Below are 266,079 nucleotides of genomic sequence, written 5' to 3'. Positions count from 1 at the left end.
TTTTGTCAGTATGCATGTGTGTTTGTTTGTGTGACAGGCATAAAGCGGATTAGAATGCAGGTTCTTTTGTTTGGATTTGAAGAGCATGTCATTGGCAGAGACAAGAAAAGACCCGGACCTCATCAGTACCCAAATAGCCTGACACCTCTGCCACCACATTTCCCCTAACAATTTATAGCTCTTTTGATTACATCCTCTTATCTTTCTGTTCTTTCTTTCTTAAAGGTACTGTGAACTCACTTTGCTATAGACTGTAGTCCACACCAATCAGGGCATATTCAATGTTTAAGAGCTCTTTTTATAATGTAAGCTGTTAATCAATGAAAACAAAATCTACCCTCTTAAAAAAAGCTAAATTTAGCACATGCCTTTGGTGAAACCTAATAAGGCAGTGGTGAGATACCAGTGTATTATTCTCTGCCAATCTTCTTTTCGTATCTCAGAGAACTGGTTTTTGATCCTCATTCTTTGCTACACCTCAGGGCACACCTGCTCTTCCTGTTTACATGATGCAGAATATTAGATCCTCTTTAGCTTTGCTGCTCTTGGTCTTGTTTTGGCTCATGTTAAATTCAGTGCCTCAGCAAGCCAATTACAATCCACGAAATCTAGGCTTTTCTTGAATTGCTCAGTGTTAAGATGTCTTATGCACCTCCAAATGCTTTTATTTACCTGTCTGGAAGCAGGTAGTTTGTTCCAGCTGCAGAGTTACACTCAGACCTACCGAAGAGGGGAAGAGTCAGCTTAATTGTGATTCTGATTTGAATAAAAAAAGCAAATAAAAGGGCCATTGGAGGCAGGGCAGTAAAAGGTTTTTCTTTTAACAAGAGCTACGCTAAAACAACTATAAAGCTGAAGAGGTTTGCTCTGAAAAGCATGTATGAAGCTCTTTGTACAGATTTGCTTATGAGTGTGTTTGTTATGTCTCTTTCTGTATGTGCGCTCACCACACATAAACACACACTGGGGTGATTTATTCCAAGCACAGGGCAGGTAAATTGAAGTCGGCCTTTCAGGTTGGTTTTCAGCTCCGGGTCTAATGAGAGCAACGTTTCCCGTCTCTCCAAACAATGCGCTCCTGTCTCTTAAGAGCCCTTCCACCCGCCTGCAGCCGAGCCACTCTACATTAGATCTGTGGCCTGCAGCAGCCACTACAGTGAAAGGCCTCAGGCTCTGAAATGGCTGTTTGATTCTCTCCCTGCTTTGCCTCTAAATGAATGATTTATTGGCTGTCAATGAGGAGGCCAAGCGTAATGGACAAAAGCTGCACTGCAGAGCCCCAGTCAAGAGGATGTTGTTGTGGATGTTCTCTTTGAGGATCCCCCTGCCTCTGTCTGGAACGATAATGAAGAGTAAACAACCTTGCTTGTGCCAGACCACATATAGTTGGAGGTGCATTAGGAATCCTGGGTCTTCACGCTGTGTGTGGAGACCTTGTACTCAAAGAGTGCTTAATGATTAGGAATTCTAATTGCTATTAGCAGTGCAACTCTCAGATGCTTTACAAAATACAGGAATATGACCACATACAACCAGTCGCTGTTCTTTGGCCCTTTTGTGAACGTTCTTACACAGTCTGGCTAATAAACAGCATTTCTGGGAAATAAAAAGGCTCCCATAAAAAAGCACCACAAAACTGTAGATACAATAAGAACATTTAAAGAATCAGTTCTAGAGTAAAGCATTCATGATTCATGTATGTACAACATCCTTATTGTCATGTTTAAAATACTCATGCAAAAGGTTGGTGTAAGACAGTTAGCCTGGTGCTAACAGAAATAATAATGTCCTTTATTGGTACCATTAGAATTGGTGCTGTAATAATACATGGGGAAGCATAAAATAACATAAGTAATGTATTCAAATACTCATAAGTACATAGTACTTTCTGGGCTTCTAGTGAAGGAAGAACAGTGTTTCATTTTACTCTCAATTTTAACACTTATGCCAGACTGTATGGCAACACCATTTGGTTAAAATGGTTTCACAACTGTAAGTTGTTTGGGGATGGAGTTTGAACTGAACTGAAAACTTCTTTCAATCTTTTATGCCTTTCAATGATCAATGATATTTTGCCTCAAATCTTCTTTTGTAGTCTGATTTTTTTTTCTTTCCACATTGCTTTAACTTTTAAATGTACTATTTTCATTTTAACTTCAGAGGTTGTTTTTTTTCCTGCAAAAACTATTCAATGATTTTTAAGTGAAAGCAAATTATCTCTCTTTTGCACAAGTTTAGACTTTGGTAATATGCTGTTGTTGTTCTTTATTTACTCACTCGCCGTACTTCTAAAATCCACTCTCCCTTGAACTTTCATTTGGATTTCAGAGCCCCTGATCCAGGACATTGTAGGCTATCAGACACATCAGTTCCCTCTGCTGTAGCAGGACTCCAATCAATTAACACAGACGAGTAACCTACCATACACACCGTGACTGAAGTGGCCACAGGCGGCAATGGAGACGTGTTATTTAAAACCCTCATTGCTTTTGTTCACCTAAAAGGGGACATTACCACCCGCTCGTCCCTTTGGCCTCTACTTGTCATCCAAACAGCTAATTTCTGCAGATCTCTGTAATCCCCCAGAGGACACAGCAGGGCTTAGGGGCCAGCAGGAACGGGGGCCTCAGAGGCTGGCTGCTAGAAAGGAGAGTCGATGGGAGCTTTTAGAATTGACGTTCTAAAACGCGCCTTTGTTTGCATCAAGCTCCCCGGCGTCCCCGCCTTTCAGGAGTCCTAATGATAAGTGACAGTCCATTAATTGAAGCTATTTAGGAAGCCATCATCAGACACACGTATAATCCCTCTCCGCTGAGACCAGTAGAACATTTTTACTGCGCCGCAGATGAGGAAATTGTTGGGTTAGGAAGCCTAATGCGTTTGACTTTATTGGTGCTTGTAAATCAGCGGGTTTAAAGAAAAGAATAAAGAAATTACTGGCTGGAAAATATTCTTATTTTTTCTTTCTTATAACCAAGTGGTTTTGTGAGAACACACGTGGATCTGATTACAATTTAATTACAGTAATTAAAACATGGAGTGCTTTATGCAAGCTTCACAAAAGATTAATCTGTTTGTTACAAGTAAAGGAGGAGTCAGTAATAGTGTGTAGCCCCTTGGAGCTACTTCTGGCATCACATTACTAAATCAGTTACTGTTTTCTTATTTTACAAACCTCACTATCAAACACAATGGAGGTAACTGAGCACTTAAGCTGTTTGGCATTAGCCAGGGGGTTTTATTTGCTTGATATGAGACCCATGCATTTTATTCAGAGTGTGCATTATGACACTATAAATAGTGTTTTTTAGACTTGAGCACAAGTCTCAAATATTCCAACTATTAAAAGCAAAATATCTTTAAGGGATGATTAAAAACTTCATCTTGCTGTCTTAAAGGGTCAGTGTTGTTTTCCAGCCACAAAGATATTTTATAGCACAATAAAGTAACTATGTTTTCACCGGTTATAAATATTACACAATAATATATAGCATATTAAATATAAATGAAAATAAATTTTACTTTGTCATTTAACACCTTGAAATTGGGCCTCTGTCTCTTAAGAAATTCTTGCTTTCTAACACTTCACTTTCAGAAATTCGTCACGTTGCTCTTTGGTTATCCCTTTATCAACGTGTTTTTACCAATGCTACACTGAGAATTAGCTCGCATGTTGAGCTAAGCAGGAGCACAGGTACATCAGGTGTTTGCTAATTGCTGCTGGCTAGTTTGAAGGAGCTGAGTGAGAGAGTCACAAGGGAGGGGTGCTCTGTGGGGCAGTAGCTTGGACACTGCAGCTCCTTTGTCTTATGTTTCCAAAGTGTGTGTGGAAGTCAATTATTGGTGTTTATTTCTAGTTTGAACTCCTAAATTCTGACTTCTGTGTCAAAAAAAATCAACTGAAGCGATTCACTGAAGTCAGACTTTGATATCCAAAATGCCACCTCCTCACATCAACAAAAGTAAGCCAAGGTGAAAACATACTTATTTTTCCAGAAACACTTGTAGGAGCCTGTGTAAAATCCATGTTGTATGTAGCGCCTGCAGTTCTGAATTGAATAAATTTAGTGGTGTTGCAAGTGCAAACTAGTGCTTAAAACATTTGGCACTATGAAGAATGACAACTTAAGGTTGTAATGTTGGAAATCTTGACTTCTCGGACTTCGTCAACTGCTATGCTGTTCACTCAAGTGTGACGTCATTCCCAGCTTTGAGTTTTTACTTCAAGGTAAATGCAGTGCAGCATGTTACAGCATACCCTTCATACACATTTGATATCATAGCAACGTCTCTAGCTTCATCCAGCCACCAGATGTTTAGACATGCTGAAAAGTTTAAAACATGAGTCTCACAACTCTGCTCCAAAACAAAAGCAAAAGTTGTAGGGAAGACCCAGCCCTACTCGATTTCTTGCTATGCTGTGCAGGCGCTCAGTCTGTGTCCATAAAGATTTACTCACCTCAGTGTGCTGAAAGCTCGAGGTTATGGACATGGCAGGAGATTTAGAAGTGTTTTCTAAACAATTCAGCTACTAAACCTCTTGGGGATGGTCATAGGTCACGTATACAACAATTCAAGTTCAAGGAGGAATGTATTTTCATGCTGAGATGGTCAAGTGATCAGTAAATATGGGAAACACACAACATATTAAAACTTCAGCAAAATTTACAGAACAATAATATACAAAACAATCATGCATGATAATTGACATCCAAGTCATCCTAAATTTTGATTAATTTTTTAGTGTTTACCCCAGCTTAAATATGTTTTCAGGTATGCCGACATATGTTGGAAGATGAGAAACAATCCATCTGGAAAATGTCATATCATAGTTCCAATCTTTACATGATACTTTTAAATAAAAGAAATCATCACACTTTTTAGATCTATAATGCATACAATCTTTTAGAATAAAAACAATAATGGAAAAAAAAATACTTTAATTTAAAAATATTAGGACATTTTATTCCAAACAGCATTTTTACAGGCAGAAATTCTTTGCCAATTTTGACTAATCGCTTTTTGTTGGATCATTTTAAATGGCCGTTTTGCAGTAGAACAGACCTGGTGTATTCTAGTCCATCTAGCACTTTAGATGTTAAGATCTAAATGTTTTTGAATCCTTAAAATACCTCCAACATCCCAGCATTTACATGTATAGACACTCTCACCTAGATGTTCGTTGACGGAACATTTGAAAGAAGAGCACAAAGGGTGCTATTATTTCCTTGTTGATCATGCCATAATCTGCAAGGTGAAAAACTGCCACCGGGAACAATAAGCCCTGAAATCTGCACTGAATTTTCTCTGTATCCTCAAGTCCAGTCATCCAGCTACAGTTCATTCCCCTCAAACCAATTTACCATCTGTGCATCTCTCTATCTTCCCCATAAAACAGGGAAGGAAGCAGTTGTCGCTGTTTGGGTTTTAGGGGCTAAATGATGTTGCTAATCACCAGCTTCTACGGAGCTTGATTTATGAAGGGAACACAAATTGTTATAGGCTGACTTATACATATGTGTGTGTTAGGGAGAGCATGCGTGCGCGCGTGTGTGTGTATGTTTGGGTAGGTGTCAGAGACGGAGCTGGTGGGATAGCCTAAATAGTCCTATTATTTATTGTCTCAGAGCGGCCTCTCTGAACGGAAGAGCGGCTCTCTAAATTGAAATATAGCTGAGTTTACCCTTCTGATTACTGCAGTAGTTTACTCCCAGAGCCCAAGGAGATCATTAAACAATGGCCGCCAGTTGCAACTCAGCGCCCCGTAATGGCCCAGGATAAATGCTCCAACTGAGACATAACTAACCCTGCTGACGGACAATAAGCGTGCCTTACAGGCATCATTTTACCCTTAGAACAACACCGGTTGTGGCCATTAGAACACAGAGGAGAAGTGGAGCCTCAGTCCAATATCCTGTTCATTTTATAATTACTCATTTATCTAACCTGAATCTATTAAACTGTTACTAGGTTAATTTTGAGCAGAATGTTTAGGCTGAACTAAATTACATGCACAAAGGCTTGCAAAACTCTAACATTTTTCTTTTTATATAGTGTCACACTGCAACCACAGCTTTAATCGGTTTCATAAGTATTTATGGAGCATAAAGTAAGCATTAATTGTGAAATTGAAGGAAAAACATGTCCATGTCTTTCAACATTTATTCGTAAATAAAACTCTAAAACGTCTGAAATAAAGATGTAGTCGTCTTCTAAATCAAAAGTTAGGACTACAGCCCTTTGCCAGTATTTTGTATGTCATTATATGCTTGAAACATTTTTGCTGGACTTTGACTGGGACATTTTAAGACATGAATGTTTTGATGCAAACCAACTCGCTGTAGCACTGACCAGGCATTTGGGGTCCCTTGTCTTACCATCTCCACTCCCCTGCTTAATAAATGAATCTCCACAGCATGATGCTGCCACCACCATGTTTCTCAGTTGGGATTGTGTGTTTATTTTAACTTATACATTGTTTAATATGTAGGCTGACAACTTAGATTTTGGTTGTTCTTTTTTTTTTTTACCTCCCTTAATACTTATCATTAACTTGGACCATGCAAATTTGCTAATTTCAACTGAATAAAAAAATTATGCAGACTGAATTGAATTTGTAGAAAAATATTCTATCTTCTTCTTGGAAAAGAAAAGCCTCTGAAGAGCTGAGAAAAATTTGAATCCTCTATGGGTGAAGCGGCCATGTAATGTTGTGACAGGTTCTGTAATTGTTTGAAAACTCATAAAAACAATACAATAATTCAGAAACATGACCACGTAACTGTCCTCTTTACTGCCCAAGTGAAACTGCCTAATTGCTCAGTCTACCTTCAAAAGCCTTTAAAATGTTTCATTTCGTTTCGTCATTCATCTCTGGAGACACGAGCACCTAAAGAGTTAAAGAAGCCACTGACAGCGTCGGTATCGATGTGAGAAATGTGGCTTAGTGGAACCGTGTCTCATTCCATCCGAGCCATCGCCATCATCCGGCGTTTCTGCAATGACCTTTCAGCTGCGCGATGATGGCTGAGGTTGCGGGCTGAGTCCTTCACACGCTGCTGCTCTGATTACTGCAACATCTGTAACATAAACAGTGGAGCAGGACATCAGCACAGCAGACCTAACAGCCATGACAATGAAGTGACAGTGTCAGCTCAAGACAAGATGACAATGATGTTTCTGTCTCAGTGTGTTGATTATGCAGCCGCTCGTTGTGTCTCAAAGAGCTACGCTCTGTTCTGGGTAAATAAGGAATGAAGCTCTGGTGAGCGTCATGCCGGTTTCTTTGTGTCACAGTGTTAAACTTTGACCTATGATTATTTCTATGATTAAAAGGAGCATCTTAGAAACATTTCTGATAGCACGCTGGAACACAGGCTGATGTGAGTGGCAACGCGTTACCCGAGAGATGCCTGCAGCTTTATTAGAAAATAATATGTGTGAGGAAACACGAGTCAGCCTGGACTGGCTGAAGAATCATCAACAGTAATAATCAACATTATTTGATAACCGGATAAGAGGAAAAATAGGCTTGCATGCTGTTGAAACTGGAGTTAATAAGTTAGCGCTGGAGATTTTATTTTATTTTTTTAAGGAGATAAGCATTTTAAAATTACAATAGCTGCATATAAAATGTAACAAAAAAAATGAAATGCTTAGAGGAAAAAAATCACCAAAATAACTGAAGGATTAATGACAATCATTGTGTTGTTTACCATCCGCAGAGGTCTCTGGAGGGAAAAGGCTGCATTTTTCTGCTGTTTAGAGGGTCCACATCGCTCTGATGTAGCGGGCTGTTTTTGTGGCTGTTGTTGCTGTCTGTCCTAACACATTTACCTTAAGCCATCAGAGCTCATTAAATGCCTGCTGGTGCAGGGAAACAAAAGGCTGCCCGGCGAGCCAATATGCGCCTCTGACACGTCAGCCAATCCCCAGACAGTCTGCAGAGCCTGGCTGCACGGTGGAATTCTCAAACATATTTTTCTAATTTATGGATGGATAATAAATCAACATTAAAGCTTGGACAACAAGTTATACATCAGAGGGAGATGGCTGCAAACTGGGCCACAATGCAGCAGAGGAGAACAGGCGCACATCTGCACTGAAGTCACAGAGTGTGCGTGTGTATGCGTGTGTGTGTGTGTGTGATTACATTGAAGCGTATGTTTCTTCCCAGCCAGCCTCGGTTTAATCTCAACTTTTAACATCTGTGGAGATGCAAACATTTTTAATGTCACCCCTCAGAGGTGGTGAGTGTGAATATTACGAATCGGAGAGAAGACCATTAGGATTTACTACTGGACGGCTGGAGCTTTAAATGCTTCATAAAATTTAACTCTATGAAATATGCATGCGTTTGCATTTTAATGTCCATGAATTGGCCTTTCCCTGATGTGTTAGGTCACCGCTTCTCCACTCAGGGCTTGAGTGATTTCAAGCTGGTGTTTTGCAGCTAAGAATTCAGATAATATCTAACATTATGGCGCTGAACTTCCTTTACTTAATAGGTATAAAAGCTTTACAAGAAATGGAGGTACTGACATTTTTCCACTACCTATGTTATTGTGTTGTTACATGGTTTTATCATACTTGACATGCTGTGTACTGAACACATGCAAGGGCACACTTAAGACAGTAGGCGCATTGTAAACAAAGAGCAGTAAGCTTTAATGATGGCTTATAAGTAGTGGCTACTTTTGATATAATATTGGCAAAGTTTTCTGTCCCTGGTGCCATTCTTCTGCTTGGGTCCCACTAACAAAAAAGACAAACCAGCCTCAAAAACTGAACCAAAAGAGTTTTCTATTGCGTATTTATAATACAAAACTGGAAGAGGTGCTGCATGTGGTCTGCACAGAGAACCATATAATTCAGCAGTAAATTAAAGGGATATTTTTGTCTTTCTTTTTTGGCTTCCATTTTACAATCTCTCATTTAAATTCTAAAAAACTTTGACTTTTGGCACATTGAACAGACATCTGTCATGTACAATTTAAGATGTGTGAGACATCAGATCCATTTTTTAAAGTTTTTAATGTATCCTATAAGCTACAGAATAATTATTTTTACCAAATGGCCTTCCATCATGGATAGAGGTGATGGAAAGCAGAGGGATGAACTCACCTGGTGGGTCAGAACTGTGACTTAAGACATTGTAGTACACAAATTCCTTATTTCTAAGAAAATATATTAAAGTGTATAAAATCGTATGCCAGACTACAAATACAAGCTAAGGTTGGAGCAACATTTTTTTTAGAAAACATGAAGTTAGAACAACAATCAGACGTTTTTGTGTGATAGTCTGTGGAATGTGTTGGTGGAACAGCACGGAGAATGATTTGAAAATATGTAAAAAATGTAAATCAATTTAAAAGTTCTCAAAAAATGATACACTTTAAGTACACATGTGAAATATCTTCTTGCATCTGTGTGTAGCTTTACTCCCATTACCTTACTGATACTGAAAATAGTTAACAATTTAATAAGTCAGAAACATAGTTCTATGTAAAGCCTAGCAGCACTTCAACGTTATGCATTCACTGATTGGAAAATGGTATGAATTTGAGATTTCCAACAAGCTGGTAGAAAGACTTCAAGGCCAATAGCATCTCTGGGGATTCATCAAGATTTTATAATAAAAAATAGGATAAGGTGCATATTTGACTGGTTTACATTTCTGCAGCCTTCAGTGTAGTGACTTAGAGCTGCTCGTTTTGTTGCTGCTCCGCTTAGCATTTGATGGAGAAGCTAAAGAAGCTGGAGCTCCACTCTAAAATTATTAAACCTAATCATTCATTAACCTCAACTACTCTGATAGGAGGGTAAACCTAACGCTTGATTACATTCTGCACGTGTGCGTTTGTGTGTTTGCATGTGGTAGTGTCATTTTTTACGTATATTGACTCAACGTAACCACTGAAGATGCTTAAGTCACTGCTCATCTTTATTTTGTTTATTTATTATTTACTCTGCATAGTCTCCATGACTGTGTGTGAGCAGGCATGTGCTGCGGAGAAGGTTTGTCATTCATTACAGTGGAATACAATCAGAGCTAAACTAGCCATGGCGGCCTGACTCATTATAAGATGAAGGTTTATTCAAAATCTCACACTGCCTCATTCCCAATCCACTCACTGCCATATGCATACAGTAATTACACGAGTGAGGAGGAGGAGAAGGTTAGTGAGCTGCTCCGGTGTGCGGGTGTGTGTGTGTGCGCGAGAGAGAGAGTACGAGAGAGTGCATGTGCAAGCTTGTGTGTAAAATTATTTTTCATTCCATGTTTCGCCTGAGTTCTGCCTCTATAACTGAGGATCTAATCAATCTGCCGGCTATTAAGTTTGTTAATTGATAATGCATACTAATTAGGCCTGGCACCGTTGCCACAGCGACCACGAGAAGGTGATTGTAGGCAGAAGTCCAAATGGACTTTTAAAAGCAGAGAGCATGAGGTGGGAGCCATCTTGCCAGCATATACAGAGCACAAGTGTGCTTATTGCTCTCAGACATGCAGGTACAGTAACTGGCACGATGACGATTGGACTTCAGAACCAAAACGTGTTGGATTCTAAATCTCCATGTCAAAAATACATACAATATGCAAAAGACGTGCTTTGTTTACAGCTTCTAGCATTTGGTATAAAATCTGGATTTTACGTTATAGGGACAAAGATACGGTGGCCAACAGGTGCAAATGCGCAGCAACAGAGAAGACATGCAAACAAATGAAATGCAGCAAACAAAAAAAGACACAAACAAAAAGCAAATAAAATGCAGCAAACAAAAAAAGAAATGCAAACAAAAAGGCAAATGCAGCAAACAAATAAGAGATGCAAACAAAAACAGAGATGTAAACAAAAAGAGACAAAAAAGCGAATGAAATGCAGCAAACAAAAAAAAGAGACACAAACAAAAAGCAAATAAAATGCAGCAAACAAAAGAAGAAACGCAAACAAAAAGGCAAATGCAGCAAACAAATAAGAGATGCAAACAAAAAGCAAATAAAATGCAGCAAACAAAAAGAGATGCAAACAAAAAAAGAGACGCAAAAAAAGAGAGGCAAACAAAAAAGAATACAACCACAAATGAAATGCAGCAAACAAAAGAAAAGATGCAAACAAAAAGTGCTCCAGACCACTAGAGGGAGTCGAACAAAAACAGCTGTGTCCAAATTTAGGGTCTGCATCCTTTAAAACGGGTGTTCAGAAAAGCAGCAATGGCGGCAAAATTATTTGTGCTGTATAACACTTAAAATTACACAAAATTATTTTTTACAAAGATTTTAGGCGAGAATATAGATGTGTAGATCTGAAATATCTGCTCAGTTCAACAGTAAATCACTTAATTACAATACTGCTCCGACGTTTTCGGAGATGTCTGCTGCCGCTGCATTAACAGCCAGCTCCCCTCGACTGCTGTCAGCTGGCCGGGCGCTCCAGGTTCGGTACACCGAGAGAGAACTCATGTCTCCCGGCAAATCGTTTTAAAAACTCCTGCTAGACCGGGCCGCTCTCGTCTTATCAATACATATTTATATAAATATAAACATAAATAAATAATGATTAATACTGAATAATATTAGGCTATACATGTTTAGCACACGCACACACACAGGTTTTTTCATGTTTTCCAGACGACGAGTTCTAGTTTAAGAGTGATTGGGTCCAAAATCAGATGCGAGATTCATCCGTGCTGTGCAGTGAATCTGTCTCTCCTTAAAGACATTTCTCCCTTCTTCCTCACATCGTCTTAGGGAAACCTTCAAAATAAAAACGGGAGATTTGGGAGGTATCTTATTTGTCAGAGTGAAATCAATAAATAATAGCCATCTGGTGAATGTTATAACATGTAATATTATGATTTTTATCATATATATTATATTGTTTCATTTCTATAGTAGGCTCTTGTATCAGATAAATGTTAGAGAATAAACTTTTTAAGATAATCTCTGTTAGCTTTCAGAGCGGGGGCTGAACACCAAGCACTATAGCGCTATACCAGCTAGCATTAGCTGGTATTTCGCCGGTGGACATAAATACAGTAAAGTAATATTCTAATCACAAAATATACACAATATTATGTCCATCTTACTTGCGAAATGTTGTCTGTCCAGCCCTCACGTCAATAGTCCGTCGATCTTATCAACAATATCCCGCAGTGCTGAGGCATCTTCTGCTGTTTTGGTCGAGTAAAGCAGGAGGGACTTTTATTGTCTCTTTTTTTGTTTGCTTCATTTGCTTTTTGTTTGCGTCTCTTTTTTGTTTGCTTCATTTATTTTTTGTTTGCGTCTCTTTTTTTGTTTGCGTTTCTTTTTTGTTTGCTGCATTTTATTTGCTTTTTGTTTGTGTCTCTTTTTTTGTTTGCTGCATTTTATTTCTTTGCGTCTCTTTTTTGTTTGCATGTTTTCTCTGTTGCTGCGGATTTGCACCTGTCGGCCACCGTACAAGGACTTTTTTTTTGTTGAGCAGCACATGCAAACGCTTTCTTTAAAATGTGATTTAATGCAAGTAATCTTTTATAGTGCAATTACGTTCTTGAAATGTGACAAGAGCCAGAGTTAAAACTAAAATGTTTTTAGACTTAAAGTAGTGGTTTTGACAGTTCTACAGTATTTGCAGATTAGGTGTTATAAATACTGCGATGGTTTTATTTACAAAAAATACATTGAAAACGATTTCTACATTCATTTTAGCTAACAAACTAATTTACATTTGTGTACAGTTTTTATGTTTTGTCCCCCCGACCCCTTAAAACAACAGCTCACGTTTTTATCACTTTTTACTGTGGTATCAAAATATTCACTGTTCAGGCTGTATTAATTAAATAAATGGAGGAATTCAATTTGGGGTCGGGAATTGAACCAATTACAGCTGCATAGAGGACTTCAGTCTCCATATACTGCACAGCTGTTCTACTACTATTAAGTTTTCATTTAATTTCCTGTTATTCATGCGGGGAAATTGTAACAGAAATGCACATTTCTCTCTTAAAAATGGGAAAGACAGGAGAATTTTCAAGTAAGGTGTTGACCAACACAAGTTAATACACAGCAACAAAAAGTTAGCTCAACACGAGCAATATTTAAAAATATAACAATAAAATAAGACTATTTGAGGACCCCGATTACGTCTTTATTAAAGGCAATAAAAAATAAACTGAAACTGAGATTGAAACTTTTATTGACTTTAGACATCAACATAAATCACCAATTACTTAATTACTAATTTATTAACTTAGTGAAAGTGTTTTTGTAACAAATACATACTCACAGTTGAAATCAAGAAAACAAGTAATCAAGAAAACAAGATAAATATCTGAATAAGAAAATTTAATTGTTTTGTAAAAGATAAACATTTGTTATAACCTCAACATGTTGATGTAAAAAAAATTACACATCACAAAATCCAGAAGCATGAGGGTTTAGTTGGAGGTTCTTCAACAGTTTTTCCAGCTCATGACCTTTAATTTGTTAGGTCATCATTTCAGTCAATAAAGCTTGGGCACAAAAAAATACACACACATGCTTGTGCACCCAAACCATTTGTCACCCACCCAGGACCCACGACATTATCTCTGTGCCTTCAAGGTCAACAAGATGCAGCAGAAAATATGAAGTCAGAAGATCTGCGAGGTTTGATCTCTTTCTTCCGTTTTGTGTGTCCTGTGAAATTCAATGAAAAAAAAAGAAAAAAAAATGTTGACCTTTTTATATCAGTGATTATGAAAACATTTCCTCAGGTCGTGTTTGACAGGATTTTTCTTTATTCTATATGTATCTTCAGCAGGATGTTAACCAAGCATGCTCTTTAAAAAAAATACGCCTGACACTGCAGCTCAGAAGCTCCCCTCAGCATGCGTGTGTGTTTTCAGTCTGCGCGCAGTCCGGAGTGAGTGTAATGGTAGTTTCCACGTGCCTGTTTGTAATCTGCCTGGAAGTTATTTTGCACATGAGGATACCACCCTCATTAGCTCATGATGAAGAGCTCAGTAAATGGTCATATCACTGATTTCTCCTGCCCGATTTATCTGTGTGACTGATGGTGTTGCTCGTGCAAGCCAATTTCTCATCAAACTGTTTTGTCTTTGACAGCTTGGAATTCATAAATAGAGCAAGCATTTTCAGGAAGAGGGGGAAAAAAAACCCTCTGAGTCATGCATATGGTACGAGTTCTTCCTTTTAGGACCGTCTAACATCTTTGTTAAATCAAAGCATTTTGTACTCGCTTCACACTTTCTCAAAACTCACAGCTTTTCCTCTTTTCCACCTTCCTTTGCAACGTGTCTCCCCACATGCGCATGCTTTGTGCATTTTTGTGTGGTCACTGAGCACACGGCTGCTTGCACGTGTTTATTTGTTTCTCTGGAAGCATTGCATGCATGTGTGTGTGTGTGTGTGTGTGTCTGCATGTTGTGCGCGCATGCACGCCCGTGTTCGTGCGTGTGGCAGAGCAGCCAGCTGGGTTGGAGGGGTAATAAAGAAGGAGAATCAATAGGCCATGCAGTAGAGCCAAGGTGCTGCCATTTATCACACCGCCTCTCTGACTTCCATCATTCATCATGCCCAATGAGGCAGCAAATAGGAAAATGACTATTTGTATCAAACACATCTGCACTCATCCACTGAGGTATTTTATTCCCATTAACTCAAAGAGTAGAATACGCCAGTTTCAGCTGCTGCTGCTGTTGTTGCTGCTGCTGCTGTGTTTGTGTGTGTGTGTGTGTGATTCTATTTGTTCAGGCTTGTAGTTGTAGATTTGTTGGGAATACATTCATGGCTGCTGTTGTTTTTTCCCTTGGAAAAAAAAAAAGAAAAAAAAAAAGAAGTGTGCCATGAGCCCTTCAATCCCCGAGCCGATGTGTTTAGTCTGCATCTTCCTCTCTTTCTCTCCCCTGACCATCTCCCTCCTTTTACTCTTATTCATTCTTGTAGCAAAATCTTCCTCTTTGTGAACCTTCGGAGTGATGGGGCGAATAATATCACGGCTCGAAGAAGCCATTACATTAAGCTTGCCTTTCATTTTCACCTATAAATTAGCCCCGGCGCTGGTCTGCCCAGGAGTTGAGGTGTATATCTGTATGTGTGCATAGCCTGGAGGGCTGTGGGGTGTAGAGGGGTGGACGGTGGTCATTATGGTCTAATATCCCATGAAATGGTGAAATTATTATGCAGCCGATTTTATGAGCTCCCAGTGAATATTAAAGGATATTTTCTGTGACGTCCAGGCTATAAATCACTGTGATTGTTTGTTTTTCTTCTCCTTTTTAACAAAGTTATTTAGAGTTTTTGTTGTCACTCTCAATCTAGATTTTGTATTTTTTTAAGCTATGAATAAGTCGCCTTCTGATGTCCTAAATAAACAAACGTTTACTCAAGACTGAGAAACGATTAGAGGAGCAATCTTTATTAGATCTTCAGGAATTTGGGCGTAAACTGAAATCAAGCCTGTTTTGAACAATGTTTGTTGACTGAGGTATAAAAATATAAATAATTCAGTTGGCATTTTCCACCAGAAAGTGTATTTTTTTCTTTGATGTTTGCTGTTATTGTTTTGTGGCTAAAATAAGAACCAAGATTTACTTTAAATATCTATACAATAAAATAAAAATGAATTAATTACACATATTGTGGTTAATTTTTCATTACTGTATTTTTTTTAAAAAACTTGTACATGCCATCCTTGATTTTAGTCAATTCCGGTTTATTATTAAAATCTACCTGTATGAGTTTTTTTTATTTTACTTAATAAGAATGTTTTCAGTGAATGTGATTTTTTTCTGAAGTTGCAGCTCCGTCTCTCTATGCAATGTGCATCACTAAAAATCTATAAAATAAATTCTTCCAGAATACGGGAAATAGGTTTCTGTCTAAATAAACTGTAGATAAAAAAGGAAATGCTGCATACCTAACTTTCACTTTTAAAAGTATGTAATATCTCACAGACACTTGGCTTCTTTTGCACATATGAAAACGTAGTTTTTTCAATATGTCAATTTATTTAATTTGTTCCGACATCAATGTTGAAACAAGTAATTCATTCATTGTAGCCATACAGGGGTCGCAAAGTGTTTTATGAGGGATTAGCTGTATCACACCGTAAGCATGAGGGAGACGTTGGCGTTACAAAGCTCTAAACTTAAACTTCACAACTTGCTGTTGTTTCAACTCAACATGACTTTGGAATTCACATTTTTTCATTTGCATCTTATTTTATGCCTATAATAGTAGAAGATCCTTTCCTCTGTGTGAGATTTCTGAAAATTCAGCATGTTCCACCGCAGAATGGGATTCATCAGAAATGTAAAACAGTGCAACTTTATTGCAATGTGTTCAGCTTTTTTATATTTACTGATGTCTAACTCTAAACCATTTTAGTCTCATTGACTTTCTTCAGTCTTTTTGTTTCCTCTGACTTTATTTTTGAATAACTCACTGTTACTGAAAACAACTAACTAATCACTTTCTTGCTTTAACAGTCAGTGCATCCTGGCAGCACTTATGTGAGGTGCATTCAATGAATGAAATAAAAATTGGATTTTTGTTCTGGTTTGTTAGTGATCACAGCAGGTCAGATGTAAATTGCCCAGTTTGAGTCACCATCCAATTCCGTTTGGCACATCTAAACCATTAGGCACATATCTGGCTTTTTGCTAAATTAATTTAGATTGTGAAGGTTGCTGACCCTACATTTAGATACTTAAATTTATCTAAAAATACATTTAAGTTTTGTTACTAGCATTTATCCTTCCAGTTTAAGATAACTTAGTGTTTTCACCAACTTTAATGTAAAACAACAAAAAAAGCTAAACTGCTTACAGCTTTTCTCCAAAAGCATCAAAACAAATTCAAATACAGACAAATAAACATGTTCTTATTCAAGTGTAATAACTGAATCTGAAGCGTTTTTGAGTCTGTGAAGGTTACAACAGAGACACTAGCGTTTCCACTTGAGCACACTTGGCATGGCAGGATAAGATACGATCTTCTTTTCTGTGGATTTGAAGGAGAATGTAATGCACCAAGGTCATTTAACACATCTATCTCCCAGACATTCATCAGGGCTCTTAGCATCCCTCTTTACTGCTCTGATATACGGCTCTCAGTGGGATGAAGCCCTTACATGAGGACACACTCCACCATCAGGGAATCCTGCTATCTGTATCCGGAAAATCCTAATATAGTTTTTACACTTTTAGCAACGTAACGGCTAAAAAACATGTTCACTGTCACAAGAAAAATGGAATTTCCTTCTTTTTCTACTTGAGCTGCTGGAGCTGGACTGCTGTGTAAGAGGCAAATAGGGTTAACATCATTACCTGCTCACAGCCTCATAATCATTACTGATTGGACAAATTCCTAAAATTACCTACTTTATTACCAATTACATAGAACACTTAGCTTTCTCAATATCAATCAGTGCACTGTGATAATGCATAATTAGGTATTAAAGACCAATCCGGATGAATTATCTAATATAAACCTAATGACAAAATCAAAAGCTTCTTAATAAAACTCATACAGCCATACTGTTTGCTATCTGACACAAAATGGAAAAGATAAGCGTGACTCTTCTGCCAGTGCTTGTTAAGCGTGGAGGCAGACAGTAGATCCCCTTTACCTACATTTCATCCCAAATGGATCTAGTTGCATCAATATTGTGCTCTTGAGAGACTGAGTATATGTTTAGCATGTTTTTATGCAATTCTATTAACAGTGCATGAACTGCTGCACTATCTGTAACACTCTGCCTTTGACGTGTGACCGGGCCTCGCACACACACACACACACACACACACACACACGCACACCAGCTCTGCTTCCTCCGCTGGGATCTGCAGCAAAGTCACCCACCACAAGGGGATGGCTTTCAGATTCATAAAATTCATAGAATTCTTCACAAATGGATGAACACAATTTCCTCCCCCCAATTCCCTCATTATGCAAATATGCAAAATATCAAATCTAGACCAATTAGGGACAGCCACGGCTTTAAATTTAGCGGTTTAAGCCGTAATTGCAGAAACCCTCAAATAATTATGCAGCTAATTGGGAATATTTGTGACAGATACAACAAATTCTCCTCGCAAATTACATTTCATCCATGGAAACCCTGCGCTCCGGTGAAATCCCATTCAGGTCCAATTTCTCTTACATAATGAAAGGAACAGAAAACTTGTTATCACATTTGAGCACTATGCTGCTCTGTAATGTGGAATGATCAAATAAATTAAACTGAAATTCATACATATTTCTCTAATATCTTCCAAAGGCACTTTATTTGTATAGGAAATAACGGCGGGTCTATCAAGTATGAACCGTAACACGCAGTAATAGCACAGGGGAGCTCAGGAGAGGCAACGTGCAAACTGCATAAGGGGCAATCTTTTTACCTTTTCACCTCCAAAACTTCAACACCTTTACATGTTGGAAGCTTAGCTGAAGTTTCTGCACTGACAAACAGCTGAATTTTACCCAGAAAAAACTGAAAAACTATTTGTTTATTTAGGTTTTGAAAAGAAAGTATAAAAGTTTAACCAGCTAAATAACACTTTAATAAATCATTTGAGTTCAAAAACACTTTTAAAATGTTAAAATATTAATTTTGACTAACTTAGAAAATCCTCACTTAATATCATGTTTATTTTTGCTCTTTTGGTGCAATAAATAATTTATAGCAATATTTCTTATCATGAATTCATTTATTCTTGTTTTCTTAGAAATGTACAGTTGAGGCCTGTTCATTCATAAGTACAGCCTGGAAGATTTTATCAATGTGTTTCTTCTGACTTAAGCATTATAATTTAGAAGCAGCCCAGTCCAAGTCCTGACCTGAAACTAACAGAGTATATAGCCAGGGAGCTAAAGATTAGGGTTATGGCACGAGGCCTTCCTACATCATTCTACACCAGTGGAAACATGAAAAATTATTTTAAAATATTTTTTTATTTGATGTAATGACAATAAATATTGTTCAATTGACATTTGGAATAAAAAGTAAATAAGATATCAAAGATATCCATCCCATTTCTTACCAAAAAAAACTTCTTGGCTGGATGAAAATACTTTTGAATCTAAATCTGGCAGGACTTTGAATAATTTGGGGCTTAACTGTAGACTCACTCATTCATCGTTCTGTTCTGACACTTCTTCTTTTCTTTTTCTTTTTTCTTTTGTTTTTTTTACACCACCCCAAAACCATTAGTTGTCCTCAACTGGCCTCGGTTTTGAAAACTTACACTGCCCCACTACATTTGCAAACCACTATTGTTGACTGAAATTAAAATAATTCTTGAATCTCTTTGGGACGAATCGTCCCAATGGGCCTCTCTTCCAAGGTCATTAGGCCATGCATGGACTCATGGATAACCTGTTGCTCCTGGAAATGCTCAGGCAATAAACGCCTGGAGGTGAAACTGGAGCCACTCTATGTAAACAGGGAATCCACCTGTGAAGCGTAGCAGCCTCTATTCTTCACATATCTCCATAAATGTGATTGACCCTTATATCTCCATCTCTCTGTCCCTGCACTTTGTAAAAGGACCAGACAGATACAAAGACAGTCAGTGTTGTGTCCAGATGAGGGACGGGGGTGGACACTAATGATATTTGGGTGGCAAATCAAAACCTAAAGACTGTAGCAGACTTTCTGAAATGTTGTTCAGGGATGTTGCTTTGGTAAAACTTGAAATTAATATTTGATTTAGAAAAAATAAATCTTGATCCTAATTAAACATTTTAGTTTATTATGTTTTCAAGTTCCTGTTTTCCAAATATCAGCTAACTGAACATGTTGGTTAGAACGTGATGCAACCTGTGAAAAATTACTTCAGATTTTTTTGCCTTCAGTATAAGAGCCTGGTACCATTTTAGGGCGGTGTCAGGAGTGACATTCAAAAAGTCAAACTCTGAAGTGTGTGGCCATTGTCCCCCTTGGTCCTCTCCTCATGGCTCCATTGGCATCTGTGGATAAATTTAAAGAAGAAAGTCACTTTTTGGATTTGGTTTATTTGTGCACATTCTAATTTTATGACATTTTAGCAAAGTTATTTTAGCTTCAGTTCTCTGCTAATTGCAGTTGCAGAAAATAACTAGGAGAAAAATCAAACTTTTTTCTATTTTCAAAGGTATTGCTGAGAATATTTCTGGGTGCAGAAAGCACAGATGGAAACTTAAACAGGGCCTCTGCAGATGGTGAGCTATGAGCAGTTGACCGCAGATTGGCTACCCTAGCAGATAGCCCGACTAATGAACCAATCTTTTTCAGCATGCATCAGCTTGCAATAGAGCAAAATGACAATAAAGTGTAGTATTTGATGCAAAATTAACACAAGCTGCTACCTAGAAGTTGTGTAATCTACATAAAATTTGTTGAAGGTTACGTGTTTTTTTTTCTTAGAAGCAATTTTTATCATATGCAGTTTTTTTTTCATTTTTGTGTAAATAACATGCAACTGTGGAAATACTAAACATTTTATAGGATCATAGAAATGCATATTACATATATACTTGTGTGTTTCATGAGAGAACAAAGTGTTGGAATCAGGTGAACCCCGCAGAGGGAAATCGAGGTGTCCATCAAATTGAAACGGCACGTCACCCTTCCTTCGCTCCTTCCCACAACAACGCGGTCTATTTTTGTGTGTGCAGATGAGTAATCAGCTGACCCAGAGCTCTGTGTCTCCTGCCCAGTCGCTCTCACTAAATCCAGAGCCATTTATGCTGTGATTTTTCTGGACACGACCGTCACTGACCGGATAGATGAGGCTAATATCAGCGCGGGCGCACTGCCTGGCAGCTTGGCAGAGCCGCTGGTGCAAAACAGCGCACGATTGAACCGCGCTGCTTTTGTTCCGCCACAGACACATCAGAGAGAAGAAATGCACATGATCTTATCAAACAATAGACACAACACATCTCCACAATAATCACTAAAGCTGTTCAGTTATTATTGACTACAGATTTCTCCGTTTATATTTTGGCTTTTTCTGGTACGCAACTTAGTCATCTGGCAATGGGCGTCTGTATTTTCTTGAATTATGATAATGAATTATCTGTAATTAATTCAGTAGTGACTTAGTATTTCATCCTATTCCATTTATTTGGGCTATAAGACCCGTTCGGACACTTGAAAAATAATGCAGACTATGGTCACAGATCTTCTAAACTGGTTCATATCATCTATTGGAATCAGATTTAAGACAATTACTTAAATCGTTTGCTGCCAAAAATGGCAAAGCAAATGTTTCAAAGGTGGGTGTGAAACCTTCCTTGGCAGGTGACTCCACGTACCAAAAGGTCTGGTACGAAACGACCAAAACTACAAATGAGCCCTGTGGTGCCACGTGTTGCTTTGTTGGCTTGTTTTCACTCCACTTTTTCCAAACATCTAATTAATCAACATGGCAGCTTTGAAACAATCGACAAAAATATGAATGTAAGTGGCGTCTGCAGCTCCGTGCACATTTGAAGGGATATGTGCAGGCGCAGATCTGTGCGCACAAAACCATTCGGTTTTGAGACGGCGTGTGCATGTGTGTATGTCCTCTCTAATGCCATGTTAATTGCCTGACAGTGTTCCTACACACACCTCTACTAATGTTCCACTTGCTATTCAGCCTACGGCCTGCCTTTCTCCTGCCTCTCCTCTTCGCTCTCTCTTCAGCACGGCATGTCCCGTTGCAGTGGCACCATCGTTCACAGATGGGCTCACCTCAACAGGCAGAACCGTGGTGAGCCTATTGTGTGAAATATCTAGATTTAAGCGAGCGTCAACCGTGCTGGTCATGTTGCGTCAGCACCTCGGACAGCGCCTAATGCCTCCATTCGGTTGCTGAAATCCCTCCTCGTCCCCGAGTCTTGTGGAATCGGAGCATCTTTTCTGACAGACGTCCCCTATAAGTCTCTTTTCTCTCCGAGCGTGCCGCCACTTTCATTACACACCCTGATTAAATCGTAGATTAGCCAGCAGTGGCCCTGCGCACTCCACACCAGCCGCTCGCTCAATATCAATTAGAGGCTGCGCAAAAAGCGGCGTGTCTACCAGTGACCCACCGTCTGTAAGCTTCCATCATTGGCAGTTCTCTCATTTTTAAAATACTAAAGAGGAATGCAGTCATAAAATGTAGACAAAATGGGGGGGAAGAAAAAAAGGGAAAAATTAGATGAGATGCAACGGAATGCAGCGAAATAATTCCATGCAGTTGGACAGGTTTATTTTACCCGATCATTTTATGGATGACTATTTCTTGGCTTAGCTCAAAAGTTTAAATCAAAAGGCAAAATAAAGGGGAAAAAATGGCGTTTTAGTCCAGACAGTTCAGTCTTTTCTTTGTGGGACTCAGGGTGGAAATAATGAACAGTACGTGGACACAGAATGAAAAGCCTTTCAACCCAGCAACAATAGGTCGTTCCAGCTTAGACAGAATTAATTTACATTTCTCCTCTTCTCTGACCTCCTTGTCTAGGTAGAAATGAGGCTAATAGTCACTGATTTCATTTATTGACCACATTAGTGAAGATATTTCTGTCCCACCTCAGTTTAATCACGACTCTGCTTGCAGAATTTTCCAGAATTTTCTTGTACTGTCCTTTAAAAAGCATCTTCAGTATAATTATTGGTATGCAAACACTGGTGCAGCAGTAATTATTGTTCTCGATAAATTCCTTTAGATTTTGTTATTTCCGGCGTTAAGATGTAAAAAAAAAAAAAAAGGCGCAACTTAAAGGCTATATAATCTATCAGGTGGATAAACTGTATGGACTGGCAAATTTGCATAATTTAACATACTTCTTGCCCCAAATATGTTTGTTATAATTTTTTAAAAAACATTTTGATAATTAAACAAAAAAGACATTTTTGCGGCTTTGCCCCAGAATAGCCTGTAGATGGCATCTGATTACAAGGATTATTCTGTAATTCATACCATAGAAAATGTTGAACTGTGATTCTTTATGATCCTTATTTATTGCAAGTATTAACTTTAAAAGACAAAAACATGTAAAAGATTCTAAGACTTCAGCTTATTGAAGAACGTGTTCCTGTGAAGCTCCGCTTTTCCATCTTGCAGTCAATGTAAAAGTTTCACATTTTACACAGTCATGAAGAAGATTAGAAAACTCTAGGAAGATAAAAAAAATAGGATTTGATTTTTATTGGGAGCATCATAGACATTCTCTTGACTGAAATAATAGCTAAGACATAATTATTTTCCTTGTGTGTCTCTGTGCCGCCCCATGACAGACTAGTAACATGACTTTTGCCAACAATAATAAAAAAAAAACTATTGTTTTTAAATATAAATAAAATTATCGATGCTGATTTTAGCAGTTTCTCAGTTTTTTCATAGAAAAATTCCAGCTACAGAGTGATGTAGTGGAATTTCTTAAATTGACAGCAGTTATTAGGTTGAAAACTACATGTTTAACACGGTAGATATTTATTAAAATTTTGTTATCTTTTTTCAAAAGGTAACATAACATTTATGGCTCTAATTGAGTTTTATTTAGCAGGAATATGATCAAAAATGTCTCTTTAGACTGTAAAAGTAACAGACCCCTGATGTAAACAATAAGCTCAATCATGTCCTTGTTCTATACAAATATATTTCTATCTAAAAGTGGCAACATCAGGAATAGAAAGGCATTTCTTAAATTGAAACTAGTCCTTGGAGAATTTACTGCCATTTTTAGAATCCAGTTTTGTTTGAACTCCAATCTTTCTTCACATGGTCTCAGTTTTTTCTCAGGTCTTCAGTCTAAAAATGTCTTCTGTTCTTGTGAACAAATAATTAAACTATAAACACATCTATCTGAAGAAGATTTTTACAGAAATCCTGATTTTCATGTAGGGTTTTTTTTGTAAACTTGAGGCTTGTCTTCATGTTTTTCATGTGCATTCTTTCTGAACAGTAACAGAATCTGCTGTAGCTCCAACAGTCACACTTTATGGTTTTTGGAGACTTCTTACATCTTGTTGTTTGTTTTTGGGATGATTTTAATGGGTCATCTAGACCCGGGCCCTATGGCAGCTCAGACAGTTTCACTGTCATTTCAAAAATCAGGAACAAACCTAACTAATGTCTTAGATTTAAACAGGAAAAAAACACTGTAATAATGCTGACTTACCAAACCAAAGTTTCTAATCATGTGCACCTGATATGTATATTTTTAGTTATTTTAAGCAGAAATAAATGTGGAAGCTTCCAAATGTATTTTTCACCAGGTCTTTTTTGTTCCTTTACAGTATATTACTTGAATTTTAAGCATAGCTAATAAGTATTGTGTCTAAACACACAGGTCGTGAATGGCTGACCTAATGTTTTCACCTGTCTGTTAGTAATTTATATTCTACCTTCACTGTACCAAAGACAAGCAAGTAAAGGTTGAAGTCAGTTTCTTGTTGCATTAACCTCAGTTGGGGTGTAAAATATCACCTTCCAGATTTTTTTTACAGTGTCAATAAAAAGGTTTTACACTTTTAACAACTGATTCACTACAATACACTACAATAAAACATACAATTTTAGGTCAATTTCTGAACAAATCATTGAATTTTATTTTGCAAAAAAGTTTAAAAGTAATTGACTACAGATTTTTTGTCACAGAAACCTCACATATTCTCATTTTGTGTGTCTACAATAAGCATGAAGTAAATACAGCGTGCTTCCCCAGAACAACCCCCACTGTCCACTAACAGACAGCTTGTCCAATTAAAAGTGGCCATCGATTATGGATAGCTACCTGCTGGCATATGAGGGAGACAATGTTGGATGCTATGCCACTGCCAATACAGGCTACAGTTCGCCATGTTACTAACCAGAGCTGACACCAGCATATTAGATGTGGACCGGGTTAATTCACCTGCAGTTGGCCTCTGTGTTGGCTCCACAGCACAGCGGTTTACCTGCCCGGTCTAAACGCTGATCATTAAGTTGCTTCCAGCAGCCATGATTGGTGCAGAGCGGCTCGCATCATTGATTGAAGAAGAAGGCTGATATTGCAGTTATTCCAGCTCTCATCCTGTCTCCCAGCGGTCCAGCCGGAAAGGGCAAAAATCTGACACACATTTAAGACCAAATCAGTTCGGTTCACGTTCCAGTTCGTCCCGCTATTTGCAGATGTGGTTCTGGTTAGAAGTTCATAGCGGCTCATTATTGGCATGGATGTCATATCAACTGGAGGCTTTTTTTTTTTTTTTAAGATTTTTTTAAGTGTTTGTTGGGATTTTTGTGGATGGAATGACAATACAAGAAACAATTGTGCCCATGTTTCATTTTGTCGGCAATTTTCTCTAATTTACACACAATTACTGCATATAGGCTCAAACATAAAAAAAAAACATATAAACACATTTCAGCTATCATGCAGCTTCTGGATGTTTTTGGAGCTGATAAAAACTGTAGAGCTAATGTAAATTTGTTATCTTTCTGCTTGGACTTGGTTTAAAAGCATAGTTTTCATATTTTCAAGAAGTCTTATGACCCAGAATCTTAATTCTAGCTTACTTTAGGGTCAAGGGTCAGAAAAAGGGTAGCTAAACTCTGTGCAGACTCCACACATCCTTTATTTCCTCTAAAGTTCTCCATATTTATATGTCTATAAGCTGAGAGTGCATAAAAAAGGTCAAATTCCTTGGCCGGTAAAGCTTAATTTGATTTTGTTCCCATTCTAATAGTAGTTTTGATGTGAATTTTTGATCTTTAATATGTCAAAGTTTCAACTGTATACTTATTAATTTCAGGAGAAGTTAAAGACTTTGGAGTCCTTCCTAATTATTCCGTCCATGTTGTGCAATGCACCTGTACCACGGGCAGTGGAAAAGCCCCACATCATGATGCTGTCACTACCATGCTTCACAGTTTGTATGATGATCTTTGGTGTGAAAGCCTCCTGTTGACCCATCCAAACATTTCTTTAGTGTATGTAAGCTTCTTACTGAAGCTGTGGTCAGTCTTCAGCTGATCTCGCATTGGAAATCATTTAAATGTGTCTGTGAGCTTCAGGATGGATTTAAAAATATCTAAAACTAAAACAGCAGGTTTTTAGTTAATAGCGTGAGGCTGTGAGGAAATGACAGCACCAATTTGTATGTCTGTGTGGGAATAAGGCCCGTAGCTCATACTTATCCCTTGTTATTGTGTGAGAAAGCCTCTGAACCTAATTCCATTTTTCCCCCTCTTCTATTTTCCAGCAAGCTGCTTTTCCATTAACTTTGGGAAAACATGGTGGCAGGTTCATTTAAAAAGCCTGTGCCCCACCCTTCCTATAAGTGTCTGGGCTCCAGAAAATAAGAAATTAAGAGCATGCAGGGTCCCATTTCATCATGAGCCCAAACAGAGACAGTATACCCCCCCTTCTCCCCAAATAGAGCTCCTGGAGGGCGGGACAGGGGAGCTTTACCTTAGCATATGTTAACTATTACAAGATGTCTTGATGGAACACAACCAAGTGACTGGTAATTGACACAAAATATGACAAAGTGTTTGAGTCTTTGTGTGGAAAGCGTCACGTATAATGTGACTGATTAATGGAAGATCGGCCTCGCAGTCACTGAGCTGATTCTGTGAAAAATTACTTTTGTGTTGTCACTCCGACAAGCCCGACAGCCACGACCGGAAAAGACTATTAGCCGGAATCATTATCAATAGCCATATTTTCAAACTCTATTATGGCAATCAGGCTTGAATTTATTCAATAGATTTAGTTCATTTGGTTGTAATTGATAAATAATCAAAATTTATCAATGTACTTGCGCACATTTCACTAACAATCAGGGAAAACTGCCCCATTTACCAGCTGACTTGGTCCAAATTAGAGCTAAATTGATGATCAATTAATCTTGGGAGGGGTAGTGCGCCGTGTTTAGCAGGGTGGCGGCAGAAATGTGGCAGAGAGAGGAGGGAGGGAGGGGGAAGAGGAAAGGGAGATAAAGAGAATGGATGGATGGGAGAGTGTGGAGCTTTTGAAGTGAGAGACGAGCTGAACAGGCAGAGTGAGCAAAGCACTGAAAAAACCAGAAAGCTGGGTTGTGGTCAGCAGCAGCAGCAGCAGTATGGTGTGTGCTACTGGGGTTTATTGTACTGGTTTCGTTGCTCTGCTTTCAAATTGCAGAGGTGACTTTTACCTGGACTCTCCTGGCTGTGAGTGAGTGAAGTATCAAGTCCGACTGAGCAAGGTCAAAGAGACTGATCCCATTTATTCTTTAATTTGCTGAGGCATTAAATTGCACAATGTGGCTTTGCTGCAGTTTCATAATTACCAGCACATGTTTCTAATTTCAAGCTACTCAGAGGCACTACTGACCCAAGTCCTCCCACTTTATCCTGAATTTCAGGGGCACAAAATGTGTGTGAGCAAGTTATTCTCAGCATATAATACCCCATAATTAATACAATTATTTCTAATCAGATCTTGTCCAGTAACATATTCCTGGTTTTGCTGTGTGGATAGAAATAGTTCACACATTAATATTAGATTGCTTTTTGATGCTGTTGTCTCTGTCATGTTATCAATGCGCTCTTGCAGGTTGCATTGTGAATTATGGTTTCTGTCACTTTGCACAGATTCCCACTGCCTCGTGATGCATTAAAGCTTTCTAATGATGGGCCTGCAGTAATAGACCCACTAATGACTGGACTTAAGCAAGAACATATTCTAACAGATGGAGCAGAGCTAGAGGGAAAGTCAAAGTGTCAGGGAGAAGAGGGTCTTCAATCTGTAAAAGCAATATAATATAATATAATATAATATAATATAATATAATATAATATAATACAATATAACATAATAACTAAGCCAAATAAATTAATCAATGGACATTTTAGATTTATATAGTTTTAATGAGGTTTGCACCTTAATTATTCGGTTTTACTGATATTGAAATGTTCACTTTAAGACTGTATTAATTAAATGAATAAATCAAGTTTACTTATGCATATATTTGTCCAAATCTCGTCTCTATCTTTCTTCCAGTTGTCCTGTTTTTACATTATCTTCAACTATTTATTGTGTCCCTCCCTGTTTTGCTATTTCCATCATTCTCATACAAAATGAAAATGCAAAACAACCAACAACAAAATACAATAAATCTGTTATTAGGACACAGGAGAAACTTTTAACTAACTATTTGCATAAATCTTACATAGAAGCTCCACACCTGAGGGTTTCTGTTCAAAGGTTAACATTGTGTCATGAAAACGTATAGGCCTTATGATGAGTAGGAATCAAGCTTTTACTCAAGGTTTACGGTAAAACCTCGGTAGCCAATAGGCTGTCACAACGGATTTGAAAGAAGGTTTGTTTTTGCAGCCTGGTTCAAGTCAGGCATTTTTCTAAAATATATGAGGAAAAGCTCCAATTTATTTTTCTTTTCTTTCTTTCTTTTTTGTTATCATGGATTTTGATTTGACTCAAGAACTTGTTTGAAGTCATGTACATAAATTAAACTGTCTGTAGCATGGATGTGTGGGATATTGTGCTTTGTTATATCTTCAGATTTCTTTTGTGCCTATATTAACCATGCTCAGCCTTTTATGCATTCTCGTTCCAGTACGCATATAGTTACTATAGCTTAGACTGGAAGAAGCAGTGATCATTATACTGCGTCAACTCAACTACATGAGGGTTGCTTGAATCAAACTCGCATCAATTAATTATAAACAGATTGATAACAGGATAAAACCATCCCTTAAATAAGAATATTATTTTCTAATGGGAGTAAAAATTCCAACTCAAAAGTTAGAGGGGCCTTTTCATGTTTTTTAAATAAAAATAACACATTTTAACAGTAGTAAAAGTAACTGACAGTAAGAATTTTAAAGAAAAACAATTCATGATTTTCAAAATTGCACACTTGTGTGTTTTGCATCTAGAAACTGACCATTTATTCCATTCTTCTTTGAAAAGCTATGTTCATGTATTGTCAAAGAGTCTCAGCCATTCCTCTGTAGCTCCTGCTTTATGTTTAGGGTTTATGTCCAGTTGAGAGGCGAACCTTCTCCCTAAACCTCAAGGTTTTTTCAGCCTTCACAGGTTTTCCTCTTGTATTGCCCTGCATTTAGCTTCAACCACATTCTCAGCAACACTGACCAAGTACCATGCGGAAGAAAGCATACCTACAACATATTACCGTTGCAAAATGTTTCGTTTTGGTCTCATCTGACCAGATGACCACAGCACTCTCTTTCACATCTTTAGTCCGTCCTTCATATTGCTTATAAGCTGCTAACAAGGCTTCTTGTGGATTTAGTTAAAAATTCAATTGCCTCTCTTACACAGACCAGTTATGTGGAGTTGCTGACCAGAAGGTGTCTCGTTTTAAATATCTCCACAAGTTTATAGCTGACTTATCTGCTGTGGTCCTTCAGCTTCCTGATGCTGATGCTGTTCTCTAGCCAACATCTATATTGAACTTAAATTACACACATGCAGATTCAGTTAATAAAAACAAATCTTCTGAAAGATGATTTGAGTAAAAAAAAAAGTGCTTAGATGTGTGGCACATTTTTCAGATGTTTATTTGTTACGGACTTTGACAGTCATGTATCATTTTCCTTTCCCTTCACAACTATCTATTCCTTTTTTGTTCTGAAAACCAATAGAATACACTGAAGTTTGACAATACTCTCATGAAATGGTTAAAAAAAAATAAAATAAGTTTGAGGTTGGCCTAATGGAAATTATCTGAGAGAGCAGAAAGAACACCCTTTAATCTCCTTCTCATTGGATTTTAAAATAATTATTTTCACGACACTAAACGTATTTTAAAGTGTTTTTCTTTACTTTTGAACTCAAGGCGATTGAATAGAAAGGTAAAACATAAAAACCAATTAAACTACGGAACATTTTTCTTGGGGGGGGGGGGGGAATAACTCTTTGCAATCCGACTAAACTGATTTACATGTAACATTTTAAAGATCAAGGATCACAAGCTTTATTACACACAATTAAAACCAGAGCGTGACGTTTAAAAGCCTGACTTGTGTGACTGGGGCCCCTGCGGGCCCCCTGTTGGCTTGGTGGCCCTGAGCTGCTGTTTCGCTCTGATTATATACAGATCATAATGTAATCTCTGTTTTTGAACTAAAAGAAATCGGTGATTTCTTTAAATTGGTGATTAGAAATCAAAAACTCATTTTGTTGATAGTTGATAGTTTCCGCCTTGCTTTCAGCTGCCCTGCGGGTTTATTGGCGCACCCTAAAGATAGACCATTTGCAGCGTGGGGTCACACATTGGCACCAGGTAATGAGACATTTTAAAGCTATACCGAGGACGCCGATATGTAAATGAGATCCATTGTGGCTTTCAGAGCTATTTTAATAACCCCCACAATCACCCCCCACTCCAAAATAAACTCCTGACGCCACCGCGCCACCTTTCTCCGTGACACCAGCCCCTTTTGTTTCATTAAGGAAATGGCTCTTCTTTGCTGATTATTTTATTTGATGCCGTGATTACCACTCTGTGCTCCGCATCAAGAAGGGAGCGGACACCAGGCGGAGGGCGGCCGGCCTAATTGGTGCATGAGATGCACCGGGTGGTGCGGCCCAGGCTGGGTGACCGAAGAGGAAAGCCTCTTTATGGACTTCAACTGTCTGTGTTTAGATCCAGCCGCAGTCGTTGCTCTGCTTTCTTATTCCTCTGACTGTCAAATCACCTGCACACAAAAAGAAAAAAAGAAAAGAAAAGAAAAGAAAAAATCTCGGTATGATTTGCTCCGCGTCCCGTCCCTGTAGATGGAAAATCGATTTTCCCTTTAGATTTGTATAACTGAGTGAATGCAGGTCCCTGCGAGGCGACGCGATGGGGCCCGAGCATAAGAAACAAGCAGCTTGCCTCCTGGCCCGCATGTTGCAATTTGGTTGTGGTGGAAAGAAACTGATCCTTGCAAACTACGTTTGTTTTTAGCCTGCAAAGGCCCATATGAGCAATGGATTTAACGCAGAGTGATTGCTAAAAAAAAATAAAAAAAAGGGTAGACACGGAATTCCTGATCTCTGAAATTGCTCTACAAAATTGCATTTGTTTTGGGCTTCTTCTTTTTTTTCTTTCCTTTTGGTGCGCTTCCATTAAAAGCGTCTCCTCGCGTGTAAACAGCCGTTCTGCACTCAGATGCGCCGCATTAACCCGAGAGGATCGTTCGTGAGCGTGTTTTTACTGGGGAAGATTGATGTGGTCCAGTTAGGGAGGCTGAGTGAGACATAGACCCATTTTAGGGGGGTGGGGGGGTTCCTCTTATAACAGCTTATATATTACAGTCTGAGGATCAGACACGCTAATGTTCACTCTACCGGCTGTTTTTGTTTTGTTTTGTTTATCTAGACGTAACGGATTAATATCAATCTAAAAATTTTGGATTTGTTTATTATTTTATTTCTCTTTATATTATATTATATTATATTATATTATATTATATTATATTATATGACTACAACATAGTGACAATTATTATTTAAAATAACATACTATTTTATAATTGTGTGATAATACAAATGTGACGTTTCAAAAATAAACAAAGTGAACTCTGATTATGTAAAATTTCCTTATAAAATCGAAAAGAAAATTATTAATTGATCTGGATTTAAAACTGCATCAATTAATATCCATTTCCTTACTACAGCTGAGTCGTTATGGTAGATTTTTACACATCCGCTCCCACATCAGTTCTCCTTATCCTGCACATCAAGCGTCGTCCAAAGCATACTGACCATGTCCCCCTGCCTCAGGCCCTCCACAACCTGAGGAGTTCCGCTCTCCTCTCTCTTTCCACCTGGTCTGCTACGTGTGGATCAAATGAAATCGAGCCTGTTCTGCTGCTGCTGCTTCTGCTGCTGCTGATTGCTTCTCCTGAACCTCCGGGAGCTCATCAGCCGCTCCTCCATCTCAGTGGACCCATGCGCCAACCCATTTCCTTAAGTTTTCACGCTGTTCCACGCATATGGGTTTATACTTCCCTGCGCCCCGAGGAGCAAAAAAAAAAAAAAAAAAGATGAGCTGCCTGCATGTGGATCCTCGCTCGGACGCCTCCTTTGTTCGGCTGCAAAAAAAAAAAAAAGCCCTATTTAGTCCCAGGCGGTGGTCTATTCACCAGTCTCCCCCCTGACATCTGCCAGAAGCCGCATCTGAAACAACCACCACCGCAGTCTGAAGCAGTGAGACCGGCGCGCAGATCGATGACTGTCCTGTTAATTGTATAATAGACCTACTCATGGACTTCTGCTAAAGGGGCACGGCCGTTTAGGCTCCTGCACGTCTGATTTTGTTTGGAGCAAACAGGCCTAAATACCTTTAATTGAACCCGAGTTGATAAAAAGTCGATGGGAGTTAAAGCGGCCGATCACTAACGGAGCTTAAATCCATCTGTTCTCGTTTATTTATTTATTTCCTCGATTTGTCTCCACAAATCACCTGCCACGGGGGGAAATGGGAGCTATATTTGTTTTGTTTGTGGTCCAAGGACGAGGGAGGGAAGTTGGACTCCAATGGGTAATGGGGGGGGGGGGGTGTTTTAAAAAGCTTAATTTTTTCTTAACGATTTATTTAGCTAGTTAGTTAGTTATTTTGGTTAGTACAAAAAAGAAAAAAAGAAAGACTTCGCCAAGCAGTGGTCAAAAATATTTGCCACGGGTTAAGCTTAAATTAAATTTCTGGGGTTTTTTGTTTGTTTTTCTTTTTATATGTATGTATATACTTATAAAAGCAACCACAGTTTCTAAATAATCAATGAGCCAGCTCTTTTAATCCGACATTTTCCTATCTGTGATTATCGAATGAGATTATATTTTGTCTTCCAAACTGGTCAAGCGTCACTGTGCTCCAGCAGAATAAAAGCCAGCTCTTCCATCTGTGCATCTCCAGCATTTTGCACAGGTTTCCATATGAGATTAAACACATTAAGATGTTAAATATTGAATAATTTCTGCAGAAAAAGCTAATAAATCAGAGGATGTAACGGCAGAAGATTGAATTGTACTAATTCTGTGGTCTGTGTCTGCATCCTAGCGTGCGTGCAGGTGTGTTTAAAAAAAAAAAAACTAGTAGAAAAAAAGAGGAGGAGGAGGGGAATCACATCGGTGACATTTTCAAGCTCCCGCTCTGATTGGCTCCTATACGAGGAAGCTCACTGCTTCTTTCAACTAATAAGCGCCTCCCCGTCGCTCTAAAGGACATTATAATGCAAGGGACCTCCTTTTTTAACCACAAACTGAATTTTCGTTCATTTAGACGATATACTTTTTTAAATTGCCCCAAAGTTACGGGATTTTTTTCGGAGCGCCTTTCGCCCTGGAGCGATACGCGATGCTCTCTCACGCCGACCTCCTGGATGCTCGGCTCGGTGAGTTATCATCACTAAACTCCGGCCCGAAACTCCAGTGTAAGATTTCTACTTCTTATTTGATGTTGATGTGTTAGATAGTGAAGTTCATTTTGTGTCAATAATTAAATTTTTGTGATTTATTAGCTGATTCTAAAATGTTAAGAAATGTCAGATTTTGTTGTATTTATTCATTAGTTTTGAAATGTATCTTCAATTCACACAGTGCATGCATTTTTCTTGTCATTCTACTTGTCTTACTAAAAAGTAAGACATTTTTGTTGACTGAAAATCCTCCTCCTTATCATCCTCTCAGGGATGAAGGATGCTGCGGAGCTCCTCGGGCATAGAGAAGCTCTCAAGTGCCGACTGGGGGGTGGGGTTCCGGAGCAGGGGCATCCGGGAGACATGGCCCCTGGTTCGGACTCTGTAGAGGGAACCACTCTCCTGCCGGGGGAAGATATCACCACCGTGGGGTCCAACTCTGCTGGCATGCCGGTAAACGGGAAACAGGAGCAGGAGAAGCAGCAACAGCAGCAGCAGCAGCAGCCACAGCAGAGCTCCGGTCAGTCCGCCAGCCAGCAGAAACAGAAGCGGCACAGGACGCGCTTCACCCCGGCGCAACTCAACGAGCTGGAGCGCAGTTTCGCAAAGACCCATTACCCCGATATCTTTATGAGGGAGGAGCTGGCGCTAAGGATCGGCCTCACCGAGTCCAGAGTTCAGGTAAGCGATCAAGTTAGACCTGCTGCTCTTAGACACTGATGCCAGGTGGGCTTGAGCTTCTCTGAGACTGTTCAAAATTCAATTTTAATCACACCTGGGAGGCTTGTCGGATACGTTTTATTAGTTTTTCTTTATATATATATATATATATATATATATATATATATATAAATGTTAGAAGTACTAAACTAAATTCGCGCCTTGGTGCTTCTTACTTTTGCTAAAACATATGAATCCTGGAATTAAAGGTGTGTTCATATGAATAGAGTAATATTTTCTAGTTCAGGTTTGTGGGCCATGAGATATCCGGCATTTTTAACGAAAGTCAAAAGAAATAATGTCTAAAAAAATACTAACGTGTGGTTCCACTTTAACAATAAATAAATAAATAAATAGTGACAGGCGTCAATTGTAACTACAAAGCGCACCTAAATTCCCCAATGCTCTGTCCAAGGTGCTGAAGTACTCTTCATCTACAGATAATCGTGAAGTCCGCCCTTTACTGCAGTCAGACTCCTTCATTTTACTTTTACAGTCATGAAGCATGATGCTGACATTTGTGAAATACCCTTAAGTAATCAAGCAAGTTATTTTATCAATAAAATTTTAAAAAAATTTGTTTTTTGTTTTCCTGGTTTCATCCTTTAGAAATCACAATTTTATCTTTATTTCGTGATTATATTTTAGGTATTTTCGGTTTACATTTTTATTGGGTTTAATTAATGTAATTCTTTTAACCAAAATATCCCCATGAAAAATAAATAAATAAATAAATAATATTTAAGCTGGAGAGCGGTTTAAATTCAATAACGCATACAATACTTATTTTAAAGCTGGCATCCTAGAACATAAACCAGGCAACAAGAAAGCAAACCCATTACCAGCTAATTTCAGTTTTATTTATAACACTGAATGGATTATTAACCACTGATGTGAAATCCATGTAAATTATTCCTCTGAAAGCAATAAAAGCAGAATAATCATTAGTCACCTTTACAATCAATTCTTTATTCCACGCTGCGCAGATTGTCTTTGCGTCTCGGCTTTTGTTGGTAAACATTAGTGCTGACCGTGCAGGTGCAGACCCTAAGTGGGCGTGCTGGTCCCCACCTGCATGCCTTTGCACAGCCTCTCCTTTAAAATGCTCCATCAGCGACGTCTTAATAGGGACTCTCGAGAATATATTGTACTTTTTTTTTTTTTTTTTTTAATGAAATGAGAAATTGCATTTTCTTTCCCCCCTCGAGTGTAATGGGTTTGGGCGACGTTTCACGGCTGGCTGAGCGGAATGAGAGCGAGATTTCACTTTTTAATACGGCGGCATCGACTCGCGGCCCTGCGCGCGCATTAATCACACGCGAAGATGATGAAATCTTTAAAAAGCTCCGCGCCTGCTGCGCGTTCATTTCTTACTGAAAAGCTTTACCAAGCGGGTTTATGGAAGATGGGCATATTTTCTGTTTTGTTTGTTTCTTTAGTTGATTTTGTAAGGTGAAGCCATCCATGTGTGTTTAAAGTGTAACTTTTAAAAACGTTTTATTTATTTATTTTTTTTAAAATAAATAAATAAAATACAAAACAAACAAAAAAATCTCTTTCTGAAAAATCATTGCCATTAGAAATTAAATTAAATGTATGGAATTTTGCTTTGTATTAATTGGGATTCTGGATAATCTACACGGATTAGCCACAACAGTGCAAATTTAATTTAATTATTGATATTGTAATACAGTCTTTGCATGCAGATTAAGTGCCTTTCAAGTCACAATTTTCAGCTAATGAATTAGATAGATAGATAGATAGATAGATAGATAGATAGATAGATAGATAGATAGATAGATAGATAGATAGATAGATAGATAGATAGATAGATAGATAGATAGATAGATACGCCTTTTTTCATTGATAGCCACGGATTAGTAATCAGCGGGGTGATAATTATTATATTTCTTTGTTAATCAAAATCAAGAACTCCCCCGTTGAGAATTGATAAACATATCAAACATATAGCATGTATTCTAAATTAACTCTTTATAGATTTAATAACACTTAAAACAATTTGATGTGTCTCTTGAAATTATCTTATTTTCAGTTTGAACCCAAATTGCCACCTCGATCGAGGAACCGGAAGCAATATTTTCTTTTAGGTCATGTTTTTTCTCTCTCCCTTTCTCAGTGTCTTTAACTGTGTACATTTTATTTATCTATTGTCCAGGTTTGGTTCCAGAACAGACGCGCTAAGTGGAAGAAAAGAAAGAAGACCACCAACGTGTTCCGCGCCCCAGGGACGCTGCTCCCGACGCCTGGCCTGCCGCAGTTCTCCGCAGCGGCCGCCATGGAGAACAGCCTGTGCTCGTTTCACGCCAACGACTCGCGCTGGGCCACCGGGATGCCCGGGGTCTCCCAGTTGCAGCTCCCGCCGGCCCTGGGTCGTCAGCCGGGCATGGCGCAGTCCCTCTCGCAGTGCAGCCTGGGTCCCGGTCCGCCGCCAAACTCAATGGGCCTCTCTAACGGCCTGTCCTCCAACGGCTCCGGCCTGCAGTCCCACCTCTACCAGACGCCTTTTCCGGGAATGTCGGCGTCCCTCTCCGGCCCCACGAACGTATCGGGCTCCCCGCAGCTGTGTAGCTCCCCGGACAGTGATATGTGGAGAGGGACAAGCATCGCGTCACTTAGGCGCAAAGCGCTGGAGCACACAGTGTCAATGAGTTTCACTTAGTGACTTTTCAGCTCACCTCATCCTGCTCCTCTCCCGGCTTCTTGTCCCAGACCCGCCCTGCGCCTTTCTTCTGTTTTTACTCCTGCTACTTAGAAATGAGAGAACAGGATGGAGACGAACGAGACAAATGGACAAGATCGCGGGGAAATTGAGCTTGGAGTTCTTTATCTTGTTATTTCAAAGGGACTTTATCAACACTTAACGATAAATGCTATTGTATGATCACTAGAATATAGGTCTTAATTAATGAGAGCCAAACAATCCTTGTATTTACGTTTTCACTGAGTGTGTCTCTACGCACACTTTAATGTATCCAGGTGATGTTGTGTTTTGTCAAACAGGTATAAATCAGTCGGACCCCACTTCCACGGAGAGCCTTTTGAGCTGCGTCTCAGGCGTCCTCTGCGTGGGGGAATTTGGCCTTTTGATGAAGGGAGAAACGCCCCCCCGAAACACACCGACACCAGTGTCGGGATCAAATCAAATTAGCAAAACATAACGGTGTGAACAAAACGATGACCTCTCAGCTGGCCTATACTCTGTTTTAGGATGTTTTGTGTAGATAAAACATTCTTGCTGTACACGCTGGTCTTTTTGTGACATGTTTTAACTTATTGTATGTGCTATTATTACTTGACACATTTCTTAAATGTTTGATCTTACATCGGATTGCACCATATCGACGGGTTTGTACCAGTTTAAAAATGAACAAAACGAATAAAAGTACTTTTCAAGAATGTCGAAACAGGGAGGATGTGCGACTCTGTTCAATTTAACATCATTAACACGTGGCAGCATCATGCTGTGTTGGGTGCTTGTTTCCAGTATAGGCACCGGGAAGCTGAGAAGCTGCTCTCACAGTTGATTGTGCAGTCTGAGGTCATCGCTCAGAGACCTAGAGACGCTATTTTTTTTGACAGTGTTTATGAGCTGACAGGGTTAAAGCAGTTATGAAGGATGACTGGGCTCATAGTGGCTCATAGCGGCGGTAAAGATGTCGGGCTCTGATGTGACGGTCATTGCTTTTAACCGTGACGGTCACCCTACTGAGGATATTGAATGGACTGTGGGTAAACATCCCCACGATTCTAAGAATACACAATGATTCACAAGGATGTGTACATTTAAATCAAAATCTTGGGCGAGCAACATACAACTGGCACAACTGGCTCAGTCCATTGCATCAAAATTGTTTTCTTATATTTGCGAGAGCTGTGAAACGAAAAATAAAAGTCGTTCAAGCCGTCCGTGCAGCTTCATGTGGGAGCAAGTTCTAGATTTACATTTATAAATGGCTCATTTTAGTAAAAATAAAAATATTGGTTTGTGATTTCAATAATGCAATTAGATTCAGATAGAGTAGTTTAAACCGTCGATAAAGATTATAAAGATTATTTTGAATTAAAAAAAACAGCAGGAAATGACGACATTACGATTAAAGACAGACAGAATCATGCTAAAGTTCACCCATCCATCCATTTTCTTTACACCCTTGTCCCTCAGTGGGGTTGGGAGGGTTGCTGGTGCCAGGCTCCAGCTGACGTTCCGGGCCAGAGGCGGGGTACACCTTGGACAGGTCGCCAGTCTGTCGCAGGGATAAACATGCATCAAAAATATAATTCAAAATGCATTTGCAATTCACGGGTTAATGATGTTAATTTATTTTATCAATTGTTTAAAATCATCATAAAGCAACAGCAAAAGTTCCGGTTACTATTTGTGAAAAAGACAGGTTGACAGATTTAAGAAATAGGAAAATAGTCAATAAAATAATGAAAAAAAATTATATATATATATATATATATATATATATATATATATATATATATATATATATATATATATATATATATATATATATATATATATATATATATATATATATATATATATAAGTCACTGAAAGGTCTGTGGATTTAAAATCATCGTCGGTTTTGCAAACTACTTAAAATTAGTCTCATTTTTCTAATACGTAACTAGTCCTGTCGCGTTTATGAATAGTCTGAAAACAGTGAAAACAAACTAAAAATACGCTGATTAAAAATATTTTAAAGTCTACTTCTGTATCATCATGTGACGTTCATATTTACTTATTTATTTTTTAATCTTTAAGTACCTTTTAAATAAGAAAACATCTTACCCGCCCTTGCTTTAATTTCAAACGATCCTGATGAGACTCGGGAGCAGGCCTGAATGAGGTAAATAAAATTTTACTCCATTATGAGAAGCGGGCGGACCTCACTTTCTGTGTCAAAGAGTATAAGTGTCAACTTGAGCCTGAAAATCACAGCAGCTCAAATTAATCAGCGTGTTAACCTCATCTCGTCGCCGCAGCGCTGAGGCCAATTTATGGTCACGGGATGGTAATTGATGAGATATGGCATTACCATCAGCAGCCTCGCTGCCTGTAAACTTATAATTGGAGTTTCTGTAACAATGCAGGGAGGTTAAACAAAGGATTAATCATAATTAACGAAAGTAGTATTACTTTTTCCAAATTAAGCAGTTGGTGCCCACCTTTTCTATTAACATACAGTGGTTTGTAGTAATTTGCTCAAATATATACTAAGACAAGTCATAACCATAAATATTGTTTTTTTTTTCATGTGTTTATGTGACACATTGAGAAATATGTTGTTTCTGTGATATTGCACTTAGGTAAACTTTTAATCTTACATGAATAAATACGTATTTTTCCATTGTTTTCTATCTGCTTAGTTCAAAACCCGAGAATTGCGAGGCTACGAAAACATGTTTCACATCATCGTCAGTTCAAGTAACTTTTTATGCTCATTTAATTTCAGCGTTAATTGAAGTTACAGTTCAAACTGTATCAGAAACTCAAAACTAATTTATCTCATCTTAATTTATTTATCGTGTCCTCTTTGCTGAAGCTTTCTGTGCTACCTCCATCGCTTATTTCTCTAATTGCATTTTTTTTTCTAGAACGGAACCAGAACGGCCACCTTCCCTGAACAAGCATGCATTTACAAGATACAGTCCGACAGCTGACTGAACACTCAAACCCCGGCTCTGCTCTGACTGCCCCATCCAGACTAAAGCCTGTTGGCCAGGCTCTCTGTGTTTGGTTGTCTCTGCAGATCTGGGGAATCTAGTTCTAGGTTCCGACTCAGCCCAGCAGATCCGGCCCCATGCCGACTGCTGTGTCCTGGGCTGCAGTAACAGATGTGAAATCACATTACCCAAACGCTGCAATTAGTCTCACTCGCTCGCGGGTTAATGAGTTTGTGGAAATGTGCGACCCATTCCTCATTAGGCAATTTCTCATGCACTGATGAGAGAGGGAGAGAGATGTGGTTGCAGCAGTGGAAACGGCTGATGCCATAAGTTATCGTACCCCTTGGATATTTATACATATTGTCACATCATAACAGCAAACTTTGATGTATTTTAAATAATTGATATGGGACAAAGTAGATGCATGATTTTTCTTTTAATTCTAAATGGGGCAATTCAATAACTTTTATATTTAAACCCTTTTATGCTGGTGTAATGAAATAAAATCCAACTACATCAGTCATCCTCAGAAGTCATTTGTAAATAAATGTAGAGATAATTTGTGTATAATTTAATATGTAATTTATTAGTAGTATAAATACAACTATTTTGTGAAGCATTTATTAAACAAACAACATGGGGAAGACCAAGGAACACAACAAGTATAGATAAAGGTGTACAGCGATTTAAATCAGGGTTACGATATCAAACACTGGCTGTAAACGTTTCCTACAAGACTTTTTAATCCATCCTCAAAACTATAGTAAAAAAATAGTAAGAAACAGGTGCAAACCTACCAACATACGGCCATCCACCTAATCTGACAGACTGAGCAAGGAGAGGATTAATCAGAGAAGCAGCAAAGAGTCATCTGGTAACATTGGAGGAGCTACAGGGATCCACTGCTCGGCTGGGATAATTATTATTACTCCCAAAATCTCAACTATGTGGCACATGGGCAAGAATAAAGTCAATGCTGAGAAAACAAACGTAAGACATCCTGTTACCAGTTTGCAACAAACTATCTAGGGGATACAGCAGGCATGTGGAACAGGGTGTTAGATAAAGGGCAACAGTGGGAAAAGAAAGTGGAGGCTGCAAAACGATTTGTGTGAGGTTCTGCAAAAATGTTGACTCGGGTGGGTAAAAATACAAATGAATGGCACACTTTTAATATTTAAATGTCTCAAAAATGTAAAAAAAAAAAAAAAAAAAAAAAAAAGTATAATTTCCTGATATTTCACAATATGCTCTACTTGAGTTGACCCATTGCATTATAAAATCCAATGAAAAGACACTGAAGTTTGATATGACATCAAAAATATGGAAAAGGCTCAAGGGGTATAAATTCTTTTGCAAGGCAATCTGCTGTAACACAATAGATATATGTAGTCATATTTAGTAAAACAGAAAACGTGTTCCACTGAGGCTTGCTTGATAGATTACTGCAGAAGTATTCTGTCATGTTTCTGAAGGAGGAAGTCAGAAAGAGCGCAGGCAGGGACTTGAACCCAGGATGTTTTTGCTGCAAAAAAAGGCAGCAGTGCTATCAACTATTCCACAGTGCAGCCGTAAGCCCTCATGTCTACGCTAAAAAAATATTTTATTGATCTGATGTTATGTTAAAACCTTCTAAGAAATGAAACTGAGTTTTCATTTGCTGTAAGTGGAAAATCGTTATAATAAACAAAAAAAGGGTTGAAAACATTAGATTGTATTTAATTAATCTAATATATTAAAATTTAAATTAAGTTACTTATATATATATATTTCTTATATTTATATTCAAAAATCTAAATTTTTTGAATGAGTTTGTAGTTTGGATGAGGTTTAAGTTAGTTTCTGCTGACAGCTTTCGAATGTGATACTGCTTGCTACAAATAAAATAAAATAAAAATATTCACATAGAATGACACAAGCTTGTCTCATTACAGACTGATTCACTCACAACAGTCTGGTGTTCCCTGCTGTGAGGCCACAGAGCCTCTTAGTGAATAGATAACCCCGAGGCAAAGCTCTGTCAGGACACAATGGAGGACAACTAAAATACTAATTAGCAATCAATTACTAGCATGTTTCTGTCCAGCACCTTTTATCTGGTTAGTTATAATGTAGGGCAGGCTACCACCACTCAACATACTCAACATTCAGACACAGACCACCTGCTGCTTATATTTGCTTTTACGTGAACATGTGTGCTATTTGTATTTTTATATTTCTGTCTGTGAGGCAGAGATGATTGCAGGGATGCAAAGGGTAACCTAGCGATGCAGGGTTTTTCACAGTGGAATGTAACCTCTCTCCTGTGGGAGATAAAGGTAGAAAAATCCTCAGAGCAATCCAATTTGAGCCATTAGAGGAAGTTGCTTTTCATGAAGTCTGCACCTAAGAGCACAAAGGATAGTTATTCATTAGCCTCATCTGTTGCAATCAGTCTCTAAACTCCTCTTTGTTGTATTCCATTGCTGCCGTTTAGTAGCGCGTTAGTTTGCACTATAAATGAAAGTACTATTAGTAAGCAGCACCGAAAAATGGCGGCATGCAAAAATGTTTACACCCTGTTAGCTTCTTTGCATTTTGTTTGATTACAGCCACAATGTCTATTGTAGTTTATTATTATTTTATGAGACAGGCCAAAACAAATGCAGCATAAAACAGAAAATGGAATGAAAACATGTTTGTCAAATAAATAATAATAATAATAATAATCTAAAAAGCGGGGGTATATGTATTCAAACCCCTTTATTCTGAAACCCTAAAAAAAATCCAAAGCAAACATTCCACTTGAGCGTAAATCCATCGCAGCATAAATGCATTCTGTGAAGGCCTGAGATGTTTGTTGGAGAGCATCATAGCACTAACAGCGTCGTGAAGACCAAGGAGCTCAGGAGACAGGCCACGGGTAAAGCTGTGGAGAAGTTTAAAATAAAATTAGGGAAATCAAGATTTTTATTTTTAAGCATTTCTCAAAGTGCAGACAATATAGCCCATCTGTATTTATAATCCATCATCTAAAAATGGACAGAATATGGTCAAATGCAAACCTCCCAAGACTAGGATGTCATCTAAACAGACAGGCTGGGCAAGAAGATAATTAAGCAGCTGCTAGGATCATGATCACTCAGGTAACAGCTGCAGAGATACAACACCCAGGTAGGAGAATCTGTTGAAGGGGCATCGTTTATTCATATACTACCAAATGTGACCTTTATGGAACTATAGCAAGATGGTATTGTTGAATGTAATTCCTTAAAAGTTATTTATGCCACCGCCCATGAAGGAGGCGCAGTAAACACGTGGAAGTGGGTGCTATTGTCAAACAAGAAGAAAACAGATTTTAAGTGCAATATATTTGCCTGAACACACCATGGTGGAGGCAGCATTATGCTGTGGGATGTTTTTTTTTTTAGCAAGAACATGGAAGCTCATCAGAGTTGATATGATGGTGGGTTGATGTAAATGCAGGAGTATTTTGTATGAAAATCTGTGAGAGGCTGCCAAAGACTTGAGACTGAGACTGAATGTGCTTGAGTGAATGCTTTTGAAAACCCGAATTCACAATTTGCACCTATGGAAAAAAACAAAAAAAACAAATAAATAACAAAGACTAAGTGTAATTTGTGCAAGTGTGTTGCTCATTATGCCAGCTCTAACTCAGTGTTTCTGTGACAAATACACACACACACACACACCCCAATACACACACACACACACACACACACACACACCCAGAATGTGACATCTGGGGGAAAGTGCGCAGAGAGAAGACCACGAGTGCCTCTCATGATAACAACTCTGCATCTCAACAACCTACATCCATCATCATCAATGCTAACATCTGCTCTGAGCCTCAGCCTTAAATCTCTTTCTGCTCCCCCAGTCCTTTAACTCTTGCCTCACTTTTATTCCTCCCTCCCCCTCCGGCACTTCTTCCTCTTCCTCTCTTCTGTCCATCTTTTCCTCTCCAGAAGTCACTTTGTAGCCGCTCACCCCACCCAGCATGTCTGCTCCAAATACTTGAATATGCATGGATTTGTTTCTGCTTTGCACAGCCTTAAAAAAAAAAAATCAATATTTAATGATGATGTTATCAGGGCTCTTATGTGTAATTTAGCCAGAGTGTCAGTATGAATGAGACTCTGTCAACTCTCTGACGTCAACCATTTATTTTCTGTTAATGGATGCTCTTGGTGGTGCACAAACCAAAGCCCAGTGGATGTCTGATTTATTTGTCAGTTTCATTTCTGTTTATGCATGCGCTCACGTTCATGACTGCATTCATATATTGCATCTGTTACTTCAAATACGTACAATATTTAGCTTCCATGAGGCCGTTCCTACTATACGTAAATGCAATAGCTTAGATTTAAATCAGGTTTAATTATTTGTTGATTTCAGTCCAAATCATCCCAGCTGTAGACTACGGGTTGATGCATCATCTGATTCTGACATTTTCTGCTGCAAACGCAATTATTTCACCTCTTCAGCTCCGGGAGCCAACATTGTTGAGAGGCAATAATCATGATAGTTTTCTCAGTCATTTTTCTCCCAATAACAAGCCATTTTTAATCCAATTAGGGAGTGCTAACGTGAGAGGCATAATACCATGGCCCCTGGGACAGATGAGAGAATATGCAGGACATTTATCCCGACAGTCAATATTGGATTTCTCACTAAGCAGCTGTGCCTGCTTTCTCTGACATTCTCCACCTCTGCACAGCGATCCGTCCTGATTAAACCGGCTTTTCTACTTTATCAACATTCATTACATGAACCGGTCATGCATGGCCACAAAAACCAGAAGCAGAAAAGTTACATGCCTCAGTTGTTGGGGTTTTCTGTAATTTTACTTTACATTTAAAAGTTACGATTCTTGGGGTTTGATTTTAGATTTTCTTCCCTCGTCAAATGATGAGACCAGATGAATGTGTTCATGGTATTGCCCTTTTCATTCTAACTGAGCGGATGTGATTGCACATTGTAGCAAGTGTCAAGTTTTGTATTCCCTCTACTGAAAAATTGCATATTATTTTATAAAGTGCAATTAATTTTTAGAAAACAAAAAGTCAGAATTTTTATTGAACTTATATACATTTTCAGTTTGACTTGTAATACACAAAAGAGAGACAATACATATTTTTCATAGGAAAAATAATAACGATAAGACAGCAACCAAGACCTGCAAACGCTACTTCAATGGCTACTGCAGCTAAACACTGCCACCCTGTGGTAGATTTGGGGAGATGTCATGACTCTTGCAAAAAAAACAACAACTTTTTTTTCATATAATCTTGACAGATTGTCAATATATACTTCACCTCATCTCTGCCTCATTTAATAGAATATGTCTGCTAGCTATACACAAAGTTCCATAATTATTATTTTATTGGGATATAATAAAATGCAGAAAATGCATGAAAAAGTGGATTGGAGTTTAAAGCTGATTGCAGTCAATACATTTATGCAGCGCACTGAATCATTGTCATTGAGTGCATTGATTATGTGAACTAATCAATGTTTATTAGGCTGGATAAAAGTGTCCAAACCACAGTGTAAGCTTGATGATAAAGGAACACATTTACAGAGTGCCAAAAGTTCACCCACCTTAAGTAAGCTTAAAAAGTGTGAAGAAACTTCCACCTGGGAACCTAAAGCCGCATACTAATGGCATGTTTTATAGCTTTACACTTGATATGCAGGATAATGGGTATTGCTCTGAAGCAATTTAACCAAAACAAAATATAAGTTCCTCTGACTGAATGTGCCGCTCAGACTTTACACTTACGGACACACCAAATACATTTTTGGCTTTTAATAATGCATTTGGACTTTTGCTTTTGTGGTGAATGATTATGCAAAGAACAACTTCAATGTTTAAAAAAACTTTATTGTGGATTTTCTCTGATCAAGACATGGTCAGAATCATTCATACAGGCTAAAATATACACAACCCCCCCCCCAAAATATCGCAATATATGTTTCTTAGCAAGTTTTTGAAAAATCTAATATTTTTTGTGGCCAAAAAATATTTGGAGCAAGCTCCTCACAATTCTAGTCAGATATTTCTGATCATCAGAACTGTTTGATATCATGGAAAATTATTTATTTCCTATGCATATCCTAATTTTTTAGAAGTTTTGAGGCCTTTTCAGAAGCTCAATGCTATAATGCTATAATTCAGTGTCTCAGTAATATACTGAAGTTAAGACTCTTTGTGCCTGGTGTGAACAACAAGGAAATGTTTGTATGTTGAAAATCAGCAAGTCCACTTCCGAATGACTTGAAAAAGTAAAACTAATGCCTTGGAGTGTCCTAATCAAAGTCCAGGCCTAAATCTGCTGGAAATGCTGTAGCATATAAGCATAAACATAGAAACCTGAAATAAAACTATTCTTCTAAGAAAAGTAGATCAAAATTGATAGTGATGTGAAAGACTCATGCGATGGAAGTTGCTCCTCATCAGTTTAGGGGAGAATTTCTTTCCACATAGATCTAGGTTTGTTTTAAAAGCTTTTGTATTAATAAATGGCATCATTGTGTTTTTCTATTTACTCAGGTTAATATATTTTGACCATCTGACATATTTAAGTTAAAAAAAAAAGAAGCATGTAGATACACTAATATTTTTATTATTTTATCGTCTTTCAGCAAAGCCTGTGTTTGATAGCTGGTACAGTACGTTTGTGAAAGCCTTGACAAACGGTTCAAGCCTTGTCTTGCTGGAAAGTTATACTTTTGCAACTTTAACCCCTAGAACCCGACGGACCCACCGGTGGGTCCAGCTGCAACAGGACCTCGGCTCGCTCTGTAAACAAAGGCTCCACGTGCCTTTAAATTTTATTTTTTTTTTTATTATCTGCTAAAAGAGGCTTTGATCTTTCAAAAACTATTCCGCATAAAGGTTTTGCCCAAAATGTTAAGTTTAAATTTATTTATACCCCTTGAGGGTGTAAGAGGTTAAGGTTTTTGACAATTGCAAGTTCAAGTCATGCCTGAAAATGTCCTTTTTGGAGCAGAAACTAGTTTGAGTTCGTGTATTTTATTTTAATTTTCTGAATGTAGATGGTCTACCACTTTATGATATTTCTGTAGAATATGCTCTGTAGTTAGTGTGGTGTGTGATACTTTTTTTACCCATCAGTCCATCCGTATTGTTTATTGTATTTGCAAACTACATTAGGCAAAACAAAAGACTGTAGCTGGTAAAAGCAAGGCTAACAAAGTGACTAACATCTGCTGGGAGTTCCCAGACCTTCTCCGAAGAACTATGCTGGGAGGTAATTAAAAGATGAGTGCGTTATCCATCGCTCCTCATTAGCGCACTTTGACTTAACCACTTTCAGGGGAGAAGGAATGAGGAGGAGGAGCGAGTGAGAAAATCCATGCAGACTTTAAAGTAATCTCTCTCTGTCAGGCCGGTCCAAACGGGGAGGGTCAACTCATTACGGTCCCCACAGGAGATGAATGGGTCAGTCAGGCATTTAGGAGAGCAGGGTTGGACTGCTGCGTTGACAGACGGGTCCACACAAGAAGCACAAGTGCTTGTGTGCAGAGGAGAGTCAGCACACAATAAAGAGCAAAGGGAAAATACTTAGTGCTATGTGCTACCTTTGCCTGGGCGCAGGTGTACCAAAGGAGGCAGCATGCTGAGATGTAAGGCAGGGTTAAACGGTAATGTCTGCTGTCAGCAGTCTGCCTGATTTAAGTCTGACCACATGGAAGGATGACTGTCACATTCAAACAGCGGGGACAATTATCACACAAACCCCAAGCAAGACGTTCTGCTTCTATTATTAAGGTGCTTGAGGAAAGCAGACGCATAGTTTACAGGTCTTACAGTGAGTGAAAATAAAACATTACAGTGGATCAGTGTATTTTACTACAGTGTAACAAACCAGTTAAAAAGCTAAATTTGTGTTCTAACATTTGCCACTAGATGGTGCTACAACCTTTCATCTCCTTAAAAGAAAATCTGTGGGCTCTTCCCTTGTTTTCTTTTTTTAATCTGTTGTTTTTTTTAAATTATATTTATTTACATTTTAACAGATTTACTTTACATATTCTAATTAATTTGTCCGGGTGTAAATCTATGTGCTAGTAAACTGTTAAAACAGTTTATAACATAATTCAGAAGACAAACTTTATACTTTTGCGTAAGTTTGGTTTACAGAAAAAAGAAGAAGTGATAAAACTGATAGAGAGGTAGAGAGGGATGTTTTCATTGAAATGTGTTCTGAATGCTAGTTTATAAAACACAAATAATAGTGCTGCAAAAATCATTCATCAGCCATAGAAAATAAACTGCGTTTCTGCCTTCTGGCTGGATTTTTGCTAGGATTTGTCTCGGTTCTGACTTGTGATATTCCTTCCTGCACATATGTGCTGTTCTGAAGAGTGCATGTGGTTTCACTCATGCTTCTTTGAGGATGAAATAAAACATTGGTCTGAATGGCTCATTAGCTTTCTTTTAAATTACATAAGTATGTTAGTGCAGCTTCAGTTTAACCATGACATGCATGCCGAAAAGCAAACATTTGGTGTCTTTGTAGAACAATCTGTTAAAGACGTTTTGCTCACAATACTGATCCAAATTCGTAATCATTTTTGGAAACCCCACCCAGTCTTTTACTCCAGTCTCTCCTGTTCTTTTTTTTTTTTTGCCCTCAACGTATCTTATTCCAGCCAAAGTTTCAATGTGCTGCTTGAACGTTGGCTAACTTACGAAAGCTTATGTAATATCCTGGAAAAACAAAAAGAAAAAAAAAAAAACACATTTTCAGCTACAGTCTTAAATAAACCTACATTTCATCACAGCTGGCAATCTTGTGAATGAGCTTATTCAAATGAATACCTTCCTGTTTGGAACTGAAGAATGACTTTTACATGATGATCTTTAAAATATTTTGACAGTGCACCGTGAGCATAAGTTAATACATTTAAGCAGATGGGTAAGCAACATTTCTGGACATGTTAGTGTCAATGGGTGATAGTGTGCCAACAAAACTTAAAGAAAATATTGTTCCTCTGCCTCACAAATTAATAGCTTTGCTCTGAATATTATAAAATTTACTGAGCAGTATTTCTGTTACTGTCTCGATATCTAAAACTATCCAAACAGACACCAGGTCACAGAAAGACAGGATGATGCAGTTGCCAATGCAGGCTCCGTTTTACCTTAAATGACACTATGAAGATTAAATGTAGGTAGAATGTAAGAACATAAGAAAAACCTTCAGAGATCATAAAACTAATGTGCTTGGCGTACACACACACACACACATATATATATATATATATATATATATATATATATATATATATATATATATATATATATATATATATATATATATATATCTCTCTACGAGAGGACCATGGCAACCTCCCTGAACAAGCCATCACTGTGGCAGATGTCCAAGAAAGAGTCTCAGGTATGAAAAACTGGACAGCACCAGGACCTGACCTGACAGTTAAAAATCAGTAAATAGTGAACCCTGATTATTAAGCTGATTATCTCTTTATTTTTGGCACCTGAGCATTTAGTTCTGAAATCAAATATGTGCAAAAGAAAGAAAAATAGCCAAACATAAGGATTTGAGTTTGAGAGATGGCAAACTGCGATGGCTAGATGATGGGCACAGATTTTTCCAAAACTGCTGCTCTTGTGAGGTGATTCCTGTCTGTGATGGCGAGTATTTATAAAAAGGGGTTAATAAGTGGCAGGTTCATGAGCAATTAAACCTCAATGACCAGTCCAATAATGATGATGAGGCAGGTGGTTATAATGTTAAGCCAGATTGGTATACAAGGCGATATGGTTTTGTAGCAGTTTTTAACACAGTTGTCTTTGTAGATTATTTCAGATTTTTTTTTATAAATGCAGGTTGTAAATATTAGGTTACATTTTGGAAATGAACCGTTTTTTTTTTCTCCATCTTTTTACCTCCACGTTACATCACTATGTTGGATTTTCAAACACATCTCAGCCCTCTCACTCCGTTTCATCAAAGGCTTGTATTTGGGGTGTAAAAGTTATTTTGTCAAACATATTTCAGGTTTGTGGCTTTTGCTGTGGCATTGCCTTATTATTAGGAGGTCACAAACCCCTTCAGAGACATTTTTGTTGTGAATTGTTGCTACATAAATAAATTACACTGAACTGAATTAAAATACACTTTCGGAAAATAATAATTTCTGCAAACATACAGACTGATAGTCTGTGTTTGTTGATTATTCAGAGCCGTTTCTGCTTGTTGCATGTCAGATAAAATATGTCTGGATACGTTTGGTTGAAACAATTGTGTTTACCTGCTGCACAACATTAGCTTAAATTGCATGTGCTTAAACACTAAGCTCATAAAGTCCAGCGAAATACACACTGCCATACACATGATGTAGCATCACACTGCCATATTCCTGTTGTTCTCTCAACTTTCACATTAAAAAAGACTAACTTGCACGACTAATAAATTCAGACACCAAAGACTCTGTCCGACAACTAATTATAATCAACGACCGCTGGTATTTTAAGATGACAGTAATACACCTTGAATAGGTCATCAGCATTGTGAGACAACAGGCTGAGTCTCTGTTCCAGTAAACACTCATTACATTCATTCATTACTTTTTCCCCCTGGTTTACAATCCTGCGTGTGGCTTCAAAGACCTTCATCAGTGAGAGAAAATGTCAGCCATCATTAGCAGCGTGTAACTGCACACTCAGTGAGACGAGTGTGAGAATGTGAGTGCTGTTTTATGGGATGCACGCACACGGACGCTGACAGAACGATCATCTTCTGCTCTAAGCTCTGCCAGAGTCTGACCTTTCATAAATGCAGCACAGACACCCAAAATTAGTCCGCTACATATCATTTGAGAATGTGGTTGCAAACTAAATTACTTCACAAACCTTGCCTTTATGTGGACTGCCTAATTTTCTTCAAGCGTACATTCTGGTCCTTCTGGTTTATAATGCCTGTCCTGACTTACTTCACAGTTTGGAAAAATAAGATCTGGGTCATTTGTAGAGAAAGCATGTGGAAGAGTTTTAGTTGAGTAACAACAACAAAACTATAGAGAAAATCAGATTGTATCACACTACAGTAACTCATTAACAAAAACCAACAGGTTTTGCAAAATGATTAATATCTTTTCAGCTTTTTCACATTTTGCCATGCTCAGTGTGTGTTATTGGGATTTTAGTTGGAAAACCTACACAAATCCATCCTATTATATAGTGAAACTGGTGAATTGATTGAATTTATACATCATTTATGTAGCTGTAGTAACAACTAAAAGGTACTTACTCTAGCGCAACATTCACAAACACATTCTTACACTGATGTGCAGATTACAAGACAACTTGTGGAAACATAATCGACATGCTGAAGGAAGAAGCTGGAACCAAACTATTGTAAGGTCACCAGCTTTCCCAAAGATCCACAGTCCACAAGAAGGAAAATTATGCAGAATCTTAAACTTTTTTATTGGCAAGAATGTGATTTTGTACATGCATTTGATTTGATACCCACTCAGTCATCCCCAAAACAATCCACTGCAACCAAACTGTCTCATAAATAGAGTTTTCATACGTGTCATTTAATCTCAGTATAAATGCAACTCTTCTATGAAGGCTTTAGTGACTTGTTAGCAAATATTAGTGACCTAACAGCTTCACAGCAGGCAGATGAGGGAGAAGTTAGGTTGAACTAGATCTCTGCTTTCAAGATATCAAAGAGAACTGTCATTTCCTTCATTTAAAAACCAAAAGAGAGAGAAAGTGTAACCTGACCACGACATGACCGTACACTTGAATCAGCAGGACAGCAAGGACATTAATCAGAGAAGCAAGTCTCCCATCTGACCTGTGCAGAGAACCACAGGTCAGATGGGAGACTCTGTCCACAGAACAACGATGAGTCATGTTCTCCTCAAATCTGACCTTTATGAAAGTGGCAAAAAAAAAAGACAGCCATTGTTGAAGGGGAACTGTAAGATACCTGTCAGTTTGCCAGAATGGAAAACAGCAAACATGTAGAAAAGTGGTAAAGAAGGTCAGATTTGACACAATTGGAAATGCTGGCCTTTGTACATGACTCTATATGTGAAACACAGTGACCTCAGTAAACACATAAAAGTGGCAGCAATATGCTATGGGGATTTTTTTCGGTTGTCTTCATCCGGGACAAGAAAGCTGGTCAGTGTGGAACGGCAACGCAGTTAGAGCCTGCAAAAGACTTGAGGCTGCAGCTGGAAAACCACCCAGTATAGCTCTGGTTGTACTGGGTGGTTTTGGATCAAAATGTTTTTATTAGACTGGTCTAGTCAATATGCAGAAATCAATCCAATTTAGAGCCTGTGACAGGACTTGAAGATTGATTTTCACAGAGACTCTCCATCCAGCCTCCCTAAGCTTTTTGCCAATGAACAGTTTTGTGTTTGGATGTTCAAAGCTGGAAGAGAGAAACTCCAAATGTCTTGCAGTTGTAGTTGCAGTAAATGGTGTTTCTACCATTGTCTACGTATTACAGTATTAGTGAACTGATTGTGGCTAATGCAGCTAAAAGATTCCAATGTCTTTTTCCATCTAATCAACATAATGTGGTGCTAAACTGACAGATTTATGTCATCGTCTACATGGATTTACACATCTATTGACACATGAAAGTATTTTGGTCTTAATTTTTTCACCTGTGATGAGAAAATTTGAACAAGTCACCAGTTCTTGGATTTAAGTTTGGGAACGATAAAAGTAAGCATTCTCACAAAATTTGTGCTCTTCTTGACTATAAATAGGCTACTGATATAACAGTGACAGCTATAATATTTTTTGACTTTTCAGAGGGGATTTTACTCAAAAGTCAAAACACTAGAAGGGCTCCAGTTTGTACATTGAATGTATTGATATTAAATATTTCTGAAAAGTGTAAACTTGCCCCACTTTAGTTTGAGTGTCTTTAACAATAGCTACTAACACAGTATGCAAAAACTCAAGATAAACTTGTGCAGACAAACTGCGATCCCGGAGTTAATTTTGAGTTCACCCTTCTTATGTTATAAATGAGTAACTACATCCAAAAACATTACTTTCTGGTCAAGCCAAAGTTTCTGAAAACCACGGGAATGTCACCTTTTCCACATCGTTTTTTTTTATTATTATTATTATTTTATACAAAAGGAGATAAAAAGCTCCTCTAGCTTCGGGATTCTAACAGCGACCTATAAAATTAATGCATTGCTGCACTTCGGTTTGTTTATCATGACTTTTAATGAGGCCGTGTTTCTTTTAATCAAATCATCCGCCGTCATTAGTTTCCACACCGCCGAGCATGCATAAATGCTCAAGTATGGCTTTAAATAGCCTCTATTTCTGGTTTCTGATTAAAAATAATAACTCTGCGTTCTCAGTGACTCCGATGTTGCTCTGCCTTTCTGTTTTTTGCTGCTATAAAAGCTGCCACCTCACAGGATGCGCAGTTACTCCCCCTCTGCGCTTCGGAGAACACTTGCGGAGAAACGCTCCTCAGGATGTCCGCGGCTCTGCGCGCTCAGCTCTTCCTCTGTCTTATTTCCCTGCTATCAGGGACCGGACTCACTCGCTACATCGAGGTACGAACAAACTTTTTTTTTAATGGTAAAGTCAATCAAAGAGGGCATATTGATAAAAAGCGGGCAGATTAAACCTTACTTTGGACAGTCTGAATTTGTTTGCGTCATGTTTTCTGCAGGACAACGAGGCTTCAGATGGATTGTATTCTCTGATCAGTTTGGCCCAGAAAAGGGAATCAGAGGATTTTGTTTTCCGCCGACCTCTCAGTAAGAAATCTGTGGAATAGTGGTCTTTTCTTTCTTTGTTTCTTTTCTCTGTTTTTTATATGTGATGTATGGAGGTCCGAACGTGTCACGATTCTATTAAGAAAGTAGGTCTCTAAATAATTACTTTAGTTCTTAATATTCATTTAAACAATCATGAAATATAGAAAAAAGCAAACATGCTGTTGTCAGTAAATATGCTTACGTTATTTTATCAGACATGTAGACATTTTACAAATTACTCATTTCACTGGCATGCTGCAGCATACAGTGAGTTCATTTTGTCTATCAGTGTTATCCATCAAAGTCAGAGGGCTAACACAGAGGTTAACACAGCTAGTCAAGATAAACAGTCTGAAATTTACTTTCCTCAGGATTATCCCATTTAGAGGGGGCTTTGGTTGGTATTTGATGATTCTTGGTGACAGTTTTAACTGCTTATGGAGTACTGAAGCAAAGGAACCATGGAGTGATAAATGCAGCAAAGGAACCAATTGTACATAAATTGTAAACGGTAGTTCAAATTTTAATTAACAAATTTTTCATTAATTGATTAATTATTGGTCAATTCATATAACTATGGACACATTTATGCATTTATTTAATTTTTTTCTGTTTATGGCATGTTTGAAAAAAGAAACACTTATTTGTTCATTTGGCTCTTTTGTGACTTTACACAAAATTTTGCAATCTTGTAAGATGCTTAGTGATTCATTTCCACACATATCTTAGCTGACTGATCATTATTGTTCTGCTGTGCTGCTCTGATAATAAAGCCAATATTTATGCTGGTGTTTTTGCTTATTTAAAATATTTTAAAATGTAAGACATTTTTCTTACTTTTTGGTCTCAATTAAACTTGATGCAAAATAAGGTTCAAATTATTCTCAGCTGGACGACTCGAATGACGTATTCAGCCTTGTTTGCATTTAGAGCAACGTGGTTGTGATTTCAGCACAGAAATACAACAATGAGGAGAAAATAGGTGGGAAAAAAAAATTGCACTGCTTTGTGAATTCCCCACAAAGATTCTTCAAAATATTGTAGGTTTCACCAATGCAATGCCCTCTGAAATGTTTGAAACCGTGTTATCTGTGATTTGTAAAGGATGCTTGGACATGCTGGCGACTGAAGGCTATTTTACGTTTGTGGCGTCCCGGCCACAGCTGGCTTGTGCCGCCTTCATCATCGCTGAGCCCAGTGAGGTCATCAGCATGGAGCTGTCTGACGTCAGCATCGACTGCAGTGCTGGAGACTTCATAAAGGTTGTTCCAAAATAACCTCTGTTCTGTTACCAAAAGCCAGGAAGCTCATGCCTTTGCAATTTAGGACGTAAATTCTTTTTCATCTTCTTATATTGGATTAAAATGATTCCAAATGTGGTGAGGGCACTGTTTGAGGGCAAAACACCACCGCTGATCCTTTGTGCTTTGCCAAGAGCAAATGTAGGAGGAAAACAGCTTCAGTTCAGGAGCCAAGCCCGCCAGTAACACTGCAGATTCAGTTCAACCAGGCCAAATGGGAAAAAGGCTTTTGGCAGAGAAAAATACGATACTTTCTAGTTTCAAAAGTTGGACTGAGGGGTGATCTGGATATGAACCTCCATATTTAACCTCCATAAAGAACTTTTTGGGTAAAAAAAAAAATGTTTAAAACAAAAAGCTGAAAGATAAGCCTTGTCATATTGCTTTAGCAGTTTGACTTACAGCAGATTTGTGGATTTTTCAAATAATAAGGGATTCAACAACTTAAAGATGTATGTTGTGAAAAGAAAAAGAAAATATTTCATTTTACAGCATCCTTATAGTGCATTAAAAATGTCTTAATAGATAAGTAGATTGGATAACAGACTTCATTTTTAAGTCAGCAACCAATATTTTAGATAAAGTCCAACACACAGATCTTCATTCATTGATCATCTTCATGTTATACTAAATTTAAAGAGACATACGTACTCCTATGTAGGTGCATACATTTCTAAAATATTTAAATATTTGTAAACTCAAATTTATAAGCTTTTATTCAGCCTTAACACTCCTGCCATGCTTCAGACTGAGAGTGCTCCATGTCTCCTGTTGCTGCAGATTTTTGACGGCTGGGTTCTGAAGGGCGAGAAGTTCCCCAGCAGTAACGATCACCCTCTCCTCCCACACGAGCGTTACACGGACTACTGCTCCTCTGCTGCATCAACGCTCTCCGGCCGATCCTCCCAGAATGTTGCCATGATCTTTTTTCGCATTCACAGCCCTGACAGTGGTTTCACCCTCGCTGTCAAAAAAGTGCACAACCCTTTCCGTGAGTCCTGTAACACCATCCCTCTTTTTAGGAAAGCTGCAACAGCAACAGGGAGAATTACAAGTTGTTAGTTAAATAGAAATACTTTGGTGATTTAAGATTCGAGGTCTTTCAACATTTGTTAGCTTATTTTCCTGTACGTTTCCGCAAGACCGTTAGTAATGCAATGTTTGTTTGTGTGCATGCGTGTGTGTGTGTGTGTTCTTCCTGGACATTTGAGCTCGATCAAGCGCTAATCAAGGCTGAAGGCGACATGAAGAGATTCAATGAGAAGGATGCACCTGTTTTCTAGCTGCTTGAAGGGCACCATGTCAACACCGTGCCAAGCAATATAACAATCACTTAGACAAAGATGCAGTAAGAAAGAGTACTTTTAGTTGGGCAGATTATTTATATTGATTACCTTTAGTTAAACAACATTAGCATGTAAGTTTTTATCACTATGTAGATGATACTATATGAATTCTATATAAAACTCACTGTCACAGTGTTTTGACTTCTGCCTGTACCCATTTTAGGTGGCTTACTGTTACCAGTACAAGCCATGTTTCATGCACAGTCTTAACTGTGTCTCATCCCTGGTCTTAACCTGATTATGTCCAATTTGTCACATCAGGTGTCAGTAATTAGTTTCTCAGGTGATGGTGGAACTGTTTGAAATCTGAAACATCTTCTCCTGTGTGTGTGTGTGTGTGTGTGTGTGTGTGTGTGTGTGTGTGTGTGTGTGTGTGTGTGTGTGTGTGTGTGTGTGTGTGTGTGTGTGTGTGTGTGTGAAGCTTGCAACATCATGTCTCAGAGTCCAGAGGGCAGTTTCACCATGGTGATGCCACATCAGCGCCGGAACTGCAGCTTCTCCATCATCTACCCAGTGGAGATCCGACTGACAGATCTCAGTTTAGGGGATGCCAAAAGCAATGAAATCAGCCCGCTGGTAAGATGGACAGGTTAACAGGACTTCTTTACTAATGGAAAAAAACATTGTTCTGTACTGAAGAAGAAAGTGTTTTTGAAGGAGAGTAAGTACTGACCCAGAATAATTACACTTCTGAGTCACATCAGGTGTCAGTTAATAGACACAAAAGAGATGCTCTTTTGTGGCTCAAATATTGAAACTTTTTGGTTTAAAATATTATAAACAAAAAAATCATCCTATAGTTTGGTCATTTTTAAATTCAAACAGTGCTGTGGCAAGTCAGACAATTTTACAGAGTGTCTGTAAATAGTCTGCAATAGTTTGTGAGATATGATTTGCTTCTGTCCTACAGAGTGATTAACTTTTAAGATTAATAAAAAAGAAACACTCTTGAAAAAGAGGCGATTAATTTTACTGCTTCTGTTGAATCACTGCTTTTATGTATAAATGAAGTTAATTACAAAAAATAAGTAAAAACCATTATTATGATTTCCTACTATATGACAGTGATATTCTTCCATAGTTAACTTTGACAGCCCCTACAAGTTGGATAATTACAAAATATGTAGTAATATGGTCAGAAATTAAAAGTCATTTGAATCACACAAAGATTTTACTATTGAAAGCTGAAAACTTTTAACCAAATAAACATCTTGCTGAGTTAGAGAAGTATTGATGTGTTGGAAGTCCTTCTGATAGAAATGAAACAGACAAAATTACTGATGGGTTTTTTGGCACTAGTATAACGCAGTGGTTGGCAGACTCTTGGTATTATAATTAATTTGCACAGAAAGTAAATTTACCAGACTGATGCCAATTCATTCCAACTCAGTTTTTCTCAAAGTGAAGAAAACTCGTCAGACAGAAGATTTAAGTATTCCAGCTACACTGCAGATTAAATCAGGTCGGACTAAACAATGTGGTGTGATTTGGGTGATATGGTAAATAAATTACAACCTCTTTGTTGGAAGTATTTATCATTATAATTTCAAACAAAACATGGACAAATATATGAAAAATTAGATCTGGAAGGTTTCATGTAAATTTGTGATTTAGGGTTATGATTAGGCTGCATCCCAAGTTACTGGAGTTTTGGACAACTCACCAGTCAGTTTCTGGATTGTCTTTAGAGACGCTGAATGGACAAATAAACGTTCAGATATAATCTAATGCAATTTAAAGTAGTTTTGATTTCCTTGCATCCTTTACATTGCTGGATCACCACAGACTTTATCTCAATTATCAGAAAAGCACAAAGAAACGTAATGTGTTTATCTCCAGTTAGTTGCATTCTCCAGTTAGTGCTTCTTAGTTTGTGTTACTTACCTCTCTAGCATCATAAGTGTTTCCTGGCACAAAAAAAGGCATTTAAAACATTTAAATCATCCACATTTTATTTCACTGCATGTCAGAAAACTTGGTGTAGAACACGTTGACCATTTTCTAAGTGTAGTTAGACCACTGTGATTTTTATTTCTTTTAAATAATGAAATAGGAAGACCTGGTGATTATTTTTCAGCATCGCCTTGCTAAGCATTTGACTCTGTAGAGTGCATAATCTCATCACCAGTTTAGGCAGGCTGAAATACATATAAATTTGTACATTTATATGTATAAATTCTTCCACATGCACATGTGCCACTGCAATAAAATCAACACAACTGTGACTCCATATTTGCAGCAATTAGATTATTCAAACTCCACTATGCTGTCTAACCTCCAAAAGTGAAACTGGCGGCTTGACCTACTTTCAGATTAATTAATCAAATCATTATCTTACCGCTTGGGGACAGTCATACACCACTGAAATATTAGTACCAGACTGTTCTTATAGATGAAATCAATATTTTAATAACTAATTAAATATGATGTCACAGTCTAAGTATTTTTGCTGTCCTAATGATGAAGAACGCTGTGAATGCAACATTTCTGATCCTAACACATACACACTATTCAAGTTTTTTTTAAAACATGCATGACATCAGCAGTAAACCCTCCTCTCTCACGGTTAATTTACTCTGTGTGTCCATGTTTGCAGAGACAGATGTGGCCGGGCTGCTCTGGATCAGGTGACTACGTGGAGCTGCTGGGAGGAAACGGAGTGGACACCTCCAAGATGTTCCCTGTAGCCGACCTGTGTTTCTCCCTCAGTGGGCTCGGTTAGTCTGCTCTCTCACCCGTTTCCAGCTTTTTAAACAGAACTCTTTCAGGTCACATTATCAGCATGATGACTGCATGTTGTGGGATTTTTAACAGAAGCTTGCTGTTTTCGGTTTGTACATATTGTTTTGTCTGAAGTGGAATAATTACGTTTCGGCTTCCTTTTTGGTGCCGCTCTCTAAAACATCATTAGATCATCAGGGAACAATGCTTTTAAATTGCCATAGTGTGCTGCAAATCATTCAAAATTATAGCATCCCACATGACGCAAGTTCAAATATCTGTGATGCAAATTAGACATTTTCTCCCATTTTACATAACAAAAGCACAAATTTATTCTCCTCTTTGCTGGAAAACAAATCCAAAGTAGACCCTTTGCTGTAATAGCCTCTAAAATAATCTGCTTTTTTGTGAAACAATGTGATCAAAGAAGCATTGCTAGTGCAAGTTTTACTCTGCTTGCAGGACACACTTAAAGTTCACAGAATGGCTAAAAGAATGAAACATTAAACTATTATAGCATTTTTTAAAATATGCTTTATATATTTTTTTTACAATTAGTAGTAGAAAGTGATTAAACTGATAAAAGATAATCATATCTTTTCACCATTTTTTTTTTCATTTTGTAATGACATAATAACATAATGTAACAGATTGTTACTTCAAAGGAAGAAAACCAATTCTACTTAAATTTGATTTATTTTTATGTAAAATATCACTTATATTAGGATTAACTGGTGCTAGGATGAGACATTTATTTGTCAGACATGAGCAAACTTCAACCACTACAAGTAAATTGATGCTGCTTGGATCCAAAAACCTCAAGAGAATAGAAATGTCAATTTTCAGTCCGTATGTGAGCTGATTGTTCCAGTCATTCATTACAATCAGCACTGCATTTAGAGGACTATGAATATCAAATATATTTTGATAAACACTGATCAATACACACTAATTTGTCAACTTTATTGTGTGCACATTGTGCTGAATTGTGACTCATTTTACGTTGTAGAACTTCCTGTTTTTAAGGTCAAGATACGTCCAGGTCACAGAGACATTCTGTAGAGATTCTGTCCATATTGACATGATATCATCACACAGTTGCCGCAGATTTGTCAGCAGTACATTCCAGTTTGTTATGAAAGTTAAGAACTCTCTTGATTGAAATATGAACATTTGAGATTGTGATTCTGGTGGATACTTTGAGCAGGATGATGCATGATGTCACAAAGCTCAAATAAACTCTGATCATGGCTGCATTTGTTAACCTGCAGCCACATTTCCATTTATTAACGGACCCACGAATCCAGGACAGCCAACAGTAAGATTAGGCCCCCTCCACTCATCTGTATAGTCGCACCAGAAAATTGCTCGACCCCTATTGAGCGTGCGTATTTGTTAGTTGGAGGCGGTGTCTCCTCTGATTGATCTGATTGTCCAGATTTTCAGCTCAAATCTGGTGACAGCCAGCATAGGCTTTGGTCTAATAGAAAAAGAAGAGGAGGAGGACAAAAAGAAAGAAAAAACAAAGCAAAAATCAACAAACTTTCTGTCTTCTTACCTTTTTTATTCTTCTTTACCATTCTCCACTTCTTCTTCTTCTTCTTCTTCTTCTTTGAATCCACATGGCTTTTTAGTTGTTTAATTTATCTGAGGAGTTGAACAGGTGTGGCTAATAAAGTGACCAGTGAGTGTCCGCTAAAATTCACAAGTTACATCAACAAACTAATAGGAACCTCTGGAAAACCAGGGGAGTTCTTCTGTATGAATTCAGTTTTTTTTTCTTTCCTCTCTTTGGCTCTTCAGCCCAGATGAAGATCGGCTGTGATAACTCTGTGGTGAGGCTCGTCTCCAGTGGGAACTACATTAACCGTGTTACCTTCCAGTACCGACTACTGGATCAAAATGAGATCCCCAAAACCCGAGAGAACAGCCTGGAAAACTTCTGCGCTGTCGAATGAAATGCACAACAGGAGAAAATACAACTGTGAGCTTTCAGGAAGACAATCACCAGGTTATCCAGCTTCTCTGTGAAAAACACATCTTGTGCACACAACTGTACTGTTTAACTCATGCTGTCAGTAAATAGTTGGCATTGTATTTTCCAAATGTTTTAGTCAGTGATGTAATCATGCTTACTTTGATAATAAGCTATTTATGCTGATGTAATACATTTTTCTTATTTAGCTGAATGACGCTGGATTTTATTGTTTGATATTCAGTAATTTGACCAAATGTGACACATTTACAGGTAGAAATCTTTAGCTTTGTTGCTCTCAGTTTGCATTGGTTATAGTTTTATATATATATATATATATATATATATATATATATATATATATATATATATATATATATATATTCATTTCTTCTGTTTTTATTGGACTGACAATTTGAAAATAAATATTTGACTTGCATGGTAAAGCACATTTTTATTGTTTAGCTTTTGTGACTCCCTATTGTGAGAAAACTTGTGTGCAACTTAGACTCAGATAAAAGATTTATTTTAAAAACCCAACTCTGACCTAAATAAAATGGTTCTGTAAAATAAGAGTGTAAGAAAACTGATCAGAACACAAAATAAAGGCAAGTTTATTTTTATAGCATCTTTCAAGGATTGCCAGGAAATCAGAGAAATGCCAAAAAAAAAAGCTTTAATCTTTAATTTATGACATTTAAACATCACACTAAATAACATTACATAAAAATGTTAAAACGTTAAATGCAAGCTGGCTCTCCAATTTTTTGTGGAATATAAGTGAAATTTAAAAGGCTCAACAATTTCTGCACACATAAAACAATAATCTGAGCTTGGCAAGTCATAGATGGTAACTAAAATGGTCTGAAAATGAGCTAATTTTTGTTTTTCAGATTAATAATTACCAAATGACAAAAAAATTCACATCTGCTTATTGAGATCCAAATTGGCTCAGAACTAGAGACAAAAACTAATCACTAGTCACAAAATGTTCTTTAAAATTAAATGTTCCTTTTCTATGCAACCTCTTGTTGTGGAATTAGTTTTATAGTAGATTTAGGGAAGGAACAAACTTTGACAAAAACATTGTTTTTATTGTTGCTGTTAGCTTTGACCCACTGGATGATGAAAGACTAAACATTTTAGACTGATGTGGGAACTTAAATCTTTTTGAACATCAAGAAGTCAACCGTCACATTTTTCACAGGCTTCATTTCTCTTACAAAAATACCAAGAATCTTTTGTGACTAACTTTATTTCATCTGTGCTTAGTATTTTGTGCTTGGACTCATATAAACACAAATTATCAAGCAAATTTTCATGAATATGTTCTCTGATGATTCCGTGGTCGATCAGCAACCAGTTTTTGTTAGATCCTTCATACACTGAAACAATCTACTTCTGAAAATATTACAACTGATACATTGTATTGTGGGTAACTCACTTATTATTTGTTTGTTAAACTGTTACATTGCAGCATAGCAGACACAGTGAGCTCCGGCATCAATACAGATTGAATCCCAGTGGTGAAAATGGACTTCCATAGGTTTTTTTTACCCCTTTCTTTGTTTAGCGACTGACTCTCCTCGGGATATTTTAAGGTTTCTCCTATTTTTAAATGAACTTCAATTTCTAACTAATGAATTCTTCTTGTAATCAAATATAATTCAGCATTTATTCAGCTGTGTTAACACGCTTGTGAACAAATTCTCCATTACAGCTTACAATACAGAAGACTATCCCAATAACTCTTTGGTTCACAATCTTCAATGTATTTATTAATATGCATTTTAAAATAGGTACTTTGAGATCAGTATTAAGCAATGACACATTATTTTTTTCTTGTATTTTATAATCCAATCAGTTCCAGAGACTGCCTCTGAAATCATTTTCACTGCAGTTGGTCAGTGCTTATAGCCATAATTAAAGAGAGCTAAGAATAACACACTGTATTGTTTTAATTCAGTGAAATTATTTGTTTTTCTCTCCAGCTTAAACCCAAATGTCTTCCATAGCCACTGCACAGCAAAGCATTTTCAGTCTGAATGAACGTACAGCTCTTAATGGGATTATCCCACAAGCCTCAGTGCTCCTGTTTCCATCAACGTCCTTCTTACTGGGACGCTTTTGATCTTTTCCTTACGTGGAATTAATCTCAAACCTGCTCAGCCTGCAATGATTCAATTAACCAGCGGATGTCTTTTTTTTCACTTGATCTGTTACAATTTTCAGCCTCCATTAGAGTACAAGACGCAACCTGGATGCCACTGAGTGAAATACGGTTTCTGATTGTTTCTAGCAAGAAGCTAATTGGAGAAATTAATGTGTTATGATGATTCAGTCATGTGACCATCTGTCAGACTTGACCAGTACTTTCCTCCCAGTATAGTGGTAATGTTACTCTGTTTGATCAAAATGTTGTTGGATAGCTAAAATGCAGTAGCTGCTTTATTCCTAACAACCTCATGTGAAACCCTGTAATTAAAAAAATCTTGTTTTTGCTCCATCATGCAAAAGTATCATAGTGAAGCCAAAAGAAATTGGCACATTTTTCTTTTTTCAATGTTTTACACGCTGCTATAAAGTCAAGACATCCAGTTTAGCTTTTAATACCACTCCAGGCAAAAGCAACATCAATTTTCTTTCTTTCAGACCATAAACATCGCAGAATTAAAGCAGGACTTGAGAGCAACACACATATAATTATGACTCATGTCTGCTTAGACCTGGATGCTTAGCACATCACAAACATTTTCACCCGACTCTTCATTTCACAAAACTGTGAATTTGAGTTTTTTTTTATTATTATTATTCGTACAGTTGAATGTCAGCGAATTAGAATATTACTGAAAAGTCAGTTCATCTCAGTTCAGTTCAGGAAGTGAAACACATTATGTGAGCCAAATAAAAACATGTTTTGCCCAAACATGTTTTTGGGCACTGTTTATTCTGTCACATGCTGTTTGCATTTTAATTATGTAAAGCACTTTGAAATGCCTTGCTGCTGAAATGTGCTATACAAATAAAATTTGATTGATTGATTGATTGATTGATTGATTGATTGATTGATTGATTGATTGATTGATTGATTGATTGATTGATTGATTGATTGATTGAATACCCGCCTAAAAGTAATTTTCAAAAGTTACTTTTAGTTTAATCAAACTAGCCTCTTTAATGTTCAAGTGTACCAAGATCCTAATTTGCTAGGCCAGTTTCTTCAAGACTAGTTAAAGTAGCTGTGTTATTCAGTAACAGGCATTTAAGCTGTTTGTTTTTGTAGTTATAAAAAATCCGTACTTCTAGTAGGAAAGCTTGTGAAGTTGAAAAGGACAAGTCTAACTGTTTGTTTCCTACACGTTTAGGTGTCAATCGAAGTCAATTGGTTTTTTCTGTAACAATGCGATGGATGTGAATAAGATAAGACACAGTCATTAATTAGTTTCAAGGAAATGTGTCATTAGAACAGATTCTATAGAGGCTATCTGCCAATGTGAGATATGAGCACTTCAACTTGTTTTTACACTGTTTTATTGAATAATTTAAAAAAATAATGATTAAAAACAGTCTGTTAACTTTGGTACTTTCACAAGAAATTTCTAATTTCTCCTCTACTGCCCTCTGCTGCTTTACTTTTTAAAATGTATCTATTTTCCCAAAAATAATTAGCTTTTTCATCTTAGGTAAGTCAACATGAACCAAATTAACTAAATTATTTTTGGCGCTAGGTTCTATGTAATATCGAGCTAGTATTCTTTAAAATACACATAATCTCCTTTTTAAAACTTTAAATCTACAGAAACATCTGGTAAAGTTGTTATTCACCAGACAAACTTTGATTAGCTTTTTTTTTCATGTTTTTTCAGTTGAAAGACAATTCAAAAAAGTAATGTCAATCCCTCTTCAGAAAACTGATCCACCTATTGTGGCAGCACATGATTTTAACACATATCACCCAATAATAAGCTGCTTCATAATATGCATGTTAGGTGAAAAATAATCCCCGATCAGTCATTACTTAGCACTTATTATTGTTATCAATAGTTATTACCCACTCAGAAGGAAGGAGACTTTGGGCTTCTGTCATTATGCACAAGATCTGTTATTATGCTGTTATTAACCCCTGCAAAGCATTACTAATTTAGGAAGCATAAAAATATCTTAAAGGGTATTCATAACTTGAGTCACTTTTATCTTAAGCTCTTCAAATTGTCTTGCTGCTTGATTCATGAATTTATAGGAGCTGTTTCAAGTTTAAGCCTTAATCCTGAAGTTAGTAAACTGAACCACTGGGGCTCCATTTGAGTCACTAAACAAAATCTAGCTAAGAGCAAGTTTTGAATTAAAGGAAGCGCGACCAGGTGTGGTCTGTGGATCCTAGTCGGCTGCAAGGCTACTCAGCCTGACTAATTCGTAGCCTTAAGCGGGGCACGACTTCTGGGTGAAGGTCGTCAGCAGCCAGATGAGTCTAATTAGATTTTCTATAGATTCTGTTCACGTTAAGACTCTGCAGGTTTAGGAATCTCTGCATCCGCTGGATGGAAAGCCGGTTAACCTCTCAGAGTACGCAGCTGGTTGGGAGGCACTGAGCATGTCAGACAATGAAACTTGAAATTCCCAGTGATTCCAGGAACATCACTACTAATGATATTCCAGGTGAATCAGTAGATGTGTTTAAACGGTAACATTTTAAAGTATAGAATATGAAACAATTCAAAATGGCCAACCTCAGTTACTCCATGAACAATACATTTTTAAAGGAATGTCACAGTAGAAACATTTTTTATGATTTCAATTATTGTTTTTTTTTAAATTGGTGCAGTTATTTACTCAACAGGTGATGATGCTGTGAGTAAATGAAGTAACCATGCAGCACATCCAATGGGTAAAAGAGGAAAAAAAAATGCTGATCGTTTTTTAATCACTTCTTCATCACATTAAAAGCAGACTAAACGTTAAGCCTTTTTTTTTTATCAGTAAATTCTTTTTATGGACAGGAAATCAGATCGGATCTTCTATAAAATATATTATGCATCATCTAGGCTCTATCAATTGCAGCAATGATTCCTAATATACTCACTTTTGTTAGCAGTTTGCTTTGGCTCTCTAATAGCATTAATAGATCTACTGTGCGTCATTAATCTGCTGCCAGAAAAAGAAGGCAGATTCAGAAATGCTGGTTTAGCAGCACGAAATCAAAGGACTGTTTTCTTAAGTAATTAAAACATTAATTTCTCTTGGCATGGTGCCTTTATTCACCAAGCAATATCCTCCCTGGTCTTCTGTTGTAAGCCTGTAAACAACATAGAGCAGGAACTGTTTATTAGTCTACCTCTGTTGGACCTGTCTTCTGTTTCTCCGTCAGTTAATGAGCTTGGCCTTTTACTCCCGGATTAAACGTATTGTGGAGGTGAGGGCTGAATGCCAGGGCAGCCACATGCTCCCCAGGACCAATAATGGTCTGACTAATATTTTCTTTTTTTTTTTTTTCTCAAAGAGGGACTTATAGGCAAACTGTTAGAAGTTGACAAAGATGGACAGTCTGTGCTCTGTTCTTTAAATAAAATAGGTATGAAAATGAATCAGTCCAATTCGATACATTTTTCAAATAATCCAATATTATTTAGATACAGCTCTGAAAAAAAAAATTAAGATACCACTTAAAATGATCGGTTTCTCTGATTTTACTTTTTATAGGTATATGTTTGAGAAAATTGAACATTGTTCTTTTATTCTATGAACTACTGATAACATGTTTTAGAAATTCCAAGCAAAAATGTTGTATTGATTTGCAGAAAAAGAAAAATTATTAAAATAACAAAAAGGATGCAGAGCTTTTAGACTTAAAATAATGCCAAGAAAACAAGTTCATATTCATTTAGAAACAACAATATTAACGTTTTAACTCAGGAAGAGTTCAGAAATCAATATTTAGTGGAACAACCAACAAACAGAAACAGAAATTATTTGAGGGTTATCCAGCCCACATTTATAAAGCAAAAGCAGACATAACAATTCTGTTCATTTTTAAAATTTTATTTTATTTGTTTAATCAGAATCCACGTACATGTAGCAGCTGTACTGTGCATGAAAGTCAGCACAGAGTTTATACATGTCATGAATATCAGAAGATTAAATAATGAGCCACTGAAGCAAATGTTCTTCCTCAATGTTGGCAACGGAGGAAAAGTTTACCTCTTGAACTGAGCGATTGGGGAAGGGATCTTGATGTCCTGACCCCTCTCAAGCCTCTTCTCACACTCAATGAGATAGTTGACGCCGTCAATCACTAACTGTACCAGCTCAACCTGCGGAGGAATCATAGAGAGGATCTTCAGAAGGTGTTTTATCCTCAAAAGCTGCAAGTTGTAAGGATTATTTTTTTATTAATTGTAATACAGATGTTTGGTATGAGGTTCATGACTGTGTGGATTCAATTTACTTTTTGGATAACTATTCCTTGTCAGGATTAATAATAAAAAGAAGTGACATTTGACTTTTTGTCATGTAATTTCTAATAAATTGCTGTTTTGACCCTTACCAATGTTACTGCTTTCTGTTAAACTATCTTTAAGTGTAGAGTCTCGACATTGTCTGCAAAACGCTAAAATGCAAGAAATCATGTTTCATGTGCACTCTGTCATAAACCAGTCAGGCTTCTTCCACCATGAGTGGAAAATACTTGGTGTACTGTAAACCATTTTGCACACACATTATTCAATAAGGAGTTAGGGGAATATTACATTTGCAGTCTTTTGTTCTCTCAAATCAGACTTCCTCTGTGTTTTCTGAGATAGGCCAGTAGAGAAAGGCCTGACCTTACACATGTATCGGTTTTTCTAGCATTTAATCAGTAAAGTCTGCTGCCACACAGTCTATTTGGAGACCTTGTGCGAAAGACTGAGCAAAGGAAAAAGCAGTCTATAACCTCACGTAACACTTCCCTGCCAGGATTAGAGCTTAAGAGCCAGCAGGTAGGGTTATTCCCAGCCCACACCTGCTGTGGTCCGTATATCTGATCTCCTCAGTCGCACTCTGCCACTCTCTGTCTGCTGTTCAACTTTATTTTGACTATTTAGGCGTTTTTTTTCTTCCCACCCACCACCACCTCCCTCCACTCCCTTGTTTACCTCTGACTTGCCCAGACGGTCGAGGTTAGAGATGTCAAAGGTGTCTCCAGTGGCAGCCGTGTCCACTCCCCCTGTGCCTCGCTTCTGTAGTCTCAGGTTCTCCAGTATCTTTTTGAAGCGGGGATCCTGGTTTAAACCAGCACAAAATCAAAATATCAGACAGTTTAAAAAAAATGTATGAAAACGAGTTGTTAGAAACATAATGGATAAGCCTGTTCATCACAAATGGAGGTGGTGATGATAGGGAAGCCACGTATTTGTAGAGGTATAAATATATATGTGTTGGTTTGTTATGTAAGTATGTGTGTGAATATGTATCTATGTGTATGCAAGTGGAAAAAAATGTGTTCATATGGCTGTGTGTAATTATTCTTTGCTGAACAAAGGGGTGGGGGACAATAAGCTGTGCTTCTCCTCACTTCTTTCTGATTATTCCAGCTGTTTTTCCTTGGTTTTGATGTTTTATAGTTATTGTGCTTCCTTTAATTTTGATTTGCTATTGTGAGATGTGTGTTATTATGCAACAAGTGTGACGCTAGGTAGTTTTTGCATATTCAAAATAAATAAGCAATAACAGAAATAATCTTTAGGTACTAAAGCAACAGAAAATGGGGAAGAATAAGCCATTGCATTTGCTGATGTAATTCTTGTCTAACCTTGCTGAGAAACGGCAGGCGGATATGAACTCCTGCCCTGAGCCCAGTGCCCAGGTTAGACGGGCAGGTCAGGATGTATCCCAGACGTTCGTTCCACATGAACTCCCACCCTCTTTCTTGAATAAGATGCTCCACCTAAATGTTACAAAAATAAATGAACAAAGTTTAGTAATTAGTCTTCAGAAAATTGGGAATTTGACACTGACTAACAGATTTTAAAAAAGCAGGTGTTATGTTTGAAAAATAGTCTGTGAAAAGAACTGAATCTGTTGTCAGACCTGTTTGAGACCTCTGCAGAACCTCTCAAACACTCGCTTCATATTTCCTCCCTTCTCCATGGATATGACCCTCGTGTGGTCCTCCTCGTTAATCCAGATCAAGAAGTTCTTCTCATTGTTGTGCCTGAACCAAACAAGAAATATCAAGTTATAGATGTCAAAAAAATTCAGTCACGTTGAGTTAAACAGATTGCCTTTCATTCAAATTCAAATCATGCTTAAAAACAAGAAAGCTCTTGAGGTTGAGCTATGACGAAGAAGGAGAAACCCACAAGAAGACTTTAAATGAGAAAATGGTTGTATGTAGACCATAACCCGTTTTCAGTGGATCACTGGTCTTTGTCTGGGTAAAACAAAGCCCAATGGAGTCTCATCTAACCACACTCCTCTCTTATAATGCAAGTCCACATCAAATGTTGTGCGCCGCGTAAAAGGACACACATTGTTTGTTTGTACATATTCTAATTGAGAAACCAGAGGGGAGGATGACTGGATTCATGCTCATTCTGAATAAACTCATAACTGATCACATTGCTATGAAAAGAAGACAGTCTGTTGTTGGGGCTATGAAAGTAATCCTTTCTCAGTTCTGGTGTTGCACCCAAGATTGAACTTAATACAGCTTAAAGTTTTTTAAAGTGCAACATTTTTCAGTAATTAGCTACTTGTAGGTGGCCAGAAGAAAACTTACTGCTTAATGATTGATGTAAACTTTAATGCTTCAGCGTTGCACTTTATCTTTATTAATATTTTTCACGCTGTGAATAAAAAAAACACTGAAGAAACAGTTCTTTTTCTATACTGCAGAGGTTCTTAGTGAAAAGAGGATCAGCAAAAGCTACATAAAGTGAAGGATTGTTTTATTGTCTTTCCAGTTGTCCTTTTTTATTTAATCTATTTTGTATAAAAACAGCAACATACTCTGGTAAAAATGCTGGTTACTGATTACTCTGCATGTTATGGTTAATACTTGTATATAAGTGACTAAATTTAAAAAGACCAGTTCAGAACAAGTGCTTTAAATATTTCAGAAGCAAAGACTCAATGTACCAAATCTACCACTTGTTGTTCTTCCTATCATTCATTTTGGTTTACAATATGGGCTCCTTGTATGGGGCCCACTAGGGCTGACTGAAAGTAACCTATAGTGGCAAAACTACTTCCGTATCCTGTGTAGATCGTTTTGACACATTACTACTTTTTTCAAGGAAGACTCTACAGTCATACTTGTCTCTAGCCAAAATATTGTTTTATTATGCTAAAATTTCAAATAGGAATTAGATGTGTTTTCAAAAGGGAAATGATTTTGCTAAATACTATGATGATAATGATTAGTACTTGTATTACTGTATATTCTTATTCTAGAAACATTGTGACTGTCCATATATTACATTATATGTGCTGCATTATTCGCCTTTATAGGTTCAAAGCAGAAAATCGCTGTGTAAAAAGATGGACATGGTGTTCTAGATGTACTCCGTAAATTAAACAAATTATCTAAATATTAAACATACTAACTAGAGTGCCTAATTGTTGTTGGCTTATTTATGAATAAGCCAACAATTGTGAATTCATGGCCAACTTAGTATCAGTCCATATGGGGCCAACATACAGGTATTGACTGAGATAAGACTAAATATATCAGATTGTTTTCTGTATTAACAAGTGTAAAAAAGTAAATACAATCCCTTTACAGAGCTAGAAGGTCACTAACTGAGCTTCTCCAACACTGATGCAGTCTCCTCAGGCTTCACAGACACCCTGAGCTTAAAAGTGGAACTTCCTCTACACTCTGTTGCTTTTTGCTTACCAGATACCACGAGCATCAGGCCAGTCTCTGGCCATTCCAGCTGCCGTGAGCAAAGGTGATACAGGCTTATCAAACAGGAAGTGCTCCTGATTGGCCAGTGAAGAGACAGAATAATTGGCGGGGGCATTAGACAGCATCAACAGCAGAAGAAAGAGCAGCATTGCCCTGTTTGGGTACTGACGTCGATAAGCTGCTGTTGCTCTCTCTCAGTCATCTCTCCCAGGCTGTAGTATCGGCCGGCCAGTTCTCCTTTCAGGCCAGAAAGGGCTGTGACAACCACACGCTCCACCTCGCGGCGCTCGGACCGTGTGCACGCAGGTGGGAGGCTCAGTCCGCGAATGCTGCGCCCGGTGCGCACACGGGACGACAACACGAAGCGCTCGTCAAACATTCCCGAGGTGACCTGAGAAAGCACAATTTCACTTTACCGACCATGAAATTGTGCAAATTGAAATTACGAAAATAAGTTTGCTTAATGGCAACATGCCAATTTAAAAAATCAACAAAATAAAAAAATCTCATGATTTTCGCTGATATGTTTTTTGCACTAGAATGAAGTGGTTTTTCCAGCCATATCAAAATCAATGTACTTTACAAAAACGGTAATGGAAAAAAAAAGTTTCCGCATCACAGGAGTCATGTGATCAGCAGCCGGACGTTAAAGGCGGAAACCACGAAGAATACTACAGGAAGTAGCATGAGGAAGAGGTGTGTGTTGGGGGCTTTTTGGAGAAAGTGCGTCTGGCTCCACCAGAAATCAAACAGCATCACACAGTTTATAAAAAGTTGTGTCATTCAAACGTGTTGAATCCATTGGTCTTCTGTAAAATAGCCAAAATAGCGTTGACATATCCGCTCCCAAGTTTAAGGGGCTTGTCACTTCAATGCCTGGATAAGATGCTGAAATCTTTCCTGATGGCTGGTAGATGATGAGCTGGCTGAAATTTATCTCATGTAACTGTTCACATCCATCTCTGACATGATTTTAAACGACTTATCGCATGAACAAGCTTATTCGCAGGTTATTTTAATTTAATTTCTTAATAGCAGTTGTGTTTTTGCGATAGTAGAATGCAGACAAAGATTTTCACACATTTGTAGTATAAACACATCCTCTGTTTGTACATGTTTATGCTAAATAATGAAAAAAAATATAAGTGTCACCTTGGAAGACTCCAGATCAGTGGGGTGCTTCATGGTACGAGGGTCATATCCATTGTGTCTATCCTTAATAACAGGATCAAAGAGCTCCGCAAACACCTGATTAAAAAAAACAAACAAACAAAAAAAAAAAACACTTTATCTTCACAAAACTTTTAGAATGATACTGAAAGCAAAGAATGGTTTGGATACAATGTCCGACCTCGTAGCTTTCTTCGTCCCCAGCCACCATGCCCACAGTTTTAATGAAGGGGTGTCCGGGGTTGTCCACCCCGGTCTGGATGCACTGATCCAGGGTCCAGTTGTTGGGCGTCGCCTTGTCCCTCAGACGTGCATAAATGGTCGGGGTCATTGCTGATGCCATGCAGTTGTTGTGCTTCCTCAGATCAGGGTAATCAGCACTGTGGGAATTAATCAGCAATAGATTAGGTATAATTTTGAGAAAATACAGTTTCCTTGACTAAAGGAGCCAACATAGAAAAGACAAATGAAATCAGTAGTTTTTTGGAAAACATATAAATAAATGCTGTACAAAGATGTTTACCTTTACCGTTAATTAGTCAGAGTCTCCAATATGTGCTAAAATGTGAGGCTATAACTATCTAGTTGACCTCAGTCTGCTAAATCCAGATTCGTTTTTGACACTCTTCCAGAAATGCACCTTGGGGGATAGAACCTCCTGCTCTCAGCTGCAGCAGTGTTATCAGTGAGGAGAAATGCGGATGCCAAAGTGCCGGCTCCCATGGCCATCATCACTGCTGTATTACGACCGGTCATCATGCGGGTGAAAGAGTTCGCCATCGTTATTTGGTCAAGGTATTTCCTGGTGAAGAAATAAAAGGTCAATGTGACGTTTTGCAAACTTTACAGCATAAAAGTTAAATTAAACTATCAAGTAATAACATAAATTAAACATTAGATCCTTGAGCAATTTGGAATCTTGTAATTATCCATCCCAACTGCTTTAGGTGAAATATCTGACTTGTTCTCTGTAAATGTCAGGCGTAGTGTTTGCTTGTTTATTTGCTTGAAATGTGCACAAAGGTCACAGACAATGAGTAAACAGATAATTGGAAACAGACTGTACACAGGCTTAGCAATTGACAACTGCAGTGTTTCTACAAAATTGTGTGTAAGTAAAAAACAAACAAACAAAAAAAAACAACCCATAAAATATGCACAATAAGGCCAGTAAATGTGGAACTGATGATTTTGGATTTTTTTCCCCAAACAAATAAATGTGAAATTAATGTAGTGCATTAAAAAAGTATAAATGATATTTACACATCTAGTAAAAGCAGTAGGACATAAATTATATCACCAAAAGACTCTCACAATAACTGCTTAAAAGATAAAAAAAATATTTGAGTTAAAATTCAAAATCAGTTTTATTATAAATTATTTTTGTGTTTGAGTGGAAGATGTTAATGTCATTTTTTCGTTTCATTCACATATATCTTTTCAGGTTGACAAAACTCCTAATTGCATTAGGCTATCAGATGTTTAGGTGGCAGATACAGCCTGCATGATGAGATTATTCCTGAAGCAGACAGAAGCTCCCTGATTGGCCACCCTGAGAAAGTCTCCAGCTCAGCTGATCAGTTGATTTGTGATTGGATACTGAGAGAGGGGCTGCTGTTTTAGATAAAACAAAATGAATAACAGAATAACACAACTGCAAAACGTGAAAGTTTGCAGCACGGTCGGAATTATACTAACTTATTCACAGTTTTTGATATTCAGTCATGTCAAAGTGCTGTCTTAGATTTGGAATCAGGCCTGCGCACTGCCTGAACCGTTTTAGATGGCCAGCTACGCTTATGCAAGACAAGCCGGAAGAAAAGAAAGTGATACAGTGAGTGGGCAGGTGGAGGTGGAGTTAAACAGTTACCAGATTAGATCAGAGAGAAAGATGAAGAGAACAATAATATGAAGCTGTGAACAAACAGTATGGACAATTTTGGAAGCACAAAAAAGTAAATGAGCTACAATTTGTCACAGAGAAAACAGAAAAAAAAGGAAAGTAAGAAGACTGAAGGCATATAGTGGGTCAGAGGTCAGCATAAAGTGCGCTAAGAGTCACACGAAGGTCAAATGAAGTAAAATGCCCCCCTTAAAGAGATTATAAAAAGGGGGATTAGTTGGGATTTTCATCCCAGATTTGAAGGTTACATGAGGAGAGAAAAGTAAACCTGTGACCTCCGTTTAAATGTTAAAAGGCAACATTACAGTCATTTACTTTTAAATCGATTAGTTGTAGACATTTTTATGTTGAACCACATACAGTAAGTGTAAGTAAGAGAACAAGTGTAAGTAAGAGAACTGGAGGTTTGAGAAAGAATGCTTTTAAGACAATAGTAGCCAACAGATGGCTGACACTTGTGAACAGTAGGCAGCTTAAAAACTCTAATACAATTGTCTGCTGTGTGCGAGTGGACTGCAAATGTTCATCCAATGGGCTACTTTTAGCTGAATGACAGAGCAGAGTCATGTTGAGTGCTGTGTAATATAAGAATATTAAGCTTTTATCTGAAATGACCCTGCAAATGACCACAGTTCATGAATAAATAGAAGTAAAATGATGATCCAATTTTATACTGTGCATGTTTTAAAAGATAAAGTCACGTTTTTCAGTTGTACTGTGAGACTTATGGACCTCTCCAAGAGAAGATGGATCCACTTTAGGCTACAAGGCATGGATGAGGACAGATTTCAGAAGCAAACAATCAAAAGTTTAATTACAAATCTCATCACTTGCCTTTGCTCAGCTGAAAAGAAGAGGAGGGCAGAAGAGGGCCGGAGAGTTTCCTGGAGCTCAGTTCAGAGAGGCTTGATCTGCAAAGTGAGTGCAGCCTGAAGAATGTGAAGGGATCAGAAACGGACGAAGCTACCGGTCCAGGATTAGCCTCTGCCTGGCCGTCAGACAGAAAATCCTCTTTTCTCTGTCACTCATAATGTCTGTGTTCTTGCTCTTACTCTGGTTACCGGCAACCTGAAAACTTGTGCTGTTTGTATAAACTAATGTGCACCAAGTATAGACACAACACTTTATGCTTTCTCTTTTAGGATTCATTATATTAATAATAAACTTTCATTTTTGTTTTCCAAAACAACTGACCTGTGGCAATTTAGTGTGATAAGACGGTTGTTGGAAATGCTTATTTAGTGCAAATATTAATTCTTTAATTGGCAAACAAACAACCCTCGGGTGTTTGGGTTTTGTGTTAGTTTTCCAATCATTTCTTTGTTTATTTATTTGTTTATTTGTGCTAGCTTTTTACCCCTTGGTTTATAGTTTGCTTCCTGTCTGTTTCAACTAATTCTGTGTTTATTTTATGACCTTCCCTCAATCTTCCCGTTTTGCTCTCTTCCACAGCTGTTCCACTTTCTCCTGATTAAGCTTACCTGGACCCAGTGTCGTTCTCTGAGTTGATTTATAAACCCTTTGCTCAGCTGGAAATCACACTATGCAAACTTCAGATGCATGGGAAGGTGATGTCGGTCTTTTATTTACTTAAAGCTGTTCTTTGTATTCCATCACAACACAAGACAAGCACAGCATGATGTGAGTATTGTAGTTTGGACTTTGAACCAAGTTTCCCTGCACTCATTACTGAACAGATTATACAAAAGCAAGCTGAAGCTCCCAACTTTATCACTTGTAAAAAGTATTTTTTTTTTTTTTGAATCGTCTATTCTTGCTGATCCTGTCAGACGGTTTTCTACAGCACACACACACATCTGTGTCCCTTTCCACAAGGCAGTTACTGAAAGATTAAGACAGTAACTATTCAATATAAAGTCTTGCTTTAGGGAAATGACTCTGCTAAAAATGTTCAGAGGAAATCAGTCAAGGGGGATCAATTAAATGAATCATTGCTGTTTGCCATTTAGAGCTATTTTTTATATACCTCTGAGGAGTTCCCTAAGCTGTAAACTCCTCCAGTTTCTTTTTATGGTCTCTTTTCCAGTCAATTAAATCAACAGAAGCTTGAAAAAAAATGAATATAAGAGCTTTTCTAAATTCATTTTGGAGGCAAATATTTCACTTTTTAAACCAAGAAAATTATTGAAGAGAAAAAAAGGCAACAAAGTGGTAAAGCAAGATGTAAACTTGTTGAACAGCTGAACTGAGGGATGTAAAATTAGTTTTCTTATATAATCTTCAGGGATGCACATCAGTATTTGTGACATTTAGCGAAGGGTTTGCTGTGAGTCTGCAGGTTGGGATGCCTCTTTGTTAGGCTGTAAATGTCCAACTTAACTCAATTTCTTGCCTAAGATCACAATGGATCAACTCTTTACCAAGATAAAAAAAAACAAGTATTTGTTAGTATTTGTTTGTAGTTTTAAAAAAATGTATTTAGTCGATTGAAAACATTATTGTAGCAACATGACAGTTTGAGTTAGACTCTGTTGTTAATTAATTAGAACACAAGTGGATTTAATCAGAACCATGAACAGTTTGGATACATATTGTAATTTAGTGAATTAGCTATTAATGCAGAAATACCTTAAACATGTATCTGCCTTAATTTAATTAAATATGCTTACATTTTGTGTAGCCTGTGTGCTAGAGAAATCAAACGGCTTCTCCAATGAGCACGGATTGTTTTCTTCACACTTAAAGATGCAATGAGTTTTTAAATGTCTTTACAGGGAACTACAGTAAGTGGATTGCATTATTTGTACAAAAAATGTATAACCACTTTTTATGCGAGATGTAAAAAAAATGATGTAGTATAAAAATAAATTTAAACAAAGCAAGAATGATATGCATATCTAGTAAAATTCAGACATTTGATTTTTTTTTTTCACACATTTTGTAACCATGCCTTTCTTGGCATTATAATCCAGCTTGGCTAAAATATTTTGTGTTGTTCTCTGTTATGTGTGCGCACACATTATAGCAGAAGAAAAAATAGTTTTGATTTAAAGTTTGTCACATTTTAAAGCCAGAAAACATAAAATCTTGTTGGCGTTAGTATTCCACACAAATAGTTTGGACTCTGTTCTTCGATCATTCTATCGATATACTATCACATATTGATTATTAAGTGCTATCTCAAACCTCATAAACCACATAACTATTGGTTAAAATTAAAAATCATTTGCTCTCTTTAACAAAGAAAACGTGGCTGTTCATTTGCAAGAAAAACATTTTGCATTCTTTCTTTCCCCAATGATCGTGGTGTTTTCTGTAAAAACTTTGGGTGAAAACTAAAAGATTATCCTGGTTAAATATGTTCCTTCTTATTTAAATGTAGAGAATCTTGCCACTGGTGCCTTATTTTAGGATATTTTCTGAGCTTCCTGCCAACAATGTGCAATACGCAAGAAATAATCTTTTAATCTCATATTCTGTTGTGCATAATTTGCTCCATGTGGGCTGAACATAGGACCAGTTCGAGGTAAACGCTGCAGTAGCATTATCTGAATATGATCAAAGCTGCAGTGCATTAAATTGAAAGAGAGAAAATGCATAAGGCATGTTGTATTTATTTTCCCTGCACCCACAAGTGAAAAATGTAAACAGATAAAGTAACACAAAAACAAATAACACATAAATAATTACAACACAAATACAACAATCTGCTTTTCTAACCCCTTGAGTGAAACAGACATCCAGAGCTACAGAGATGCATTGTTAAATGAGAAAAAGCTTCAACACATCACTGTTTAACAACAGGTTGTTTTGTGGCTGACAGCCCTGAGACTGGGCTTGACAAGAGACAAACATGCCAGTTTTAATTGGACAAAATATTGTTTTTATATATTTTCTTCAGCAGCTACACGGAACATTTTCATACAGAGAAGCAGCGGATGAAGGTACAGGAGAAATCCAGTCAGACATGCACAGCATGCAGCTGTTGTGTGCATGCAACACTATTTATCATATCATCAATATGAAAAACAAAGTCTGATCATTCAAATGCTACATTTTTTTTTTCAATCTACAGAATACATCATTGTAGGTTCATGAGATGCAAAACAGCAATTCAATATAAATACCAAAACAAACTTAATTAGTTGATTAAAATTAAATAAATGAAAAACAATAAAAATGTTATTCACAGCATAACAATTTCTCTTATCAGTCGCATATCTGAGGAGTCACTATATACAAAAAAAATTAAATATAGTTTAATGTACTAAATAAATTAAAGTGTAAACAACGATCCCACCGTCAGTCAAGCAAAGCTACATCTCAGAGAGAGCTGCCCCTGCCTAACATGCGGTCACTCAGAAAACACACATTCACACAGCTGACAGTTTGCAAAAGCCAAAACATTATAACTGCACACAGATGCTGCAAATGGTTTAGGCTGGCAGGGCTCGTTACAACAATTAAACAGTAGAGGGCGATGTTTGCTTATGTTTTCAATGCTGCATTCCCCATCTTTACACCAACATGCTACAGTACCATGGAGCATATGTTATCTAAGTTTTAAACTAAAATTAAAGTCCATTTTAGATTATTTTTTAGAGAACATTGAGGAGTTATATAAAGCTGTGACTGGACAAATTGTCAAGTATGCAGAAATTGACCTACACAAGTGGAAGGCACTGGAAAATATCTTAAATTTGTATCATTCATCTGGGCAATAAGTACAAAAATAGCTTTTCATTTCTTACATAAATCTGAGGCTAAACACAGATAAAAGATAATTATAGGCTTCAATTTTTTTTTACGGCATGTGAAAATCTTCGGCAAGAAATCTGAAATTTCATTTCAGTGTGTCGTCTAACAATGAATTTGAGGAGAGCAGTTGATTTTAATCTGCTAGGCTCACTCAGGATGCGTAATGCCAAATAAAGTCCGTCTGGCTGGAGTGCTGTATGCTGAGTTCAGAGGTCAGGTCAAAGGCCGTTCAAACAGACACATCCTAAGATGAGATCATGCAAGTTTAATGTGGTGACCGTCATGACAGAAAGCGTTTTGTAGAGGGATCTTTGTACGGGGCTTTGCATGGAAATGCATAAGCAACAGAACACAAGTCATGGCACAGAGACATAAGCTCAGACCTCTCTTTGTATCTCCACCTGTTTATGCTACATCTCTGTTATGTTCATCCACTTCTTTTTCTGACTCTCAGGCTCTCGGAGGAAGAGTGATGTAGTGTGCACCACACTCTGCACTAAGGAAACCTTCGACCCGCATTCATCTTGGTCTTGTTGAAAACAATCGCTCAGGCACCTTACCCATCTCTGTCCTCTTCTCATGCTACCTCATTATTCTGCAAAACAGCTCATTTTCCACAAGTCCTGTCCCGTTCCTTTCCACATTGCTCTGATGACTTCCTTCCAGTTTTCTCTTGATGGATTAGGATCAGGTGGGTGTTTCATCCTCAGAGGTTCGGTGGGTTCTCAATAGCTTCAAACAGATAATTCAGGCAGGCAGTCTGGGCTCGATTTTGAGCGAGAGATCATACAGCGTGTCCTCATCCATGGTCAGAGTCTTATCCATAAGGTACTGAGTCACCTAAGGCAGAAAGACAAATGAGACAAGAGTTTGTATCTTTTTTTTCTTTTTTTTAGGATTGTTGCTGCAGATGGTTAAAATACTGGAAAGATTTTACAACAGAAAAATGACGTCAGTGATTTGAATAGATTTTTGCAGGGATGTGTTTTGTTTTAAAGACATCAGACTTGAGGTTGATGCTTCTTCGAGCATTTAGTGTCAGATTCTCAACAGAGTGAGTCAAAAACAAAAACGGATGAATAATGAGCAAAGGTTAGCTGTGCAGAAGAGCCGCAGGACAAAAAGTGTATCTGAAAAACATATTTATGGCAAAAACAGAAAATATTACGAATATCTGAAGCAGGAGGGGTCAAGTGTTCAGGCCTTCTGCAACTGCTCTTTGAGAACCATCAAATTGTTGTTAAACTAACATTTATTGGTGAAAATGTGTTTGAACGTATTTTAACTTTTTTATAAATTAAACTAAATATTTTTATAATGTGACAAAACTTCAAGTGCAAGCACCGCAAAGTAACTAAAGTCTAGGATTAATATTAAGTATAGATGCAGTAAAAAAAAAGAGGCTGGTGATCAGATTCATCCCATTTCAGCAGATTCTGGTCAGAATCCAAAAATCTTGCCTCTATGCATTCAGTCAATCCTCCATACATTAGCAGAAGTGTTTGTGTAGAGTGTGAAAGTTGCTATCTCTAAAGTGTGCATCTTTGCTTAAACCCAATTTAGAATAAAGATGACTAAAACATGACTGGGTTTCTTGTTTACAAAATATAAAGCAATGAGGGATGACTCACTGTAATTTTCGAATGCTATAATCTGAATAAACACTCCTCTTAAATGTTGATAGCCAGGATCAGCTACGAGCGACCAATATGCAAATAAATTATAGTCACAGCTGCTTACAGAGTATATGCAAGGTCTGCAGCTAAACTCTGCCAAACAGGCTTATGCTTCTTTCTGAAACGCTGCTTTGCTCTCAGGAACATTGTCTGCTCTTGTCATCCTTATGCACGACATGTGGCTCCTGGAGAGTTAAAGCAGGGACTAAAATGTTATTCTCTTTAGACAATACTACCTATTATGGCACCCAAATATGCACAACATATGTTGCACTTTTGTAAATGCACCAAGGTTTCTCACTTTACTAAAACCCAATAAAGTTGTACTCTAATCAGAAATGGTTGGCTGCAGTGTTTTTGTTGCTCCATCTCTGGACAGTGCAGTCTACTTCCCTTAAGAAATATAAAATGTTGGTCTTTCTATGTACTCAACATCTGCAACAAACAGCAGAAATAAAGACAATGAAGCAGAAAAGTAACAAAAGAAATTACCTTAGGTTGATGCTCTATTCTGTAAGGTGTCTGCTGGAACTGACGGATCTCTCTGATGATGTGCGAGATCTAATGAAAATGTAAAAACAATTACTAAGAAAAACAAAACAGAGTCTGTATGTATTTATTATTTGGTTAAACTTGTGGATTTATAAAGCTCACCATCCTCATTTTGGAGAAATTAACAAGACCCTCTTCAGTAAAATTGGGAGTTCCTTCCTCGATAAAGGCCAAGTCAGTCAGATACATTCCCAGGTATGGCACACACGGAGGGTTGCAGCTGCATGATGGACGTTGGAAAATAACACAGGTTACGTCAGAAATTTACATACATGTAAAGCATGTCGTAATAATTTTAGACATTGATGCATTTGAACTGTTTTCTTTCAGGTTGGAATATTTTACAGTAATCAATTTCAATAACTTAAAAAAAATGGGACAGGTTAAAATTACCTCTTGTTTTTTTTTTCTACTTTTGATCAGTACGATGTCTTACTTTTTCAGCGTCTCCCTCAGGTTTTTAAATCTTCCCTCAGAGGACACGGTCTTCTGCAGTTTGTCCATCAGAGCTTTAGTCTGGAAAATACAACAAGCACACCATGACATTTATTTTAAAAGCATTACTGCAAACGGCACCAAAACAAATACGGGCTCTACATTAACTTCTGGCCCACGTATTGGTCATAATAAAATTAACATTTATACTCCTTTAGTAAATTACAGTCTATCTGGGGATTAGAACAACATAAATGTACTCTGTTTTGTATTTTTGTGATTGCCATAATGTTTGTAATTTTTTAGGATTCACATTTAGGCGCACATTAGAAGTAATAGCTTTTGGACATGTTGTACTGTGTGGTTAGTTTGAAATGTTTATTACATGTTGTTTGTACCTGTTTGCTGACTTTGGCCCAGGTCTTCTTCAGACGGTAGATGGCGCTGCGATTGAGCGCAGATGTGATCTCCAGCACGCCGTTGTAGTTGTTCAGACAGCGACAGATGTCTGCCACGGCGACCCACTTCTCGATGGAGCTGGCTCTCGAGCCAACATCGGTGTGGCTCATAATCTGGGATGCCACCAGGTTACTCATCTGCAAAGGAAATGGGAAGGTCTTAAAGCACCTAGTGGGCCCTAAAGATAAATAAGACACATTTTCCACAGAGGCACAACTTACATCATTGAAATGTTGACTTGTTTTCATGATGTAGGGAGTCCTTTCAGTCTTATCAACCTTCATCCAGCCCTGGCCCAGGAACTCTCTGGCACAGAGGAGACAAAGACAAACTGCTGAGCTCAGATCAGCTTGTTAATCCCGCCTGTCCTGGAAGCCTTACAGATGTTTTCCTCCGGGGTCTGGCTGCTTTGTCATAATTTACAGAGGAATGTTAAACCACTTAACTCTGACAAACTAATTTATGAACAGTCTGGTCTCTGAACTCCGTAATTTATGGACTATAGAATGTTAATGTTTTCTCACAGTTCGTCTGAAATAGTGTTATGTAAGGACTGACTCGTAGGGAATGCTCCTGAAGACGATGTGGTCCAGCAGAGTGATCTGCTCAGCCAGCTCCATCGCCGAGAGAGACTCAAAACACTCAGCCTTTGGGCAGTCCGCCTTAGCACACACACAGAGAACAAACTCATAAACAAGCATAAATAACGAGATGTAAATGTCTAATACAGGGAGCAACTGTGATGGATATGAGCGGTGACAGCCAACTATCCCCTAGTGACTGACAGTCAGGAAGAGAGAGTCCTGACCGCTTCCGCCTGCAGGACAGGACAACCAGGACTGACCGAGACCTTTCACATCTTACACCAGCAACATGCTGTGACGCTGAGGTTTTTTTATGGTTGTATGCAATTCCTTGGTGAAAGTATTTATGCCGCCTAAACTGTTCTACAAAATGTTGCATGTCACATAAACCTCTGTGTAATGTTATGTGAATCTAATAAGTCTGGAGTGAATTTGTCCCAATCCTGAGTTTAAACTCTAACAATTCATTTTCACTGCAATTACAGATCACATCAAAATACTAAACCTCCTGCATGTTCTGCTTTCTAAATCAGCCCAGGCTCAGTTTGACTTTATGGAAAACAATTGTGAACATCATTTTTTACATTTTGACGACAATTCTTAAATTGATTTTAATCTTGACTTTGATTAAGCTGCAGCTTTAACAGTTTTCTTATTTTAACGATTGCCCACCTCCCCATCAACTCTGACCCACGTCTCCGTCTCTGCTAAACAAAAATAATCCCCACAGCATGATGCTACCACCACCATGTCTCACTGTTGGGGAAGGTGTGTTCTGGGCATGTGGGACATTTTGAATGGGATTTCTTATGGCTTGTGGTATTGTTTTATAACATAACTCTGCTTAAAAGTCTCCAGAAATGTATCTATGTTGTGTCTGCTGTGTTTTGTGATCTTCATGCCGCTGTTTGTTTACTAATGTTCTCCAAAAAACCTCTGAGGCTTCAGAGAACAGCTGCATTTATACTAAGATTAAATTACACACAGGTGGGCTCAGTTTATTGGCTTCAGAAAGAAAGAGGTTGCAGCAAATTTTATTTTGGTGTATCGAAGAAAAAAAGGGACTGAATAAAAATGTATGACAAACTAAACTTTTTATTTGTAAAAAGTTCCGGAAAACATCCATGTTCATGTCAGGTCAAAAATTTGTAAATTATTTCTATCATATCAAATGCTAATTTATTATATTGAAGCTTGGTCTTGTTCTGTGACAAAATGTAAAGGCATTGGGGTATGAAGAGCATAAATGTTGTTTTTTTTCTTCAGTTTTTCAGTGTTTTCGATTTAGAGGATACAGTATTTTGCAATGTTATTAATAATATATAAAGGCACCAGCAGGGTAATATAAAGCCATTAATCAAAATTAAATGGTGTGTTATTAACTTAGGCTGTAGTTGATGAGGGCAATATTTGGCAACAAGGGTTGCTAATTTATCTTTATGCAGGGAATTATTGCAGGATAAAAATTGTACAAATGATTTATTTTCTCATAAAATCTGTCATTAAATGCTCTCGGTATCTCACCATCTGCAAAATATCCTCTATCCTCAACTGGGCATCCTCCTGCTCGTCTTGAGAAAGGGCGCTGGGAGACAAAAAAAAAAATTAAAAGCACAAGAAAAGATGTTTATCAAAATTTAATTTAAAAGAATAAGCAACATCTGATGAAAGAGACATATTGATTCCTTTAATTCAGTTACTGGTGCTGTGTGCTTGTGTCGTACCTTAATATGTTGGCAGTAGCTTTTCTCTCCTGGGGCAGGAGGTCTGGATCTCGCAGCACCTCCTCCAGGAGATAAATCACCGACATCTTCAGCTCCCCATTCATCTCAAAGTCCTAATCACAGAGACAAATAGACACATAGACCCAGCGCGTTCGTGTTGAAGACTCCAAACTAAAACTACTGTAGCTTTTCCACTCTGTCCAGCTCCAGCTAGTCAGGCATCTGGAACTAGCTGCGTCTCAGATATTTGCAGATGCTTGAGCATTTTTCCAACCATCCAGAATCCCCTCAGTCCTTACAGTCTTTACACCTTTTAATTTCCATTTAACTCCCGTCTCAACTCTAGTTCAGAGGTCAGCATTCAATCTCTTTTTGCTCTTTAGCCACTAGAAGAGCAAAAAGAGCATAGTGTGTGTTGGAGCTCTGCTGTGTGTTAATAAGCCTACTAAAGCTGGCATGTCATCGCAGAATTTTGTATTATTGAAGAAATGTACAGAAAACAGATCAATGCAGTTAGCCTAGAAGGACCTCTGTGCAGAGTCAGGCAATTACCTTGATGTTCAATACATTAAACAATGGCCGTTTAGCAGAGCGGTTGGTCAGTCGAGCAGGCTGTCCGGCTGAAACAGCAACAATATGCTGTGTGTGTGTGTGTGTGTGTGTGTGTGTGTGTGTGTGTGTGTGTGTGTGTGCGTGTGGGGGTGTGTGTGTGTGTGTGCGTGTGTGCGCGTGTGTGAGAGCCGCTTATATTTTTCAGTAGAGAGCAGCGGAGCAGCAAGAGAACCCATCAGTCACCTGCTTTAATTAGACCACACAGATGCATGAACACAAGCAGGAACAGTCAGACCTGCACACAGCAGTGGGTGTAAACAAACCTGTGAGTGTTTGGAGACCCAGTGACGCAGCACGTTGAGGACCCTGTTGGTTGCAGCTCTGCGGATGATGAACTCTTTATCACAGGTCCTCTCAGAGTTAGCAAACACTGCGAGGGAGAATGAACACAGGTGACAAAATTCCTCATGCGTAAAGGTTTCATATCAGCAGCGTTTAACAGATTATCTGTTTATCTGAGGCACATCCACAGGTCTCAGTGTTATGACTGACTTAGCATAAAAGTAAGCTAAGTTAAATGAAAAGCTGTTATGTGGTCAGAAAAACTCAAGAAAAAAACGAAAAATTATTTTTATATTTCTTAGCCGCTCTTCAAAATGGGAAAGAGAAGAGAACTTGCTGCCCAAGAAAGGCAGATATGTGTCCATTTTCAGAGTCCAGGAAATGTTCTAAAGGAAATTATCTACTTCACGCTAACTTGCCTTTATCTTCAGTCAGAGCAAGAACTTAAAGGGAAAAGGAAAACATTTTTAAAATCTACTAAAGTCACTTAAACTGGATTTGGCATAAAACAGGAGATGAACATGTGGAAAAATCCTCCCTGGTCACTTCTGGGTTCTTCTGATGCTGTTGGCAAGTTTTTCTTCTTAAGTACCTCAAAAACCTTTTACAGAGCATCGATTTATGGACTCCTTGAAACACCAGAAGACATCAATTCTATAAAATTGGAAGGTTTTTCAGTAGTATAATGATTTGTAAACTCAAAATCCAACCTCTTCAATAAAGTTTGAACTGTTCAGTATGTTTGAGTTAGAGATTAATGCTAATGCACTGAAAATGTATTTATATTAGAGCTTTTTTTCAAACATTTGCCAGGTATGACAATAAATGTGAACTGCACTGTATGTTTTTTAAAACAACTTTCATACGTAATACAGAACACAGAATTCCTTCAAACGCTTCTTTAGTGGCTTTTGCTGTGGTTAAAAAAAAAATCTTCACGCATTTATCATAACTTTAAATATTTTCTAATTTTATGTGAACGTCTGGTGGCGTTCCAGCACAGCATTGTTTATGCAACACATTTCAAGACTAATATTTTTTTATAATATACTTGGAACCAGAAAACTAGTACCAGTACAGGGTAAAATAAAGTGTCTACTGTTTTGTTGGTTTTGAATAAATATTAATGCTAAACAAATTAACGTTTGATTAAAACACAAGAGCTCCGTGTATTCGTCCTCACACGAGTGACAAATAAAAGCCTGCATGGGCAAAGAACTTTATATTTCAGTTTTCTAATTTTATTAAAGGTTATGCAATAAATCATTCAGTTCAAAGCTCGGCAGTAGGTTTCTGTAGTCTGTGTGCCTTTTGTGTGTTTACCTGGTGGGGTACCATGTCCTGCTGCTGCAGTTGCAATTGCAAACGCTGAGGCAGGAGAGACGGAGCAGCGTGAATTCTCGACTGAACTGCAGACACAGAGACGCATAATTATCATCAGCAGCAGCAACACGGCTACTTTTTTCTGCTGTTGCAGTTCAAGAGGAAGGAGTGCATTAAATGACCTCTTCCGACAGCACATCGGGATTACAGAGGCTCCAAATAAATCACTTGACGTTATGAGTCACAACTTTACTTAAGGATTAAAAGGTTGTCCGCTGAGATCATTCTTCTGTTGTAGTGAACATTATTTGTCGTTTTTATGTCAACCTTAATTACAGTCTGACGATGAGTAATGTGTTCAATAATTGCACCTTGAAAAAAATATATAAATAAAAGAATGTTTTATTTATTTGGAATTAAAAGATTTGAATTTAAAAACTGTGGAGCAACAAAAGACTGTAGAAGTTTTTTGATTTGGAAAGGTCAAAGTTTTAACAAATTGTATTCCTCTTAGTTAAATAGTGTCCATTTGCATTTTTAAAACACAATTTCACAAGGAACACTGTGTGACAGATTAGTCCTGCTGAGTTAAAGGTTATCTGAAAATGTAAAAATAATCCATTTCACAAATGTTTCACTAATCATCATAATTCTGCTTCAAATTTATGTTGAATATCAAGTTTCATGAGAAGTTTTTATAAACAAAGAAGAAAAACACAGGCAAAGCCGTAACTTTGTCTCTAGTTTAAAATTACAGAAATCACAATCATCATCAGTCTAAAAACAGTGATTCAGTTTGCAGCAATTCGGTTTACAGATTATCATGCAGTCTAACAGGTTCACTGCATAAAACAACTATTTTAAGCATTTTTAGTTGATCAATTCTTGCCATCATTTGGGTTTGAGTTTTGTGTCAGGCTGCTGCAGCAGAAATCTTGATCGGCTCACTAACTGGGCAGTGGCACAGCGCTGCCAGCCTGGCACCAACCTGGTGTAACCGTGTGCAATATAGCCCACAAACACACCCACGGATTTACCTCCAGGCTGTCTGTAGCGGAGGTGGCGTGGTGTGGACGGAGAGCGACACGGAGACATGTCTCCCGCCTCGCTGCTCTGCGGAGACTCTGGGATGATTTTCTCCAGCGACACAGATTCCAACACAGCTAGACAGCAAGTTCAGATCAGGAGAAAAAGCACAATAAGTGACAGCACTGCTTATAATGATGAGCATTAATGCTGCAGTTAGAAATCTGCAAGAAAGAAATCTTTTTTTTAATGTAATTATGATCTTTCAATTGACACACTATATATTTATTATTTGCAAACATTGGTTTGGGATTTTACCGACTTTCTACATATCCGTTCCAAATACATTTGACTAATTTGAAAGAAAACATGCATTTAAGAGAGATGGATGACATGTTCAAAAAAAGACACCGACCAGAACAGGAACTGTTATACATTTCTGAATATATTGGAAGCTAATTCTCAGACATGTTTACTTGTAGAAATTCTCTTACTTGTAAAGAACATCTGTCTTACTTGAACGGCATGTTTGGCATGTTCTCTGGTCTCTTATTTTAGACGTGTACAGAAGAAAGTTCTTGCTAAACTGTCTGTCTAAACCCTTGCAAGTGGGAAGCTGAGCGTTTAATTGCAGATTTTTCTCCTGCCACATGATGATGTGCTCAAATGTGTCCATCTGTGAGTGTGGCTAGGTGAATGTAGCTCTAGCATGAAGAGATATTTTCCCTTTGGACACTTGGAGGTTGTGGTAAGTTTGTGTTGAGGGAAACTTTGACATACTTCTCCGAATGCTCCGCCTCAGTTTTCCACAGAAAGGATCGATCCGCGGAGCCTCCTCCCCCTCGGCTGCCGGGACGGGACTCTGGTCAGGCGAGGAGGGAGTCGGAGGATCCTGTGACGGCTTGCAGTTGTTGGGAGGAGGCGAGGTGGAAGAGGAAGGCGGAGAGGTCGCAGTCGGGGTTGGGGTTTGAGGCGTCGGAGTTTGAGGGGTCTGGGCAGAAGTGGGGCTACTGGCAGCCGACTGGGAGCTGTTGTGGTTGAAGTTTGAGTTGGACAGAGGAGACGTCAGGTCGAGGCCTCCCACCCTGGCAGTGATGGGGGAGTGAAGAGAAAGCTTTCGGATCCGGACAGGGGAAGAGGTGCGGGACTGGATGGACAACGGAGGAGGAGACGAGAACTTGCGGCAGAGACGAGGAGATCTGTCGTTCGTGTTGTCGGTGCCTCTGTTGTTTTGGTTTGTGGCAAAAAACAGCTCCAAGGACCTGGAGGGAGGAGAGAAACAATAAGTTAGCAAAACGATAAGATATTAAAAGAGCAATAAGCAAAGAGTTCAGGGGAGAAAAAAAGAGAAAACAAACATTTTTGCAGCAGTGTGGAAGATTGTTCTCTCATTATAAAACTTTTTTTCTTTTAGAACAGTTTTCATAACAAACAAGAGGAAAGTTGTATTTGGGCTGAGATATTTCCTTAAAGTGAAGATTTTCCAGAGAACTGGGAGGGCGTGAAGCTTCCTGTTATTAGATTTCTTCAGTGATTTGTATTGAGTGGACAAAGGATGTTAGAGCTGTGACAGATTCTTTATTGTTGCACCTCTGTATCCCAGCACACTGAACTGAAGAAATAAAAACATTTCCCATTTTACCCTGACTAGCTTTAATCCCCCCCCAATGTTTAAATTCATACCTTTTTAAAACATCAGAAATATTATCGCTTTGTACAGCCAGGGCGATTACTCAGCTTCAATAAAAGCGGTAAAAGGTAGACAAGTGAAGATGAACTTAATACTGCTCTATTAATGTCGAGCCCACAGACAGTTATCATCAGTTTATCCCTGAGAGGCTTTATAGCAGCTGTCAAGACGGTTTGGTTTTTACGGCCTGACGCTGCTCACGATCAATTTTCACTCTCGTTAGAGTTTGTGTTGTGCAGTTTATTTTCACAAAGATGTGATAGGTTTGAAGGAGTGCAGACTGGTTCACATTTACACTTGTAAGAACACACAAATCATAATGTTTCTTTAAAATAGCCAGCATTTATTAGGCAAATATCCACATACATTTATACAAACTTAATCTCAAACTGTAAACTGGAGAAAGACCCAGTGTTTTTAATTTATTGGGGAATTATTACAATGTTAGGAAGTAATAGTTAAACTCACCTATGGAACAATTAAACAAAGTCTGTTCAATTAAATTAGATTAGAATAGAACTGAAATATCCTTTATTGTCCCACAGTGGGGAAACATTTAGCAACAGGACATCATTTACTCTTCCTTTATCCTCCTGACTACCAGTAGTTCATTTTTGTCCTCTGTAGAGGACATTTCTAAACTTGAATATCTCCCACCCCCTGCATTCTACTGAATTAATTCCTTTTGGTATCTGGAGAGGACATTTAGGGCTTTTCAATGATACCACGTGTGGAGGAGTGGGACTTTTGTATGTATCTTTTTCTAATTCATAAAAATTGCGTTCATCAGTAATACATTTTATGGGAAGAGACAAAGTAAGTGCATAAAACCTTTTATTACCTTACAAAGACTGTGGGATTTAAAAAAAATGGTGATTGGACAATATTTCTTTTCCTGGTAGTCAGGAGGCTATAACATTTATGAAATTGGAGCACAAAGAGAATTTGGACATTCTGCTTTGCAAAGTCTCTCCAGATCATCTAGACTAGAGTTTTCTCTCAGGCTTTCCATTCATCTTTTAGAGGATTTATGCATGGGGACCAAGCTGGCCCTCGAAGGCATTGATTTTGTGTTTGATGAACCATTTCTGTGCTGATTTAGCCGTATTTTCAAGTTGGTATGGAAGTGAATAGGAAGAGATAGAGACCTGGAGTGGCCTAGTCAAAACCTGGACTCATTACCCAACTCAGGCGCTATATTGTGACTTCAAGCAGGCCTCTTCTATCTGTTCAAAAATTCTCCAGTGTTGCTGAATTTAAAGATTGTCCAAAGAAGAGAATACCGTCACTGTGATGATCAAGACTCTTACATGTTTTCACGCATGCATGGTGGGAGTTTTTGCTGGAAAAGGCAGCATAACTAGTTATTGGGTTTGTGTTGGATTTCTTCTTTACCTTCTATCAGATCTGTCAGACTACTTTAAGTTTAAACATTGTTTGATTGTTACAAAGTCCGCTGTCAGTGAATAGTGATGTAATAATCTTCTTGACTTTTTGTAAATACAAAAATAAACTTTTGCTTTATTTAAACTGTTTAATGTTAATTTTATCAAATACTAACCAGCCATATTGTCGTCTCATGAACTTTTAATTGTTCTACTACTGTAATACCAAGTAATTTGTTGATGGATGCTGGATAACAATAATGTAAAAAGTCAAAATATTATCATTCTGGTGCTTAGTGCGTAATTTCTAATCTCATAAATATAAATGCAACTGTGAGCAATAATAGCAGAGAGTAACTGTAGTTTATGTTTGTTTACCAATGAAAACAATGCTAAATCTTCATGTAAAACTATTATAGATCAGAAAATATGGATATCTTCTAATATTTAAGGCCATGAACATATTAGAGTCAATCCGTGACATGTGTTTTCGACAGATAGATATAAAAATCTTCCTTAGGTCTGAGAGTCACCACAGGTTTGGTGTTTGATTCTGTGCCAGAAACATGAAAGCTTTTATCAAATGGAAAATAAAACATTTGGTTATTGCAGTTCAGGGAGACGAGTCAAAATTGGTTTATAGGTAGAGTAATCATGCAAAGGCAAACACAGGCATCTTCTGTTTGTGTGGGAACCTCTGGCCGATCCAAAACAGAACAAGATGCATCTTAAAAAGAAATGAAAAGCTGGAGGGGGGAAGATGCATGAAGAACATGAAGACGTAATGATAAGCTGAAGAGCAACAAGCAGAGTAAGAGAATGCAAACTTAAGGTGATTAATATCTTACTGATTTAACGATTTGTTGGAAAGAAAACATCTAAAGAAAGTAATATTCCATTGAGAAAACATGCTTTTGGATTAATGCAGACTTTACACATTAAAATATACTCAGATTTCCCTTCATTTCTTTATTGCTATGATTCATTATAATGTCAGAGGCAGATGGAGAGTTACAATCCCAGTAAGTCATTCGGATAAATTCTCAGTCAGGATCAGTAAAAGCTGGAGCCATGCATTAGTTCAGTATCAGACCATGACCAGAGAGAAGAAGCAGACAGGAGAAAGTGCAGCGGAGTCAACAGAGAAAAGACCAAGTTACTTGGACTGATCCATGGCTATCTTCTTGATCTTCAGACTGTAGTCAGGACAGATGGATGATATGGACAGACGGTCAAATGAGTGGCGCTGCACCCTGGAATATGTGGGGACAAGAGAGACGGATGACAAAAAATGATTTAATGTCGGGATGCAACGGTTGGATTGAGACAGAAATCCAAGCGACACAACAGAGATGGAAGATGGTCAGAGGGATGATGTTGGAAGAGCGATGAATTAATCTCTCTTGGAGGAAAGTTGCGCCTGAGGAAGGAGCTGACACTGTGAGTCAGAGAACAGCAGGGCACAGGAAATATTCAGACTCCTAAGATGATCACATGGGAGGAAACCCAACCTCAAAAAGGCACATCATTTTACTTCTAAATGTGTAAATATTTATATATAGGCATATTACATACATATTTATGTGTTTAGATATTTCATCTCAGTCCCTGTAGGAATGAGATGAGGGGAAGAAATCTCTCCCCTTGTAAGAAAGAGTTGGAAGCAGTTTCTGATTTCAACCCATGAAAGCAGTTTAACTGTACTGGGCAAAGACGCCCCCAATTCATTTTCTGGAGAATCTGTTTCAGTTAAAACCAGATATTATATTTTTCAAAGTGAAACTTTTCTTACTTTCTGACATCAAATAAACCTTTTTTTTGGTCATGGTCAGTTAGGATTTAGAGAGATTCTTATTACCTTCTTGCATTTCTTTTCCCAAATCTACTAGAATTACTGTGCCTTTAGAGAATTAGTGATCAATCACTGTCATCTTATGTTTGTTTCAAAAGGGAGAATTATCTATTTTCCTGGAACATAGAGCCATTTTATACCACAATAAAGTTGCTATGTTACCTTCAGTTGTAACATTTGAGAAGAAGTTTGACTTAGTTTGACTTTGCCTCCATCTCTCTAAGAAGCTCCTAACCTTTCATCACAGTAATGCTTCTCCATGATGCCATTTAAATCAGTTTAAATCTAGCATTGGACCGAGAAGTGGTTTGTATGATGAACTCAGCAGACTCGCAGCTCCATCAGGTGTTTGCTAATATCTGCCACTAGAGAATAACATTAAAGCATGATAAAAAAGCTCAATAAGTCGATTTTGCACAATACCCACCCTTCCATCTTTTAAAATTAACCTGTTTTACATTCACGTCTCTATCAGTGCAACATTGATTTTACTTCTAGTGTAAGTGATTAACTTAAAATATGGATTAATAATTATATTTAATTGCTCTTACGGGTAAATCAGAATTGAATAAGCGCGATTTGATGGCTTCACCTTTATAAAACACAACACATTGAATGGTGCATCTCTACCACTTATCTGCCAAAAGCAAATTCTAAAATAACCATCGCTTCCTCTATGTGACTAGCTTACCAGAAAATAATAAAGATACGGTTTAGGGAAAACGTGCTTTCTGTACAATACAGAAAAACTGCAATCATGCAACTCTCTTTCTTGTGTGCCTCTAATGCTCAAGTGCTTCCTTCTTGTTCTCATCCAGTGAACGCAGCCACAAGTCATGGCGAGTTAAGTTACTATGTCCTTTGGCACAAAAAAACACAAACTTTTCCAGTCAAAACCCAGAGCTGAGCAGAGATGTGGAGCACAAACACCCTGCTCTGATGGAGCCAGAGATATAATGAGATTTAGATTGAAACATCATGTGACATGCAGCAGATTTTCATTTTGATGCCAAACAAAATTTGTTGAGGCATCTGTCCTGGTCATGTGTAAAGTCAAAACCTGATTCTTATATTCTAATGAAACATAATGCAATCCCTGCAGCAAATGTGTGTTGTATGACCAAAGGCATGACTGCATATTTGTGTGTGTAAATTGTAAGACCTGATGGGTATGGAGGAAAAGGGCTTCTTGTAGATGTCAGCCAGTTTGTACATGACCACGGTTGCCGTGGTGAAGATCCTGTACGTGTGCAGGAAGGTGTTCAGGAAGTCTATAGAGAGGAAGCGCAGGTCGGTCAGCCGCTCCAGCAGCCGCTCCACACTCGCGTAACGGATCTGGGGGACCTTGCAGGAGTTGAGCGTCTTGCTGAAGCAAATGTCAACATCATCTTTATGGAGGCGCACATCGGATCTGATGGACACACACACACACACACACACACACACACACACACACACACACACACACACACACGCACGCGCACATACGGACACAAACACAAAACAGCATGTGGGTGACTGCAGGGCAGCTCAGCAAGAAAAATGCATTAAATGCAACTGAGCAAAAATAAGGTTAAGCCAATAAAGAGAGAAATTAAAATGAAAACTATAAATTAAAAGAAACCAACATAAGACATAAAACTTTGACTTAAAGCAATTACTTTTTCACAGGAGCATGGATCTAGTATCAAAATGGTCACAAAGGTTTTAGACGTAGAAGCATCTTGATAATTGTGATTATGATTGTTACATGCTCTTTTGAGTGTCCATATTTTCATGCAAGTCAGTGCAGACGATAACAGACACGTTTGTCTTATCTCAGTGAGGTTTTCATTTCTATAACTAGGCATGGGCTGCCATGAGATTCTCATGTCATATCCCTGGATAAAATGACAGTGGTTGCACAAATTTGACATATTATCATAAACATTTAAAAGAAGAAAATATAAGATGATGCAGCTGTTTTTGTTTTAGTCCCTTCTCTAAGGTTTGGTGCGTTTCCATTTTTAGGGGGGAGAAGAAAAGAAAGCCTTCTGCAAAGGCATGTTTTGTACTCACTTTGATTTGAAGTAATTTTGTTATTATTTGTCCGCAGTGCACATTAGCTACATTTGGCTATAGGGCCGCCATAAATGGTTTCAACCAGCAGAAGGTCAAATTTAAAACCACAAAGCGGGTTTATTGCACAAAATGCCCTCCTTTACTCTTTCTTCCTTATTTTCTTGAAGAGTTTAAAGTTTGTACATGAAAATTGTGCATGAAGGCAGGATGTTAAATTAGTCAGGCTGACAGCATGGGTTTCGTCAGCTTTTTAACAGACATGGATGCTCACAACTTTCAAAACAGCATTAACTTTATAATGGACTCATTTAGACTCATTTTATATTCCTACTGACTGACTGGTGAGAAAAAAGTGTAATGGAAAAAAGCTGTGCTAAGCAACGGGTGGCAGAGGGGGGACCAGAGTATGCATCAGAAAGTAAAAACTAAGATAAAACTCTTAGTGTTGGATTTCTCATTAAAATAACCAAGCTTTACTAAAGGTACAGCCCAATGGAGATTCTGAAGCAGCCTGACATTTTACTTTTTAATACGTAGCTCTTGCTCAGAGGTGAGCAACTCCAGTCCTCGAGTTCAAATACCCTGCAACTTTTGGCGGCATCAGTGCTCTAACACACCTGAATCAAATAAATTGTTAATGATCAGGCTTTTGCAAAATAGCAGAAGCAAATAAGCCTTTTGATTCAGGTGATTTTGAACGAGGATGAATGCAAAAGTTGCAGGACATTGGCACTCAAGAGATATCACAAACTGGCCCATGCCTACTTAAAATCCAAACTTGTGTCAATTTTGAAACTAATTTCTCTCCATAGCACTTCACTTTGAACATGCAGCTTGCTCTAGGTGCATAGCATGAAGATATGTGTGCTTTTCTTCACACAAAGACACTTACTTGATCATATGAGGCACAGTGACTTTAGAGTTTTCCTCAAACACACTAGTCATCAGGCCATTACAGCGGATATTATCGATGCACTGTAAATACACAGAGAGCCACAATTAACCAAAGACAAAACATTTTCTAAACATTACACAGACAACTGGTGGAGAGAGCAACAGAAAACATCCCAAAGAAGTTTGACCTGGCTTTATCGTTTTCCTGCTTTAAATTATTACAAAGGTAGGATTAATAAGAATATGTCAAGACAAGAAAGCAATTCATAAACCCGTCATTGTATTCTATGTGACAAGAATTAATCCACTGTGACATGCTTGTACGCTGTTACCTTGTTTGCGAAGCACAGAGGCAGCGAGCCCAGGGGAACGGCACCACACTCTGTTTACTCATCACTAAGCCCCCTCAATGCCCAGCGGAGACATGCTCTTGCTGTTTGGAGGTGTTCTTGTTATTATGTGTTTGTATGGATCTGTGTTGGTGTATTACCTGGCTAATATCACTGGTCCATGCAGCCTTCTCCTGCCGCGACGGCGCCAGCAGCACCACAGTAAATGAAGCCGAGTCTGACGGCTCCACCACCAACTTAAAGTCCAGCTGACCAAACACCTGACCAGCCGTTTTAGCTGCAATACGGGGGGAAACAATCAGCGTCTTTTACACACCTAGATGGTTAAGCTCCTAAATATTTATGAGGAAAACAGCAGCACTGAAGGTTAATTAGGCAAACCTTCGTCTGTGCATTGCTGAGGATTAAAGGTAAAATGGACCATGAGAATCCACACGAATGCCTCACTCTTTGTATTTATGTGTATAATTACCAATCCTAGACGCAAAATGAATTTTCACATAAAGGAGTTACAGTTCTATAATGCTAAAAGATCATACCATGATATTTAAAGGGTGAACATCTGATATTTAAAGAAAATTAATTATTGTTTGACATCTAATTAACCTTCAAACGAGATGCAGAGTCTGAATAACCCGATACGTAGGAGGTATTGAAGAGAAGAGAAGGAAACACTGTTCTTACATTCGTCATCAGCAGCATCTGGTTCCTCTATGAGTGTGCAGTCAATAAGGGACAAAACTCCACCTTGCTGTTAGAGGAAGAAGAAAAAATATTCGAGATTCTTTTTCCTACTTGTGTATTGTTGCAGAACACAGTGTAACAGTGATGTCACCTTCAGGAGGTGCAGTTTTCCACCAGAGCTGCGAGTGCAGACTAGAAAGTGCTTTGTGAAAAGGAAACACTGTCGCTCTCCCTCTTTCTTCAGGGAAAGGGAGCCGAGTCGGACCTTGCTGAGTTTCCCTCGCTCCACGGACGGCAGCTGGATCAGAGAGCCTGTGGAGCAGGAGGGGCACAGGATTATATTACGCATCATTAAACTGACTGAAGAGAAGACACACACACTGATTTAATCCATTTATGTGATTAGAATTAAAATTCCTGCGATTGTTAGTTGAGCCTCCACAACATTTCTCTGAGCGTCACAGCAGCAGCTTCTCATTCTTCCAACAAACTTACAGATGCTTTTAGACATGCACCAATTGCTGCCACACAATGCTCTGCTGCTTTATGATAGTGTTATATACTTATGTCAGTCAAAATGAACAATAGCTATGAATGAATGCTAATTTGTCATTCCCTATAAAAGTCATCACATACATATGTCATTACAGACATTTTTTTTAAATAGTTGTCAAAATCTGCCAAGTTTTTCTTTATCATTCTTTCCTTCCCAAAACTGAACAATTTCTGTCAGGAAAAATTCGGTTTTCACTGATAATATTGTTTACAGCTGTGCACAGTTTAGTCCAACGGTTGTTTCTTGTGTTTGTTGTTAAATAAGTTTATGCTTTTCTTTTGCACAAAGCTGTGAACTAATTAAAACTGCTAATCATATGTGTTTAGTGCCTTGTACATATTTACTTCACTAAATACATTAGCATGTAACTTGTAAATGCAGATTTCAAATAGCTATGCAAAGACTATAAAGTGCTCACTAAGATCTGACTTTCATTGACATGAATACTTGCTTTTGAGGAAGGAACTATCCATTTTGTTCTAGTTGTTTTGAAAAATGTACAAGATGTACAAATGTCAAACATAGATGTAAGACTTGCACAAAGTGAGAGAAAAACTGTAACATAAAAGTTAACGGATGGATGGATGGATGGATGGATGGATGGATGGATGGATGGATGGATGGATGGATGGATGGATGGATGGATGGATGGATGGATGGATGGATGGATGGATGGATGGATGGATGGATGGATGGATGGATGGATGGATGGATGGATGCTAAAACTAAATTCCACACTTCTTTAGATTAAGTGGAAACCATCTTTCCTGAATGCCTTTCAGTGTTTAATTTTTTTTTTTTTTTTTTTTTTACGGATTAAAAACTTGATCCAAATTAGAAAAAAACAAGCCGCTTCTGATGAGTCAGCTACAGAGGGAAAAACTCAGCCTGATTTCCTAGGACAGTTTAACGTGTCTTTGTCATGATTTCATCCCTGCAGCTCCACCTTCTGTGTGCTGATTAATCATTACCCTCACCTGCTCTGTGCTGCTGCCTATTTAAACAGCTGCTCGTCACCAGCTCAGTGCGAGATCGTCTGTTGCCACTGTCACAGCTTTCAAGCCTAGTCCATGTTCCTAGTAGTCTTCTGGTTTCCTGATCCTGCCTGTTTTTTGACCACTGATTTTTGCCTTTTTCCCTCTGCTCTGAAGATTGTGCCTTCCTGTTGCTGAACCCTGCCTGGTCCTGACCCTGCCTCCTGATTGCCGTCTTTTGGATTACTTTGCCTGAGAAACCCCTGTGCATGACCCTGGACTGTGTTAACGACTGGCCTCTGGTTTGTGGATTTTGTCCCGGTCATCTAGTTCCTCCCTGAGTCCCCGCGGCCCCCCTCTGCCCTTTCACCCTACCCTCTCCAAGCCGGTTTCCCGACCCCTCTGGTCCTCCACCTCCTCACTCACCAGTGTGACCACTCCCCTGTGGAACCCCCTCCTTTTCCCTTTATTTAGTAATAAACCTTTTGTTCTGATCTCTGGTCTTGGCTGCGTTTTGGGTTCTGGCTGATTTTCGCATACACGTTACAGTCTTTAAAGACTTGTAGATCTCTCCCAGCCAACAGACTTAACAATAAAACCACTGACAGGTAAATTACGTCGACTATTTGGTTAAAACACATTGTTCTGCTGAGAAATCTTGGTTCCTGGCATCCATCACCTATTTCAAGGCGGCACCACTCCCAGATGACGTCGTCCCTCCTCAACAAGACTGTGTGTTTCACCACACGGTAGAGACAGCTCAACAAGCATAAGATCCTAATCTGTAGGATCAACTGGAAAACCCATTCATCAAAGGGAAAATCCTGCAGCCCACAGTCACCTGCTGCTATTTTCCAAGAGCCAAACACCACAGGATGCCCACAAAGGTTCTCTGTAAATGCCACAAGGGGCTGCGGCTGTTTTTCACAGCACATCAGACAAGTAGTTTCATTGCCGCTGCTAAATGAGAAAATCTTATCTAATTTTACCAATTTGATAATTTATGTTATGAAACAGTAGGAAGCCGTTATTATGTTTCTACACTTTGAATTAAAGCATCCAGAATGAACACCAGAGTCCATATTGAATTAATGTAACTCAATAACTCCTCAACATAATTCAGTTTTGAAAGATTGTGTTTTTATAATAACTACTTGTTGCTTAAGGTGTGCAGAGGTATGTGGAGTAATAAAAGTAATTGAGTGGTTTTACTTTGTTAGACCAGGCAGAGCCTATAGTGAAATCATGCACGTGTTCAGACCCAGGAGAGAAAACCAAACATCAAAATCCAGATTTTGACAGAATCACATCATCTGCAAAGGGAAAGAGGAGAACCTGAGGCTCCCAAAGTATATAGTGGCACTATTGCTCCTGGAGCAATACCAATACTAGTCAGTTACCGAAGCATCTGCCAGTCAAAATAGTGAGTGGTCAGTTATGTGCATGTGCATTAAGACATCCCAATGTCTTAATGAGGTTTTTAAAAAATCACTTTTGGTGTCTGTAGGAGATCCACTGGCTGCAGCTGACAGTTGTCCAGCATGTGAGGCATACAGATGTTACACTACTGGGACAAGAGCCCAATACATGCCACTGCTATCGCACTATTTTAATGAAAGAGCATAAATCACAGCAAACAAGGAGTTTTCTGAATCAAACCGCTAAAGAGCATTGCTGTGCACTGATGAAGACTCACCCTGCCTGACGAAGGTCTGGCTGGTGTCCAGCAGGATGTCGCAGCCCTCAACAATCATCCTCTCAATGGCCAGATTCTTCCGGATGTTTTCTGTGTCGCTAACTTCATCGTGCATCACTCTGGACACACAAAAATCAAGTTATTTCAGTTTTTATAATCAGAGTGAATAGACAAATGTTGAGTATTTCAGCACCTACCTAGATAATTCCTCTAATTTGGACTTGGCAAACTCAAGACTCTTGCGCTCCACATGCTCATGAGGTGTGTGGGCCAGGAGTTCGTGTAGTGTTATGATGTAACGGGGGATCTTTATGGAGGAAAGAGCATTATGGAAAAGCAAAGTGGAGTGGATATATACATCTAATTCAGTCATGCAAAAGTTTGTTTCCGAGCGTCAGAGTGTGGCAGAGATCTACCTGGAACATCGGGTATGTGAGAAAAGTCTCGAGCATCCTTCCTTCACAGGCAGCGTTGGACTCGTACTGTTTCAGCAGTTTGTCGAAGTCTCTGTTCTGCTTACAGTTGGCCAAAACCTGAAGGCTGTACTGATGGTTACGCACAAACTCCTGGTAGATGTTTAGCATGGGCAGCAGGATGTCAAACAGGTCAGCTGGAGGTATAAACATATGATATAAATCCACATGCAGTCAGTACCTGCAAATTGTGACCAATACAAATCCATTGTTTTTTTAGGACATTATCTGTCTCTCTGTCAGTATATTCGTATATTTATAAATATTTATTCAGTTGCACTTTTCTATCCAATGACTGTTTAACTGTGCAGCTCTTTCACAAGTTGCAAGGATTCATGTTTCACATAGAATTAATTACTGTTAATTTTCATCAGTGTTTAACGTTTGTGTACTCAGTCTAGAAATCACTTGACGTGAAACTAGAAACATAAAAGCAAAAATATTTCCAAGCATTATTTTTACTTAATTCAGCTATAAAATGATAAACCAGACTGCGAGAAGAAGAAAATGTCCCCTGGGTATTTCTTCAGCAGAAGCAGCAGAGTCCAAATGTTTTATTAGATATACTGAAATTTTAATGTCCTTACTAGAGTACATGCAGTACATAATTTATGAAGCTTAACGATGCACTGAGAAATTGTCGGGTGATTAGAAATTCATACGTTTCACCTTAATCAGCCCTGACCAATGATTGGAGAGTTGAAAAGTCCAAAAATAATATTTTTCTCCTAAATGGTGAGCATGCTGGACTGACCATTCCCTGGTCAAGCTAACAACAGTGTGTCCTCGGTGTGTAAAGTTGAATAGTTTCACAAGCCATTTAATTTTCTAAGGGTTTCATTCAGGCTGCATGAAGGTAAGAGAGAGCAAGACTTTCAACAGATAACAGGAAGACTAAATGTATTAAAGCAAAGTTGCTTTTTTCTATACTTTGAGCTTTCAGTCAATGTCTGCCACGGAAAATATTACATTTTGTTATGTTATTAACCTTTTGCAAATCTAAAGGTTATGGTAAACATATGCATTTTCTAGAATATACACACTGCGTTAGAAATGTTAGCCGCACAAGATGGTAACTGCTTTTATAATTTGCTAAAGATTGTTTATGATTAAAATCTCTTACCATTTTCTCTTTGTTTTAAAATAACTGTGAAACCTCTCTCAAACAAAGGGTGTGACATCACTTTTTTTTTTCCTGAAATAAATAATTAACACTTGCTCACAAAAATGAGCTTTTTACTAAATTGAAGCAGAAATTGGCTAAAATCAGTATTGGAAGATCAAAAGAGATGAGACATTCAGCCCCTTCAATTCTTAATAAAGTCTATTTAATTAAAAAAAGTAGCCACTATCTGAAATATGTTTGGCCTTCTTAAAATGTATTTATGACCTGAGAAGGGGAAAAAAATAAATATATGAAAAATAAAAACTGCACAGTTCTTTTTGGTGGAAAAAAAGGACCGGCTGCATAATGAGGGGATCTCAAACATGTTTTCTACAACAGTAATCGATATGAAAGACGTCGGTGATGAAATGTCTACATCCAGATTCCGCTTGAAAAGAAGAGTCACATCAGGTCGACAAGTTTAATTAGCGCTCTCCTCTATGTTATAATTTGTCACCAGTAATTTGCTGCCACATCTGTCAGCCGCCTGTCTCCAAGGTGATGCTTATCCGCTCAGGGGTCTTTTTTTAGGGGGTGAGACGGTGAGAAGCTTCTGGTCTGGATGGTTATTGTCTGTGAAGACAATTAGTCTGCTCAGTGCAGACTGAGATAGGAACATCGGGTTTTTGTGAATAGGACTAAGTGACATTAACAGTGTCGTCTGGTCTGAATAGGAAATATTGAAGCGGACAATCGCTAAAAAGCCGACCTTCATGCCTTCAGCGAGCGCGGTTATGGATTGTGTTTGTGTGTGAAGGCGAGTGACAGCTCACCCAGCACCAGAGTTGGCCAGTTGGCGATCCTCGCTTTCAAGCCTTGATGGAAAATCTCATGGAGGAACATAATGGTCTCACTGGGAACATATTGAAAACGCATTAATAGTGACGACTTTAGGGAGATTTATAGAAGAGCAGAGAAGAGATTTTGGTTTAATTTTTTTAAAGTAATAAAAAGACAAGTTGAAACATACACCAACACACCTGTTGAGGAAGATGCTGCTCACATCATCATGGCTGATGGGAGGTTTCTTTGAGCTGGCGGCCATTCTCAGAGGTCTGAGGAAACAGTTGACCAGGATGTAGAGCTGGTGGACATACCTGTCACACACACACACACACACACACACACACACGCACACGCATACACACACACGCACAAACACACAAGTAAAAAAAAAAATACGAAAGGTTGTTCTACAAGATATCCTAATATAGTGGTATCACAAGCCATACTGCAAACAAAGAGAGGCATGCGATGTGCATCCTGTAGAATAGGGCTCCCAGATGTGGTAATGCACACACACCTCCAAATTGTGCAAACGGCCTGGGACTGAAGAAGGTTGTGGATTTTTGTAGGTTGAAATTTGAATACAAAATACATTAACCACCATAGTCTGCCATAATAACAAATTTTGCAATTACATGTTGCATTCTCTGCTGTAATGAACTGTCCACAATGCAACTGGAAAACATTTTAAATATCCCAAATAAAATACAATAAAAATAATAATTAAAATGGAAATGGAAAACCACAGACAACAGAAATCTTAAATAAAATGGATTATGATGTATCTGTAAACAAAATAACCCTTCAAAAATACATCAGAATGGAAATTATGAAGCTCATTTTAATTTATCATGCGATTAATTGATTGATTTCTGATTGCACCACAGTTAAGGAGAAGAAAGGATCATGTGGTTTAAGATCTGCTTTTACAATTGTGCAGTGCAAACTGATTCAGGGTTCAGAGTCTTGCTGTAATCAGTGAAAAACAGATTTTTGCTTTTGTGTGCATCACTCCTTCTTACTGCAAATGCTAAGATATGCACCCTGTACTACGTTCAGACAACTCCTGTCATCTGGATCATTTCTACCTGCTGATGAATTGATGAATTTTAATGGTGCCTTCCTTCAACATGAGCCTAACACAGATGGTGAACGCACAGAAACCACCCATGTTCCCAAAGAACCTTTGCAGATTGTCAATAAAAATCATAGTGCAAGTGCAACACCCATGGGTGGTATTGTGATAGGCAGCAGTTTACTGTAAGATTTTAACAGGATTGTAGTGCACAATGTAAAACTGTAAACTCTGAAACAAAAAACAACAATTACAGAGGCTTTTATAACAACTGGATGTCATCATTTACATTAGTTTGCATACATGTAACTTTAATAAGCTTAGCTTTTAAACATGGCAGAAGAGAAACATAAACATAGAATTTAAAATGAACTTGACCAGCTCCAACAAGAGCTCTCAGTTTTGTCTCAAAAGTTTTATTCTTACTTTTAAAATTACATTTGATACTTTTAGACTAAAGATGCTCAACTGGATAAGCTGGAAAACGATAAAGTATTTATTGTAACTAGTATTGCGATCACAATATTCTACAGTAATATTGCTATAACTTGATTGTCTTCAAGACACCTGGCTCTACAGGGACCCATGGTTTATTTTTCCACCACAGGTGTGTTACAAATAAACTTTAATTTTAATTAGATTTTTGATCTTGAGATCAACAAATCTCTATAACAAAATAATGAATCAGAAAGCTTGTTACAAATCTTTACCATGAGTGCCAATAATTATAAAGTATTACATCAGTTAAAATGTATGGCATCAGACGTAAGCAAGTCAACTCATGTTAACTTGACATTAACAACTGCAGTTTGTTTAAAATGATGCTGCCACAATCTTTACCAACACTGGAAAAATGAATTATAAAACAGCAGAGCTGAAATCATTGGCTCCCAGTTTGCAAAACGATACATTTCAAAGTCTTGCAGATGGGTTTATAAGGCACTGAATGGTCTTGAACCTACAGTAAACACATTTTCAATCCGTGTTTCTCAGGTCATCAGAGACTTACAACACTTTTTGTTTTCATGACCTGAACTAAACAAGGAGAAGCAGAATTTAGTTTTTGTGTTATAGAAACAAGTTCCTGAAAGTCTGAGGTGTTCAGAAACTACTGACACGTTTAGGCCAGAGTTGGATCAGGAAGGATTTAAAATGTATGGCCATCATTTTAATGGTTTAGTGGAACTAAAAATGTTTGAAACAGGACAATAGTTAAGTTGTTTTGTTTGTTTGGGGGAGGGGGGTTTCGGAAAATGATTTTGACATATTTTTAAAGTTGTGATTAGTTCAGAATTAACTTGTTTCAAAGTGATGGGGGAGTCATAAAAAGAAGAGGCGCAGATGGAGAACGGATGCCTTCTGGTCAATCTAACAATCTGAAGCCGATGCATTTTGTCAGGTCCAGTTTTAGTATTGCCCATAAAAATCCAGTCAGTTGTCATCCTATATATCATGAGGGATCGTTCATAGAGCTTCATCTGCACTATCTTAGTGCAAAACGTATGTTCAACCATAGATAAAAATGAATAATATACCACTGAACAATTTTAAACAATGAAGCCGTAAAATATGTAAATGATACGTGATGCTAAAGTTTCTCATGCGAAATGTTGCATGACCAACCAGAAGTTCTTCCTTTTAATCTTTAATTGTGTTCTCAATATTATTAAAATTCAAACATGTTTTTTTTTCTTCTTTCTCTTTTCTTTCTTTAATAAAGAGCTCTCCAGGTAGAAAGTCTTGATCTCAATTATTATCTAGCACCAGATATTATTTTATGACATTAACCAAAATTAATAACCGCCTTGAGAACTCTGTGATCTCTGTGCTGCACTCCTTCTGCTAATTTGGCTAATTCAAATGTGTAAAATTAAATCTAAAGTAAAATTACATTTACAGAGCCACCAAACTGTTATCAGACTATTTCCATAGGAAGATAACCATGACCATTTAGATGCAGATTGTGATGTTGCTCGAGGCATAATGTATTTACATACTCTGTCTCTGCCTCCACCATATTGAAGACGATCTGGTTCCTCTTCCTCATGCTCTCAGCATGCGGAGAGCAAATGTAGTCCTGGACAATAATTTTCCACTTCCTGCGACACAGCCAGCCTCGCATGAAACTCTGAACCTGTGGAAGGAAAAGGTTAAAGGTAAATACACATATGAGAAATAAGAAATAAAAGTGATTGTCATAATATTTACCTTTTTTATCTTTTTGATGTCTGGGTCTTCGTTCTCGTGGTAGACGTGATAAGGCCGCATCCGCTCCTTGGTTTTGTTCAAAGCTACAATCTTTTATGAAAAGAGATTTCAGTCCAGATTCAGAAATTATTGCCACGTAACACAGCAGATGCATAACAAATCCCTTTCATTATTCATTAACAGAGATATTTATTAAAATAGGATTTCAGAGTATTATGTAATTAACAAAATTAGGATGCCCCACTTTTGCTTCCAGCTGATTCCCTGAATATTTTTAGTGCAGAGTGTGCTCAAAGAATCATTGGTGTGTTTATAGCAGATACCAATCAGACTTCATCATCACTGAAAGCCTTCATTCAGAGCAGAGAGCAGGGGAAAAACATGGGGGACAGCTCATTCTGGCTAACAGTAAACACATTCTGGCTAACATTTTGGACAAGAACAGCAAAATTTTCAGCAATACTTAAGAAAAAAAAACTCTTCACAGATTTATACACTCCAGTGTGACATTATTTAACCTGTTTGTTTCTACTTTCAATCCAATTAACAGTATCTGCTTCTGACATATGTGGTCGGCCTCGAGTGAAAAACCAAACACATTTTCAGCTACACTTCATCTTTATTTTCCCATTTGCCAGAGTTATCATGCAAATTATAGCAAAGAAGAGCCAGACTGCCAAGTCCTGAGTGTAACACTGGCTAGTTTGTTTAAATATTCATAAATGCAGAGCAATACACACACACAGAGAGAAGAAAACAAACAAACAGACATACACCACTATGTGGTGGTGAATAACCAGCTGCACATTTGCTCTTAAGTTCTAATCCTTTTTTCATGAGCAGCTTCATTAAACATGCAGATGTTTTCTACTGCAAAATAACTTTCATTAGTATTGTTTTATTACCATCCAGCATCCCTGAATCCTGGCAATAAGACTCGCCAAAACAACACACATTAGACAGAAGGGGAAGTGGCACACTTGTTGCTCAAAGAGAAATTTACAGCAGTGAGTGCATCATTTCTTCTCAAAGACAAGATTGCACACGCGAGCTCGGGTGTTCAGACTAGCGATTACTGACACAAATGAGCAGAGACCAAATTGGAAACAACAGCAGAGCTTTGATTTATTGAGAGTTTACCAGCTGGACCATTGAACAAACAGCATCCCCCCTTTGAACAATCGTTATTCGCAGCAGAATGCAATTTCGAACGAATCCCTGTAACATTAGGAACAACTTTGGAGTTCTTTCTGGTTTTGTCTGGGGCAGATGTGCATTTGCATCATTAAAAGTGAGGAAGTTAATTGAAAATCTTCCTTGTTGTTTTGTGAAAAAAAAAAGTTTGATTTGGCTGGTTAACTGTAGAGGAATTAAATCTGATAAAATCTGGTGTAATTTAAATCATGTTTAGTCAATCTGCACAGTATGTTTATCCCAATGGGTCATAAAAGTGAAGTGATGTTGTAAACTCCATAAATGATGGTTAGTTATCTAAAAAGGCTGTGCATGTTTATCCTTTGCTTGTTGATTTAATGCACTTCTCACTGACAAAAGCTTTTTTTTTTTTAATGTCTTAAATGGGGACCAATCTATTAAAAAAGGAGGTTGTAAAGTTATGACTGATTGGTGCATGGCATTAGCCAGGTGTGTTACCACAGTTAATCTGTTTTCAAATAGTTTGTTTTGCCTTTTTGTACACAGAAAAAGCAGCACTGTTGGGTTTCAGCCAGAATTTCTAAACCTAATTTACAGCAACATGTCCTGTAAGTTTTGCTCAGGTTTGCTGACCTTTTGGTGGAACCTCACAGATAACCAACAACGCTCAGAGTAAACGCAGTCTTTGCAATGATCGCTCACAATGAGGCTGCGTCTGCCTCTGTTTGACTTTCCGAATCATTACAATAACATCACAATGTCCTAAACACATTTTATTCATCTGTTGTCTGCCAACTGTTTGTAATGTTTTAGCTGTTTAAAATTGGCAAAAGCAATATTCTTCTTACAGGTTCTGGCAGTGGACCTTTTCCACTGCAATGTTTGAAGCACTGTGGGAGCACTTATGTTTACTAAAGCAAAAATGATGCTATCAATCTAATGCACACAGCTAACTACATCCTGTTAATCTGTGTGGTGGGGAAAAAGAGAAAGGGGAATCATTTTGATTAACAATGTTGTGAGGTCCTGTTGGGTTTTATGTGTTCACACAAACGTGTGATTTATCGGGCAGCGACGGCTGCACAGAAACAGGACGCGTTCGATGAGCTGGGCTGTCTGTGAGGACGCCAATCAGGCATCTTTATTGAGGGCCTCCTACACCCAGAAGTGACCGAGTGCACCCACTCCCTCACTGCCAAGAATACAAACATAGAAAACAACCCACAGCACACACACCGACACTGACATGTACACTGTATAGGTTTATTCAAATGCTTTCTTTTTGCTTTCACCCTTTGTGATTTGTTAAAATGGGAACACAATGCTGTGTGGGCAGGATGGTGAGTAAAAGAATATAGAATATGACTGGGAAATAGAGGGAAAATGTTTATGCAAGAGTCCTGTTGAAATGCCTTCTAAGGTTTTTATCCTACGATTTTATCTTTACAGCGCTGTAATGTTGCAGCGCTGTAAAGTACTTGGTGTTTCAAACTCCTTTTAATATTATTGGTCCCGGATTTCCATTGAAAATGATTTGTATTGCTCTCCTGCCTTGAGGGTCAGAAGTGCAATAAGAGCAGAGACATAAGGCCATCCAATAAACCGTTGACTGAAGAAGTTGTTTTAATGGAAAGCACTAAATCAGCTGTCCAAGTCCATTTGTAAAATCCTTTAATTCTCTTTATTTAGATGTTGCAATTTTAAAATATGCACACAGTGTTTTCTAAGGACAAATGTTTAAAACTGAGGGTGAAAAAGTAAAAAGAATAAACTAAATTATTTTGAATAAAAACATGTGCGTCTGCAGTCATAAATGCGTGTTATGTACCTCAGATTTAAGTCTTTCGATTTCTGTGTCCTGGTCCTCCAGCTGAGTGCGGAGCTGATTGGCAGCCACCTTCTCAGTCTCCACAATTTGCACAAGGTGGATGTATTTCTGCATCAGCACTTCTCGCTCAATAATTATGTCAGAATAGCTGTGAAAAAAGAACATTTTATATTATAAAAAGCAGCTTACATACTCATGAGAATGAATATCTTAATCCTTTTGAGCTTTGATTTATCCAACCAAACTTTTTCTAATGTGGAATGATCAAACAGTGAATTAAAACTTTTTAAAACTGGCAGAGTAAAAATAATCTCAGCTTTATCAAGTACCAGAAGTACTGAAACATTTAGAGTAAAAAGCAAACACACATCTCCTCCCCCTGCACCAAGTCCAAGTTCAATCTCAAATGACTAAATTTTTATTATTTTTTTTCTGAGAAATTTCAGTTGCATTTGTACGGAATGTTCTTCCGTACATTTGTAATGATTCTGAAGCAGTAATTTATATTTGTGTAATTGGTGTGTGAGAGCTGCGACATTGATGCAGTAAAAGCAAAACTAACAGACAAAGCTGCATGAAAAATTAAAAACATTCTCTAATGTTAAGGAGGAAATTGGCAACCAGCTGCTACTGGTCACAGCACATTATCACTGGTTTATGGCTGTTTGTTGCTCATATCAAGGAGGACAAACATCAGCAATAACTGTAGGGCAGTTGCTGTTGCCCAAGAATATGGAAAGGATTATAAGCCACTTCTAAACTATGTGGATATATTTATAGGATTGAGTATCTTCTCTGGAAAAAATCCCAACTCAGCTGGACAAGGAGACAGTGGAGATGCTCTGTGATCAGAAGGATCTACAGCTGAACCCGTTTCTAAAAACCATAGTAGATACTGGGGTTCAACAAGGCACAGATCAGAAAGGTATCTCGGTTTTTATAAGTTAAAAATGTCAGCACAGCATCTCTCAGGGTATTTCAGTGTTTTAAAGCCCATGACTTGCATATGTGGAGAGATGTTTTTAATCCAGAGGATCTGGTGAGACTTAGAGCAGCAGTCAGTGTGGTTTCTGCTGCCATAGCCCATTCACTTCAAGATTCCCGGTATTTTCAGTTCAAAGTTGGTATTCCACGTTCTTTTGCCATAACAGCTGTTTTTTATTTGGACCATACTGCAACCAACAATGTGTTCCTGGCAACTCTTCCGATAATTTCTCTTTTTTTAGACATTCTCTAAAAAAATATCCTTATGTGTAAAATATCCATTTAGTACATCAGCAGTTTCTGAAATACTCAGTCCAAAACCTTGCAAATCTTTGACATAATTACACTAAATTTCCTACAACCTTTGAAAATTGTAGGAAAAACATTTGTAAAACAAAATGAAATGAATCTTAACTTTAAAGTTCAATCTTTAGTTAAGGAAATAGTAAATATGAGGTAAAAGTGTCTGAACTCAGAAAGTTAGACATGATTACTAATTAAAGTTAGATTTGACCAAATCCTGATGTAATGACATATTGTCTTTCCATGGTCAGAGAATACAACTTTAACTTTAATGCTTATTTGCATCAAAAGTACTTGTTATGGCTTGATGTACCTCGCCTGCTGGATGGCCTCCACCCATTCATCACACTCGCACTCCTCGTCCGTCCGCAGCTCCAGAGGTTTCTGTCCATCGTGGCCAAACACAATCAGGAAGTAATGCTAAGAGGAAAAAGAAAGGAGACTTGATCAGAAACGTGACGCTCCAACAAATAACAACGTGTTGTTCCAGTTCATGTACATAAATGTTTGACTGGTGGAAATGTAAAAGTGTCAGAAGTTTGGACTTTGCATCCCAATGATATAGTTCTCCTGTTGCATGAAGTTTTATTGCAGTAGATTTCATCACCTTGAAAGAACTAATCTTGTCAAATAAACAAAAACAGAGAAAGTCAAAAGTATGGATTTCTAGATTAAGACTTCTGTTCCTGGACACCATTCTGAGTCAATTGAAATGCTTTTTTAATTTACCCGACAACAACCTCCATATGCAGCCCTAAAACAGACAGAAAGACAGGCTGAGGTAGGACTGGTGGCTCAACACAGCCATTTGCTCACTGAAATAAAACATGGAGTGTCGCCTGCGCTTCCCCTCTCCACCAGCCCATTATCATCACCATCAATTAGCCTGTTCTCTGCTGGTCTCTTTCATCCTTGTCTGTTTTTATCAATACGAATATCTGTGTGAATTTCTCTTAAAAAAAAAAAAACTCTCCCACACACGGGCACATGCCACCACAAGCAAGTACAGAAAAACACACAGCTACAGTAGAACACACACGCATGTACATGAGCGCTGTGTGAAGTGATAGAGGCTTTTATTCAAATGGTGTTGTCCTGGGGCAGTGGGTTACCAGAAGAGCTGCTATTTTTAGTCAAGGAAAACTGAACTCAGAGAAGACTGAACTCTGCATGGACTTTCTGTCCTCCTCTCCTGCTCACTTCATCCATCCATCTATTTCCTCCTCCCTCTCCAGTTGCAGTTCACCTATCTTCCCACTCCACCTCCTCTGCCCCGCTCAGCCAGCATCCTCGCTCCTCTTGTTGTCGAAACCCACTCCTCCTCTTCCTCCTACTCCATCTCCCTTCATCCTTTCATCTCTTTATGTTTCTTTCTGAGAGGGAGGACTCAGTGAACCAAAAGGAGTTGAGAGAGGAGACGGTCGCCCTGTAGGTTTGTAGACGGGCTTCAGCCCCTGCAGTGGGGAAGGGCCGGGAACTGAGGAGAGTTTATTGAAACGTGAACATTTTAGAGACCCTCTTTCATCTTTATCTGCACCTCCATCATCCCCGTCATGCTTATTATGTATCTGTCACTTCAATTCGCCACCCGGCTGCGTGTCACTATATCAACAACAATCTAAGCTCCGATGGGGAGAGAGACAGAAAGAGTCAAGGGCCACAGTTACGTAATGAATCTTAGCCAAGTACATATTCCTAAACTGTGTCACCACCTAACAAGAAAACATTTCCATGGCAACGCAACGTTTGACGGTTTGGCCGTTTTACACTTCCATTTTCTGCTGCTTGGTGCTGCCAGTCATGAGGGCTTCCAATGATCCATCCTGTAAGTTTAGACGTTAGCAAAAAAATATCTTCAAATAAAAAATAAAAGATTTTTGCAAATGCAGATTTTACAGATGGTTCTCAGCCAGAGCTGCTTAGCTTTACATCATCTACATGAAGATGAAAAATGTATTTGATAATTAATCGCCTTGCTGCTTTGATAATATAGTTCTGGTCAAATGTTTAACATACATTTATCAGCTTTGAGGAGCTTCTTATTGTTAAATGGCCTGTACTTGTAAAGCGCTTCATCTAGTCCAGAGCATCAGTTACTCACACACTGATGTAGCCACAGCTGTTCTGGGACAATCTGATAGAAGTGCAGTTCACAAATAGATTTTGGTGTTGGTGCTTTAGGAGGCTCATTCCAGAAAATTAATGTTATTCTGCTCTATTCGTTCCAAAACTAATTACCATATGTTTGAGATCATTTATCCAACTGTGTCCAGGTTTCAAACAGTGGAAGACCAGTGTCACTGTAGACAGTGAGGAGAGATTTACATAAATTGGCCAAAAGGTTGACAACAAGAAAATTATTTACTTCTCCAAAATCAATGCCATCAAACAGGAGTGAAACTTGCAGATTTCCACATGGACGAGCCAAGTGCCTTCTGGGAAAAAACAGAGTTTCACAGGCAAAACAAAGATCGAGTTATTTGGCCACAATTACATGAGGAAAGTTCAGAGACTCTTAAAATTAAGAACAGAGAATACACTGACAAGCATCGCGGCAGAGGCCTGTGAGAAAGTTTTACTGCCAATTGTACAAAGAGAGCAAAAAATAAAAAAAATGGGAGAATTACTTCCAAATAGAGCTGCAACAAATGGTTATTTTAGTAATCGATAAATATATCGATTGTTCCAATTCATTGCTTAAGTTCATAAAAAATGGCACATCTTTTTTACATTGAAATCATTTTTAAAAAATTACACTTTTTACCTTAAACTGTTAATTACTGCTTTGTGTGTTTTTCTTTCAGCCATATAGCCTCTTTTTTGAGTCTGTATATTCCAGTTAACAATTAATTGATTACTAAATTAGCTGGTTATTTCAACACGATTAATCCAGGCTTTTGGGGATCCACCGGACTGATGAGAAAAACACCACGACTGTCAAGAAATAACCACTACAACGTTAGCACTTCCTTCACAGACTTAAAAATGTGAGCGTTTTCATCCCAGCCATAACAGCATTCAACTGAGACATCAATGCAGTAATGGATTCTCACATGTTGTATCACATCCTGGTTTGGCATCAGCACACAGTGAGGCGCAATCACAACAGGATAGTGAGAGCTGCTGAAAAGATCACTGGAGTCTCACCGATGCATCTGCAGGTCATCTAAGCAGAGCCCAGTGTGTGCAGAGTAGATGGCATTTTAAAGGACACCATACATCATTTTCATATGATGCTCAATCAGGTGCTATTCTATAAAAACTTAGGAGTCATGATATATCTGTTGTCCATAAAAATCCACATTGAAGAGGTTTGTAAAGAGATAAAACATATTTCATTTGACGCCTGAGGTCTTTCAGAGCAAGTGAAAAATGTCTTCTTTTGTTTTATACCTCAGTGATAATGAGCAGTTTGCATTGTTGTTGTTCACTGCTAAAAATCTAAACTGCTTCATCAAATAAAAACTTGCTCTAGCATTGTGAATCTCTAACTTTATGAATCTTTCTAATATATTTAGTGAAGCCTATAATATCACCTGTAACCCCAACAGCGCTCTGGATAATTCAGACTGTGACCCTCTGTCATGTTGAAGATACAGGGCCCCAAAGTTTATTAAGGTTAAACTGAGGAATGCTTCTTTTCTTCAGTCAATCCTGAAGCTAAACGTGGAACATTACCTGCAACATTACATCATCTACTCATTTTATGATGTGTAATTTGCTTAATTTTGTTTCTGTCTGTATGTTTGCATATGATAGAGCTGTGATGCACAACACATTTCAGACTAGTGCTGACAATGAAGCTTAAAATACAGTATTATATATTCTCATGTAATATGATCTCTTTCCTGGTATTTGGTAAAATATACAAAAGTCAAGGTCTCAAATGCTTTTTGTCCACAGCAGAAAAACTCTTAAACCAAAGGATGTGGAGTGGATTTTATTTAGCATGATGATGGATATTTGCTTTTCTATTTTTTTTTTTTAAGTCTGCAGTTGTAAGGTGGCAAAATGTTAAAACCAAAGAAATCCTTGAATAAGGTAGTATTTATTTATTTTTATTTATTTATGTTTCAATTTTAGGTCCTGCTTGTTGGTTGTAAGTTGCATCCTTGCAGATTTTTATGCAATTTTTATGTTTTTGCACTTCTGTGCCAAATATTAATGGTCGTTAATCCACTTTCCTCCAGGTGTGAAAACTCCCTACAGTTGCAGAGAGAAGACTAAAAAGAAATGTTCAGTCTTCCAACTGGTTAACCCTCCTGCTAATAAGATGCATGGTGATAGGCAGGGCTTACTTTGCCCATCTTGCAAAAGGCTCTATGCTGACTCATTAGGCAGCTGATGGGTTGTTTCACCAACACACTGACATTTGAAAATGTGCAACAGATTGCTTGTGAAATTGTCTTTTTTTTCCTACTCACTATCCAGCCTACAGGTATAGTACCACAAAAAAAAAAAAGTTTTCTGCTTTGCAGATTTCCTCAGTGTTTGATTTTTTTTGTCACACCTAATTGTTTTAGACCATCAAGCAGATTTTACTATCAGAACATTACAGCTGGAGTAAATGCACACAATGACTTGATTTATTATGGTAATGAAGCTGTTTAAAACAGCCTGGCCCTGTAAAAAGGTAATGACCCTCTGATCCTTATAACTGGCTCAGGCAGCATCAAACCTTTGTGAAATCTGGCAATGAGTCTTTTATATCACTGTGGAGGCATTTGGTGGCATTCAAGCAGGAACAGTCTGTTTCCACAGCATTTCACTTTAATTTGACTAGGCCAAGCAAAAAGTTTCTATTTATGTTTTTTCTGTCCTATTTGAAAACTCACAGCCCTGCAAGGTTGTCCTGGATAGTTTTCAACTTAATAAAATAAATCATCATTTGACACTTTTTGTATTTGCTCAAGTTATCTTAGTTTGACATTAAAATTTCTTTCATGAACCACAACATTTAAGTGAGACAAAAAAGTAAACCAGAAGAAATCTGAAAGAGGGTAAGACATTTTTCATAGCTCTACAGATGAGGCAGCTTTAAATAAATTAAAATGACAGAATTTACTTTTCTCTGTTGACAAAACTCTTTCAGCAACTCTTTGCAATCATTGGATTTGTGGTTTGAATGGGCCACCATTAAAATGCTTGGTTAACACAACCAGCAGCCCAAATCTGTGAATTATCACAAGTGCTACAGAAAACGGCACTGAATTAATGCATTAAACACATAAATTAATATCATAAATCATTGCAAAAATGTTATTTTTTATGTTTTATTTGATGATTTCAACAATATCCAGGAAATTAATAGTATTTGTAGGTATGGTGAAAATAAAATAAACCCCCTTTATAGTCAAATGTTTTACTGACTACAATATAAAACTGTGTTCTCAGGTTATTAAAATACACTGAGCACAATTTATTGAACAAAAAAAGCACAATTACAACATTTTGGGTGAAAAACTAAGTGCACTTATATTGCCTTTTAAGAGATTAGAAGTAAAGTAGCAGACAGGAGCAATTGGCTGTAGTTCCAAGAGCGGAGATAAGACTGCAGACATTAGCGTTACTGTAGTCGTAAGACGCTTCCCACTGTATGTAATGAAGTGTATTTGGGAGTTGTCCATAATATGTCTCTGGAAGATGTATTAATAAAGACTCTGTAAGCCAGACTTAAAAAAGTAAACATCTTTATGGAGCAATCCAAATTTACAGATTCAGCAAGCCCAATATTTAGAGACTGGTCAGAGGGAATAAGCCAATAAAAGTCGTCCTCCTTTGATCTCTGCACTGCCTCCCTCTTAAAGGGCTCTGAACACCAAACATCAGGCATTCTCCAACGTGTGCATCTTACAAAATTATCACATGCTTACTTTCCACATCATGTGCTTAAATCCATACATCACTTGTTTGTCTAGACTCAGTGTCTCCGACCTTTGCTTGAATGTTGTCTGAGCACAACAAAGTCCTCTGTGTGGTCAGATGCAGCATGAATGAGTATTAAGGTGTATCAATCAATCAATAAATCAATCAAATTTTATTTGTATAGCACATTTCAGCAGCAAGGCATTTCAAAGTGCTTTACATAATTAAAATAAAAACAACATGTGTATTTGGTCTTTGAACTGTTGTGTAAGCGTTTGTGATCTCTAACCCCTGCAAATACCAAAGGTCCACTGCATATCTACCAGCAAAGTAAGAAACAGAAACCTTTCTGCACCATGAATGTCCCTTTTTTTTAAAAATAGCTCACCTCTGTTACATTTTATGGCCTAAATTCAGTTAAAGTTATTTTATCTACAGTAATACCAACATTGTTTTAATATTATTGCCAATCATTTTTTTTATATCAATTTGAGCATCAGATTCCTAAGTTTATATGCCATCAACTCTTGCAGAAGCAGTGACCCAACAGCCCCGGGGCGATCATTAAAGATTAATGTTGCTGCATCTGGATCAGACTGTAGCATCGAAGCTTTGCAGTACTGGATTCAGCCATACTCTACCATGTTCTCATTAGACAGCGGGAGAAACTGCAGAGGCTGGGTTGTTCCTGCGGATGTCATAAATATAATGAGAGGTCTGAACCCTAATCGGACCCTTTTGCTTTGCTTCCTGACTCTGTCGCTGCTTTCAGGTCTACCAGCTCTTTTCCGTTCACATCAGCTCAAACATATCTTCCATCCCTCCAGGCTTCGTTGCACTGTAGGAAATTTCACTGAGACTAATAAAGAACGAGAGAAAAGGGGAAGGCTAAAAAAATAGCTTGAGAACCTTCCTTGCTCCTTCTTTTTTCATGTTACAAACAATCAATTTAACACCCACATGAAACTACTTTTTTCCCCTCCAATCTTCGCAGCTGTCATATAACAACAAGACTGTGACAGAATGACATAAAGGAGTGTGTTGTGCCAAAGAGAGAAACAAGCACAATAAATGGCAGAGTTTCTTATTATTCACAGGCAGCGTTCTATTAGTAATTCTGATTTGCTTGAAGTGAGAGGAGAGAAAAAGGTCTGAGACAAAAAAAAGTATTCTTTGTTCGGCTCAGATGCTTTTCTCTTTATCGCCAAATATAGACTTAAAGATTAATTTGGATTTGGTGAAATTTTCTTTTTTTTTGCACAACATGGCTTCAGGGATGCAGACATGTTATGCTGCAACAGGAATAAGTGAATCAGTGTTGGGATCCACAAATGACTAGAGACCAAAATAAGCACCAATGATGCCACTGCGCCGTCTGGTACCACGGTACCACAGATGGGCCTTGTTTTTTGCCCCCTTCTCTCAATCAGACTCTAAAAGCAGGAAGCATTTTGCTGTTTTGATTGTGTTCAGCTTATAAGAGAGAAATCTGAATGCTGAGTGTTAAAGGTGTGATTAGATGTCAGTGTGTATGCAAATACATTCAACAAACACATTAGATAACAAACACATTAGATAAACTGCCACAGAGCTTTTACAGCATTATTTGGATTCTTAGTTTATAAAATGCATGTGTAAATTTAGACATTTTTGTTCACTAGTTTTGAACTCATCCATACATTGTGCAGGGCCTATCTTTGGCTGTCACTTAGAGAGACACTCTGGACAGGTCAAAGTCAGTCACAGGGCAATGCAAAGAAAAAACACAAGCAACTATACACACATGCAATCAAGTCAGAGAGACCAGTTAACCTAACAGTTATGTTTTGAACTGTGTGAAGAAGCCAGAGTACCTGGGGAGAATCCACTCATGCACAAGGAGAACATGCAAACTCCATGCAGAAAGACCCAAGGCCCAGATTCAGACCCCGAACCTTCTGTGCCATAGTTTTGGGCCTCTCTAATACAGCTTTACAATGAGTTGGAGACCATAATAATCAGTGCCTTAAGGTACTGATTATTAAGGTACTGATTATTACAGGTACCTTAAGGCACTGATTAAGGCACTGATTTTTTTTTTCTTTTTTTTTTTTTTGCAAAAAATCCATTTTGCAAATAACAAAATGGATTTTTACTCATTTTCTTATTTGCAAACTTCAGTGTATTTTTAAGGAGCTTGCATGTGACAGATCAACACAAGACAGGACACAGACACTGCGTTTCAATACTTCTGAAAAAAATCTGAAAAGTGCTCCTCGCATTTGCTCACATTCTGAATCTCCATCTCAGTCTCAAGATTTCTGCAGCCGCTAAAAGGTTTTCTTCCAGGATTACCATGCAGCATTTATATCCTCCAATTTTCCTAACAACCTTCATTTATTTATTTATAAATAAATAAATGAAGGTTGCTAAAAAATCTGAAATTTCTTTTACATGGCTAAAGTAACAACTATGCAAATAAAAACTATTAAAACATGGACACAATAAGAAATAAAAGAGGATGGGCGTTATTGGCCTCTCAAGAAAAAAGTATGGCATATCTACTCTTCATCTTTTTATCAAAAAATCAATATCGTTAGAGGATGTGGCTGTATAGTTTACGAACTCCCTGTGATTATTCCAGGAATATGGTGAAATGAATAGAGAAGTCACATATTTTCCCCCAAAACTCTGTTGTAGCTTAAAATTGCCACTAAATGTATTAGAAGCTCCATATATTAAGTTATTGGGAAGAAATAAAAAACAGCCTCTCCCATCTGCATATCCTTTGATTCCTCAGCTCCGGTTGCTCCCACAGGGGCAATAATAATAATAATAATAATAATAATAATAATAATAATAATAATAATAATATGCTGAATGAAGCCTTATGAAATGCTCCAAGGACAAGAGCAAAACAATCAAACCACTAACATAATGAAAATCTTGCAGACTCAGAAATACACATTTAAACTTATTTACTGCAGTGTCATCCATCATACTTGCCATTAGGAATAACACTGCAGAGAGCTCTGGAGCATGTTGTACCCTACAGGTATATTTTGTCAGATTAGAATCTCCTTATTTGATCCTTGGCCGGATTAGATGGAGACATGTGTGCCAAGAATGAGGCCTTGGCTGTTGCAGCTCAGCATAATACTGCTACAACAGATGGGTTTCACCAGATCCTAAATGCCCTGTAGGAATTGGAACATTAAATCGAGTTTGTTTACTGACTGAGCAGCACAAAGGTGCAAGTAGCACTTTCACCTCACAGCTATAAACATCACAGTAGTAGGTCCTTTAGCCTTTATCTGTGCAGTTTGTGTGTTCTTTGTCTGCCTGTTTATTTGTTTAGCAGATTTTCTTCAATAGTGCAGAGACGTCCACGTTTGGTTAAATTCTGACATTTAATTTGGTGTGTGCGAACATCCTTTGAGTAACTTGCAAACAATCTGAAGTCCGATCCCCCCAATGCAATGTCTGGTCTCCCGGCTCTCCCCTGAACCGCTGAGTATGCTGCGATGCTTGAAATTCAGGTTCAGAAGATTCACTGGCAAATATTTACTACTTTCAGTTACTATTTCTAATTGTAAAATACAACAACCTCTTTTTTTATTTGAGAAAATCCTCCCAGAGCCTCCTCCAGTTGCCATGCAACCATATGGTGATGAGTCCAGAAATATTCTCACACATATTGTAAAAGTGTGACTTTGCATTTTCACAGCTGAAATTTGGTTAATGTGTGCTTCCAGGTTATCCACCTGTTTCCTGTTGCTGTTGGACTATTTGTTCCGATTGCGAACGGTTTGAAGTGATGTATGTTTTCCTAAAAAAGGTAGGAATTTAGCCAAATTTGTCTGCTCTGATAATATTTTCCAAGCTCAGACATGTCTAATTGTTGTGTTATTTGCACCTTTAAGAGGAAGCTCTAGTTGTGATTTCAGCAGGTGTGTACAACATGCCCCCAAAGTGAAACAGGGTGGTTTCTCAGACCGGTGGAGGATTCTCCACAAACAAGGAATCAGCACAAACATTTACATAAAGTTCCACGCAAGAGCAGAAACATAACTTTGTTTTTATCTAAATCTGATAAAGTGATAATATTTGGAGCCACTGAATCCACCCCATGATGTCACAGTTAACAATCACTGAATTAACAACTCATGTCCTGCTGGTTTTATTGTTCTCTGTGCAGTTAAATGTCTTATCGAAAACTACAGGTTAGGAATCAATCTAGATGCACAGATGAGTCACAACGTTGATATTAAAGCACAAAACACTTTTGTTTTGCAGTTTTCCACCTTGCATGCACCCATGGACAATAAGATGTCTGCAGACTCATAGTCCCATTGTCTGCTTTTTTGTTTTATAGTTCTACTTTCTCAATATTGCTAGGAGCAGTTGGAGCAAAACATCCTGCTGTTTGGATGCCAAAGATATGGAATATAAAGAGGATGTCCTTTGAGTCCCACAGTGCGAGACAACATATCAGAACACCATGAATCTGTTTTATGATGTTCTTGAGAATTGCTCCTAACCTGATCAAATAAAAGCAGTCCCCAGAAACACAAGCAATAAAACCTTCCTTACATCATAAAATGTGTACATCTTTTTCTTCTCAACACCACCTTATTAATATCAGCAACACTGAGGTGAATATGATTTACACTTAATGATCTTAAATTATCAGGCTGTCAACACAAACCAGTAAGCTGCAACTTAGGAGAAGAGAAAGCAGAGAAAAATTCAAGTCTGATGTTTTTGTTCATTTTTTTCTCTCGACTGTCTAATCTGCGACAGCTTGTCCCAACTGATAGGGATTATGACTGAGTCTAGTCCCAGCAGCTTCATCCAAATCAGTAAGGCACAACAAGAAAGTGGCAAAGTACATTTTCAGTTCTCACCAGATGTTTTACAACAATAGATTGGACTCCAGTCATGCAGTGCCGGTGTCCTGATACTTCTGAAGACATCCCAACTTCAGCACACCTGAATCAAATGAATGGTTAATGACCAGGTCTTTGCAAAACTAGCTGACAGCCCAAGAGGTAGTTCAGCCTTTTGATCCCTGTGTGATGGAGCTGGGATGCATCTAAAAGTTGCAGGATGGAAGGTTTCGAGGACTGGAGTTGTTGACCCCTGCAATAAATGATTACTGAGAATAAAATCATGGAGAAAAGAAAGTAAACAATTTTCTTCTATTCAATGGTTCCATGAAAATTTTGGGGGTTGAACTGACAAGTTGTTTTTATTCCACATTGGACTCAGACAAATGATTTAAACTAATTTTCACCAAAGTCAATGGGAATGTAAGAGCATAATTGAGCTATTTGGTCTTTACCAGATTCTAAAATGACCTAATTTTACCTCGAGTTTAACAAAAAGAGAAGAAAAAACACACATCACCTTACTTTGAAAAGTTGTGTGTAAAATAAAGCAGAACAACAATAAATTGTTGCTCCTAAAAGGTTACAGTGGAAAAGTGGCAGCCAGGTGAAGCTAATTAAATACACCTTTCATTCACCATCTCTGCAACAAGAAGCTTAGTTGTTTTGTTGATTTGCAGACTTGTGCAAAAGCATAAACCCACAAACTTTAATGGTCTAAAATTCCCCCATAACAGTGTAATATATTACTAGAATCAGGCAGAAACTATTCAGATTACCTGCTGACAACTGTGGTTCAGAAAGTTCCTGAATAAAGTGGTGTACTTAGTTTTTCCACATGTTAAATAACTTAGTGAGCGGTTGAAGACCAGATCATTTCAATTATGTCCTGGTATGCAAAACTCCAGAGCTAAAAATTTATTACTTTATACGTTTTTTCCATCAGTGAATTATAGATAAAAACCAAAATTCATTGAGTTTGTTGAGTTTAAAGGTCAAACTAATGATTTTAGAAAACTAGCACAGCAAACAGGAGCATTTTGAAGGATTCTAGTGGAGGTTTAAAGTGTTTGCAGTGGGATTAGCTTCAATGCTCAGTGGTAAGTAAATCTATTGTTCATTTATTCACCGTATTCAGTTTTAAAGCAGCTTCATCACAAATAAAACACACAGAAAACAACAAATATTGCATCTGAGGAAATCTTTGTAACACCATTCAACCATATTTATGGAGAATTTAGATTTTTGCTGGCCTTAAAGAAAAAAATAAACTAGTATGCAATCTGTATCTGTATATTTTTTTTCAAAACAAAAATATTGGTGCATGGTGTAGCCAAAACAGCAGTTCAATCAATTTCACAGGGTATTTTCCTGTTTTCTGTCTCTACAGAATTACAAGGTTATTATCTTTAGATTTTAGCTCTACGTTTCAGAGATTGAAGAGAATATACATGAGAATATTTCATGAAATCCTGCTTAGTTTCTTTAAAAGAAGCTCATCGTAATCCTGTTACAGCTTTTTTCAAATGGAAGGAGAATATGTTAATGAGCCTTTTTTGAACCAGAAGCGTTTCTTGGATAGTAGAACCGTCCCTCAGTGCAATCTGCACTTTAATTTCACAGCATTTCAAAATGAAGAGGACAGTTTTAAATTCTAACGCTACCGAAGCCCATAATGGCTCTGGCACTTGAGAAAAAACTAGAGAGGAAATTACAAACAGCCCTGAAGAGGAAAGCGGATAAGACTCTGGGAATAAATGAAGAATCAGCTCCAATTAGTGCACATCAGAGAAAACACTAAGCTGTGAGAGGCTAGTAGCGCTTCGTAACGGGAACTAACCACAAGCACATGCACACAAACATGGCCCACTCAAATACATCAGCAATAGTTATGACCCCTCTTAAGTCTGATCCCACCTTTTCATCCTTGAAAAATAGGTCCAGTATGAACTTTTTCACATTATGTTACAACTTACAACCATAAACTTTAAGATACACTACTGTAGTGTATATACTTTATATCTTAAAGTATATACACTACATCACAGAAAATCCGTTTTCTGTGATGTAGCAAAACAGGGTGGTGCCTTATCGCTAAACAGAATGAAAATGGTTATTTTCAAACATTTTCTACAAATAAAAGTATGAAAGGAGTGGCCTGTACTTGCATTCAGCTCTGTTGTAGAAACAGCTGCATGTCTTTTGTAGCACGGCTTATCTCTACTAGCACTTGGATTTAGGTCTGGACTTTGACTGGACCATTTTAGAACATCAATATTCTTTGTCCACTGTTGGTCTGGCTGTATGAGGTTGTTTTCTTGCTGACGGGCAGGTAACATCTGCCCTAGTCTTAACTCTTTTGAGGCAGGTTTTCTACCCCATATTTAGTCCCATCCATCTTCAATCAATTTTAATTCCCTGAAAACATTTTCAAAACTTGGAACCAAAACATGGAGTTGCCTGTTGAATAAGTCACTGATTACTTTCAAACTAATAAGGCAAAAAAAAAAAATTATGTGATGTGAATGTAACATGTAATGCAACACAAAGAAATGTAGCAGTGTAGAAAGTGCAGATACTTAATGTCAAATGTAGTGGAGTAAAAGTAGAAAGTATCCATGATTAAATCTATTTAAGTAAAGTACAGATACGTGAAAAATGTACTCAAGTAAACTAAACCAGCTAGTTGTGCTTCACTGCATCCCACCTCTGGTATTCAAGGTGATGGCCAGACTTTGTTTCCATCATGTAACATTTTAAATTAGGCCGAAAAGTAAAATTTAGTCCAGCCAGACCGGAACTACTTCTTTCATGTTTTCTGTGTTCCCTACATGTAAGTTTTGTATTTTGCCACACTCTCCATTTTAGAATAATTTGATGTCCAAAGCTTCAGATATTGTTCGCTAATAACTCTGCCTCCCTCGGCCTCCTTGGTGCTGTTTTCTCTCTAGGATACTCTAACCAACCTCTGAGAACAACTCAATTTATTCTGAGATTAAAACACGTGGACACAGCTGTGTCATACTCTTTCCATTTTCAGATGCTGTCTGGGAAAGTGCTGCGTTTGTTGTTCAAAGCTTGGCATATTGTTTTATGACCTAAATCTCTTTTAACTTCTCTGCATCTTCATCGCCGACCTGTTTGCTGGGTGAGAAAAAAAAATCTCAAATTTACCAAATTTAAATAAGAAGTCAAAATTGTTTTCACTTTCACAAGAAATGTCAAAAGTATTTGAATAAAACTATGTGTGAACATGAAGATTTCTCATGCGTGAACATGAAAAATCTTCTGCTGGTGAAGATTTTCATCACATTGCAAGTTTTACAACAATTTTAATTTCATTGTGTAAAATATCACAAAAATGTATGTATAATATGCTGTTTAACCTGTCACTAAATCCTTGAAATCATATTCTTTCAGACTTACTTCCATAGACTTCAATAGACTTCTAGGTAAACTATTTCTTTCTGCATTCAGTCTCGTCCTCTGCTGCTGCAACCACACAAATCTCCATGGTTAGTGTCAAATAAAATATAAATTCATTCTATCCTCAAACTGAACAGTTGTTTTATTGCCACCCCATTAATTTCACATTAATGTCAACTGTCAGCAAAGTTTGATGTATGAGCAGCTATCAGGAAAAAAAAAAAAATCACTTTCATGATTGTCATCTGTTCCTGCTTCATGGACTCCCTGAGCTGTGTCAGATCTATTGGCCCCTTTACATGCTTGTTCACATCAGCAACGCATACCCACAGTCGCTGTGGAAACCATTCAGACTGCTGCGAACGCTCGCCAAATTATCTGAAGGGTCTGAAGAGCAAAACAGAGAGAAAGGAAGGGAGGCTGGAGCTGTGTGTCATTTGTGTGGCTTACTGTGGGGGTGTGATGCTGCAGGTTGCTGCCAGACTGACTCTGCCGCACAGACAAACAGTGAAGAGAAAGAGCAACTGACAGAACCAGGAAAGGCCTCACTTTGTTTTGTTTTCACATAAGCAACGAAAGATGGCCAAGTTTTGAAATGCTGCTTGATTAAAACATGAGCCAGCATCAGAGAAAACACGCTACCGTTACTTATTTTCTGCGAGTCTGTTTGTGGACTCACTTACACATCAGAGCCAAAGATTTTTTACCTGCGGACAGATTGAAAATAACCCCAATTAAACACCACAGCTGCAGTGTCAGGGTGAGAAAAGAGTGGGAGAGAGAGTGGAAGAATAAAAGGCGACAAAATAAGACATCACTGCCAAGCTCTGGAACATCAGACAAAACAGATTTTACGCCGACATCTGTGCCGGCAACAGAAGAACCGCATGGCATGGCAACTTGCTCTGTTCAGCAGTAACTCCGTTACAAAGATGTGTTCTTGTGTAATGACACTACCCCACTGCCGGTTTGCATACAACTCTAATGAACTGCTTCCAACAAAAAGTTTAAAGAAAAACGCATATAATGGAAAAGGAGAAAATAACTGACTTGTAATGCTTTGTTTAAACAACAGAGCTGTATTTTGAAGATGACATAATCCATTAAAGCTGCAGTATGTAACTTTTAAAAATATGTTCTTGACATATTTATTAAAATCGTCAAGAGCTCCTCCTCTTCTTCCCTGAGCTACTGTTGTCATCTGAGGAAATGCACCGCTCCCGGTCAAAAACAACCAATCAGAACCAGGAGCAGTGTCTTGGCGCTGTCAATCAACCTCCTGCACTTGCTGCTAAATGTGCTAATAGAGCAAAAACAACTTGATCTGCTGGGAAATGTTGAAGAATGCTCAGGCTAGTTAGCTTGGCCATCAATGACGATGGATAAACAGTTCTGTAAATGGTCGGTTGTTTCTCCGCCATTAGCACAGGATCCTCTAGAAACTACTCAAGTTTCTTGAGACTCAAAAAAACTATTCCTGAATAGCAAGAATAGTTGCTATTCTTGTAACTGAGGGTACGCACACTGTGATGGACATAAACAATGAGGTAAGCTGTGACGTTTAAACGGTGCTCAGCTGGCGTAAAGACACCCAAACTGTGCCAAGACAATATCTCTCACACCTTTACATCACTACTACCAGCCTCAGTCATTAATACAAAGCAGAATGGATCCAGGCTTTTATGTTATAAAATTCTGATGTCACCATCTGAACATTGCAACTAAAATCAGGACTCATGAGATCAGGTAACAGTTTCTGGTCTGTTGTCTGATTTCAGTAGGCCTGTGCTAATTGGAGTCTCAGTTTTCCATTCTTAGCTGGCTGTGTATTGCCAACAAACTCCAACTTTGAGGTTGTCCATCTTACATTTTAGATGATTTTTAACTACAGGAGATTTCAAATCAAACAGTATCAAACAGTCAATTAATTGCAAAATGCACATTTTTAAACACAGTAGTTAAGTTAGCCATGAATAAATAAGTATCACATTCCTCATGCACACAACATTCACCAATACAGCTGTGTGGGCTGTGCCAAAAAACTATGTTTTTGTTTTATTACAGTTACGCCGGAGTAAAAGAATCCCGTAACGAAAAGTTTTGTTGAAAAGACAGATAACAAAGCCTACATCAAATAGGCGATCCAAAGCTTAGTTCCAATGTTTTTGTTCAGGCTAAACTTAAACGGTACATATGGATAAAAAATTATACTTTTCTTTGCATTTTCTGGGATAGACAGGGATAAATGTGAATGTGAAATAGCCAAAAACCTGCCTTTTGACTCATTTTTTTCAGTAGCTTCATTCTCAGTAAAAACATTTGCGAATTGTAATTCCCCATGTGCCGATGCTGCCGGAGCAACAGTGATGTGAAGAACTTCCAGTCCACAACATTTCCAGTCCAAAGTATCCCACTGCTTATCACTAATTTAATGCACAAAGAACTGACCCAGAAACATTCAGCTGCTGGCTTGCAAGTACGAATCCAGGTTGCACAAGCATAAATTATTTAAATCCGCAGAGCTTTATTTCAACTTTGTAATTTAGATCACAAAGGCAGAGCTTCTGTTTTTTTACAGAGCTGGAGATTAGGAAGAGTCCAGTTGAAACAGAACCTGCAGCACAAACAAGACTTTCAGAAAAACCTAAACATTGTCTGGCAAACTGGGAACTTAATGAAGGCCTTCAAGTTGTTTGATTTTCCTGCTTAGGCTGATAAAATAGAATATGTTTGTGTTGCTTCACTGGTCGTTGTTTTATTGTGATTTGCATCTTTGTGTTATGCAAGGCTTGCTGCACATTTCCATATACCAATTATACAGCTCTGAGATTACGTCACTGGTTTTGCACACAGCTGGAGGTTAAAAAAAGCAATGTTGCTTTAATAAAATCTCTATATAGCAAATTGTACGGAAAATGTTCTTGTGCTCTGAACAACTTTCTCTGTTTCTTATTTTTAAATAAGAAAAACAAAGTTACTCTAAATGTTTAAATGCCTAATCTCATTTTCCCTACAGTCTTTGGACTGCACACTGGGAGTCTTGAATTACTGTTCCTTACAAAAAGTATTCATTCACTTTTTTACATCATGTATTCTAATGGGATAGATATGATATGAAGGGAAATGATACATAATATTTAGATTTTTTGCAAAAATAAAATAAAATCTAGAAACTGTCTTATGTATTTGTATCTCACTCCTCAGAGTTGACTGGTAATTCTTTGTAAAATAGCTCAATCTCAGACAGATTGGATGAGTAGGACCTGTGAACATCATGTTTTTTTTTCTCAGGTTTTGCAGAACTGAATTTAGATCTAGACCTTAATTGGCTTTAATTAAACATCTTTACTCTTTGGCCTAAAACCTTCCAGCACAGCTTTGGCTGTAAATATGAGGTGGTAGTCCTGCTGATAAGTTTCTGCCCCAGGCTCCGGTGTTTTGCATCCTCTAACGGGTTTTCTTTCTGGAATGCTCTGTGTACACGTAACAATACATAGAACTATATATAGGAATTTGCATGTCTGTCAAAAAGTTAAGTTATGATCTAATCTTCCATATTTCCTGCTGAATCCTCTATGTGGCTTGTGGCAAATGGAAAATGAGTATAAATGTGTTTTCTTCCTGCCACTCTTTCATAAAGCTCAGCTTGTGGGATTCATCTCTATAAATTGCCTTGTCAGCAGATTCTCCCACTTGTGTCGTGCATCTCTGCAACTCCTCCAGAGTTACCGCAGGCATGCTGGCAGCTTCTCATTAATGCTCTCCATGTCCAGTCTACTAAGTAAAGGAAAAGGATTGCAGGTTTGCAGCTGTGTCACTCTCTATTTTCAGATACTGAACTTAACATTCCTCTGCATGAGATTTGGAAGCTTTGTATATTGTTTTATAACCCAACGCTGTCTTGAACTGCTCCACAGCTTCATCCCTGCTCACTGCTGTATATATACTGAGATGTAAATGCACTGAAGAAAACTCAAATTACTAACTAGGTGATTTCCGAGAACAATTGTTTCCACTGGGTTTTATTTAGGGGTATCAGAGTCAAAAGTGGGTGTTTACAAATGTTACTCATTTTTATTTGCTTCATGTTGGTGTCAGGAAAAAAAATCCCATTTTGACACTTGGAAGTTTAAGTTCAAAGTCTATAAATATTTTAACTTCTAAATATAAACTAAAGTTCAGTAAATCGTCAGGGGTGTTTTTGTTTGTTTGTTTGTTTGTTTGTTTGTTTTACAAAAACACATGTTGTTCCTATTTCATTTTTTAAAGATTATAGCAGGATCTGCAATATTGTTCTCCATCTGCAAACTGCACCACAAATGTGACACTTATTGTGAAATTTTAATCAGATGGAAACGAGTACAGGAGTTCATTTTTGATGTCTCACCATGAAACACCAAGATGTTTTTTGTTTGCCAACATGATTAGAGTCTTACATGACTTCTACTATAAGGATGGATGATAGAAAACATGTTATATAAGCTCTCATCGTTTAAACATCGTTATTTGTTATTTGTGCCTACCTCTTAACAATATTTCTGAGTCTGTACCTTTAAATAGAGATTTAATAGAACAATAGAAACTGAAGATAAAGAGATATGCCTACATAGTCTGCAGAGATGTTTCTATAAACTGAATTCAATGCAGTCATACCTGAAATGTAACATAATATGAAGGCAGTCTAAGTTACAAGACTGTTAGCTGTCCACCACGGGGTCTCAGCAGTGTCCTATTAGTATTTAATATGTGTCAATATTTAACATAAAACAACATATGTATGGATACATATTTTAAAACACTTTACATGTAATAAAAGATGGAAAATAAAAAATATAGTATATACAGAATTTAAACAAGGTAACTGTCAGACAAAATAGTACTTGAGCTCTGAAAAACAACAATAAACTTGATGACAAAGCAGAGACATAGCATTTTCTAAATAAGGTAAAAGAGGGTGGAAATTCCCCTTCCACCGTTCATCCACCCAGCCTGTGGAATGAGACACTTTCCCCACCAACACATCTTCCATTTTCATGTGCATGTGTCTCTCCATTAATATCTTTGAGTAAATCTGTTTAGTAATTTAATTTAAAAACTGTGAGGCGTTAAGGAACCCCAGGTTGACCATCAGATTTTCTAAGTTATTAGCTCTGATTAATCGTATCTTCTTCGATACTTCATAGATTCTTTAAGGCGTTCAGGTCAGGCCCCTTTGCTGGCCAATCAAGAACCACGGCCATTGAAACAGGGATCAGTCCTGTGTGAGCAGGAGTCCAATCCTGTTGGAAAATAAAATCAGCATCTCCATCAAACTCGTCAGCCGAGGGACGTTCAAAGAGCTCTAACATTTCCAGGTAGATGGTTGTGCTAAGGCCAGATGATGCCCATTGGACACACACCAGCAGATGACACGACTCTCCACTGACTGTGGGAAACTCACTACTGGACCTCAAGCAACGCCTTCCTGCAGACACTAGAACTTCTAATAAAATGCTAATTTTACTTTTAATTCAAAATAGGAGTTTGGACACCTGAGCAACAGCCTGTTCACGTTCTCCTTATCATTCTGATGTTATCTCCAGTTTAGGAATATCTTACCACAAATAATAAATCTGTTGTAGCCCATGACTTGGATATGTCTATGAACGGTGGCTCTTGAATTGTGATGCAGATGCAGTTTGTGCTTTGTGAATCTATAAAACTTGTGAATGGATTGCCTTCTCAGTCCTCTCAAGGCTGCTTGTATGTATGCTTGTTGCTTGTGTACCTTTTTGTGCCACACTTTTTCCTTCCACTCAACTGTAATATTCTGAACAAGAGAGAGTGGTCGAAAAAACAGCGCACAAGCTACAACAGTGATAACTTGCACATATAAAACCTCAGCTGTGTGTTACTTAAGCGCTGGGAAGTTGAGTGGAATGAAAGACTGTCTTGTACAAACAAAAATATGGATGCTGTTCCTAATTATCCAGATGTACCGGTGTAACCTTTCTCTGTGTCACACTGAATGTTTGGGATTTGTTTATTTCAAACACCTTAACAAATTAATAAATTAGAAGAAATGAAAAAAAAAAATACCTCACCTGTTTCTCCAGCGCTTCCTTCCCGGTCGTGGATATTTTTGGCGCAGGCGTGCGCTCGCAGGTGCATCCCTCCAACAGGTAAATCCCCGCTGGTCGCGCGCTCTGCTCGTTCTCGAAGTAGAACAGTACATTCTGGTAGAGGGCGAAGAACTTCTCCGACCACCGGCTGTTCTCCGCCGTCTTCTTGCTCAGGTAGCCGCGCTTGGTGCCCTCTTTACGCGCCACCACCGACAGGAACAGTGCGTGCCCTTCGTTGTAGCGGACGCTCTTCTGCATTTTTGCCGCGCGGCTTGAAAGGCAGAGGGAAGAAAGTGGGAGCTTTCACCGAGAGCCCATGGTCCCCGCGGGCTTCAAGTAAAACTTTCCCACCGAGAAGCGCCTCAGTGGCGCCGTGGCGCACGGAAAAGTTGCCGCGGTGACGGAAGCGCAGCAGCGGAGGAACTCATTGCAAAGATGCGCCGAGCCAACACGCACTTAATAATAAAGCCATGGTTCTCTCCTCTAAGAAGAAACGGTTGAGAGAGCAGGAGGGGGAAACCCTCAAGCGGGAGACGAAGAGAAAGAATCACAGAGGCGACGCGCAGTAATCCGCTTTGGCAGCGGTTAACTCTGTCCCTCTCTCTCCTGCGCTCAGAGGCGCAGTCTCTCAAGGTCTCTCTATCCGTCTCCCTCTCCGTGATGCGCGCGGATCCTGGAGTTGGTGGATTTAAAGGCGGAGCGAGAGTTGCTTGTTTCTCCGGGGGGGTGAGAGATGCAGAGATGGAGCTCACAGAGGTCCTCAGTGGCGACTGTTGATTTATCTCTGCTTAACAAGCAAATAATTATAACAAGAACACAAGTTGTTGCTGATTTTTTTTTCTTTACATTTTCGATTACAGTTCTGTTTTTCAACTCACCATCCTTTACTCTCGTTAGTGAATAAATTCCACCTGTGTGTTTTAATCTCAGCATAAATATAGCTGTTATATGAAGGCCTAAGATCAAGGTGTGCAACATTTTTGTCACGGGACAAAATCGTTGAGTCATTTTACAGGTCAAGCGGAAAAAGACTAAAATCAAGCAAATAAAGCTATAGCTTTTTTTGGTTTGCTTTGTTTTATATAAAGTGTGTTGTATTAACAGAATTGCATCTAATTTTCAAATACTTTTTTGGCTCGGTTTTGACAAATTTCTTTCTCAGTCACACAAACCGGATTTGGGTGAATTTCTTTGAAAACGTTTGTTTGTATATTTAGCCACCTAAAAGCCGATTTAGGTGCAGCAAAGTCAGCATTTGAGTAACAATCTATGGATAGACGAGGTCCTACTTATAAAAATTTGGTTGCAAAAGGACAAATGGTTTGTATTTACTTAACATTTTCCATTGTAAGAAAATCATGTTGGCAATAATTTTATCCTGGTGAAAAATAAAACGTTTGATGAAAAGTTGAACTGCACTTGAGGCCTGCAGACAGATCAGGGTTAATGTGGGGGCATTTATCACAAGTTACATTCTGAAATAATACCAAAAGAATCCAACATCTTGGATATAACTAAATATGAAACCAACTATATGACTGGTCTGGCCTGAACTGCATTCATAAGCGTTTGAACTGAGCCGGACTTGTTTTGTAAAGTGCTTTGACATCTCTGTGGATTGTTGCAAACTAGTCAAACTAGAGTTGAAGTTTCACATTTTATGCTTCAAGTACTTTTGATTCATTTTCCTTTGGCAGGGAAAAGGGGGGAAAAACAGAGTTTATGCCTTAATGGCAGAGCATTTCCAATAACGTTGCGTGATGTTTGGAATTCAATTTTAGCTTCATTTTAATCATGTATTAAATTTGCTTCCAAATAACGACACATCAGATTTACATAAACCCACAAAATGTTCTTCAGTCAGATCTTATGTAAGAAATATATAAAAGATAATTTTAAAACAACTGTCAATGCCTAACTGAAGTGATCTTACATGAGTTGGGTGTTTAGTCTATTATGGCCGAGATCGAGGGGGTATTATCATTAAACACCATCATCATAAATTCAAACCGCTGAAAGCAAAACTGTGTTCTTAGTTGTACTGGCATTATATGAAGTCCATGCAATTAGTGTGCATGCAATAAAAAACCACTTAACTGTGTAGAAAATAAAATCGGGGTGTTATTAAAATGTTGAACGGTCCAGAACCGTTCAACAATAAGTGAAGCCCTCCAATAAAGGCATTTTGTTTCAATTTAGCTTGAAACAAAAACACTAACAAAGAAATAAAACTTAAATATTAGGATTATTTGAATGCATTCCACTTTCCTTGCACACTCCTTTTTTTTTTAAAGAATATTGGGTTTCCAAAGTCTCAGCAATGATTTCAATATTCACCAAAAGAACTCCAGTTTAAAAGGTAATAAAATAAGACAGGTATGGCATTTTTCTTTATTTGATCGTCGAACACATGGACACCACACAGCTGGAGGTAAAACGTGATCCTTTAGTATCAACTATTGTGATGACAGCTACCAGAACCTGAGGGGCTTAAAACTGCATAATCAACAAGCTCTTTTGTGACCATTAAAAATGTTCAGTCATTGATGGCATGATTTATTTCTTGGAAGTATTTCAGGTCGATGGTTGTAGCTGTTGAGACGTCAAGAGTTCGACTGCAGCCATTTTTCGAGGGAGGATTTGTCGCAGATGCTCCAAAGAGCTGAGAGAAGTTTCTTATACTTCCTGCAGAGACACAGAAACACCAAAAACATTAACCATCCGGGACTAGAAAATATTGTGTTTCCTTTAGATATTACAGAAACAAAAATGCTGCAGTCTCAAAGATTTATGTGGAAATAAAATGAAGTCTACACTCAATTCCTCTCCGTCTTTTGTTGGACATACCCATCTAACATAAACACATTTAATATAAGAAGGATTACTCTGATCGACTGGCTGTGTGTGTGTGTGTGTGTGTGTGTGTGTGTGTGTGTGTAGTGTTGACATTTTTTTATGTGGTGAAGAGGTTAGAGAATAAACAGCCATGCAGCAGTCTGTATGTTATATACAGAAAATGACATCAATATGCTGATTTATTGGTAAAACACCAACAATTATCCAAACCTCCATCTCATCACTCAGTACTAAGCTGAATTTGAGCCACACAGGAATTGTGTGTTGAACTCCAACAGAGAAGCCTTCTGTGTCAGCATCAAACAGATGGATTTTAAATTTAATATACAAACTCAGTGATGTGTCCAAAGTCACTCAGAACATTTTTTTTTTGCACTTCAGCTTCTTCACAGAAAAGCCTTTCCGTCAGAAAGCTGATATCAGCAGCTCCCATGTTCATCCAGCTAAAATGACCGTGGACTCCGGTGGCTTTGAGGACAGAATATGTTGTCTTCAGCTTCAGGAGTGCAAATCCAACCAAATTTCAATGTAAATTATTAAAACTCTAATAATAATAGTCTATTATTATTAATGTAGGCCTCTTTTAGGGAGTAAAACTTACTTCCCTCAAAAAATAAATTGCAAATACCTTTGTGACTGCAAAGATAAAAATGTGTTTTGTTTTTTTTTAACCATCAGAACTGAAATTTGAGAATATATTATTGTAATAAACAGAAAAATACAGTGGTATGAAAAAGTCAAATCAAATTTCTTATATTTTTTGCTGTTTTGTCACATCTAAATGTTTCAAATCAACCGGATTTGATTCTCAAGAGAAAACTGAGTGAACACAATGCACTTTTCAAATGTTTTCATTCATTAAAAGAAAAAACATATTCAAAACGTTGAGTTAAATATCACTTTGTCACTAAACATTACTAGCCATACGGAGTCCTGATTACTAATAAACCTGTAAAATCAATAAACCTTTCTAACAACAAAAAGTAGGCTAAAAAAATGCACAAAAATTTGATTTACATTTAAATCAAAATGTAAATCAGAGACACAGACACACTGTGCCTCTGATTTACATTTTCTGTGTCACAATTCAGAGACACAGAAATATTTGATGCTTAAATCAAGAATCAAATATTCTTGATTTAAGTGTAAATTAAGAACATTTGGTGTTTTTGAGAACCAAAGTATTTGACGTCCATCAGGGAATAGTTACAAAGCCATTTCCATTGGATCACTGGGACATCAGTGATCCAATTTCTGAGCCACAATTGGAAAAAAAGCATCCAACAATTTGGAAACTTTCCTGCAGTAGCCAATATTCAATGATTCACCCAGGAAGTCACAGAGGAACCCACAACAACCTGCAGGTGTTTATGGAGACATACACAAAAAACATTTTATGCATTTCTAAGCAACCATACTCAGTTACAGAATTCAAAAGTATGCTATTCTTAATAACTGTACAGTATTTTTCTCTTGTGTTTTTTTCCTTACCTGTTATTTTTCTGTTTTTATAGTTTTTTTCTTAGTTTGAATATGCATTCTTCCATTTGCTGTTGGTACACCTGAATTTCCAAACTGTGGGACAGTAAAAGGATATTTCTGTTCTGTTTTATGCTGTTGCGCTGCAAATGATCATGGTACAAGAATTAGAAACTGGTGAAGAGTTTCAGAGCCAAAACCACCGCAAACTACTCAGAACACAAAGTCTCTTCAGACACTTCTAGGAAAATATTTAGGGGAAAAAAAAAAGAAAAGCAAATTGAACTTTGTGGAAGATGTGCGTCCCATTCTTGCTGAAGGAGAACATTCAGTAAACTTAAACTCAAGCACACTTGAGTCACAAAGCTGATCCTAACTAGACCACCTCTGAATAGCTCATAAAAGCCAAAATAAAGGTTTTGATGTGGCCTAGTCAAAGACTGAACTTAGATCTGATTGTGGCATGGTGGTGTCACCTTAAATAATTGCCTAAAACAATTATGAAAAGAAGAGTGTGTTAAAATTCCCCCATGGTGACGTAGAAGACTGGTTGTTAAGTTTTGCAAACACTTCAACTATTGATGTAAAAAAAAAAAGAAAAGTGACTCAATGTCACATTGAGTCATGTTGATTTTGTTAAATATTTTAAAATAAAATCATATGTTGAAATGAAAACTACTTCTAGCATATTTCAGAGTAGCTTTGTCTGATTAAACTGTGACTGATGATCTAAAACATGCAAGTGTGACAAATCAGCCAAAAATGGAAGAAATCTGTAACATGCTTTTTGGTTACATCTTTTCACAGATCTGCATATTTGTGCAAAGCTTAATAATATACAAGTCATAATTCAGCATAAAAATTCACTGCAGCTCACACATGATCAAGAAACATTCATTAAAAATCAGGCATGAAAAAAAGAAACCAATTTATTTGATTTGATTCCAGATGTTTAGACACATTACAGCAAAAAAAACCCAAGTACAGAAACTCTGCTGCTGCCGTTTCACTTTGAAATGCATCTGTTGCTCTAAGTAAGACCATTCAAAACAAAGCTGCATCATTAACACCTGCTACAGTTACTTAAGGGGATTTTTAAGCATCTCATGATGACAAATCTTTCTTCTGTAATCTTGTGCCATTTGCATCGCTCCCTATTTTCCGGGAAGAGTGGCACATTTTCCGGTTCAAATGTGTGAACTCAAGTATGAAATCAAGTACATTTGAGTGCTGAAGTTTAAATAAACAATAGTTTAGTCGAGATTAGCTTTTGTTTATGTCTAAAATATTATGACAGAGCCGCATCTTTGAGCGTCAACCTTGCATTTGAGCTTTAAATTATTTAAATCATTTGGGAACTGGGCTTTAAACTGAGCTCATAAGATTTTATGCATCACTCTCAGAAAGGTAAAGAGCACACAAACAGCTCACAGTACACACACCATAAAAATACAGGCTGACTGGACATGCACTTTAGTGTCTCCTTGAAGGAAATGTCAGGGTGGTTATGTGTGCGTTACCTCCTGGCGTTGACCAGGCTCTCCAGCTCTCGGGCTTTACGAGAGGCGGTGTGCAGTATCGGGTCAGGAACGTCAGCCAGTCGGGCCACGTTCAGGCCGTAGCTTCGCCCCGCAGCTCCTTTGGTTAGCTGATAGAGGAAGGTGATGAACTCTGGCTGAACCTCTCCATCTGACAACACACCCAGTGGCATGAAATGAAGTCTTAGAGATTACCTTTTATGTCTCCCTAAACAGGTTAGGTTAGGACTATACAATATGTTCATTACATTTTTTTTGCACAAAATCATTCATACATAATGCAGTTTTTGTGTGCTAAAAGCCGACGGGGTGATTTTTTATTTTTCTTTAAGGCTTGAACTGTTTCGAGAAGCAGTAGAGAATCAAATGGAAGTACAAAAATGTGCACAATGTGTATTTTGCATAATTAATCCCCTTTAAAGTGCAAAAATGAATCCTGACATAAATAACCATGTCTATGTTGTGCACAATCTAGCAACAGGTCTGTGGTATTACAGCAATGTTAGCATAAAAGTGAAAACGTACCATCAGTTGTGACGTCAGGCTCACTGAGTAAGAAAGCCATGTGGAAGTTGGACACATGCTGAGGAAACACCTGGTCCAACTCACACAGAGGAGGATAATGGGTCACAAACAAGGTGAAGGACTTCACCTGAGAGAGAGAAGAGAAAGTTTAGGATTACTATCCAGGATGATCCACTCAGCAGAACCTGCTAATGTTACAGTCAGTGTTCTGCACAATCAGGTTCAAATGAGTGGAGTTGGGTTTTTCGAGGGGTTTCAGTGAAATGAGGCTGGGGTTTTTTTTTTACCTCAAACTGCAAAACATTCCTGATAAAAATCTTAAGACTTGGAAGGAAGTAGTCACATTTCATGCTTGAGGATTATAACCTGGTTGGAAGTGGAGCCTCAAAGTGCAAAACGAATGAGGAGGAAGAAAAAATACACAATTTATCCAAATGAAACTACACTTTAAGTCAAACAGCAAGTTCATCAGCTGATCAAAAGATTAGACCTGCACATAAATCTGACTTTAGTGTAATTCTCTGTAAGCCATTCATGCTCTCATGATCCCCGATGGCAATGACAAAAAGGTTTTCTGTCTCTGAACTTCGCACAGTTTTTGAGATTTGCCTTTGCTGGTGAAGTTGGACACGGCAAGACAGTCGTCTTAAACTTCCTAAAACATCTTAAGGGAAATAGGACAAAAAGTCATGTAGTAGATAAAAAAGGACACCACTGTTTACTGTTTCAAAACAAAAATAGGCATTAATACAACATTTGCTTTAAAGAGAAACCCTTGTTTTTGTTGTCTGTTTGACTCATGATGTTAATAAAATACAACAATCTTAGTGTTGGGTAAATTGTGTTCAGGCTGCTGATTATTATAATTTGTTCCTAATGTAATTAGAATGTTTGCAAAACTTGTTTTTATTGGTAATCACTGAATCTAAAAAAAAATTAATTTCTATGTGGGCTTTATGTGACAGACTGAAAGATACAAAAACACAAAATAGGCACTTTTGTCTTGAAATTGAACTACCAATCAGAGTAAACATCCAGTTTCACTTCGGCTGTGTGTTCAACACACAAACTTGTTGAAGCCAAAGGTTAGGGCTCAAAAGATTGAAAACAGCGTAACAAATATGTGAGCTTTGGTTGACTGAAGAGGCAGACAAAAAAAGAAAAAAAAAAAAGAAGCTATTTAGCTAAACTTGATATACATGCTTAGCATCACAACAAACAGAAACTTCAGCTGCCTGACGAGAAGTTTATACCAGAATCAATACGACACCATCATCGGTCGGATACAGGATGAAAATGCTCCGGTCACTCCCGCACCTGTCCTTATACCATGAAATGATGGTAATATAACGACAGGGTAGGAATGACATGACAGGAAATTTAGCAACATTGAAACATTTCAAAACAATAACAGCCTTTTCCAAGTGAATGCAATAAAAAAAGTCTTTAGGATGAAACAGCTGAGGCATACTGTCGATTTCTGTTTTAGATGTGCATTTGACGTATGCCACCTTTATTAAGCCAAAAGTTAACTGGTGATATCTAAAAGCAAACTTTGCTCTCTTGGGTCTCTCTGTATAGCGAACATAATCTATTTACTGTTACACAAAACACAACAAAAGGGAGATATAAGAGCTTGAGAAAGCTATTCAAGACGTAGCTACAAAACAAAAATGTAGCATCAACATTAACATTGTTTTGGTTCTCTGTCTTTGTACCCTGCAGCCAGCATTTTGAAATAATAACCTGTACACTCACTGCTTATTTATTTTCTCTCTTATTTTGTTTTATCACTCAATGCCTTCCGCATTCAGGCTCTCCAATTTCACTGCCTTTGGGTGCAGACACTAAACTCAGCTTTTCAGGCTCTGAAAAAAAAAAAAGAAAAAAATGACCAGAGGGAGAGGAGCTCTTCACCTCGGCCAGAGGTGAAAGACGCAGAGAAGCAACTTGATTGAACCCTGGAATTAATGGTTCCACGTGAAAACCACAAAGCAAGTGGTGCACGCAGCCAGTCACTTACTCAGGCCTCTTCAGACGTCTGCAGAAACATTTCACTGCTTAGTGCATCTCTCTGAAGACGGTTTCTAAAAGCTTTTTAGTAAAACAGATGCATTACCTTCTTCTGCTCACATTAGCGAGGCAATCAAGCAAATGGAAAATAAAGTACAAAGACACGGTTCCTACGTTTTAGGAATTGTTGAAACTAAGTCATTATTGGCTCTCATAGTTTTAAATGCTGTGCTTCTAATACTCAGTAAAATAGACATTTGCCATATATATATATATATAGATATATATATATATCTATATATATATATATATATATATATATATATATATATATATATATAGATATATATATATATATACTTTTTTTTTTTGGTCTAAATGGTATAAATGTTTTTCATAGTGACAAAGGTTGCACCTGTATTTTTCTGTTCTTCAAAGGTTTTTATTTTGCATTTGATTTATATTTAAGTGTGATTTCTTGACACCTAGTTTCACCAAGTACATCATTTTAACTCATCTGTATTTTAGCCAGGGAAATACAATTATCTTTTTCCAAGAAGACATCCGACAGATGAACTGGTCAAAGTTATTAAGAAATAATCAGGTACTAAATCCACTGTTGCATCTCGGCTCCACAAAGAGGTCATAGTGGTTCCTTCCCTCGGTAATTGGAAAAAAAATTTAAAAGCAAATCTTTAGCGATGCTGCTTCAGGGCATTTATTTCAAAACCTGTTTTGTGGTCACAGACTGTGTTGGTTAACGTTGCATTGAACAGAATATTAAAGTCTACAGCTGATGAGAATTTGTTGTTAGAGTCATACAGCCATTGCAGTGTGATTTAAAGCTGTGTGGAGATAAAGATGTAAAAGCAGAACAAACCTGATAAAATGGTGATATCATAGACATAAAATTCACAATTCTGGCTGGACATGGGACAACTTTAATAGGAAAAATTGTTAAATTGCCACAGTTTATAAATTCAATAAGGTGAAGTTTGGAACTTCATGTAAGTGTTTTGTTAAGACATTCAGCGATCTCCAGGTTTCAGCCATTTGATCCAGACCCTCACCCTCAGATGAACAGACGTTGATTTTGAGGTTCAGGAACAATCCGAGCACCAACAAGGCTCAAGCCCATCAAACTGGAGACAACAGTATCCCTGTCAGGACCAATACAATGAGTCAGGGACAAAACTGGTCAAATGAAACCAAGGAACTTGGCTGTAAAAAGCATCCAAAGAGCAGAAAGATAATGAAATACAAACTGAAACCTTTTGACACAGCTAAAAATTGTATCTGTCTATATCGCCAAGCTAAATCCTCTCTTGAGAAAAGCTTTAGGCTGAGAAGAGACATGCTGAACTGTTTGCCTATTATTACAAGAAGAATATTTAGAAAAGTCATGTTAAGGCTTTAAAACGCAAGAATACCACCTGCTATGAATTTTGGTGGCACCATCTTTGTCAATAGAAAGTTTACATGCTCCAAAATATACAAAGCATACTAAAGATAGCATGTCTTAATGTTTGAGCAAAGATTTCATAATCTCCCGCTTTCTCTTTAAGTATGTAAAACTGGACTAGCATGTTTCTTTTATCATCATTCTTATGGACGTAGAGCAGAAAAGCAATGATTTGGGTCCGTCAACAGATGTGGTTTCACTACCACACGCTTCCACCTGACCTGTTAAGATTCAACAAGAACAAATCAATAATCAACATGCACAAATAGAAAAGTCTTATCTCGCACTAAAGGCTACAAACAAAGCAGGATTTCCAAATGGGGGCTGGAATCTGAATAATAATCTAATTGGGTTGTAATGGTGGCTCATTACCAGAGAACCTCAGGGTGGCCCGAGAGGTCGACTCTGCAGAGCAATAATCTGATCACATTAGTGTTGAAACAACTAATCGATTAGACAATGATTAAAAGATTCATTAATGCGGAATTTCATTAATAAAACAATTGTCTCATCACATTTAAGTTGAACGGTTACCTGTTTACTTGGGTATTTGTCTCACAAGAAACTACAAAAGGACAACAGTTCAGACCTCAGTAAGAAGAGACTTGAAGATACCAGAAACATTGCAAGTCTACACATATACAAATCAGCACAATTAATGTAAACCCATATCTGCTCTGTTTATAAACAAAAAAAGAGGAATCCTTGGTGCGTGAGAGAGAAAGTCCAGATGTGTTCAGTTCACAGAGTGTTGCTTTGAATGAAACATCGGACACAGTGCAGAGCCGTACGCTGGCTCTGCACTGTGACAAACAAAAGTTTCCATGTAGGCTACCTGACTGTCCATTAACTTGTCATTATTAGACAATGCAAAATGTGCCATAAGTTTACTTTATTATGCCAATGTGTACTTGAGGGTTTTTTTATTGTTGTTGTTTTATTTACAGGATTTTAATTTAAATTTAAAGTGCTGGTAATATATTTATAACTTGAAAAACATAAGAACAAGGATTTTTTTTATTCCATATGCATAACTTTTTTCTTCTTACTTTTTAACCTTTAGATTCACTTTTACGGTGTTGAACCACAAAGCTGTGCTCTAACTCAAAAGCCTCCACATCGGTTTTTTTCATCAAAGTCAGAACTTTGAGACATGTGGAAAAATCAAAAGCAGCATAAAAAAAGCACAAAATAAAAGGATTTAACCCATGTGCATGAGTGTACTGAAGGCAGAAACAGGTGCGGAGAGCTGAGAAGAAAATGTGGTTGGAGTTCTGTGCATCAGCATGAACACATCAGAACATTTACTCCCACATGCAGGGATATGTTGCACAAGATATTTATCCATTAGTGTGAAGCTCTAAGGTCTTTTTGTTTCCAAGGACATGATTCCCTCTTTGCAAAAGTAGTTCTTTCACATGCAAATGCTGAGTCATAGAATCGGGTCCAGATGACCTTGGACCCAACGTACATCCCAGAGAACAATGTGAGCTTCTTCAAAAAGAAGAGGATGGAATCAAATAAACACATAAAGACCCAGCATCACGCCAGCAATAGAGCAACTTTCACCAGATCTTTTCAATTTTAGAGAACCTCTCCTCCCTACTCAACAATGCTTCAAGGCTGTCTCCATTATTGAGAGATGCTGTGAAATCCATCCATATTCTTAACTATTCTCAGATGGAAAGGTGTGTTTCTATAACAACTGAGATCAAGGAGGAGCAGCCCGGCTTTTGACGTTAACATTTAGTGTCTGCACAGCAGGGAGCAGGAGGGGGAGGAGTGGGAAGTCAAGGAGACGGCATGAAAGACCCAAGCAGGAAGCCAGAACTGAAGAGAGGCTTCTTCCCATATCACATAACTTCTTTACTGCCCTTTTGTTTTCTTTTCTTTTAATAGCGAGACGTCTTCTTATAAATCAATGCCGTTATGCAAGGTAGAGAGTGTCCTCCTCCAGCCAATAAAAGATCCCTGCTGCATAAATGACTACTGACACATTTCATTCCATGGTCTCCTGCAGAATTACATAACTCCTATGATTCCATCCATGATTAATGCAAAACTGGCAAAATATAAAAACTGAAGGGAAGTTTTTACTCATCCTTACTCATCCATATTTATGCATAGCAACCAAAACCTGTTGGAATAGGATCTTAGAAAGTAGAATTAACCCACAATAAAATACCAGAGCTCCCAAATTTTAACCAGCTGTTCAGTTTCGATTACACATTGACCAGAAATAAAGTCAAACTCTTGAAACCAATGAAAAGCAGCTGCGGCTGTAGAATAAAGGAACCACTGTACTCTGGGGCTTTACGTCCATTTTTAACTACAAAAACACTGAAACAGGCATCACAAAGCTTCTAGACGTTTATGCCAAGCTAATCATTTAGTATATGAATGAAAAGAGCAATGCAAAGTTTGAAAGGTTGTTTCCCAAAACAGAGTTGCAACCATTAAATCCTATTTGCTTAGCAAAGCTGGTTAAAGCTGGTGTCAATCATTCCAAGCATGTACGTTTTCTTACTGAACAATAAAAGCCTAAAGGTAGGGAAATTAAGAGGAATGTTTATTACTTTGATGTGCTCCTGTTTTGATTAGTGTGTGTGCCGGGGTCAAGGGTGTAAAATTCACATTGTTTAATGGCCTCAGGTCAGGGTATGTTGCATTTAGTGTCATCACCGTCTCCTAATTTTTTCAGTCTGTAGAAATCCACTGATCATATGAAACTGACATTTAAATTCCCTATCACAACCAAAGGAATCAAGCACCCGACATTGAGAGGTGAGTGAATCTTCGCCAGCGCAGACAGAGCATTTGCATAAATGATGCTATGGAGTTTTTCTACAAACGTTTAGCACAGTGGTTCTTAACCTGGGTTCGATCGAACCCCAGGGGTTCGATGAGTCGGTCTCAGGGGTTCGGCGGAGCCTCTGCCGCGGAGGTAAAGACACACATGTGTAAAGTCGTTTTGACGCCCCGCTTTGCCATCACTTGCTGCAGAGGATCACGTTACATTGCTTAGCCAATCAGAGCTGCGGAGGAGCACTGATTGAAGGAGCTCCACTCTCAGCATGAATTTGAACTTGTGTCTTTAATTACTTCAGGAAAACTCACAGTTTTTACCAAACTCTGTAGCTTCCGGTGTACTTCTAAATCTGCTCCTTAGTCGCATCTTTTCGGGGTTGTTACTGCATCTAGTGGCGTGGAGGTGGTAACACAACTAATATAATTTCATTACTAAATCAGAATACCGCAAAGTCTTTATTATTTATTATTAATTTTTCATTCTCTTAAGAATGTAGAGCTAATTAAATGATCTAAATAAGACCTTAAAGTGGTTCCAGTTTCTCTCGATGGCCAACCTGTTGAAACTGGCAAATTTTAAATACCTTGGGTCATTCCTGGACAGTCAGCTCAACTTTGCTGAAAACACTGACTATATTTTGAAGAACTGTTCTCAGAGACTCTACCTTTTAAAAAGACTTAGTGATCTTGGGGTGACCCAACTAGAGTCTAGTTGGGTCACCCCCATGTCTTGAATTTTGGGGGGGATCATATTTTCTTTATCACTACAGAAGGGTTCAGTGAATGCGCATATGAAACTGGTGGATTCGGTACCTCAAAAAAGGTTAAGAACCACTGGTTTAGCATGATCAGAAGAGGAAGAGGTTCTTGTTGTGGAATCGCACATTTAGACTTATTTCACCAGGTACAGTCACATGCTCACAGCACCTTTGTAGCACTTCAGGAGACAGACTTTGCTTTGATGAGAGATATTGTGGCATTTCAATATTACAAGATTTCATGGTAACCTTTACCACAAAGTTATTATCCTTACAGCACCAGTGTGGGCAATCTTAGTAATACAAAGGGCAGTTTACACCTGGCACAGCTGATAGTGACGGGTGTGAAAGAGAAGAGCAAGAAAAATGTCCACTAGTCGATGTCATTGTTCCAGTAGCACTTTCTTTCCTTTTACTGTGAAGATCTACTCTGCACTGACTAATGTGATAAAATATGACAAAAAGAAGCAGGAAATATTTCATAAACAATCAATAAGAGCAATCTGGATTCCTGATTCCCAGCATGCTTGATGGTGGCCAATGATTATGTCAGTGATTTTCTGTCAAGGGCGGTCAGTATCAATAATTCTCCCTTTTTATCTGGTTTTTGGCTCAGCGATTTCTAACTATTAATTATTATAAACAGACCGTAACAAATTTTTACAGAGTATGTGTGTAATGATGAATACATTTCATCATGAGCAGCATATATACAGGTTTTAAAAGAAACAGAACAATATTACATACCAGATTTATCTATTTGGATATCAAGGGATCGCCTTTTTTACTTGCTTCCTTTTCCGTGACATCTTTCTGTCTCACTATTAATGTTGCTCATTCTTCTCTGCATGTCTGCTTATTGTGAGCCTCAGTTGTTAAGGTGCTTTTGGGGGCTTATTTCATGTCTACAATGAAAATGTTGGTACAAATTACATCAAGAGATCTGTTAACCCTGTAATTATCTGGGATAGTCAACCATGTGTCATAAGCACACATAAAAACCAACTTACATCTCTGATGAAGTATTCCAGGGTAGCGTAGGCAATGGCAATGCCGTCATGAGTGCTTGTGCCCCGTCCGAGTTCATCGAGGATGACCAACGATCGTTCTGTTGCTTGAGATATGATCTCTGAGGCCTCCGTCAACTCCTCCATGAACGTGCTGCGGCCTTTGAAGATGTTGTCCGAAGCCCCCATTCTGAATATCAGGCAAAAGAAAATAAAGTTTACGACAAACCAGACAAAAAGTCTGTCCGGTTTCCAGGCATTCAGAGTATGATTTCACCATGTACTCCTGATAGAAATAAAAAGCTAAATGTTTACATCTGTCAACAAACTACAAAAATGTTTATTGGCTTCAATGTTAAAATAATTCTCGTTCACCGAGTCAGTGGAATAATTGAATGAAATTAAAAAGCGTTGTTAAAAATTGGGAAAAAGTAAAAGGAAAAAAAATAAAAACCAACTCCAACATGTTGCCCATTCCATACTTGAGGCATCCCAGCTGTTTTGATCAACTTCTTCCTCCAACAACAGGACATTTTTACCAGAATAAAGCTAGAAATTATCCCCAGGAAATAATATTCTGTCCTGATAATTTGCATTTCTCCGAAAAAGCAATTAAACTAATTTTGATATCAGACAAAGAAAACTCGATTAATTACAATGATTAATGGAAACAAGTGCAGGTTTAGGGTCAGGAATAGAACAGCTCACATATCTGCAGATCCCACACATACTGGACACAAAGTGTTTAGACTTTTGCCTTTCGGTAACGGAACGTTATTTGCAAAAATATGCCATGCATACTCATCAACCTTGCTTTCCTCTTACACTTGATACATATTTACAAAAGAACACGATTTAAACATTTACATTGTTATAATAGAAACGTGAAATCAAAGTTAAATTCATTGCTTGTGAGTATAATCTTGGTGAATAAAGCCAATTCTGGTATCTGTCAATGACTTTGTTTTACATTGACAAAAAAAAATCAAAAACAGAAGAAATTCATAAGGGGGCAAATGCATTTTAGAGAACTGTATGCTTTTGCAGGTTATACATGAGTGTAAAATAATTCAACAATCTAGCACAGAAAATATCCACACTCGCACTCTCTGGAAGAGATTCATAAAGGCACAGAATGTACTGAACTGCCTCCATGTAGCTAACAGCTGGCAGACCATCGGTGAGAGTATTCACACTCTTAACGTAGTGTGGATACGTTCAAATACACACGTTACTGATGTTAACACAAAAAACAGCAATCAGTCTTATCTGCCACTATAAACAGCTCCTTCTCCACATGCTTTCAGTGGACAAACCAGAGCAATGACTGCAACAAACAAAAGACGAAAAGAACAAAATGCAGACCAATATTTATTTCTTATATTTTTCATGGTTGTGGTTTACAGATAACGACAACCCACCACTTTTTGTCTCAGAAAATTTGAATATTAAATATCAACAAAAGCAATATTTTAAACAAAAAAGGCCAAGCTTCTGGAAAGTGTATTCTTTTATGTGCACTCATATAGTAGTTGGTTGGGGCTCCTTTTGCATGAATTACTGAAGCAATGCAGTGTCGCATGGAGGCAAAATAAAACCAGCATCTCAATAAAGGTTGTTTGAAGAAAGCAAAAAGTTACCTACTATTTCAGCTTTTTCACAACATCCCCTTTTTTTAGACGTGCATGGATATAGTTATTGATTTTATATGGACCCAAAGGCCACGTAAAATCTATCAACTGTTTTCAGATTACTGACATAACACCAACATACTGATATCCTCCCAGGTGTAAAAACCTTTCTGAATGCTCATCTGGGTTCTTGAAAGCAAACAAGAAGTCTGTATTTTCCTTCATCCGACACAAACACCTGACCGAAGCCCTTTTCCAGTGAATGCTTCTCCTTTCCAAGTCGGTCTTTTTGTGAACCGACTTTCATTCATTCCTGTGAATGAACCACAAACGGCCGTCAACATGGTTGCACTACACATGCCTTACAGGAAAGAGGCGTGGCAGGCGTGCTGCTGCATTTCATTCTCATGTTCTGTGTCTGAAAGCTGACCGGTGGCAGATCCACACCGAGAGGCAGAACGGATAAACAGAATCTGACGCCAGAGATCATCTACTGAAGAGAAAACGCAGCAACTCTCCACCAGCTGGGTGCCCTGCTGCTTTGAATGAGTCCCTGACAGAAACTCAGATTCTCAAAATAGGCTCAATTAGTCAACATCTCATATCTCTTTTTCTTCTTTTTTTATTGCCAAATTTCACTTTATCTTTGTATGAAATGCTCTCAAATATTTCCATATTTTATACATGAATGACAACCACTTCACCAGTGGTTGTCATTCACCAGTGGTGAATGACAACCACTGGTGACTGGACCAGTCACCAAAAGGTCCAGTGACTGGACCAAAAGAAGAGAAAATACAGCTAGTGTTTAGAAACCGTATGTATGCTTGTGTCACAAATAAGAGACTAGAAAAATAAGAGATAGAAAAATGGCTACAGTAACCTGTCATTACACCAGAAGTATGCAAAATACATACAACTTGTCAAATCCTACAGCAGGTAGTAATAGTCTGTCAAATAAAATCCTGATAAAAGGCACCTTTTTTTTCTAAGTTTGCAACTTTAACCTGACAGAATGTGAAGTTTAAAGGGTAATTAGTATTTTAGTCTTTTTTCAAAGCACCATGTAGCTACTGAAAACCCATCACAACACCCATTTAGTCTTTTCTTTATGCAGAAAAATTATATTTTCCAAAATATGAGGACTAATATCAAGAAATAAAACAATATTTAAAACTTAAATAGATTTAATCATTGGAATTTACATCTGTGGATTTCTATATCCGTGGACTAAATATAAGGTAGCACTTTACATCCCTTATACTGAAATCTTGGAGGCAATGTTCTGATTCATGCACAAAGTTTAATGCCTTGGGATTTAAAAGAAATATATAGTTGAAATAAAACCATCAGTGTGAGTTGCACATAAAACGAAAGAGGCCAAAGAATCCCCTCACACCACCTGCAAGAAAGCACATCCAGAGTAATTCTACAACTCTATAAAAACTCACACTGACCGTGTCTTTTGAACTCCGAAACAAGAGACGAGTCACTTTCTAAATGCAAGGAAGAGATTTCAGCAGAAGGTCTAATCACAGCTCTGAACGCGTTGTCAATTAAAGGTCGTTTTAAAACAGTTTTACATCCTGCTTCCCCTTGCTGTTTCCATAACAACCATGGAGCCATGGAAGAATGTGCTCTGTAACCTTCAGGACTCGATACTGACAAGCGAGAACAGCAGCTGCATGCATCCACATACAAATATGCATCTGTCAGCCAATATGAAACAACACACACACGCACACACCATCAGCCATAACAGACATATAACTGCTTAATAGCAAAGAGGGCAGAAAAATGATAAGTCTCTGCAAGGCAGGACAGAATTTTAATCCAGATTATTCTCTTTGTCCTCGTTTATAATCAGTCATCTGGATCAGCCCAGATAGGATTTAACATCAATGCACCCTCCCGTTACTCCATACCCAAAAAAAATCTGATCATCCCCCTTAAAAATCACCTGCCAAGCGCTAATTTACATTTTCCCCTCTCTCATGTGACGAGGCAATTCCAACTGCTGCGTTTATTATGGCTGACACAGCAGTAGGAGCTGATTGAGCGTTTATCATGGAGACAGATTTGCCCCAGCATCATAACCTCTGATGGGGAGAGGATAAATAGTCTAATTAGACACTGACAGGATGAGTGAAGCAACAGAGGAGGAGAGGAGACAACAGCAGATACATGATGTGGGTGTGTTTCGCCTCTGGAAATTAATTATTCGTTTCTGAGATAAAGACAATATTAACATCTGTATTGCAAATTAAACAGTGAGCTAAAAAAACAAAGGCAAAAAAACACAGTATCATCTGGGTAAAACAGGGAGTACTCTGGGCTGTTTTAACTTTAAAAAATTATTAAGATGTAATAGACCCCAACTTAAAACTATTTACATCTTCCAAAGCCCTGTAAAAAATGAGAATGAACTGTAACCCCAATTTAAATTAATATTATTTTGCAATTGAAGAAAAGTGTAAATAAAGATAGTGAACAAGTGAGTGTATGAGCAACCAAGAGCGACAGACTGAAAGGGAGAGAGAGAGAGAGAGGGGGGGAGAGAGAGAGAGAGAGAGAGAGTCAGAGAGAGAGAGAGAGAGAGAGAGAAAGACAAAGAGCGTACAGTTCGCTGCCATTGGACTTTCATGCAAGAAATGTTCACTGAAGTGACAGAGTATTGAAATGTGTAAGATATATCAAAGGTGAATATAAATTAACATAAAAAATACATAATAATCATAACCTGGTAAAACCTGACAATGTTGTGTATATTTTAAGATATTCTACTGCAAGCTAATTATTTGCAAAGGGAAAAGGTGTTGTGATGTTATACACATGCTGTTTTATCTAATCTTTTATGGTTTGTCTGTAATTTTTCTCATGCCTGTTTTTATTGTAAAACACCTTTGTGGTTTTGCACTTGTGAACAGGTTGCTACATAAAGAAAGTTTACAAATTTTACTCACATAAACACCCAAAGGTAAATGGCCTTGCATAGATTGCGCTTTATCAAGTCTGAGGACTCCAAAGCATTTTACACTACAACCAGTCAGTCCCACATTTACACACTGATGGTGTGTGAAGCCACAGTTTGTGGGGAAAACTGACGAAAACGAGACCGCCTGGCACAGTTTTGTATCCTGTGTATCCTCACTTTCAGTTTGAGAGAAATGTAATTCATATACAGTCATATCTTCACGTTAACTTCACATATCCAAGCTTTTTTCTTCAGTTCTCAAAGATAACTCCACACATTCAGCCTCTATATTTACAGACCCCAGAAGCAGCAAGCTTGCAACCCAAATCCCAGATTGTTTCTTTTAAAACTTGAGTTTGAACACATACTGCAGACAATCTCAGGCTCCCACTGGGCTGTTACATGGGAACATGCTTAAACCCACAAAAAAAGACAGTTGCACACATCTGCAAGCCATTAGGTCTAATCACAGTCTGCTGCAGCAGGAGAATAACGGAGACCATATATTGGCCTCCACTCTATACCAATATGCAGGGAGAACTGGAGGGCTTATAGTAACTCTCATCATATTAAGAATAATGATAAAATAGAAAAAAGCTTGCAGCAACAAAGCCTTACTGTTTGACAGTTTGTCTGGCAGAGAGAGATGAATCGAGGCGTATCGAACCAAGATGGAACAATAAAGTCAGCTGTGTCGAACGACTATTGTTCATTTTTTTCCGTTCTGTTGCACACCTTCTCTGAGGTAAGCAACAAAATGGATTAAAAGGGATTTGTCTGAGAGTCAGACCTAAAAATAAACTCAGTGGTGTCACAGGCAGGGAAAGTGAGATTAGCTTTATGAGACGTTCAGGCGGAGAGACGTCTCCTTCTTCACCAATGTCCTTATAAATGATTGCCTAATAATGAACCAATAAAGAACATTTAGTAGTGAAGGTGTGAGTTATTAAGCATGTTTACTGTTTATTGACAAAACAAGAGAAAATCATATAATTAAATAGTGCAGCTTGAGACTTTCCGTTTGACATGCATGGTTGCTCAGGTTTGATCACCGTTAATTTAACAGACAAGATAATGGGAATATCATCATCTGCATCACCTTTATTAAAGACAAATAGGTCCATATTTAAAAATATGAGTAAATAAAACAAACGGAAATCAAAACTATAAGTCACATATTTATAAAAACTCTTCTGGGCTTAAGCCTGACTGAACTTTGTGTAGAATCCAATAGTGACAGGATGATGTTATTTGGATAAAGACAGGAAATCATTATTTTATACTTTTATTTTCTTTTTTCTATTCTCCTCTAGACTTGGAAAATACTGAAATGAAATCCCATGCTCTTCTAGACTTGTGTGGAAACCCTCAATAAATGAACTGTTAACTTTAGTCCCTTATATATAATTCAAGTGCAATCTCCATGGTAAAGGTCTCCAGCAGCTTTTTTTTTTTTAAACACAGTTTTGCCTCACAGCAAAGCTGCTCATTAATCTTCAGAGAACCTGAGAAAGAACAAGTTAACCTCAAATTTCTGCAGTTTTTTTATCTAATCAATCATCAAATGCACTGAAACAAACCCAAGGCTCTATCACAGAGATTCAACCACACAGGAAAGTGAAACCCAAAGCATGTGCAGCAATATCTCTCCATTCAATTTCACCATTCAATCTTTATGTGTTCACACAATCAATTATAGTGAGTCTTTGACATTTGCTCATCTGCATATATTAGCAAAAGTCTTTGCAGAGAGGTTGCAAAGGATCAAACTAATCTCATCTAACAAAGGCATCAGTCAGGAGGAAAGGAATAAAAACACATTCGACAGCATCGCATATAGGGCAGGGGAGTTAAGGAAGACATCGACGTTTTTCTTAGAGTAGATACTTCTAGTGGAATAAAATATACACCACACGTCAGCAACAACTGAAATAAATCACACATACAAAGAGATCAAAGGGAAGTGGACAACAAATAAAGCAACTGGTAAAAGTAAAAACACACAAAAAAGGGAGAGAGCTGGGGGGAAGTATTTAATAAAAAACAGATGAATAAAAATATATAATTGGACAAAAAGCCAGCTGGAATCGGAATCAGCATTGCTGTCATGATTGTGAGCAAAAATAAGAAATGTTATTCGTATGTTCATCCAACATTTTCATATGGTTAAAATGCAGGTTGTAATGGTGCAATACAAAGCTCTGAGAGGCAGCTTTCCTTCAGTTAGAACTGGGTCTATGTAAGTTATGGTGGGTTAGAACATGAACAGTACCAGACACCGGTCAGCTGACGCCAAGCTTACAACCACATCAGCACAAGAATGGTTTACACTCATGGGATGCAGTAAAAAACTAACTATGAATGAAAATCTTTAGGATTGCATAAAGCCGAGGAAGTCGGCTTGCAAGTCGGTATGGGAATATTTTACTAAGTCAAGATGTTGTAGCATGCGGACAGGGTCTCTCCGAAGAATTCATCTATTTTTGTATAGACAAATATGCAATAATCTTTTGTAGTATTTTTTTTTTCAGTTATGAGTGATTTGCTACAAGTTAAGAAATCAGGGAGTGTCTTTCAAGTTACTAATTTCTGGCTTGTAATAACTCAAGGCAGGAATGAGACCTGAATGTGTGTGAGCTTGTGGCCGTACCTGGTGTAAATACCGTCCAGTACGCCCAGACAGGCCTCACGCGCCGGGACGTACGAGCCCATCTGGGCCATCACGCAGATAAGGGCGACCTGGCGGATGTAGGAGCTCTTGCCCCCCATATTGGGCCCTGTGATTATCATAGTTCTCTTGCCGTCACGCTAAAACAAACAGAAAGAGGAGAAGAAGACACCAACTGTGACTAGAATGAGATATTTGCATGCTTGCACGCACAGCTGAGGAGGTGGGTGGACTGAAAAAGCTTGGCTTCTCTTCCCACAGCCTTGTGCTTCTGTTGCAAGATTAACCTACACCCACTCGAGCGCCGAGCGAGGAAGTCAGTGTGTGGGTATGCGTGTGTGTGAGCGTGTGTCGTGCAAAGCTCTTTGTCTCAGAGTTATTTGAATATGTGCGTGTGTGTTTGTACCTGTAATATGGTGTGGTTGGGAACATACTGGCCGTGCTCTCCCATCAATAAATCTATCGCAGGATGTCTGCCATCAGTGATCATTATCTGGTGATTATTTTCACACACCTTTGGCCTGAATAGAGAGAAGTCGGTGAGAGACATCAACACACAGTAGAAACAAAACTCAGAGATGATGTTCATTTCAAACCAAAGTTTGCTTGTTAGGGTTGCAAAATACTGGCAGTTTGCAGTTTAGGAGCTGGTGAATTTGTAAAAACTGTACAAATATAAAAAAAAAACAGCAACAGATGCCCTAAATCTGAAATACAAATAAAAAGGACCACTGATCCTTTCTTTTTATCCTTTTAAGTATCCGAGTGGATAATGAAAATTGGGAGCACATACAAAAAAACAGAAAAGAAGTGAAACAGCTTCAGATCAAGATGAAGGATTTTCGATAGTTTGGAGAAGAGACCCTGAAAGAGGACCAAAGAATCTAGACAATCTATCAACATAATGATAAACCTATGATCCAACCACGTGAGATGTAACAGAAGAGAAAATGCTGTCCTGTTTGCAAATGGGTTGTACAAAGTATTAACAGCAGGCATGCAAATAATTCTGACAGTGATATCCCTGAAAATACTGACATGTAAACAACGGCGTGAGCAGCAGTGGTTTTAACTGCTGGGATTGAAAATGATTCAATGGGACTTTTTTGAAAGAGAAAAAAGATAAATATGAATGTAGAAAATAAAGCAGGAAAATGACAATTTTATGTCTAATTTTGAAATTAGAGCTTAGATCCATCCATCCATTTTTCCAAGTTATCCTGGACGGGGATCAGGGCTGAAACATCCCCCTTCCTGCTCATTCTGAGGAATCCCAAGGTGCTTCCAGTCCAGCACAGATTTATAATTTCTTTGGTGCTGTCTTGGTTTACTCTGTCTATTCCCAGTGGAACATGACTGGAAAAGCTTCAACAGGACATAATCCAGAAGGCATCATTCCAAGATAATAGAACCATCTCACCTGACTCCTTTTGATGCATAGCAGCAACAACTTTACACCAGAATAACTAAGCTCCTCCTCTAAGGCAAATGCGACCCATATCTGTCATTTTCACTGCAGTCTGAACGGCCCAATTTTAATTATTTCATCCCCCCCAAAAAATCCAGTCGATTCCACTTTAATATGTTGCAGTGAATCTGATTGTTTTCAAAGAGTCTGCGAGCTGAACGATCATGTCACATTTTGTCCGGGTTTTATGTCATTTATGTGAGACATGCATCATGATTTTGCACCATAAGAAGTCAGTCGTGTTAAATCAGGACGCAAACAATGGCTGAAAATGACTGTGACATTATAAAAGAAGTCTGTGTCACTGGAGCGAATCAAATCACAATCCCACCACTTCTGGCTCTGACTACACATCCAAACAGACGTCCCTACTGCAGTTACGGTCAATGCTCCACAAAAGGCCGCTTCTAATAGTTGTGCTTTCTTTTTATTAGCTTCCTTTGACCTTGTAATGATCTTGCGATTTATCCAGGGAGTGATGGCTCCTTGAATCAACTTTAAAATCATATATAAACAGCTCCATCATTATTGCTTCCTTAAACATTGCATCTCTGAGTGACGTCAGGTTTGGGGACACAAACCGTTCACACTACAGTAGTCGGTTTCAATAAGTAGCGTGAATGACGAGGCAAAAAATTGGATTTGTGCGCATAGTTCTGTGTGAACATAGCCTAAGGCTTATTTCAGCCACCATACACAGAAAGTTCATTTCAGCCACTTGAATGCAGGATGTTCTGGTCAGGATCTTATAACCATAGCCCAGGGTCAAAACACAGACGGAGCGGTGAAGTAAGAGCTTTATGCTCTGTGAAAGTTGGGTTGTCTCATGAGACGTCTTCCTTTTCCCCACCCATGAGGCTCAATCCTCTTTGACAGGCTTGCAGATGCATCTTTCTTTTCCTGCTCCAGAACTCTTCAAGCACAGGCTTTCAGCTTTTACAGCTGAATGCAACATTTAAAACAGCCAAAGTGAGAAATTTTAAGTGAGCTGAGGTTAAAAGGAAGCTGCATGAAAGGACGCATTCAGTGCTACGATGTGGATGGAGGAAAAAGCTGAAATCTAACGTGCAGAAATAGACACTATAAAGATGGTTGTGTGTGAGTGAGTGGGAGAGATGTTGGTGTTCTGGCAGAGCACAGTGCTCAGCCCGGTGCATACACCCACATACAGCCTGTCGGAGTCTATAGGACACGACAGAGGACAACCCCCCTCCCCACCACCACACACACACACTCATACACACACGTATCCACACAGAGAAGTATTAACAATACCCCAACACACACACAAAATATATGCTCCGGCACATGCATCAATATTTATGCTGAGCATAAGAGGAAATCACCTGCAATAATTCCCTTGTTTGGCCACCTCAGCCAATGAAAGGAGGCAGTCCGTGGTTGCTAGGTGACTAATAGCTCTTTTCATGGTGTGGTAGTGCTCCCCAAACTGACTACAGAGAGAGAAAGAGAGAGGAAAAAATGATTTTCAAGTGTAAATTAAGCTTAGTGAATACAGGTTTCAGAGCAGACGGCTCTGACAGGGTGCTTGACTTAAACAGACCAATTCTGGCAGGCAGAGAGCTGTGGACGCATACCTCTGAACCGCAGACTTGTTATGAGTTTTAACAGTTTTTTATATGAATTCCTGATAAGAACTGTGTGTGTGTGTGTGTGGAGTTGCCTCTGTCGTACTCCAGAAATCGGGTCCACTCCCTCTGGCAGTCGAGCAGCAGCTGCTCTCGGAGCTGCTGCAGCTTCTTGTAGCGTTCAACCAGGAGAGGAGAGTGATACCTGCTGACAGTCTTTGTGCTGCAGAGGAAGAGGAGGAGAACAAGCATTAAAGCCCTTCTTCAGGAATAAAACAACTGGATCTTGATACCGCAGAGCTTTTTACCGTGTGTGTTCTTAGCAGAGGTGGGTAGGATACCCAAAAATTGTACTACAAGTGTAGCACTACTTTGACATATTTTTACTCAAGTAAAAAAAAAAAAAAAAAAAAGTTTTCCAAGAAATTACTCAAGTAGGACTAAAAGAGTATTTGGTAAAAAGTTTACTTCAGTAATCATTCAATATTTAGAAATTATATCAAAATAAAAGCTTATGTAAAAATGTTGGTATTTCAAAGACCTCAATAAAAATGATTAATATAACATAACTACAAAATAACAAAATAATTTTTCCAAATCAGTTTCTCCCGATGTAAAACTTATTAAACTTTAATGAAAACTGTAAATATTTATCTGTCTTTTTTTGGTAAAAACATGTTTTTTCTTCATTCAGTGAAGTTACTCACCGGGAGTATCCAAAAATTTCACTCAAATAAGAGTAACGATACTTCATAATAAAGCTACTTAAGTAAAAAGTAGTTTAGGAAAAACACCACAAGTGCATTTTTCCAGAAAGTTACTAAATGATAGTAAATGTAATTAAGTGAACGTAACTACTTAATACCAAACTCTAGTTCTTAACTATCAATTTTAACCTTTAAAATTTTCAGTATGCTGATGACTGCAGTGGGTTTTATTTACAGGTTTCAGAGTAAAGGGGGTTGAATAGAAATGCAGAGCAACCTTTTTCAGTTCTTTTCCTTTCAATTCATAATTATGAGCAAGTCAGTGCTAGTCTATGTCATAATTTTCCAACAAAATAAAACAACATAAAGACTATTAAAATTTTCACAAAACACTGCCAGCATTTGTGGCAAAATTTTAAAACTGACCATTTTTGTTAGAAAAAGAAAGGGCTAGAACGTAGATAATCTTCAGGTTCCAGAGAAGAAACTGCAGCAACAACAATGAGCATTTACTCTCCACCCAGCTGATATTGAGCTGATGTTCAGAGTGTAAATACGGAACATCAGCAAGCAAAGACATCGATTTCAACAAACACAGAGATAAGGCCAGTAGCGGAGACGCATGGATTCCTTTTTTCTGGTTGCTATCTTGCAAACCTTTCGGGAATCCAGTCGCCTCACGAGGAAAAGAAAAGAGTTCAACAACAACCAACTTTTCCTGCAGCAAAACGTGATGATTCAAGGTGCGGCTGTGTGGGTGAAACGAATTGATGCTGAGAGGAGGTTTGCAAACAGCTCGCCTCTGGATGCTCAGTAAACCATTCCCGAGAACCATCTGAACAGCAACGCTAGTGCAAAAATGTTTATTTATGCAAACACACACAGTAATCAAGAATCTGACTGTCACAGCAATATTGGATGTCAGGCTCCTGATTTCTAGATGACTGCATAACTTTATCTGTTATTTAGTTGCTTTAATTCCAGTCAAATTTCCCGTTTAGAGTTATTTTGTTGCCTCGAATGATTTTCTGTTGTTGTAAATATTGGTTTTTAATATCGGTCCAGTTTTACTTATGGCATCAATACCAATATGTTAAAAATAAATCACTAACTTTGGTTATTTATTTGCTTGTTTCCTTGTTTGTTTTTAATTCCCTTTTCAGACGACATGACAACATGTGTTTCTCAGAAAGGAGTCGGATCTGCTTAGGTCCTCCTAACTATCAGATTATGGGTTTGAATAATCTAATACATATTTTATTTCAACATAAATGTTTGTATCTATCTGATAATTACAAAGAATCCCAGAAGATGTGCCAGTCCAGTGCTTCAGTGTTTAGCTTTGTCTGATAACAATGGAAAATATGAAGACAATAGGGCATTGGAAAATGTTTGAACTGGGATATTATTTTTAGAGCACTTACCGCAAGACTAAAAACAAAACTGTTGTAAAACCAATGTTCTTTTTTGCATTTATTTGGTATACTTTAGAATAACAATACGACTTTCCCTCTGGGCTCAATAAAGTCTTAAGTTGAAAGTCTTTTATTTGGCATGTTTCAAAAAGATTATCATTCTTAATGAATCCTTAAATTTTAATTGTTTCAAGATCAAACAAGCTAAATTTTTCATCTTCTTCTTTTCGTCTCAGTTCCTTATATAGCTCTAGATTATATCCCAAATCAACATCAATACTTCTCTGCTGTTTTTAATATTCATTAAAACCTACAATAAAATTGCAAAGTGTGTTTTAAAGGATTTGAATTTGATCTTGATCTAGGCCAAAGTGGTCTAAGTACAACTATTTCCAGGGTTTAGTCCAGAATAGAAATAAATTAAAATAATCTAGAGACTCAAGAATCTAGGTCGGGAATTTTAAAATGGAAAAACTAAAGGAAAACCTGTAAAAAGTGTTTGATTGTTTGTTTCACTGGTAAGTGAGCTGACCTGCTGATGTTGACCCAGTCAGGTGGAACGATTGTTGACAACGAGTTCTTCACCTCAATCAGAAACTGAAAGCAGAAGAGAAGGAGGGTGATAAATCAGAGCAGAGAAAACAGGCAAAATAATGCGTCAGCTTTGCTCAAATCAGACAAACACAAACAGCTGGGACTTCGACCCAAATAGCCAGCTGACCTCCTCCCACCGTCCCCCCTCTCCCAGACTCACACACCTCCTGTCCAGAAACTGTGACGTAATCGAGGGCGGGGGCCTTCAGCACCAACCGGACCTCTTTGCGGTGGGCTTGAATTTCAGCGAGGACAGACTGGATTTGGTTCATCCTTTCCTGCAGCGTCGGGAAGCCAGACAAATCTGAGAAGAGCTCCGTCTTATTCCCCGACCTGCAGAAACAGCCAATTTAAAGGTGACAGCTGCTGGTAACACCTCACTCTGCCAATCTTTGAGTTCACAGTTTGACAATCTGAACCACAACAAGAAAAAGAAACATCCTTGTGTCAATATATAACACTCTGATGCCTTTAACTGCGGCACTCGATGCCAGCTGTCAGAAACAGTGCGGAGCATCAGCTTCAAGCAGCACCTTCAGAAAGTGTTCAAATGGTTGGGCACATGGCATTTGATACTTTTGGGAAGGAAAAAAAAAGGGATTACATGATTTCAGGAGTTTTATTGTGGATGTCATCATAAGCAGGGAGTCCGGCCCAGCCGTCACCTTCTGGGCTTTCCCTCTAAACAGATATAAACGTCTGATTTTGAAGACGCTCCTAAATAAATCTCTCACATATTCTTTTCTCTCATCATTGTATTGTATTGTATTTAGCAAAAAGAAATAACTTCGGAAATTGTAACTGACCTAAGAGAAATTTGGTCTGATTTAATTTCAGGCAGTTAAAAAGAATATGTTTTTTTATTCACTGTATGTAAACTTCTGATTTCTATTATACTGAACACCTGAAGTCAACAAAAATGTCAAATGATCAAAATGTGTAAAAGATCTGAGGGTATAAGTAACATTTATGTCGATAAAAAAAAAAAAATATATGCAGAGATCTGAAATCAGTTTTTTTATTAGGATGGATTAAAAAAAACATTATATTTTTTTTATACTACATGAATTAAAACAAAAAAAAAACCTCTTGTTTGGTTTATAAACACAACAAGCAATAGAAAAAGATTTGTTCACTCCTTTATCCATCAAAACATGCTTTGATGGATAAATAGAGATAATCTTATTTGTCTTGAGTGATTTTGAAGAATATTTAAAAGTCAGTCAAACAGTTTCTCCTCGATAAAAACCCGTTTTCTTGTCCTTAGGTTCAACTTACTTTGCTGCTTTCTCATTGAGCACCTTGAGGAAGCCATGGGCCGGAGCCAGCAGGTCAGGAGTGTCCAATAAGAGGCTCCGGAGCAGCGAGGAGTGGATCTGCGCCTGGACAGCTGGGAGTAGAGCCTGCAGTTCCAGCCCAAGGCGAGAAAGACTGCTGCAGATGAGGAAAAACTCCTGTGTGGAAGACTGCAACACATGGAGGAAAACGGCAGCAAAACAACCAGCTTAGTGGTGTCGTACGTTGTGATAAAGATTTCTTCTGTTTTTGCTTTTTTATCACAATGACATGTTTTGAATCATCAAACTAATTCCAGTATCAGAAGAAGAAATCCAGAGTAAACACTTTTTCACAAGGAGTAAAGGTGAGCCACAGACAGACCTGTTAGAAAAACATTATTAAATAGAACCTGCCTGACTATATGAAGTAGGATAAACAATCTCAACGTGCAACACAGCAAGCCCCACTATGACCTAAAACACATATGTCAGAGTCAAGGCCCGCGGGCCACATCCGGCCCGCGAGAAGGTTTTTTGCGGCCCCTGGGATGATCTTGATTTATTATTAGAACCGGCCCGCAGACCGCAGCAAGCCGGCACCCCGTCTGAAAAAAAATATCTTCGTTATTTGAACTGTAAGTAGTTCTTTAAATGTTCTGTGAGATGATGTACTTACCCATGTATCCATAACAACCGGAACTTTCAATATCCACCAAGTTATTGCCGAAATATGCCGTCTATTAAACGAGTGCCCCCCGGATTAATTACATTCTCTGCAGCTGCAGCTGCGAAGTTACCGTATTAACCCGATACTTGCTGGAAAGTGCAACGTCTCCCCTTTCAGAAACCGTTGGAATTTTTCCACTTAGCGCTACGTGTGGCGGAATTACGGTACTGCAAATTTAGATGTGTCGCCGGCGACACATCTAAATTTGCAGTACCGTAATTCGCCGGCGACACATCTAAATGCCTTGACTCTGACATATGTGGATTAATAGATTTTTGCACTTTATTTTATTGTATTTCAATCCAATTATATTTTAAAAATATTTCAGTTGTGTCTGTTGAAAATTAAAGATTACTGACAGAGCCATAAGAAAATATTGCTTTATTTATCTGATCATATTGGAATATACTTGTTAGGTTTTCAGTAGGTTCAATTAGGTTCACTAGACTATATGCGTCATTTAAAAAAATTTCAATGAACATTCGATCAGTCCGGCCCTCGGCTTGTAGCTAAATTTTTTATTTGGCCCTCCGTCCATTTGACTTTGACACCCCTGACCTAAAAGATTTAAGAGTAACAAAAAATGCAGAATGTGTGATTTATTCAGGGTTTTTTTTGGCATGGAATGGTGTGTTACTATAAAAATAGAAAGATTACATGAGCTGAATGTGACATAATAAACCACAGCCTGCCAGCTTTTACAATATTACAGTAAAATAAATAAAACCCATTTCTAGCAGATAGTACACAACAAAAACAAATATTGTAAGAACACATGAAATCATAGATTAGAGTTCCACCTGCAACATTTCTGACCAATATTTAATGTCAGACAGTGATTGAAAAAAAAAAAAGTTCTGTCTTTTAGTGTAAAACATTTGGTTTCCATTGAATTTGTCTTGTTGGATGGACTTTCAGTCGTTTTGCCCAAACCTGACCGGTGCCATGATCTTGATGATGGTGGAAAAGAAAGAGTAATGAGAAAAATATGAATTAATCCCACTTATCGTCAGTAATGTACAGCCACACTTAAGTCTTTTGCATCAGTCTGTTCCTGTGAAAGATTAAAAATATTGCACCTTCATGTGTCAAAACTTTCATTCAAAAATTGAAAAATAAAGGCTTTAAATTGTGTTTAAAGGCAAACGGTTCCAGCAATCCACATGATGAGAAATATAAAATCAGTCAACCTTAAAAAAACAGCAGCCAACTGTTTTCTACCATCAACATTATTGCCGTAGCAATTAAATTAAGTTAATATAAAGCACAAATCAATCTTTTCCCTGGGAATGGCTCTGACGAGAGAGCGTATATCCAATATTATTACAACTAGTCCGAAGCCTCACATCAATAACGGTCACTCCGCCGGGGGTTTTGGTACTAAAGGCTTCGCTGCGGTTTCAATGCTGCCCCACGTCTGCAGCCCCCACGTTGCACTTTTATGAAAAACAAACAGAGAGCAGCAGAAGACCACAGGCATGCCCTGCCTGCCATTATGTCAATGGAGCCATTGAGACACAGGCCATTACACACAGACCCATTTATCTGCAGATGGGCAACATGACAATTAAGGCCCGGCTCCGTGTGCTCGCTGTGTGTCCACGTTTGAAGACATCAGATCGTTTTCTTTTAACCCCAAATGAAGGAGACAGAAAGATGAGCACGAAGCAATACATGTGTGCCGCCTCACGGACAAACACACACAAATGCGCATATGGAGACAGAAGAAAAGCATGTGGCACTTCTTAGACGGGTCTGGTGGGAAATGAGGTTCTGTTAGACAATCAGGGAAGCGACAGTGAGGTGACTGCTCCCTCCTGTTGATCAAGTCTGCCATTAAAAAGACAGAACAATGGAGATGAGAGGAAAAAGAAGAAAATTGTTTTTTGTCTTTGAGAGGGTCAGACCATATTTTCAGGTACTTTTTAAACCATCTCTGGATGACAAAGCTTTGTAGCACACAGTTAAATAAAATATGCACCTAAGTGTTTTTGATTACCTTTCCATGATATATGCTGCAGATGCCTCTCTCCAGATCAGGCAAATGTGACAGCAGAGATCTGATGGAGTTCAGAGTTATCGAGTCTGACTCCATCATTTCCTGCACAGCATCCTGTCTTTCTGCTATACACCTGCAGGCGAGAGGAAGGAGGAGACGGGAGGAAAGAAAAGAGGTGTGAATTACAAAGACGGGCTGAAAGGCGAGGAGTTAAAGCTATCGAAACAGTCGAGCTTCGCAAGGAGCAAAAGATATGTGTTCTTAGAAAAGCGGAATCCTTTCTGATTGAAATGATTGCCGCTGATTGGATTCTTTATGAATTATTGCAACCCAGCTGATTGCAGCTACAGTGCTGCGTTTAAGTGCCAAACAACCTCCTGACTTCCTACAGTTTTTCATATTTTGTCACATAAACACCTCAGAAAAAGGTCCAAGCAATTATACTGCAGATTCTGCCCACAGTTTCCGTTTCACACATGTGGCAGACTGCAGGAAATTCTCAGGCTGAGTTTTATTCACATAACTGGAAAAACTCTGAGGTGAGAGCTCTGCAAAGCAGGCAGGAAGCAGGAGAGAAACCGAGCTGATTCTTACAGTTAAACGTCTTGCAGAGTCACTAATATCCATTGAACTTTATCACATTTTGTCACACAAACTTTAATGTGTTCTATTGTGAGTTTATGTGCTGTCAATCAATTAAAAAAAATCTAATTAATCCCCAATCTTGACTTTGTTGGCTTGAAATGTAAAAATGCACATTTTCAAAAAAACAGTTTAAGGAAATGTTTTATTGTCTCAAACCAAACCTCTCAGGTTTCATATTCATTTAGGTTAAAAAAAAGAAGTCTTTTTTTTCAATGGTAATTAACAAATAAATTATGATATAAAACTGTGACCTTAAACCAGAGCAGCAGTAGCAACAATGTTTAGATCAAAACATATGTATCTGTTAGAATGGCCCAGTCAAAGTCTGGACCCTGAATCTTATTGAGAATGAAACACATTAAGATTTGTGACTGAAACGTCACAAAATGTGAACAAGAAAAACACAGGAAGCCTGAGTAAGTAAAAGATGGAGCAAAATATCTGTCAGACGATATGAGATCTAGTTAGTAATAATAATTGTAAGTGGGCAATTAATTTGGTTTTAAAAGTGGTAAAGTTGAACAGTCAGACTCTGTTGAGTGGGTAGTTGGTTTAATTTTGTTCTCAGTTCTTAATAAAAGGTTAAATTATTTAAAAAGCAAATTAGTCATCAAGCTCCATGTGGTTGTCTCGCTCCAGTAACTCCACTTTTTTTTTTTTTTTTAGAAGATGTGGTAAGAGAAAAAAGTAAGATCTCAAAAATGTAAATGAATGTTAATATTTCTGGTTGTGTCACCTTTTGATGGGAGAATTTATTTGACTGCAACACCAACGCAATCCTAAAATTACACTCCTGTACAAGCGTTCAAAGTGACAAATGGTGATAGTTTTAGATGGCTTTTACTTTATTATAGTTAACATAAATGACACAATTTCACTAAAAAGAATATTATTTTCAGCTTTTCTGTCTTTCTCTTCACGTTCGATCCACTTCTGGAAAGCTGTTCATCTTTAAACGATCTGAGGTTTTGCAGACAGGGAAGACATTAAGACATTCACTCCAGAATAAAACAAAAAAATCATTGTAAAAACACATGAAAGAATCGATTTAACTCCATTAAAACAATTCACTGAAGAGCACAGAGAGTTCATCTGAGTATGGCCATTAAAAAGCCTCAAACAAGCAGATTGGAGCAGATTTAGAGAAGTTGTGACCTGAACATCATACTCAGAACGAAAAGTCATGGTGCATCGTCTCGCTTTGGGCCAGAACATCCGTGCCTTTTGCTGATGTGCAGCATGTCGAGGAATTAATCCGCCTGCGTGTAATCAGGATTAGATTCATGTCTAAATTCTGCAGAAATGTTATCCGTTTAATCTGAAAAGCGGTGCCCAATCCACAACCATAATCCCTGTGCAGAAAGAAAAGAGGGCTGCCCTCAGAGACAGAAATTACTAACAATTTGACTGTATGGAAAACAGAATTAGACTGAAAAACCCTGTTTTTTTTTTGTTAAGCAGCTGACTCTAAAACTTTACATGCTTTCTTTCTTCTGCTGTAACCAGTAGAGGAATCAATGCACATTAACATTATGGTCTTTGTATTGTATGTATTGTTAACCTGAGTTATTTGTTGTGGATGTTGCACAGTTTCATTCACAAACAAGACTAAAGCAACAAGAAATATAGGAGTTCTTCTTGGAGATCATTTATGGAGGTCATAATGATGAAAATAGGACAATAACATTTTTCATTCTCAAACTTTGTTTTCCTGACATTTTACTTAATGATCCATATCAGAAAACAAAGTGGATATCAAGGACCTGGAAAGCAGCAGAGTTTCTTGTTTTCTCCCAGTCGGTTCTCTCACGTCAACTGGTGGTGACATTATTTAACACCATTAGTCTGTCACTGGTTTGGTTTTTCCAGTAGAAGGTATTTCTGGCTCCCTCCGCGTTTCTGCGGGTTTCAACAACTCAAATTTAAGGCTTTTTAAAACCATTCTGAAGGGCATCTAAGACCTGCATCTCAAAAGAAATGTACAAACTTCATCCAGCAAGCTTGTGTTAGATTTACACTTACCCATGATGGTGTGTGTTTTTGCAAAATGCAAGCAAGGGGAGACTCAAACTGACAGATAAGTCCCACAAGACAATAAAATACTGAATATACATGACTAAGCAGTCCTTCAAAGACAACATTTAAGACCTGTGATTAAAGTATTTAAGGCCAACTTACAATTATTTAAATGAATCGAAGACATTCTAAGGTCTTATTTTTAGATACATGGATTCAAGACTTTTTAAAGATGAGCTTGCAGACAGACTTGTACCTATCAATCTCTTGCTTTGGAGTAAGTAAGTACATTTTATTTATATGGCTCCTTTCACAGATAAAAAATTAAAAAATTTAAAAAAAATCACAAAATACAAAAAAGAAGTAAAATGATGCAGATAATTCAATAATCATATTCTTATTATGGCATTTAGCAATAATTGTCGCATATTTTACTGATATTGTGCAGGCTGACTGAGAACCCAGTGAGTGAGAATGAAGCTGGGGGGTCAAAGGTGACGTGTACTCACTGCGGCTCTGTGAGCGGCTGGCTGACCCACTTCCTCAGCAGTCTCCGTCCAAACGGAGTGCGAACGTGGTCCAACACCCACAACAGACTTCCCCTCACGCTCCCATCTGTCTATGAATCAAAGGAAAAAAAAAAAAAAAACTCAATTCACCTTTGCACCATCAAGCAGCAAAGCACTTTAGGATAAGAACATAAAAATTATTGAAATGGAAATGACAGGGAGTAAATCATCACGGCTGACATGCAGAGCACAACGCTCCAGACGCATTAGGCAGCAATAACAACATATGATTTAACAAATACATGAAGGCCGAGATGCTCAAGTGTCACATTTTGAGCTGATGACACGGAGCCAAAGTGTTTGGCAGCGCAGCGTGTAAATCTTCCAAAGCCGCACAAAGTGCATTATGTCCTGCAGCACAGGCTTCGGTTCGAGGCAAATACAAAGAGTGACCTTAAAATATTTCATAGCGTAGTATGAATCATGCATTAACTCCACATGTACAATCTTATTTTCCTTAAAAATTGACCAAGACAGCTAAATGAAAGGAGCATGTACCTGATTATTGAGGATTTCCAGGTTCCTGAGAGTGGCAGCACTCAGCTTCATCCCCCCTGATTCGCTGGACAGATGCCGAAATGAGCTGCACAAAATGAAAAATCTTATTTAAACACCACTTACCTCCCCTTGTTAGAACAATTTTAATGCTTAGTTTTGTAGATGAGATGACAGAAACTGTCACAAGCCCAACAAGAAACGAATGGCATATATAAGAAAGCGTTTATTCTCTGATTTCAAAGGTTGCAGGTAAATCTCAAATTGTATGTTTGTAATAATAAATACAAGTGTCAGGCTGTCAGTTACATGTTCCTGGTTATTTTAAACATAGCAAAGATTCATTACAGTAATGTTCAACAAAGAAAAAAAAGCTACATTTTCTTGTAAATGCTGTACCCAAAGAAATTTTTAAATTATTATCTCTATATGGAAGAATTACAGTAATTATCTCAATAATCTCTCCCAGGATTCCCAACATTAATCTTGCAGGATGCATCTGTGTCGTGCACCTTTTGTTTCTAAGAACCCTCTCCAGATTGAATTCTTGGAGGTACTGGATGAGCGGCCCCAGGCAGCAGATGACCGGGCTGTCGAAGGAGGCCACGCTCGACAGAGAGCGCGAGTCTGGAGGAAAACAAAACACGCAGTCATGTTTGGATTTTTAACACTAAAGCCCAGCCGTGAGTCATAGCTCAGTCCTTGTCAGACACATCCAGTGTTACCGCTGAGTGGCTGTCATGGTATAAATAGCAGGAACCAAACAGGGGAAAAAAAATGCGTTCAGAGTAAAAGCTCTAAGCGGAACAAAATGACGCAACATAAAAATCCACCTTTCTCCGGGGTGTGACAGTAGAACTTGACGACTGCGTTCATTGCAGAGGTGAACTCAAATTCAGCGCTGTCCCTCCTCTCAACTCTGATTCGGTCATCAGTCTGAGCACTGGAGGGGAACAACAACAGCAATAACCTTCATTTATTATAACGACCATGTGTTAGTATCGATCCAGCGATAAACAACAGTGTTGCTCGTCACTCTGTTTGAACGTGGATACCTCACATGTAACCAGTTTTCTATTCGAGAAAAATACAGATGCAGCTGCATATTGTGTTCAAGCAGACTCTATGGAGACGCAACAGCCTCAGTCACAGCCATAAAGCCACATTCTCCTCTGCGTCTCCCTGGTGCACCATCGTATCTCCCTGTTGCTCCATCCACTCTCTCGGCGTTGCACCTCTCAAGGACTCTGTTGCTTTGTCTGCCGTGTTGTTGCCATGGCTCTCTTCGCAGCGCTGAAGCACTTTCGGTCTTCCGTTTTCCAGCACCCATGCGCAAACACACAATCATCATATTTCAGTTCAGCAAATGGTCCGTCCAGGAGCTCAGATTATATAAAAGCAATCAATAGATCCCACATTGTGCTTGAAATTAGACTGGGGCAATTAATCACTGAGCCAGTCAGTTGCACCACATTACGAGATTTACAAGAACTGCGACTGAAGCACTTATTGATCCAGGGTTGGTGTTGTAGGAGCATTTCTGCAAAACCCTGATGGGGCCTGAGCGTGGTGAGGACTGCATTAAGCTGAGCCCGACTTAAAATACTGAGACAGCTAAGGCTGATCCTGGTTCAGGTTTATACAAAAAGAAATGAAAGAACAAAAACAGAATCAGTTTTGGTACGGTTGATACTTTGAGCTAAAACCATAAAATACAAAATATAAAAGTATTAGAAACATTTAGGTAAAATAGGGATTTGACATAAATTCAACAGGCTGTCAGTTCATACATCTAATAGTATCTCTTTAATATTTTAACTGTCCATAAAACCTAAGCGCCATTCCTGCAGGGTGAAAAATAACCCCCCCCCCTAAAAAAAAAAAAAAAACATACTCTGAGCAGTCGAGTTTGTTTTTTGGTGAATTTGTGTGAGCTGGAGTGAATCTATTCCGGGATGTTTGCATTTAATCTTAACATTTCATATTCCCCACCTTAAACCTCCAGGTAAATGCAAACTCCCTCTCCGTCTGCACGAGTAAAGCCACCAACACCACACCCAGTTGTCACAATCAACCTCTGAGGGACTCATTACCAGCCACTCCATGGACACGAGTCCGTTGCCAGGGGTCCCGTCTCGTCTGCCCACCCCAGAGACAGAAGCACCGACAGGCTGACGTCAGCAGCCACAAAAACCCCTCGATTCAGACGCTCTCCTGGGCTGCTCCTTTAGAGGAGCCTCATTACCGGCACTCATTGAAACATTTATCTCTGAATTACTGATGCACAATGTATCATTTCTCTCAGGTTCAGTCATTAAAACAGTGAGAAAATAATCAGCAAGAAAATTTTGTCATTAAGCTCCGTTTGCTACGGACGTGTCATAGACTTATCTGAGACACAAGAGGCCAAAGAGGAGTTTGGTTCTGATTGGTAGCTCCCCGAGGAGCAGTGATTATCAATGAGACTGATTGAAAATTGAAAAAAGAAAGAAAATACCTGCAAGGATTGTGCAAGAGAGGATAATAAATTTGCTCCAAATCGTTTTTGAAGGGAAGAGACGCAGAATGAGGCAGACATTTCTCCTGTTTATCCAACTCTCAGCTTGTAATCAAACGCTCCTCACTCCCTCTCTTTCTCTTGTCTCATTTCCTCAGGATTTCACGGTCATGGCTGGGCTACAGAGGACGTCAATGGCGCCGATGTGAACATGAAGGACGGCACAACAAAGCAGCTCAACGTCAGCGGTGCTGGCCGTGTCGTCAGTCAGACAGACATAAATCTCAGTTCTTTGTCTTTTTGATCTCACAGTTGAAACTAGATCTTCCTGATGTTAAAAAGAAGTTGTGTTTTCTCCCTCTTGCGAAACCAAAGACATAAATCGATTGTAAAATTGGAGAAAGGAGATTTTGTGTTGATCAAGTCAGAAAATGACTGGAGCAAGAAATCTCCTGTATCAAGCAAGATGAAACGTTTCTTTCTTTCTCCGATCAGTGACTGCATCATACTGAAGCACAGTGAGAAACACAACAGTCCTCTATGAGGAATGACTGAGAAATACGAAATATCAGCTATTTTAGTAACAATAAAATGCAGGAATGTAGACAAAACACATTTTATTACTTTTATTATTTACAGTAAGAGTAGTGGGCTGGAAAAGAACCCAAAGTTATCCTGCCCCCAATTACCGTTAAAAAGAATGAAAAATATGTTAAAAAAAACAAAATGATAATAATCCCAAAACCTCAAAAACTTTTTATTATTAGTTAATAATGTTTGCCAATGCAATAATCAATGCTGTTTGTGTAACTATGGGGAAAAAATAAATATTTTTACAGGTCAGTTCTGAACATACATAAGGAAAAAGATTGTTTGCTTATTTCTTTCTGACTAAAAGGAGTTTTAAAAAAACAGCCAATTGTCAATCATACGGAAATAAAGCTTTTTTTGTCCAATTTACACATTAAAGTTATAGAAGCAACTAATATAAATTATCTCAATAAACTCCTTTGATCAATTTTATAATCATACATTAAGTGTGACCAGCATTTGGAAAATTAATCATAACAGTATTTTTTTCTAATAACTTTGTTTAAACAGTGTTTTTGAAACTCATAAAGTGTGACATGATTATCCTTCCAAATCAAACTTTTATTTACTTTGAGCCAAAAACCTTCACAAACTAAACTGTGAAGTTTCCAGTTTGAGCAAAACCCATCCACAACCTTAAATACTAAATGAATCTTGTGGACCCGCTGAGCCTCGTGGTGAGAACCTGCGTGCTGAAGACCCCACCTCATAACCGCTCAGTGCGCCTGCATCGATTTCCTCTGCCACACTAAGCCCAAAGTGCTCCGCTCAGCAGGGCTGCATGCCTGCCTGCCTGGGGAAATCTAAACACAACCCCTCAGAATCAAGTGAACCAAACTCAGACACACTCAGTTCTATCGAAGCAGAGATAAGCTCTGCAGAGGAAAATGAAGACACGTCGCCCCCTTGTGGCGTGACATCAGATTACCTGGCATTAGCGATACTGAGCAGCAGTTTGGAGGTTTGATCCGAAAGGTCCGAAGGCACCAGAACCTCCACTGGGTTTATCCTCAGGATACGGCCCTCCAGCTCGGAGCGGGACGGACCATCAGGGAAACAGTCCAGGAACACGTCTCCAGTGCTGGGCTGGACGGCCTGATGCACAAGACACAAGCACAGGGACAGAAAAAGGAGAAAACAAAAGATTAGAGGGTAAAGAGGTAGTTTGATCACTCAGTTCATATTAGATGGCTGACTTTACAAATAAAGTCAGCCATATTTTTAAATATGGATAAAAATGACTCTCCTTCCAGTTCAATCAAAGTTGAAATTGGAATTTTTAAATATTGTCTTTAATATTTATGACAAGAGGGTAAATGACTTTATTCCTTAATCCAGACAAAACATGTGTAAAATATTTCTATAAGAGATTTTTCTCTTACAAATTCAGGATTTTTTTTCTTACAAATTTCTCACGTCAGAGAATATTTTAGTTCTCATATCAGAAATGTATGCCTTTAATAAAGGAAAAAAAAAGTTTTTTCTTGCCAATTTATTATATTTTGACATCAGAGAATATTAAAGACGTTTTTGGCTGAAATGTATCCATTTTTCATTTTAATCCATGATGGCCCTAATACTCTGTTATGGATTGAATATAACACAAACAAAAAAAGTCATAAACCTGTGGATGCATCATTGTTCATTTTGATCAAATACCAATGACATCTGCCAAGAAAGACTCCAATATAAAACGTCACCATTGACCAACACTTTCATATAAGTTTTAATAGATGAATTTGTTATGAAAATATCTCACTTATACAGAGGAGGAGATGTAATTGGCTATCGAACTTCTTTAATTGGAAAATATTTCCAACATGAGGCAGCCAGACTCTCTCAAACCTGTCGACAAATAACCACAGATCTTCTCATAGTTTATCTGGCTGAAAATACCATTTCCTTCAGGAATTACTTAAAAACTTCTAGATTCCATATAAATTCAGATTCGATGTGCTTCATATTGTTGAAATGCACACCATGTTGCTTGGTTTCAGCTGCAGTTTATGTTTATCAGACTCACCACCACCCCCACGGAGAGCTGCTTCTTCACTTTGTCCCAGTTCTCACTGATGCACAGCAGGAAGCTGTCAGGAGGGTCCGACACCACGTCAGCACAGCCCCCCTCCTCCACGTCTGCCACTCTGCAGACCGGGTTTACGTCTGGAAATAATACCTCGTCAAGGACATCAAGGGATTAAAAAAAAGCTACTTTAGGGGCATGTAAGGACAGAAGAAAATGCCTGTAAGGATACCCTCTCCCACCAGAGTGGACTTGGTGTACAAGGCGCTGAGCTGACGGCTGAACAGAGCGTTTCTGTTGGTCCCTGACGCCTTCAGCGCAGACGTTTCTGTCTGCTTCACAACGCCAACCTAAAAATGACAGACAGAAGTGACGAGACGATATCTGTCTCTGCTAACGGAGTGGAAGGGGGAAGAAGAGAATCAGAATCTAGCAATCATCTGCTACCTTGTGTCCATGAGACACCAGGCGCCTGACGTGAACAAACAGGCGGTGAGTCGGGATGCTGCACGTCATGAAGTTATGATCCAGGTGACAAGTTATGTTCAGCTCTTTGGCAGCAATCTGTTCAAATGCAAAAGTTTCTAAATGATTATTTGGTCTAAATCTGGAGCAAAGATGTTTTCTCTCCTCCCCCGGGGTACTAGGAAATGAGAAGTGTGTAGTTTCAATGAGAATACTTTCTTTTGCAAAGTAGCAGATACACTGGAGCTACGATTACATCTGATTATTTAAGCATACTCGGGTTTTTACCTCTGCATCTTCTCCAAAGAACCTGTATTTGTAGCCACACTCCACTGCCAACAGCACGTCCTTATGCTGCTGTTTCAGCTCCATGACCTGCTGCTCCAGGGGGGTGTAAGTGCTTCTGGAGCGTCTGCAGGGGGCGCTGGAGTCTGATGGAGACTCTGCAACCTTGCCTCCCTCCCTTCCTCCTGACTTTGTGATCTTAGACAAGCAAAATCCCTGCAGGGGGAAGAAAATATGCTCAAATGTGGTTATTTTTAGTTTGTTAGCAGTGCTCAAGTTTGAAGTTAAGCTCTTCGAACAGCGGTGCATTAAAAAAAGATTGTATTGCTCAGTAAAATTTAATTGAGTGGCAATTAAAGTAAATGATTCACTGACTCCTTCACTGCTCCAGGTTCCCATCAATGATGAATATCCCAATAAAATAACATAAAGTCAATCATGCAATTATGACACAAACTTCAAATATCCTTTTTAGGAGCAAATCTGCTCTGTCATGTGTTGGGAACCAGCGTCTGTATATGGTATGCCCGAAATGCCAAGACTGGACACATGACAAGAAAAATAAACAGCAGGTAAAGGGAATAAGGACAAAGTAAACCAATAAAAGGAAGTGAAAAAAGAAACATTTGTACCTTCTGAGCAAACTGTTTAAACTGTATTCAGACTGTATAGGTTTGCAGTTTATCAATGGAGGTGGCAAATTATTCTAAGAATTACCAGCTCAGATCAAAAAAGCACAGAGAAAACAAAGTTGATCAAAGTGACAAAAAGTATTTAATCATCATGACTATAGTATGTGTCCAATCTTAGTAAATCTTAGCACTGTTTACTATGAAATATTTATAGCCAGGTTTAATCCAAACATAAAGAATACACTCCCTGCTTATGAGTAACATATTCAGCTTGTTGAATGGATTCTCACTGCATCAGGTGTCAGCACAGAGAGAGTTGCAGTAATGCCATTGATGGAAATGTTGATACTTTTTACCATTTATTCACTGCTATATCTGCTGTGTTTTTTTCTCTGCAGGTGTTTTCCTGTTAAAGAAGTTTCCAGACAATGTGCAGACGCTTTCGCAGCCGTTTACAAAGATAGCTGAACTGTGACATCCTGTGCAAAACGCCTCTCTTTGCAGCTGCCATATATGGAATGCATTTCCTGCACTTGCCTGTGCTGTTGAATTATCACTATGACGGCACGCCTGTGCTTTGAGGAGAATGAATACCGAAGGTTTGCAAGCTCTCGTTGGAGTTAGCCTAAACAGTCTGACACACTTCTCTCGTTTTGTAAAAGGCAAGTCTTTGTGTCCTTTGATCTTTTCAGAGTTTATGTGAAGAGTAAACTTAATCATTATTTGCCTGGCTTTACTTGACCCCATCTGAAAGAGGTAGAGGTCAGAGGCCCTAGTCAGAACATTTATAGAAAGCAGCTAAATATTATATTCAGGGCTTAAACTACCAACCTTTGAGGTTTAAATATGTTCTCATGTCTTTTTCACATAGAGAAGAATTTGTTTAACATACCAGATTAGTGACAGCCAGCTCTGGATCCTCTTCGTCATGATTCTGTGTTTCATAATCCCGCTCCTTCTCTGTCCCAGGCAGTGTCTTGCTGATTTGCTGATGAGAATCCACAAAACTAGGCGAAACAGAACTCCTCATATTAGAGCTTTTGCCGCTGCGGTCATCCATCTTTGTTTCGTCCTCGATGGCCCGGAGAAACGGATCAGCCATCATGCAGGAGAAACCTTTCAGCTTCTCCAAAGTGGAGGAGCAGAGACCTCCTCGTCCTCCTCCTCCTCCTCCTCGGCTCAATGTCGGCTTTGCCTCTAGGGAGAAGAAACAAACCAAGAATATTTAGTTTTCAAACAGTAAAGGAAATATTTTTAGAAGAAATGAAATTAGATGATAAGCTTGTGTTCACCTTTAACACTCTGAGAAGGTCCGGGCTCACACTGCACGTCTTCCACCTGTTGGCCCTTCACAGCCAGTTTGGTTCGTTTTGATGGCAACCCATCTTCATCACCAGAGGAAAGTTTCAACTAAAGTACAGGAGCCAAATAATCACAGGTACAATAAATTAGTGTGTACCTAAAAAGTTAATTAAAGTCAATATTTAATTCAAGAAACTCAAAAATTTTGATTTGTATAAACAGTGAAATATTTAAAGTGATTGTTTTTTATTATAATTTTGATGATAATGTTTAACAGCTAATTAAAGCCCTAAATGTGATTTATCACAAAAGTATAACTTTACCTAAAACCAATAAGAAACAGCGGAAATATGTGGAAATGTATATTATTCTACTGTAAAGTATGAGCCTTCAGTACTTGGCTGGGTCCCTTTTTGCATGAATTGGTGAATCAGTGCATGGAGGCAAGCAGTCTGTGGCTTTGCTGAGGTTTCGATTAATAAATTTATCCATTCATTCATTAATCCAGGTTGCCTTCAGCTCATCTGCACTGTTGAGTCTGGTGTCTATGACATTCTGCTTGGGCTACAGGTCAGTACAGTTTGCTTATCAATAAAAGGAGAGTAACACCAGCAGGTAGTATTCCCTTAGCAATGTGGACAGATGCCAAGTTTTGTTGGAAAATTAAATCAGCAACTCCATAAAGCTTGTCAGCGAAACATGAAATATTTTAAAAGTTCCTGCAAATGGCTGCTCTGAAGATGACATGGCACCCTAAATTTCACACTGTGAAAACCTCAACCAGTACCTGAAGCAACTTTGATTACTCTCCACTCTTCCTCCAGACTCTGTTACCTTGATGTCTGAATAAAATACAATATTCAAACATCAAGGTTTCTGTGGACTGTGATTCAAAGTCCTCCAATAAAGGTTCAATTACACCTATTGCACTTGCATCTTTGTCCATCACACTTCTTCCTTCCTCTCAACGTCCAATTAATATAACTGGACACAGCAATATTTCAATACATGATTCTTTTAGCTGTGACTTTTTTCAACCCATAATAGTGGAGGACTCCAATGACTGAGTGCTGATAGAGCAGAGGTCACAAAATCCCCATGAATTAAGAGCTGTGGTTTAAAAACCTTTCTTCATGTGGCATTATACTTTCCGAGGAACTAAATTCTGGAAGAGTTGCATAAAGCAAACCACAGATGACATGTCGGATATGAAATGAGTTAAGTAGCAGACCTCACCTTTCCTCTTGAGAGCCGATGCTCTGCAGGATTTGGTTTAATCCCACACTGAGGTCTGCTGCTGCTGCTGCTGCTGCTGCTGCTACTGCTGCTCAGTCCTCCAAAGTACCTGCTGATGGAGGTCTGAGTAGTGCAGGGCTTCTTCACAGACTTTGGCATGTTTACATTTCTTTTTTTAACCGAAATGTTTTAAAAACCTGCATAAAACCGGTCATAACGAAGTAGTTGAAGCTCCACCGGCTTTTCAAAACATAGCGGCGCAGGAGCTGACGTCACCCAGGCGCGTAAAATGACGCCGCAACGTATTGATGTGCATTACCGTCATCTACTGGAGTGGAGTGTGTATGCTACGTATAAACTCTGTATCCTATCAATTTTGTCTTCTTGAGGTATTTCAGTAAAGAACAAAAATATTCAGAATTGAAAAGATTATTTAAAATATCTTGTGTATTTAACTGTAAGTTTGCTAAAACGTAATTTGGATATAATTTTTCTGCCTTTCTACACCAATGCATCATAAAATACACTATCAACTACTGGCCATCAGCTGCAAATGCAAGAAATTATTTTTGTTAAATCCAATATGGCCGACAGATAATAAAAGCATGCCAACCGACCCGGTCCCTTCTTCTACTGTAGACGACTCTTGCAGGTAAAAAAAATATTGTGACATCAGATAACCCCTAAAGAACAATACTACTGATATATTTTTCAAATAACTTTGAATTTGGAGAAACTTACAATTGATCACCTAAAAAAAAATAAAAAAAAAACTTTTTACTAATTTTTTTTCCTACCTTTTTTTATGCCTTAAGAAAATCAAAAAACATTTTGGAAAAAAATCCTGACACAAAGGATCATAATTCATGCATGAAACGATTCATTTCTTTTTTTCTTTTTCCCAGGGTTTTAAAATTTCCTGACATGTATGATGGCTATGCTGCCATAATCAAATACAGACCGTACTAAACCCGTGTATTGCTTTCAATGTTTTTCTCTCAGTATCCCACTCACTCCCCACCAAACACCTCATTACATTTAAAACTCTCTTACACTTTTCCACTACTTTTTGAATATGAATTTTCCAAGTAACGTGTTCATCCAGCCATAAACCCAAAAACTTAAATGGCTTAAACTTAAATCATGATTATATATTTGCAATTTTAGATTTTCACACTTCCTTTGTAAAAAATAAATGAATAAATAAATAAATAAATAAACTCTTAGTTTTGTCTATATTTTTTAAATCTCCACTTAAAGGACCAATCTTCCATTTTATTAATTGCTTCTTGTATATTTTTAACAATAAAATTTAAGTTTTTACCCCTCTTCCAGATTGTTCCATCATCAGCAAATAAAGAAAACCCCATTCCACGTCAAACCACTTCCCTAAGGAAGTAAAGCGAAAAGATTTTCTTTCTGAAAATCTTTTCAGAAAGATTTTCAACCAAAAATCTTTCTGAAAAATGTTGCACTATTCTTACTTGTACTGGTCTATCTTGTAAAAAACATTTTATCCAATAAAACAATGACTCCACTAATTCCCACCTTTTTAAATGTTATTTAAAACCTTCCTTCCATATCCGCTTCCTCCATATGAAAAAAGATAGCCACCACACTCTCCTTACTAACTTGCCCTTTTTCTGATTTCATGTTCTAAATGTAGAACAGGATCCATACTGCTTCTACCTTTTCTAAGTCCACTTTGAAATGTTGATAAATATCCCCTCTTTTTAACAAAGTAGTTATATGTGAATTTAATGCAATATGTCTATAACTTGCTGGTTTGACCACTCTTTACCTGATTTTAGGTTTGGAACTATGATTGCTTCTTTCCATGCCGTAGGTTAAAAAAAAAACTATTTCCCAGGTCTTATTATATAATTTCAGGAAAACCTTTTTAGTTGAATTACTAAGCTCAATAACCATAATACAAGAAATATTATCTTTCTTTTATTTCCTATGAACATTATTTAGTTCAAATAAAGAAAATGGACCATTTAATAAGTCATTAGTTCTTACAATTTGTTCCAACAAATTAACATTATTATTGATTGTATAAACTCTTTTCTTTTGTACTTATATTATCACAACTGTGTACTTTAACAAAATTTTAACTGAAATGTTTCTCTTCTCCTCTGTCACAGCAATAATATCTCCAACTTTCAAAACTGGATATCAATTTGAAACAATTTCTGGTTTTGGCTGTTAAAAAAAAGGAGGGCCATCAGTTTAAGTGGACTATCTGCTGTAATATTAGATTTTTTAAAGTAATATGCAATCTCAGCTGAACATATTACACTTTTATTTTGAAATATAAAAATGGCTTTTTGTATTAAAGTTTTTCTCCACATAATCTTCGACTCTAAAAACTAGAAAGGAAGTCAGTTTGACTCACCAGTGTAATTCTAATCTGGCAGAACTTTAACATTAACCTGCACAGCAGACAAGGTTACATATAGTAAAAATTAACCTGTTAACCTTGACAATTTTTATATGTTCTTACCACATGAGACAGTAAGGTTTTTTACTGTCTGATCTGGACAGTAAAATAATTTAAGTAGTTTATCGCAACTTTCCAAGTTACAGTACTTTAAACTTTTAAAGTCTAAAGTCTTGGAAAACTTAAAGTAAGAAGTTTAAAGTAAGAAACTTTAAACTTTTGAAGGAGGAAATACAACTTCAGAGAACTTCATGATTTTTCTGACATAAACATCTAAAAGTCATCCTACCAATGCCAAAAGGAAAAAGTCTAACAAGCTAAATGCTGAGCTTATTTTTATCCAGAGTTCAGAACATGACATGTTAGAAAAACTTTTAGAGCTGCACGCACAATAAAATGTCATCACATAGCAGTGTGTGTAGCATAAACAATATTCAAAGTAGTATGATTGATGCAGCATGTTTGTGCCAGAATCACAGGAAACTTTGTGTTCTTTTAAGTTCTGCGGGGGGAGTGTCTTCAGTCAGAGGCTTCTTCAAAATCACTGTAATACAGACTGTTACAGAAGATCTTTCCTGTCAATAGCCATCACTGTCTATAATAACTATTTGAAGAATTAATGAGCTACAACAACTTTTAGTTTTCCTTTGGGATTGTTTAGGTAAATTCTTTATTCGTTTTGATAAAGGGGTATGCATAGAATCAGAGAAATGGACATTTGTCTTTAGACATTTTCTTTAGAAAATCAGAGTAGACATCACCGTCTGAGAAAAGAAAAGCAAGAGAGAAGAAGGAAGAAGTGAAACTTAACACATACAATTCTCCTTTTATGTCTTATCAGTCACGTACATGGTGCCTACACCCATTTCTCTCTCAGTTTCTCCCATCTCGAGTTAATTTGTACCTCTGTCCATAAATCAAACCTGGTTCAAAGGAGTTCCGGTTTGAAAGAGAAGAAAAAACATCTTCACTGAAACCTCCGTTATCAGTTCCATAAGTATAACACTTGTTTATTTCTTCCCAGTAAATAAGCAAAAGTTTTATTTTCCAAGACGAGATCAATAAAGTATTTTTGAATTTGAATACTAAAAATATGTCTTTTTTTATTTCTTTGAACTGTTTCTAAATACAGTGCAATGAAAATCTGTTAATATACAGTTACTGACTTTGACATGTTTACGTTTCTTTTTCTAAATACAATATTCTAGGATTCTCCAATATCCTGAAAAAACACATGTCAGAACTGAAAGTAATGCTGAGTTTTTATGAGGGCCATGATGTCATTTGAGTGCTCTTTATATTCAGGTCCCAGTGGAGCGGGCTTACTGAGGAAAAGGAAGAGAAAGAAGAAAGGACTGAGAGAAAACGTTTTTCCTTCGCACAGCCTACGTTCATGATGAAGCTTTACGGAGTTCTTGTCCTGTTTGTAACTTTTTCTGTTGGTAAGAATTTCTTGAATTTAACAAAAAAGGGGGAAATAAAACAACGATTAGGTTTTATAAGCAATTCAGATTTTCTCCTAAAGTTTAGGAGTTTCTCTATGACTTGATTCAAAGCTGTAAGTCAAATATTTGTTTAAAGCTCTCATTATTACCAAATAAAACATTTGAACTGGATTTTATGTATTTTGAGAATTTAAACCAAATTTTGAGTCTTGTTTTTATTGATTGATTAATTGATTGATTTACTCATTTCTGTAAAAATGTATGTAGAAATGTACTGAATGTACCGAGTTCTGTATTAACAGTTCGGACTGCTCTGTCTTAATGCCATGTTCAACAGTATAAACAATTTACTTATGTTTTTACTGTTAAAGACTTTAAGACTTTCTTTTCATTTAATTGAAAATTTGTATTTAAGTGGCTTTGATGTTTAATATAAAAGACACACATCTGTCAAGTTCTTAGCTTGTTTTTGTTGTTATTGATAATCATGTTTAATTCTTTTGGTTCTTCATTTAGCATCTGGATTGAGATGCTACATATATGGAACAGTTGAACCCGATACCTGCACAGGTGTTCTAACTTGTCCAGCTGGTTACGACCGTTGTGCTTCTGTCAAGTCAGATGGTAAGCTTTTAAATGTATGAGAATCTGTGCTGCTTGAATTGATCACTTGCAAAAAGATTTAACTTGTATGAGCTTTTTGTGGACATTATAGAGCATATTTATGAATACTATTGAGAAGTTTTCTTGCTCTTACAGGACTGATTATCAAGAGCTGCATGCAAAAGGCACAATGCAATTCTCCCATACAGTGCTGTGACAGGGACTTGTGCAACGGCGCCTTACTGAGTGGCAAAGGTGCCATACTGACTGGCAACAGTCCCATACTGATTGGGAAAGGTGCCTTACTGTTTAGTAACGGTACCTTAGTGACTGACAAAGGTGCCATACTGACTGTCAAAGGTGCTGTACTGACTGGCAACGGTCCCGTACCAACTGGACCCGGTGTCATCCTGCTGCTCCTGTCTTCAGCCCTTATGATGCTCTTTATTTAAGGCTCTGAAATCATGATCCTGTTCTGGTTTATTGTTTTGTCTATTAACAGTTATGCTGAGTTGACAGCAAACATGCAGTCAGGACAGATATGCAGCATTTATATGCATCATGTAATACACATATGTCTCTTTTAAACATAAAACAAAATTTGTAAGATATGAAAGAATAAACTAACCAAATGCTCAGTCAATAAATTGCTGTTATGTGGTCTTTTCAATATAGACATTTTTAAAGATAACTTGATCAACTCCTATGTTTTTACATTTTCTAAGATTAAGAATAAAACATGAAGGATACCAGGCTCTTTCTGGGGCTGCAAATTTATTCAATAGTTATCTCTCATGTGTATTAGGTTGAAGTTTTGTTTAATTATTTTTGCTATTTGCTAGAAACAGCTATTTTTTCTAGTCACACAATTATCTCGTTTAGCTTAGTATAGCTTAACTCAGAGGTTCCCAAACTGTGGGGCACGCCATTGCAGGGGGGACGCGGGATGGATGAATGAAAAAAACAAAAACAACGATGAATGCTGTGCTGGGGGGATGGATTGGGGGGTAAGTCTCTCTAACCCCCTCCCCACCCCTCCACACAACTAAGGAGTGTTTGGAGACCACTGGGGGGGCCCAGTAGAAAAAGTTTGGGAACCACTGGCTTAATTTTATATAACTACTTTCACACTATTATTCTAACTCTATTCAACATACTTATCAACTTAAGGTAAAAATTGTTAAAACTATTATAGACTTCAAATTGAAAACAGCTGTTTAATTACCCCTTTATCTTTTTATGAAGAGTTCTGTAATCTGTCTGGTTTTTCTTCTTATTGTTAAACATAAACCTGGCAATGGGGCCAATGTTGGAAATTAGAAACTTGGCTATAAACTCATCTATTTCCATGTAGATGTTAATTATTATGTACTGTCCCATTTTAAAACAGAAATGTGAAACGATCAGTAACAAAGAAAATATTAATGCCATTTGTAGAAAAACAAAAGGAGCATTTCTGTCAAATGGAGTGTGGACAAGACACTGATCTCTGTTTAGTGTGATATTAGCAAACTAATTGGTAGCTCTAGTGGGGGTGACCACGCAGGGGGCTATATCAGATTTCAAGGGTAGCTGTGCACCAGCCCCAACCCTCAATCACCACTCCTGGGGCCACTCTAGACATAGACATTTCTAGCAGAGTTTTTTGACATCCCCTTTCATTTTAAGATGGGAATTTTGACACGGGTGTCTTCCAGGATGAAAGTCTGTTAGGACTGACAGAGCATTTAATATTCAACATAGCTACACTCTTCCTTGTCAGCTGCTGTGCTTTTGAAACAATACAGCATTCACATATGCTCTGCTCTGGTATGTTTTGTGCCTCTGCTTATCACAGAAGTAGTCAACATGGGCTGACATGGAAAAAGATACTATGGCTATATTTTGGTCCCAGTCCAGCCCTGGTGGTGACATCATGCTGCCAGCATACTGGTCAGAGTTGACAGGAAGATACAAAATACAGGCCTAGAAGATAACCAGTTTCCTGAATTTCCTTTCTATCTTTTACTCAGGCTGTTGTTCACAGCAGTGAAAGGTCCATCCATCCTCTGTATACCCTAGTGGGGTTGACAGGGGTGCTGGTGCCTATCTCCAGTGAACGTTTCGGGCAAGAGGCGGTCTACACCCTGGACAGGTCGCCAGAGACAGACAGGACAAACAACCATGCACACACACTCACACCTGGACAACTTAGAGAAAACAATTAACCTGAGTCATGTTTTTGGACTGTGGGAGGAAGCCGGAGTACCCGGAGAGAACCCACGCATGCACAGGGAGAACATGCAAACTCCATGCAGAAAGACCCCGGGCCGGGAATCAAACCCAGAACTTTCTTGCTGCAAGGTAACAGTGCTACCAACTGCAGCCTAGCAGTGAAAGGTATTCTGTGTAAAAATGTCCACTCTGATGCCTCTGGTGGGTAAGTGTAGAAACCACAACCTTTTGCCTCAGCTTCATTTCTTGTCTCCAAAAACTAACTTAATCTAAGTCATATTAGATACAACCAAGATTCAAAGCAGAATGTATGACAGTAGGGCCGACTTGACAGGCAGTCACATGAAGGCTTTCTAAACCAATTCATACCACCAAAAAAACCAAACTGCAGTTCATGTGGTTTTCTATAGCATGAAAATGTTTTGTAGTGACTTAAGGAACTGTACATATAAAACAAAACAAAAAATCACAATAATAGTAATGATCTGCTTTCCCAATTATTTTTGACTATTTAACTAATTTACTGGTAACTTTGGAACATATGGATGGGATTTAAATTCTTAGGTTTCACTTGCACCTTCCTTCGGTTACCATTTACTGTGAAAACCTATAAAATTATATATTGAAATTCTTATCTTTACTGTAGCTAATTTTTAACTAGATCAGCGTTTGCTTTTCACTGTTAATGTTTTCTTAAAAGCGGATCTCTCGTTATGTTAATTCATTTACAAGATACCTGACTGTAGATGTTTTATACTCGTTCTGGTGAGTCAGAATAACGATGGTTTCATAATTTGCTCTTAAAAGATATACAACTTTTTTCCCTTTGTTTACTGTCACTTTAAAGGATGGCCTTTAGCATGATCTGGGAAATAAAATAAAGTTTTATTTCATCCCACTTGACTCTTCTCCTGAACAGTTTTTGTTTGTAACCGAAAGTTATCTGTAGGTTGCAATCATTTTTTTTCTTTTCTTTCAAATACAATATGATGTAAAACAGATTCTCTTCTACAAAAGATTATTAGCATTATGTTTCACTGTTGCTGGCTTAAAATGTTTAACATTTAATATTGAACATGCTGCTTTTGGTTTAGAATAAAGGTATTAAGCAGACTGTGTTAATTTGTTGCCTCAAAAAAGGTTCCTATTATGCGTTATATCAACAAAAGTATATTTGCTCACCCACCTAAATTATAGAAGTCAGGTGTTCCAATCACTTCCATGACCACAGGTGTATAAAATTAAGCACCTATAGGCATGCAGACTGTTTTTGCAAACATTTGTGAAAGAATGGGCCGCTCTCAGCAGCTCAGTGAATTCCAGCGTGGAGCTGCGATCGGATGCCACCTGTGTCCGGTCGTGAAATTTAGTGATGGCCAAATGAAGCCTTGTAAAACAATGAAGCTTCCCAGTCCATTGCTTTGTCCAAAGGTTTATTACTTGGTGGTTCATTCATTTCTCACTCGTGACATCTGCTGTTGAAACTGTGGCAGCCTTGTCACTCAGACAGACATACTTAAAAAACATTAGTAAATGCAATATTGTCACAATGTTTTTGTCAAACTCATGTTTAGTAACAGAACAGTCAATTAAATCCTATTTAACTAATCTTTTTTTAGTTATTAAAATTATTTGTAGCCAATCCTGGTATATGTTGACTGCCAGTGGCTGTTTTCTTTTGTCATTGACTGATTTCACAATAGACATTTGTTTTAGTGTATTCAGAGTGCAGAGCTTGTTGGGGCAGACATTATTCTTTGAGTTTTGATTTGCCTCCTGAAAAACTAAAATTCTTCAAAAATTCTCTTTATCTTGGATTTCTATTGGCTCTCTAATGCTTTATATTTTGACTCATTAGGCCAGAATTTTACTCTTTCTGCTGTGCAAGCCTGAAATATCTTTGCAGAATAATGAGATAGTGAAAATTTCAAGAAGGTGAGAATTTCGGAGGTGAAGGGGTTAATTATTTCTATTTAATAATCTTGTGAGCGATCATCTCAAAGTATCCCCAGATGTCAGATTTTTTCCCCTCTTGCTGGTTCCATTTCAATCAAGTTTATCTGTGTAGCACATTTCAGCATCAATCAATCAATCAATCAATCAATCAATCAAATTTTATTTGTATAGCACATTTCAGCAGCAAGGCATTTCAAAGTGCTTTACATAATTAAAATAAAAACAGCATGTAATAAACAGTGAGAAAGAGAAAGAGATTTAAAAAAAAACATTAAAACCCGCACATCTTTTAGGACTTCATTTAAATGTCGTTTAACTGGGACTCTAACACGTTTTCCGGGGGGCTTTAGATCATTAAAACGTAAACAGTGAGAAAGAGAAATAAAAAGCTGTCCAACCCTTCGGACTTTAGTCAAAACGCCATTTGATAAGGACTCTAACCTCTCGGATGAAACTATAGTTTCAAAGTGCTTTACATAATAAAAACACACAAATATAAAGTCATAAAATATACCATAATCAACAATTGAGAAAACCGGTAACAAACATAACTTTTTAATGAGTGCCGTCATCAAAATCATTAAAACACATGAACTATGTTGGTCAAGGTTCCTTTTATTTCGGCCACTGCTGAAAACAAATACTCCTCTGATGCGCAATCAAATACAATAAATGAAGCGGTATGGCTCATCATGCTTTTGAAAACCGACACGCAAAATGAAGCAGTCACGTGACCTGTGCAATGGAAGGCATCGTTTGTTGTCAGTCACGTGTTTTTCAGCAAGATGACACAAGCATCGAAGCAGGGCTTCATCTGACACGCCCCCTTTTTACTCGGTACACGCCTCGTAGCCTGGCTTCTGATGGCCCATCACTAGTGAAATGTCCTCCCTCCTAAATATTCCAGTCAGCTGTAAGCTGTATAAGAAAATGGAAGTGTTTGGGAACAACAGCAACTCAGCCACAAAGTGGTAGGCCACATAAGCTGATGGAGCGGCTGCCAACTTTCTGCTGTCAATCACTACAGACCTCCAAACTTCATGTGACCTTCAGATTAGCTCAGGAACAGAGCGCAGAGAGCTTCATGGGATGGGTTTCCATGGTGGAGCAGCTGCATCCAAGCCCTACATCACCAAGTGCAAAGCAAAGTGTTGGATGCAGTGATGCAAAGCGTGCTGCCACTGGACTATAGAGCAGTGGAGACCTGTTCTCTGGAGTAATAAATCGTGGTTCTCCATCTGGCAATATGATGGGCGAGTTTGGGTTTGGCGGTTGCCAGGAGAACTGAATTTGTCTGACTGCATTGTGCCAAATGTAAAGTTTGGTGGAGGGGGGATCATGATGTGGGGTTGTCTTTCAGGAGCTGGGCTAACTCTAACCCTATTTCCAGTAAGAGGAACTCTGAAGGCTTCATCATATCAAGACATTTTAGACAATTCCATGCTCCCAGCTTTGTGGGATCAGTTTGAGTTATTTTGTGTGTTTCTTTCTCTATCATGTGGATTAAAAGGTTACACATTAGAGAATGCTTTTTGGGAATCCTGTATTGCACTGGTGGGATCACCAGTTGCTTCTCAACAAAAGGTGAACTTTAACTTTGAATGTGTTATTGAACTCCATAAAGCTTGTCAGCAGGACGAAACATGAAATATTTTAAAATTTCCAGCAAATGGCTGCTCTGAAGATGACATGGCATCCTAAATTTTACACTGTGAAAACTTCAACCAGTACCTCAAGCAACTTCGATTACTTACTCTTCATCCAGAGTCTATTACCTTGATGTCTGAATAAAATACAATATCCCACACCAACTCTTCTGTGGACTTTGACTCAAAATCTACCATTACGGTTCAACTATCCCTGTTAAGTAATCAATTTTTTCTATCACACTTCTTCCTTCTTCTCAACTTTCAATTAATATAACTGGGCACAGCAATATTTAAGTAGATGATTCTTTTAGCTGTAACTTTTTTTCCCAGTGATTGTGTGCTGGTATATCGGAAGTTTTGTCAATGATTGTGTGGGTCACAAAATCCCCATGAAATAACAGCTGTGTTTTAAAAATCAATCTTCATGTGACATTATCAGAGAAACTGAATTCTGGGAGAGTTGCATTAAGCAAACTACAGATGACATGTCGGATATGCAATGACTTAAGTAGCAGACCTCACCTTTCCTCTTGAGAGCTGATGTTCTAACAGAACACCTGTTCTGCAGGATTTGGTTTAATCCCACACTGAGGTCTGCTGCTGCTGCTGCTGCTGCTGCTCAGTCCTCCAAAGTTGATGGAGCTGATGGAGGTCTGAGTAGTGCAGGGCTTTTTCACAGATTTTGGAATGTTCACATTTCATTTTCTAACCGAATTATTATTAAAACCTGGATAAAAATCGGTCAGAACGAAAGTGATCAAGGTTGAAGTCTGAATCTCCACAGGCTTTTCAAAACATAGCGGCGCAGGACTGGACGTCACCCAGGCGCGTATAATGACGTTGAGCCGTTGTCAAGACAACGGGAGTGGGAAACTATTTCCAGTTTTGACCGTTAAAAAAAAGGTGACACATTTGAATGATATACCGACTAAGTTTTAATGGATTATCTATTGTAATATTAGTTTTTTTAAAAGTAATATGCAATCTCAGCAGTGAATTTTCGTGTATCTGTACTTTACTTAAGTAGATTTAATAATGGGTTCTTTCTACTTTTACTCCACTACATTTTACAGTAAGTATCTGTACTTTCTACTTCACTACATTTCAACAAAAGTGTCGCGTTACTCGTTACATCCAAGTCGCGTTGCGCTTTTGGCCGTTAAAAATGTGAAGTTAAGGGACTTAAGGTGGTGCCGTAATATCCAAGCAATAACGTGACTTAAGTCTCTGTTGTCGCTCCCCCTTTACTCGCACGCGGAGCTCCAGACATGCGCAGTGGTTTCCTCTGAACGGGAGAAGACATCTGTCTAATCGTCAGTAATATAGTATCGCTGCATAAATCACAGGATATGGCGACATGTATCACAAGATACCGTCGCTTTCACAGACGGTGGGGACTTTGTCCAACTTTTAGCGTCACTTGGAAGGAAAGCTTAAAGACCGTAAGATCTGTGGACGTGATGCAAGCAAAGCTAGCTGTACAGAGACACACGTTGCATCTGCGATGAAAAAAAGTTGTCACTCATGCGCTGAATTATTGTGTGGAGGTGTTGACTGAGGTGTCGCATATATGGAACAACACTGTGACCAAAATCTGCATTGATATGACATTCAGGAACGATCCGATTCTTCTGGACGGATCTTTACTGATTAAATTTATTTCAGCTCTAAGTATTTAATATCTAGGTGTTTTATGGGAATGTGGATCTTTCAGATCAATTTGAGAAGCAATTTTGATAGGTAAAACTTTTTTGTGTGTGTGTCACATAGCGCGGGGTGCTGGTCTTGACTTGGTCTTGGGTAGGTGGTCTTGACTACAACTCTGCTACGTGGCTCCTCGGTTGCATGTCCTCCCCCACCCACCTTCTTTCCATCCCCTTTCTGTTGGATTTCTTTCAAAATAAATGCTACTAGTGGCAAAAAAAAGTGACGTTCATGCTATGTTAGGACAGGAGACGAGATGTTTCCATCCCTGAAATTATGATGCATAGAATCACATATCTAAGTCGAAACTGTGTTACAGAGTAAATGCAATAAAACATGCTTTATCTGTGGCATTGTTCATTAAAATGGCACATTTCTAATGTGTTAAAATTAAATACTATCTGTTCCCTTAATGATATTGTATTAGGGATTAGGTAATGCATTCAGCAAGTACTTTTACTTTTAATACTTAAGTATTTTTAAAAGCCAGTACTTTTTTACTTTTACTTAAGTACAAATGTTAATATGGTAGTTTTACTTGAGTACATTTTTGTCTGTGTATTTGTACTTTTACTTAAGTAAATTTTTTTAAGTACTTTCTCCACCACTGAATCTCAACTGAACATATTACACTTATTTTGAAATACTAAACTGGCTTTTGGTATTAAAGCTTTTTCCCACATAATCTTAGACTCTAAAAACTATAGGAGAGTCAGTTTGTCTAACGGGAGCATTAACCTTGATTGTTCATCAGTCAAGATTAAAGATAGAAGCCTGTTAACGTTGACAGTGTTTGTTTTTTTTTTCCATATCAGACAGTAATAATTTTTTAGGTGAGGGTCATTAAGAAGCTTTAAACTTTCCAAGGAGGAAATACAACTTCAGAGATCTGTTAATATCATTTATTGACTTTTACAAGTTTGCGTTTCTTTTTCTAAATACAATATTCCAATATTCAATTGGAATATTGGAATATTCCAATATCCAATATACAGTAATGCTGTATTGGAATACAGCATTACTTTCAGTTCCAGTCAGAACTGAAAGTAATGCTGAGTTTTTATGAGGGCCATGATGTCATTTGAGTGCTCTTTATATTCAGGTCCCAGTGGAGCGTGCTTACTTAGGAAAAGGAAGGGAAAGAAGAAAGGACTGAAAGAAAACGTTTTTCCTTCGCACAGCCTACGTTCATGATGAAGCTTTTCGGAGTTCTTGTCCTGTTTGTAACTTTTTCTGTTGGTAAGAATTTCTTGAATTTAACAAAAAAAAAAAGGGGAAATAAAACAGCGATTAGGTTTTATAAGCAATTCAGGTTTTCTCCTAAAGTTTAGGAGTTTCTCTATGACTTGATTCAAAGCTGTAAGTCATATATTTCTTTAAAGCTCTCATAATTAGTTTACAAACATTTGAACTGGATCTTATGTATTTTGAGAATTTAAACCAAATTTTGAGTCTTGTTTTTATTGATTGATTAATTGATTGATTTACTCATTTCTGTAAAAATGTATATAGAAATGTACTGAATGTACCGAGTTCTGTATTAACAGTTCGGACTGCTCTGTCTTAATGCCATGTTCAACAGTATAAACAATTTACTTATGTTTTTACTGTTGAAGGTTTTATGACTTTCTTTTCTTTTAATTGAAAATTTGTATTTAAGTGGCTTTGATGTTTAATATAAAAGACACACATCTGTCAAGTTCTTAGCTTGTTTTTGTTGTTATTGATAATCATGTTTAATTCTTTTGGTTCTTCATTTAGCATCCGGATTGAGATGCTACGCATATTTCACAGTTGAACCCAATACCTGCAAAGGTGTTATAACTTGTCCTGATGGTTACGACCGTTGTGCTTCTGTCACGTCAGATGGTAAGCTTTTAAATGTATGATAATCTGTGCTGCTTGAATTAATCACTTGTAAAAAGATTTAACATGTTGTATGAACTTTTTGTGGACATTATAGAGCATATTTATGGATACTATTGAGAAGTTTTCTTGCTCTTACAGGATTGATTTCCAAGAGCTGCTTGCAAAAGGCACAATGCACTTCTCCCATAAAGTGCTGTGACAAGGACTTGTGCAACAGTGCCGTACCAACTGGACCTGGTGTCACCCTGCTGCTCCTGTCTTCAGCCCTTATGATGCTCTTTATTTAAGGCTCTGAAATCATGATGTTGTTCTGGTTTATTGTTTTGTCTATTAACAGTTATGCTGAGTTGACAACAAAAATGCAGTCAGGACAAATACATGTAATACACATATGTCTCTTTTAAACAAAACTAGATTTGTAAGCCATGAAAGAATAAACTATTCAAATGCTCAAACAAATTGCTGTTATGTGGTCTTTTCAATATCGACATTTTTAAAGATAACTTGATCAGCTCTTTATATTATGGTATAATATTATCTTGTCATCACAAACATACCTGGAATGTTGCTTTGATTTTTTCATGCATGTTTGATACATTTTTGAAGTTAAACAGTTGCTCACACAAAGTGCTGACTATTTGCACAAAGCTCCTCCTTGGAGTTACAGGCCCCAGTCGAGCTTTCACCTCACAGAGCAGCTGTTTACCACTCATCTCCAGACTAGCAGCAGCAGCAGCAATTACTAAATGCCTGGTGGAACTGGGAGTCTGCTGATCTCATCATACAAACTACTTCTCAGTCCAACTCTCCTAAGAACAGTTGTAAACAGCATAATGAAGTAGTGTTGTGACAATGTCTTGATGATCAGCTGCAATTTAGGATCTTCTAGTTCTCAGGGAAAGTTTCAGCACTGAGAATGAAAAGTAAGTGATGAAGAAGGTGAAACAGTGTGGTTAACAGGAAACGGTTTGCTATAGTGGCCTAGAATCCGAGCTATTTTTTCCCAACACAGAGACACATAGGACACACAGGACAAACAACCATGCACACACACTCACACCTAGGGACAATTTAGAGAAACCAATTAACCTGACAGTCATGTTTTTGGACTGTGGGAGGAAGCCGGAGTACCCGGAGAGAACCCACGCATGCACAGGGAGAACATGCAAGCTCCATGCAGAAAGACCCGGGCCGGGAATCAAACCCAGAACCTTTTTGCTGCAAGGTAACAGTGCTACCAACTGCAGCCTAGCAGTGAAAGGTATTCTGTGTAAAAATGTCCACTCTGATACCTCTGGTGGGTAAGTGTAGAAACCACAACCTTTTGCCTCAGCTTCATTTCTTGTCTCCAAAAACTAACTTAATCTAAGTCATATTAGATACAACCAAGATTCAAAGCAGAATGTATGACAGTAGGGCCGACTTGACAGGCAGTCATATGAAGGCTTTCTAAACCAATTCATACCACCAAAAAAACCAAACTGTAGTTCATGTGGTTTTCTATAGCATGAAAATTATCTCTCCGTAAAGTTTCTATTTGGTCACAGATCACCACCCACTCAAAAAGTAAAAATAAAAAATACAACTGCAGTTCATGTGGTTTTCTATAGCATGAAAATGTTTTGTAGTGACTTAAGGAATGTTTCTATTATGTAGCAGCTTAAGTTTCTTAACTGGTGTAATAAGTGGTGCACAAAAGAATCCATATTTTTTTATTTTTTCTTTAATTTATCTTGAATAGATGACTACAATTTTAAGTACTTTGTGGGATTGTGTACACAAGTTTGGATTAAAATAAAGTTATATTTGTATACACCCTTGGCTGTACATATAAAACAAACAAAAAAAATCACAATAATAGTAATGATCTGCTTTCCCAATTATTTTTGACTATTTAACTAATTTACTGGTAACTTTGGAACATATGGATGGGATTTAAATTCTTAGGTTTCACTTGCAGAGAAAACCTTTCCTTCCTTCATTTACCATTTACAGTGAAAACCTATAAAATTATATATTAATATTCTTATCTTTACTGGAGTTAATTTTTAGCTAGATCAATGTTTGCTTTTCACCAGTTTGTTAATGTTTTCTTAACAGTGGATCTCTTGTTATGCTAATTCTTTTACAAGATACCTGACTGTAAATGTTTTATACTCGTCCTAGTGAGTCAGAATAACGATTCTACCAAAGATCATTTTCTATTTTGCTCATAAAAGATATACAACTTTTTTTCCCTTTGTTGACTGTCACTTCCAAGGATGGCCTTTAGCATGACCTGGGAAATAAAATAAAGTTTTATTTCATCCTACTTGACTCTTCTTTTTTTCTCCTGAACATTTTTTGCTTGTAACCGAAAGTTATCTGCAGGTTGCAAGCATTTTTTTTCCTTTTCTTTCAAATGGAGTCTTGACAAAAGTTCAGTTTGGAAGACTCTCTAGTTACACCTGCGAAATCAATCAGCGCCTCCCTCTCTGCAACCTGGACCTATCGTGCCGGCCGAAGCCTCGCTCCAGCTAATCACCGTTTGGGCTCCAGTTCAAAAGGACCTTCACCCATGGCCTCCTCTGCTCACCAGCTGCGATCAACCCATCTCCGGCCCATCTCCACCTTCTGCTCCCGGCTCTCAGGCCTCATCCTCCTCCCACCGCCGCCACCAGTACAGGCCCTATGCTGCATCAGGAATGTTCATCAAGATTATCGAAGTCCAGCTCGACATCCCCAGCCGGGGCCTGAACGCCAAAGGACTTTGTGTTTATTTTTATGTTTATTTTGTCATTAAACTCTTTTAATCACTTTTTTTCTCCATCTGAGTCTCTCCAGATTGAAATACAATATGATGTAAAACAGAGATTCTCCTCTACAAAATATTATTAGCATTATGTTTCACTGTTGCTGGCTTAAAATGTGTAACATTATTTAATATTGAACATGCTGCTTTTGGTTTAGAATAAAGGTATTAAGCAGACTGTATTACTTTGTTGCCTCAAAAAAGGTTCTTATAATGCGCTATATCAACAAAAGTATTTGCTCACCCATCTAAATAATAGATACATGCAGACTGTTTTTGCAAACATCTGTGAAAGAATGGACCACTCTCAGGAGCCCATGCAATTCCAGCAAGGAACTGTGATAGGATGCCACCTGTGCAACAAGTCCAGTCATGAATTTCCTCGCTCCTAAATATTCCACAGTCAACTGTAAACTATATAGCAAAACGGAAGTGTCTGGGAACAACAGCAACTCAGGCCACATAAACTGATGGAGTGGCCGCTGAAGCCGTAGTGCAGAGAGGTCGCCAAATTTCTGCAGTCAATCACAACATACCTCCAAACTTCATGTGGCCTTCAGATTAGTTCAGGAACAGAGCGCAGAGAGCTTCATGGAATGGGTTTCCATGGTAGAGCAGCTGCATGCTCTACCACTTACTGTTTTGCAAACACTTACTGTTTGCGAAACAGTAAGTGCATTTCTCAGAACAATTTGTTCAAAAAGCATAACTGCATGGATTAACTGGAAAAGTAAGTTTCTTTCTTAATATCCTTTATTCATGTCTCTAAATTAAAAGTCTAAGTGAATGAACTTGTCAGTACTTTGGAATGACAAGTCATGTTCTTTGTGTACAGATAAGACAGACACATTGATTAGTGATATTCTCAATATAACAGTGTAACAGTTTGGTTGAAGAAGGAGAATCTTGCTGATTCTCCTCACCACCAGGTGGTGAGTGCCACCACCTGGTGGTGAGTGCAGTGTTTTGATAATGTTTGTATTTGCCTTATTAATTAAGTTAAATTTAAATAATATTATATCTTGATAAAAACCATGCAACTTTCATTACACTTTAAAATACAACCCTTCAGCGCTTTAAAAGGGTGTTCTGTGTTTTTACAGTGGCTGAATAGATAAACCAACAACAAATAATTAATTCACAATAATAGTATTAAAATCTGTTTTCCTGTGAAACTCTTTTTCTGGTAACCGAGGATGACATGGATGGTATTTAAATTCTTTGGTTTCACCTACAGAAACAACCTGACATTTACTTTGTCTTTGTGGGTGTGAAAGTACAAAAAAAGTTAAAAAGTTACTGTAATAGCCAGTAAAATTGTAAATCAAAATTGTTATCTATATCACACCTAATGTTTTGCAGAGTCAAAGTCAGCTTATTTATTCATTAAATTTTAATACGAGGCCTCTGTCCTGCCTAGGTAATTTGTTTAGATAGTATTTGGTTATTTATTTTGTTATTCACAATAGTTGGGAGGACACTTGGCTGAAAAATGCAAATGTTCAATTAAAAATGAAAGAAAAAGATTTAAAGAGGATGTCTTTGCTCCAGTTGACTGATCAGGCTGAGAGACGTCTGAAGTTCAAGATGAAGTTGTACGGAGCTCTAATCTTCTTTCTGACCGTCTCCGCAGGTGAGAATTTATATTGAGTAAAATAAATGCTGTACTTAATGTCTGTGTTTTTAACTGTTTTTAAAATCTAAAATGTTTAACATAACATTAACGACATAATTTAACATGCTGTTTCTGGTTCTTGCATGTAAATTGTCATTTTAAAGACACTGAGAAGTAAATATTTAGATGATAAATGTTACATTGTCAGTTTTTTTTTGTCTGTTTGTGGCTGAAATAATTGTTTTCTGTTTTTCTCTTTAGCATGTGGCTTGTTGTGCTACACATGCATCAATGTTAAACCGGAATCTTGTACATCCATTGAAACTTGTGACAGTGGAATCAAGAACTGCGTCTCTGTAAAACTACCAAGTAAGTTCTCCATTTAGTCTGGAGCTCCAGTCCTCAGTACTGCTTTGAAAACATTTAAAGCAACTCTGTGTATAATTTATGGTAATCATGCAGTATATGTTGTTAAGATGTTTCTGATTGCTTTTCTATCCTTGTATGCAGTTGTAAACACAGTCACCAAGGGTTGCAAAATATCCGAATTACCGTGCAATGGTCTGACTACTTGCTGTGAAGGGAACCTGTGCAATGGAGCCGTACCAACAGGTCCTGGTGTCTTTCTGCTGCTGATGTCCTCAGCTCTCGTCATGCTCTTCATTTGAGGCTCTAAAAGTAAATTATGTCAGTTCTTTATTGTTTAGACTCAGTTTCTAGTTTCAAGCTTTGAAAGTGTCTGATACATAGTGAAATGACATAGAACTGAAAACATACATGTGTCCAAGTGACCTACATTTTAACGTTGTATTTATTTTTTTCCCAAAAATACTTGGTACTCCTGAATTAGTGCTTCTGTTTCTTTTTTGTGAGTGTGCTCTGAATACTAAAACCCTGAGCCAGTCGTGGCACATGACCGTTCACACTGAGTCAGGTTCTCCTGAAGGTTTCTGTCTGTTAAAGGGACATTTTCCTCTCCACTAGAGTTGCTGAGGGATTGTTGCAAAGTCAGTGACACAATATAAGCAATTAAGTGAATGACTCAATGCAATCAGCAGGGTTTCCTTAGAAAAACAACTTTTTTGAAACCCATGAACTTGACTACATTATTTGATAACTGGGGTCAATTAAAATATATATGTATGATTGGATTGAATGGACTTGGGGGACTTTTTGTTGCAGTTCTGTTTTGCTTTTGGGTTTTTTGGTAAAGTGCTTTGAGATGATGTATTGTGAATTAATGTTATATAAATAAACTGAAATAAAATTCTTTGAATTAAAGGTTCAAATTGAAAAATCTGTAAGTCCAAGTCTCTCTGAATATCTCTGCAAGTGCACAAAATATATCAATTTCTCATCTATTTTGTATTTTTAGGTCATTTTATATGTATATTTTACCCAAACTTTATTTGTTTCTTTACAGTCATGTAAGACAATTATATTCTTATTAAATATGGGAACCAATGTGTAGTTTTATACTTTTACACTTTTGTCTTTCTTTTGGTTTTGTTGTTTTGTTTGTATTTCCTTTTAATTCATGTAAAGCACTTTGAACTGGCTTATTGGTGAAAATAAAATAAATAAAATGACCTTACCTTATATTTTACTTATAAAACAAGCGATACAACTTTCTGTGGTGAATGCAATATGGACATGAGCGATGTGGGTTTAACAGTTTATCTCCATAACTAACCAGTCACACTTAAGCGAGGTTCTAAAAACAGACACAATAGTAGAACTTTCCTACGCAGACCGTAAAGTTCTGCTGGGCTAATGAACAGGATCAGAGAATAATTATTCAATGAAGACTTATAAAGCCAAAATACATGAAGATGTAATTGTTACAATAATGTCAGCACACAACTCATGCCACAGTTCTTTGACTTTAATCTGCAAAATCATATTTATTTCTTGCCTTTCCCAAAACCATGGATAACTGTGGATCTATTACTCACAAATCCAGCAAAATGCATAGAAGTTTGTTGTTTTTATGTCACACATTGCGCAAAAATAAACTCTTAAAAGTAAATCTTGCGATTTCTTATTCTTTCACCACAGCAGGAGGACAATGAGTCGAATCTAAGACAATTACATAGTGATTATCCTGAACTGGACCTACATGACCCAAAACCTGGGTGGACATTTTAAAGGGTTTGAATGTTCAGGAATAAATTTGTCAAACAAATAGTTTCATTCTTTGTTAGTCAAATGCACCTATCATCAGAAAAAGACAACCTTGGCCGACCTCAGTGACTCCCGCCATGCCTATCGTCTTTAACTGGCTGGAGCGGTTAAACATCAAAGCCTCACACTTCTCCCCCTCATCTGTATCCAGAAGAAGTTTCTCACCAACTAACCCCCACAGGGGTGTGTGCTGAGCCCCCTCACCTGTAACTGGTCATGTTTATCATTTTTTACCTTTTGTTGTTTCTTTTTTACATATTTTAACTTATGTTAGGACAAAATAGCAGCTTGATGTAGGTCTTGTGAATTCACTGCAGCAAGGCGTTTTGTTGTACATTGACAATGAAAGCTTTCTATTCTATTGAAATTATTTATTTATACTTATGACAAGCCAATAACTTCTCAAGCAGACTTTCTTATAATCGTCTGAAGCACCCTTCATCAACCGTTGCCCAGACTTTGTGAAGGTTTCCTTTGGCCCCTACCCAGTCCAGTCCTACAAGATAATCAGTTTGAATTATTTTTCTGAATGTCCCTTCTGTCTTTTACTCGGGCTGTTCACAGCAATGAAAGGTATTCTGTGTAAAAATGTTCACTGTAATATCAAATCTTTTGCCTCAGCTTGATTTCGTGTTTCCAAAAACTAATTTAATCTGGTTGTGGATAGACTGTTGCAAAAATGTGTTATTCTTTGTTTACAAGAAACTTTTTCATTGAAACAGGATTTGAGAAGTTTGAACTCTATTAATGATTGTCTCTGTGGAGCTGGTGAATTTCCTGTGGATCTTTCTATGGGTTTAATGAAAGGAGGAAGAGGAGTAGCTATTCTATTCCACAAAAAGCTGGATCCAGTTCTAAATGTCATCAGGACTGGTGTATTGTACATTTAAAAGTTGAAAACAAAGAATTTGTCATTATTAATGTCTACACACAATGTGAGTGTCCTCAGAATGAAGACTCTGGTGAATCAGAATAACGGTTCTACCTAAGATGGTTTTCTATTTTGCTTGTAAACAGTTACAAGGTATATAACTTTTTTTTCTTTGTTTACTGTCACTTCAATATATGGCCTTTAGCATGATCTGGGATATAAAAAAGTTTTTTGTATTATATCATCCTTGACTCTGCTTTCTTTCTTCTGAACAGTTTTTACTTGTAATCCAAAGTCATCTTTATGTTGATGGCATTTATTTTATTTTCTTGAAAAAATTAAAATACAATCTGATGTAAAACAGAGATTCTCATCTCATAAAAACCAGCCTATTTTTGACTCTTTTGCACTGCTGCTTTCCACGTATGGGAGGGGTCTTTACAGTGAAAAGTGTAACCATTCTGGTAATGAGAGTAGGAAAGGAGAAAAGATGTCATCGTTGCTCCAGTTGTTCTCTGATCAGGTTGACAAACATCTTGGTGGAAACATGCATTTAACCGCAAGTTTAAGTTTCAGAAGTGTGGTTGTGACAGTTATAAAGTGTCACATGTGTCAAGTGAGTTGCTATGTTTCAAATAGTGCAAACAGGACCTGGAACTATTTCTTGTTGTAAAACTTTGTGTGTCAGAAATAATTTTCAATTTAAATAAAAAAAAAACTTTAAAGTTGGAATTTAAAGTTGCTTTAAAGATGTGACTGCAATGTCAACTTTAAGGTGACTTACTATTCTATTCTATTCTATTCTATTCTATTCTATTCTATTCTATTCTGCTGTTTTATCCACAAAAACAATAGACTTTCTAAGCAGGAAAATAGGTGCAGACTTGTCATGTTCAGACTAAGTCAGAAAATCTATCATTTTCTCTCTGATGATTTTCAGCTGCTTTTTTCAGGTCTTCAGTATAAAGTATAAAAACAACAGTATAGAAACAACAGACATAGACTTTCCTTTATATCTTTGGCTATCGTTATGCTTGATAACATAAAATCTTAATTATTGCTGCCAATTCTACTGCACATTGCACTTCATTGATGTTGAAGGATAAAACTTGTGCTGTTCTTTCAGTTGAGGTTTGACATTGCTATTTCCTGTTAGACAGCTCATACTGAACCCAAATGTCACTTTTGGCACATAGAACTTATTCTTCCTCCAAACATGTTTACCAACATCCAAAGAGTTCACCTTTGCTTCAACTTAACCTGACCCTCTTTTCCCAGTTAGCTTATCCAAATCTTCTGCAAACAGACCTTCATGATGTCTGTTAGCACTTTGAGTCTTGTTTCTTGTCACGTTTCCATTCTTGTGTTAGTTCATTCCTGTTAGGCCTTTTTTTCCTGTTAGGCGTTTTTAGCGCCCTCTATTGGTTGCCTATAAATATGACAGGACACCGGAAATTCACCACAGTCTGTCTAGTGCTCTGCCGTGGTAAGTCTTTCGATCTGGTTCTCTTCTGAGAAAATATTAGAAAATATGTTCAAAAGCTAAATTAAATTTGTTATACAGTCATGGACATACCAGTAGAGGAGCTAACCGCATTGTTTCTACTATGACCACTCATGTGCAGTAAATACATTCTCATCCAATCCTTTGGCATCTGAGTATTTATAACGGGACATACACAAAACTGTCACGATGAATACTTCTTACTTTTATCTGAGTGCTGTTGAAGTAGTGCTACTCTACTTGAGTACTTTGGGTACTCTGCCAACCTTTGTCCAAATGCAAATATATATAATATCAGTTTTATCTGGCACTTGTGATCATAATTTGTATTGGCTGAAGCTGAAAAGAGAGGATCAGATTCTTAGTAAGGAGTCAGTCACTGAAAACCATTAATTGGAGGGACAGTAGATGTAGTAGACAGGAAGTTTTCCTCTTTAAAAAAGTATATTTTCCTTAAAGTAAACTTTCAATGAAGTATTGTTACTTTTATTTGAGTAACATTTTACACTGGTTACATTTACTTGACTACACTGTTTTAAACTCTTTCCACCTCTGGAGATTACAGTTTATAAATGTTTTTCCACAGTGTTAAATGTTACAGTTTGCCAAAAAGAAAATGACTAGTGACAAGAGCTGGACCTGCTTGCATTTCATATCATTTTTATCCAATATGTAAATTATCAACTGCTGGGTTTTTTCCCATGAAGCCAACAATTTTATCTGACATCACAAGCCACAGAAAAACATTCAGAGAATACAAGCACTCATGATTTTCTGTAGAGGTTTCTCTATTTAGATATTTATTAGTGGAATGTCCCACAGTCAGAGCTTGAAGCACAATGCCTATGCATCCTTCACCTTTATGCACCTTTTAGTTTATAAAGGCTTTTCTTTGTTTTCAGATGAATTTACAAAGTTCTGCATAAAAGTGCCACACCTGCAGCCTCTGCAGGAAGTCTCTTCTGTACCTGCCTAGTGGATTCCTTCTTTGTATACGAATATTAGTGTTGTGTCAATTCAACAGAATACATCTAGTTCAATGTTTTAAACAGGGAGAAAAGTAAGCAAAAAAGGAAAGGGAACAGAGCAGAGCAGCAAGATTAGAAGGAATCCCTGAATTGATCCTAATCTTTAGCTCCATCTAGAATCCAGTCATGACTCTGCCTCTGCCACTGCAAAACCTTAATATTACTTCCAATTAGAAGAAGCATATCGATATAACAAAGAGATTATTTTGAACCCAGATCTGCAAGTGGGATGAATCCTTTCAGGCAGATCTGGAAGAGGTGTGTGCACAAAAACACTTACAAGATGGAATTGTCAAATCAAGATGCTGGACTCCTTCCAAGATTAACTTTCTATCTGCTGCCAGGAAGTTCAACAAAAGTTTGATCCAGTCAGCATAAATGATCCAGAGCATTTATTAATTGATTAATGTGACATTTGAAGCCCTAATTATTACAACCAGCACTATTCATATCCTCCAGAAAGTCAAAGGAGACATGAATGAGAAAAACACCACAGCAACACACTTCATATTGTAATTCATGGCTGAATTACAATATGATTTTTATATCCATTAAAATTGATTATTGTTGATTTATTGTTGCCAAAATGGTGACTGGATCTTTCCTGTTTAATCCACAGTTTTCTCTCACATTGTTGCACTCAGTACTTTTCTATATTGGCCATTGTCAATGTAAACTGAAACTAAAACTGCAGTATGACTGTTTTTTTGGGTGATAAAAGAATTATTTTACTTTCTTCCTCGTTTTTTGTTTCCTCCTATTTAGTCATGTCCTCTCAGAAATTCTTGTTTTAAACGTCGTTACTTATAGCAGTTTATATTAAATGCTTTATTTTGGTCTGTTTTTGTTATCCAGCTAACTTGTTCTAAAATGCAACACAAACCTGATATTATAATTTATTATTTCCAACTAATTCACTACCAGGTTTGTACCTGGCAGTGAATTAGTTGGAAATAATAAATTATATCATCTGTGGGCTGTTTGTTCAGATTACAGGCGGTCTGTAGGAACTTGCATGAAACCAGAGACGGTTAAAAACCGTCTGTAGGACCCAGATAGATTCAGAAGGTCGATACGCAGATCAAGTTCACAATGCAGCTTTACGGAGTTCTGATGCTGTTTCTCTCTTTCTCTGCAGGTTTGATTAGATTTACTTTTTAAACAAGAACTGATCAAATTTAAAAAGCTTGTAAAGTAAAAGCGTTTACTTTACATGTGTTTCAGGTTTAGAAGATTTTTTTCTAAACCTGAAATATTTAAGAATTTATCACCTCTTTATATCATGGCTAAAACCTGTAGCTAACTAAATGTTGTTTAAACCTCTCAACATGCAAAATATTTTTACATTAGTTTGTTTGGAAAATAAGGGTTTTATATTTAATAAGTTACTTTATTGTGATAACATTATTACCTGTATAAGTTTTACTACATTGACATGTTCCCTTTTAGACCATGAGTGAAAATATGAAGTAGATGCATTTTGCCTCACTTTCAGATTGATTTTCTATAAGTTTGATTGAAGTGGAATACTAAAAATATGTTTTTTTTTTTAATTTATTTAAACTGTTTTTAAATACAGTGCAATAAAAATATGTTAATAGTTACTAACTTTGGTATTTTTACGTTTCTTTTTCTAAATACAATATTCCAATATCCTGAATAAACACCAGTCAGAACGAAAGTAATGCTGAGTTTTTAGGAGAAATGTGATGTCATTCAAGTGCTCTTTTTATTCAGGTCCCAGTGGAGCGGGTTTTCTTAGGAAAAGGAAGGGAAAGAAGAAATGACTGAAAGAAAACGTTTTTCCTTCGCACAGCCTACGTTCATGATGAAGCTTTACGGAGTTCTTGTCCTGTTTGTAACTTTTTCTGTTGGTAAGAATTTATTGAATTTAACTTAAAAGGAGGAAATAAAACAAAGATTAAGTTTTATAAGCAATTCAGGTTTTCTCCTAAAGTTTAGGAGTTTCTCTATGACTTCATTCAAAGCTGTAAGTCAAATATTTCTTTAAAGCTCTCATTATTAGTTTACAAACATTTGAACTGGATTTTATATTTCAAAATTTTGAGTCTTGTTTTTATTGAAGATTGGTTGATTTACTAATTTCTGTAAAAACAATTAGTACAGAAATGAACTCATTAATGCACTGAGTTCTGTATTAACAGTTTTGACTGAGGTGTGTTAATGCCGTGTTCAACAGTACAAACAATTTATGTTTTTACCATTAAAGGCTTTAAGACTTTTTTTATTTAATTGAAAATTTGTATTTAAGCGGCTTTGATGTTTAATATGAAAGACACACATCTGTCAAGTTCTCAGCTTGTTTTTTGTTGTTATTGATAATCATGTTTAATTCTTTTGGTTCTTCATTTAGCATCTGGATTAAGATGCTATACATGTGCAGCATCTGATCCCAGTGCCTGCAGAAAGATTGAAACTTGTCTTGATGATCTCGACCGATGTTCTTCTGTCAAGTCATATGGTAAGCTGTTATATGTATGAGAATCTCTGCTGATAGAATTGATCACTTGCAAAAAGATTTAACTTGTTGAATGTGAACTTTATACAGCATATTTATGAATACTATTGAGAAGTTTTCTTGCTCTTACAGGATTGGTTTCGAAGAGCTGTGCGCCCAGCGCAGGATGCATTTCTCCCATGAATTGCTGTGACAAGGACTTGTGCAACGGTGCCGTACCAACTGGACCTGGTGTCACCCTGCTGCTCCTGTCTTCAGCCCTTATGATGCTCTTTATTTAGGGCTCTGAAATCATGGTCCTGTTCTGGTTTATTGTTTTGTCTATTAACAGTTACGCTGAGTTGACAGCAAACATGCAATCAGGACAGATATGCAGCATTTATATTCATCATGTAATACACATACGTCTCTTTTAAAAATAAAACAATACAAATGTAAGCAATGAAGGAATAAACTAATGATTTGCTCAATTAATAAATTGCTGTACTGTAATCATTTTACTAAGTGAAGTGTTTTATTTATATGATCTTCTCAATATCAAAACCTTTAAAGATAATTAGCATGTTTCTCTCATATTTTTTTACAGTATTTAAAACAAATATAAAATGACAAACAACAGGTTATTCCATTGACTGCAAATCTACTGAATAGTTATCTCCCATATCTCTCATGTTTTGAAAATATGTCAAAACAATTTTCGTAATGGAAGAGGAAGAACAATTTGAAATTCCACACGGTATTTCCCTGAACTGTGAAGAGATTAGTTTAGACTGTTGAACATGTCAATATGTTTATCAGAACATTTATTTGTATTGGGTGCCAACATGACTGTCATATAACAAGTTGGTTACAACCCAAGTAATCCACACATGTAAATCAATAAAATAAAATAATCACAACAAATTAGAAATAAATTTATAACAAATACCACCATGATTTTACGAAACTTAATTTATGATAAAGATCTGAAAGCAGCTACAATCAAAGGGAGGAAAGAAATATATTTTTATATCTTACAAAGAAACAATATTAAATAACCAGAAGAGCCTTGCACACCATCATCACACCAGAATTGTTATATATGGAAATCATTCATGATGTGCTCAACCGCAATGCCCTCTGTGCACAGGAATCCACTCCTGAAGAAACAGCAAGTTGAAGCTTGTTGTTCATGAGAAATGGCTGCTCATACCCAGCCAGGTTCTGCTGGAGGTTTCTTCCTGTTAAAGAAGAGTTTTCCTTTCGATTATCACTGAAAGTGTGGTTCTCATGAGAGACAGTTTTAAACAACTTGTGGCAACATGTTGGTCCAGGAGGAATGAATGCTGCAAGCTTCTTCTGATAGGAAACTTTTCAATCAATCTGTTAAAATATTTTCCTTGAGACGACATCTGTTGTAAAATTAGTGTTATATAGATTAACTTAATCCAATTGAACTGAATTGTTCTAAAATTGTTCATTTCCTTTATTTAAGCAGGTAAAACACCACGGAGATCCAGATCTCATAAATCTGTAAGCTCTGTGCTGCTGGCAGTCTTGGCCAGGATTCCCTTGAAACAAAAAGATTTTTAATCTCAGTGGGATTTTCCTGGTGAAGTAAAGGTTAATTATTTATTTACGCTGCCACTCTTGGGTGTGTCTACTGATCTTTTCCATTTGTGGATAATGTCTGTATTTGTGGTTCACTTGGTAACCATTTACGGTTTGATGGATGTCAGAAACTGTTCTGACTGCAAATGTACACCTGATATTTCCAACCAATGTTTAGACCTGAAGAAGCTTTTTGGACAAATTGAAACTCCTGAAAGAAGAGAGGGAGTCCAGTTGCCACTTGTTTAAGTACAAAGAACAGTCTTCAGGTGTGACTGAGAATCTATAATATAGAGTATAGATACTCATATAATCTATTTTATATGAGTATCTATATAATAGATACTGAGAATCTATAGTATAGATTCTCAGTATCTATACTGAGAATCTATACTATTCTCAGTATAGATACTGAGAATAGTATAGATTCTATACTATTCTCTAGTATAGAGAATACTGAGAATCTATAGTATAGATTCTCAGTATCTATATTATTATATTATAGATATTGAGAATCTATTACATAGATTCTCAATATCTATAATATAGATTCTCAGTCACACCTGCGGTTCACACTTTCTGTGTTCATTCGGCACCAGTGTACGATGTGTAGTTCTGATGTTTGGTCTCATAATGCCGACGGACATCATACTCTTTCCTCACAGCAACATCTTCATTGCAAATCAAACAGACACACTTTCCGTTGATTTCTTTTCCCAGTGTTTGAAATCTCCTACACTCACTTGCTATTTTGCGTTTCTTCGGTGCTGTCATTTCTGGTGACTCAGTAATGGTTTTTCTTCTCTTAATTTCATTTCAGTGGCTGCCTCCATCTAGTGTTGAGACTGAGAAGTGCAATAGAGTTGACCTCAAGCTTCTTGTGCGGGCCATATGTGGCTGGCTCCATCTAGTGTAACAGAGTTACAAATGTACTTTTTTTAAAATTATAATTTGTAATTCATTTTATATTGAGAATATGTGAATTTTATCTTATTTACTTATTATTTGCTGTTTTGCCTGCGGGGGTCGCCTTTCTACACTTTGCCTCGTTTGTGTCTCCTGGGCTTCCGTAGCTCGGTCCGCCCTCATAGCATCTCTGCTTCCCCCTTTTCCCTCACAGCGTTGTTCTGCGCTGCTGTGGGTAAGTCAGACAAGTTCACTGCTGCGATATATGTTTATTTTCTGTACGGATGTTGTTGTTTATGTGGAAGTTTTATCATATGATGCTTATTGTTGTTTGTTAATGTGTTATTTTGCAGTTTTTACCATCATTGTGGGTTTTTATAACCAGTTTTATTATAATTTTCTTTCTTTAATTTTGGCGCGAAAAACCGGTGCTAATCCAGCACACTCCGGTTGAACATTGTTTTTATTTTCACATTTAGGCTGGAGTGCAAGGAGATTAGAAGAGGAAGTTGATTTATTGTTTTACTCTTCTTCTCCAGGTATGTGTTTTTATTTTAAGTTATCCTTTTTATCTCTGTTTATTTCACTCTGTCTATTGTGTTGCTGTGGCCACCAGGTGGCGTTTTTCTCCTCTTGTTTTTAGTTTGATTTTTGTGAGATTTCTTCTTTTGTTACCGTTGATTTTTGTTGAATTGTAAAAAAAAAAAAAAAAAAAAAAAGTGAAAAAGGAAAAAAAAAGTTAGTACACAGCGTTGTTCTGCGCTGCTGTGGGCTGGAGTGCAAGGAGATTAGAAGAGGAAGTTGATTTATTGTTTTACTCTTCTTCTCCAGAATAAAAAAAGAAGATTTCATCGAAACCTGATTGCCTCATTGAATTTCCACCCGTTACACTGGTGCCGTGACCCTTTGGATCTACAGATCAGCTTGACGCTCTTCGCCGTGGTTGCTGTGCACCTGATCTATTCTACTGTTTGGGATCCTTTTGTGGTCAGGTCAATAAGAGACTCTGAATTACAACACTTTTCTTTTACGATCACTGAGTGAAAAAAACAAAACAAAAAGAAATATATATATTATGGTGTGCTAAATTTTTTTATTTCAATCCCATTAAAAGTGATTCTGCTTTGTTTTTTTGTTTTTTTTCTTTGATTGTAAGCAATACTGTGGTACATTTTATGGTTAAAAGTAGCTGGTGTGTTAGCAATGGATCAGTTTACTACTCCTAAATTGCCTAAAGGTCGAGGAGTGTGGTTCAGCCGTACTGCTGATAGTGGAGCGGTAGGACATTCAAACCTCACATATGATGCTAGTGCGGAATCAGGGCTAGGGAGGAGCCAAGGTTGTACTGCTACTGATGGGTTCATGAGGGAGAATCCCCCTACTTCCACACCCTGCAGTGATGTTGATGCCCTTCATCACCTTACAGACATGGTTGGGCAGTTAGGTGCACAAATTGGTGAATCAATTGTTTCTAGACTAATGTCAGCTGGTGTTGTAAATATGAACAGTGAACCTCAGCCTTCTAGTGTCACTCAGAACTCATGCTGTGACAGTGACAGACATGAACTATCTCATGTGACAGTCCATGTTAAACCTGACAGAGTGCTTCAGACATATCGAGGCGACCATACTGACAAATGTTCAATCCGTGACTGGATTGACTTGACTAAAATGCACCTCAGAAAACAAGAAATACCTACCTGTGGTCAAGGAGAAGAGATCATGCGTCACTTAATGGGCAAAGCAAAGGATGTGGTGCAGATTGCATTACGCAGTGATCCTTCACTTGATGTTAAAAAGAATCCTGCACTGATATATGATGTTCTTCTCCATTACTTCAGTGAAACCCCATCGTGTCTCCCCCTCGCCGATTTCTATGCTACTCTGCCCAGACACAGGGAGAATCCTGTTGATTATTGGATAAGACTAAACAAGGCAGCAGACTTAGCTCTTGAGGGTCAGCGTAAACGTGGGAAGCAGACGGAAAACATGAATGATGAGGTGGCTCTCATGTTCGTCAAACACTGTCCTGACCCAGAGTTATCCTGCATTTTGAAGTGCAAGCCAGCTCATGAGTGGACTTCGCGTGATGTTCAGTTAAGGATTGATGACTACCAGAGAGAGTTGAGGGCAGCTAGCAGAGCGACTGGTGCTCCACAGCTAAGAAGCCAGGTTGCTGCCATCAACCCAGAGCAGCCTATTCCAGTGTCACCTGGCCTGGCAGCTTATGAGCATTGTTACTCTCCTCCTAGCTCATTACCTTCACCCTCCTTTCTCCAATCTCAACATCACTCTTCATGCCAGTCTACAACAGCTTCCTGTCAGGGTGGTCCTCAGGACACTAGAAGCACAGACTCAGTCCCCCTTGTTACACAACATCTTCAGCAATCAGAGGAGAGGTTTCTCAATCGAATGGTCGACATGTTTCAGCAGATGATGGAGAGGATGCAGCAACGCAATACTTTTCGCCCTACCCGGGGTGGGAGGTTCCAGCATGTGCCTCGTGAACAACGCAGCAGAGAGGCAGGTTGCAAAGTCTGTAATAACTCAGGTCACACCACTACTTCGCACTGCATGTCTGAGAGACTGTGTTTTGTTTGTTTCGCCCCTGGTCACACCAAACTGAACTGCCCCATGAAAACTCCTTCCCAGTCCCAGTCGGAGGGAAACTAGTGGACCTGTATTCGGAGGGAGGCAGTACAGGTCACACTACCAACTCCCAAACTGATGACATGTCAGATGCTGAGACTGTATACGCTTCGGAGAAGAGTTTATGTAGTAGCTCAGGAGTCGTTGTCTATCAGAATGTTCACAGAGTTAGCAGCAGTGACAGTCTTTTCTACACCTCTGTGAACATGGGTGGGACATTTAAAATGGGCGGAATGCTGGACAGTGGTTCAATGGCCTGCAGCATCAGTGAGGCAGCTGAAATGAAGCTGAAAGAGGCTAGAGTGATAACTGACCAAAACATAGTTGATGTGGATGTGGTTCTTGTTGGATGTGGCGGACTTCGAGTTAAGCCTAAGGGCGCTTTTGATGTGGAGATGGAAGTATATGGCTGTAAAATGGTGGTTCCAACGCTCGTTGTTCCAGGTCAGCATGATGACTTGATACTAGGCACCAATGTCATAAAACACATCCTGCATCAATCCAAGCAGTGTGAGTCCTACTGGAAGACGGTGTCCACCCCGTGTTCTCCTGGGGATCCAGAAACTGAACGTTTCCTGTCCATGCTGTCTGGTCTTAATCCGTGGAAGGATGGAAATGCTCCTGATAAGGTTGGTACTGTAAAGTGTAACTCAGCTACCTACCTTGAGCCTGGGCGAGAGTATCTCGTGTGGGGGAAACTACCCGGAAACACTTCTGTTTCTCCAGGTAGCACCATCATGATAGAGCCCACGTCATCCCGCTCAGCACCCCGGGGTGTTCTGGTTGCTAAGCTTGTGACTTCATTATGGGGAGACAGGTGGGTTCCATTGAAGCTCATTAACATGTCTGAAAGACCTGTGTTATTGAGACGCAACACAAAGCTAGCTGATGTTTACCCCATTGTAGCATTGGAGGACATGGATGGTGTAGAGTGCTCAAAGATTCAACTTGCTAGTTTTGGACAATCTGTCATGCCACCAACTGCGGATGCCGGTTTGGTCAAAGAGATGCTCAGATCAGTTGGGCTCAGTGATGTTGATATTGAGTCTTGTGAAGTTTCTGAGGACTGCAGGACAAGAATGGCTAATCTTGTTTTGCAGTATGAGAGTTTGTTTTCCCGCCACCATCTTGACTGTGGGGAAGCAAAGGGGTTTGTGCATCGTATTAACCTTTCTGACACTAGACCCTTCCGGCTTCCATACAGGCGAGTACCCCCTGGCCAGTATCAGAAACTGCGGCAAGTCCTGAGTGAGATGGAAGAGAAGGAGATCATCAGGAAATCCACAAGCGAGTATGCATCACCTCTAGTGCTAGTGTGGAAGAAGAATGGAGATCTTCGTATCTGCACAGACTTCCGCTGGTTGAACAAGAGAACCCTGAGGGATGCCCATCCCCTTCCCCATCAGGCAGACTGTCTGGCAGCATTGGGGGGAAACAGTCTGTTCAGTACCATGGATTTGACCTCTGGGTTTTATAACATGCCACTCCACGAGGATGACAGGAAGTATTCAGCCTTTACCACTCCTATGGGCTTATATGAATACAACCGTCTGCCACAGGGTCTGTGCAATAGCCCTGGTAGCTTTATGCGCATGATGACCAGCATATTCGGAGACCAGAACTACCTGACCTTACTGTGCTATTTGGATGATTTGTTGGTTTTTGCACCTGATGAGGAATCTGCCTTGCGGCGCCTGGAGATGGTGTTTGCCAGGTTGCATTGCCACAATTTGAAACTGGCTCCCAAGAAGTGCTTCTTTCTGAGGAGATCTGTCAAGTTTCTTGGTCACATTGTTGGTGAAGCTGGTGTTTCAACAGACCCAAGTAAAGTCGAGGTCATTACCAACATGACAACTGCTCAACTCATGGAATCAGATGGTGTGACTCCTTCTCAGAAGCGGATAAGATCCTTTCTGGGGATGATAAACTACTATCAACATTTCGTGCCCAGGTACTCTGCCATCGCCAAGCCGCTGTTTGATTTGTTAAAGGGTGACAAAAGGAAAGGCAAATGTCATCAGAATAAATTGCCATCCAGAAAGTTGAAAGCCTCTGACTGGACTACATCACAAGAACAAGCCTTTGAACAACTGAAGTCCTCACTGACACAAAGTGTTGTCTTGGCCCACCCGGATTTCACCTGTCCTTTCGTGTTGTCCACTGATGCATCCCTGGATGGCATAGGTGCTGTTCTGTCTCAGGTTCGGCAGGGTGAGGTACGAGCCAGGCCCATTGCTTTTGCCAGCAAGTCTCTGTCCCGGTCACAAAAGAACTATCCAGCTCACAGGTTGGAGTTTCTGGCATTGAAATGGTCCGTCTGTGACAAGTTCAGCCACTGGTTGAAAGGCCATAAATTCACAGTCTGGACCGATAACAATCCATTAACTCATATCCTGACTAAGCCTAAACTGGACTGTTGTGAGCAACGTTGGGTGGCTAAATTGGCAAGTTACAACTTTGACATCAAGTACATCCCAGGCCCACAGAATATTGTGGCAGATGCTCTGAGTCGTGAGCCATTTGTTCGGGAGACTGTTGGCCACAGGCTGCTCACTGAACCCTATGCCAGTCTTCTCGCTGAAGTTAAAGATGTCTCAAACTCCTCAATACAGACTGCCTTTCGATCGTCCAGTGGTCAGAAAGAATCTTCCTCAGTGAGTGTTAACAGTCAGTCAACATGCAGCCCACTACAACTCCTCCCTCAGTCTGTTGCAATGGAGGATGTGTCTGCTGTGTTACACTCACAAGTGGAGTGGGATGCTGGTGCGAGAACCCGTGCCGTTGAAATGGTCCATCATCTGCCTCAGCTCATTCCATCTGGTCAAAACACCTTACCCACCTACACTGAATGTGAACTCCGTGACAGACAGTTGGAAGACAGAACTCTCTCTCGTGTTCTACACTATGTTGAGAGGCGTAGAAGACCCTCTAGAAGAGAGAGGTTTACAGAGTCAGTCTCTGTGACAAAGTATCTAAAGCACTGGGATAAACTAACTGTACGAAACGGTGTGCTATACAGGATTTCTCGGGACCAGAAAACCAAAGCGAAACGATTCCAGTATATTGTACCTGACTCGCTCAAGACTGAGGTACTTCATGGAGTTCATGACAGAGCAGGCCATCAAGCTCAGTTCAGGAGCCTCGGCTTGACAAGGCAGAGATTTTTCTGGCTGACTCTAGACAGGGATGTCAGAGACCATGTTCGACACTGTCAGCGATGCATTGTCAGTAAGACCATTGAACCTGAGGGCAGAGCTCCATTGGAAACTATAACATCAACCAGACCGCTTGAACTTGTATGTATTGATTTTTGGTCAGCCGAAGATTCCAGAAACAGATCTGTTGACGTCTTGGTGATTACTGACCACTTCACAAAAATGGCTCAAGCATTTCCATGTAGAGACCAGACAGCTAAGCAGGTGGCAAGGGTTCTCTGGGACCAATATTTCTGTGTCTTTGGCTTTCCTGAGAGGATTCATAGTGACCAAGGGGCTAATTTTGAAAGTCAGCTGATAAGTGAGCTCCTCAGAGTCTCAGGTGTCAGAAAGACGCACACGACACCATATCATCCGATGGGGAACGGAAGTGTGGAGCGGTTCAATCGAACTTTAGGTGGCATGATCCGTGCACTGTCCCCTGAAGAGAAAGCTGACTGGCCACGACGTTTACAGACACTGGCCTTTATGTATAACTGTGCGGTTCATGAGACAACGGGTTATCCCCCCTTTTACCTCATGTTTGGCCGGGTCCCTCGCCTGCCTGTCGATGTCCTCTTTCAAACAGTCCTTGATGACTCTGCTGTGGGGAACTATGACAAGTATGTGGCATGTCTTACCGATGACCTGAAGGAGGCAATGACAATTGCTCAGGACCATGCTTCAAAAGAACAGAGACGACATGCTCGATTGTACAACCGGAAAGTGAAAGGCACTAGTATTGCTGTCGGCGACAGAGTGCTCTTAGCTAACAGAAAAGAGAGGGGTAAGAGGAAGCTTGCTGACCGGTGGGAATCGACCATCTACACTGTGATGGAAATTAATCCAACGACACATACGTATAAGATCTGTGACACAGTCACTGGACAGAAAAAGGTGGTTCACAGGAACATGTTGATGCAGGTCAGTTTCCTCCCAGTGGATCCCTCATATGACATATCTGATTCTACTTCTGCCATCTCACTTTCTGCATCCTCAGTCCCGGAAGCAGATGGCTTTAGAGGAGATGAGAAAATGTCGCTTGAGAGTGACGACAGAACCTTGCATGAGACAAGTGCTGGTTTTGATTGTGGCAGTGTTGGGGACTTACCTGGAGTTCTGGAAGGGGTGGTGGATCCTTTGCCTGATCCGGAGCATGTGGATTCTGAGAGGAGAACCATTGAATGGATAACACAGCTGTCTGAGCCAAATTCATCAGTGGGGGATGTCGTGGACTTAAAGAGCATGACCTCCAGTCCTGAAGACTGTTCAGTTTCGGCCATGGGCTACACGACGAGTCAATCTGTGGGAGGTGACTCTGCTGTTATGACTGTTGTGGACGTCCCGGTGGACATAAGGGGCCCAGACCCCAGCCTTAGTAGTGTGGGCCATACAGTTGGTGCTTCTGCTATTCTGCACACTGTTGACCAGACCTCAACTGTGCACCATGATGACTATACTGCACAGACGGAAGTTAGGTCTAGATTCGGTCGCTTAGTCAAACCTGTGAACAGGCTCATACAGACTATGTCCAGGCAAGATGTTCAGAACAAGTTTGATGCTTGAGCTGGTTGCAAATCAATGTTCCCCGCCTTTACTGATTGATTTCTTCACCGGCTAGCCTATAATCTTTTGGGTCTGACTTTTTTTTGTCTGGACGTGATATTTTCATTTTGTATTGTGTAATGAGCCTGTACTACACTGTGTTGGGGTCTTGTGGGGTGTACAAGGCACCCTATAGGCAGTTGATGGATTGGGGGATAAGCGTTACCCTCATACCACTTCATCCTTATGGGATACATTAGTTGTCTGTGTTCTCAATGTCAACCCCAGGTGATCTATGATTTGTGTTATTTTCAGTGATGTACGCTGTGTGGTTGATGCTCGTATTCGATAAAATTCAGTGGGGGTGAGTGTAACAGAGTTACAAATGTACTTTTTTTAAAATTATAATTTGTAATTCATTTTATATTGAGAATATGTGAATTTTATCTTATTTAGTTATTATTTGCTGTTTTGCCTGCGGGGGTCGCCTTTCTACACTTTGCCTCGTTTGTGTCTCCTGGGCTTCCGTAGCTCGGTCCGCCCTCATAGCATCTCTGCTTCCCCCTTTTCCCTCACAGCGTTGTTCTGCGCTGCTGTGGGTAAGTCAGACAAGTTCACTGCTGCGATATATGTTTATTTTCTGTACGGATGTTGTTGTTTATGTGGAAGTTTTATCATATGATGCTTATTGTTGTTTGTTAATGTGTTATTTTGCAGTTTTTACCATCATTGTGGGTTTTTATAACCAGTTTTATTATAATTTTCTTTCTTTAATTTTGGCGCGAAAAACCGGTGCTAATCCAGCACACTCCGGTTGAACATTGTTTTTATTTTCACATTTAGGCTGGAGTGCAAGGAGATTAGAAGAGGAAGTTGATTTATTGTTTTACTCTTCTTCTCCAGGTATGTGTTTTTATTTTAAGTTATCCTTTTTATCTCTGTTTATTTCACTCTGTCTATTGTGTTGCTGTGGCCACCAGGTGGCGTTTTTCTCCTCTTGTTTTTAGTTTGATTTTTGTGAGATTTCTTCTTTTGTTACCGTTGATTTTTGTTGAATTGTAAAAAAAAAAAAAAAAAAAAAAAAAGAGAAAAAGGAAAAAAAAAGTTAGTACACAGCGTTGTTCTGCGCTGCTGTGGGCTGGAGTGCAAGGAGATTAGAAGAGGAAGTTGATTTATTGTTTTACTCTTCTTCTCCAGAATAAAAAAAGAAGATTTCATCGAAACCTGATTGCCTCATTGAATTACCACCCGTTACACTAGTGTAATAAAAATAATAAAAAACAGAAATTATGTGAATATCCTCCTTCGGCCTGTGACCTACCAGCTTAGTTTTACATTTTAGATCTGGAAGAAAATGTATATATTTAACAGTTACCTTGCCTCCCCTCATCGACAACACTGATTGTGTGCTTGGTAAATAAATCATCTGCACTTGACGTGCGGTGCAGATTAACGTGGATTTAATAACATTGTTGCAACGATCCGCTGTTTTCCCATTTTAGCTTCAATGCTAGTTAATACACACACACACACACACACACACACACACACACACTGAGGATTACGCAACAGTTTTTAACACATATTTCCTCCAGATATATTTGGTATTTTCCACGCTTAATGCCACTCGACAGAGGTGCGCTGGTTAACGAATTCAACATAAAGACAGGCGAATATTACACAAGCCTAGTTTATGAAGTTTACCTAGTGCTAACATTAGCTAGCACAATATGCTACCGGGGATCGCGGCAGACAAAATATGTGACTGACGTCATGAGTTGTGTAAGATTCCTTCTTTGAAACAGGGTGGACACTTTAGTAGCTGCTAAGCAGTGTGATTTTGTGAAGATTACTTACCATCACATTCTGTGTCCCGTCACGAAGCCCTGCAGTTCGGGACCGAGTTCTGAGATTTCAGGGAGTCACCCGCTTTAGTCAGCGCTAACCAATCGGAACACGTCTTACATCGCTCGTCCTTAAGCCCCGCCCAGAAAAAGAGACTCAATCAAAAAAAAGTTTCAACCAAAAAAAAGAGACTCAACCAAAAAAAGAGACTCAATCAAAAAAAAAGTTTAAACCAAGAAAAAAAGACTCAACCAAAAAAAAGAGACTCAACAAAAAAAAAGTTTAAAAAACAAAAATTAGTGATTTTTGCTTTGACATGATTTCTTTTTTGATTAAATACTACTTTTTTTGTTTGACGTTTTTTTTGATTAAATACTACTTTTTTTGTTTGACATGATTTTTTTTTTTGATTGAATAATTGTGAAACAAATCTAACTCCATACTTGTGACCTTAAAAAGTTATTTGCCAGACATAAACATTTATTTGCACACATCAGAAATCTTTAGTTGTGATTTTGGGCCTTGCCCACGACGTCATGCGAGAATCGCAAGCAAAACTTTGAGTCACAAACAAAAACTTAGAATAGCAAGAAAATATTTCTGACAAGCGCAAATAAGTTTGTTTTGCAAATAATATTTTCACTTTATGAGACAAAACTGTGTGATTTTAATTTTTAAAAAGTTTTTAAAGCAAAACTCAGTAGGCTTTTCTCATGGTGACGTGCATTAACAATTCAATATTTGCTTTTGTTTTGTTTTTTTCTTTTTTTCTGCAGTTCCACATTAAAGTTTGATGCAGCTCTGCTTTCCTGAATGGACCATCTTCATCTCCACTGCTAGTGTAGCAAACCAAGCAGCTCCTTGTTTTTATAGATTACAGTACACTAAAAGGTTGCATTGTGCCCTTGTTTATATTTTTTATAGTGTAATTCTGTAAAGACAAAATTGTTGGGTACCAGGTTGGGTTTTTTTCTTCCTTTTCAGCTCTGACCATCAGAGGGCGCCAGGAGCCACTTTTCCGTGGTGGGTGTGTCAGTTGGTTCCTGCTGGACGCACCTGGCTCGAATCATCGTCATCAGAAGAGTATTTAAGCGGCAGGCTCCTGCACTTCACCGTCAGAGTGTTTTACCTATTGTGGTACCTCCTGCCTCTCTACTGTTTGTCTCTTTGAGATCGTTTCTAGTAGCCTTCAAACCCTTACCTGTTGTTTTGTGACTCTTTCCAGGACACTTTCAAGTTTCCCCGGAGACCTCCCGTTCTCAAACCCTGAGGGAGTTCCGTCCACGACGCTGGGAGCTATACTCACCGGAAGCTCTTGGAGTCTCTTTCTCGAGTCAGCCCCCACTTTAACCGCAACCTGGTACCGGACCTCTTCCCCAACCTGAACAAATTACTACAAGTAAGCACTGAACCATACCAATAGCCTGTTTTCCTACAACCATTAAACTCACCTCCACTCTCCTTTTGTGTGCAGCCGTGCCAGTCTTCCCACTGCAGCTTCACGACTGCGGGTGTTTTTGACCACTTTTATCTTTGTCAATAAAACATCTAAACTTTTATCCTGCCTCTGTGAGTTTCTGCATGTGGGCTCAGAAATTAAGATCCACCATGACAAACATATGTCTGGTGGTCTAGCTCTGATTTACATATCTTGCTAAATTGTGGGTTTGGATATTGCAATACTTTCCTATAACAAAATAGACCTGCAGAAAGAAATTACTAATAAAATATCTTACATATGCATAGTTGTATGCTCCATCTAGAGATTTTCCTTAGCTTTCTCACAACTTTGTAATTTATAATTGTTAAACTCTGAAAACTGTGGCTTTAATATTCTGTCCTAGAATGCGGTTAGATGTACCCTTTTTTTTTTTTTTTTTTTTTTTTTTTTTTTTTTTTTTGAGCACCTGCCCCTTTGGTGGTCTCTGCACGGCCCTGTACATAAACATAATAGATATAGTGAAGGATGTAGAGGGTTTGGTGTATATGGAAGGATGCTGAGAAAGCTGATAGAAGATATTAGAAATGTATGTCCCTTTAAAATTACACAGAATATCTCCCAAATATTCATGACATTACATACTAAAATGTTGTATTTTGTGTTGTATTTCAACGTACTTTTTGAGACCAATATTTTCTTATTTTGTTCGTGAAATCAATGAGCAGAACTTTCTTCTGCTCTCAAAAAAGTATCTTTTCCTTAAAGTAAACTTTCAATGAGGTATTGTTACTTTTATTTGAGTAAGATTTTACACTGGTTGCATTTACTTGACTACACCATTTTAAACTCTTTCCACCTCTGGAGATTAGTTTATAAATGTTTTTCCACAGTGTTAAATGTTACAGTTTGCCAAAAAAAAAGTGACTAGTGATGAGCTGGTCCTGCTTGCATTTTATATCATTTTTATCCAGTATAAAACTCTTAACTGCTGGGTGTCATGGGGTGTGGTTGGTGGTGGTGAGAATGAACGCTGACGACCCAGGTAATGATGATGAATTTAATAAAGAGAGCTCAAACACAGTCCAACACAGGCGGCACGGCAGAGGGTTAGCACACAGCTAATTACCGGTAGCAACTGAAAGACAGAGGACTGAAAACGAGAGCTGAACCAACACAGGACTTTACAGTTCGACTGTGGTGGCAAGCAGACAAATGACAAGGATCTGACAAGAGACAAAGACAACAGGTGGGACTAAATACACAGGGAGGGTAATCAAGGAGTGAGACACACCTGGGAAGCAATCGATGGGGAAGACGTAGAAACAACAGAGACTCAGGACAGAAACTGAACACAGAAAAACCTTAAAATAAATACAATGACACTGGGTTTTCTCCCATGAAGCCAACAATTTTATCTGACATCACAAACCACAGAAAAACATTCAGAGAATACAAGCACTCATGATTTTCTGTAGAGGTTTCTATATTTAGATATTTATTAGTGGAATATCCCACAGTCAGAGCACAATGCCTATGCATCCTTCACCTTTATGCACCTTTTAGTTTAAAAAAGCCTTTGTTTTCAAATGGACTTAAAGTTCTCCATAAAAGTGCCACACCTGCAGCCTCTGCAGGAAGTCTCTTCTGTACCCGCCTAGTGGATTCCTTCTTTGTATACATGTATTGTGTTGTGTCAGTTCAACAGAATCCATCTAGTTCAATGTTTTAAACAGGGAGAAAAGTAAGCAAAGAAGGAAAGGGAACAGAGAAGAGCAGCAAGATTAGAAGAAATCCCTGAATTGATCCTAATCTTTAGCTCCATCTAGAATCCAGTCATGACTCTGCCTCTGACACTGCACAATCTTAATCCAATTAAAAGAAGCATATTGATATAACAAAGAGATTATTTTGAACTTAGATCTGCCAGTGGCATGAATCCTTTCATGAAAGGATTTGAATTTGTGTTTGGCGTTGAGTTTTTGTGCACAAAAACACTTGCAAACTGGAATTGTCAAATCAAGATGTTGGACTCCTTCCAAAGATTAACTTTCTATCTGTTGCCAGGAAATTCAACAAAAGTTTGATCCAGTCAGCATAGAGCATTGATTAATTGATTAATGTGACATTTGAAGCCCTAATTATTAGATTTATATCCATTAAAATTGATTATTGTTGATTTATTGTTGCCAAAATGGTGACTGGATCTTTCTGGTTTTATCCACAGTTTGGAACTAGAACTGCAGTATGACTTTTTTTTTTGTGGGGGTGACAAGAGAATTTTACTTTCTTCACCTTTTTTTGTTGGTGCTATTTCCTCCTATTTAGTCATGTCCTCTTAGCAATTCTTGTTTTAAACGTAGTTACTTATAGCAGTTTATATTAAATGCTTTATTTTGGTCTGTTTTTTTTATCCAGCTAACTTGTTCTAAAATGCAACACAAACTTGATATTATAATTTATGATTTCCAACTAATTCACTACCAGGTAAATGAGGTCATCTGTGGGCTGTTTGTTCAGATTACAGGCGGTCTGTAGGAACTTGCATGAAACCAAAGACGGTTAAAAACCGTCTGTAGGACCCAGATTGATTTTACTTGTAATCCAAAGTCATCTTTATGTTGATGGCATTTATTTTATTTTCTTGAAACAATTAAAATACAATCTGATGTAAAACAGAGATTCTCATCTCATCAAAACCAGCCTATTTTTGACTCTTTTGCACTGCTGCTTTCCACGTATGGGAGGGGTCTTTACTGAAAAATGTAACCATTCTGGTAATGAGAGTAGAAAAGGAGAAAAGAGGTCGTCTTTGCTCCAGTTGTTCTCTTATCAGGTTGACATACATCTTGGTGGAAACGTGCATTTAACCGCAAGTTTAAGTTTCAGAAGTGTGGCTGTGACCGTTATAAAGTGTCACATGTGTCAAGTGAGTTGCTATGTTTCAAACAGTGCAAACAGGACCTGGAACTATTTCATGTTGCAAAACTTTGTGTGTCAAAAATAATTTTCAATTTAAATTAAAAAAAAAAACTTTAAAGTTGGAATTTAAAGTTGCTTTAAAGATGTGACTGCAATGTCAACTTTAAGGTGACATTCTATTCTATTCTATTCTATTCTATTCTATTCTATTCTGTTGTTTTATCCACAAAAACAACAGACTTTCTAAGCAGGAAAATAGGTGCAGACTTGTCATGTTCAGACTAAGTCAGAAAATCTATCATTTTCTCTCTGATGATTTTCAGCTGCTTTTTTCAGGTCTTCAGTATAAAGTATAAAAACAACAGTATAGAAACAACAGACATAGACTTTCCTTAATACCTTTGGCTATCGTTATGCTTGATAACATAAAATCTTAATTATTGCTGCCAATTCTACTGCACATTGCACTTTGTTGATGTTGAAGGATAAAACTTGTGCTGCTCTTTCAGTTGAGGTTTGACATTGCTATTTCCTGTTAGACAGCTCATACTGAACCCAAATGTCACTTTTGGTGTGAAGAACTTATTCTTCCTCCAAACGTGTTTACCAACGTCCAAAGAGTTCACCTTTGCTTCCACTTAACCCAACTCTGTTTTCCCAGTTAGCTTATCCAAATCTTCTGCAAACAGACCTTCATGATGTCTGTTAGCACTTTGAGCCTTGTTTCTTGTCACGTTTCCATTCTTGTGTTTGTTCATTCCTGTTAGGCCTTTTTTTTTTCCTGTTAGGCGTTTTTAGTGTCCTCTATTGGTTGCCTATAAATATGACAGAATTTCGGGAATTCTCCACAGTCTGTCTAGTGCTCTGCTGTGGTAAGTCTTTCGATCTGGTTCTCTTCTGAGAAATATTATATATATATTCAAAAGCTAACTTAAATGTGTTATACAGTCATGGACATACCAGTAGAGGAGCTAACCGCATTGTTTCTACTATGACCACACATGTGCAGTAAATACATTCTCATCCAATCCTTTGGCATCTGAGTATTTATAACGGGACATACACGAAACTGTCACGATGAATACTTCTTACTTTTATCTGAGTGCTGCTGAAGTAGTGCTACTCTACTTGAGTACTTTGGGTACTCTGCCAACCTTTGTCCAAATGCAAATATATATAATATCAGTTTTATCTGGCACTTGTGATCATAATTTGTATTGGCTGAAGCTGAAAAGAGAGGATCAGATTCTTAGTAAGGAGTCAGTCACTGAAAACCATTAATTGGAGGGACAGTAAATGTAGTAGACAGGAAGATTTTCTCTTCAAAAAAGTATATTTTCCTTAAAGTAAACTTTCAATGAGGTATTGTTACTTTTATTTGAGTAACATTTTACACTGGTTACATTTTCTTGACTACACTGTTTTAAACTCTTTCGACCTCTGGAGATTACAGTTTATAAATGTTTTTCCACAGTGTTAAATGTTACAGTTTGCCAAAAAGAAAATGACTAGTGACAAGAGCTGGACCTGCTTGCATTTCATATAATTTTTATCCAATATGTAAATTATCAACTGCTGGGTTTTCTCCCATGAAGCCAACAATTTTATCTGACATCATAAGCCACAGAGAAAAATTCAGAGAATACAAGCACTCTCATGATTTTCTGTAGAGGTTTCTCTATTTAGATATTTATTAGTGGAATGTCCCACAGTCAGAGCTTGAAGCACAATGCCTATGCATCCTTCACCTTTATGCACCTTTTAGTTTATAAAGGCTTTTCTTTGTTTTCAGATGAATTTACAAAGTTCTGCATAAAAGTGCCACACCTGCAGCCTCTGCAGGAAATCTCTTCTGTATTCGCCTGGTGGATTCCTTCTTTGTATATGAATATTAGTGTTGTGTCAATTCAACAGAATACATCTAGTTCAATGTTTTAAACAGGGAGAAAAGTAAGCAAAGAAGGAAAGGGAACAGAGAAGAGCAGCAAGATTAGAAGGAATCCCTGAATTGATCCTAATCTTTAGCTCCATCTAGAATCCAGTCATGATTTTGCCTCTGACACTGCAAAACCTTAATATTACTTCCAATTAGAAGAAGCATATTGATATAACAAAGAGATTATTTTGAACCCAGATCTGCCAGTGGCATGAATCCTTTCAGGCAGATCTGGAAGAGGTGTGTGCACAAAAACACTTACAAGATGGAATTGTCAAATCAAGATGCTGGACTCCTTCCAAAGACTAACTTTCTATCTGCTGCCAGGAAGTTCAACAAAAGTTTGATCCAGTCAGCATAGAGCATTTATTAATTGATTAATGTGACATTTGAAGCCCTTATTATTACAACCAGCACTATTCATATCCTCCAGAAAGTCAAAGGAGACATGAGTGAGAAAAACACCACAGCAACACATTTCATATTATAATTCATGGCTAAATTATAATATGATTTTTATATACATTAAAATTGATTATTGTTGATTTATTGTTGCCAAAATGGTGACTGGATCTTTCTGGTTTTATCCACAGTTTTATCCCTCGTTGTTGTACTCAGTTTCTCTTGTACTTTTCTATATTTGCTATTGTTAATGTAAACTGGAACTAGAACTGCAGTATGACTGTTTTTTTTTTTTTTGGGGGGGGGAGGGTGACAAGAGAATTTTACTTTCTTCCCCTTTTTTTGTTGGTGCTATTTCCTCCTATTTAGTCATGTCCTCTTAGCAATTCTTGTTTTAAACTTACTTATTTATAGCAGTTTATATTAAATACTTTATGTTTGCTTTTGTTATCTAGCCAACATCTTCTAAAATGCAACACAAACCTGATATTATAATTTATGATTTCCAACTAATTCACTGCCAGGTAAATGAGGTCACCTGTGGGCTGTTTGTTCAGATTACAGGCGGTCTGTAGGAACTTGCATGAAACCAGAGACGGTTAAAAACCGTCTGTAGGACCCAGATAGATTCAGAAGGTCGATACGCAGATCAAGTTCACAATGCAGCTTTACGGAGTTCTGATCCTGTTTCTCTCTTTCTCTGCAGGTAAGATTAGATTCACTTTTTAAACAAGAACTGATCAAATTTAAAACGCATGTAAAGTAAAAGCGTTTACTTTACATGTGTTTCAGGTTTAGAAGATTTTTTTCTAAACCTGAAATATTTAAGAATTTATCACCTCTTTATATCATGGCTAAAACCTGTAGCTAACTAAATGTTGTTTAAACCTCTCAACATGCAAAATATTTTTACATTAGTTTGTTTGGAAAATCAGGGTTTTATATTTAATAAGTTACTTTATTGTGATAACATTATTACCTGTATAAGTTTTACTACTTTGACATGTTCCCTTTTAGACCATGAGTGAAAATATGAATTAGATGCTTTTTACCACACTTTCAGATTGATTTTCTATAAGTTTGATTGAAGTGGAATACTAAAAATATGTTATTTTTTTATTTATTTAAACTGTTTTTAAATACAGTGCAATAAAAATATGTTAATAGTTACTAACTTTGGTATTTTTACGTTTCTTTTTCTAAATACAATATTCCAATATCCTGAATAAACACCAGTCAGAACGAAAGTAATGCTGAGTTTTTAGCAGAAATGTGATGCCATTCAAGTGCTCTTTATATTCAGATCACGTTACAGCAGGTTTTCTTAGAAAACGGAAGTGAAAGAAGAAAGTACTGAGAGAAAACGTTTTTCCTTCGCACAGCCTATGTTCATGATGAAGCTTTACGGAGTTCTTGTCCTTTTTGTAACTTTCTCTGTTGGTAAGAATTTCTTGAACTTAACTTAAAAGGAGGAAATAAAACAAAGATTAGGTTTTATAAGCAATTCAGGTTTTCTCCTAAAGTTTAGGAGTTTCTCTATGACTTCATTCAAAGCTGTAAGTCAAATATTTCTTTAAAGCTCTCATTATTAGTTTACAAACATTTGAACTGGATTTTATATTTTTTGAAATTTTAAACCAAATTTTGAGTCTTACTTTTATTGAAGATTAATTGATTAACTCATTTCTGTAAAAACAATTAGTACAGAAATGAACTCATTAATGTATTGAGTTCTGTATTAACAGTTTTGACTGAGGTGTGTTAATGCCGTGTTCAACAGTACAAACAATTTATGTTTTTACCATTAAAGGCTTTAAGACTTTTTTATTTAATTGAAAATTTGTATTTAAGCGGTTTGTAAGTTTAATATGAAAGACACACATCTGTCAAGTTCTTAGCTTTTTTTTTTTGTTGTTATTGATAATCATGTTTAATTCTTTTGGTTCTTCATTTAGCATCCGGATTGAGATGCTACACATGTGCAACATCTGATCCCAGTGCCTGCACAAATATTGAAACTTGTCTTGATGGTTTCGACCGATGTTCTTCTTTGCAGATAGCTGGTAAGCTGTTAAATGTATGAGAATCTCTGCTGATAGAATTGATCACTTACAAAAAGATTTAACTTGTTGTATGTGAACTTTATGGACATTATACAGCATATTTATGAATACAATTGAGAAGTTTTCTTGCTCTTACAGGATTGGTTACTAAGACCTGCATACCCAGCGCAGGATGCATTTCTCCCATAAAGTGCTGTGACAAGGACTTGTGCAACGGTGCCGTACCAACTGGACCTGGTGTCACCCTGCTGCTCCTGTCTTCAGCCCTTATGATGCTCTTTATTTAAGGCTCTGAAATCATGATCCTGTTCTGGTTTATTACTTTGTCTATTAACAGTTACGCTGAATTGACAGCAAACATGCAGTCAGGACAGATACGCAGCATTTTTATTCATCATGTAAAACACACATGCCTCTTTTAAAAATTAAACAATACAAATGTAAGCAATGAAGGAATAAACTAATGATTTGCTCAATTAATAAATTGCTGGACTGTAATCATTTTACTAAGTGAAGTGTTTTATTTATATGATCTTCTCAATATCAAAACCTTTAAAGATAATTAGCATGTTTCTCTCATATTTTTTTTTACAGTATTTAAAACAAATATAAAATGACAAACATCAGGCTATTCCATTGTACGGAGCCCCCCAGGGGACATGGGGAATTTTTTTTTTCTTTTTTCCCTCGCAAAACTTTTGCGTCCCCTCGCAATAATCTACTGATCAGTTCATGCGACATAATTGATACTGTAAGCCTTTTTTACGGTGGCCGCCGTACTTTCTGCTTTAATACAAGCTTATAAGGTTTTTCCATGGACTATTGAGTTATTATAATAAGTAATCAGTCATCTGATTGTGTCTCTATTGTGTTCGTGTCTGAATGGTTTAAAGGGCTGCTTTCTGTGCCGTTCCATCTGAACCTTAACAGACATAAACATGCAGTAAATAAATAGATTTTTCAATCAGTTTTTTGCACCAAAGCGTTAATAATAATAAACACGTTTTATATTATAAAACACAGCAAACTAATGGTGGTAGAGGGCCGCACTGGATTAACTCGGGGAATCTCATCTGTACGTGTATCAATCAACTCCTAACCTCTTCTTTGTTCTGTCACAATTATCGATTTATTTAATTTTTATTATGCTCCAAACTTTGTGAGGACTGACCTCCCAGCTCACCCGCTGCCTCATACACACAGAGCCAGCAGCGTCACCTTCCCATTCATACTTGATGACAGTCACGCCCACATCGACACGCCCACCACCAGGTGTCAAAGTCGCTGCTCCCGTCATATCAATAATTACTTATTTCATTCATATTGCTCTTATAGAGCCTCAGTGAAAACGTGTTTATTATTATTAACGCTTTGATGCAAAAAAACTGATTGAAAATCGATTTATTTACTGCATGTTTATGTCTGTTAAGGCTCAGATGGAACGGCACTGAAAGCAGCCCTTTAAACCATTCAGACTACGAACACAATAGAGACGCAATCAGATGACTTATTACCCCGCGATAATAACTCAATAGTCCATGGAAAAACCTTACAAGCTTGTATTAAAGCAGAAAGTATGGCGGCCACCGTAAAAAAGGCTTACAGTATCAATTATGCCGCATGAACTGATCAGTAGATTATTGCGAGGGGACGCAAAAGTTTTGCGAGGGAACGTAAAAGAAAAAAAAAATTCCCCATGTCCCCTGGGGGGCTCCGTACCATTGACTGCAAATCTACTGAATAGTTATCTCCCATATCTCTCATGTTTTGAAAATATGTCAAAACAATTTTCGTAATGGAAGAGGAAGAACAATTTGAAATTCCACACGGTATTTCCCTGAACTGTGAAGAGATTAGACTGTTGAACATGTCAATATGTGTATTATAACATTTATTTGTATTGGATGCCAACATGACTTTCACATAACAAGTTGGTTACAACCCAAGTAATCCACACATGTAAAACAATAAAATAAAATAAATAATCACAACAAATTAGAAATAAATTTATAACAAATACCACCATGATTTTATGAAACTTAATTTATGATAAAGATCTGAAAGCAGCTACAATCAAAGGGAGGAAAGAAATATATTTTTACATCTTACAAAGAAACAATATTAAATAACCAGAAGAGCCTTGCACGCCATCATCACACCAGAATTGTTATATATGGAAATCATTCATGATGTGCTCAACCGCAATGCCCTCTGTGCACAGGAATCCACTCCAGAAGAAACAACAAGTTGAAGCTTGTTGTTCGTGAGAACTGGCTGCTCATACCCAGCCAGGTTCTGCTGGAGGTTTCTTCCTGTTAAAGAAGAGTTTTCCTTTCCATTATCACTGAAAGTGTGGTTCTCATGAGAGACAGTTTTAAAGTCAGCAATGCAATGCATGCAACAACTTGTGGCAACATGTTGGTCCAGGAGGAATGAATGCTGCAAGCTTCTTCTGATAGGAAACTTTTCAATCAATCTGTTAAAATATTTTCCTTGAGATGACATCTGTTGTAAAATTGGTGTTATATAGATTAACTTAATCCAATTGAACTGAATTGTTCTAAAATTGTTCATTTCCTTTATTTAAGCAGGTAAAACACCATGGAGATCCAGATCTCATAAATCTGTAAACTCTGTGCTGCTGGCAGTCTTGGCCAGGATTCTCTTGAAACAAAAAGATTTTTAATCTCAGTGGGATTTTCCTGGTGAAGTAAAGGTTAATAATTTATTTACGCTGCCACTCTTGGGTGTGTCCACTGATCTTTTCCATTTGTGGATAATTTCTGTATTTGTGGTTCACTTTGTAACCATTTATGGTTTGATGGATGTCAGAAACTGTTCTGACTGCAAATGTACACCTGATATTTCCAACCAATGTTTAGACCTGAAGTACTTAAACAAGTTGCCACTTGTTTAAGTACAAAGAACAGTCTTCAGGTGTGACTGAGAATCTATAATATAGATTATAGATACTCATATAATCTATATGAGTATCTATATTATAGATACTGAGAATCTATAATATAGATTCTCAGTATCTATATTATTATATTATAGATACTGAGAATCTATAATATAGATTCTCAGTATCTATATTATAGATTCAGTATCTATAATATAGATTCTCAGTCACACCTGCGGTTCACACTTTCTGTGTTCATTCGGCAGCAGTGTACGATGTGTAGTTCTGATGTTTGGTCCCATAATGCCGACGGACATTATACTCTTTCCTCACAGCAACATCTTCATTGCAAATCAAACAGACACACTTTCCGTTGATTTCTTTTCCCAATGTTTGAAATCTCCTACACTCACTTGCTATTTTGCGTTTCTTCGGTGCTGTCATTTCTGGTGACTCAGTAATGGTTTTTCTTCTCTTAATTTCATTTCAGTGGCTGGCTCCATCTAGTGTTGAAACTGAGAAGTGCAACAGAGTTGACCTCAAGCTTCTTGTGCGGGCCAAATGTGGCTGGCTCCATCTAGTGTTGAAACTGAGAAGTGCAACAGAGTTGACCTCAAACTTCTTGTGCGGGACATATGTGGCTGGCTCGATCTAGTGTTGAAACTGAGAAGTGCAACAGAGTTGACCTCAAGCTTCTTGTGCGGGCCATATTCAATTATATTTTCAGAATTTGCTGCGGACCAATAAACACTGGACCACGGGCCGTAGTTGGCCCGCGGGCCGTAGTTTGGACACCCCTGACTTAAAGTTACTAGCAGTGACAAGAAACAATGGTTAAAATTTATTATATTTATTAGTGAAACAAATCAAGTCAAAATCAACACAATAAGGTTAGATTGTGCCCAAATATATTTTAATAACTGATGGCAAACCAAATATGACAGTTTTTAACATATCACATGACTTAAACCTGAAACTAATTTTAATTTAACACTGAAAAATGAAGTCTTCCTCATACTGGAAGAGGAAGATAACCGTGAGATTGTGCTGGAATCTCATGTCATACCGTTTTTTGCATGAAATATGCTAAACCTGTCATAGTTTTGCATCTGTCAAAACTATCAACTATCAGCCAATATTAGCTACCATAATAGCTAAAGAGATAAACTTCTCAAAGAAGTTTAGATAAAGAAAATCAATACTCAGGAGAAACACTGCTGGCATAGATTTACCAGCCAAACACTATCAGGAGTGTGAGAACAAAAAAAATAAGTTTTTTACACATACAACCTTGTTAAAATATTATGTATGAATACTATAATTACAATATGGCACAATGTTGCAGAGCATTTATATTCATTCAAACCTACAGAATGTTAGGAAATCCATACAGAATCGTAGTGAGGAATGCACAGTTCTCTGGTACACTTCAAACATACATGCACTGCATTAATAATGCATTGTTCATATTGTTTGGCACTCACCCTTTAAATACCAAGTGTTTGTGTGCAGCAGTCAAAAAGGTTACCATAAAAACAAAATTTAAAAAATCCCCCTTTAAGCCTTGAAAGCTCTCTAGTGTCACGCTGGAGGTCCCTGGGTTAATTTCAATAAACATGTCAGAAATAACTCAGCGTATTTATTTAATTTATGAATAGAGTTCCCTTTAAAAAGCCTTTGGGTGATTAAAATCTCTGCAAAGATGACATTTTACATTCTGCTGTCATCTTTTCTCTTCCTGCCAGCTGCTTTTAGCTCTGCTATAAAGCAAAACAGACTAAAGACAAACCTCATGACATGTCAATATATTAAGAGCGCTACATCCAGATAATTTCACCATCTTTGTGCTTTTGTCTCATGCTAGCAATCACTGTAAGTGCATAGTAGTTCATGCATTTGCAAAGACGTGGCTTCAAGCATTTCAGCGTGTACAGAATTGTATCAAGACTTTGTTACTTACTTTGCAAAGCAGAGATAAGGAAAGAAAAACTACAAGGCAAATGTGAAGAACAGGCAAAATAATGGCATCAAAAAGAATAGTTTATAATAAATCTGCTACTGTAAATAAAGAACATCTCAACATTAATGACACCCTGAGCAATAAATTTAGCTTGTGCGATTTTGAAAGTGAAATGGCACAATAGGTCAGAAATCACCAGCCTGTAAGGAATTTGCAGTTTGCTTACAAGTACCCAGAAAGACAGGATTTCTCCTTAAACTGTTTGTTATTGTCAAGTGAGATTACAATAAAGTGCAGAAATCAAAAATGTAAGTTTATGTGTGTTAACTTGGGCAGTTGAAAAGTTGGCAAGTTCAGAGAAGCACTTTTACCAGAGGTCCAAAAGCCCAAGTCAGGGTCCATATGTGCATCCAGAAAATCCCCCAGCAGATGCTTTCTTTATCCGATGGCACAGTTATCAGAGCTATAGCTATATATACTCTGTATTTTAGTTTACAGTGTCCTTCACAGGGTAGAAATAACACTCCGACACAACCATGACCCTGTTTGCATGTCATCTAAAGCTGATGGTCTTAGGCATTGAGGATTAGCTTTTTGCACGACAAAGGGAGGCTTTAGTTATGGCACTATCAAGGATTCGCTTGATGGAAGGCACGAGGATGGGGTCTGGCACAAAAACGTAAAGAGAACTAAAAATGAGATGCACCAATCAGTCACTGTAACTGGCTTGATTGGCTCTGATCAGTAATTTGCAAAGCAGATTCTGATTTTCTTTATATTCATTAAACCAATAAAAGCTAAAGATCCACGTTTGAATAGTGTATGCATACTGGGATTAAGAATGTGGACTTCAAAGTTCTCCTGACAAAGTATGTCATTTTTTACTGGCATTTTATTTTACTTTCTTCAAAATATCAGGATCAGTTGGCAGCGTGTGAATGAAATTACATGCTGCATATGTCAATTGTAAGGCAAGGAAATGAGATTAAAGGCTCACATATTCCACAAGAGCAGAGAGATTAGTCTCCACTCTCAGAGTTGCAAGAAAGAAAAATGAAATTATTTTCTTCAGGTAAAATTTTAGTTTTAGATTCTTTTTTGCACATGTTCTATACAGAATAGGTTTTTGTGCGACTGGTCACACATTTTTAACTAGTGGTAAATGCTCTGGGAGGGACCAACAGGATATTCATTGGAGTTCTGGACCTGAATTAAGTTTTCTAACATGACATGTTTTTTTCTACATGTTTAAAGTTCTTAGGGAAAAAAATGTAAATCGGCAGGTCTAACTTCAAAGAAAATCAGAGATCTGTGTTGGTTAGTAAAGGCCTGATTGGTGCATCTCTACAAAAAGGGAAATAATTTATTTAGGAAAAGAAGAGCAGCTTGTTGGAGGCGTAGACTCAACATCCACCAAAATTTGAACTTTCCCTTTAGAAAGCAAACATTCTCTGTCATTTACTGGCTTACTTGCTGAAGATACAGTGCATTTGTCAGTGCAACCTTATGTAAAGTTATTTTTTATGTCTCAACCCAATAAAAGTAAGCTAACTCATCCAGAGTCACAGGGTAGTCAGTGAGGTGGATGGGACCTTTGTACGTTCTTTTTTTGCCTTTCCACTGGCCTGCTGGGAGGTAGATGTCCCTCTCTAGTTTTCCTGGCTCCAACACTGGAGCCACCAAAAGATCATCCCCAATCAGAAACTGGGAGTCAATCTTGAAGGCTGCCTCGTCGTCTTTGGCGATCCACCACAAAGGCCTTATGATGGGGTCTCCGGTACCAACAACTTTCCCTGCCAGCTCAAGAACCCTTGGAGCCACGTCTCTTTCGTGGAGTTCTGAGAACTTCCGTGCAATCTGAACCACCTGGAGATTAATAAATTGTGTTTTAGCATCACAAAAGAGCACAAACAACAAATTATCAAGCATTTATACATTTATATTTTGCATGGACGTGGGAAATTTCATTGGTGGTTGCATCCTAGCTTAATATCTGACTAGGAAGGAAGGGTTTCAGTTAATAATGGAACAATTTGGGATTACAGTCAAATCTTCGGCTTAGATGGTTTTTAACCAGCAGGTTGTGACATGAAGGACATGAGAAGAGACCCACAGAAACCCTGAACAATTCGCCTCAGATACACAGCATTCTAGCAACTACTTTTTACTTTATAACAATAGCAAATCGCATTCAAGACAGAAATAAAAATACTAAAACCATTGTGGGTTTCAATATTGCTTGCAGTTTGGTTTTGAGACAAAAATCTTCCTATTTAAAAGAAACATGCTGGCGCCCTCTTGTGGTAATACTGAAAACTGCTCAAAGAAAATAATTTATTTTCTGAATCAGAATAATACACTAACTATTTCTTCATTTGTCAAATATATTTAATTTATTTTAAGCATAAAAACCAATCAGTATTCATAGTCATTGATTTTTTTAAATATGCTGTCACAATCCAAAATTTCAATGCATTTTACACAAATTTTATATGGCAGACCAGCACAAAGTGGCACATAATTGTACAATCAAGGGAAAATTCTACATGGTTTTCAAAATTTTTTACAAACACAAATGTGCAAAGTGTGACATGGTTAGGGTATAATACAATATACCAAGCTTTGAAGCTCTCTGGGAGTTCAACCTAACACTCAAAAATTGAACAGAAGACGGAACAACAGCAAACATACAACCATATGTCCGTTTAATTGTTTTCTGACCTGACAGGTTGAGCATTTATCAGAGAAGGAGCCAAGAGGCCCATGCTAACGCTAGAGAAGCTGCACAGGTCTACAGCTAATGTTGAAAAATCTAGCAGCAGCACAACTGTAAGATTTCTACTCCACAAATCTAGTTTTCACAAAGGGGCGATAAGCAAAAATGAATTTTTACAAGAAATCCAAAAGAAGTCCAATTTGACACAAGCAATGTAAGGGACACTATGTGGAAGAACGGTGCACTGGTCAGAGGAGACCAAAACAAAACCTTTTACAAATTCCTACATTTTTAACCTACTTGAGATATGCATTGATTCCAACAGTAAAAGAGAGGGCAATATTGTGATTATAACAATAACAAATAAATTAAATCATCAACTTATTCCAATTGTGAGATATGTCTTGTACATGCTCACCTCATCGTCATAAGCCCACGGTGGTATGGAGAACTGCATGGCAGGCATAAAAGCGGACAGCTGCAACCATCGGATGTACAGCTCTTTGTCTGGCAGAGCCTGTGTTTCATTAATCACACCTGAAATACAGCAGAGTTCTCAAGATCTTTAAAAATTCAGATCAAAACATCTAGGCTGTGGTGTTTCCTACCTGCAGTGCGGTTGGGGTACGCATTTCCTCCTATCATGTCTGGTAAGACAAACTGGTATCCCAGAATGCTTATAGTCAGAACAGTGGGGATGATGGACTTGAGGCCAAGCTCATATCCCCAAACTGAATCTCTGTTAATGATCCTGAAGAAACAGGAGATATTCTGACTCTGGTAACCCACACGGAGCTCGGCATGTGAACTGAAAGGTATGGCCATCTCGGAGTAGCGCCGGGTGAAGGTGGAGGGGTCAGACAGAGGGACCAGAGTGCTAAACTGACGAGGAAGGTAGCTCGTTTCCCCTGCGTCAAACTTGAACGACGTGACATTATAGCGCCTTTTGAGGGAATTTAAGTGTGACAAGAACCACCCAGAAGCTTCTGGGTTTGTAAAGTCCAAGATGCCTCCAATCCCGTTCCACCAGCGGACCAGGGCAGGCAGCTCTCCGCTCGGCTCCTGCACAAACAGTCCTTTCTCCAGAGCAACTCCGAAATTTATGGAGTCGTAGTTGATAAAAGGATGTGTCCACAGCGTCACCTGAAACCCATCTTCTCTGAGTTTCTCAAACATGCCGCTGGCATTGGGGAACTTCTGGGGGTCAAAGTCAAACTCTCCGTAGTCAGTGGTGTAGCGGTCATCCAGCTCCAGATGGGACCACTTAAAGCCATATTTAATGATGTCTGCTGCGTAGCGCAGCAGCTTCTCCTGAGTTACAGCAGACTTAAGAAAAGCCCTGGTGGACCACACCGGCTTTTTGAACACTTCTTGGGATGGAACGTTGATGGGCTTTGGGAAGTATCGACGCACCTGCCAAAACAAAACAACACACAGAACATAAAGAGTTTAATAACATTTAATATCAACTTCTTTTCTTTTTGTTATTAAGGAACAGTTTGAGATAAATGCTAATTTTGTGTATCTGGTATACTGGTAGAGGACATATAATGTAAACTAGCTTTTTGATAAAATTTTCTATATATTTATACACTATATTAATGGCTTCAAAGCACAACAAGGTTTTAAAAATGAACCGTTTCCAAACTAACATTTTCTACCATACCATTTATTTAAACAGTTCTCTGGCATTTTAGTGAAATTACAGAGAGAGTGATGGAGTGAATGGTCTTCTCTGGTTGTATGGACCACAAAGTCAGGCAGTTACTATGAAAGTAGTGTGATTTGTATCACTAAACTGCACACAGTAATTGTATTTTCAAATGTTTTGGTATTTATTGCAGCTTTCATTGAACAAACAGTGGAGAAAATAGTAAAACTATTAATCCCAACAATAGTGACGGTTTTGTGGGGTTTTAAATATTCTTAACGAGAATCTGACATGACAATGACAGAAGAATTTTGATTCTTAAGAATCACATGATAAATGATATAATAAATGTCTACCACCATCAGCAGCATCAAGGACAACTATAGAGTTTATTTGTGCAAATATTTTAGACTTTAAGACATTAATGATCTTTAAAATCTCTTCCTAGTACATAAGTACAATTAAGGTTTTGTCAGAAAATAACTTTCCGTTCTCTCCATGTATGCAAACATACTTACCATATATTTGTGGAGGGATGTGACGTCCAGCCCCACACAGACCCTGTAGCTGAGCTCAGGGAAGCCCGAATGTCCCACCGGTGGTTTAAAAGGAGAGCCCTGGTATCGGGCCACAAATCTGAGAGTCCTGTTCTTCTCTGACCAGCCCAAATGAAAAGGTACAGAGTCGTTAATCTTTATTGCGGTTGCATTGGAAGACAGCCAGTAACGCTCGAGGATTCCCCCAAATGCATTTCGATTGGCGTAAACATCGCTGGTGACGAAAGGACGCGGTTCCTGTTCCCCTTGGTTTCTCATAGGCCAGTACTGCGTTGCCATCTCTGCTCCTCCGTACCAGTGAGAGTCATTGTAGACCATGGCATGTTCCACAGAGCTCACATCCAGCAGCTCCTCCCAGCGGATGCGATAGCACATGACAGTCTTTTCTCGGACTGTCTGGATGAAAAAGTTCAGCTTGCCAGTTCCTGACCGAGTACAGCTGAGACTATGTCCCTCCTTTGTGCAGGAGTCCAGATCCAGAGTGCCAGACCTAGAACAACGAATGGACAGAGAGGATGCACAACACAATAGGGGAAGTTATTCACAGTACAGATTAAGCAAGTCATATTCTGTGCAGCTGAAATCAAAACTAGCTGGAGATAGACCACAAAGCCCCAGCTACAGGCTATTTCTGTTGATATGACCTCTGCAGATAATGGTCCATGACTAAATCGGTCTTCCCTCAGGGGACAATCATGTCTCATCTGGTTTCCCATCTCTAACTCACAAACCGCAGACTGGCAGCCGCTCAGCACGAGCAACCAAAAAAACTGAACAACTCTGCTGATGCAAACACATCTAGTCACTCCACAAGAGGCAACCATGGCTCTTTTACCAATATTTATTCTTGGTTCATTGCTGAGTCCTAAAATTTCATAGCAGTTTCCCTTTTCACTTTTGTTTTAGACTGCCTGGTCTATCTGCCTATACTTTAACTTCACAAGGTCCAGCTATCAATTTATGTGCAGAATCTAATTCAGTCCAAGACAATTAATTTAGTTTACTCATATACATTCATGAGGAATAACATTATGAGAAGAAAAGGCATGCTAACTCATCTTTAAGCTAAGCACTATGCAACAATCGTGGAGCACTGTTTACTATTCTGACACCTTTCTATCAGTCCCAATATTATTTTTTTCAATAATATGAGCTACAGCAGTTAATCTGATTAATTGACTGGCCTTCCATCAATAAGGGGGGCCTTCCCTCAGTGCATCAATAAGCTTTAGCTGCCCTTAAACATTCTTTGATTAACCACTGTTTCTTCCTTGGACCATTTTTGACAAACACTCACCACTGCACAATGGGTTAAATCCAAAAATGAGCTTTTGGAAATGTTCTGACCCAATTGTCAAGCACTACACATTCAACTGTTGTCAAACTCACTCAAAACGCATGCCAGTATTAAGAGGAACCTTATGATTGGCATATATTCAGATTTAGATCAAACTAAAAGTACAGTACAATTAAGTTGGTAGATTACATAAAATTAATTGGTAAAAGGTTTTAATAAAGTAAGGCTAGTTGATTGCAACAATTTGTTGACTTTATAACAACCGGGTAAGCAGGTGGCAGCACTAGAGAAGAAAGTCTCCTAAGCAAATGTCTCTGATTTTGTTAATATCAAAAAAATCTACATGCAAATAATACAGAAGCCACAATACCCTGTTATTGTTAGATTTTAGATCTAACTGAACTTTTCACCCAGTAGCATGAGCATTTTACTATATTATATCCATATCCTAACTACTGATTATATTGAGTGTGGCATTCTTTGCTGATTTTTTAGCTGATGTCACATTTTTCATTCAATAAACTTAGAAGGTACTGTTCTTTATCCATCTTCTCACTCTACTATTCTTATACTGTCACATTTAAGATTCTCCATTAATTTCATTTGTAAACCGAGTTTAATCTTACTATTAACATCAGCATACTTTTGGACTAGTTATGTCTTCATTGACATGAATGAAGATGAAAATCTGTTGAATAATTAAACAGTTTTCCACTGCAGACTTACCTGAATGCCATGGTGAAGATAATATCCCCTGAATGGTTCCGTATAATGTAGCCATTATTTTTCAGCTCCAGTGACTCGGCCTTCAGCAGCTGGGCTTTACGAAGAGACAATGAATAATAGCACCAGGCGACCACAGCGGCCAGAACCAACACGCCACCCAACAGACCTGCCAGCACCATCGGCCGGCTCTCCTGTCCAAATTTCTTTTTCCGCGGGGAGCCGTGGGTTCTGTCAATCACATGCTGCTCTCCAGGAGCTCCTGGGACAATCTGATACATCCTGAAAGCTTGTATGAAGGTGTGAAGAGAAGCAGGTTTGGTGGAGGAGTGACGGCTGCTAACTTGGTATATCAGTGCTTCTTGAAAATGATCTTGCTGGCAGCTGAAGCCTACCCGCAAATTCTTAATGTCTCCATATCTGGATAACGACTGCTTTGTCGAAACCTGTAAGATGAGAGATATTAAACATCAGCTGAGGTATGCCTCAATGTCCAATCAGAAGGAGAAAGGAAGAATAAAACATGACAGCGGAACGTCTGAAGCTGCTTTCTGGTCCGGCTCCTAGACGCTGCGATAGAGTTACTCACCCCTCTGAGTAACTCACATTGGTTGTAAGTGTCCAGCAGCATATCTAATTAACGTCCAGCAGATAATGTGCGCAGCAGGTGTAATCTGATAAACATCAGGTAGTCAGGTTCAGTGTTCATATGAAGTTACATAAGCACCAGAGCTAACAGAAGTAATGAAAGCCTAACGAGAGGCTACAATCAGTCAGAACGGCACAGACACCAAGTCAGCAAGGTACAATTTCATTTATCACTGGGTCAGAGTAAATAATATTTAGGATGAGCAGCCCTCTAATATCTGCACAGCAGCAAGCCTGTGGTTTTCAGTAAACTGCACGTCTGATAGATCATTATCACTTAAATAAGGCAAACTATGATTAAGTTTCAACTCTGTTTTCTTGTTTTTTTTGCTAAAGTTACTTTGAAAAAATGGGACATATTCTGCAAAAACTGCCTTCACTTATTTTCATAATGCCCTCTGATAAAGGTCTATAATTTATCATCCTCTGCAGCTGCTTCGGTTCTACTTTTACTTCCTTCTTTCCTTCCAAAATCATTGGTGCACATAACTATGCTACATTTTGCAGCATTAATTTCAATATATATATATATTGTAGTTTTAGACCAACACAAAGTACTACAAGACTGTGAAACAGAAGGAAACCGTAAAACACATCTACAATTAAAAAAAAATCTGGATAGAATGGCATGCTAATGTATTCATTAGATTTCACATGTGTGTAATTTAATCGCAATACAAATGGAGCTGCATTGCGAAACAGCATTCCTAATGATAAGCAATACAATAAATGATAAGCAATTTAAGAAATGCCCACCCTTAGAAGGTAGGTCAGATAAAGCTGTAATAAGTTTTAAGACAAAGCAACATCCCAAGTTCTTAATATCTTACATTTTCTTCCCATCATCCAAAACAGAAAGAATATGGTACAAATGCAAACCTAGCAAAACACAGTCAGTTTGCAGCTGTTTCTAACCGGGCGCATAGAAGAGAGCATTATTCAGAGAAGGAGAAGAGGAATTGCAGAGATTCACATTTAGTGTTAGTAGAACAGCAATGTAAATAGTATCTAAATGGAAGAGTGGCATGAGGAAAGACACTGAAAAAGAGGAGGGGTGGTAAGCATGTGTAAGGTGATCTTTTACATGCTCCAAGAGACTTAAGAATGGGGTAAAGGTTCGTCTTTCAGCAGGAGAACAAGCGCTACCATGCAGCCAGAACGACAACATTTAGCTCAAAGCATAAAGTTGATTTCAGGAAAAATCAGCCAAGTCACACAACCCTCCTCACCAATGATGCTGCAGTGGAACAGGTCAGGCACATTAAATTCCTGGGGATACAGGAATTTACGTCGGCTGAGAAGAGCAAACCTTCCCCCTCCCATCCTCTACACAGGGAAAATAGAGACTATACTGACCAGCAGTATCTCTATCTGGTTTGGAGTATTCAATACCTGTGACTGGCAATGTGTAGGTGAGGACAGCTGAGAAAATCATTGCGACTGAGCTTCTTTCCATCCTTGACACAGCTCACAGTCGCTGCCTGTCCAGGGCTGGGCAATTATAAAAGACTCCTTCCACCCGCAGCATAGTTTGTTGTCCCTGCTGCCCTCTTGGAAAAGGTTCAGCAGCTTCAAATGTAGAACAACCAGATTCCACAACAACTTCCTCCATCATGCCATCGCCATAAGGATACTAAACTCCCATTAGCTCAATATTTTATTATATACATTTATATTGGTCCTTTTATTATTTATTTATTTATTTATTTATTATTGGAGCCTTGGAACGAAATTTCTTTTCATTTGTACATTTTTAAATGTACAGTTGAATGACAATAAAATCTGTCTACATTCTTGTATTACAATGTCTAAGCCAAAATCCAGATTCTAAATCCAATCCAAAACCAAATGTGACCAATTTAAAGGGTAGGTAGACTTTCCTTGTAACATACTAAAACTCTCCTTTATTTTACAGCTGAGACAGAATGCGTTTCTGTTGGTAACTCTGGAAGTGCGTACTATTGCACTTTAACCCACAAAACATGTTTTCAAATCTTTCCTACGTGATAAACACAATCGTACACCTATATTTTCTACATAGTAATTCCAGGTTTATAAATAAAAAACTATATAATTCTACTTTGATAGAATTACAAAGCTGTTGTCTAGTGTAAGTTTTCACAAGAGGCTAAAAATGTCGAGACGTCAGTGTAACAATAGCACTTTTCTGTTCGGTATATGAGGTTTCCCATTACAACCTGTCCTGCCAGCTACCTTGACAGTTGAAATACACGTTAGTACAACAAATAAAGGTAGGGAGATATACCTAACAGATTTAAAATGACCCCAACAGCTTGATAATCAGGATATATTTACCTTATCTCTGCAGTTGAGTGGCCGAGGTCACTTGGCGTAGCCACACAGTCGAGATTTCAACCAACGTATCGATCGTACTGCGCATGTGCGTCGTGGCTTGAACCCGCCCAGCCAATGCGTGGATTCATCCTTAAACCCATCGCTCACATTGCACCGCAAGACAGACTCATGGGAAATGTAGTATGCAAACAGTTTTGGCTTTTGAAATGAAATATCCCATTTTTTATAGTGTTTTGTGCTCTCAAATTACAAATTCGGAACAAAATTAAAATCTATAAAGTAACTTTAGCCATTAAGATCATCAAGTCAGGTTTTACATGTATTAACACGGCCTAGACATGCATTATGCATGTCAGTTACCTTGAAATATTCGTTGTCATAGGAAACACTGAATATCTATTTGAGGCTAAAGGTAAGTTGGTAAGATTGCGATGACTATTGAGGATTTAATATCGTTTTAGTTTCCTGCTTACACTAATTTAATTTTTGTTATTACTGTTTTTAAAAATAACTAGTTTGTTGTTTCTGTACGATAAAAAAAAACAACACCTTGAGGGGGTAGAGTAGCTAAAAATATCCTCAACTTCCTTCTTTAACTTATAAAAACCTTATTACTTTGTACTTTACTTTCATATTTCCTCAAGTTAAAGTAAAAAGTACCCGTCCAAGATATTACTCAAGTTTGAGTAAAAAAGTATTAAATTATAATACTAATCATAACATTTGATGTAATATTTTAAAATGATATCAGACTGACAAAAAAAATAGATATTTGAACATTCGGGTATTTTAAAAACCAAAAACAAATAATTACAAAATAATAAATTCAAGCAAGAGAAATACGTTTCCAGGCATTTTTTTAATATTAAAAGTAAAACATTACAGTACATTACATTACATATTTTTTAAATACTGCATGTTACAAGATAGTGATGTACTTCAGTTTATTACTTATGGTGTTTACAGTATATTCACTGTCTCCAAATGGCTCAGCAGCTCAGCAGATAGAAAACAACATTAGAACAACAGATTATATGTGCAAACACTATGTCACTTTAATATGAGCTGCAGATGTGTGTCGTATGAAGTTTTGGTTAAAATGTTTTGTTCTTCATTCCCTGAAGTTAACCAGAGTATCCAGAAAAGTAAGAGAGATGCTTCATAATATTATTACTCAAGTAAAAATAAAAATGTTGATGCAGTGACAGTCCTAAAAGTGCTTTTTTTCTACAAAGTTACTCAAGTAAAAGTAACAGAGTGAACATAATCAGTTACCACTCACTTCTGTAATTTAGCCAAGCACAGCAACTACCCTGAATGAATAAAAAGGTAAGATCAGCAGATCAGGCGATATATTGCTGTGTCGTTTTCTGCCACTGGGTGACAGCAACAAGCTACATACAGATGAGGTGAGCGATAAGGTCACTTTTCTCTGACTAAATCTGGCTAATTGATTAAATATGTTGCACTACTTTTCAGAAGCAGTCTGACCTGTTGAACTTTTCCACATTTCTCCACATAATGTATTTTTTTGTGTTCTCAACCAGCTTTCCATGCTTAGAGAAGATCTTGTTTGTTTGTTTGTTTGTTCTTTTCATGTTTGGTCAAGCTGAATTGAATACAATTTGGAATAGAGTCGTAACATTATAAAATGTGGAAAAGTGATATGCTGTAAATACTTTACATACACACTGCAGCATAAATATTTTTGCAGGGCACTGTAGAAATCATGTTGGTGTTTCTGTTATGTTAATTTGGAGCAGCACCAGCAGTACCAACAGAGGGAAAACTGTCATGCTTTTCAGTATTTGTATTATTTGTATTATTTATTATTTATGTATTAGTTTTTTTAGATATCCACATTATATTTTGGAACGATTATTGTAGGAGTCTACACAGACTCAAACTAAAATGGGACACAAAAAATTAGATGTAGGGAATCAACAGAGGACTACAGAATCATTGTGAAGAAATGTCAGATGTAGAATACAGAACAAAAAAATAATCAAATCAGAATAGAAACTAACCACTGAGTCATGAGACAGATACAGTCAACTAGTTCTTGTGTCATCAGCAGTTGTCAAATTAAATCAGAGAAGCAGGCATATTTTTATCTTCTTCCTATTACAACATATTCTAGTATAGAGCAGTATGAGCAGGATTCCTATGGTCTTGATTTGATATATGGTTGATTTATTTTATTTTTTTTTATATTGTCTTCATTAATAGTATGAAAATTATACTTGTTTGGGAACAACATTTTGACCTTCAAATGAGTTAAAGTGCTTTTGTATTCCAGGTGAACTTATTAAACAGCAAAAAACACATCCACCCCACACCATTGGGACAGTTATACCAAAAGAGCAATCGGTAAAGGTGTTTGCATCTTTAAAGTAATATTTTTTGATAATCCTACTATGAAATATTCAGATCTGCTGAACACATTCATTCTGGTTCATAGAGCTGCAGGGAGATGCTTCTGATTCTGGTGGTTCTGGTCCAATACATCGTTACGGCTGGCGCCTGTCTGCAGTGTGAACGCTCCATCAAGACCATGCATGAGGACTTCATTCTGTCTGCTCCCTCCGTGGATGATCAAATTATTTTCCAAATGATTGCTGATCAAGCCTATGTGACATACAGGGAAACAAGTCAGAGTCGAAAGGGAGTCATTGGTGAGACTATAAACCCTGTACACTGTAAAATCTATTTAGTTCACCTTACTCATCTAACGTATTTGTCATGCGCCGTGTTAGCTTATTTTGTTTTACTTGTGTGGACCGCTTGATACAAATTTAACCCTGCTAAGAGTTACTAAATATCTATAACAACTTACTGCTTACTCATTTTGTCAGGTTCACCTAAATTAATCAGGCCAATTTTCTAGAATGAGTCCTTGTCCTTCCTCTCTCTCACACACTTCTTGTTTTATTAAAGTTTTATTGGCTCTACTGGCTTTTATTATTTGAGAGTGTTCAGACAGGAAGGTGGGTAATGAGAGAGGGGAAGACATGCCGCAAAGGTTATCAGGCCGGGATTTGAACAGCCACAGCACCTGCAGCACTGCAGCACGCCTCTCTCCCACTTCACAGAATTATTACTTCATAATCACCATCACTGTCGTTTGCAGGTGTCGCTCTTGTGTCAGATTTACAGGAATACCAGAAACACAATACCAAGGTTCCGGCTTGGGACTTTTGCATGTAGAAAAACAAAATGCAATTTATTGCACTAATGGTCCAAAAAAATGAAGAAAAAAAAAAAGCATTAAATGTGGTGATATCCCTATGATACGCCAACACACTGTTATTGTTGGAAACTAAAGTTAGCATAGTGCTAACAGCATAGCTTACGATAAAATAATAAATTGAAACTTGTTCTGATTTTTGGCTATATGTGAATGCGCTTCTTTTAGTCTTTCTTCATGTGTTGGATGAGATGCATTACTGGCCCCAGAAAAGAAATTTAAAAACTCAAGTAAAGCATTTGTACTTGGAGGCAGTATTGAGACAAAGTACTTTCCAACACAGAAAAAAAGCACAATTATCAAGTTGGAAGGACTTTTCAACCACAGTTCCAAGTAACTTACTAAAAGTGAATGTTGATAGCAATTTGATGGAAACCGATATAAGTCAACTTACTATTTTCATTTTGCATTTACAGTTTATGTGATTGCTTGTTATTATTGTGTTTTCTAAAATATCATCACCAAGATTTTTATGTTTTTTTTTGTTTTGGTAACTGCTTAGATCCAACCACGTTGTACAGAGCCAAAACTGAGTACCAGAGTGAATTTCACCGCTTCTTGAACGCTCCTCATATTGGTGAGATTTAAAAATAAATGAGAGGGAAACAGTTACTTAAAATTTGTTAGTAACTGTTCCTGAATGCAAAGTAAAGTGATGAACTCAGATATTACTCATATCTTTGCATTAAATCTAACATCAGTGCATCTTGTCTCTGTTTTCAAAGAGCCTCTAAGACATGAAACCATTCAGATCATGGAGAAAGGCAGGAAGATCTTAGAGAAACACTTGGAAGCTTTCATCCCTAATGGTAATCAACTTGAATAGTAGCGAGTTCTGCCTGGTATGAAGCAAAGCACTTTGTGCAAGTCAGTGCTGTGCATTAGTTACGGTTCATTTGTCTGTTTCTTTTTCCTTCAGAACTTTGCCCCAACAAGTGTGGTACGTTTGCTCTCTGATCCCACCACCTGTGCTTCTCCTGCCTGTGCAAACCGGGTTGAGTTGGCGCATGCTAACTGAACACGTGTGCATGCATGTGTGGCTTACAGGGCTTCTCAATAGAAGAGTCATGGATTGTGTCTCTTGCAAGTACAAGACGTACATCTGTCCAGCTGTGTCAGGCCAGCTGGACTGTGACGGTATGCTTTTATTTTTTTGTAGCTTAGTATTTATATGTTAGTGAGAGGGTTGAGGAATGGATGGGAGTCCTACCTATGAGGCAGGAGGGAAATCATTCTTGAGAGTGTATTAAAACATGTCACGGGTGTGGAAATGTGTTCTTAAGCAAAATGCTGCTGCATGTCCATGTGCAGTGCTAATGAAGAAGATTACAGAGGTAATCCGGATGCAAATGAATAAAAAAGCTCCTGTTCTGCCCCCATCTCATTTTTTTCCCAGTGCATCTGGTGCAGGCAGAGGAGGGAGGCCAAGCGGTATTGAACTGCTTCCTTCCATGGCATCGTTTCCTTCTGGGAAAACCAGAGTACCACTACTCCAGGGCTACTGGAGAGCCAGACACCAAAAAGGTCTCTCACAGCCGAAACATGTTATTGCAAAAGGAAGCATGCATGGCACTTTAAGTTTCACTTTAACATAACTTTAAGTTTCACTTTAACATAACTTTTCATAACCCGAACCAAGTGTATGTCCTGGTTTTATCCCATATTTAGCTTTTTTGAAGCCACATTTTTTCTGTTTGCTGTATCACTTCCAAATTTGTATACACAGCTGACTGAAAAGGACTTCCAGCCCTTGGTGGTGACACAAGATGCGTCTATAGTCCTGAATCAGCTTCATTTGGATGAACAAGGAACATATCGTTGTTCTCTGCAAGATGAAAACGGAGCCGTCTACTATCGAGCCTCTTTCCAGCTCACAGGTGAAGTCAGGTTTTATTACATGGCAGACAGTCAATGCAGTGCAGGGTATTTGCAGGAAGTGTATTATGCTCTAACACTGTGAGAGCACCCACGGTGAAGATGTGTCTTTAAAATGAATCAACTGGATTAAGATCAAGTTGAATTCAAAATAATATGCAAGGAAACAGAACAATCAGGAACTGAATGAGAAACCAAGAAGTAGTATTTAATCTGGGCAGTTTGATTTACTGGATAGGTGAGTTATACAGGCAGCTTGGGAGTGCAGGCAGCTTAAACATGGAAAGAAGTTAATTGGTAGATGTATCAATACTTAGTAGACAATAGTAGAGATATAAGAGTACAGAAACTTCAACATTACAAACGGTGAACTAAAAACCAACAAAGAAACAGAAAATCAGAAACTGAGATCAAGATCATAAAAAAGTATTTGGTAAAAAGGCCACAAAAGTACTGAGTAAATTATCAAAACAACAGTCATTTAATATTTAAAAATTGCATTATTAAATGGATCAAAATAAAAAGTTATGTGGAAATTTGGGTATTTTAAAGACCAAGATGAAAATAATTCATATGAATAATATAATTACAAAAAACAAAATAAGGCAAAAAAAATAATAATAATTCTAAATCAATTTCTTCCTATATAAAATTTATGTAACTTTAAGAAAAATCTGTGTCTGGTATTTTTTTTTGTTTTGGTTAAAACAAGCTTGTTCAGACAGTGAAGTTACTCACAGTGGGTAGAGTATCCACTAGCAATACTACAAAGTAAAATTACTCAACTTAAAGTAAAAAGTAAAAATACAACTAAAAGTCTTTTTTTTAAACAAAAAGTTGCTCAAATAAATCTAACTACTGCCAAACTCTGCTAATGACTACGACTCTTAGCAGAATTGGAAATACTACCAAATACTACAGAACAAAACTACAAAGGATCTTAAAACTACGTAATGAACACAAAACCAAAATCCTTAAGATCACGTACTGGTTAGATTTTTGCATGCTTCCACCCGTATTTATCTTTTTTTAATGCTTTTTTTAGCTCAGGCGGCTTATATTTGAGAGTGGTTAGATAGGAGAATAAGTAAAGAGAGAGGAGGGAGACATGTGGCAAAAGGTCATCAGGCCAGGATGTCAACCTGTGACGTCGAGAACCAACGCCTCCATACCAACGCCTCCATACCAACGCCTCCATACCAACGCCTCCATACCAACGCCTCTATACCAACGCCTCTATACCAACGCCTCTATACCAACGCCTCTATACCAACGCCTCCATACTAACGCCTCCATACGTGGGTTGTGCTTTGCCACTGTGCTACCACAGCAGCCTCATACTTATCTTTTTTATTTAAGGTTGGAAGGCTTCCCTGCCATCACCCTAATCTGTTACTCTCTCTACAGATTATCTCTCAGGCCGGGCAACTGGGCAACAAATCCAAAATGTTGCTATTACTTCCAGTCAGAGGTGTTTAGTGATGTGTCTGTTTAGTGACTTTAATCTGAACAACAATGCTTGGTGTTAACAATCCCTGGCCTGTAACACAGACACTGACTCACATCTGTGTTCATCCTCCTCCTCCTTCCCAGTCAAGCCTTCGCCTCTTCAGACCCGCCAACCCTTCGTCACTCTGCCCCCACTGGCTCATGGCGTCTACTCTCCTACAGAGAACCGGCTTATGGTTCTCATTGTTGTGGTTACAACACTGAGTCTGGCAGCGAGCGTAGGCCTCATAGTTCTCCTGAGGTGAGAGACTTGGGTGGATGAGTGGGCAGGGATTCCCAGGAAGGGTGGAGGTGAAAAGAAACGATACCAAGCGACATGTATGACAGATTAAATCATGTAAGGTGAAGTAGAGCCAGCTATGATCTTAGATTTTATTACTAAATCCCAATTTATTAGGCTGAGTGAATACAGCTGAACTGAGTCAGTCGACTTTTGTTGTTTGGGAAAAAAAACTTTACTTCTTCCAGTAAGTGTTGTAAGTTATATTGCTATTTAAAACCACAAGCATGTTTTTTAAAAAACATTTTTTCCTTTAAAAGGGACTTTCTCTGTTATCCTTTCTGTAGGATGATGATGAATCGGCAGAAAGAAGTCAAAGACTTGAGGATCAAGAAGAAGGACAAACACACAAAGGCCACAGTATGATGTATACAGTAATTACACTTTCACAGGAAAGACTTCCTCACTTCCGTTTATAGATTTTACGCCATGATCAAATAAATTTTCCAGCATGAACTGTCAAGTCATGTCTAGAAATGATGTGAAAGTTCATATGGGTTTTGGTGCCATGGAAAAATGATAAGTCACTCAAGAGTTGTAGATCTTGTTTTTATTTGGATCAGGTGTGAGCTCATATGACAGAAAGTTGGCAGAGGAACAAAAGCAGAAATTGCTCAACACTGAGTTATTTCAGCTGCACTCAGACATTTATCTTCACATACGATCAGCATAAATTACATACTAATTTGGGCCTTTGGTGATTTATTTTAAACTCTATTTTTGAAGGTGGTATGAGTCAACAACAAATAACTTATTATAACTTATATTTTTAAATTATAACTAATTTAAAAACAAGAATTGGGTGAGTCAATCTGATTTTGTAGAGGAACTTTCTTTAATCCACAGAGGGTCTAAATTTTAAATACAGCGACCATCAACAAACTCCTGGCATATTTCAGGGGATTTTTTTTTTTATTGTTTTTGGTTTTTTTCCTGGCCCCCTGGATCACATGCATATAAAACACATTTTCAAATAATTTAAGGTCAGTGATTTGAGGGACTATACAAGAGAAATAATGTCAGTCTCTGTTATTGACTCCAAAACCACTTTTGATATGCACCTTTGGGTTATTGTGCAATTAAAAAACCTTCTATGCTCTATGGTCAAGTTTCAACATGACCCGAACAGTGATCCATATGACTTTGGTCAGAAACATCTCAGAAACCAACAAAGCTGAAGTTTGTCATAAACTAAAAGATCTAAAGACACCAGTGTTAATGTCCAGAGCTACGCAAGTTTGACATTACGATGCACTAAGAGTGACCAAAGCACAGTAGTGGCAGCATAGGACTATGGGACTGTTTTGCATTAAATCACACTAATAGGATCTACGAGTTGTAATTCTGTGATGATCAAAGTATATGGAATAATAAAGATAACCTACAAATCTTACAATTTTACATTGAAGCTTACAAACGGAAGAACAAAATGCCATCTGTCAAGGCAGGTGGTGGAAGCGTCATGCTGTGGGTTTGGTAATAAAGACAGGATAACTTCTAAAATTCATGAACTTTAGTTTAAATCAATAATAGGGTGACGCTTTGACCCAGCTGGATGTTTCAGAAGTACAAAAGCATTCAAACACATCAAAACTGCCTTAAGAATTGATAAAGCAGCCCAACATTAAGCTCCTGCAGTAACTTTCAGTTCTACAGAAAGCGTATGGACTATGTATAAAAGCCAAATCCGTCCAAGCAAATCATTCAAATTATATGAGTCCTTCTGTTTCCCCAAAAGAAGGAAATTCAGACAGATTTTTACCAGGAAATTGATGATGACTACACTGAAACCAGGAAACAGGTGATCCCATAACGCAGTTAACTGGTCACAAGTAATCAAATTAAGTTTATGCTGTGGTGGCACAGGGGTAAAACTCAACTCACGGTAGTTCTCAATGAGGATTGGTTTGAGTAACAGCCTGATGATCTTTGGGAATTCCCACTCTCAAATAAAGGTCAATAGAGCAAATAAAACCTTAAATAAATAAGTTTATCTAAGTACATTTATCAGATGGATTACACTGCAAACTTGTAGTCCTAAAAAGAGAAAAAGACCCCTGTCTTTTTAGGAGGTAATCGTACCAATGTCTCCAAAATACTGATCTCTATCTTACTGCACTGTGTTTATTAAGTTAAATAAATTTGACAAACCTAATCTGGTTACATGTGACAAATTAACATATTTTATAAATTGGAGTTCGATTCTCTTATTTCAGTGTACAAATTTGGTGTTGAGCTGCAACTTGAAAATGGTCATTTCAACTAATATTACTAGGGGTTAATGTATTTATTTTGATATGTAAATATAACTTTGACCCCGTGTAGAAGACAAACAACCCCATAAATTTTAAAATTGTTCACCCAATTGTTGTTTTTAAAATTCACTGAAGTCACTATTTGTGCCCAGAGTAGGTAGAAGTTCACTTTTTGGCCGTAATTGCACCAGAGCGTATTACAGTTCAGACCCCAGCATGGACACCTCCTCTTCCTGCCCCAGCCAGATGAAGTGGAGCTGTGTGGCCATGTGGACATCTAAGAAGAGAATCAGGATGAGGAAAATCTCCTGGATTAGTGTTTTTCAGATTAATAGCCCCAGCCACCCAATAATCCTAGATAATCCCTCTAGTGGGAGAAAGGAGATAAAACCAAGCAGCAGATGTTGTCGTCAGAAGTTCTGTTGATGTTTGTTTACTCGTGTTCATTCAGAGAAAAAAAATCAACAAATGTGACTGTGAATATTAAGTGTGTCATGATTTCCAGTCACGACTGGTAACTGATTCAGAAGTGTCTCTGCTGATCTTGACTGTGTTTACCAGGCAACAGTGCTTCATATTTTGTATGCTACTGAGTTAATTTGCTTCCTGATGTCAGCGTCAAGTCACGTTTCCTGTAAAAACAGTCATTACCAACGACAAATTTAACCCAATCTTTCAGCATTATGTAACGGGGAAGATAATGAAATATCAAAAACCGAAAATGAAATTAACCGATATTATTACTCATCCATATTAGATGAGTAACCAGCACCAGGAAATCACCTACGAAATCACAAACGGTGCTGAGAATTATTCGGAAAATTTCTGACAAAGGCTTGAATATGTGTAGGTAGTTTGGGTTATGAGCTATGACAAGAGGTTGTGTGGAGGTTGAGGTTTGCATTGATGGTGACAGGATGTGTGTCTGCTGCTGCTGCTGCTGCTGCTGCTTCCTTTGGGGCTTTGCTGACATGGGGGAGAGGAGTGATAAAAAAAAGAAAACACTCTTAAAGACACCCACACACAAAGGCTCTCACGTCACAACCTTCCAGCCAAGCAGTCTTCAACGTCTCACCAGTCTTACCCCATTGTGTTTAAACCCACTTTGCAGGCTGAGGCTACCGTAAGTGCACTCTCAGCTGCTCTCCTGACAGCCATGATGAAGTGTGTAGTAAAGTGTGCTTGAGTGTGTACATTTGCAGTGGATTGAAAGTGCTGCCTCAGCAGGGAGACGGGATGACAAAGTGGTCGCGCTACCGGAGGAGGAACAGGCAGCGGCGAGGGAAAGGGAAGTGGGAGCATGAAGAAAGTTGGAGTCAGAGGTTTGAGTGGGAGAGAATCATGTGGGAAGGCAGAGTAATTTCAGTGTGGGCTATGAGGAAACGAGGACAAAGATGTGAGATTACACCCTATCATATGAGCAATACGACTGTAGACATACAGACACCGTACTGATAGTTATGGAAAGACATCTGCATGACTAGTTCGCCAAAATAGAAACTTCTGCCATTTAGCTTCCTTGTTATTCAGTGTTTTGCTGAAACAGTTTGCATTGAAAATTATTTTTACAGCACCATCAGCCTGATTCAAAACAACTCACTCCATTGCAGTCCCGTAAAGTCACGTTGAAATACACCTAAAAAAGTGATAATCAAATGACTATACAATCATTCTACACAAATTTGAAAAATACTTGATTATAAGTTTACAATTCAAATCATATTTTACTGCTTTTACTACCACTTTTTTCTTTAAATACTCGCCTGCTCGTATTGTTGTATCTGTTTTTCAGTTTTTACCTGTTTTAACCCAAAATATTTATAAATCTGAAGTTTGTCAGTGTTCATAATCATGGTGTAAAACTACAAAAATACTAATGTTTTTTTATGCCCACTTCTAGCTTTGTCTACTCAAATCACACTGAAAAAAACACCTTTTCAACAAATGAATTAAAAGATCAAACACAACATGGCATTTACCAATTATGAGTGTGAACTACACCACCCTCTTTAATGATAGAAAAAACCAGGCTTGAGTTTATTAGATATTGATATTTTATTTATTAACTTGTTCCTGTTTGTTTTTTTGTTTTGTTAGTTTATTTTGGTCATAAATATCCATTACTTCACATTTGTTGCCATTATAAGGATAAGGCTTCTAATTTCTTTACTAAACATTCCAAATCTCTTAACATCCATTTAAAATTTCACCCTCAGAGCACCTGCAAAACATAATACATGACAGTTTTACTCAGTCTGATTAAAATATTTTCTATTTATTTCATTGTGAATTGGCAAAAATGAACATATTTAGATCATGAAAGCAGCATTGTGATCCCACTGAGAAATGTCATTGTGACATATCTTCCTCTTTCCCATGACGTCCATCATTGAATAAAAATAAATTAGCTATATTCATTGCTGAATAAGGCACTGTTTTATTTAGACTTCCCTACGCAATAGGTTTCAATGAAGGTCCTGTTTTAGTACACTTCAGTGAAACCATTTTATGACCTTTGTGACAACAAATGTTTTTACAGATTTCTTTTGCTTTAATACTAAAAACACTCACGATAAAATTGTTAACTAACATGTTTAGTAGCTTGCATTTCTTAGTAATTAATATTTTTTTTTTATAATAAATGTTGCATTATGCTGTAAAATGCCCCAGTAATCTTGGTAAACCTTTTTAACACAAAGTCTATAATGTCATACTTTGAATGTTACATTTCCCCTTTCCCAGAAGTGAATTCATAATAAAAAACAAACAGGGATGAGCAGGAAAAGTGTAACATCTGTTTGTGACAGACATGGAGAGAGAAACAGGACAGATTTGCTGTGGCTTAGAGCTCCGGGGGATTAATTTGACCCAAATGATAGCACACAGCCTTCAGCATTTCCTCTGAAGGCTGCAGTTCCTAGCTTTCAACTCGCAGCATCACGTCACTCAACACAAAAACACCGTATAACCCCAAACACCACGTGCGCAGTAGGAAAGTTGAGCTTTACGTCAGTGTCCATATGAGGACTGTCGGACAAGCCATATTTGGCTTTTCCGCCTGTGACGTTGCTGCCTCTGCGGAAAACGGGGCGGAGCCCACGCGACCCCGCCCCTCTCGCGGCTGTTATCAATGAACAACTGAAACTATGAAACTGAAGACGGTTTTAGCCGCCTCAGGGAGTTCAAGTTCTCTCTACACTTACTCAAATTCATTTTAAGTTTTCATACAGGCGCATTATTTTGCATTTACAACTATAATAGTTTACTTTTTTCCTTAAGTAAACACCTCGTTTTTGTGTACTTTTTAAAGTTTTTTTAGGTTGACTTTTCACCTATTTCAAACTTTTGCGCCATGGCTTCAAGCAGTGTAACACTAGAAATAACAAACAACGAGCTGGTCCACATCCTCAGGACCCCACGGGATCAGTACACCTCCAGCGGGTGCGTGGTGCTGGACTGCAGGCCTTTCCTCGACTTCTCCACGACGCACATTTGCGAGTCCCGCAACGTCAACTGGAACTCGATGCTGCGCCGCAGGTCCAAGAGCTCGGTGGTGGCCCTGGAGTGGCTCATCCCGGACAAGGCGCTCCTGGGCCGGCTGCGGCGCGGAGAGTTCTCCCCGCTGGTGGTGGTGGATGAGAGGAGCGGCTCGTTGGCCGAGCTCAAGTCGGAGAGTGTGGCCCAGATGTTGCTCACCGCCCTGCAGAACGAAGTCCAGACGCAAATCTGCTTTCTGCAAGGTGAAAACACTTTTCATTTCTGAACATTAATTAATGAAAAACAATCATTTGCTAAGGCTTTTTTTTTTTTTTACAGTTAGAAAACAGAACACAATTATCAAATGTTCTTATTTCTTCCTACATTATATAAGAGGAGCATTCTTGTAAAATGTTTCATTAAGCTAAAACGCTGTTTGACCTCCATTTTAGGTGGATTTGAGGGATTTTCAGAGGCCTTTCCAGATCTTTGTTACCACGCTGCTGTAAACCCCCTCCATTCAGTGGAACCAGAGCCAATAGTGACAGGCCGGAGGACTCCAGCATATGATCAGGTATGTCAAAAAATCCTAATCGGTGCATCTAAATGTTGTCTTCCTAAATAAAAAAAATCAAACGTATTGATTAATTGTTGTTTTAATAATTTCTAGAATGGTCCGGTGGAGCTGCTGCCCTTCCTGTTCCTGGGCAGTGCCATCCACTCGTCCCGCAGAGAGACGCTGGCAGCAGCAGGCATCACAGCTGTCCTCAACGTGTCCTCCACCTGCCCCAACTTCTACGAAGGAGAGCTCCAGTACCTTCGACTCACTGTGGAGGATACGCTGGTAGCCGACATTAGAGCCTGCTTTCACACAGCCATCTCGTTCATCGGTGAGCCCCTTCACCTTCTGCTCAGTGACCTCAAGTCATTTATTTGTTCAAATCCCAGTTTGAACTTTAACCAACCACATTTTAGAGGGCAGAGAAACTCAAGTGACCTAATTTGATATGAAATGCAACATAACACTTTTAAGCAGCTTATGTACAAGAGATCATTTTGTAGCTTATTGGCAAAATATAATAATCTAGTTGCAAAACAACTGGATTATTTTCCACAACTTACAGATGAGATTCATTCACTCCTAAACTTCGACCTTGTAGCCAATTGTAAACATTTAGTCAGAGGAGGCTCTAAATCATGATCAGAATGTACTTTCTTCACTTTTCCTCACTATGTGTAAACCTGGTCCAGTTGGAAAATGTACTGCATAAAACGAGGTTTTCTTGGACCCCATGTTCAACCAATCAGTCAAGTTTATTTCTAAAGCACTTTTCAGCAACAAGGTAGCTTTAAAGTGCTTTTACATCATAAAAATAAAACGGTAAAAATAAAAAGTCTTACATTTTGTCAAGAGCCATCATCAAAATCATCAGTTATCAGAGTTTTTACTTTAAAGCCTGAGTTTATATGTTTGTTTACCAGACAAGTAAAGCTTTAGGGAGTGTAATGATTGATTTAAAAATGTGTGAACAGTACCGATTGTTCTAAACTTTGTTGTTTTTTCCGGTGTTACCCACAGACTCCGTGAAAAAGAGCGGAGGTCGGGTGCTGGTGCACTGTCAGGCAGGCATCTCCCGCTCAGCCACCATCTGTCTGGCCTACCTCATGCACACGCAGCGCGTCCGCCTCGACGAGGCCTTCGACTTCGTCAAGCAGCGGCGCCACGTCATCTCCCCCAATCTGGCTTTCATGGGACAGTTGCTGCAGTTTGAGACCGACATCCTCTGTCAGGGCTGAGACGAGTGATGTCTTCAGCTCAGATTCTTATCCGGACTCGACAAATGATCCGTTTGTGCAGAAAATGGTACATCTAACAAGGACTCAGAGAAAAGCTACTTGTGTTGCTGGCATCACATGATTGGATTTCTGTTTAAAGCAGAAACTGACAAATGCATTACTGGTTAAAACAAACTGTTGCAGTGTAGAAACCTGCTGAAGTATTGAACTTGAAAATGACTACAGTCCAGAAGTAGCAGGTTGGAGCAGCTACTTGTACTTTCCCCTTTTACCGGTGAGGGAAGTTGTTCCTGCTTTTCTGGTAGTGTGTTTTTGTTGTGTGTGTGTGCTAATTTAAGACTAAGGTGCCTGTTTATTTGAAAGGTCTGTTTTTGCTTTCATACTGAAGCCACTGTGACATCTTTCAGGCAGCACTGTGTTAGCTACTTAAAGCAATTCTGAACAATTCTCAGATTTCTTCCACTGAAGTTATGAAAATGCACTAACTACAGCCTGTTTTATGAGACGCATATATTGGCTGGCAGCCGTTTTTTTTTTTTTTTTTTTTTTTTTCCATTATGTAAATAGTTTTTAATTATTTAAGGTTTGCAATGACTGTGTTACAGTTTTTGATATGTTACTGCACTTTAATCCTGCAAATTTCAATCTATTCTGGGGTTTTTTTTTCCACTCGAATAAAAACTTGCAGGAAAACACGTTTGATTCTTGTACTCCTCTTCCTTTTCCATAAACACACCTTAGCCTGTCTGCTCTGGCACATCAGATCATTTTTCTTCAACACTACCTCTCTGCAGAGACAAAATAGTCCTGAGAGTATTGCAGTGGTTTCCCAGAACACGTTGCAAATGCATAACTTCACACACTGACCCTGCAGCGCTCCTGCTGAATCAGGGGATATTGAAGCTGTTCGTTGCTGCGTGTTTTGGAGGATTATCCTGCAGAGAGTGGATTTTACAGTCTAAAGTCCTCTTCCACCCCCAACACAGACATAAAAAAGTTCTATCTGCACACTGCAGTTGTGCGAACAGCTTTAGAGATTTGAGTTTTGCAGAATGTTCTCACCTAGTTTGGAAAGTCTTTCTCAAATTTCAACAGGATATTTAAAGTGCATATCCTGTTAAAGTTTACTTCCAAACTGACTTTTTATATACATTATTTCAAACATTCAGCTTTAGCTCTGCAAGATATTTTTCCACTTTACAAATGTCTGCCGTTTCTCCTTTCGTTTACATCCCATTTTAATGGTTCTTTATGGGGAACTTTTTGAAAAGCGTGGGTCACATTACACCAGGTGGGAAATTAACAGAGCATTTCTGGAAAAGCAGATGAGACCTTTAGTCAAAAAAGGTGGAGGTCATGTAATTTTTCACAGCTGCTTTGCAACTAATGGATCTATGATTCCTGGTCTTTATCATCATATCCTGAAGAATGAAAAAGGGAAAAATTTGAAATGTGAAAAATTTCTAATAAGAATTTTGATTTTTCATTATCATACATTTCATTTCAAATAAAAAAACTGACAGTATGATTGAAATTAATTTAACTTCCCTCTGGGATCAACAAGGTAGTTTTGAATTGTATTTTTAATTTAATTTGAAGATGTTATTTTGCTTTATTTCCACTGTTTGTTCCATAAATATCAGTAAATTTGACAAAAAATAAGATTAAATGCAATGACATAAATTTGACCGTTTTAAGTCATGGGAATGTTATTCAAGAACAATATTTTCCGTTTGTGGCGCTACTGATGTTGTGCCATGCAGTCACAGCCATGTAGTTACCCAAAGAAGTTCTGTTGAGTTTTTTTATCACGATCTTTGCCGCTATCACAATAGTACAATAAAATTCCAAGTCTACTTGACTTTAATCTCAAGTAGTACTTGGAATATACAACAATTAAGCACATCCATCTCTTAATAGCTGAAATGACAGAATAAAGGTTTCTGAAGTGGCCTAGTCAAAGTTTGAATAACGTCCAATGTGACTGAAATGTTCTGCAAACGTAGTGGGCCAAAGTTCCTCTACAGCGATGAAAAAGATTCATGACCAGCTGCCACAAACGCCAGATTTTGCTGCCAGTTGTTAAAGGTTAGGAATAATTAGTTTATAATAAAATCATTATTTGAAAACTCAGATGATCTTTGGGTGATTTTAAAATTTGTTTGAGGATTTGAAACATGTAACATATAACCAATGCTTTTTATAGCACTGTATACATTAATGCCTCACCTCTGTTAAAAGATCAGTTGCATCCACTACCTCATGTTTTATTATCGGGCCGCCCACACTTATTTTTACCCATGGCCAAAACAAAACCTCCAACTTCCTCTCATTTACAAGTATCCGTTCCCTAACGCGTGCTTTAGTGGAACTATATTTGACTTCTTTCTTCCACTTGACACATTTTTCCACATCAGAAAAATGCCCATTGGCTTTAGTCAAGACTAGAAAAAAAATAAATGAAAAGGTTTGAATTATGAATATTTAAAGATATTTCTATAAAACTTAAACTTCCACTTCTCCGCCTTGATTTTAATTTAATCATAATGTTCTCTGCAAGCCATTTTATGAATCTAAACAAGATTTCAGAGGCTGACAGGATTCCATATCTCGTTCTTTTTCCTTAAACAACCTTTGTAGAAATAAGTAATAAAATCTTACTGCAGATCAGCTTGGCTTCAGTGCTGATGTAAAATAGAAAACATTATATATTTTCTTTTCTGATTTATAATGTAAAATAACCTGATTTTAACATACAAAATAAATCTGACATCAGCGGTAAATTACTAGTTTGACTTGACTTTGGCACAAATATGTAAAAACCACGACGAGCAGAGCTCACCACAGGTTTTAAAGTAAATGTTTGAGTCTTCAACTGAAAAATGTGAAGAAATATGACTTCTAATTTGATTACATGTAAGCATGTAGCAATTTCTGTGTTGTACAGACATCATCATAAGATTTAATGGCAGCTTATTTTAAAAAACTTCTACCATAACCAAAGCACATGTTTTCATGTTCCAGTAGAGTTTAGCAAACTAAATGTTTATGTTTGGATTAGTAGAACAGAAAATAAACTTTTTGCTTCAGTATCTTTTAAGCCATCAAAATAGTTGTGACTTATTGATCTTATCATGCCTGACTCTCTTCTCTGCACTTCTAAAACTGTGAGCCGTTGAAATTATTTTTACGTTCTTTGCTTTTCTGCTCTCTGTTTGTGATGACAAGTTAAATTTTAATCTATTTTTAACCAAGTGTCCAGCTGCCAGAACAAGTGGGTCTCTGTGTCATGTCATATTTATACACCAGTCATGGATTACTAATTAAAAGGATCAACTCAAAAAGTAGAAGTTTAAAAAAAAGGCTGTGCAAAGATCAGATTTTTTTCTCATCATCATTCACAATGAGGAATTACATTTATTTTAAAGGCCATGTTATGATGAATGCGGCCGTAGCTAGTCTATATTATAGCATTTTGTTGTCAAAGTAAAGCTCGGATTTGTCAAAATGTTTCAATTTATGTTTGTGTCACAATAAAAGCTGTATTAACATGTTTTGTAACTACATCATGTTACTTTTTTAGTCGCACATTTTATGGTATGTTGATTACTGGAGCTCTGTCTAGCAGAGATTATCTAAATAAAAAAAACATGTAAAAATAAATCTGCTGTGCCTCGCTTGTGGAATATCCTCCCTGACCTTTTCAAAAAAATAACAAATTCATCCAAGTTTATAACATTTAATGAGTAAAATGTTCAGTCAAGCAAAGCGACACTGTTTCAAATTGTTTGTGTTTCTGTCTGAATGTTGCAACATTATAAAATACATTATTTTATTTTAAAATCGTGTCCTACGTGGCGATGAGGCAGAGATAATATGCAACGTTATTTATTTACAGGGAGTTAAAAGTTCACTATTAAATATAGGTCAGCAGAAACCAGATGAAAGAATCCGTTTCAGGTCATTCATTACTGTAACTACAGGAAGTAGTAGTTGTGTACACAGGAAGTTAGGTGGGTAAATAAACAATCTTAAACAATCGTGTGATGCAGTTTGCTGTCGTGTATTCTGGGTCAAACGTTAGAACGAGGTCATCAACTTTACTTTTTTTTTTCTTTTTTTTTAATGAATGTGTATAAAACTCGTAGGCCGATATCAGTTTTATAGACACTTTGGGATTTCTATGAAAATAAACAATACTGAAGTATTTGAAAATCATGAAATTATAGTAAAATATTTTGGAGCCACTGACACGGGCACAAATTAAACCTGCCATGCAGCAACTCAAACCTTCTGATGCATAGAATCACTCATTAATCAACTGTAGTTTGCACCAGTAAAATATTTTTTTGTAAGTGGATCGGGCACCATAACTGGGTCTGGCCCAGGGGCCCACATCCTTGTTATTCCGGCCCTGCATTAATCTATCTCCCCTTGCTGAGAGGGCTTTTATCGCTGTCATTGTTCACGCTTTATACATGTACCAGTGTTTGAAGACAGATTTTTGACTTATAGCTATGGATCAGAATCATTCAATTCTGGGCAAGATTCGGTGCAGAAACAGGAAGTTTGACTTCAGTCCACACGACATGTTGCTATTTTTACTCTACTGTGATCCTCCAGAGGGAAATGCAGACTACCTGAGAAAAGACTAAGTCAAAAAATGTTTAGTTTGCAGCAGGACAGTGCTCTCTAGTGACAGCTTTTAAAACAACCAGGAAATGAGGAGATTTCTGAGCATCCAGCAGATGACGCCAGCATGCTGTTTATTCTGCCTTTTCCTGATTGATTCAACCCAGAATCATCTCAATCACACACAATCTTTATCTGCGGTGCTTCCCGGTGCATTTTTTTAATTCACAAAAGAGTTGGTGCTGTTGTCTTTCTGTGCTTTTAAATAATCATGCTTGGAAGTAAAACTATTCCACCATCTCTCTGTTCAAATGCCTCTCATTAAATTTGTCATATTCAGTTCATCCTTTATCAATCAGCCTCCCTAATGAAAACAGACTCAAACTATTAGTCACACTCTGAGCCTGGATTAAACTACTGTCAGCTCTAATCATATTATATTAAGCTGCGGCAATACCTACTGATGGCTTATACGTGCGTGTTTGCGTCTGTATGTCTCTGTAACGTATTTACAAATGGGTGAGTGTGTCAGATTAGGGATTAGCACAGAGATCCCTCTTCCTTTTGGACGTGGAGTTTTGCTGGGTTTGCTGTTCACAGATGAGGACGGTGCATGTCACTTGTATGAGGAATCCCAGGTGATGAAAATGCATCTGTGATATAAGAGGCTGCAGAATAACAATGTGCATTTATTTGCATAGGCCTGCTGGTACATACAGAAGCAGAAGGGTCTCTCATTACAAATGCAGTTTGGGAAATTACTCTTTGGCCATTTGACAGCAGTAAAATTAATTCTTTGCATGCTTTCAGAACTCACATTAAGAATAAGTCCAGTAGAAGCTTGAAATACTAAACCATGATCTCTTATTTTCTTCCAAGCACTGAGCTTTCCCCTGAAATTGCTGGAAAATGACCAGAAAAAGTAGCTGAATAAACATTCTTTGCGCTCAAAGTTTGCAGTCCTTGGTATTGTGGAAAGTATTTGCCCTCTCACACATTTATTATGTTTTTGGCTTTATTATCACCCTTAAATGTTTTACATCATCCAACAAATGTTGATATCAGTCAAAAATAACCAGAGTAAATGCAACAATTATATTTTTAATTGTGATTAAGAGGGAAAAGAACCATGAACAGATCAATTAGAAAATATTAGAAAGTCATGAACTCTGGGACTCCATCAAACTGCAGCAGTATTCACAGAGAAAACATGGCACAGTGGTGAATCTTCCAGGAGTGCTCAGGTTACCCAGATTACTCCCAGAGAGCTTCAGAAACACATCCAGGAGGCCACAACCCAGGTCTCACTTGCCTCAGTCAAGGTCAGAGTTCATGATTCAGTAGCAGGAAAGAGACTGGGTGAAACTGGCAGCCGTGGGGGAGCAGCAAGGTGAAAAACACAGAAAAACGCTCATCTCATATTTACATCTAAATGACTGCCATGACATTTTGGGGAAAATATTCTACAGAGCAAAGGAATGAGGTGTTGTTTTTGGAAGATGTTTAGCCTGTTAGAAAAAGTCCCGTTTTTCAGAAAACAGGCTCAAACGTGGTTGTGATGCTATGATGGTTTATGATGCTTCAGAACCTGAATGACTTATGGAGCCATGAATTCAGGACTCTACCAGGAAGGAGGTCGTCTGACCATCTGTTGGTGACCCGGTTAAACTCAAAGAAGGTTTCAAAACGTATTTAAGTTCAAAATCTGGACTTAAGTACAACTGGGATATTGTGGCATCACCATATGTGATCTGTTCATGGTAAAAAGACAAAAAAAAACATTAATATGATTAGGATAATTTTCTGAAGTCAATGTTGATGTTATATAACAAACTTAGTGCCTCTTACCACAAATGTTTGATTGCGGTCATTGCCCGTATGGCTTGGATAGAATATTTGTCTTTGTAAGATAAATTAAGATTTGAAAATGGACTGCATGTTGGAGCAGCTGGGAGTAGGAAGGCCCTGACCTCACCTTGTGGCTACTGAAGGTGGGCGCCATCTTGACGAGACCCTGCAATGATGATGGGGGTCGACATCGCACATTTGAAAACAGCCATTTTGTTTGCTGATGTTATCTTTGTTCAATTTTAAGATTTATCAGAAGGTCTGAAAACATTTACATGTGACAAAATAAACTTAAGATGCCCAATATATGTACTTTTCTACAGCTCTATAGTTCACGGTAAACCTCCATAAGTCACTCAAAGTGTATTCTCTTGACTCCCAGAAATCAAATTTCCACTAAAAATTAGAAGCTCAATGGAAACAAGGTCCAGACCTTAAAGAAAGAATCTGAACTTTCAAATCAAACAGGCAGGAAGTGCCCTCTGACTGATGTTGACCTGAGCCCGACATGCACATAAACTCCCAGCAGAGCCCTGCCGTGAGTAAACCTGCAGAGATGGAAGTTCAAATGCAGCATTTATAGACTTTTTCCCCTGACGTTTTTGATCTTTTGGAACAGATTTCAACAATGGAAAAAGTTCAGCAAGTTTTCCTAAAGAGAGCAGCTCCGTCCCCGGAGGGAACTCAATCTTTTCCAGACCTGGATGTCAAGCAAGAACTGTTGATCCAGTGTGCTTGATCCATGACAGCAGAATTACCTCCAGGCTTGTGAGTCTTTGTGTGCGGCATACTGTACGTGAGAGTGTGTGCACGTGGTCTTACACAACAAGCACTTCAGAGGCCGTGTGTGTATACCGCACACTGAACGCTATGAGTTGCAACCTTGGCATCGGTGACACACCCCTCAACCCCAGAATGCATTTTCAGCGTGTTACTAAGCACAGTTCACCTACAAAAACAGACACACTTGATTGGAGTGTGCTCTCTCTCGCTAAAAGCTTTATTCTCCGTCCCTTTATATTTAGAATGTGTAGCAGGAGCAGGAAAAAAAATGTACGAGCATTATTGGCTGCTGCTTCAGGTCACGCAATCAGTAAGCGGGCCGTCCAATTGTAATTCCATGGGTGGCTTGTAGAGCTTCTCTCTCTCATTAAAGCTGAGATACGTGTGTGTGTGCGTGTGTGTGTGTGTGTGTGTGCGTGTTTGTGTGTGTGTATGGAGGGGTAAGGAGGGGTTAGCACAACAAAAACAAGCAAGCACAACCTCCCACTCACACACCATTCATAAGACTGCGTGTGTATTTGTGCGTGCGTGCGTGCGTGCGTGCGTGCGTGCGTGCGTGCGTGCGTGCGTGCGTGCGTGCGTGCGTGTGTGTGTGTGTGCGTTTGTGGGGACGATTTTCCTGACATATACTATGTTGTGGGGACCAATTGCTCCTTGTGGGGACCGGAGCCTGGTCCCCACGAGGGGAAACCCTGTTTTTGGGTCAGGGGTCAGAGTTAGGGCTAAGGTATGAATTGAGTTTTGGATAGGGTTAGGGTTAGGTATGTGATGGGTAGGGTTAGGAAAAGGGTAAAGGTAAGGTTTAGGCTGTAGAAATGAATGGAAGTCAATGGAAAGTCCCCACAAAGATAGCAACACAAACGTGTGTGCCTGTGTGTGCGTGACAGGTGTTAATGTACACTCCAAAACCCGCTGTTTAAAAAACAGGGTTACTTTGCTCGCACACTGGGTTGATTTAATTCAGCAGGATTTGGTTATTAGTTCGGCTTTTCTCTCAAATGAGTTGGTCAAAGTTACTTATGTCTACTGGTGACGCTACCAAAGAGTGGGTTAAACAGAATAACTTATGGGGTAATATGTTGATGAAAAATTAATGAGAAGCCAGTTTTATGCCTGCTTCATCACGCTGAAGCCTGCTCCGTGAGCAGGAGGAGGGGAATCTCAGCTGGGTTAGCAAACCTCAAAACAAAGAAGAATTTCAGGAGTTTCATGCAGGTAGATTACTAAGGAGAGACATTAAATTTATGAGTAATAAAAACACAGTAATGACATTCATTAGGATTTTTCAGGCAACCAATCTGTGTCAAGAAATATCAACTAATTTGATATCTTTGCTTGTGGAAAATATTATTTCTCTCCTGATTCCCAACTTCAGCGTAAAATGGAAATGCTAATAAGAATAAGAGATTGTACAGTAACCTTGAGAGAACATTCAAATTTCACTGAGAAATCATTGCTCTTGTTTATGTCTTCTCTGTGTCGTATTTGTGAATTGTCTAATCTGTTTTCCCTTTGGTATCTTTTCATAAGAAATGCTTCCTTGTTTTGTTGAATGTTATTAGTAAACAATGAATTTGCAATAAATTGATTTGATTTTAAAAGTCCAGGCTGTGATGGACCTGACTGCTGCAGCCTTAACCAAACTATTAAAAGAGCGTATCAGCAGCTCAGGCCCCAAAGTTTCTAAAGTACCAAATTCATTTTGTCGCTTTTATTTATTTATTTATTTTTTACTGTTTGCCAAATTCTGTGTTTTATGCTTCTCAAAAACTTAGAAGCCTTTGTCACTATCTGAAATATTGTAATTTGCTAGACTTTCACAAAATAAATTATTCTACAAAAATAATAATGAATATTAAATACTTTACTAATGTTCTTTTTCACAGTATGGAAGGACCATTTGAGGTGTCAACCTTGGTACAAAATGCAAAGTGAGTTTGTTCAAAGAAAATGCATTTCTCTGTTGAAGCTCCTTCCTTAACAAACTGGGTCACAACTTTGACCCATTTGGTTTAAATCACCCAATTTCTGTCCCAGTAACATTAACCCATTTAAGTTCAGTTTAAGTTTAGAGTGCATGTTGGAATATTGTTCATTTTGCATCCGAGTTTGCAGCAGCAACAGGAGCCCCCTCCCCTGCGTTAACCAACACTCTGCTGCCGTTTAGTTTTATGGCCCACTAAAGCTTCCAGCGTGACGCAAGTTTCACAAGATAATTGAACAATCGGACCCTCGATCTCAAGTGGCCAGCCAATCACAGGAGAGGTGTCGTGGTTGTTTTTCTCGTGAGAGAAAGAAAGCGCCGACAGATTCTTAATGCAGATAAATTTAAACAGAAGTCAAGTGATGATGCAGACGCGTTATCGCAGAGAGCGGCTGTTACCGCTGCCCTGCGCCTCGCACCATCAGCAGAGGTGCAAGGTGACATGGTGCGTTTTCAGGCAGGGGAGTTGAAGCTGCTGGAGAGAGGAGAAGGTTATAATTTACTTATCTTCTTGCTGAAATAACCCCCGTTCTTCGCAAAACGATGTTTCATAACTGAGATCTGAAACCTCATAATGTAGTGCGCTGAGTTCCCAACCCAGAAGGACCACTTATACAGTTAATGCATTAGCGCTGCAGCACTCAGGGAGGCTCCGGTCTCCAAACCGAACACGTTTATTTTATGTGAACTTCAGAATTTGTCATGATTTCACTTTATTAAGGAAATCTCATTATGTTTTTTGCAGTGAAACATCAATCCATTATGTGCACTATTGTCTAACTGAATAATTAGACTTACAAGCAAAATATCACATTTAAAAAGTTCCTAACCGAGCCCTCCTAAGAGCGGTCACTCCTTCACATTCCCCAGACACCCCGTCCAAATATTCTCATATGCATCTATTTATTTCTGCCGCTTTGCTATACATCCACAATGGGACTCACCACCCAGGGGGACACCCTTTAATGGGGTGGAGGAGGACAAATCTATGTTAGCTGTGCCCCAAATGTGTCTTATGTTGCTTGTTTGCCTGGCTACCCACTGGTGAGTGGACAAACTGTGAGAAAATATAGCTGATGGTTGGCTGATGATCCATAACTTTTTGATTTACAGCCTGCAGAGGTACATTAAATAATTATTTCATGATTTAAAGGGGAGGTAATATGTATTTTCCAGGCACATTTTGCCATTTTATAGCACAATCAAGTAACTATGTTGCTTTCAGCTGTTATAAAAATGCTGTGCATATCAAATATGACTTAAAAGAATTTTGACTTTGTAATTTTATGCCTTGAAATTAGGCCTCTATCTCTTTAAGAAACCCCTGCTGTTTCTGAAACTCCACCTTCAGGAAATCATCACAGCATCACTCCTCTATTAACCCTTTAACCACGTTTTTATCAGCATTTCACTCAGAAGTAGCTGGTATAACGAGCTCAGCCGACACACAGTTCCACCAGATGTTTGCTAATTGCTGCTGGCTAGTTTGAAGGAGTTGAGTGGAGGAGGCCTGCTCAGGTAGAAATCCTGGAAACTTCCTTGTGAATTTCTCTCAAACGTTTGAATGTCGTTAGCTTCACAATTCTCTAAAGACTTCTGCGTGTGCTCCTTTGTGTGCCACTTTTTTTTCCTTCCACTCAACTTCTTATTAAAATGCATGGACACAACACTCTTGATTTTTTCTAGATTACACCTCTAGTGGAGAGTGACATTATTATTTTATTTAGCTGTGATCAAATTATCAAAATGATCAAAAAGTACAAGACTTTATTTGTAAACCCCTCGGCGCATAATGAATATAAAATTTGATTTATTTTTTAAACCAATTAATGCTCTTCTTAGTGACGCCCTTAAACTGCCATGGTTTGTATTTGTGTAGTTTTTTTTTTTAATCCTTCGGTGGATATTTAAAAATGCTTAAGCAGAAAGAGAGTGATGAAGCGTCCCAGCATCTGAAAATCCAGCTAATATTTCCTCTGAAGCGGGCGGCATCAGCCCTCATCTGGTCGCCTCAGCATCCAGGGGAAACAAGCCATGTCCCATCTAACTGCGTTGGCTTGAGTTTAGGTCTTAAGTTGTGAGAGTGAGGGGGGTTTGCAGCGATGAAGAGAGTAAGGATCCCATGACGCTCCACAGTGACATCACCGGGTCTGAAAGAGGCGCAAGAGGCGGATGGGAGGCACCCCCACTTATTAGATTTCGTCGGAAGGTCCTGCTCGCAAGAGAAGATGCTGCTGCGCCTCGGAGAGGAAGTCGGGTGATGTGCGCCAGTGGAGCGGCTGATTCAAGGGTTCTTCACGAACTTCTGTCGCACCGAGGACCAAAAACGCAACTCCTGAGATCCACAGAGCTTAGTCCGAAAAGAGGGGATCATTTTATAATGTGAGGGAACGTTTCAGGAGCACATCTGGCTGCGTGCGCCAGGTTGGAGAGCCAAATGTTTACTTTTCCTCCTTTTCTTTTCTTTTTTTCCCCCCTTTTTTGCTCGACCGACAGGAAACACGGGGACTGATACAGCCTGTCCTTTGAAATTAAGAACAAGTAGCTTTTATTATTGAGCCATCGTGAAAATTTCACTTTTTTCTCTTTCTTATTATTTATTTGATACGTGCGTGTCTCCAGACGAGGACGCACGGACTGCAAAAGTGTCCAAATTTACCCTGATCCAATTTCCTATATTGTCGCAATTAACAAAACTGAATTAGACATGTTTTAATTGAATTTCCTCGTAATTGGGACACAACTTAATCATTAAAGACACATTGAGCGGAGCAGAAGTGTCAGTGGTTTTTCTGTTGTTTTATAACTCCGAACGGGCGGACGCACCGCATCAGAAAAAAAATTACTTTTAATCTTTTTTGGAGGAAATTGATTCCAAGAACTGATAAGAAACCGCTGTCTGCGCTCTGACGCATTGACTTGGACTGGTTTTTGTGCCTAAATGGACTTAGAGAAAATGTTGCGGAGGATTCAAAGAATCAATCATTGACGGCGCTGAAAGAGAACTGAAAGAAGTGAGGTAAATATGACTTTCAAATTATTATAAATGTATGACTGATGTCTTGATTTAAATGCACATTGGACCGCAGGAAGAAACGGCGCACAATTGCACAGTTTCTTGCACTTTTATGCATCCGTTAAGTGGACGCTCTGTGAGTAATCACGGTGTCCTACGTGCATATTTTGTTCTGATTTAGAGAAATAATCCAGGCATGGCTTCAGCGGTGGAGGGCGGCTGCTCCATGCTGCTGACCGGCTGGAACAGCAGTGTGAGCGGCTCCGGAGGCTCCGCGCCCTGCAACCAGAGTGTCCGATCCCTCGCCCCTTACTCCCCCGAAGCCACGGCGGCCTTCGCCACTGCCATAACGCTGATGGTAGTCTTCACCATAGTCGGAAACATCATGGTCATCATCGCCGTGCTGACCAGCAGGTCTCTACGAGGTCCGCAGAACCTGTTCCTGGTGTCTCTGGCTGCTGCGGACATCTTGGTGGCTACTCTGATTATCCCCTTCTCGCTGGCCAACGAACTGCTCGGCTACTGGTACTTTAAATCTCTGTGGTGTGAGATCTACCTGGCGCTAGACGTGCTGTTCTGCACCTCCTCCATCGTGCACCTGTGTGCCATCTCATTGGACCGCTACCTGTCCATCTCCAGGGTCACTTACGGGCGCCAGCGGACTCCCACACGCATCAAAGGCGCCATCGTGGTGGTGTGGCTGATCTCTTCCGTCATCTCCTTCCCCCCTCTGCTCTCACTCAACAAGAGTGAGGTTAGTGATGAGGCGAGTGAGAGAGGACCTCAGTGCCAGCTGAATGATGAGCGTTGGTACATCTTGTACTCCACCATAGGCTCCTTCTTCGCCCCCTGCCTCATCATGATCCTGGTGTATGTGAGAATCTACCAAATAGCCAAACAGAGAACACGCTGCCCTCCTGGGGAGCCCAGGAAGGACGGGGTCGCCTGTGCAACTCCAAGTCAGCCTGCACGACACATACAAGCCAACGGAAAGGATGACGAAGAGAGCACTCCCCCTTCAGCAAGCAAAACCTCAAACACCAGACCCCCTACTCTTGCTATCACCCCTTCCCCTTCCCCAGGAGACTCACAGAGTCCCCAGAATCCAACCACTAATAACCTCTTGCAGCCCCCTGCCCAGTCTCCAGCCGTGTCTCCCGTCACAACTCCCCCGGTCACCTCGGCCCCCTTGTCCAACCCTGCTCCTCAGCCTGCACCCAAAACCAAGGAGGAGGTGAAGAAGGGCAAAAAGCTGAGAGGGAAGAAGGCCGACAATAACAATGGCGACAGCTCAAGCACAGAGAGTGATGCAGAGCACAGCCATGGAGGGGGCCGGGGGAGCGCCAGCATGCCGGGGTCACCTGCTGGGGGGGGCATCCACTCCCCAGCCTCAGTCAAGCGCTACCGTGACATGATTGCCACTTCGAAGGGCGCTCGCCTGGTGCCAGGAAGGAAGTCAAAAACAGAGAGCAATCCGGGGGCTGCGAGGCGTAAGGCAATGGTCAACCGGGAGAAACGGTTCACCTTCGTCCTGGCCGTGGTCATCGGTGTCTTCGTGGTGTGCTGGTTCCCCTTCTTCTTCTCCTACTCTCTGCGGGCAGTGTGCCCAGAGACCTGCGTCATTCCCGACCCACTCTTCACGTTCTTCTTCTGGATTGGCTACTGCAACTCTTCCCTCAATCCAGTCATATACACCATCTTCAACAAAGACTTCAGAAAGGCTTTTAAAAAGATTCTGTGCAGAACCACCAAGGGTACTTTCTTTTAGCATGTAAATGTGCTGCACAGAACATGCACACAGATAGAGCTTCTTCTGAGGCAAAGCAGAACAATCATTTCCATTTTACCAAACACTCAAAGGGCTGTTTTAAAAATATGTTAAAATGTGGAGATTTCAGTGTAAAATTTAGAACTGAGGGACACTTTTTCAACCACAGTGCACAAACAGACAAATTGAACTGTGTTTAATCATGAATTGAAGCTGGGGAAGAGTTGAAAATGGGACATGAAAAGGGGGCTGACTGCATTAAACTGCTTGGCGCTTCGGGGCTGCTGATAAGATCCCGAATGCAGCGTTTTGTCTCCAGATTATATCGACTCAAGGACACATCACTGCAGAAATGTACACGAAGAGCTACATGTTGCAGGAAATGTCCTGAGAACCAAGTTTTCATTGTGAATAAAGACTTTTATAATATGTACATACAATATTTTGTAAGTACCGGCTACGGAGAGGCAAGTGGCCTTAGATTCCTGTGCGCCTGGGGGCCTTTTATTTATCAGCACAGAGCACAAGGAGGACACAAGGTTAGCGGTGATTTCTTACGTCGGCAGTCTTAATTCGTCCCGCTGCAGGGCAAACATGTGTTCCTTGATTTTAAAGAGCAACAACAAGAGAAGGTTTCAAACGATCTCAGATGTGATTTCACAAACAAGAGCGCCCTTTCAAACTCAACTCGCAGAGTTTTTATGTGGAAAGCCACCTTTGCTCCTGGCTTTTGCAGGAGTCCCAAAAATGGCTCCTACGTTGTTTTTTTGTTGTTGTTTTTTTAAGAACTTAGAGGAGATATGGGTCATATATTTGAACTCGTGTGTAGGTTACTGAAGTGTGGGCCTTTTGACATCTTGTTTCCTGTGTTTAACTGCACTGTCATTTTGAATGGACTGGACCATGAGGACCTCTTCCAACAAACTGGACCATTTATGTAATCATCAGAACTGCTTTGATCCTCCTTCAGAGCTCATTAATGTGAGCTACATCTGTTGAAGACTGAAAAAAAAAACACTAGAATATTATTTAAACTCCAAGCATTATTTTCAGAAGAAAAAAAACTGCTAGTATTTACCAGGTAGACACTGAGAGTGACTGTAAAAGGTGGATGAACAATGCAATTATGGGTGCGCGATGTGCCCCTTAATTACACCTACAGGGGTCATGGTGAACAAGGTGTCTGAGTGGCTCTTCAGCAGCACCTGGGACACAGCGTCACCCACAGCTAAACCTCTCTGCTGCAGGGAGGCAGGAGAGGATGGATGGATGGCAGAGGTATTGACAGTGATGAAAACAAGAGAGGAAGATGTGTCTAACTGTGAACGCCACAACAGGCTTATTATTAACTCTATGGGACAAGGGCTGTCAGCAGTGACACACCAATTTCCTAATCCTGCTGACCTGTGTGAATGTGTATGTGTGTGTTTCTGCATGTGGGACGACTTTATTGTTCTCTTCTCCGTCTGTAGAAACAGTCAGTGCCTCGTCTGGCTGGGATGCTGCAGATCTACTGTAATATTGATCAGAGCAGAGACCAGATTAGCAGGTTCAGGCAACATATTGCTGTCAATGAAGAGATCTCTCCATTGAGACAGTCTTACCAAGCTGAAAGTCAGTGTTTCTCTTTACGTGAGCTGAGTGCATGGCTTTCTAGTGAGCACCCTGCAGGGACCAAAGAGCCTTACAGAACACCAGCCTGACTCAGTGACATCTGGCTCTGTGACGTATTTACCTAGTATTACTTCTTCTTTTTTGTTTTGGTGTATATGATGGAACGCACAGATTGAAGATTTATTTGCTTTGCATTTTCTGTCTGTAACCTATTTATTTGTAATTATACTACGCTTTTGTGCAGAGAATGAAGCCAACTGAACAAAGAATGAAAATGCTGTACAAATTTTTAAGTTCCTTGACGAGAGCGAAAGTTTCCTTTTGCCATCAGAGTTAGTGCTTGGTGAGAGTGCAGTTTATTTTAACTCAGACTCTTGAGGATTTTGTGCGGAATCCAAAAATGCAAAATTTGCCATCGTTTCATCTAGTCGTAGTGGCGTGAAATCGTTCATCGGAGATACAAGCACA

At 38.2% G+C, this 266,079-nt stretch overlaps 14 protein-coding genes and 3 long non-coding RNA genes across 22 annotated transcripts in view; 13 read left to right on the top strand and 4 right to left on the bottom strand.

The window, feature by feature from the left end:
• Positions 1 to 33,293: 33,293 nt before the first annotated feature.
• On the top strand, positions 33,294 to 36,913 carry LOC106932658 (homeobox protein orthopedia B-like). Its single transcript, XM_015011457.2, has 3 exons — positions 33,294 to 33,369; positions 33,626 to 34,035; positions 36,251 to 36,913. Exons 1-3 carry the CDS (start codon positions 33,294 to 33,296, stop codon positions 36,752 to 36,754), a joined length of 990 nt encoding a protein of 329 aa, XP_014866943.2. The 3' UTR covers positions 36,755 to 36,913.
• Positions 36,914 to 53,263: 16,350 nt separating this feature from the next.
• On the top strand, positions 53,264 to 61,376 carry LOC106932657 (corticotropin-releasing hormone-binding protein-like). Its single transcript, XM_015011455.2, has 7 exons — positions 53,264 to 53,380; positions 53,500 to 53,587; positions 54,692 to 54,849; positions 55,669 to 55,879; positions 56,656 to 56,810; positions 58,831 to 58,951; positions 60,759 to 61,376. The coding sequence occupies exons 1-7, from the start codon at positions 53,300 to 53,302 to the stop codon at positions 60,911 to 60,913; spliced, it is 969 nt and encodes a 322-aa protein (XP_014866941.2). The 5' UTR covers positions 53,264 to 53,299; the 3' UTR covers positions 60,914 to 61,376.
• Positions 61,377 to 66,945: 5,569 nt separating this feature from the next.
• LOC106932656 (creatine kinase U-type, mitochondrial-like) lies at positions 66,946 to 72,785 on the bottom strand. The gene is made up of 9 exons (XM_015011454.2): positions 72,627 to 72,785; positions 72,168 to 72,366; positions 71,969 to 72,064; positions 70,986 to 71,207; positions 70,805 to 70,890; positions 68,995 to 69,118; positions 68,717 to 68,851; positions 68,061 to 68,186; positions 66,946 to 67,238 (listed from the first exon to the last, which is right to left on the bottom strand). The coding sequence occupies exons 1-9, from the start codon at positions 72,764 to 72,766 to the stop codon at positions 67,122 to 67,124; spliced, it is 1,245 nt and encodes a 414-aa protein (XP_014866940.2). The 5' UTR covers positions 72,767 to 72,785; the 3' UTR covers positions 66,946 to 67,121.
• A 2,333-nt stretch (positions 72,786 to 75,118) lies between these two features.
• On the top strand, positions 75,119 to 81,780 carry LOC148157655 (uncharacterized). Its single transcript, XR_015764262.1, has 3 exons — positions 75,119 to 75,530; positions 79,063 to 79,299; positions 81,692 to 81,780. It is a non-coding gene; the product is annotated as an uncharacterized LOC148157655 (long non-coding RNA).
• Positions 79,308 to 130,604, bottom strand: rasgrf2b (Ras protein-specific guanine nucleotide-releasing factor 2b). Of its 2 annotated transcripts, XM_088008767.1 has the most exons (31): positions 129,643 to 130,604; positions 124,845 to 124,847; positions 109,714 to 109,820; positions 108,114 to 108,261; positions 105,131 to 105,220; positions 104,920 to 105,056; positions 102,042 to 102,158; positions 101,835 to 101,914; positions 99,840 to 100,033; positions 99,621 to 99,730; positions 99,424 to 99,542; positions 96,349 to 96,509; positions 96,198 to 96,264; positions 95,654 to 95,790; positions 95,162 to 95,244; positions 93,371 to 93,619; positions 91,517 to 91,609; positions 88,062 to 88,543; positions 87,293 to 87,418; positions 86,256 to 86,336; positions 84,914 to 85,020; positions 84,039 to 84,151; positions 83,839 to 83,899; positions 82,539 to 82,580; positions 82,289 to 82,392; positions 81,952 to 82,036; positions 81,670 to 81,867; positions 81,273 to 81,352; positions 80,939 to 81,056; positions 80,777 to 80,845; positions 79,308 to 79,448 (listed from the first exon to the last, which is right to left on the bottom strand). In XM_088008767.1, the coding sequence occupies exons 1-31, from the start codon at positions 129,916 to 129,918 to the stop codon at positions 79,356 to 79,358; spliced, it is 3,930 nt and encodes a 1,309-aa protein (XP_087864893.1). In that variant the 5' UTR covers positions 129,919 to 130,604; the 3' UTR covers positions 79,308 to 79,355. The 2 variants fall into 2 exon arrangements, with proteins under 2 accessions (XP_087864893.1, XP_087864892.1); XM_088008766.1 differs by lacking the exons at positions 82,539 to 82,580; positions 124,845 to 124,847 and having other exon boundaries at positions 86,256 to 86,331; positions 87,279 to 87,418.
• A 1,433-nt stretch (positions 130,605 to 132,037) lies between these two features.
• Positions 132,038 to 174,286, bottom strand: msh3 (mutS homolog 3 (E. coli)). 2 transcript variants are annotated; one of them, XM_014974863.2, is made up of 24 exons: positions 173,912 to 174,285; positions 172,666 to 172,783; positions 172,266 to 172,570; positions 170,745 to 170,957; positions 170,439 to 170,555; positions 170,224 to 170,341; positions 169,992 to 170,131; positions 168,897 to 169,063; positions 165,714 to 165,823; positions 165,393 to 165,507; positions 164,884 to 164,968; positions 164,326 to 164,435; positions 161,156 to 161,288; positions 158,431 to 158,618; positions 157,317 to 157,485; positions 157,091 to 157,155; positions 154,543 to 154,659; positions 154,194 to 154,301; positions 151,786 to 151,900; positions 151,362 to 151,519; positions 144,110 to 144,296; positions 136,059 to 136,185; positions 135,516 to 135,684; positions 132,038 to 132,345 (listed from the first exon to the last, which is right to left on the bottom strand). In XM_014974863.2, exons 1-24 carry the CDS (start codon positions 174,068 to 174,070, stop codon positions 132,264 to 132,266), a joined length of 3,375 nt encoding a protein of 1,124 aa, XP_014830349.2. In that variant the 5' UTR covers positions 174,071 to 174,285; the 3' UTR covers positions 132,038 to 132,263. The 2 variants fall into 2 exon arrangements, 1 of the variants encoding a protein (XP_014830349.2); XR_015764261.1 differs by lacking the exons at positions 132,038 to 132,345; positions 135,516 to 135,684 and adding an exon at positions 143,847 to 144,004 and having other exon boundaries at positions 173,912 to 174,286.
• A 3,354-nt stretch (positions 174,287 to 177,640) lies between these two features.
• LOC106911962 (uncharacterized) lies at positions 177,641 to 179,049 on the top strand. Its single transcript, XR_015764194.1, has 3 exons — positions 177,641 to 177,796; positions 178,316 to 178,423; positions 178,559 to 179,049. It is a non-coding gene; the product is annotated as an uncharacterized LOC106911962 (long non-coding RNA).
• Positions 179,050 to 187,024: 7,975 nt separating this feature from the next.
• Positions 187,025 to 188,253, top strand: LOC106912534 (uncharacterized). Its single transcript, XM_088008765.1, has 3 exons — positions 187,025 to 187,164; positions 187,687 to 187,794; positions 187,933 to 188,253. The coding sequence occupies exons 1-3, from the start codon at positions 187,116 to 187,118 to the stop codon at positions 188,079 to 188,081; spliced, it is 306 nt and encodes a 101-aa protein (XP_087864891.1). The 5' UTR covers positions 187,025 to 187,115; the 3' UTR covers positions 188,082 to 188,253.
• Positions 188,254 to 192,117: 3,864 nt separating this feature from the next.
• On the top strand, positions 192,118 to 193,499 carry LOC106921734 (lymphocyte antigen 6G-like). The gene is made up of 3 exons (XM_014993592.2): positions 192,118 to 192,218; positions 192,462 to 192,569; positions 192,711 to 193,499. The coding sequence occupies exons 1-3, from the start codon at positions 192,122 to 192,124 to the stop codon at positions 192,866 to 192,868; spliced, it is 363 nt and encodes a 120-aa protein (XP_014849078.2). The 5' UTR covers positions 192,118 to 192,121; the 3' UTR covers positions 192,869 to 193,499.
• Positions 193,500 to 196,725: 3,226 nt separating this feature from the next.
• On the top strand, positions 196,726 to 200,744 carry LOC148157654 (uncharacterized). 3 transcript variants are annotated; one of them, XM_088008761.1, is made up of 4 exons: positions 196,726 to 196,741; positions 199,525 to 199,661; positions 200,162 to 200,269; positions 200,399 to 200,744. In XM_088008761.1, exons 2-4 carry the CDS (start codon positions 199,571 to 199,573, stop codon positions 200,545 to 200,547), a joined length of 348 nt encoding a protein of 115 aa, XP_087864887.1. In that variant the 5' UTR covers positions 196,726 to 196,741; positions 199,525 to 199,570; the 3' UTR covers positions 200,548 to 200,744. The 3 variants fall into 3 exon arrangements, with proteins under 3 accessions (XP_087864887.1, XP_087864888.1, XP_087864886.1); XM_088008762.1 differs by lacking the exons at positions 196,726 to 196,741; positions 199,525 to 199,661 and adding exons at positions 198,030 to 198,045; positions 198,777 to 198,925; XM_088008760.1 differs by lacking the exon at positions 196,726 to 196,741 and adding an exon at positions 198,777 to 198,925.
• Positions 200,745 to 202,318: 1,574 nt separating this feature from the next.
• LOC148157653 (uncharacterized) lies at positions 202,319 to 205,450 on the top strand. Its single transcript, XM_088008759.1, has 2 exons — positions 202,319 to 203,301; positions 203,594 to 205,450. The coding sequence occupies exon 2, from the start codon at positions 203,966 to 203,968 to the stop codon at positions 205,433 to 205,435; it is 1,470 nt and encodes a 489-aa protein (XP_087864885.1). The 5' UTR covers positions 202,319 to 203,301; positions 203,594 to 203,965; the 3' UTR covers positions 205,436 to 205,450.
• A 4,869-nt stretch (positions 205,451 to 210,319) lies between these two features.
• Positions 210,320 to 213,554, top strand: LOC148157652 (uncharacterized). Its single transcript, XR_015764260.1, has 4 exons — positions 210,320 to 211,053; positions 211,348 to 213,132; positions 213,221 to 213,394; positions 213,470 to 213,554. It is a non-coding gene; the product is annotated as an uncharacterized LOC148157652 (long non-coding RNA).
• Positions 213,555 to 217,203: 3,649 nt separating this feature from the next.
• Positions 217,204 to 221,240, top strand: LOC148157651 (lymphocyte antigen 6G-like). 2 transcript variants are annotated; one of them, XM_088008764.1, is made up of 4 exons: positions 217,204 to 217,227; positions 219,251 to 219,399; positions 220,649 to 220,756; positions 220,895 to 221,240. In XM_088008764.1, the coding sequence occupies exons 2-4, from the start codon at positions 219,354 to 219,356 to the stop codon at positions 221,041 to 221,043; spliced, it is 303 nt and encodes a 100-aa protein (XP_087864890.1). In that variant the 5' UTR covers positions 217,204 to 217,227; positions 219,251 to 219,353; the 3' UTR covers positions 221,044 to 221,240. The 2 variants fall into 2 exon arrangements, with proteins under 2 accessions (XP_087864890.1, XP_087864889.1); XM_088008763.1 differs by lacking the exon at positions 217,204 to 217,227 and adding an exon at positions 220,022 to 220,133.
• Positions 221,241 to 224,487: 3,247 nt separating this feature from the next.
• On the bottom strand, positions 224,488 to 235,634 carry LOC106921929 (alpha-galactosidase MYORG-like). Its single transcript, XM_014993942.2, has 6 exons — positions 235,527 to 235,634; positions 232,566 to 233,008; positions 230,504 to 231,032; positions 228,943 to 229,747; positions 228,753 to 228,871; positions 224,488 to 227,484 (listed from the first exon to the last, which is right to left on the bottom strand). Exons 2-6 carry the CDS (start codon positions 232,841 to 232,843, stop codon positions 227,140 to 227,142), a joined length of 2,076 nt encoding a protein of 691 aa, XP_014849428.2. The 5' UTR covers positions 232,844 to 233,008; positions 235,527 to 235,634; the 3' UTR covers positions 224,488 to 227,139.
• Positions 235,635 to 237,572: 1,938 nt separating this feature from the next.
• Positions 237,573 to 242,900, top strand: izumo1 (izumo sperm-egg fusion 1). The gene is made up of 9 exons (XM_088008496.1): positions 237,573 to 238,201; positions 239,276 to 239,350; positions 239,499 to 239,582; positions 239,693 to 239,713; positions 239,821 to 239,910; positions 240,170 to 240,297; positions 240,500 to 240,650; positions 242,242 to 242,398; positions 242,725 to 242,900. The coding sequence occupies exons 1-9, from the start codon at positions 238,000 to 238,002 to the stop codon at positions 242,801 to 242,803; spliced, it is 987 nt and encodes a 328-aa protein (XP_087864622.1). The 5' UTR covers positions 237,573 to 237,999; the 3' UTR covers positions 242,804 to 242,900.
• A 4,938-nt stretch (positions 242,901 to 247,838) lies between these two features.
• dusp2 (dual specificity phosphatase 2) lies at positions 247,839 to 250,661 on the top strand. Its single transcript, XM_014993945.2, has 4 exons — positions 247,839 to 248,432; positions 248,622 to 248,743; positions 248,840 to 249,059; positions 249,749 to 250,661. Exons 1-4 carry the CDS (start codon positions 248,045 to 248,047, stop codon positions 249,964 to 249,966), a joined length of 948 nt encoding a protein of 315 aa, XP_014849431.1. The 5' UTR covers positions 247,839 to 248,044; the 3' UTR covers positions 249,967 to 250,661.
• A 10,162-nt stretch (positions 250,662 to 260,823) lies between these two features.
• adra2b (adrenoceptor alpha 2B) overlaps positions 260,824 to 266,079 on the top strand; it is a 5,618-nt gene continuing 362 nt past the window's right edge. Inside the window, exons 1-2 of the mRNA XM_014993946.2 lie at positions 260,824 to 262,232; positions 262,411 to 266,079. The exon at positions 262,411 to 266,079 is cut by the window's right edge and continues 362 nt beyond it. Coding sequence (XP_014849432.1) covers positions 262,426 to 263,997 — 1,572 coding nt within the window. The 5' untranslated portion in view covers positions 260,824 to 262,232; positions 262,411 to 262,425 and the 3' untranslated portion in view covers positions 263,998 to 266,079. The remainder of the gene's footprint in view (positions 262,233 to 262,410) is intronic.

The sequence above is a fragment of the Poecilia mexicana genome, unplaced genomic scaffold (assembly GCF_051168715.1).
Source record: "Poecilia mexicana isolate PSO_F unplaced genomic scaffold, ASM5116871v1 scaffold_9, whole genome shotgun sequence".
NCBI classification, from domain to species: Eukaryota; Metazoa; Chordata; class Actinopteri; order Cyprinodontiformes; family Poeciliidae; genus Poecilia; species Poecilia mexicana.
Note: the sequence above shows the minus strand (reverse complement) of the source record. Positions and strands in the feature narration are given on the sequence as shown.

Excerpts from the sequence above, each read along its gene's own strand:
- LOC106932658 (XM_015011457.2), top strand. The coding sequence starts at position 33,294 with ATGCTCTCTCACGCCGACCTCCTGGATGCTCGGCTCGGTGAGTTATCA. Across the intron at positions 33,370-33,625 it reads CTCCGGCCCGAAACTCCAGT|GGATGAAGGATGCTGCGGAG; the intron begins GTAAGATTTCTA and ends TCATCCTCTCAG. Across the intron at positions 34,036-36,250 it reads TCACCGAGTCCAGAGTTCAG|GTTTGGTTCCAGAACAGACG; the intron begins GTAAGCGATCAA and ends TCTATTGTCCAG.
- LOC106932657 (XM_015011455.2), top strand. The coding sequence starts at position 53,300 with ATGTCCGCGGCTCTGCGCGCTCAGCTCTTCCTCTGTCTTATTTCCCTG. Across the intron at positions 54,850-55,668 it reads GTGCTGGAGACTTCATAAAG|ATTTTTGACGGCTGGGTTCT; the intron begins GTTGTTCCAAAA and ends CTGTTGCTGCAG. Across the intron at positions 56,811-58,830 it reads GCAATGAAATCAGCCCGCTG|AGACAGATGTGGCCGGGCTG; the intron begins GTAAGATGGACA and ends CCATGTTTGCAG.
- LOC106932656 (XM_015011454.2), bottom strand. The coding sequence starts at position 72,766 with ATGGCGAACTCTTTCACCCGCATGATGACCGGTCGTAATACAGCAGTG. Across the intron at positions 72,065-72,167 it reads GGGACGAAGAAAGCTACGAG|GTGTTTGCGGAGCTCTTTGA; the intron begins GTCGGACATTGT and ends TTTTTTAATCAG. Across the intron at positions 70,891-70,985 it reads AGCAACAGCAGCTTATCGAC|GAGCACTTCCTGTTTGATAA; the intron begins GTCAGTACCCAA and ends CTGGCCAATCAG.
- rasgrf2b (XM_088008767.1), bottom strand. The coding sequence starts at position 129,918 with ATGCAGAAGAGCGTCCGCTACAACGAAGGGCACGCACTGTTCCTGTCG. Across the intron at positions 105,221-108,113 it reads TCGAAAGACTTAAATCTGAG|ATTGTAGCTTTGAACAAAAC; the intron begins GTACATAACACG and ends TTTTCATAAAAG. Across the intron at positions 99,543-99,620 it reads AAATTAGAGGAATTATCTAG|AGTGATGCACGATGAAGTTA; the intron begins GTAGGTGCTGAA and ends TTGTGTGTCCAG.
- msh3 (XM_014974863.2), bottom strand. The coding sequence starts at position 174,070 with ATGCCAAAGTCTGTGAAGAAGCCCTGCACTACTCAGACCTCCATCAGC. Across the intron at positions 170,132-170,223 it reads GTCCACTCTGGTGGGAGAGG|ACGTAAACCCGGTCTGCAGA; the intron begins GTATCCTTACAG and ends TATTATTTCCAG. Across the intron at positions 158,619-161,155 it reads GCAGCATATATCATGGAAAG|TCTTCCACACAGGAGTTTTT; the intron begins GTAATCAAAAAC and ends CATGTGTTGCAG.
- LOC106912534 (XM_088008765.1), top strand. The coding sequence starts at position 187,116 with ATGATGAAGCTTTTCGGAGTTCTTGTCCTGTTTGTAACTTTTTCTGTT. Across the intron at positions 187,165-187,686 it reads GTTTGTAACTTTTTCTGTTG|CATCCGGATTGAGATGCTAC; the intron begins GTAAGAATTTCT and ends TTCTTCATTTAG. Across the intron at positions 187,795-187,932 it reads TGCTTCTGTCACGTCAGATG|GATTGATTTCCAAGAGCTGC; the intron begins GTAAGCTTTTAA and ends TTGCTCTTACAG.
- LOC106921734 (XM_014993592.2), top strand. The coding sequence starts at position 192,122 with ATGTCTTTGCTCCAGTTGACTGATCAGGCTGAGAGACGTCTGAAGTTC. Across the intron at positions 192,219-192,461 it reads CTTTCTGACCGTCTCCGCAG|CATGTGGCTTGTTGTGCTAC; the intron begins GTGAGAATTTAT and ends TTTTCTCTTTAG. Across the intron at positions 192,570-192,710 it reads CGTCTCTGTAAAACTACCAA|TTGTAAACACAGTCACCAAG; the intron begins GTAAGTTCTCCA and ends CCTTGTATGCAG.
- LOC148157654 (XM_088008761.1), top strand. The coding sequence starts at position 199,571 with ATGACTGAAAGAAAACGTTTTTCCTTCGCACAGCCTACGTTCATGATG. Across the intron at positions 199,662-200,161 it reads GTTTGTAACTTTTTCTGTTG|CATCTGGATTAAGATGCTAT; the intron begins GTAAGAATTTAT and ends TTCTTCATTTAG. Across the intron at positions 200,270-200,398 it reads TTCTTCTGTCAAGTCATATG|GATTGGTTTCGAAGAGCTGT; the intron begins GTAAGCTGTTAT and ends TTGCTCTTACAG.
- LOC148157653 (XM_088008759.1), top strand. The coding sequence starts at position 203,966 with ATGGATCAGTTTACTACTCCTAAATTGCCTAAAGGTCGAGGAGTGTGG.
- LOC148157651 (XM_088008763.1), top strand. The coding sequence starts at position 220,079 with ATGTTCATGATGAAGCTTTACGGAGTTCTTGTCCTTTTTGTAACTTTC. Across the intron at positions 220,134-220,648 it reads TTTTGTAACTTTCTCTGTTG|CATCCGGATTGAGATGCTAC; the intron begins GTAAGAATTTCT and ends TTCTTCATTTAG. Across the intron at positions 220,757-220,894 it reads TTCTTCTTTGCAGATAGCTG|GATTGGTTACTAAGACCTGC; the intron begins GTAAGCTGTTAA and ends TTGCTCTTACAG.
- LOC106921929 (XM_014993942.2), bottom strand. The coding sequence starts at position 232,843 with ATGTATCAGATTGTCCCAGGAGCTCCTGGAGAGCAGCATGTGATTGAC. Across the intron at positions 229,748-230,503 it reads CATCCCTCCACAAATATATG|GTGCGTCGATACTTCCCAAA; the intron begins GTAAGTATGTTT and ends TTGTTTTGGCAG. Across the intron at positions 227,485-228,752 it reads CGTGGGCTTATGACGATGAG|GTGGTTCAGATTGCACGGAA; the intron begins GTGAGCATGTAC and ends ATTAATCTCCAG.
- izumo1 (XM_088008496.1), top strand. The coding sequence starts at position 238,000 with ATGCTTCTGATTCTGGTGGTTCTGGTCCAATACATCGTTACGGCTGGC. Across the intron at positions 239,911-240,169 it reads AGGCCAGCTGGACTGTGACG|TGCATCTGGTGCAGGCAGAG; the intron begins GTATGCTTTTAT and ends TTTTTTTCCCAG. Across the intron at positions 240,298-240,499 it reads GAGAGCCAGACACCAAAAAG|CTGACTGAAAAGGACTTCCA; the intron begins GTCTCTCACAGC and ends TTGTATACACAG.
- dusp2 (XM_014993945.2), top strand. The coding sequence starts at position 248,045 with ATGGCTTCAAGCAGTGTAACACTAGAAATAACAAACAACGAGCTGGTC. Across the intron at positions 248,744-248,839 it reads GGACTCCAGCATATGATCAG|AATGGTCCGGTGGAGCTGCT; the intron begins GTATGTCAAAAA and ends AATAATTTCTAG. Across the intron at positions 249,060-249,748 it reads CACAGCCATCTCGTTCATCG|ACTCCGTGAAAAAGAGCGGA; the intron begins GTGAGCCCCTTC and ends TGTTACCCACAG.